At 38.2% G+C, this 245,455-nt stretch overlaps 1 protein-coding gene across 3 annotated transcripts; it reads right to left on the bottom strand.

The window, feature by feature from the left end:
- Window positions 1-29,062: 29,062 nt before the first annotated feature.
- LOC101471251 (metabotropic glutamate receptor 4) lies at window positions 29,063-231,580 on the bottom strand. Of its 3 annotated transcripts, XM_014412822.3 has the most exons (13): window positions 231,016-231,580; window positions 222,395-222,452; window positions 178,304-179,311; window positions 96,273-96,489; window positions 74,097-74,232; window positions 66,522-66,676; window positions 66,064-66,204; window positions 53,543-53,743; window positions 43,312-43,448; window positions 39,818-40,753; window positions 35,040-35,286; window positions 34,260-34,305; window positions 29,063-31,833 (listed from the first exon to the last, which is right to left on the bottom strand). In XM_014412822.3, exons 3-12 carry the CDS (start codon window positions 178,835-178,837, stop codon window positions 34,268-34,270), a joined length of 2,742 nt encoding a protein of 913 aa, XP_014268308.1. In that variant the 5' UTR covers window positions 178,838-179,311; window positions 222,395-222,452; window positions 231,016-231,580; the 3' UTR covers window positions 29,063-31,833; window positions 34,260-34,267. The 3 variants fall into 3 exon arrangements, with proteins under 3 accessions (XP_014268308.1, XP_014268306.1, XP_014268307.1); XM_014412820.3 differs by lacking the exon at window positions 34,260-34,305 and having other exon boundaries at window positions 231,016-231,579; XM_014412821.3 differs by lacking the exons at window positions 34,260-34,305; window positions 222,395-222,452 and having other exon boundaries at window positions 231,016-231,579.
- Window positions 231,581-245,455: the final 13,875 nt, after the last annotated feature.

The following is a 245,455-nucleotide window of genomic DNA, read 5'->3' as shown; positions in this document are numbered from 1 at the left end:
AAGCTATATTTGAAAACTTGTTAAGATCCAACAATGCAAAATGATTTTTGCCATCTTTCAAGTGGTCTTAAACTTTTGATTGGGACTGTAGTTTAGGTGATCAATAAATCACAGAGAACAGAAGCTATAAGCTTAAAACTATAGAATCCACCCATTTTAATAGCTTATTATTTAGAAAGGACTTTATTGGCAACAGGAAAATAATTTAATTGTGGATACTGATTGTGCTCGTACTATCTTTTCCTAAGCCTGTGCACAGACAGACATTGGCAGCCAAATTGCTTTTTCGCTTGAAAAATGTCCTTTGAATGGATTTGAAGATTTGCAAGGTTTTCCAAAACCAAAATAAAGAAACAACAGCAGAGTATATATGTTTGTTGTTTGTTTTTTATTATTTATTTATTTTTTACCATATTTACAACTTATGTAGCAATTTAAGCTATGATCAAATTGTTGAGACTGTTGCTGGTAATGCCTGGTGTCGTTGACTCCCTATCTCAGCAAATCCTAGTCCATCAACCAACAGAACATGCTTCAGCGAGACCATGATACTTAACCATCCACTTAACAAGATGGCACAGCAGCAGCAATTTAGGGAAAAAAAGGGCCATGAGTGCCTATCAGTCTTTGAACTGCTTCTTAACTGCACTGCAGCAGAGACCCACTAAATACAGAAGATGGTAGATAAGCCATCTGAAGATGTGAGGTCATAAGCTGACCATGTAAAAACTTTAAAAGTATAGCTGAGTTGTTGAAGTTGTGGGTATAGCAGTGGCCATTGTATTTATTTTTCAATTTTGAATTACTTACAGAGTTATTTTAACTGTCCCATCATATATATTCTTCCATTTTAATATGGACAATAAAGTGTGAGAAAACTATGAAATATAAAATCCAGAACTGTATGCTTAGCCTTTTAGTCATTACTAAATGTTTCTTTTTTTTAAAAAAATAATGGATTTTAATAAAAAAAGAAAATGAATGGGCAAGGGTGCACTACCCCCACCCTTTCCAACTATATGCTTGAAAGACTACGTTTGAAATGTCCAAGTAAAGGTCATCACTTAGTAATGAAGGTGATTGCAAATAGATTTTTTCTTTTTTTTTCCCCAAATCAATTTCTTCCCCTATCACCCAGGGAACCATCAACCCTCCCATTACGGTCCATCTTCTGTTTCATGTTGTAATTTATGTTTTTTTACCATCTTCCATAGCTTGACAATGACTGTATGGCAGATCCTCAGATCTTTTTATGTCGGTCATTTCAAATGTAGGTTATATTGAAGAAGATGGACCCGACATAGGCACCCTCTCAAGACGTGTCATTCTCATCCTTTTCCATCATCCTTTTCTCATCTGCCAAAATCCAAAACCGCTGAACCTGCCAAGAAAAAAACTGTTTCAACAGTGCTATCACATCTTCCCCTTGCTCATCTGTCCCTGTTGCAGGTCACAAGGACTGGACCATTCTAACACTTTCTAATCAAGTGGTCACCCTTTATCATCTCCACCTGACAGCTTTAAGTAGCCATAAATAAGCGTGGGCCAAGCTCCTCATTTGTCATGTGAAGCTCTGCTTGCTGTATATCTCTCCCTTTAGTGACCATAGCTCTTCTTTACAGCTCCTTCCTTAAGTAGGCAATGCTGAGGAATGATGGCAAGAAATAATTCCATGATCATAATAGGCCTTTGCTCCTCAATGATGATGAAAGAAACCCCCTCATAAAGGTGCATTTTTAAGCTTTCATTTTATTAAACAACAGAGCCTCCATTAATTTTGGAGAATTTATTTTGTGGTAGGCCACAGTGGGAAATTTACGTCCTGCAGGCATAATTATATTTAATATCACCTTCTACCTTACTGGAGAAATTTCTTCAGTAAAAATTCAATTTTTATATTCTCTGGTTTCAATTTCTCAGGTGAAGTAAAACCTGCTGTAGTATTAACATCACACAAAACACTTTTTACATCATTTTTGTTTCTCAACCATAATATATAACACACTACGTGATAATAGAGAAAATAAAGTTAATTAATTTGACGTTTCAACATCCATGCGTCAAAGTTTGTACTATAATGAATTATTACTGTCTGTAGAGCATAATTTGGGTATTCTATAAAAATATCACTTAGCACTTGAGGTTTTTTTAAGCTCCAGCACAACAATTTTTAACTTATAAATTCAGCAGACTAAATTTCACTAGAGTTTTACAGCCAATTTGATTGCTAGTCAAACACACTTGATGCCAGTGACGTCTTTGACTCTTATGGTAAATGGCCTGTAAATGGCCTGTATTTATATAGCGCTTTACTAGTCCCTAAGGACCCCAAAGCGCTTTACATATCCAGTCACCCACCCATTCACACACACATTCACACACGTTATGTCTTTTTTGGCATTATGGTTCAAATACTGAATATTAGGTTTGTGAAAATTCTCCAAAAGTAATGACCTCTAATGTGGGGCTGTTTTTCTTTTATGCCTCAGTTATTCTTTTGAGGGAAGGGGGGGGGAAAGGGGGAAACGTATCTTTACTGCAGATCATGATTGTACCATGGGCAAAAAAATTTCATTCATTCAAAAACTTCATTATTCAGATTTATTCAGATCCAGTTCACTTATTACTTGGGTAATGATTGTTATTAATTGTTGTTAAAATGTAACAATACAATTTTAATTAACTTTCTAAAGCTTTCAGATGTGTCCTCTTTTCTATTTAACTTTTCTTAAATACAGTTATAACCACATAAATAGCCTTAATTTGTAAAGGCAAACTTTCTGTGGTGTAATGATTAGACTGTTTGCTTCCATTGGAAGGTTGCTAGTTTCCAACACAAACTCGGTCTCAGGGAAGGTAGAAATACTAGAAATTAAAATTTTAGTCTTAAGTCAATAAGAATATTGTAATTGTGTGAACATAGGGTTAGGGTTTGGAAACAACTGTACAACAACTGTCAAAAGTTGACAACATTCAAAAAAAGGTATTAATTATATTTTGAACTTTCTTAACTTTTATTCTTCTTTAAATTTTAATGCTAGATCACCAGGAAGCCCAAGTTAATGGTGCCCTGAAGTAAATGCCATTTATCCATCCTGAGTCACAAAAAACATGAAACACAGTATAAGGGTCTTTTCCAAAAAGAGGGTTTTGTAAAAGAGCTCTTTAAATCAAAATCCTAGGTAATTATTTTGCTACCCAAGGTCCATCTTTAATATGACTGATTTTATAATCAGTCTTATACATCTGTCAGAATAGATAAACTGATCTTTCAACTAGGGCTGGGCGATATGACCCAAAATTCATATCTCAATATTTTTTAGCTGGATGGCGATATAAGATATATATCTCGATATTTATTTATTCATTTTTTTAAAAAGCCAGAAGGTAAGAACAAAAAGAGAGTTCTTAGTCAAAGCTGTGTCCCCGATGTCACACGGGCATTTTTATTAACATACAGCATAGATGTACATGAAAAAAAACTACTCAAAAATAAATTATGAGCATTTATTAAATAATAATGCTCCATAAATAAAAGAAAACTGTTGTTTTTGTGCATAACAAAGAGCTCACAATTGTGCAGTCAAAATGTAAACGAAAAGACGCTGAGCATAATAACAAGGGCAGATTTCACAGCTGCTCTGTTCCCAAGTTCGTGACTGACAGCCTGGAGTTTGAAATCCGCTTCATAACCGTGTCTCTTAACAGGTGCCATTTATGGTCCTTATACACACACAATACGGTAATATTACGTTGAAGCACAGTATGTATCATTCCGCGAGGCTCCTCGGTAGTCGTAATGCTCCGACAATCCATCAAGCTGGTGCAGCTCCGTAGCTTAGCAAAGTCGTACTAAAACATTTTTTGACAGATTGCTGAGCGCCGTGTTCCACATAAAATCTGTTCGCGGTCATCAAGCACAACCAGATTCATACATAAGGCGCGCTGTCGATTTTTGAGAAAATGAAAGGATTTCAGGCCGTGCATGGCGTTAGCGTGGTTAGCTCGTTAACACGTTGACGCCGTCCAGCCCCACGCACGGGGCGATGCGCAGTAACTCGTTAACGGAGATTTGCCGTGTCCATCTTGTTGCTGCCTGCAGGTGAAGCAATGGGGGAGGAGGGGGAGCTGTGTTCAGTGAAGGAGAGGCGCGGCCGAGTAACGTTGCGTAAAGACAAAAGCGGATGAAAGAGAGGCAAACTTGTGGCTCCACAACTATAATTATAACGTAACATAGACTATATCGATCTAAAAGATATTGTCACATCTTATATCTCGTATAAAAATATATCGATATTTCTTAAAAAACTCGATATATCGCCCAGCCCTACTTTCAACATTATAGATTTGTTCTCAAATTAAATGAAGTGGGGAAACCCCCCAAAACAAACACCCAAAACAAAATGGTTTGACTCTAAAAATTGTTGCAAATCACCAAAAGTAATTATTCCATAGTTTAGTCAATAATAATACAATATTACAAAATATTGACATATTAAATGTAAACAGACCATGTTGCTGATCAGTGTGTTTGTGTAATGCCAGTGCTGTGTATGATAGTATGTGACTGTATGAGGATTATTGTTTTCCAGAGGCCAAGTTGAAGTGGCTGAAATAAGGATTATGGAGGAAAATGGTAATCATCCAAGACTACAAGACTAGACTGCACCTTGTGTTCTTTTTATGAAGTGGATGGGCCTTAGCCCCATGAAACACCTCTTTAGCATGTACTGCTAATCCTTATTGTAAATTAAAAAGGCAAAAGATGAATCTAAACTTACTTTTACTCTGGCTGTTTCAAAAATCCACAGTACCTTTTACTGAAATAGTTATTTGAAGCTGAATGGCAATACAAAATAAATCTGTTGTTAAATTAAACACGTTATGCATAAACCTATACCTTGGTCGTAACTGGATTTTAATGGAGGTGTCATATTTATGCATCTACACACAATGTGTCTGGAAATGTTTTGTAGAAAATACTTGGCTTTTATATTTCTAGATGCTACAGATAACTCAAAACAACAATATATCTCCAAGCTGTGTTCCCTTGGGGATTAATTTTTTTATTTTTTCATCTAACCAGTGTGAGATATCTTTTTAACCCAATCAACAGCAGAGGAATATTGAAGTAAATGAGACTTGATAAGTTCAGTAGTGTACTGTGATCTTCAATATCTTGGTAAAAGGGGATTCTAATATGACTGAAAGTTTTCCAGGAATCCATGAGAAAGTATTTCACACCTAATATGAAAAATTTCAGGACAACAAACAAAATAAAAAAATAAATATGCACGGGCTTAACAAAACACACATAATACATTACTTATGGTTATAGTTTGTCATTTCAAAACATCATCAGATAAGTTTTAACCAGTCCATAGTCTAGTTATAATAACATTCATTATGGTTTCCTAACCTTAACTTAGTGTTGAAACCGCAATTTAATCAACAATATTTACCTAAATTGAAGTTGTTGTTGTGGTTTTTTTTTTGTTTTGTTTTGTTTTTTGCAGGTAAACTTTAGCTAAAAAGAACTTGTAAAGAAATTGTTTATCTAATGCCCTTTTCATGCATATTCCCTGGCAACCTTTGGTCACTAGGAAAGAACGTGTGTTCCCAATTTATTGAAGAGTGGTTGCTTGCAGTTGCTGGTTAAAATAGTCACAAAGTAGATGCCGCACCAAAAACCTCCTTGTGAATGCTTTGGTCACTATTAGATTACACACTTGCCATACAGTTAACCATTCACAAAGTGGAGGGGAACACAAACTTTTCCATAGTGACCACAGGTTACCAGGGGTTTTCTCTATTCCCACTTGACCAGAGCTTTAGCAAATGTCATAGCAACTGCTGCCTCCGAAAACCACTCACCAACAGAACAGGGAATGTACATTTGAATGAAATCCATCTGGAAACCAGTGATTGCCAATTGGTCTCTAGGCCAATGTGACTGGGCCTAATGCTGCACCTAATAAGCAAAAAGCCTATTATTGGGAAGTAGCTTCTCATAGAAATCTGCTTTGTTTTCAGATTGAAATTGAAATTTTGACTATAACAATGTAATTCATTTGTAATGTGTGATACCAAAGATTCCAAAAGTTCTCATTTCAAATCTGTGTTTTATGGAAGTCACCATGAGCACCACGTCTAGCTTTTAAACATCCACAAAATGCAAAGGTGTGGTGCACAGTCTAATGTTTAACTGTGAATGTGTTTGTTAGTGGTTTGTGACAGGGCCAAAAGGATGAGTGCGACTCAGTTGTTCATAGTAAAGTTCACAAGTAAGTTCCCTCACTGGAGTTTTTGAGTGGAGGTTAAATGAATTGTGATGGCACTCTACTGACCAGCAGACAAATGCCCCCATCTGTAGGTCAGGTGAAGACATCCTTCAGAATAAATCGACAGAAATTACATGCTGCTGTCAGTCAGTGAGAGCACTTCAGAAACACCAGGGGAATGTGTTTTGTGGCCTCCCTGTCACTTGGAGTGGATGCTTCCTCTACAGCCCATTTACCCCTCATCTTGGTGTGATGAGTTTGAATGCAGACCTAGTTTCAGCAACATCAGTTTCTTAGGTTACTTGTGTTGAAGCTTAATGCTGATTCATATTTGTGCTGTCAAACATAATGTAGTTTATACTCGAAGTGACAGTCATGAAAAACATGTACCACGGATGGAAATTATTGGTCTGTTTTGTGTATATTTAAAGGGGTTTCAGATTACGTACAAAATAATTATACCCATCTTAGGCTGTGACAGGTGGAACTTGTCTGATATAAACCTCATCATCACAACCCATCATCATGTTAGATCTAAAGAAGTCTTAAACTTCAGAGAAAAGGTCTCCAAATTATTTGAAAAAATAGAATAGATTTTAAATTATTTGACTGGATTCAACAGCATATTCAGCTCAAGAACTTCCAAAAGCAAGATCTGTAAGATAAGTGACTGCAAATAGAATGCAAATCACATTATTACACATTTAATTTGCATGGTATGCCAGGAGTAAACCTCTCCAGTAAGAACATTACAGCAGAACTATACATAAAATAGCCAATAAACACTTAACAAAAGATCAAGCCTTTCAGAAAATGTATGGTAAATGGTAACCATATTTGGTGCAAACCGAGGACAGCTTTTAGGACATGCACTCCGTACTAACGATGAAGTACTATGGTGAAAATATTATGGTTTACAAAGAAAAGCGTCTGGACTTCTTTAAGTTGCTTGAAGACGTTTCACCTCTCTTCCGAGAAGCTTCTTTAGTTCTAAGGTATGAGAGGTGAAACGTCTTCAAGCAACTTAAAGAAGTCCAGACGCTTTTCTTTTCAAGCTCCTTTGACTACAATGACCTGGATGACTGAGAACCTTCACAGGCATTATGGTTTACGTTTTCTTTGCTGCTTCAAGGTCTGGACAGCTTGCAGACATTTATTCAAGTATAAATTCTACATCATATCAAAGAGTGTTTAACGATAGTGTGGCCATCTGTTTGAAAGTGTAGGTTTAAGTGAAAGTGGACTTTTCAGGATCATATTGATCCTGTGCACACTAGCAAGTCAACCAAGAGTTTCACATGAAATATCTTTACTACCAGTGTATGTATGTATGCTGTCATGACAGTTATATTCCATCTTAATAACATACCATAAAATTGATTTAACATGATTAAAAGGGCAATTGTGATAATCGTCTTAGATAACTCATTAATACTCTGAGACAATAATGTCCGTAAACCAATTCATTGTTTATAGTTATTGTTGTTTGAGGGTTGTAGTTAATTAACTGTCCTCACCTAAAGCATCCCCTGTGGCTTCACTGACAATTAGTGAAACCCCTCTAAGTAAGCACAAAAAATATAGAGTGAAAGATCAATAATGATGATGGTATGTGATTCCTCCTGCCTTTTCTGTCCAAACAAATTCTAACAAAATCTGTTCTTCAGCCAGATGTAAATTCTGTTTTAGTCAGAAAAGTAAGGCATCTTTCTGTGTGATTTCCCTTCATCTTTGTCTTTTTGTCTGTGTGAAATGTTTAAATACAGATATCTGTATATATGTGTATAAATATTACATTTGTATAAGTAGAGATAAGTGGCATTATGTAAGTCTGTGTGTCCACTTTTGTTAAAGATTCAGAAGCTCAAAAACCCTGATGTGACCAAAAATCTATAATAAAGAAAGACCACAATGAAGTAAGCCTGAATTTAACGACAGATGCACTGGAAAGGACAAAAGATTAGAAAAGTGGTATCCCCTGCCTACCAGTTTTAAGACCAGGGCCCAACTTTGCTTTTCTAAAAAGAGTTTCTTAATCTGTTCTGACAATGCAATTTACACACTTGACAGCGTAATCCTGACTTCAGTTGTCAACATTGCAAATCTGGTTGTTCCAGAGCAATTTCATTAATAAGCTGACTTAGCCCTTTTGATGTTATCCAGCTTGTCTGATTCTTCTCATAACCATATAAACTATTGTTCATCTCAACCAGTTTCTGGCAGCATCTGTGTCTGTTTTAATTAAACACATGGGTCACTTCAGTTGTTGGTCTGCCAAGCGGGAGAACTTAAGGCCAAAAGGGATAAAAGTAAACTTCTTGTGATTAATGTGGCCTTTTGTAACCTGAGGCAGTGGCATATAGTGGTGTATATTCCCTTGTGTCGTGCTAAATCCATGAATGTGTGAGTTTATCAATGTAAATGAGTGTACTGAAAAATCTTTCTTGTTACAGTATGTTACTGTGTCCCTCATGGTGTCCAGTGCTGGATCTACCAAGGAGATGCTCTGCCCCCACTGCTGTTCTGCATAGGCCTCACTCGGAATATAGAGTATATAGTCACTTATTAAAGACTGTTTTTAGTATTTGTAGCAAAAGCATTGTTTGCATTGCTAGCAGTAAGTCATACTCCTTGGTGGGAGTTGGACTTCCTTCACTGATTCTGTTCATAACTTTTATGGACAGAATTTGCAGGCATAGGTAACTGCTGGGTTTTTGATTTGCTTGTCACAGCATTATGTCTCTGCTTTTTGCAGATGATAGGGTTCTTTTTCTTCAATAGGCTAAGACTTCCAGCTCGCACTGGGCTGATTTGAAGACTACTGTAAATTGATGGGAATGAGAATTAGCACTGCCAGTGGTTCACAGATAGAAAAGGGTCTCGTGCCTACTACAAATCAGTGAAGAGTGGCTGTCTCAAATGAGTTCAAGTATTTCAGTGTCTTGTGCATGAGTGATGGGAGAGTGCCACAACAGACCGATCAACGAATTGATGCGGATTCTCACTGTCTGTTGTTGTAAAGAGAGGGCTGAGCGTGAAAGGGAAGCTGTCAATTTGTTGGTTGATCCATGTCCTTACTGTGACCTGAGGCTATGGCTAGTAATTGAAAGAATAAACTTGTGGATACAAGTAGCGGATGGAGTTTTCTTAGTAGCTTGTTTGTGCTCAGCGTCATTGATAGAGTGAGGAACTCAGAGATTTTGGGGGGGGGGGGTTGTTGAGGTAGTTTAGGTGTTTTGGACACGTCCTACTGTAAGGAGACCCAGGACAGTTTGGAGATATTATATCTCTAGGATGGATGCCTGGTTCTGCCGGAGGTTTCTTTCTGTTAAAAGGAAAGTTTTTCCTTCCCACTGTCGCCAAAGTACTTGCTCATAGGGGGTCATATGATCGTTGGGTTTTTTTTCTCAGTTTGTACTATTGTAGGGTGTACCTTACAATATATAGTGCCTATATAGGCAGCAGTTGTTGTGATATGGCGCAGTATAAATAAAATTGAATTGAATTGAAAGTTCTGATTGTCACACCTGAAGTATTAGGTTAAAGACTATAGTCTTAAAACTTACATACTGGAGAGGCAACATTGCGTATCACACTGTTTTACTCTTTGAATTGAACACTTTAATTTTTTATTGATTTTGCACAGATTGATGCATTTTCTCACTTCTTAAGGTAGTTTGAAAAAGTCATCAGGTAAAGATTCAGGTATACATATAATGGTGTGTAAGCAACAGTAAAAACACTGCTTGTTATAATGAGCTTGGTTGGCTTATACTACATTAAAAAAATGTCTGAGTATTAAAAGTGTGTTCCATCACAACTGGAAAAAGTCTGTAAAAAGGGAGAATATGTATGTTTTAATACATGCCTGCTGTGAAACCTCACAGCTACTGTTACATGGTAAGAGTGAGGTGTAAATCTTGTAAAATCAAGTTTACTCATGTGGGAAGAACATTCAGGAGATTCCTCACAGGCTGACACATGTAAAGCCTCAGGCCATTTTGAAAGCCATTTTGACAACAGAGTCGATTTATATAGAAAGCCATTCATGTGTATAGGACATTCATGTCCATTCTTCACTCAGTGTTGGCAAGACATTACATATTTGGCAGGTGTGCAAAACTTTCTCCTAAATGTGTAAAACAAAAGTCCTGTCTTTGTTGTCTCAAGATGCACATTGACATAGTTACTTGTAAGGCCTTGTGTATCTTTGAAAAATAGCCTCTGCATAACTCTTCAAGGTGACTCCTTTTGAGCCAACCAAAAGAAAATATCTCAGTTGTCACTTCAGTTGTGTCTTGTTAAAATAAATAAGAAAAGCAATATGCTATTAACTTTTGCTAAAAGAACACAAAGAGATATTTGAGCTGGTGCATCAGGAAGCCTTTTCAAGCTAGATGCTGAATGAAAAGAAACTGCTCCAGAAATCCCTGGTAGCAGCTGACAAGCTGACACGCAGACTTGTGTGACTGCAGCTGCATATGAGTTTGCTTAAGTCAACATTGCTGTTATCTTCAAAGCAAAGAAGCACACCGATGGCCAAAAACCTGTTATTTACTTTCTGGTTTCCTTCTATGGACATGAGATAAATTAAAACATTCTTTATTGCTATGACCACGTCTGTTAGTTGGAAAACAGAATATTTGCACATTTGGCTTCTTCATTCATGAAAAACATTTAAAATATAGCTCAGACATTGCTCTCTGTTCATGGAATCCTCCTGTAAGGTGAGGATTTTGTCCGTCCACCTAGTGATTGGAAAAAGTTATGTTGTTACTCTCCTGTTTGTGGTTTATGTTCATTACTACCAAACCACTGACTTTCTGACTAGATATCACTGCTCGTTTTTGTAAGGTAAATGTAAAAGAAATGGTTATTTATAAATTGTACTGCAAGGAAAGTGACACATATAGACAGATACTGGGGGGACAAAGGGACCTGTCAAAGCATAGTAATGTAAAGAATGAGGAGCACAGAGTACTTTTCATGATGCAGTCTGTGATTTATTGCTGTGAAATCTTTTAGGGCCTTGTAATGCAAAAATACCTGAGAGAAAGTAACCATCTGTCTAACATCTGTAACCCTACAGGCAAGATAATACGGCCAGAAATGAAGGGAAGCCTTTTAAGCTCTTGTCATAGGGGACCTAGAGATGTCATTGCAAGAGGCAACAGTTATCTTTTTTATGCTTTAATCATATTAACCGCTGTGATCTTGCGTACCTGAGGCTGTTTTGGTTTGTTAGTACTGATTCATGAAAGCGTTATGTAATGGTTTCTCATGGGTTCATACTGTAGCTTATTTGTTTTTGTTTCCAATCACTTAAAAGCAACAGTATGCAACAATAACATTTGTATTAATGTGGGATCTACTGTGCATCATTGATGGCCTGAAATATTTATTACAGGGAAGTTTTGTGCTCAGCATTTATTTAGTGCTGTACAAAAATAGCAGCGTCTTCACCGCTTAGATGGGATCATTGGGAGGACTTGTGAGAACCAAATGTTTTGTGCTCCCTAACTATTGTTTTACTATTTCTAGTTTCACATCATATTAACATTTGTTATAGAATTATTTATTTCTCAATAGTGATTTTCTTTGCATAGGTTTTATTAATCATATGTTTATGATCCTTTCATAAAATTAGCTTTTGCTTCAGAGGATTTTGTTTTATATTCTTTAATAGGGGGGGATTTGCTCTTTTCAGTTTTGATGTATATTCCACCAATATCAATATCAAATCCAATCACTTCTTGCATATTTTATGTATTATGCATGACATTCTTTCATTCATTAGGAGAAATGTAATATAATAAGGTATATATTATTTTTTTCCTGTTTGTTTCCATTGAAATGTGATATTGAATTTCAAATCTATTGAAGGAGGTCCTCAAATGTGTTTTTCTAAATGGGTAAATTTATGGGGACCCAGAGCAGATGGTTTATAGCTAAACAGAAATGTCACAGCATGAATATACAGCCATTTTATTGGGGCTGCTGAAATTATATCAAGGGAGGGGAGAGCTGCATTGTTCACTCAGACCAGAGGAGTGAACGTCCAGTGAGCCAGTTTTTCATTCTGTCCTGTGGCACTGTGCACCAGCAGGTTCATAATAGCCCTGCTTAATGAGGGCTATGATATACCTCTGCCACTTTATTGGCAGAAGTTGGATTCTTTCCCTGTGCAGAAACCCGTTATTCACTATAAAAGAAGCCTGACTCCAAACAAGCCTAATGCACTGCATCTGTGAGGCCAAAGGACCTGACCACATGTATGAAAATAGAAACACAAAATTTAATTTACTCTGTCCTGTTTGTATAGTGCCTAATGGGAAAAAAAATAAATAAATAAAAAAAAATCAGTACTTTTGCTATGAGATGATGGGTTAGGTGCTGAGTGAGTCACTTGGCTCAGGGGAAGCACAAAGGGTGAATTTTGGAATAAAAACACACCACCTTGGACAAATACTAATGTGTTTAGAGTAATTCTCACTGCTAAAGCCCCATTTAATTTTCAGCTGAACATACATAGAATAAATTCTTGTGTATAAAAGACCCCCTATGTGCATTAGAGAGACACTTCATAGTCACAGCAAGTCATTCTGGAAACTGTTTGACTTGGAGCCTGTTCACCTAGACCAGGGGTGCTCAATACGTCGATCGCGATCGACCAGTCGATCGCAAAGGTAGTATTGGTAGATCGCATGGCATTTAAAAAATAGATGCCAGCCTATCATCCATCCCGTCACTTGATTGATACAGGGAAGCCAGTCAGATGACAGCAGATTTTTTCTGACGCTTAGGTCGCTGCGCATGCGCAAACAGCGGCGCGAAGTGTAGTAAAACTGACAAGCTAGTCAGCGAGTTAACTCCAATTTTTAGCTCTCGGTTTTTTCTCTTAAACCTGGCCGTCAGCAGCTACTGTCCGGACTATGCATCCCTGGCTGATTCAATTCAGTGCAAGTCATCAGAGTAAACTCAGGTAATGACAAAAAATTTACATAGTTAATTGTGTTGTGAAATATTGGATATTGCGGTTATGCATGTATATACATTGTAGATATAAAGAATCCTCAATATATTTATAAATAAGTATATGTTTTGGATTTTTGTAGTGGGTAGATCATTTTGACTTGGTCATTTTATAAGTAGCTCACATGCGGAAAAAGTGTGAGCACCCCTGACCTAGACCCTGGGGGCTGTTTTCTAGGAATTGCATAAAATGTAACTGGTGAATGAATTCCTATTATCTCAGTTGGTTGCTATTTATGCAAGAAGATAAATTTAAATAAATTAATTAAATGCTAAATAATTGTGAGGCATTAACTTTAGGACTGCATTTCAAAAAATGCAATAACCATTTTCCTCTCAATTTTTAACATGAGTGCAATGACATCATGTGACTGAAAAGTGATTTTTCATCCCAGCAAGACTAGAAGCAGAAACCAAAAAACTTCTGATACCCCAAATCTTGTCTAATGCCTATATATTTTGAATATATTTCATGCTGATGTGCGCTTAGAGATTATTACGAAGATTATTATATTAATTGATGCCACAAAATATGAGTAGTTGATGTGTAACATTTTGATCTCCCTTAGCTAGGTTTAGCCAGGTACATGTCTAATTTCTTCTGATGTTGCTGTAGATGTCTTTGCTCCTGTATGCTACTGAGTGCCTTAGGTGCCATATGTGTCTTCATTTGCTGCTGTGCTGTCTTAAGCCTCAGGTAGGTATCCTCTTGCGTGGCATTGTGGGTAGTGTTTGATTTGGCAACATGTGGTAAGACATTTCATCTTCTCATCTTTCCTGGGGTTCAGGGCCAAGACAGGCTTTGCAAACACACACTAATCCACCTCCAGATACACAATGCAGTCCAAGGCTTCCTGATCCCTCATATATCCTTTTGAACAACAATAAATACCAGTTTTTTTCCTCTGAGATTAGACAAAGATTTGTGGAAAAGACTGTAAACCATGTTGTTTCTTTTTCAAGTTCTTTATCTTTTAAAGTAGTTTAGTGCTTATATTTTTATTGTGTAGGTAAAAGTAAGACAGAATTACAAAAGGTTAGTTTCATATGTTGAACCAGTGAATTTAATAATGGCTCGTCCTTCCTTTAGTTGTTTGTTGTAACTAATCAAATAATCATTATTCTAATGAAGTCTGACTATAATGTTTAGATTCCATTATCCGTGTTTTTACTGAAACTGTTACACAAGCCCAAACTGAGTTGGAATAGAAATAGTATAAAATCTGTAACAGGAATCACATTATGTCTGTTATATATATGATATATGTATTATATAATTCCCATCTTGTTCTTCAAGCTCGTCTACACAGCAAATTCAAAAGTGTTAAATTTTTTGGTGTTAATAGTCTCCTTGCAAAAGTAGAGTTAATTTTACTCTAAGTAGAGTCACATTCTTTTAATGTAACTCTGAGGTGTAAAATGATAGTAGTTAAAATCGAGTGTTAAAAATGAGTGTTTCTCTGTCAAATCTGGAGGTGTTACAATAGAAACATTAACTCTTGACCTCTTAACTCTGAACTCCTACAGGGGCTATGACACCAACAGAGTAAATTCACAGACTCCGCCCCCAGCACGGCTCCAATCGAAGCTGAAGTGAAGCCGTTTCAGAACATTTTGCTCTACATATTTGAGTTGTTTGCCATGCTTGGTAAGTCATTTTTTCAAAGATTGTTTCAATTATTATTATGAGCTTTTACTTCTGTGGCTCTTTGGAGTTGAGACAAAGCTGTGTGGAAGGCATTAGCCATGTTGCTCGTTGATAGCATAATATTCTGTTTTAGCTAGCTGAAAGGTATTGTTTGCGGGCAAATACCACAGCCTTGAAAAAAAGCTTGCATGTGAATTTTCAGTCAAACTTTTGGTCAAATACACCTAAAACAATGTCTAGAATGTAAATGTTGGTATAATGGTGCTACTTGAAGCCTGAAAACGATCGCCCATAAAAAAAACGAGCAAACAGCAGTAGCTGACGTCCTGACTGGATTCTACGTTAGCATAGATCCCTCCAGAGTTTTGTGCACACGGTTTAGGTAAAAATGAAAAAGGTTGAGGTTTTACATTTAGTTCAGTATTACCTGTTGCCTGTGTCCTTGGCTTTTGGGAAAATACTTTACACAAGTAATGGCTCAAAGAGGATTCCTTTTTTTTTTTTTTTTTTTTTTTTACTGTGCTGCAATTGTTTACTGGATTATTTGTGCCATTAATTAATGTCAACAAATTTTTATTCAATCTCCGCACAGGATATGCTTGTGAAGATGGAATATGGGGGAGAGCAGAAGTGCGTTGAAGTTCCACAAAGGGATGAATGAAGGACATGCATATTGTATTGAAGAAATAAGTGATGAGAACGCTGTTATTTGCATTTACCATGTCAGACCTTTTGATAAACAAAATTCTAATGAAAGTGAGAACATGTACACTGTTACATCTTTCAGAAAATGTTTTGAAATTGTGGTGCACAGTTCAGAATAAATGTTTTTCAAGAACCATTGCGTCTTTTTAGTAAATGTTTATTTCCAAAAGAAATTTCTAGAAGTTCAGAACAGTAAAATTCCCGCTTTTTAGAATGAATTAGAAGATAACTCTTACGTAGTTAAACTAAAATACTCTTTGAGAGTTAATATATAAACTCTTAACACCAAGTGTTAAATTATCAACTCCAGACAGATTTGGTGTTTAACACTAAATCAGAGTTAACGTACCAACTCTCCAAAAATAGTTAAATTAACACTCTCTGGTGTGGACCCATATAGACACTTTAATAGTGTTGAAATCAAATCCGACAGTGTTAATTTGGACATGCTGGATTTGCTGTGTACCAGGCCTGGGACCTTGAGAGTCCTGCGCAGTATCTTTGCTGTTCCTAGGATTGCGTCTTCAGTTCTCTGGTGTTGTTCCTGGAATCTGCTGGACCCACTTGCCTAGCTTGGGGGTCATCGCACCAAGTGCTCTGATTACCACTGGGACCACTGTTACCTTCACCCTCCACATCTTCTCGAGCTCTTTTCTGAGCCCTTGGTACTTCTTGTGTTCCTTCTTCCTGATGTTGCTGTCATTCAGTATCACTACGTCTATCGCTATGGCCGTCTTCCTCTGTTTGTCCACCACTTAGCTTGGTCATTCTCGACCACCCTAGGGGGCGTCTCCCATGGACTTCCAGGCCATACTCAGCACAGATGTTCCTGTATTCTATGCGGCCACTTGTTTATGGCCTTCAATGTATGCACTGCCTGCTAGCATCTTCCACCCTGCTGTTATGTGCTGGATTGCCTCAGGGGCATCTTTACACAGCCTCCACCTGGGGTCTTGCCTCGTGTGGTAGACCCCAGGCTCTTTGGATCTTATGCTCAGAGCTTGTTCCTGTGCTGCCATGATTAGTGCCTCTGTGCTGTCTTTCAGTCCAACCACTGCTAAGACTTCTGTATGTATTACAACTTCCTAAAGTCACAACAGTTGGACTTTGTTTCTGACAGAAACATGGCTCCACCCTGGTGAGTCTATAGCTTTCTCGGGACAGGTTCCTCCTAATTTCTCATTCTTCAGCCTCCCTCGGTCCTCTGGTAGGGGGGGAGGCTTAGCCACCGTGTTCAACGCTCAATTTCATTGCCATCAAACATTACAGCACGACTCATTTTCTAGTTTTGAACTCCAGCTGTTTGAGTTACACCTAAACTCTGCTGCGCCTTTGCTGTGTGCCCTCATATATCGTCCTCCCAAGTTTAATAAGGATTTTATCAGAGTTTTCAGGTTTTGTGGCTGGAATTGTTCTTAAATTCGACAATTTTTTAATCCTTGGTGATTTTAACATCCATGTCTGCTGTGACTCTAAACTTTTGGTCAAGGACTTTTAAAATATTATTGACTCTTTTAACTTGACCCAGTGGGTTACTGGTCCCACGCATGAAAAAGGTCACACACTGGACTTGGTGCTCTCCCATGGGCTGGATGTGTGCATCACGGAAATATCCGAGTTGCGCATCTCCGATCATCTTCCTGCGCAGCGTTAGAGTTGTTCACTCTAACGCTGTGCTGCTCGGTAGATAAGCCGTACGTCCCAGCGTGCAAAAAGCGAGCGCTTAATGTTCTAACAGTGCCTGCTTTTTCTGCTGCCTTTATGGATTCTAGAATAATAAACTCCAAATGTAAAAGTGTTGAGGACCTTTTGGACATTCTTCATTCTACCTGCACTGATATTTTGGACTCTATTGCGCTGCTCAGGACTGTGCGCGCTAAGCATTTATCAGAGCCATGGCTGAATGAACATACGCGCTCCCTCAGACGTGAGGGAAAGGAGATGGAAAAGGGACAGATTGCATGTTTACCTACAGATTTTAAGGACTTGTCTTTCTGCTTACCAAGAAGCTGTAAAAACTGCAAAGACAAAATTTGTCTCAAACTTAGTGTCAGTAAACAGTCACAGGCCTCAGGTACTTTTTAATGTCCTTAATCGCTTTCTTAGTTGACGTGATAACGCTGGAGACATTTCTTCACCAAGTATGTGCGATGATTTTTTTTTAGCATTTTTAATGACAAGATTCTATCAATTAGGGCTCTTGTCTCGTCGTCTGCTGGGATACAGCACGCAGTTTCTCACACTCTTCATTTTGCAGTTTATGGCGCTGTTGTAAATGGTGAAAATACTAGTAGTGTTATGAGGGATATATATCCCTCATAGGAATAGGATATACACGCATATAGGATCATTATCAAACATATAAATTCTAAGTCAAGTTACTAATAAACCAAGAATATTTATATTATATTAATATTAATATATTTTTGAATTGAAGGTCCCATTTACATGATGCCACATTGCAAATATAATGATTTGGTTGCAATTTTCAGCATCCAATTGCAGCAGTCACATCTGTTTCTTATGGTTTGCTTTCTTTCCTGTGTAATTTCAGTATACAGTGTTACCACACAGTATTCTTTGGCAGATTGTGTCATGCTGAGAAGCATCAGACAGTTGTCACTTCCTCCCTCCTGCTGGTAAAGCATATGGAGAAGGTTTACTATTTTCAAATGCTTGTAACAGATGCACTAAAAATAGATGGATACACATACTGTAAGTTTCTTTATTAGTACACAGAATACTAGTTTGATTTCAAAGAAAATGAAATTTTAATTTATTTTCTAAAAAATACAACCCCCCTCCTTTTATAACTATCCTAAAAAACTGGAATTGTTTAATATCCTCCAGTTTCAGAGACAAAGGTTTGAACTAAGTTGCTCTTGGCAGAATGACTGTGTGATTTGTGTAGCACAGTTTCTCTTGTTTTCTTTGTTCCTTTGTAATTGTGTTTGGCATTTCTTTCCGGAAGGCACAATGATGCTTAACATGTGAAAATTATTTCCATTTATTGAAAGTGAAGATTCCCTTGTCATTTTTCTGCAAGCGTATTGCAAACCCATTGGCTTTCAGGCCTGTCCTGCTTATCCCAGCTGTCATATGGCAAGAGGCAGGGTACACCCTTAACAGGTTGCCCATCAGTTGCTGGGCTAACATAGAGAGACAGGCAGTTATTCATACTCATATTCACACCTACGTCCACTCTATACTACAAAATAGCACTAGGCAAATGCCTATAATACTATTATACCCAATCATTTATAAGCCAGATATTTTTTATTTTTTTTTTGCAAGTACTTGAGGTTAACTAGTAAAGCCTTTTGTCAGCAGAACAAAGGTTAGTCATTGCATTCTTTCTGTTGACGCAGCACCATGATTGCTACAGTTTCACACTGACTACAGGTGCCAAAATATATTGAGAAATAATCTTCAGGATAAACTCATTTTGCTTTAATATAGATATGTCAGCATAGCAGTGATGGGACAGGTGGCAAACTGTTTCACTGGATCGCAGCCACACAACTTACATGCAAGCTGTTGCATGCTGACATGAGTAACTGTGGCATACACCAGCACTCCAACAGGATTTTTCTTTTGTTTTTTGTGGTTGGCCATAATTTTCTTTTTGATTCTTTTTGGCTCATTTATTTCCCTTTTTTATTTCAATTATTATCAGATGAAAATAGCACTTCTGCTAATAACTAGTTTGGACCACAGAATCCCACTGTTAAGAGAATTACTAAACATAAAGATAGTGGCTAGCTATCAAGCTAGCAAGCCCATTATCATCAATGGAGCTCCAGTGGAGAGGGTGCAGTCCTTCAAGTATCTTGGTGTCCACATCTCCTCAGACCTGACATGGGCTGCCCACATTCAGGTCCAGACCAAAAAGGCTAGGCAGCGCCTGTATCACCTACGACAACTGAGGAAGTTCAGGGTCTCTCCAAAGATCCTCAGGATTTTCTATACAGGCGCTGTGGAGAGCATCCTCACACAGAACATGACATCGTGGTTCGGGAACAGCTGTGTGAAGGACCAAAAAGCTCTCCAGAGAGTGATCCGTACAGCAGAACGCTGCTGCAGGATTGCTCTCCCCCCGCTTCAGGACACCTACACCAGGAGATGCCGGACTAGAGCAGCGCAGATACTGAAGGACCCGTCCCATCCAGGCAACAAACTGTTCCAACTTCTGCAATCTGGTAGAAGGTTCCGCATCTTCCGGGCAAGGACAGAGAGACTCAAGAGGAGCTTCTATCCCCAAGCCATCCGTGCCCTAAACACACACACCCGCCCTCTCACATCATCTATAATTGACTGAGACAGGACTCTCTTCCAGACACTCTAAACCAAGGCACAATGTACATTTCAATTCCTTTAATTTTAAATATGTTTATATTGTCTATCCTGTAAAATAGTCAGATGTCTATTTATATTAATGTACAGAATTCACCTGCTTGCTGCTACTACTGCACATTCACCCAGTGTATATACTGTGTGTGTGTGTGTGTGTGTGTGTGTGCGCCTGCGTGTGTGCGTGCACGTGTGTATGTATATAATGTTCCTCCTCTACACCCCCCCCCCCCAATTTTTGCACATGTCGAGGAGCGTGTCAGGCTACATTTCACTGTGTGTTATACTTGTATAACTATGCATGTGACAAATAAAGAACCTTGAACCTATTAAACCTCACTCTGTCATGAAACACGGGCAGAAAAGATCCAAGTGAAGGCTCATGGGAAGACTGAAGTAAGCCCAAGGCAAGTAAGTATTATAGCTTGTGTAGATCCAGAATAAATAAATATAAAATTTCAGGGAAACACACCTGGCACAAATGAAGCTGGGACACAGTGTGACTCAATAAGGCACTAAGCCAAACTGGAGGCTTTATATAATAAGATTCAAAGGACTACCAAAATCAAACAGGAAGTGTTTAACAGAGAATGACTAATGGAAACAGACACTTGGCAAGATACAAACAGATTCTGCGAAGGATAGAATAAAGACAAAGGATCAAAACATAAATAAATAACTATACAGAAAACCAGATTACAAGGTAGCAAGAACAAAAAAATCAAGACAAGAGGTACCTGAAGGTTATATCCAAAAACTGGAACTGGTAACTAAAACTCAAAATACAAAAAAATATACAAGAAGAAGAAAGGGTAATCAATGAATAAACTAGGAACCAAACAGAAAATACTAGACCATCATAAATTTAACCGTTCAAAACTCAAAACTCTGGATCTAGGATCATGACATCATAATCCCGCAAGGTTTAATTTCCAGGCTGTCCAAAAAATTAGACGCAGCCGAAGTTTAATACAAGTCTAGATATTGTGTACCAGTTAATGGATTGGGCTGTCGGTGACATAAAGTGAGAGGAAAGGTTTGATAAAAAGAATATGATGAAGAAACTAGCTTTTCCACACTGATGGGTAACAATATTTAAACCACCTGCCTAATACTGAGATGGTGTCCCTCTTCCCGCCAAAGCTTTGCTCTATTGGGGGAAGGTGAGATGCACTGTTTTCCACTTGGAGTCCAATGAAATTAGAAAGTGTTGTTGCAACAAAGGTGTTGTCTTTGCTCTGCACTAATGTTTACTTGGGTGGTGCATGTCGCCTAAACATGAATCCTAGAACCTAAGGATTCCCACTAGGACACTGGCATTGTAACACAGTTATAAATATTATACACATCACCTGTCAGTGGTTTTAATTTGGTGGCTGATAAGTTTATCTTTCACATACACTGAGATTCTTTGGTGAAGGTAAGTCCTTTACGTGGTTGTGGCAGGACCACAGCCTTCATCCACTGATCCAAATGGTTGGAGGCTGCTCATTAATATAGATGGGGTTTTTATAGGAATGGCTGTTATGTTAAATTATTTAGCGGGTTCAGGGAGACATATGGGCTAGCCCCTTCAGTAGCACAGCCAACTGAACACGTAAATACCTACTGTGGGGCAGGTGAATAAGAGGAATGAGCAAAGAATCTGGTGTATATGAGAAGAGGAATGGCATAGAGCCTTGACAGTCCTAAATCAAAAGCTGTAATAGTGTCACCGGGATAGCAGCAACCACATAAACAAACACGCACACAAGTGTTGTTACAGTTGCAAATTGAAGAAGACTTATTTATGTAAATGCACATGTGATGCTTGCATATTATTGCATGATTCAGTGTGTGTCTGTTGCCAAATAAAATTGTATGTACACCATCATTTCTGCATTGTTTTTTTTTTTTAACTTTAGCATTGGTAATATTTTGTCCATTCAAAAATAAAGTAAAGTGGGAAACAAGATATCGTTAAAAGTTGTGCGCTATGATTTCAAAACAAGGTTTCAGGTTTGTTAATGTAGGAGATACAATAGTTGAGCAATAATGCAAACATGCTACAGTGCGTCAGAGTGCCAGCTGTTGACAATGTTAATTATAAATAAGAAAGTTAAAAAAAAAAAAAAAAAAAAAGAGACTCAGATAAAGTATTTAACAGTTAGCTTCATTAAGGAAATGCCCAAACTTAACAGTGTAAATGTCCTTCCTCTTTTATGTTGCTTTATTTTAACTAATGGCTTAAAGTGGTTAGGGGAAACTGAAACAGTATTACGATGAGACTTACAAAGAATGTGGGGCAGGTGTAAAGGAGGATGACAGTGAAGTTTATTTCACCTATTAGCAAGCCTGGAACTTTGGAGAAATGTATCATAGGGTTTATTTTTGTGATATTTCGGAAAGTAAATGATTATTAAAACCTCTTATACATTTTCCACTTATACATTTTCCATGTATTTTTAGTTCCACTCTTGATATATTTTCAACTGTGACAGACAGACAGGAGATTTTTAATGGCTGCATAAACTTGCACACGTTTTTCTCTGCAGTTTTAAAGGGGAAGCCAAGTGTGTTGCTGATTGCATATTTATCTTTTCTCAACTGGGTTCCATTATGCTGTCATGCAGTTTATGATTATTTGAGGTCCAAGAAAATGCTGCTATGATGCATAATGAGTTTCTTCCCAGGTGGTTTAAATGTTTGCAGTAGATATGAGCTTGTTTGAATTTCAATGATCAGATATCAGAGTAGAGACTTCCTCAACCTGATTGTTTGATGGAGCATGACCATAAACTCAACTTCTCAGGAATAAACACAGTAACGTTGCTCTACACAAATAATGTATTCTAAAATCCTACGTGTCATCTTAAGATGTACAAGCCCTTTAAACATTCATAAAGCCACACACCAATGCTCATGTTCAAACTTTTCAACCAGTTCTTCATGACAGGGGGCTTTTAGGGTATGCATGAACCGTACAACGAATTTCCTGAAGCTGAATCCCTAATCTATGTGAATGTTATTGAGGTGTTACTGCTGTTGAGCAAAAACATTCATGTTGGGCTACAGTAACTGTCTTATCAACACACATTGCATAATTGTTGAGCTTCTCCACTTTATGTTACACGGTGGTTAGAAGTATAGCATGGTATTTTTAAATTGGAGGTTGCTGATCTAGCTGTTTATTGTCACACACATATATGTCCCTCGGGATGAATAAAGTATTCTGATTCTGATATGTGCCTGCTGGTGCATGTGAGAATTTAACAGTGATTGCCTGTTATTCTTATCCTCAGCAGATAAATTTGTTATTGCATAAAGTAATTATTACTGATACTGATCTAACTTATTTGCACAAGAATTAGGCACTGGAAAAATATATTTGGTTGTTTGATGGAATTTTTCAGTAATGAATCATGAGTTAATAAGAAATGTGCCAGGAACAGATCACAATTTTAATTTGTGCCTTGAATAGAATTCTGCTGGAAATCTGTCTGGAACTGGAGCCTTTTCATTGGGTGTGCTTTTCAGGGCTTTCTGGAGTTCCCTTGACGTCAGCAGTAAATCCAGGGCCACTGGTTGACATTCTTATATTTTTGGAAGGGTTATGTTATCAAGAAACGGATCAATTTTGTCTTTTATATGGGTTTATCTGTGGTGAATATTAAGTTTTGTAAAAGTCCCTGAAAGTGGTGTTTTTTTTCTTTAAGGATCATATTTTGTATTTTGTATGTCTTTAACAGCACATATAGTAGTTTTTTCTTTATTAATTTTAACTGGTTAGCTACAAATCAATCTGATTTGTTATCATGTTCAAAATTTTGCACGCAAAGTCTTTGTACTAAGAATTACATTTAATTCTAGTTGTGCTTGATGTATTTTGCTCAGCATTTTCTGTTCCTCAGAGGACGCATAGGGTTCTCCTAAGGATGTAATGGATTTCCTCTAATTTCTGAATAGGTTTGTTGTTATGTGATGAAAATGAAATTATTTTACCTCCCATCACAGTTTTACCTTTCCTCCCAGATTCTGATGTTCCAGGCAGGTCATTACAGTCTAAATATAAAACCCATTATTTTTTTAACAAATATTTAATAAAAATCTTCATCTTTAAGCTATGATGTATTAAATTTCCAGTTTTTACTTAGGAAATGACCTTCTTATTTATTAGAATTAAAGACACAGGAGCATGATCGCTAACAGCTATAGGTTGTATCTCAGTGTATGAAATGTCACTCAGCAGGGAGCTGCTGACAAGGAAATAATCCAGACAGAGTAAGAGTGATGGACATGTGAGAAGTAAGTATGTTTCCTGCATTTGGGGTGAAGAGATCGCCATGTGTTGCAAAATCTGCCAATTGTGCTGAGTTCCAGCTGCACTGAGCCTGTCCATTTCTTCATTTAGTCCAAAGTTGAGGTCGCCCCCAAGAACAAGTGAGCAATCTAGGTGTTCCTACAGTGCGGTAAAAAAAAAAGCGTATAAGAATGAGGTGTCAACAACATTTGGGCCATATACACTCACAACTTTGTTACGTATATATAGTTTAATTATTAGAAATCTACCCTCTAACATTTTTATATATTAAAATTGCTACTCCCAGAGTTATAGCAGGCTGAGAACACATTAAGAAACTCAGGTGTTTTAAGTTCATCTGTAACTGTGGGGGCCCTTTGAGACTCTTGTAGTAAGACGTCTGCCTGTAGATTTTTAAGCTGGTTAAAAGTCTTTAACCTCTTCTCTCTGGAGCCAGCTCCACTCACATTCCTTGGGATAAACTTTAGTGTGTCCATAGTTGTGTCTGTCAAGCGTAGAAAGTGTGGTGAGATATGCCATAAAAGTGCAATACATAGACCCGAGTGGTGCTTGGTGTCTGATTATATGTGTGCACATTAACTTAAATGAGCAAATGGATGTGCTGACAGTGAGAGTATCACATCTGTGAATGATCATGCTGTGCAGGTGAAATAATCATTATGTAAAGATTGAAAGGAAAACTCATTGAGAACAAAAGAGTAACCCATAATCTTAGAGAAAAGTTGCCTGTGACGACCCACTGCGCAAAGTCATGGCAGAGTGACGCTCTTTAGGAGTCATTTTTAGACGTACAGTTTTGGTCTACTGATGGGTTGTTTTGTAACACCTACTGAACTTCTACAGTTGACGTCCATAGGACCTCCGTGTAAGGGCTATTTATAGTCCAAATGTAGTTGTTGTGGATGTCTTTTCAATGTCAAACTTTTTAGACATTGTTTTTATAACGCTTCTAGTCGCATCTTTCTAGAGGGTGGAGGAATGCTGAGTGATCAGCGGACCTTTCCAAATGGTGCAAGCTCTTGAGCTAAAACAAAAGTGAGCAGCCGCGTGATGGATTTCGGAGCAGCAGTGTCCTCAGCTTCTCACAGTCAGTTTGCAAAATGTGTGCATCGACAAAGACTGTTGAGCAGATAGTCCAGTTCATGCATACTGACTTACACAAACTTGTACTTTCCATCCAAACTTCTCTCAGAGCAGGCTAACGATCACAACCACATTCACTTCCTCCTACAAAGACACCAACCTCACTAAAATAAAATTGAACTATATATAATTGAAATGTTCTTTTAAACTTGTTATACACATTGTACTCTTTTCTAAATACTTTAACCATTTTACATTTTAACATTGATTTCAACTTTTTTAATATTTCAAACAATTTAATAAATGACAGTTTTAACCTGGTTACAAACAAATAAGTTAATTAAAATAAATAAACTAGGAAAATCTAAAATAAAATTAAAAAAACAACGTGCTGAATAAATCATTAGGTTAACACATAATAAAAAGTGTTTGTTTATAAATAATCTGTATTCATATGTATCATGTTGATAATAACAATGCTAATATTGTTAAATTAAAAAAGGCATTTATTAATCTAGTGAATTCCCTGCAGCTGTAATGGACGTCCACAAAATTACTATTGAAGGTTTGAAAGTGAGGTAATTTGCCAGGAAGATCAAACAATTCAAGAGCTTGATAGTTATCATTCATAGTCTTTTGGAAGCAGAACTCTATCACAGGTCCCTAAGGAAAAAATAGTATTCTCCAACTGGTGATGTGTGGTCGCTGTAGCTTGCTGGCAGTCGCTGTGAAATTGATTGCTAAAGCCGCAGTGACACATGCCTAGAGACTGATCAGTGATAGGCTGGTTGGCCGTGGCATCTGTTGTGACGCTTACACCTTTAATGAAGACTCACAAGTGGTAGCTTTATTTTGATACCAAGATGGTTAATACAGAATTTTTAATTGGAGTGAAATACTAAATTTATTTTTGGAATGCAATTTCCACGCAGGAATCTCAAAAAGAACCCTGGGGGTTTAGATGCCGAGGTAGCTATGTCACTAGTTTCTTCTAGATATTGTGTTAATTATGAATTGGTGCTAATGGTAGAATAATATTTCTTCAGGAGGCTGCCATTTGCAGTTTTAAATAAAAATGATCAGCTAAAGTCAATCATTGTCAACCTAAGGTCTTTTAAATTTTGTTAAAACTTACACTGCTTTCATATTGTTCAGGCAACAATCACTCAGAAGAAATTAGAATCAAACAAATTCATAATTTCATAGTAATTACTACTACTTTCTCTGAGTCAGGTCACGGGAGGTCCAAATTAAATTGCTGCCACAGGCTTTCAGTAATGGGGCACACATGTGTATAGGCTGTCATCATGATTTATTGTACTACACAAGAAATTTCCCCCCTTCCAGTCTTCTGTCTTATTTTTTTCCTTTTTAAAGAGCTTTGCTAAATAATTGTGTATGTGGCATAAACATTTCAGTGATTTGATAAAAGAAATATAATGAAAGAAATAAAAATAACACCATTTTTTTCTTAACATTCAATGCAGAGTTGCAACATTATTTTTATGGATCAAAATATGTTATATATTATTCATGTCATGAAAGAATGCAGGCTTGATCCCCTTTGTCATTTAAAACTTGCTGCCTTCCATCTTCATCATTTACACTAAACCCTTGTGCAGTGATGGGAAGTAAAAAAGTACAAATACTTGTACTTTTACTCCCTGCATTTTTACACTAATATCTATTCCTTTGTTTGTTTTGTTTGTTTTTAAGTGCAGGTGTTCCAATTTGTGGTCATGGTACTCCACCCTCAGTGAGCATATAGGGAGTAAAGACTTTTAGGTGGCATTTAATTTCAAATGCAAGGTTTCTTATAGCTCAACAACTATCATCAAACATTCAGAGTGTTTGTCTGCAGCTTTCCCACACATTGTCTGCTAGCTAAACATTCAGCTGCTGTATTTCCCAGGGAGAGAAATGAGTGAGAGTTAACTTTACTCAGAGATAGAGAAAGATTAAAAAAAAAAAAAAAAAAAGACAGTTCAGGAGAGGAAGAAGAGAGGTTTCATTTAAAGGTAAGGACTGCTTAGTAGTATTTGATGAACTGAGATTTAAAGTTTACATGTAAGTTCTCATTTTTTTTAAATTGAATATTGGATCTTTTTCTACGTTCATGTTCCACACAATTAATTCAAGTACATTTAATAGAATCAGAATTTAGACTGACTGAAATAAGGTTTTATCCCCATGTACTAATGTAGTTTTATTGCACTAATATAGGACAATGTTCACTTAGCTTCTTCCAAAAATAGCTGGTCAAGACATCCTCAAAAGAGGTCCTTACTTTGAGCACATTTCAGAGACTGTATCTTTTCATTTACCACAGTATTTCTTTAACATAAGTACATCTACTTAAGTACAGAATATTTGTACTTTTGCCACCTCTGTCCTTGTGTAATGCCTGCATTAGCTCACAGAAACTGCATCAGTCACACAGAGTCCAACACATAGGCAACACCACATATAGCTATTTGGACACCCTGAAAATATTTGAGCAAAAATAAGCTACTATCAACTTTCTGACCACAAATGTAAACAAATAACAATAAAAAAAAAAGTTGATGTCATTCCTCCAGCACTGCACCACAGGGTCTACACTTACTGCATCTTATACATTTGTGTCTCCAGCACATTTAGAAAGAAACAAGCACCTCAGCAATATTTAACGCTTTTCTCTTGGGTACAAAATGAAATACCCACTCACTGGTTAGAGCAGCCAAGTGGAAATATTAACGTGATATTTCAAATGAGAAACACCTTTTTATTTTCAGCATGTATTCCCCCAGTGGTCTCATGAGCAGTAGCCTATTCATTAATTTGAATACTGGAAATGTTAAAGCAGTTATAATATTGTTAATGGGGAAATATTCAAATGACTTGGCTTTTCTTAATTATTTGGATGAAATAAGCATTAGAAATGGGGGGGGAAAAAAAAACCCCAATTACAAATCTCTGCATCCTCTGTGAGTAGCATAAATGGTTGATAGCTAGGGATAACAGAGGTATAGAAATTATGCAGCAGTGCCGGATAATTTGAAAGCCATCATCTTACTTACAACAAACAAACGGGTAACACTTAAAATTAACTTAAAATTATATCTTTAAAATACTTTCTTCTTGCCTACGGTATACACTACTCTACAGAAGTCTCAAAACACTGCTTACTTCTTTATGTTTTGCTTCCAAGGACTCAGACTTTCTGTTAATGTTTAAAGTAGTCTTGAACAATAGTTCCCCAGCCTGTAGTTATTTGAACATTTTTCACAAGCTTTCAGTCTTGGCCTTTCTCAGTTCAGTTTAGTTCTCAGGGAGTTTTTCCTTCCCACTGTCGCCAAAGTGCTTGCACATAGGGGGTTATATGATTGTTGGGTTTTTTTCTGTATGTATTATTGTAGTCAGACTTTGATCGCTTGGAGAAAGGTTCCGTCAATTAACAGTTTGTGCAACTGCCTTGTGATTAGAAAGTGATTATCCACAGGTTGTTAGTGTTGGATTTACAACCTCTGTCCTATTTTTTACTATATTGTGACTGAACCATAAGTAGGCATTCATTTAATCTACAAGACAACAGAATACTCATAAAAATAATTTTAAATGTTGCTTTCTTTGCTAAGGAAATGCTCACTAAGAAGACACACCAACAACGTGTTAACAAAACAATCTTTTTATTAGAAATATCTTGTATAAAAATGAACATGCTCTACACAGCTTTTTTTTATTTTTATAGATAGTTCATAAATATCCAGGCACTGTAACTGTTTTTTTCTCTTTTTTTTTTAATAATTTGGTACATAAAGCAGACATGATCAATCAATTTTAATAACATACATTAACTTGCCATTTAATTTCAGTCAGCAATTACATATTCTATTTTGTAACACAGACAGTGTTTTAGAAAAATAAAAGTAGGTGGGGAGGGGGGTCGTGGCAAAAAAGCAGTAAAATGATCATATTCACAAACACAAACAATCCCACAAACAATACTTTATCAAATGAGAAAACAACATTTGCGCAACACCTTAGACTCGTTGAAGCTGAGAGCTGAGAGAATCATTGATCAAAAAGCAAAATATTTGTAAGTTATAATCCTCTGCAGTAGTCTGGACTTTATGCCTTTCTCTCCAATTTTACCACACGACTTTCTTATGGGTTTTGACATGCAACATACAATTTTTGCATTACTGAGGATAACATTTAATGAGACAAAAAATCCAGAAAATACTGTTATTAGTAATATTTTAGAGAATGGAAACAGTAATGGTGTTTACACATTTTAAATTGTACACTGAATTCATCCGTAATAATGTTTAAACTGAACAACTGAAAGGTAATACTGGCAACACAAACATGATGAAAGAACCATGGAACATTTAGCAGAAGTAGTTTAATGGATATGAGGCACAGAATGAAGGCAGTGGCCCTTATTTATCAAGCAAGTATTCATACCTTTGATTTTTTTTTTTTTTATGTTCAGTACTGTGAAAACCAATTAATTAGTAGGCATGGAGCAGTGATGTATCACTGTAGAGATTTAAAGCGGTACTTAGAAACTCTTGATCACTAGGGGGCAGAAATACTTCAAAGTAAACCTGAGAAACTACCGGCTGGTTAACATTTAAACAAACAATTCTTTTTGCACATCCTTTATACACAAACAAAGAAGTGTATCCTGCTGGTGTCATGTTTATGGCCTTTTGTCTATATTTGGGTTTCCAGCAATTTCTGTGGAAAGAAAAATAGGTGGGTCTTGTTAAACACAAAGTCAAATTGTTTGCTGGAAGCAAGAAATAATTAAGATAGCTGCCAAGTGGAAGGTGAACTTGCTACTACTTAGTACAGCATGGCTGTATCTTTTATTGATATATATAAAAATCAGACAATGGATTGAATGTTAATTTAAATTGTTACAGTATATGTTGAAACAATATATCATATTGCTAATTATGTTTGAACTTTTTGACCAGTTGTCTGAACTAAGTCAATACCTTTTCAAAATTGGTATTAACGCCGGCTAGCTACTTGAGCCTTGTTTTAAATCAAAAAAATTATTTAAAAAATATATTTTATCATTTCCACTTCAGGCATAAAATCCAAGACCCAGAAGAGGAATGCATTTTTTTTTCCATAAAAATCTTTTGCAAGCACACAGATTAGTCTTGTAGTGCATTTCTTCTGTCCCATTTATCATATGTTGTCAGGCTTTAATAACAATATGTCTGGCATGACAACAGCTTGTTGTTGTCTTTTTTTTCTTTAAAAATCTACTATATCACAATACCCTGCATTAAGGTACAGAGTATACAGTCTTTATTACAAGTCTTACAATCTTATTGAATTTTAATCAAAACTCTTTTAGGCTAAATTTGTCAATTACTTTCAACGCTACAAGTGAAATTTTGACAGTCTTTCAAAAGGCTTCAATAGGTGCATGATAAATAAGAGCCCCTCAATCTCAGATGTTTACAGTCAAGTGTCCAAGTCCTGACTGACATTTATGGAATGTGATGTCAACCATAGAGCTATTGCATGGCAATTTGTGTTTGGTTTGTTTGACTTATTTTCGTTCAGCAGAGGGATACCCCAAAAATGACATCTCCACTGTGAATGACAACGATGACAAATGTTGCATTCCATAGACGTTGACAACACAGCACAGTACACGTGATGCTCCCATAAGCATGCTCTGGGACTGTACACTAGGATTGCCAAAACGGTGGTGTCCTCATTATTATGAAACAGTAAAAAAAAAACTACTGGGGAGACCCACTGCCTTATTTTCATGTGTTTCAGATATATTTAGTTCATGTAGGAATACTGAGTGTACTGTCGTAAGGCATGTACAGTCTGAAGAGTACTGCAGCTTTCAACTCCAAATACACCTGTAACCAAAAATAACTACTACATTTTTTTTACACCACTTCATTTCGTCAGCTCCATTTGATAAAAACAGAATGCTTTCCCCTGTTTTTACTGAAATGAGACAAACAATTCAGTATCAGAGAGAACTGAACTTGTGCTCTATACACTTCAGAAAAAATAAATAAAAATCTGTAGGCTCCAGGTGGTTCATTCAGCCTGCATCTGGAAACGTCACTGATCAATGCTCAGGGTGGGAAGAGGAAAATTAACTGCCCAAGCTCCCTTACATCTCTTCTCTCCCTCCTACAAGCTACTAATTTATCATAAAATTTGCATCCAAGCCTTTACATGATTCCATAAAAAAAATATGACATCCTTTGGAGTGACAAATTCCCATCTTTCCACCCCAATCCTCTGATGTAGCAGCTTGAAAGTTCTCCAGTGTATCCCCAATATGCCCCCACAATCAGGTGATTTCTCCTCAGGCAGGCCTTTTCTCCTCTTCCACGGCTCATCTCGGTCTTAGATGGCATGGTTACTGTAGCTTATGTATGTCTGCTTTGAGGCCAACACTGTAGTAATAGGGAAGAAGAAAGAAGGGTTAAAAATGCAATGGGTGAGATTCAAATAGGCAATCATAGTGTTGGAATTCTGATTTTTGTAAAGTTCTCCTTATGAACGACTCAAGTAAACAAGCACAAGTGAAACTAATTTTAATAGCTTGATGCTAATGTTAAATTATCTTAATGTCTCGCATGCTCACGTCTAAGATACAAAATAAACTGTTAGTGATGTGTAAAATGCACAAATTCAACAACATCTGTAATCACAGCCCATCTAATAAAAGCTGCAACCAACATAAATATATATCATAAAAGTATGATAAAAGAGGAACAGCTTGTTTTTATCTAAAGAGCTGTCCGTTTCTTCTTTTTTGGATGGTAATAAATGTTCCCTTGTTTATGGAGGATGTGCTGGTTTCTAAAGAAGAGGTTCTGTTCATTTTCTTATGGCGTATATAACGTTTGGGCTCATTTATCCAAATGATTAGTTACTGTTAATCTTTTGATTTCTTTTTTTATTAAAATAATAATAGTTTGAAAATATTTAGTAAAATTACTTTTATATTAAAAAGTAATATCTGTTAAATGTAAAAGGAATCCTCATCTAAAATCCTTTAAACCTCCAAATGACATTATTAGATCTAGTCTAAAAATCCAAAAAATATATAATGTACATATGACGTGAAATGGAATTATCCTCACATTTTACAGGTATATTATTTATGTTTGGTAACAGTATTCATTTAATGTATTAATTTGTATTATCATTTCTTTTCACCACAAATACTGATCTTGGTTTAGGCAGGAAAACTGCTTTGTTAGAATTTGGGTTAAAATACTACAGCAGCTCTTTTTTTTCTTCTTCAATGCTTTGTTGTTAGTTTGGCATGGGTGCCTTGAGGAGTCACGAAAACATCTGTGGTGCCAGTATAAAACCATCTTCCAACGCTGACAGTAAATAAAAATGTAACAATTCCTGCCTGTGTATACATACAGATGCATCATATTTACATGTTTTCCTCTTGTTTTCCCTTGAGATAAGTCTGTCTGGTAATATTGCAGACATTTTAAAAACATAGTATCATAAGATTTGACAGCAATGCAAAATTATTCAGAGTCACTTGAGTTTTGCACTCATATGTACCTGGTTCTACAGCATAGTAAAATCAGGAAAACTCTCTATTTTTTTAGATTATACTATTAAATTGCAATTCCAAAATACAAACTACTAAACTACCAAGCAGTTCACAGCAGTAGCATAAAATACGGGAGTAACCATTCAAATGCAAGTATTTTAGTGCATGCAACGACCTGTGGTTTCTATGTGCATCAAGCAAAGCATGCAGCAGTCAATGTATTACCATTCTTAACTGTGGTGTTTTACATGTAAAATACAATTAAGGCGATATGTGATCTGTCCCGGCCGTATAGCTTTTGCTATCAACGTTTGGTAATGGTTCTAATTATTCTTTTCATTGTTTGTGGAAATTTGTGAGCTGTGAATGAAGTACATAAGTCAGATGACCAGAGGGCAGACCACAGCAATCATAACAAACCCAAACCACTGGTCAAATGTGACTGTCATACATACAGTACCTATGAGTATGTGTGCAGTCATGCTTGTCTGCACACATATGTCTGTGCAAATGTGAGTGTATGTGTAATTTTTAAAAGTAAAACTGTCCTCAGCGAGCATGCTCTGTGGTGGTAATCACACTACCAATCTGCCAATCTGCCTACAGCAGCCTTGGCTGATTGAATATGTCAGAAGGGATGAATCCAATCAGAAGACGGCTGAAAGCCAGAGTAGGGGCAAAAGTGCTGCAGAGGAGAGATGTGCAATGGTAAACGCTTCTGGTATATTTGTCAGGGCCATACTGGGTGGGTGAATGGGGGCGGTATTCTTGCCATTTCATCCAAAGCATATCTTCCAAGAAAAGCATTGATAAATGAACCTTATTTGAATATTTATATGCTGCGAGGCCAAGATAAAGAATAGATGGTCCAGAAAGAATTGGAGCTGGCAGACCCATCTGTCTTTTCCTGTTCACTCTTATTGTTGTTGTTGTCCCATTACCACAAATTCCTTCTTTTGTCAACAGGGAAACAAATTACAGGGGACACATGGCTATCGCTTGTCTCCTCTCCGGCAGAGGGTTGTCATCTTCTCACATTAACAGGCTTTACCATGCTGATTGGCCATTTTACAGCACCACACACCAATCTTGTTTATCCAAGTTAATATCCCTTGGTCCAGGGTGGATTTGTGACTGTGTGATTAATGCTTTATGTCATTCAGGGTGCTGAATTTTAGCAGGGATGCTTTTTTGCATTGTGTAGGCAGGCACAGGTGTTGTGGTGAACATTAGCAGAAATTAACAGGAAAAAGTGCTCACGGATGACAGAAGAGCAAAGTTATTTTCTAATCAGGTTACCTGAGAGTCTAAAGTCCCTCACAAGGCTCCCCTCCCTCAACACAATCTGACACATAAGCACAAAGAGCAGTTGTTAGATTCACAGTTTAAACCAGAGGTTAAGTCTCAGCACCTATAAATGGGTTCTGTAATTGGATAAAATACTGTAACAATTCCCTTTCAAGATAGGAAGAAAACATACACATAAGTGTAAGTTGTCTTTTTTTTTAGTCCGGATATATATCATGGTATATTGTTCAGCTTGTCAGAGTAAAAAATCAGTACCTTAAGTAATCACAACATGTGGGGGTGCTTGACTGGATTTATTCCTGCCCCCACACAGGCACTGCCTGTTCATACCATTTGTCTTGGTGATTGAAATATCCTCATCTCCAACACTGAGTTATCCTTGCTTTTATCCCTTTCAGAATAGTATGGGCCCCCTGCCACACCTTCTGACTGGCAAATCCAGTATCAATATAGTTTTTGAAAATTTAACTATTTTGCTATTGCATACAGTAAAATTAAAAAATAATCCTTCAAATAGAGAAAATTAACTTCCAGTCTCTTTTGAAGGGAACACTTAACTACTACGTCACTTATGTGCAAGTGAGAAGCTAATGTGACACAACCCCTATCACTTCTAATTATTCCCATCGTTCTTTTTGTCATCTGTTAAAGAAAAATGTAATCTTCACTTAAAAGGAGTTCATTATTTTCTGCATACAGAGTGCATTAACAGATGCTGGTTGACCTGTCTTTCCTTTGTTGCATGGATGGATGTCATTGTGTGATACCAACCTTGTGTTTCAAGACTTTCACAAAGTTCAGATTTGGCCTCTCCGTTGGGCCTCAGGCCACCTTTAGGGTTGAACTTGTTGGACATGGTGGCTGCAGTGACCACAGCCTTTAGACTGCGTTTGCGCTTGGGTACGTTCTGCTCTGGATGGAAAAGAACCACGTAGACTTTGGGCATGTAGAGCATACCCAGAGAGACCGATGCACTGAGGCTTATAGAGATGGTTAGGGTTGTAGTCTGGATGTACATCTGTATTATAAAAGAGATAATAGAGACAAAATAATAATATTTTTTGGAAGCACTGTGTCATGGAAAGAAATGCGATAGTCTCAAATTAAACTGCGTACATAACAAGACCGAGTGTTGCTCAGAGCCTTCCCAGTTCAAGCTACAGAATGAAGTCACTCTCCTTTAGCTAAAAGGAAGTTTAGTGGACGATATTTCTATGTTTCACATCTTATATAGCAAATTGTGATGGAACACAGGAACATTTATGTAAACTGGTGACTCCTGACTTCTACCGTCATTTCAGGGTTTGTTTATTTTATGATATGCATATAAAAAAAAAGCCCCCCTGATGCATAGATGTTTTTACCCTGAGGTTTTAGACAACATCATTGTGTGTTTTCTGAAGCCAGTGACAGCTGCTACTCACAGCTGGGTAGCAGATACATAGCTATAGGCAACAACTGGGGAGTGGAAAGAAACAGCCTACAGCATAATAAAAAGGCCTATATCATAAATTTTTCATTTATGATAATCACCCTAGAACTCATACACAGTACATCTCTAATTTGTTACTGTAGAGAATGCGACGAGTCAGGGCAGATGTTAGTAGGTAGACAACATTTGGCATCGATTAATTTTTATGACATGCTTTAAATTTCTGTTTAAGGTGCAAAACCAGTGCAAAATATGAAAATACAGTGTCCTGGATTTAAATGTTAGTTTCATGAATTTAACAAAGAAACTGTGATCCAACTTCATCTTTTTCCCAATATCATTGCGTGAAAACCTTAATTGAATAAAGGGGAAGTAGAGAACAGCTTACTTTGCCTCTCTAAAGTTGATGAACACAAGGCAGTAAGTGTACAGTGAAACACAGCTGAGAAACATCCTTCAAAGAGATTTGCCCAAGGTTTTGTTTGACATTACATTTGCAGACATCACAAATGACTGAGCTGTTTGACATGGGAATAGCCAAAAGGGCTCTTGTCAACAGTTATAGATGATGTTTCCCAACATACAGTTGTGACATTCTCCAATCAGCCATAACATTAAAACCTCTGGCCTTATATCCACTAGATCCCTCTCATGCTGCCAAAATAACTGAACAATTGAGGCATAGTCCACAAGACCCCTGAAAATGTCCCGTGGTATCTGGCACTAAGACATTAGTAGCAGTCTTTAAGCTCTGTAAGTTTGTGATGTGGGGCCTGAATGAATCACACTTTTTTTTTATTGTAGGGGTTTTGGTGTTATTCTTTTTTTTAGTTATTCTTATGTTATTTGTTCTGTACTTGTATTAGATTATATTAATATATTGTGTAAATGTTATTAATATCAATTTAATAATGTAGTAAACCAAGAAAAGAGGTGGCTCAGAGATTTTAGGGTGTTTTCCTATGGGCTACAGCCACCCCTGTGTAGTGGGCGCATTGCTTAATGTCGCTCTCTTTGTATGGTTTCTTTAGGAAAAGAAAATTACTCTGAAAATCTGGACTGCCCTTGCAATTTATTTCATCTCCATAAACCTCAAAACATATGGTTGCTAAAAAAAATGGTTTTCACACCTTGAAAACCCTTGAGAGACCCAGTTGTCCAGTCATCAGAGTTGTGTCAAAGGGCTTTACACTCATCCAGTTCTTCTGCTCACAACCTTTCTCTTACAGAATTTTAACTAGTCCAATGGCCATCAGTACAACTAGATGTCAGTGTTGTAGCACAAGACAAAAATAACATTGGAAGTTACAAGGTGGTTTGTGTGATTCTATAGGTATTATATTGTAGAGTGTTCAGTTAGTTCAAGTGGAAAGGCAATGCCATGTCATGTTGATGTAAAAAAAAAAAAAAAAATGTAGAGAAGCTCTGTTGAAATTAAGCTGCCTAAAGCCGTGTCAGAAAAAAAGATGTCAGTGGAAGATGGAGGTGACAGAGCTTTGTGCTCCATCATTACTGCAAACAGCACACGAGCATTCCCTGGTGATAGAGGGGGATTGTTGTAATCTCCTGAGAAGATTACACATGGCCTAGGGTGAGTTTGGAACCCTAGCCCTCTAGAGTACAGAGTGGAGTTACTCTGTGAGGGCAGCCAAGACCCTTGTCCACTTCTATCAGCCTTTATGACATAAATTTTCCCTGACGTGCCGAAATGGTTACCAATCTTCACCATTGGCACAGTGAAAGAACAGGACCAGACATAGAAAGTATTATGAACTTTCATCGAAGTCAGATTGCTCCTTTTTGTTTTTATGCATTCCTTGTCCAGAGGTAACCCTACCTATTTGTGACCCATGTGAACACAATCACTGGATCACACTCCCACAAAGTTGCCAAGGCTTGGTAAAGTGTTCAGGCTTTTTGGTTTAGTTATATATTTATTTTTCTAGACTTTCGTGAAATCAACTAAAATGATTTTTAACAAAAAACTCTCCAGACTCCAAATACACAGACAATACCCACTGCTACTACTTCAGATAGGCCATCCATCTGCTGTGGTGACTCCTTGTGAATAAGGGAGCAGCCTAAAGAAGCTTTTACCTTCTTGAAAAATGCTCTTAATCAGTAGACTTCCAGAGTTCTGGCTGAGAAACTGTGTCATTTGAAACATGCAGCTCTATGGCCTTTTCATCCCAAACCATATTCTAACTTAGGTTGTTTCCCACCAGCCTTTGTGTTTAAGACTTTAGGCTTTGACTGTGAATATATCAAATTTAATGTTTTAATATGTCTGGTCTAATACTTATTCTTTTATGACAGGCCCATCCAGCGACAGCTTTGAGGGCTCCATTGTCTGCCGGTAGTAGCAGCTATACCAGGACAAAGCTGGATGGCAAGCCTCTTCTCTCATGAATAGGGAAAATACATACTGACACATAATGAAAGGAACAGACTTGTTTCATGGCAGACATTTTGACGTTATTTTGAATCTCAGTAGGGAAAGCATAGGTGTGATAAAGATGGCTTAGTTCAGTGTAAAGAGCCAGCATAAGCACTTTCAGTGGAATTATACCACCTAAGTCCAATGCAGCGATCATTAACGGATCTAAACTGTGACAAGTTAAGATTTCAGCTGCAAAAAATTGTTAAATCTCTTCCTTAGAGATAACTGTGCTGTTACTAAGGCACTTTTTGTTGCTCTCTCCTTGTGTTCATTTAAAAATAATGAAATTAAGAGCAGCATTATTCAACAAATCTTCCTATTACATAATATAAAAAATTGTAGGGTGAAGCTACAGCTGATAATGTATTTATGCAAAGTGAGAATCAGTTATAAATTTATATATAATGGGTGTAATTAGAATAATATTTGCTGAATAAATAAAACATAGTTCATCTGTTGATCACTGTTAAAGTGAATGGCTGGCAAATACAACAATGTATGTGAAGGGCCTTTTTCATCAGTCGTCATAGTTTGTGATGCTTTTTTTGTTTTGTTTTTTTACTGTTAGACTGTCCAAAGATTTAGCTTGCAGTGTAAATCATATATGACCTTCAGTCGTTCAACATGCCTTTGATTTGTATATGTGCCAGTTCAATTTAATTAAAACCCCTAATACAGAGAATAATTTCTCCTATCGTTTCATCTACCTGCTTTTCACTGTTGGACATACAAATGAAGGCCAGAAGTGATTTTCACCTTCGCTGCCTCATCAGTGGCTGTGTTTACGTTCATGAATTACCATAGCAAATGGCAGCAAGCATGTTCACAAAAAAACTGCTATCCATTGTAAGACAACCTTATATTTCCTTTTTTCAAACTAAGGAGCTTTGTTTCCAAAAAACTCCAGATGTTACTATCAGAATATTGGTAGCCAATGTTCATGCAAATTTATCCCCACCTTTTTATGATATTAACAACCCAAAGGCTGCTATTATGGCTATAGTACTCCAATATTGAAGCTTCTGTTGCAGTTGGTGGTTTGACTTTTTCACTCTCTGCTTTTTAGATGTACATCTGCGCTGTGCAACCTCAAAATTAGCACTTGTAAGAGCTAATTTGCAATTCACTTTCAACTGACAAGCAACATCAACAGCCACAGTAATTTTATGCTACTTCTCAAACATGCGTTCTCTATTTCTGTGTGCATGAATGTGCAGTGATTGATTCAGCTTCACTGGGTGCAAATACTGAGTAGTCAAACACACATAGAAAGACAATTAAAGAAAACATATCCAAGCAAACTTGAGGTGAATGAATTATTCTCACAAGCCCACTTTAAAAGTCTTGTAATCCCACAGTGGAGCACAAAGCCCATCAGCTCATGATGAATAGCTCCACATATACAGACACAAGGAGCTGATGCTTTACAACAAACAGTTTGAGTGGCCATTTTCTTCATAATAAAAAGCACAGGAAATATAAAAGAACTACAAATGGAAAACTGACATGTGAACATGCACAAGTGAATTCACTAGACTATTGTAGCCTTAAATAGAGAACTGCTGTTGAAAGCATACAGACTACACTGGCATCATACCATTCTAAACCAGTTACACAACTGGGACTAATTCAATTTGTGACCTTACTCTTCTAGCAAATTTTAAATTTGATATTTACCTTTTCCGCTGATTGTGAGGTCCCGAAGAAGATGGGGATAAAGGCAAGCCACACAATGCAGGTGGTGTACATTGTGAAGCCGATAGGCTTGGCCTCGTTGAATGTCTCTGGAACCCCTCTAGTCTTGATGGCGTAAACTGTGCAGGTGACCATCAGAAGCATGCTATAACCCAGCAGACAGATGAGAGACAGGTCTGATATATCACATTTCAAGACGCCACGGGCCATGTCGGGATTTGCTGTGCGCTGGTCTACATAGTCTATGATGGCTTGTGATGGGTCAACACCAAACCAGATGCACACTCCAAGGAGCTGCACTGATATCAGACTAAATGTGATAACTAACTGCGAGGCTGGGGAGATAAATCGAGGGGCACTGACCGACATCTTGCCCTGCTCAAAAATCCTGTAGATCCTATTTGTCTTGGTAAGCAGTGCTGCATAGCTTATACTCATACCCAGACCAAGGAAAATCCTTCGCAGTGAGCATACGAACACATCAGGAGCAGAGATCATAAGGAATGTTGTAGCATAGCACAGAAAGATACCTGTCAGCAACACATAGCTAAGCTCTCGACCAGATGCCTTAACAATTGGTGTATCATTGTAACGCACAAAGGTTACAACCACTAACAGAGTGGCCATAATCCCAAAGACTGCAATGAGGACTGGTATCACGGCCCATGGTGAGCTCCACTCTAGCTTGATAATGGGAATGGGAACGCAGCCAGTGTGGTTGTCATTGGGACGCAAATCAAAGCGGCACATCTTGCAGGTGTAATTGTCTGCCTGATACTGATAACCATCACAATTCTCGCAGTGCCAACAACAAGGAATTCCCTTCACTGTCTTCTTGCGCTGCCCAGGACGACAGGGTTGACTGCATATAGAGGAAGGGACTTCTTGTGTTTCACCAGGCCACTGCATGTCATTAGTCTAGATGGAAAGGTAAAAGAAAAAAAAGAGCTTTAGTAACTCTGTCTACACAAAACATTTTTTCACATTTGTGTGTGTTTTTTAATCTATTTCCTATCGATATACTTGGCTTTTTCAAATGTAGTAGATGCAGAATATGCATAAGTATTGTGTATTTTATTGACATAATTTACTATATCTTCCTATATTTTAATCATATAATTGTAAATATTTTCAGTTATTCATTATAGTACAATTGAAAGTACATTAAAAAGGTTATTATTGAAAGAATATTGACAATATTTATTAATAAAATAATTAAGATATTAAGACACTTACTACAGGATATGAGTTACATTGAGACTATTATTTATAGTTATTAGCATGGTTTCATTGGATCGAAGTTAAGTTTTATTAACTTAAATGGGTGTGGAAATGGACAGGAAAGTTTAATTCAAACACCCAAATAGTTAAATGATTGTTCTGACATTTCAAAAATTATGGTATTTCTTATTCTTCTTAGAGCTCTCAGCTACTGATGTTGGTGAGCTGGTGTTGTGTGTACTGCCATAACTCAGCTTCTTGATGTCTATGATAATCCAAAATCCTATCTACAGTATGCATGTAAACAAAATAAGAACACACAGAGGGAGACTTAAGAATCATTAATAGCAAAACATGATGGAAACATGTTTTTCCTCAGAGGATTTGGCATTTAAAATATAGTAGTTTTGATGCTTAAATATTCAGACACTGCAGATTCTGTGCACTATGTATACATTAAAAAGGAAATTGGTATTAGTGTGTAAAGAATGACAGCAAATGTCAAAAAAAGGTTGATGCAAATAGTTGTGTAAAAATGTTGTTTCCTCCATTACACACCTACTGCTATCGCCATGATTTTGAGTGTAAATGTGGTCACGCTGCATAATACTGTCTTTTGACCCAAAGCATCTCTGTTTCTATAAATTCTTGAGATTTGAGTCACTATTGTGTTGAATGATTCCCTATAAAGCTGCATATAAGCAAGATGTATTTAGCATAGTTTTGGATATTAGGGATAAGTTATGAGGAAGTGCATAAATTAAGCTTTACTACATATGGGTTTTCTGTTGCTGTAAATGTCACATGTAATGACCACAAGTTTAGAGACTGGTTTAGCATTGTTGGGATGGGTTTAATCCAAATGACACTATAAATTTTACAGTTAGTTTAGTTTTTAGTTATTTATGTTAAGGCCCCAGTCACATAGGCCTAGAAACCAGTCACTACAGAAACTTTCCATGAGTAGGTATTCGCTGTTGATGGGAAGTGATTGCTGGCTATTGCCAGATGAAATTTTTCACATAGAGGACACCAAAAAAACCTTGTGATTGCTTCTGGAAGTCGCCTATAGTTTGCATGGAAGAGATTCACTAACTACTGAAGAGACCCAGATCACTGAATAGTAGTGAAAATTAAAAAGTATGATGCAATAAAAAAAAAAAAAAGGGAGACTTTGAAAAAAAAAAAACAAAAAAAAAAACAGTGCCTTTTTCCTTTCCTTCAAAATAAAATTCACAACTTTTACTCTGAAGGTGCCGAAAGCAACACATTTCAAAAGGTGCAACTTTTACTTTGAAAGCTAATGGGTTCTGGTTTGAATTAAAGCACCAGTATTCCATCCATTTTGTGGTCGGTTCATGTGAAACTGCTATATGGTGACACATTTAAGGTGCAGGTATCCACCGCAGTATTCTTCTGAAAGATAGATGTTGCCATTCAGGCAATACCGCCACATCAGCGCTGATACAGGGAAACCAGAAGCAAAGATTTGGAAAAACAGAGTGGAGATTTTTTTTTTTTTTTTTTTAAAGCTTTCCACAAAGACACGTGATTTCAAACTGTTGCAGCAAGATCTTCCAATGTATAACCTCTATAATCTTTAAGGTTATGTGCTAATATATTATTAAAATGACGGTAAAAAAAAGAAAGAAAAAGACGTGATTGCACACTTATGTTTTCAACCCAGCTGCTGTGGCACCGGTCCAACGCACCAGGTTACAAAAATAGAGAAATGAACGATTGTTCAAAGCTAAAAATTATGTCACATCTGTTTGTGTGCACTGCCATTGTGGTGTCGCTTGGACTGGCAGTGTGACTTGGTATACGGTTAGCATAAAAGTGTCTTATACACCACAGTTTCAGTACAGTTTAGCAAGTAGTGGGTGGGTGTTTGTGGACAAATTAACATCTTCCATGAACACTACAGGTGACCAAGGCAATTTTCTATCAACCAAACCAATCATATGGAGGTTTTTAGCATATCACATATAACTTTGAAGTCAACTGCCAGCAAGCACTTGCAAACAGTGTTCACAATGTGGAATTTTTTTTCAGTTTCTCAGTCTGTCCAGTAGTTGAAACAAGTGATTATAGTTTCAAAGCCAGGTGTTTTTTTTTTTTTAACTTCAACTTTAAAAATTGAACTTTAATGTTAACTCATACTTTGTGGAACTTTTTAAAAGTTCAATTATTAATGAACATTAGAAGAAAGCATACGATATTTCAGACATACCTAACAGTTTAAAAATACATACGTCTAGGTGGAGTTGATCTGTCCAGTGACCAATGATTTTGTATTCTGTGGTGTTTTTTGTTATCTGGTATTGGTAGATTTCATAACGACCAGGAGCATCTCCATTCTCATTGAAGACCACAGGGGTGCCAGCAATTCCTAAAGAACATAAAGGCAAAAAAAGCAGTGTAGTTATTTTGTTTTAAAGAGGATACTGTTAAAGCTGAAATCCAGTGTTGAACATTGCCATAAAAATTCAAGGTTTGATTTTCAAATTAAATGAGGTTGCAAGGGGAACTTCAACTTTGTGCTGCTATAGTGTTAATGACTGCAGCAAAATAGATGTTGACAGGCATGTTCTCCAGGTCCTCTGAGAAGGGCCAGGGCTGCTGTCTGTTCATGTTCCCATATCATTTCACACTCTTTCATTCTGCTTATTGCCCCATTGAGTGTTATCCACTAGGTCCCCACTCAGAGTGCTAACGAATGACAGCACTGATTTTGATTACCACTTTGAGGTCTCTCTCGTGTCCCTGCTTTTCTTTCCGAGCCAACCTACAATCCCCTCTTGCGCTTCAACTTGTTATAAAATTGTGTTTTAAGGAGTTGAAGATTTACAGAATTAGTGATGAGAGCCCGCCACCTCACTTATAAATGAACCAATAATGGTATCTCAGTTTGGCTGTTTGGTATACCATATTTGTTTTTTCTCATTTAATGAAATCTGACACTAGTCAGAAATTCTTTAACATATAACATAAAAATCATGCAGACGCTTGACAGTGTTTTCCAGCACTAGCGGGAGTTTATCATGTTCCACAAGTATTGACTGTACTGTCCTCTGTGATAACCAAAAAGGGAATTGTTTGTTTGAGTGTTTTGTTCTTTTTTAATAGGTCACACTATTGATTGTTGATTGTTGTTTGAACCTGTTAGCCAGATTTGGAAACCTGTGAGTCAAGCCATTAGACCAGATGTATTCCCTCCACCAGTGCAGATTTGTGTTTGTCAGAGGTCTCATCAAAATCCATAGAACGTAATTGCATTAGTGTCATCCTGGTGTATCAACCAGAGAGCATGTCTGAGACAACAGCAGGCAGTAATTGCAATTATGAAGATTTTCTTGCTCACCTCAGCAATAGAAGAAATTTGAGTAGGATGTGTATTTCCACTAATTTGATTGCCTTAATCAGTTAGTTTCACATCTTGGGAGAGCTACATTTTGAGGAAACTGAAGACTGAGTCTAAGTGTTTCTTACTAACATGGAAATCAAATGGATAATACATTAATGCATGGGCATGATTAACAAGTACTCACATTGCAGGTCATTTGAAACGTGGGCAGTATCCAATATTCTTTTGTTGCGTCACTATGACGTTTGCATTTTTGGCATTAAATGCTTGGCGTCGTTGATTTTAATCTCGTTGGTTGGATCTTAGACTTCTTAACTGATAGATCTCAGTGTGTGAGAGTAAACGGCTGTTTTTCCAAACAGCTGAACTCTTCCACTGGCTCACCACAAGGTTGTTGTCTCTCTCCTCTTTTGTATATTTTGTACACTAATGACTGTCGCAGCACACAGGCCAATAGGCATTTCATCAAATACGCAGATGACACAGTCATTGTAAGCCTCCTTCATGGTGAAGAGGATTCCCATGGGCCTGTTGTGGAGGAGTTTGTTTCATGGTGTGATCAGTCCTTCTTAATGATTAACACCTTGAAAACCAAGGACATGGTTATAGATTTCAGGAAGTCATCCCCTCATCCTGAGCTTACAGTGGTAAATGGTGCAGCCATTGAAATGGTGGATAGTTACAAGTACTTGGGGGTTGTTCTTGATAAGACCCTGTCCTTTGAGTCACATCTTGCTGCTACAGTGAAAAAGGCCCAACAAAGACTGTACTTTTTAAGGAGGTTGAGAGGTTTTAATGTTTCATCTGAAATGATGACTCTCTTTTATAAAAGTTTTATTGAATCTGTTTTAACTTTCTGTATCATTGCTTGGTATGGTAGTATGTCCATGGATAATAAGACCAGACTTAACAATCTGGTTAAAGTGGCGGGCAAGATTTTAGGGAGGTCTCAGGTCCTGCTTGTGGACTTTTATAACAGGCAGGTGCTGAGGAAGGCAACTTCTGTCCTGTTGTGTTCAGATCATCCTCTCTTTAACGATTTTCAACTGCTTCCATCAGGTCGTCGTTATAAAATGACTGCAGTGAAGACAAAGCGACACAAATTGTCATTTGTACCTAGTGCTATTATCTTAATTAACAACACTAAATTGTAAGTGTTGTTGCCATTGCACATTGCACTTTTTTCGATGGAATATCTAGGTTGTTTTATCAGGCTTATATTATATTATAGTATTTTTTTAATGAGTGTACGTGATGTGTTGGTTGTATGTTTGTTGTTTGTTTTGACATACTGCGAATCAATTTCCCATCAGGGACAATAAAGTTACCATTGACCATTGACCATTGATGCCATCTTAGTGAACTTTATTTCTTGCTTCATCTTTTTTTGAATCACATTACAAAAAATCTAAGGACAGTACTGCTTTCCAGTTGCATGGCTTTCTGTACTGCAAGAACTGACGCTACAGTTCCCAGACCACCTTTCGATGGTTATTATCGAATCAATTTGCCAGATTAAGGGCCCCAAGGTGTTGCTGATTATCTTTTCAGTATTTACTCTTCGGACTTTCGGACTGCCTCGAAGAGATTCTGGCAAACCGTCAGACGTCTCAGGAGGGGAAAGCGGTGCTCTACCTGCACTGTGTATAGTGCTGGCGGAGCGCTGCTGACGTCGACTGAGAAAATTGTCAGGCGGTGGAAGGAATACTTCGAGGACCTCCTTAATCCCACTGACACGTCTTCCGAGGAGGAAGCAGAGTCTGGGGATGAGGGGAATGACCCGCCAATTTCCGGGGGCGAGGTCACTGAGGCAGTTAAACAACTCCTTGGTGGCAGAGCCCCTGGTGTTGATGAGGTCCGCCCCGAGTTCCTGAAGGCTCTGGACGTTGTAGGGCTGTCCTGGTTGACACGCCTCTGCAATGTTGCGTGGAGATCAGGGGCAGTACCTGTGGACTGGCAGACCGGGGTGGTGGTCCCCATCTTTAAGAAAGGGGACCGGAGGGTGTGTTCCAACTACAGGGGGATCACACTCCTCAGCCTCCCTGGGAAAGTCTATGCCAGGGTGCTGGAAAGGAGAGTTCGTCCGTTAGTCGAACCTCGGATACAGGAGGAACAATGCGGTTTCCGTCCTGGTCGCGGAACACTGGACCAGCTCTTTATCCTCTCCAGGATACTTGAGGGTGCATGGGAGTTTGCCCAACCAGTCTACATGTGTTTTGTGGACTTGGAGAAGGCATTTGACCGTGTCCCTCGGGGTGTCCTGTGGGAGGTGTTGCGGGAATATGGGGTGTCTGGCCCATTGCTACGGGCCATTCGATCCCTATACAACCGTTGCAAGAGCTTGGTTCGCATTGCCGGCAATAAGTCGGACTCGTTCCCGGTGGGTGATGGGCTCCGCCAGGGCTGCCCTTTGTCACCGGTTCTGTTCATAATTTTTATGGACAGGATTTCTAGGCGCAGCCAAGTGGCGGAGGGCTTTTGCTTTGGTGGCCTCAGAATCTCATCTCTGATTTTTGCAGATGATGTGGTTCTGTTGGCTTCATCGGGTGAGGGCCTCCAGCTCGCACTGGAACGGTTCGCAGCCGAGTGTGAAGCAGCGGGAATGAGGATCAGCACCTCCAAATCTGAGGCCATGGTTCTCAGCCGGAAAAGGGTGGAGTGCCCACTCCGGGTCGGGGATGAGTTCCTGCCCCAAGTGGAGGAGTTCAAGTATCTCGGGGTCTTGTTCGCGAGTGATGGGAGAAGGGAGCCGGAGATCGACAGACGGATTGGGGCTGCAGCTGCAGTAATGCGGACGCTGCACCGGTCCGTCGTGGTGAAGAAGGAGCTGAGTGTAAAAGCGAAGCTCTCAATTTACCGGTCGGTCTACGTCCCTACCCTCATCTATGGCCACGAGCTGTGGGTAGTGACCGAAAGAACGAGATCGCGGATACAAGCGGCAGAAATGAGCTTCCTCCGAAGGGTGGCTGGCCTCTCCCTTAGAGATAGGGTGAGAAGTTCGGCCATCCGGGAGGGGCTCAGAGTAGAGCAGCTGCTGCTCCACATCGAAAGGAGCCAGCTGAGGTGGTTCGGGCATCTGACAAGGATGCCCCCTGGGCGCCTCCTGGGTGAGGTGTTCCAGGCATGTCCCACCGGGAGGAGGCCCCGGGGCAGACCCAGGACACGCTGGAGAGATTATATCTCTCGGCTGGCCTGGGAACGCCTTGGTATTCCCCCGGATAAGCTGGAGGAGGTGGCTGGGGAGAGGGAGGTCTGGGCCTCTTTGCTTAGGCTGCTGCCCCCGCGACCCGGCCCCGGACAAAGCGGATGAGGATGGATGGATGGATGGTATTTACTCTTCAGCTTTTATTGTCTTTTATGACACTGGGCTCAAGAATAATGTAGTCTTTCAAATAGTATCACACCATCACAGTTTGGTGTTTTGCTTAAGATCTGTTATTATGGTATATACACACACTGCAAGCTTAAATTTGTTATACTTGAACATTTTTAAGAATACGATCCAGATCAACACTACATATGATTTGCTCCACATCTACAGTATGTTTTGTGAAATTTGTCATGCTAGTGTTGGTGTATTCTGGCTAATAAACAAACAGAAAAATGAGCAGTCTAAGCATACATCAGTGAAGTTTAAAATTCCCTCCATACCACGCATGAACGTCAGTCCTGGATTGAGAGTAATATATTACTGTTTGTGATATTTTCTGGAATATATAAAGATATAAAATTTCCCAAGTTTTCGTATTTTAACTTGATATGTCGCTCTGAAGATATGAGACATGCTTTATCTGACAAGTGATAAAAAAATCCTCCCAAAAACTCATAAACTTCTGCATAACCCTATTTGCACTGACTAAACCTCCTAACAAATAGCATTTTGGTCAGGAATATCGACAGAGGGTCACTTCTCTTAATCTTTTGCTTTTAACATTCTGTTGTTCCTGGTTGCAATATTGTAACCAGAAGGTAGCTGTTCGGCCCTAGTGTATATGAAAATTTGACCTTTTCACCTTTGTGTTATTTGTTTATTTATTTGATTTTGTTACTCCACTGTTGACTTCCAGACCCTTGATACCATTGTCTCTGTTTAACACCGACATGTAAATAATACCCTCCACTGACTGTTGTGCCCTCCCATCCTCTTATGTGTCAGTGTAAATGCAATGCCTGTTGACTGCTTTTGGGTTATCTTTTCTTCCCAGACCCACTCTCTGGGCTGTTAATAGACACACCACCACAGAAGACCATAAGAAACAGAACTTGGAGTAATTCCTTTGACAATTTGAAACATACTGTATAAATAGCTATGTTGAAACCCCAGACTAAAAGACAAATATTTAATTATGACATGTTTAATATTACTTACCTACTATCAGATTTATGGTCTGCGAGGTTTACTTTATAACGCTAAACGGAAAAATAGTATTAAACAGAATTAAGTTTGGACTTTTTCTTAAATCTAACCAATATCAATTTATTTCACTTTATAATAGATAATAATCATGGATCAAAAAGTATCAATTTCATGTACAATATTTGTAAAGTTTTGGGTATCCTTTAGTCAGCGTGTATGTCTATAGAAAATTCCCATAATACACAGGGATCATATGGATGCTGACATTGTTCAGAGCTTTTAGGCTCCGATTCTGTGAACTGAAAGACTTAAAAGCAAAGCGAGCTAGGCAGGATTCCGGTAATGTGAAGCATTGATTTTCTAGCCATCGCTGTTGAAAATCCGATGGCTTCAGTGCTGACAAACCTTCCAGTAACATAAAACCATGAATAAAATAATGCATAAAGATTTGAAGAACACTAATTTTGTACTGCACATCTATACATATAGCATTGCTGATTAAAGTTTTATGGTGCTATGAGGATTGATCTTTTAGAACTAACCAAAGATGACTCCTGGATACAAATCTAAACAATGTCTTTACCTATTCCATTTGTTTAATTTTGCACAAATATGGATTGACCTCCTTGCACAGTAATAAGCACACTCACAAACACTTTTGACATAGACAAATTTCCTGAGTTCTGCAGTGTTTCCTTTCAGTATCCATCAGGGATGAAAACTGGAAGCTGCAAACACAAGAGTCAAGTTAAACTTTACTATCCTTGAGAAGAACGAATGAGTTCATGTTTGCTTAAGTCAAACAGACACAAAATTTAGGCCCTGACTAATCACTGGGCAGTTGGATGCCTGTCTGGTATATCATATAATTTTGTCATCTGTTTTACAGATGGAGCAGATTGTTGGTCTTTAATAACTGCTGTTTGCTACTGTATTTACAGTAGGAGGCTAAGGGGGTGTTTTGTGTTTAAAATCCTTACTTTGTACTTGGTTGAGTCAAGAAAAGGTTGTTAAAAGCAAATAATGGTTGTCTGTAGGAAATGAAAAAACAAACCAAGGACTTACATTTTTAATTCCTTTCTTTGGGGAATTTGGAGGCCAGGTTAACACCTTGAACTCTTTTTCATTTTTCTGAAACAATTCCTGAACAATTTTGCAGTATGGCAAATTCCATTACAAACAGACAACTACCATCAGAGAACACCTATGTAGTTATTAGGTAAAAATCACATAATGCATGGAAGGGAATCTGGCAAATCAGGAGACAGGTACAGCGAAAGGTCATGCACTTGAAATTAAGGCTGGAATGCTGTACCATTTAGAGCACAAAAACAATTGAGCAGCTACGACAAAAATACACTTGCCGGCCACTTTATTAAGTACACCCACCCAACTGCTTGTCAATGCGAATATCTAATAACCCAATTGCATAGCAGCAACTCATTGCATTTAGACATGCTCAAAATGAACTGCTGAAGTTAAAACTCATCATAAGAATGGGAAAGAAAGATTATTTTGACTGGAGCTTGGACTCACAGCCTGGGTATTTCAGGAAATGCTCATCTACTGTGATCTTTCTGCACAACAAATTCTACAATAAAGATTATGGTCTGAAAATCATCTAGTAAAGAGAATTGTTCTGCTGTCAACAGATGTGAACAGAATGAGAAGAAGAGAATGCCTTTAAACTTAGATTCTTCTTTACTTTGATTTGCATCATCAGTTTACAGTGGTACATTATTTTTAGTTTACTATACATGGCATCCTTTATCTATTTTCCATTATCTAGGAATTCTCTGTGCGAAATACCTCACTGATATCTGCTTTGATAGGATAGGAAGACAAAATGAACTTAAATAACTACTTGTTACAATCAATGTAGGTGGAAGAGCATCTCTGAGAACACAACACATCAAAGCTTGAAGGATTAAAGCCGCAGAAGACCACACTAGATGTTACTTGTGTCAGCTGTGAACAGGAAACAGAGCTCAGCAACAGGAGATTGGAAAAATGTTGCGTTGACTGATGAGTTTCAGTTTTTGCTGCAACATTTGAATGGTAGGGTGTAAACAATGTGAAAGCATGGATCCATCATACTTTGTATCAACTGTATGTTTTGGTTGTTCTGGTAGAATGTTGTGTGTTATATTTTCGTAATACATTTTAGTACTAAAATAGTAGTAGTAAAGATTAAAGAAAGCCCTGAGTAGTGTTTCTGACAATGTTTATGACCACAGTGTACCTATCTTCTGACTGGCTTTTCCAGCGAGATAATGTGCATGTCACAAAGCTCAAATAATCTTAAACGGGTTTCTTGAACATGACAGTGAAGTCTCTAGTTTCCAAATCGCCTTTGGGGTGAGGTGGAATGGTAAATTCATGTCATAAATGTGAAAAATATTGTGTCAAAATAGAACAAAATCTCACACTATTTTGACTCTATGCCATGAACAATTAAAGCAGTTCTGAAGGTAAAAGAAGTCAAATTCTCTAGTAAGTGATTTTGCTGATGTGACACAGGTGCTCTTGACAATTGGTGAGAAAATAAATAATGGGTTGAGGTAAAAATGATTTGGTATATGTGGTCGGCAACAATATTTATATAATCCACATGCCTCATGCCACATGCCAGGACCCAGAGTTTACCAGAAGGAGATTATCCAGAATATCACACTGCCACAGTCAGCTTACCTTTTTTGCAGTGCATCCTACAGCTATCTCTTGCCCAAGGTTTTCATTAAAAGTTTATGGTGTGCAATAGTCCCAGCCTTTCCAGCCTTTATCATTTATTGAATCTTGGGTGCTCATGACCCTGTAGCCAGTTGGACTTATTTTTAAAGGTAGTTGCCAAACTTGGTACTTCCAAGATAAGGAAAACCTAAGAATATCTTTATCTAGCTTTTAGAATCAGGTCCTTGTCAGTGCTGTTCAGATATTTATGCTTGCTCATTTTTTTCTTCTTCCAACACATTAACTTAAAAAATGCGTATTTATTCCCCACCCCTTGAGAGGAATTATTTATAAGACGCGGCAGTGTTGTTTACTTCATTTGTAAGTGATTGAAATGTGTAACTGAACTGTGTAATTCCTACAGCCACTAGAGGTCTATGTGAATTGAATGTAAGCATTTTATGTGTGAAAGCATCCCGCTTATAAACACTAAGAGTAGGATTCATCGAAGCTACTGGCCAAGCTCCAGACAGATACGTTAGCAACTGATGTCTGGATTCCAAAGAAGTGGAGCAGATGTCTTTTGCTTCATCGACAACTTTCTTAATTGTGTAATTTACTGTATATTATTCTTGTCACATACTTAGCTGTAGAATGATTATCCCTGACCAAAAGATCCCACTCTATAATTGTCATAGAAATAAATGTGTCCATTACTATATAATTATCTGTGAGGGTGGAGCAGGTGGAGACTGTGTCAGACCACTCATGTTGCATTCTGCTTGATTGCATGGCCCTCTTCTCTTGTCATATAATTAACTCAAGCTGTTATAACTACTTACACTGACCTAAGGTAGACCTCAAATTTTCATATATTGTTTATTCAATCTTTGCAAACTACAAGATTATCTTCATGCCCATGCTGTGTATATATGTACCTTTTTTTAATACGGTAAGGTCGGATCTACTTCATAGTGTCATTATACAGGCTTTTGTGAAATTATGCAAATAACAGTGGCAGTTTTAATCACATGCTGAAACCAGATGAAATCCATTTTTTTGTCTTGGGTCAGCTAGTGGTAAACAGTATTTCTCTACGTTTAAGTATTACAGTTTTATAAAGAGACAGAGAGAAGCTGAACTTCTGAGTTTGAGAAAAAGCTACTTTATTAGCTGCTCCCTTCCTGACGAAAGGATTTGTTTTCCTGGCTAGAACTGCTTCAGCAACCTTTCACTTGTTAAATGAATATGTTAACCACTACACTATGGAGGCAGCAGGTTGAGAAGTAAGAACAACTCGACGAAATATGTATTGACATTTGCTTACTAAAGTCTGAAAAATTCCAGTTTTTGTGACCTTTATAAAGTTTTATAAGCACAACAGGATTTCCCTCAAATCATACACCGTCACAGTTCAGGGATAGTCATGAAGCTACGTTAAATGTAATCAACTCATATCTCTTTCTGTCTCAGAGACAACTGCATCCTGTTTTTGCCAGTGACACTTTACATTGGACAACTACTGGAAAACTACCGATGCCTATTTCTGTTGTGCCTTATGTTAACGTGCTTCCCACTCTCATTTACATATAATTTTAAGCAGCAAGTGTACTTAAAGCAGCAGATCTCCTGTGTGGGCAATTCAATGCTTACATGATAAGGCAGGAAATCTCACAAAGCGCAGTTCCTGCACATCATCAACCATGATAAAACATGCTGTTCTGCTGGTGATTGTCAATCCTCCTACGGATCTCAGCCTCAGTACTTCCTGGAAATAATTTACTTTCAGACGCCTGATAATTTGAGACCACTGCATAGTATATAACTAAAGGCTCTGCACAAATATGCTAGTGAACCCAAAAATGCACCAAAAAGTTGTGTACTACTCACATCTATAAGGTATTCTGGTCCTGTTTTGATGGTTGACTGATATATTGACACATCCCTATGATAAATATTGTTTATAAGGAAAGACATTTCATTTTATTTGATACTTTAGCTGAAAATACTTCCCAGACTTTCATGTCCATCTTGTTTTCACACGGCAAAATGGGTTAGGGTTATGTGCTTTATCAGAATTAGGAATACATACCTGTAAAGTTGACACTGCGGATATATTTGAGAAGCAGTGTGCCATTGATAGTGTCCATCTTGGAGCAAAGGCCAACTTTTCCAGGACAGAGGTCTTTGTGCATATTATGTAGAGCGTGAGCCATTGCGTACACTGCATCTATAACAAACTGAACCTTCCCCTCCTGTTCATATGATGAATCTTTTCCGATCCGCTCATGGTCTGAAAGAAAACAATAACAAGATAAAAAAAATAAAAAATAAGAATTTGTTAAATCCAAACCTAAAACTAACTCCATAAATGAATTTTTTTTTTAAACAAAAAACAAAAAAACAAGTTGATTATGCTCACTGCTTACTTTAATTTATATGTTTTACTTAGGTTTCCATGCTGTGTTTTACTGGCTGAGTTGCTGCAATCTTGAAAGACAGTCATGACTAGAATCTTTGATATGAAAAACCATCATATTTAGAACAAAAGAGCTGCTTGGTAATCAGTGGAAAAAATAAAATAAGAATGATTGCTAATGTTTAAATCAAGCAAATGATAACCTTTCAAGAAGCCGGAATGCTCAATTGTGAAAGAGTCTTTTTTCCACTAGATGGATTTTGAAAGAGATTGGCACTGAATTGTGCGTGTTAACCCTTAATTGTATAACATCTCTTATAAACATCAATCACAGAATCTCTTTCCACAGAATCCAAAATGCTCTCTTGTGAAGCCTTTCTCTTTACGGCCTGTTGATCACTGATTAGACCAACTCAGGAATATTCGACAAGACTCGTATAACCTCATTTGCCTTTTGCACTGCTTTAGATAGACTTTGCATCATGCAAAGATGTTAATTGAAATGAGTTTTTATCTTTTAAACTAAGGAAAAGTTTATGTTGCTTGATAAGGCAAGGTATGTTGCAGTTGTTTATCCATATGTTTTCTTAGTGTTTATCCCCACAACATTATATGTTACCTATTGCAGATTAATCATGCGTTCAGAGTGGTTGAGTGACAGGGAAGGAAAGGTAGAGATGGTAAGAGAGTTCTAATCATTCTTTAGTTTTAATGCAATTAGTTATGACAGGTGTATATCAATCTTAACTAAGGTTGTCTTCTCTGTAAGTAAGATTTCAGTTAGCAGCTTAATCCTTTTTATCATCCAGTGTACTACAAAGTAGGTCAAGCATAAAAAAATAGCAGTTAGACACTGTTGCTGTTTTAAGTGAAGTGTGCAACAATCAGAATGTACAGGGGTTTAATTGCAAGGTTTAGAGTTTGAACCTTTAAAGGTATCGTGAGAGAAAAAAGTGAGTTTACAGCACATTAGCTTGTTTATCATTAAAGTTTTAGGCAAATATCATGGAAGAAGCCTGTTGATAACTGTTATATTGCCTTGAGGTATGTGTCTTTGTTATGGGGTAACAGGGGAGCCAAATGTCTTACATTCACCTGCAAATCTAAAACTAACCCTCTAAACTTCTGTCTGTTAGTCTCACATTTTGTTCCAATAGATTTTAGTGCTGCTCCGAAGAAGAGAGTTGATAGACATACCTCGTGTGCACTAATTTAACCAGCCGTTTATTTGAAACACATTTGAGCACATCTTTTCTCTTTGTGATGGTTGGTAATTTTCTGCTGCCTACAATTGAAGGAGGATTACTGTCTGAATTTTAACAACCTGAAATTAATTGTGTGCAGTGTAATTGTCCTCACCTGCACAGAATGTGACAAATATCTTTTAGGAGATGCTCAGCTTTTAAAAGAACATGAATTAGAGCGTATTGCAAAACAATCTCAGAAAATATGACAGGAAAGAAAAGTGACTGTTGAAAGTACGTATAACGTGACACTTTATTTTTCTTTGTGGTGACAGCTTGTTCAAATCACACTGAAACCTGACAACCTTTAGTTGAGGTTCATTTTCATTAGCTCAGTAGATGGTTTGTGTCACCCCGTCTCTTTATGTTTTGAAAGGTTAATGCATTTTTACAACAATTAGATCGTCTGGTTTTGAATTCTGCTCAGCATGAGAAGAAAATGTTTTTCAATCTCTTCTCGAAAAAGACTTCAAAGTATAATTCCCACTAATGGCTAATGACAACAACACAATGTGGAAAATTAGCAAAAAAGTAATAATCAATTAGAGTTGCAAATGTGTGTGCTGCGCATTTGCAAGCTGTTTCACAATAACAGAAGAGTTGTTTTTGCTCTGACATTTGATAATAATTACATCAAAAATCGAATTTAAATTATCCGCTCGCAATCATTAAGGGAGAGGACTTTGTATACTTTGTGACATTTCTTTCAATTGTGGTTAAAGCACATCCAAGGAGGAGTGTCAAAGAAGTCACAGTTCTCTTATTTTAAGCTATTAATAATTATTATGCCTTATATTTTAAGAACCAATTAAGTAATCTAAAGATTATGATTATGGATCCAAGTAGCCATATTGTAGGAACACTATAGTAATTGTTTCTAATACTAGGTGCTTGTGCAAAAAAAAAAAAGTTTTTAAATTCCCAGACTCTAAAAGTTGTACCCATAGGTAATGCTGTAATAAGTAAGTTCCAAAACCTTTCTAACTTGTAATCAACAGTCTTTATGATTTGCTCCACTGTCTCCTAACTGCAGTACTTGCTAAAATATTTTCTCTTTGAAGGAGGTAAATGTTAATAGTTCAGTCTTGGTCGACCCTGACCATTGCTACTTGCAGCTATGTTTTACATGTTGATTCTGTGCTTTCATACTTTGTTCATACATTTCTAGAGGAGATTTGCAAATAATGAAAAAGGGATTGGAAAATGTATCTCTTCAAATGTGTGGGCATGGTATGTGTGCCTTATGTGATTTATGCAGTTTGAGTGGTGTTTTTCTGTGTGCACTCAGTGCAAAATATACACATAGTAATGTGTGATATGACAGTGATAATTAACCTCCTGTAGAGGACTGACTATAATATTTCTATAATATGTTACAGTTTTTTGTGATTTTTTTTTTTTTTTTTGGGGGGGGGGAAATCACATTAAAAATAGAGATTAATGGAGAATGTAGAGTTTTAAACAAAACAAAGACTTCTAAGTATTTTTTTACTGAAGTGAGAGGTAAAGCCATATGCTTAGTTTGTGGAGAGCAGATGGTTGTGTTTAAGGATTTGATTCAACATTATGAGACTGAACACACAGAGGAAAAACAAGAACTTTATTGATGCAGAGCAGGAACGGACATCTAAACCTTTTCCTGCAAAGCTGCAGAAGCAACAAGGACAACACGTTTTACACATCCAGGGATGGAGTGCTCAAGACCAACTATGTGATTTCCAACAAAATTACACAAAATACTGAGCTATTGTTAATGGGGAGCTGATCAGACAATGTTTAGCAAACTGTGAAAAGTGTGCTGAGGAAAAAAAACAAGCATTTATGAATGTGCCCCTCCAGGTGAAAATAGCTAGATGTAAAGACACTGAAGGGAATCTGGAACTTCAGCTGAAAAACTAAGTGGACAGTTTAAACTTTTCCTTCCTGGCTCTGTGATAATGTGTGCAATAAAAGAAAATTCTACATGCAAGTTCAAGAAAGTAGTTGCATGCTTGGATAAGCTAAGGCTGAAAATGGTAGGTGTTACTACAAATGGTTTTTAAAGCAGAAATGACTAAAATGAGAAGTTTAATTGATATGTTTGTACTGTATTATACACCAGGTTTTCTGCTAGTGCTAAAATTTAACCATGTGATTGATGTAACTAAAATAGCTAACTTCGTCAGTGTAATAGCACTGTGTCACAGACAGTTTGTTCCATGTAATTATGAAACAGCTTGCATGGAGACATAGGCTACCATACAGCTGTCAGGTAATAAAATGCTAAAAAACCAAAAACACATATATGCAACCTGAGAGCAGGAATTTAAGAGCTTTGTGAGAAGAAAGCCATTGACATTTCTCAGCTCTCAGATTGAAGGTAAATCACTGATTTGTTACTGATGTGCACTCATGAAGCAGTTAAATACCAAACTGATAGGCAAGGGCTGCACATCAAACGTATAGCTTAGGCAAGGTTTTCATGAGAAAGTTGCTGTTTCTGTCAAGCCTGTTGGGCAGCAACATTCTTACTTGCATATCAACAGTGAAAGAAGCCATACCATTGACTGATCACCACGGCTGGTACTGTTTTACGTTAGGAGCCCTTCTTGATGAGATTTCATGGGGATTTGAAGACTTCAAAACAGTTCAGAGTGAAATGCACATGATTTCCTCTCCCTTCACTTGCAGTGTGGATAATGCATCCAGTAATGTTCTGCAAGATCTCATCGACCTGTAGTCAGAGTCACTGCTGGCAGAGCATTTTGAGCCAGGATCGCTGTTGGATTTTCATTCTTCTTTCATAGAGGAAAACTTTCCTTATGTAAGGACAAATGCACAGAATATGTTTTTTTGTTTTCTCTTTGGAAATAAACAAACATTCTGAGGAATGAAACAATTACAAATGCAGATACAGAGTCTCTAACAGTGACAATCATCTGTCCGCTGTCCTTCGCTGAACCTGAGTTTAAACAGACTCTCACTGAACAGGGAAAAAAAGAACTGAAGTAATTAACCTACAAACAAAACAGCAACAGCACTTTGTATAAAGTTAAGTCTTGCAATGATTTTTGTAAATGTTGATTTTTACTATGCCTATTTTACATTTTCATTGCCTTACCAATAGTTTATAAAGAGATAAAGTTAACATTGAGCAAATTTGAGGTCAGTTTATTGGTGCTGCCAAAACAGTCAGTTTCTCATGTGGCAACTTTGGAAAATCAATTGCCCATTCCTGATTTAAATGGTTAATATAATGTATATTATATCATGTCTGTTGGGGAAATTGCTTCCAAGTTCACTATCAGATCAATGAGTGGCTCACTGACATCTTTCTTTGTAATTTGGAAAGCGCAAATACTCACACATTAATTATTATCACAAAAAAACTAAGTAATGTTATTGTTATCCATATTGCTATTGGTTAAAACTGTTTGAACTGTCTGGGTAAAAATATATGGGGAACTCATGTCTCATTAGTTCCATCTATATAGAAATCCTTAACAAGGTAGCATATTTGATCTTACTTTAACAGATACCATTCCTTCACAAATATTATGATGTTTACTTTTAAGGTTTAGGCAGCTTTTCTGACTAAAAAATTGAGGGGAAAACAGTAACTGCATGTTGAGTTGTGCAGCAGTAAGGTCACCAGTGCAAAACAAGCATTAATGCGAGTGAAGATGAAACCTTGCAACTGTATCCTTTAATCAGTGCTTGAGGAGTTTCTATAAAGGCAAACCCTGAAATTCTGAAAGAATATTACTCAAGAAAGCTCCAGATCATCCTGTATGCTCTTGCTCACAATGTTCTTTTGATTAAAGGTAAATTTTCTTTGTTTGTCCTCTTTCATTCCAGGTGAAGGCTAAAGCAAAAATCTGATTTTATGATCTGCTTTCTTTCATTATCATGCTAGTCATTAGTTGGGATATCTGCCCAACTAATGTACTTATTGTGCTTTCTTGTAAGGATACAGTGCTGCCCGCTATATATTGTAAATATAAAGCTTTACAATTCAAGCAGCTTTAGTGCTACATTACTGTCTATATAGGATACATTTGTTTTTACTCTTTTAGCTACATTAGAGTACAAGTTATTAATTATGTCGCTTTTGTTTACATCTGGTTTAAAATGTATCTAAAATGTTCACACTGGCTGTTTGTATTCTCCATCATTTTGTTTCTTGCAGATTTCTGCCCACAACACACAAAACAGCTGAAAAATGAAAGAATGAGAATGTATACAAATTTTGATGGCTTAATATAAACCATATGCTCCCACTCTAAAGTTTGACACAACACAGAACTCTTGGATTTCTTGCTTTTTTTCTTATATAGTTACTAACTATATAGGTGTTGGGTGACTGAGGCATGTATTCCCTTGGAACTTATGGTCACTGTATAGGCTGCTGAGATCATTCGGTACTATTATGTTGTGTAAATGCAGTGTTTCACAGACTAAGAGTATTTGTAGTGGCAGTGAGGCATAGGCACACAAACATACTTGAACATGTGTGCAAAACAAGACACACACACTCTTTTAAATGATCTAGCTCCAACTCCAATGCCACCATATTGGACTGCAGCTGGCGACAGTAGTTATTGTTCTGCTCTGCAGCCTTGATGAGGTACAGCATAGCAGCACCATATTTCCATCAGGGGAGCACAAAAAAACTGAGATGTAACTCATACCTGGATGAACTAAAAACTAAAACATTGCTACCATGACAGTTTGAGGGTTTTCAGATTTGTTAATGTACCAAAGACAGACAGTAAACCTAAATATTAGTTGGTTTTCAGTCATTTTTGTTTTTTCATGTCGCAGATACCCAGTTTTTAGTATCTTGGATATAACAAAAAAGTATCATAACAGTAGCTATCACATTTCTTTTCTAATCTAGTGTATTGCCACCCTCCTTATCTTAAAATATAGACTATATCTCGAAAAATGGCAATGTCCATGAAGGATTACAAACCTCTGCCAATTTCCTGTTGTAATTAAAAAGCATTGTCGTAATCACCAAATCACTGCCACAGCTGCAATCAATGGATATTGTAGTTCTCCCTCCCTATCATTCTTTTAAACAATAATTCAATATAACAGATTTGTATAAAAATGTGGATAAATTAAATGATTTATAAAATGGGATATCCCCTTTGGTTGTTTCCGAGCTAGTCAATATTTTCTCGACAGAGAGAAAAAAATTAATTTTGTTCCTGTACTTGATCTTTAATCCAAAGCTTGACATTTGCCTATGATCCCAAGACAATCAAAGAGCTGTCACACACTGTTTAGTTGTATTGTGTGTTCTTGATGTTTTCATCGAGCAATGGAATTCAGACAATTGAGCAGGCAGGCAGGCAGACATGTATTTGTGGCTGCTAGCCTTGATGACTCATGTCTGCAGGGATACAAAGCAATAGAATGACTCAAGCCAGTTTGCCTCACTCCAACTGTGACCCTCAACATGTGCTGAAATTACGTCAAGAAGAAGCAGTGCACCTGCAGAAGCTGTTATCTTTGCCAAAAGCCCACTAAGAAAACATTAATTAGTGGAAATGCTGAATAAAATGTCTTAACTGTTTAAACACACACACACACACACACACACACACACACACACACACACACACACACACACACACACACATATAAAGTGTATATATTCACATACACTCTATTTCAGGTCTTGTGCAACTGCTACAGTTGTTCCTTTAGCTCCTAGGACTTGGAAGTGCATTAGGATTGCCACATCTATCACAACTGCGGTTTTCTGCTCCTTGACAACTGCTGCTAGATATCAGGTAGAGACATCCATGCACTGTGAGGAGTTTTCATGCCTTCACATCAGTGGCCTCCATCTCCTCTTGTAGCCAGTTTATTCTTCCACTGGGGTATCTGATTACTGGTAGAGTGTATGTATTGATGGCTTGGATCTTATTCGTACCAAAGACTTTCGGGAAGTATTTGGCTGTGACTGACCTTTGTACATCTTTATCATAGTTCCCACTGGCCTGTGGGATACTCAAATATGTTTAGATGTCCTGTCTATCTGCTCTTCTGCATTCTAGTAGCTTCGTCCCTTCAGTCCAAATCACCTCCACTTTCTTTGCAACCATTCAGCCACACATATCCTGTCCAAATGACATCCTGATGTCCTTGCTGTAGATCCTTGTGAGCTGAGTCAATATCTCACTTCTGGAATGCAGCTTGATGTCATCCATGTGCAGGATGTGGCTGATGGTGACTCCACTCCTAATTCTATATCAGTATCCACTCTTAGCGATGACCTGACTTACGGGGTTAACGTCTATGCAGAACAGCAATGGGGGCAGTGCATCACCTTGGTATATTCAACTCTTGATGGTAACTTGTACCTTGGAGTTGTACAAGACAACAACTGTGTTTTATTTCACAGTTCCTGTTGAATGGATTGAAGCACTCTAATATACATGTGTGGGACATTGAATCATAGGCTTTCTTGTAGCAAATCCAGGCAGTGCTCTGGTTAGTTTGTCTGGTTGGACCTGGAGGGAGGTTGCTGTGGTCTGCTTGAACATCTGCTTTATTCCAGATGTTCAACCAATATTGCTCAGTTTCAGCTCTGCCCTTGTATTAGTGTTCCCTTGTAGTTGAGAGTGCTTTTTGGAGGACAGGTCATTTATTCTGTTGACCTCAGCTTCTCTGGCATATCTCTTCAGCCTTGTGCCCAAAGCTGTGAGCCTTGCTTTGGCAGTTTCTTGAGTCTGAGTTTTGGACATCTTGTACCTCTTTTTCATCCTGGACCAATCTCTGGGCTTCCCTGACTTTAGCTTCCAGCGTTCTGATTTAGCACCTTTCTACTCAATTTGAGCTTTTCACTCTTCAAGTCTTCTTCACACTGATGGATGCATCAGGTTCAACTTAGGTTTCAGTATCTTGCCCAGGGACTTAGCAAATAGACAAGTAAAGAAACAGTGCTGTGTCATGGCTTTGTAACAGTATTTGTGGCAGATTTGAGGACTAGAGTGTCTGTTCACCCTAAAGAAATTATGATTCATATTTCCCTGCTCATTACTGGTAAGTATAATTGTATCATACTGTGCAGTGTCTCTCTGCTATGACTGACTTGTCTCCTTTCACAAGTCTATGCTTTTTCACAGCCATTTCTTGTTCATCCTGCTCTGCAAAACAGGATCATGTTTTACGGTTCACTAGCATGAAATACTGTTAAGTACAGTGAAGTGTGAATAGCTCAGAATGCAAAGTTGAATTCTGCAAATTCAGCATTTCACATGTGAACCTTTCAGATTTCCTATGGGGTCTAATTAGTTTCTGTAACTGGGAGTATTATGGTGCTTTTTATGGTTGTGTGCAAAACAACCCCCCCCCCCCCCCCCCCCCCCCCCTCAAAAAAACCCCCCCAAAAAACTGTCCAAAGTTTTAGTAAGATTTTTTTTTTTTTTAAACTGGTGATTATAAAAATACGGGACCCTATGAAAGAGGATAAATGTGACCTAAAACGTATTCAAGTTTTGTGGAGAGTGTAAAAAAAAAACAACAAAAAACTAAAATGCAGCAAAATGTGTGTGCTGCTTTTCCTCTTTCTGCGATATTGTTTTGAAGATTTTCAAGAATTGTGGCTGGTTAAATTTTCTATTGTCTGCCAACATCATTTTAAACTGCATTCTGTCAGCACAGATTGTTTTTCTATCTGCTGTAATTTATATTTGGTGGTATGGCTCTGTTCTGGGACCTCCAAGTATCAGTGACACCAAACATGGAACTGATAATGGCAGAAACAGTGGGGAAACTGGAGGACAGTATAGTCTCAGTTTATCGGCTGTTTACAGGTAGCTTTCTATAAGGCTTTGTTGTTGAATGTAACAGTAAAATGACCTGTGGCTCGGAGGTGACAATGTGGATCTGAAGCTGCAAAATAAACCTTGTCCTTTGTGGCAACAGATACAAGAACACTGGGAATGAGGACAGCAGTAGAATGTGAATCATACCTACACTCTCCGTTGTTTCCCCTGCACACTAACTCAAATATCCTTTAATGCTTTGGTTGTGGAAGATGACCTACTACTACCCTGCTGTTATGGTACATAAATCACTTGTCAGTAACTTGCATTGTGTGATTAAATGCTTTGATATCATACAAATGGGATAATTACATGCTCAACTAATCATATTGATGGTTGGTTGGTTATTTTTTCACAGATCTTTTTTGAGTGATATCACATAGCTCCAATTTATAAAAAGCAGTCACAGGAACAACAGGGTTTTAAGGGTTAAATTATTTCCTTTTGTTTGTTGTAAGATGTTTCTTGATAACTCACACATGTTGATATGTTACAGTTGAGTGTTCCAGTGACTAAGAAACTCTTGAAGTGGGAACAGGAAATGATTGTTCTTGCAAAAGTAACAATGGGTAGTAGTGACAGTACTTACAAAAGAATCTGAGTGAAATTACTGCAACTCTTGCCCGTAAAATTTGCTGTACCTTGGAGGCTACTCAGAGGAAGAAAGGGGCAGCAGCAATTTAGCTCAAGAGCAGCCACCATGACAACAGATAAATACAGAAATCTCATGAAAGTGTGGATTGTTTGAAGCATCTCTCTGTTTTACCAAGAACACAGTGTTGTTAAGAGACTATAAATAAGTCACCGTGGTACTGTTTAACTTGCATGTTCAAGCTCATGTTCTGTTTTACTAATTTAATGTGTTCCTTTGTTATTTGGTGGCATTTTGAGGTTGCTGCGTTCTACATCACCTGGAATTAAGACAAAAGCCATCATCGCCTGGTGGGAGGGAAAATCCTGAAATTATATTGTTGAACTTTACTGTTACCACACACTTTAGAAATAGGTAGTTATGCATTATACTGCTAATGAAATACAATGATGAAATAACGAAATACAAAAATGCAGCTGTAACAAAGTTACATACTTTACAAAAACGCATAAACTGTCTTTATCTTTCCAAATGAAAGAATTGTGTTTAGCTTGCAAAACGCAAGATGACAGTCACTTTTTTCTGCAGAAAGCAGTCACAGAATGCATAATTGTGACCACGCAGGCATCTCGTCCAGAACAATTTACTGTATATGACATGTTTAGCATACTTCTAAATGAGGTGACCAATGTTTTAGACATTAATCTGAATTGTTATTGTTAAACTGATGCAATGAAAGTAGGATAAGACGTGTCTACGTAATACATGAGTCTAATTCTGAATCTTGGTGCCATAACAGACACTTTTCAGTTCGTCATTTATAAAGAACCATCATTAATGTCCTGAAATTTGGTGGCTCTGAATTTGATTTTTCTCATGCACATTAGAGTATTGAGATTACCCAGCTTTCTGCTTTTTCCTGGTAATGGCACCTGACATGAATACAACCATTAAACTGACATTAGCATGAGACTGTTTCTATGTCAGATCTTGAGTCATTGATTCCACTGAGAATCTGATTGTGCTAGAATGAATTTTCCTCCTTCTTTTTTTAGCATCCAGTTTTATATCAAATTACCTTCTCATTTTCCCTCACTCATACAAGTTTTTGGTTGCACTGCACTGATTAGTTGCTAGAAGTTAAGGCAGTGTTTTTGCTGATTTTTTTTTTTTACCTTGTTGTAGTCAAAGTCCTATATATCCTATGTTCTATACCATTCTATAACCTATAACCAATTCTACTGAATAAATTCTGATTCTTCATAACTTGTTTCTAAGGAAACAAGTCACATTTAATTAGGTAGTGACCATGCCTAGGACATATTTGATCACAATATAGAATTAATTGATAATTAGAAAACTACTGTTTTAAGAATAGTGAAAATGAACAAAACACAAGCTTGATTTAAAAAAAACGAGTGGAGGTTTTTCTCTGTGGGTTTATCAGGTTTCACATTTTGTCATTGTTCTAATGTTGTCATATGAAAATATCACTGAAGCTGATTAATAGGTTGGATTTACATCCAAGCTCTAAGCAGTTTATATAAGTGGACTAGAAGTGTATTATGCTTACAAACAGTTATTTTGTATGATGTATTGATCTATCAAAAGGGGACAGTGTTGTTCCAAGCAGGTACATCTTAAGAAGATTTGTAGGTTAAATGACAATAACATTTTTTGGTTTTGCAATTTCTTGGAGGTCATTTAGAGTGTTGCTGTAAATAAGAAACACGACAATTTTTTTCTGTAATGAGAGAAAGAAAATGATCTTGTAAGAGACACTGAAACCATGATAATTTCACGCCGTCACACAGCTGGCCAATCACTGTGTAAAGGGGAGTTAATGTAATATTGCCTGTTTTAAAAGGAAATGACAAGACACAACCCTCATTTTCTATCCCCAGCTGCAATTATCACTCACAGAGTGTCTTTAGTCATCAAGGCTCAATAGATGGGCATTGAACATATCTCAGTTGTATAGAACAGTCAGCCTTTTTAGTAATGGCTTTTTGTGTTTGATTATGTAAGATCCTTTAATATATATATAGGCAGCTATTTCAGAAACTGATTGCCTACAAGTATTAAAGGTGCCAGATTTAAACTACTTCTTTTCTGTGGCAAACAGGCCTGGATAACCTACTGATTTTAATGACCTGAAAGCTTGTTTCTAATGGGACAACTGGATTTAGTATTGATTATATTTTCAGCACATCTGGTGGTATAGCTTTGTGATTGCCATTGTCACTCACTGCAGATTGAACTAGCCAGCCACATTAATTTCTGTTGGAAAATTAGAGATTCCCATTCACTTATCCACACCCATTACGTTTAGCCTAAATTAGAAGAGTCTGATTGCATTCTCCCTGATGACAAATAAATTTAGCAGTGCATGCTACTTACGCACACGCACGCGCGCGCGCGCACACACACACACACACACAATGTATTCACAGCAGAACCAGTCAATAAACTTGGCCATTGATCAAGAGCTGTACATTGACAGAGTGCCCTCTCTGTCAATAAATGTTGACTCACTTGTACATTTTTTGATACCAGATCCTTTCTTCATAGCATGACGACTGAGCTTGCATTGGAAGTTATTCTCCCAAAACTCTGCAAACCAGATATTTCTTCTGTTATTCTCTAGCGTTCGGCTGATGAAGTAGCGATCGAAACCTGAAATCAAATCCAACAGCAACAGCACAAATTCAGTTAATGGTAATCCAAAATTTTTCAAAAGTGAACATTAAGAGTTAACCTTTTACTGAGGTGACAAAGGCAATTATCAACACTGTAAAGCCCTGATTTTAAAAATTGTTTTTGTCAAATCTGGTATCTTCAAGGTAGAATGGAGATTACTAAAGGAGGCAAACATACACCAACAATATGCAGTAAAGTGCAAGTATTAATACAGAATTTACTTCAAACTAAGATTTTCTTCAAAGAAAATTAAATATTTTGAGCATTGAGGTAGAGTTTGGCAGTGCAGATACCTTTGATGGACTGTCGTTTGGGTAGAATGGTGACAGCACCCTCTGCCATCTCTTCTTGGTGCAGTATTGGTGAAATTTTGGATCCCCAGCTGTCTGAACCTACCCAGATGAAATGGCCTGTCTGATTGGCCTTCTTAGCTGCTTGAAGGAGACGCCTTTGAAACAAACAAAAAAATAAAGTAATGTTTACTTGTTCCATAGAAATAATGCTGTTCTCTGATATATTTCCTACACATATGTTCATACTGTGTTTAATCAGGCTGTTTCATGACTAGAGTATTCTAAGACAAAGTTTTATACTCAGGCAGTTTAGCAAAATTGAAAAGCCATCATAGAATCACTATTCCTTCCCAGTGCAGTGGAATTCTTCTTGGCTGTGGCAGAATGATACCCCTGCCACATTTGTCCAGGCTTGTTGCCAATGGATGTAAGTTTGGGGAGTCATAAAAAACTGCCAATAAGCTCTGCTGCAGCAGCAGAGTTGCATCGAGAAAGCATAGTGACATAAAATTTAAGCACAGCCACCTGGCATGTGAAAAGCTACCAACTCTTACACCAGCCCTTATATAGCACAAAAAGTGTCCACCAGCTTACTCAGATTTTCACAGTGCATGTTGTTTTCGCATGAATTCGAGTTGAAGTAAAACTAGGGTATAATGTTAGCATTTTTTTACCTTTGTAAAAAAAAATGACTTGGCAAGCAGTGACTCATCCAGCTAACTTTGTTTCTTTACTTTAGTTTTATGACTGCGAGGTTTTATATTTGACTGGTAATGATTTTTTCTGAGTCTGGTCTCCCAACATTTAGTGAAATGAGCATGTCTTAAAATGCAATTATGCCCACCATGTAGAAAAAAAGAGAAATCGATTTTTTTTTTTCACTGTCAGGAGATTACAGTAATGGTGATATGAATACACAGACTGAGAAGTATAATATAAAATAATGCAGTATGAAGTAAAGAGGCACTGATTCGCGATCATGAATGAGCACCTACACTTCCTATTTATTTTCACAGTCCAGGTTCAGTTCCAAACTCAATTTAAATGGTATTTACAAGGTCTAAAATCTGAATTATGTTGAAGTAAAAATCTTTATATAGCTAGTTTGCCAACAAATCTGATATTTTGGTTGTTTTTTCTTTGTTACTTGCATTTCTTGCTTTTTGATCACTTGGTCACATTTTACATTAAACACTGCCGTTTAATTTAGTGCTGATGTAAACATATTTATTATAGAAGCACTGCAATTTTATTTACCTGTGGTAAAGTCAAACATAAATTTCAGGTGTTGAAAATGACAAAATGATGCACAAACTAACCAATTAATAAAATTCAATGTTACATTTTTACATCCCATCCATCCATTCGCTTCCGCTTATCCTTTTCAGGGTCGCGGGGGGCGCTGGAGCCTATCCCAGCTGTCATAGGGCGAAAGGCGGGGTACACCCTGGACAGGTCGCCAGTCTGTCGCAGGGCTAACACAGTGACAATTAATTTTATTAGTTTTATATGTATGTATTTACTACATAGGTCATGTTATTTCCACACAGAGTAATCTCTATATTGTGCAAGCATACCTACCTATCTAGACTGTGAAAGGCTACCCAGCAAATATTATTTCTTATACTTCTATGACCTTGAAATAGCAGTGTAATATAATTATTGTATCATATTAAAGGGCTTCATCAAAACCGCACAGTCTCCTATACCTTCTTTGTAGGCAATTTTGGGTTCCTATTAGTCTTCTGAAGGCTCACACTGCCTGAGTTCAAGGATAGAGAAGGCATGCCGTACTGTGATCCCTCTGGCTTTCTGTAATTACTATATATCCAGACTATTACCCGTTATCAGGACCGGATTAAGTCAATGAGCACTGGGACGTCTGCCCCGGTCATTATCAAGACAGTCCCAACATTTCCCCTTACAAAGCCACAAGTTTTTTTTCTTTCTTAATTCAGCCTACAGCAATTTATTTAATTTAATTCATCTTGATAGTAGATAATACATTGTAATTGATACATTTGTTTCCCTGCAAATAAAAGCGGGGACACTTTTAACATTACTGTTGTATACTGTAATAGTTGGGGACAGCAGAACAGATGCCAAATTGGATTAAAGTGCTTTACCAGAATAGAAGGGATATGGGTGAATGGACGAAATATTCAAAATTATTTTGAAAATATTATCATAAAATGAAGCAAAGTAGTCAATCCCTCCCTGACACACTAAGTATATAAGTACTTGTGATACAGAATCACCATTCATTGCTGCATTAACAAACCTGACTGGTTTTGTTGGGTATGCTGTATGTTGTTATACCCTTTATATAGAAACTCTGGGCTTGCAAAGTAACCTGTACCTGAAAGGGATAAATAAACGTAGCTGGATAAAAAACATTTTGCTGTGAAAGGTTTATATCTTTTTTAGTAAACATATATAATATTTAGATGTACAGACTTATTCTTGATAAAAACTTTGGTGATTCAATACATTTTTACAGTTTACAATTTTACAATTTTCTCCTTCTATGTTTTTTTTTAGTCAAAACAATTCTCTGAAAAAAAGTGCTCCAAGTTACTTTACCGAGCCATTTGTTCAAATACGATTTAATTAAAAATGAATTTCACTTTATCTAACAAATTTTACATGTTACGGCTTGCTCTATAATTACATCTCCAACATGGTTTTTGATGTTGGTGTTAGTACCCACCATGTGCAGCTTTTTTGTGTATCTCAAACAGCGCTGTGTGAGCTCAGTACATCATGTATGAGTTGGAGCTAATAAATGTTGAACATCAATTACTTTAAATTAAACTATTACAACACAATAAAGAGTGAGGATTGACTGAGTTTATACATAGATTGGCAGAGAGTTGAAAATGAGGAAACAGCAGAGGCTACTCTAAGCAATTATCGGCTACTGCATTAGCATTTTACAGCCGCCAGATACAATTACAGCCCTTTGCATGTTACATTTGTAATATCTTGTTTATATTTAATCACGAGCTTACACAGCATTTTGCTGCTGAGTGGAACAGTTAAGTTGATGTGGTCTGAATGGAGGCAATGCAGTAGTAATGTTTCTGGCCAGGTGCATGCTAGCTACGGCAGATCAATAGTCAATTGACTATACACTCAGCTGAATGGGCTGTAACTGGTCATGGCTGATCAGCTAAAAAACATCTGATTCCGGTAACTAGCAAGTTATTTCATGTATTTCTATTTTAAAATCAGCCATCAGCCATTATATTTTACCAAAATTCTCGAATAAATGTAGATACTCATGATTAGATTTTGTTTTAACTATTTCATTTGTCTCTTGTAGCTATGACAGCATTGGTATAAGACCAAGGGTACTGAGGGACCTCTGATGTTGCACTCAACACCTCTCTGATCCTGTCCTCTATTTCACTTCCTGTGCATTTGAAAATCAGTAATGCATGTCATTAACTTTGCCTTCTTTTTGTGCTTTGCCCTGTTTGCTGATTCTCTATGCTGTTTATTTTTTTCTCTTAGCTATTCCCTCATTCTGACCAGACACAGAGGAAGTTTGTGCTCCCTCACCCACAGTCTGTGAGATTTTTCCTGCTAAAAGTGTGTGGGGGTGGGGGGTTTCCATTCCTCACTATCGCCAAATGTTTTCTAATAGGCTCTCAGTCTGGTGAGCTATACAAAAAAAAATAGAATTTTGTTGAACTGAGCATATTCAAGTATAACCAGATTTCAGATTTGTAACTCATAAATATCAGCATCTGAGTAGGACATTATATTTAGAAAGGTAATATAATCAATAAATCTATAACACACATTCTAATACAGTCTGCAGTATTTAACACAGTGGTTCCCAAACTTTTTATGCTGGGCCGCCTTTGTTTCACCAGAAAAATCCCCCCCAGCACAAACCCTCCAACCACACACACCCATATTTTGTTTTCAAACTCCATTGCGGTTTATTTCACAACCCAAACATTTAGTAAACAATTAAACAAAAGTAAACTGCAATAAATTACAGGTAGCAATATCTCAAACAGCGCTGTGTGAGCTCAGTACATCATGTATGAGTTGGAGCTAATAAATGTTGAACATCAATTACTTTAAATTAAACTATTACAACACAATAAAGAGTGAGGATTGACTGAGTTTATACATAGATTGGCAGAGAGTTGAAAATGAGGAAACAGCAGAGGCTACTCTAAGCAATTATCGGCTACTGCATTAGCATTTTACAGCCGCCAGATACAATTACAGCCCTTTGCATGTTACATTTGTAATATCTTGTTTATATTTAATCACGAGCTTACACAGCATTTTGCTGCTGAGTGGAACAGTTAAGTTGATGTGGTCTGAATGGAGGCAATGCAGTAGTAATGTTTCTGGCCAGGTGCATGCTAGCTACGGCAGATCAATAGTCAATTGACTATACACTCAGCTGAATGGGCTGTAACTGGTCATGGCTGATCAGCTAAAAAACATCTGATTCCGGTAACTAGCAAGTTATTTCATGTATTTCTATTTTAAAATCAGCCATCAGCCATTATATTTTACCAAAATTCTCGAATAAATGTAGATACTCATGATTAGATTTTGTTTTAACTATTTCATTTGTCTCTTGTAGCTATGACAGCATTGGTATAAGACCAAGGGTACTGAGGGACCTCTGATGTTGCACTCAACACCTCTCTGATCCTGTCCTCTATTTCACTTCCTGTGCATTTGAAAATCAGTAATGCATGTCATTAACTTTGCCTTCTTTTTGTGCTTTGCCCTGTTTGCTGATTCTCTATGCTGTTTATTTTTTTCTCTTAGCTATTCCCTCATTCTGACCAGACACAGAGGAAGTTTGTGCTCCCTCACCCACAGTCTGTGAGATTTTTCCTGCTAAAAGTGTGTGGGGGTGGGGGGTTTCCATTCCTCACTATCGCCAAATGTTTTCTAATAGGCTCTCAGTCTGGTGAGCTATACAAAAAAAAATAGAATTTTGTTGAACTGAGCATATTCAAGTATAACCAGATTTCAGATTTGTAACTCATAAATATCAGCATCTGAGTAGGACATTATATTTAGAAAGGTAATATAATCAATAAATCTATAACACACATTCTAATACAGTCTGCAGTATTTAACACAGTGGTTCCCAAACTTTTTATGCTGGGCCGCCTTTGTTTCACCAGAAAAATCCCCCCCAGCACAAACCCTCCAACCACACACACCCATATTTTGTTTTCAAACTCCATTGCGGTTTATTTCACAACCCAAACATTTAGTAAACAATTAAACAAAAGTAAACTGCAATAAATTACAGGTAGCAATATAATAAACTACTAACTCTTTTACACTACGTCCAGACCTACACAGGTATTTTTGAAAGTGCAGCTGTTTTTATGCGTTTGGGCCTTTTGTCCACACGTAAACGACATTTTGAATCAATTTCGAATCAAATTGAGATTTTTTAAAAGTCAGGTTTTGCGTTTACGTGTGGACGAGGAATACAGAGTTTGTCACGCAACGTCAAAGGTATGTGCCTTTTTTCATGTCACGCTGTGCGCCACGTTATTGTTTACATGAGATGAATTGCAGAATGGCAGAGACAAAATACTGTTACTGTTAACCTTACTATCTTCCGTTTTTACACGCTTACATATACACACACAGTTAATGTCCCTCTATTTTAAAAGGCAGTGTAATTATTTTACGTGTAGCTGGGTTTTTTTTTTGTTTTTTTTCCTGTGTAATAATATTCAACATTGCTATCAATACATTTTTCAAAAAATGCCTCTGTGCAAAATGGGTTCAAAAACATAAACAACTGTGGGATGCTGTTTGTCCGTGATATGAAGCGGGGAACAAATTACAGCAGGATCAGCCTGATATCATTTGTATCCCACTGTAACTTTACTGTATAAAGAGTAGGGGTGCAACAATACTCGTATCGATATTGAACCGTTCGATACAGTGCTTTCGGTTCGGTATGCATATGCATCGAACAATACAAAATGTTTTATTTATTTTATCAACTTGTCTTCTGAGGATGCTGTCTGTGTTGAGCGCTCAGTGGATCTGCGTTCGACTACTCCGCCTAGGCTGCACTGTTGAGCGCAGATCCACTGAGCGCAGTGCAAGCTAGCAAGACAGAAGCTAAGCTCGTTGCAACATGGCAACTGCCTCAACGCTACCCGAAATTGAACCTCCCCCACCCTCTTTCAGATCTGGCGATTGGAACTATCTTGGTTTTCATGTGACGTATGACCCTGATGGTAAGCGCGTCATGGACAAAAGTAAAACAGTATGTCAGATGTGCCACGCAATGCTCAATTGGTGGGAACTAGTGCGTTAGCGCAGTTAGCTTGTTAACGTGTTGACGCCGTCCAGCCCCAAGCACGGGGCGATCCGTGGTAACTCGTTAACGGAGATTTGCCGCATTATGGCGTTAATGTCATTTTAACGAGATTAATGCTGACAGCACTAGTGGGAACACAACGAATATGACTGCACATTTACGCCGACATCATCGTAGTGCAAAGACACGTGGAAGCAGACAAAAACAACAAGCACTCATGCTACAAACTTTACCCGAGTCATTTAGACAGCCGTTAGCACGTGATTCTCCTTATGGGGACATGATATGTTTAATATGCTGCTGAGAATATAGCCCAGAAGAAGCGTATAGTATAGCTTTTATTTTGGAAAGAGCCATTTCTCTGTTATAAACTCTTTTCCAAAGATGAGTGATTTCTCGATCAGATAGATTTATTTATTTATTTTTATTATTTTGTTGTTTCAGCAACATTGAATTTAAAAACTGTACTTTTGAATTAAAATATAAATATTTATAATTTTAAGAAATGACAAATTAAAAAGACATGAACATTTTTTGTGTCGAAAAAATATCGAACCGTAACACCAAAGTATCGAACCGAACCGTGAATTTTGTGTATCGTTGCACCCCTAATAAAGAGCTAACATCTCCAAAATGTCAGGAGTAGTTAGTAATTACAAGAAGTGTTTGTGAACTAAAAATCAAGAATGTGGGATTCTGTAGGTCCGTGATTTGGAGAGCCCAGTGCGTGCTCCCAACGGGCCCCATACTTTGGGAACCTCTGATTTAATAATAATAATAATAATGATAATAATAATAATAATAATAATAATAATAATAATGATATATACTTTATTGATCCCCGTGGGGAAATTACTTGTTTTTCTCTGCATTTCACCCATTCACTCAGTGAAGCAGTGGGCAGCCACTAAGCAGGCGCCCGGGGAGCAGTGTGTAGGGACGGTACCTTGCTCAGGGGTACCTCAGGGTAGCCATTCAGTGGATTCAAACCCCCGACCTTCCAATCATGGGGCGGCCACTGTACCTACTGAGCTACCTGCTAATTAGCCCGCTGATTTAACACATGCCTGCTCGTCGTGCAGCTTTGAATTTCTTGAAGAACTATATCTTTTTTAAATTTATTTCCCATGACATAAAAATAGGTATGTGGTGTTAAGCAAGTGTTAAAAACAGTAGTTGAGATAAGTCTGGATAAACATTATGTTACTTGACAGTACTCAGGATTCTGCTGTACTCACCTGATGTCATCCTCATTGGCAAAGATAATGACTACTCGAGCATTGGGGTTCTCACTCAGCCTCCGGATAATCTTGTCAAACTCTCCAGATCTTGGTTCACGTGGTATTTTCACTGACTGGGAAATGCACAAACCACCTGATTGGGGGGGGGAAAAAACAAACAAACAAAACAAAAACAATGTTTCCAAATGTTTCATTAGGAGAACATGTTTACGATGCAATTTAACTCAAATTATGCCTTTGTCTTCTTTTAACCCATATCTTTTTTTCAATCTTCTGGACTTTTTTTTATGATAAATGCACTATTAAATGTGCACTGGTGCAATATTTCACGGAATGAGGGATGCAAGGCATTAAAAAAAAGGTTTTCCTTGGACAAAAAGAAGGCATTTTGGAGACGGGACTAACCATCAATTCAGGTTATGATTCTGACAGTGAGACCAGGGGGCAGTAGCATTCGCTACTACATACATTTTCTAACTGGGAACTGTTTCCTTTTGTTCTTGCATTTTTTTCTATTACATGGATTGTTTCAATTAAAAAAAAAATCTGGTACTTGTCCCAGGATTGTACCACGTTTGAAAGGGAAGTAGAAAAAAAGAAACAGAAATGAAATACGTTACTTCAATTTCCAATTCAGTTAGTCAGATAATTGTTTCGGGGTAATATACAAGATTGTCCTGTGATATTGATTAGTTATCTATTTAGATAATGACCAGCAGCAAAAGCAACTAGCAAATTCCGGCTGTTATATTTTAGGCATAGTGAAGCGGAAAACTGAAACGCTGTTTCAAAATTGGATGCAGTATTGAAATTTGCATCGCTGACTCTTTGAAGCTAATAATTTGAAAAATCCCATTAGCTTATTGAAGTTTTGGCCAATTTGGCCTTTATTTCATCCTAGAAAACAACAGTTTTAATAAAAAAGTTTTAACCACTGAATACATTTCAAGGGTAGAAATTTTGCAGTAAATTTCAAACTCTTTTTACTCATTTATTTACTTTTATTTAAAAAATGTGGACTGTCTTGGTTCTACGTAAAACAAGATGACTGTAATGACACAGTACATGATGCTCTAACGGTTGAATGACAGTGCAGCTGCTTAGTGCTGTGCAGGTGGAAGGATTATTCTTTTACCACTTGGACACATACAAATAGTTTAATGAAATTTCCCCTTGTGGGACTAATAAAGGTATCTCATCTTATCTTATTTTAACATTCAACTGGTGACAATTTGTTCCTGTCTAATTTAGTGATTTTCATGTGTTCAATGCACAAAGATTTTTTTCTATCCTTGGCTCAACTCTCTCATGCTGGTGTACACCCTGTCATCAATTTTTTTTAATGTAATTTTTTGAGAGGTTACCAGAGTGACAGATAACCACTTATTGTCACACCAACATTTTTTTTAGAATCACTAATCAACCTAATAAAGAGGCCTTTCTCAGATTCAGACCTTCTTGCTATGAGACGTTCAGTCTCACAGCAGATTTAAACCATGTAACTAGACTATCACATTAGTTTGGTTTGTTAGTTAGTAACAGCTTTCCCTTTCCTAGTTTATCCCATGGTAAATGGACTATAATATAATGTTTTTTTACTCCGACAGCACTTGAAACGCTTTCTGCACTACAAGCTGCAATCACAGACACATGCACACATGCAAACCCAAATGGATGAATAAAGCGCTACTTGTGTTTCTTTAGCTTGCCCGAAGACACTTTAACATAAATTATAGATGTAGAAACTGTAGATCAAACCACTAACCTTCTTAACAGCAAACAACACACTCTAACTTCTGAGCCACCAAAAAAAAAGAAACGCAAAGAAAAGAGATTTATGAGATTAGAATTGTGTATTAACTGAGGACTGTAAAGGGTGAATCCATTTCATCAGCAGCCATGATGAAATTGCAACAATGTGGGAATGGCTGATGGGTTTTGCCAAGGAAATTATCATGAAAGAATATATGTACCAATTTATAGCTACAGCAATTCTCCATGGATCAATTTAAAGAGCATCCACACCTTCTTACATTCTATTGAACACAAATCTAAAGGCAAGAGGGGATGTCCCCTGGTTACCAACAAGCTAAGGCTGTTTAACTCCCAATGCAACATTTCAGGATAACTGTTTTGTCACCCTGCCAAAATGCCACGGAGAATATGCACATGCTAATGAATTTCCCTTTCGGGACCCAGTACAAAGCCCGCCCAGTGAGCAATCAATGCAGAAATAATACCCCCCTAGTCCAGTTCATGGCAGTCATACACACACCATAAAACAAAACCTGCCCCTGCTCAGTTACTAATAGGTTGTGAAAGTGGAAATATCAGTAAAAAATAGAGGATGCCACGAAATGAATGACGTTGGGCTACTTGACTCATGGTTACAAAAAGTCACATTTGGTTAAGTCAAACGGGAGATCAGTCATTGGCTTGCACTATTGTTTTATTTTATCCTGGAGAAAATATAACAATGCTGTTCTACTGAAACCTTTTCTTGTTTTTCATGTATAGATTTCTGCTGGTCATGCATGTCATGAGTGCAACACAGCAGTTCCGGCTTACATTTAAATTCCCTTTTCAGTAAATGGATTAGAAGTTCTTTTACTGGAGAAACAGATTCATCCTGTTGTGTGCACTGGTTGATGTCTTGTTGTTAAGTAATGTTTCCTTCTGCACTCAAGCAATAGTTCAATCAAATCTGAACATCTAATTTACTTGTTTTTACATGCCAAAAAAGCACAACTTGAATATCACAATTAACCGAGTCATCATTTAGTAATCTGGAATTTCAAAGCTTCCAAAGCAGATGGCATTATACTCCACATCATCATAACACTCCTAATTTATATTTTAGGCAGGTGAAGTTAAGTTTATTTATTTTACGCTTTGGCTTTTGAGCACGTTGTAAGGTAGGTTTCTCTGTGAAGAGTAATGATTACTCAGGCAAGGTGGCATAGGCATGTTTTCAAAGCCATCTGTTTGCTGTCTGGTGTTGCAAGATTACACAACAAACTACTTTATCAAGCCAATAAAACTTTGTGAGCAGTTAGAGCACACTGCTCACAAAGTGATCTGGAAGACTTTCTTTAAACACGTTTCACATAGTTGTTCAATATTGATTATAGTAGCGAGCAATACTGGCTGTTCTGTTGTTGCCAAAATCTGATGTGAAGTTATGATATTGTAATATTTCTGAAAATGTCTTCTCAGTAAGCCTTGTTAACCAAACTGTCATCAGTCTGTTTAGTCAGTATAACTGCAGTCCTAGAAGTAAATCTTGTAGATAACCACTGGGCAAGGTTAGTGTACTAGCCTGAATAAAAGGGCGAGTTCATTATGTAATAGTGGAGTGACAGATCTGTGTTTAGATGTGTTTAAGGAGAGGATTTGGAGTTTGTAGTAATGTTGACAGGTTGTCAGTCCATTTTGGTCCATTTATAGTTTGTCTTTAAGAGTAGGTTTTCACTAAAAGTAGTTAGTGTTCTGAATCTGCAGGAGATTCAGATGGCTCCTGCTATGTGTTTTACTGTCATGGAGGAAATGCATTCTTTATGAGCATGAAGAAACCTGACTGTTGCCGATGATGAGCTCTGTCCTCAGTTTTAACAAAAAGACAGAGAGTCAGAGTTACACTATGCAATTTTAAAAACTGAAATGGCATTGCTGGCTTCAATCAGTACTGAAAGTAGTGAACCATGAACCTCTAATGGTTATTCACAGTCTCTCTTTGTGCTTCCCATCCTGTAGTTTTAATCATGGATCTACAAAGGTTAATGCGTGTAAATCTAGGGTTGTTTTAGTGAACGGTAAGTGGAATCAAATATTTAGAAGTATGTAGGAAAGGTTGTACAGTATGTTATAAGTCATGATATTTACGTATCTTTTTACAAAATAAAAGCTCCTGACGGTTCAGTCTTTGATTAAAGTGAAACAGAGGTTTATCTGCGTAACTCGCTGTCGTTACACTCACATCACATGGGAAATTTTGCAGCAGCTCGGCTCTCAGAGACTCTATCAATCATTAGACTCTATGTCTTTGCCTCACTGGTACTTCAGTCCCCCATTCCCACAACATCTGCTATATCGAAGCAGAGCACTCATCCCTTCCTTTTCTTCTCTTCTCACATCACAGCGGCAGGCTGCAGCATTGTTTAACTTGCACAGAGAATACCAGAAGGACCGGACGTGCACAAAACTGGGTCCTCCACGGGGCCACTGGTGTAACTCTGTTAGCGCTAGGGTACACATGGCAGTTTATTTCACCACTGATTTATCTATGCATTTGATTTTTTTCCTCTTTATTTTTCTTTTTACTACTGTTATATAACATGACTAAAGATATGGTTATTTGACTAATATCTTTAGTCATGGCTCAAATCCTAAGACGGAAGCAGCCACTGAGCAAGATACTTTTTTTTATTTTCCAAAAAGACTATAGACTAATGCAGAGAAATATATTTATATATAAATATATGATTCAGCTATGCCAGGCAGTTCCTGAATGGTATTTTTACACAACCTAAGTGGCTTTTAATTGGCCTAATTATAGGTCTTGCTTATTGCAAATTTTATATTAATATTATTAAATTAGACCAGTCTCTACAAGAATCAGATTTTTCAATAAACTACTCGCCTGATTCCATCTTGCTATCAGACAGGATGTAGTTAGAGGGATGCCTTGAAGGACTGGCCCCTTCTTATCTGTACACCACTTTTCAACACTTTCCTTAAACTCAGCAAGCTGACCAACAACATGCAGAGACAGTTATGAAATAACTAAATGCAACTGTAGAGTAATCCTATGAAAACGATGAAATGTACTTCTCCAGGTACATATTGAATTATAGTTACATTTTATTGTTGGCTACATTAAAACTACCTGTACAATAACAATCAGTGAAAGAGCGAAAGAGACTGAACTGCTGGGTTTCAACACCAAACACTGACCTTCAGTGTTGTAACTGTCCTGATGAATCTTTCAAATGTTCAAATACACGCCAGATGCAATGCTCCTACTTCTGATGCAGCTACTGTGAAAACCTTCAAGAGCTGTATGTGTTTCCTAACACTTATCCTATACAATTCTCAACTTCTGAGCCAAATTGAAAAATCACCTCTAAAAATATCCGTTGCTCAGGAGACTGCTGATCTCCTCTTGTGTCTTCCACTGTCAGCTCTGGTCTCTGTTCCCTTAATAGTTCGGAACACTAATATTCCCTCTCATTTGACACCCGTGGGAAAAACGTTGCTCCCATGAACATTAAATATTCCCCACCATCATAGCTGATTGCAGCTCAGCTCATGTGGCTGGTGAAGAGTAGCACAGAAGCGCACAAAATAGCCCCAGGCTGGCAGCGTGACAAAGATGCAGGTACATAAACACTAAGTTTATTGGGATGCCCTAACCAAACAGACATCATTTTCATATGGAGGATAGAAATACACAAGGAAAATAGAGAGAAATATCACCAAACTAATTTTTCCTCTATAGTTTTAACGTTGAGCCGATTTCTATCAATGGATACTTGACAGTTTTTTCAGTGTTAAATGAATACATCAACACCCTGGGTGCTTTGTTGCATGGCAGCAAATTATTTATTAGGCTACATACACAATCAGTTAATAATTACAAAACCAGCTTGAGTTTCTCAGAGCTTTGAAATCCCATCTGCTTTGAACAGCAGTGTTGTTCCATTATTAGTTCTCTGTACAGCCATGGTGCTGACCAGTAGTCTCTAAAGATCAGCAATGCTCTGCCTCCGTAGTGTGATCACGGTGGTTTACGTCAACCAGATAATGGCACATGAGATCAAAGAATTAAGAAACTTAAAAAAAACAAAACCAGCCCATGGTGATACCTGTACACAGAGATAAAAAAAAATACCCCATTGATTTAGTAAATTGTAAACAACATGATTTATGCAAATCAGTTCACCAGAAGCCTGCTATAAACTGGCAAAGTGTCCTGCTTTTAAACCGGCGCAGTGAGAGAAAATGGATGGATGGAATTGGTTCTAAGCTAGAAAAAGAAGAGTACAGGTAGAATCGTGACCATTCAGTGGTGTAAAATGTTACTATAAATGAGCTGCAGCGCTTTGTTATTGGTACATCATCTCTTTTTACAGATAATGTTTCTCCTGTCTTATCAGAATGCAGTGAGTGAGTGTGAGGGAGAGAAGCACTGGGAAGAGAAAGAGGGAAACCTCGCACTGAAATCATTAAGGGGACTGACCCTGCTTGAAAAGGCTCACATTCAGTCCCATGTTAGAGCAACCACCATGCTAAAGTGTCCTGGAGCAAGACTCTAAATCTCCCACCCCAAAGTCCCTGAGGTGCTTTTCTGTCACTGATGCTGTGCACTCACCTCAGTGTGCAGGTCTGACGGGATGAAAGGAAATGAATTTCTCTTCAGGGGTTCAATTACAGTATAATATCCCATTATAATTATTATATACTGCAGAGCTGCAGAGATGGCCCAGACTAACAGATTTCTTCCATTTTTGCTATTTTCAGTAGATTGGGTGAATTAAAGACAACTCCTGCCTGTACCAGGTGTAAAACATTACAAAGGAACAACATGTTGACTAAGTGTATACGCGGTACATGACAGAGACTGCACATGAACATGAATGGCTTTTTTATTTGGGGGAAGAAGATGAATGGCCCCTATTCCCTATCTATCAATGCAATTTGTCTTGATTATGGCAAGCATCTGTGCCATTTTTCATATCTAAAGCTTTTATCTGCCCCATTTCATAAAAGCAGTCTTAGTTATTATACCTATATGTGGTTGTACTGTATGTGTGTGCATATACACATTGTTTCTTCTTTTAAAATTCATTTCAGACGCAATGATGTCTTTTTGCTCCGTCTGGATAACTCATCAGGTTATTATCGGGGAGCAGCTTTGGGCTAGATTTTGTGACGAGTCCTGGCTTCACTATTGTGTACTGCTGGGAAAATTAGGCTGAACTGTTTTTTGTGTGAAGCTCGTGCGAATCAAGTTCCCCCTCTCAGATTTCAGTGAACACATGCTCTCTGTCTGACTTTTCTGTCAGAGTAGATAAATATCTATACTGGAGAACAGTAGATATGTACTAAGAGACCATAAAAATAGACAGTCCTGTACTGTAGATATTTTATACAAATATGTCCCAGAGTGCCCTGGGCCAGGACTCTCCAGGAACAGTGCCAGGACACCTGGCCCAGGGCACTGTTCACATAGAGCAAAATGAATACATTAGTCAAACAAACTGAACTTTGGGGGTCAAATGTGCTTGGACGCTGCACACATACCCTAGTGTGAGTACACCCACAGTTTCTTTAAACCAGCTGTAACAACTGGCAAATATGATTAAAAGGTTTACACACAGTACAGAGTTTGCTATGTCTGTGCCATAGGACAGTTTTCCATTACCTAGCTTTTCAAAACACTTTAAAACACTATCTTTTAGTTCAGGTATAACTTGGATAGATGAAACAATGTCGTGTACTCCCTGGCCAAAGTCTTCCAGATAAAACATGTCATTTGAGACATGATGGATATGTCAGCTTGGACTTATGTTAAAATATCAGTCCAAACCCTGAAGCATCATGTTGATTCAATTAAGTAGCAGAAGCCACAGCAATGTGCCAGGTCTTTTTAACATTTTGAGTTCTTGATTTTTCAACAACCCAGTAGCAATAGAGTTGCTAATCTATGCCATGTTACTAAAATGGTACTGTTGGATATTTGGTTATCAAAGAAGCATAAGATGAAACAAAATGATAGAAAGCAATTTCCCAGATTGCTGTGTAGTCTTATAATGGGTTTCAAACATACTCAAGGGGATATGCTCTGATGTTAATTAGAAAGACATCTGCATGGTGGTGTGTGAAATTAGATTGGATTAAAGAAGACTGTGGTGTATCTTCCTGTGTTATGTACTTTCTATAATGATAGTATACCACAAGACACCCCAAATAAAATATGTTGTAATCTAAATGGGATTTATCAAAAAGCTATATTCACATGCCACATATAGATACTGAAACATGTTTTTAAAAAAGCCTATATGAATTTATTCATGTAATGTTGGCCAGTACATTCTACTTTCGCATGACAGATCTGGCAGCATTTGTACTGGACATCAGTTTTGTTTTTTTACAGAAACTATTTGATGTATTTGATGGCTGTAGTTATGTTTGATGTTGCATGCTTTTCCTTTTTGTAACAACGCAAAATCTAACCCTGCCACACATTTATTGTTAGAATTGTAGTCAGCAATGAAATGTGTCCTGCTTTTCTTTTAATGGTTACTTAGGCACGTTATAAAGTATTATATGCTGTTAAAAAAGAAAAAAGAAATAAGAAATTGTAACATAAACTAGTTTTTATGTTATAATATCCATTAGAATATTTTTTGGGGGGTGAATTCAATTTGGTGAAACAGCAGAGGGATGTTCGGAAACAACTTTGACCAACTGCATGACAAAAATTAGAATTAAAACGTTTTGCACACCATGTCGAATCAACACATTGCCCCTTTGATTCACTTAATTCATGATATTCCATTTAACTGGTGCTGTACATCATATTGATTATCAAAATTCATACACTAAATAGTCTAAACTAAGATGATTAACCTGGTACAGGTACAGATATATATTTTATTTCCTAAATATCAAAAAGAAGGTATAGAAAGAACCAATTTGCAGGGGCTGTACTCTCAACTAGTGGCTAAATTGACTGCAAGGCTCTAATCTTTGGCCTCTATTACAACGACAACAACAAAAAAGGTCCACTCAAACTTGTATTGATGAATCTGCTAACAATCTGTGAAAGTAGTATTATATAAGGCCACAGCATGGTGGAACTTTTGTTACACTCCGGCCTCTAAGCTGATGGATCAACTGAAAGTATTTGTTGACATGGCTATTTTCTTAAGCCAAATGGCAACCAGTACTGGTCCAACATCTGTCAGCAACTTTGCTCTGATATCAGCACACTGTAAGTCCCGGAGGGAAGTGGACACACTCTATATTTATCTCCACAGTGCAGGGGAAGCTCATGGAGGGCAAGAGGGCAGCAGTGACAGAACATGCTATTTTGTACATATTATTCATCCCACACTGTTTCTTCAAGTTAGTGCGTGCTGTAAACATGCAGTGCCTCCACTGCAGTGTACTTTTTAAAGAAAGCACAAGATGTTATAAAGGGTGGGAGGTATAAACATGGACGAAAAACACTTTGACCTTGTTCAATAAAAGCATCATTGAAATAACTTATTAATGCCTTTATTCATTATTTATAAGTAGGTTATTCAGTGTTTAGGGTCAATGTTAGTGGTGTACCCACTGAATCAGAAAGATGTGCAACAAAAGGAAGATGTACTGCTAAGAATATTTATTTTTATTTTCCTCTGCATTCGTTTTACATTATTTATGAAATCATGTAATCACGGCACTTGCAATGTCAAGTCAATTTAGTAACAATTATCAGATATCAAATATTTTGTGGTAGGGCTTTTGATCTATTTGAAATTTAAAATATATTCATAAGAACCCTAGTTTTACGTTTCAGCACATCCATTTTTTTTAGAAATATGTTTTGAAATGTTATTGCTACTGGAACAAGCGAGAGCACTGTTTATTGACTACCATGACATACATTAAAATGATTATTTCAACTCGGTGGTGTAAGCACAAATGATTTGTCTGCGTCAGCAGGAGGTTGAGAAATCCAACACTGTCCTATTTTTCAGCAAATGTGAAGTTCTAAATTGTATCAATCTGAGGTTTTTTTTTTTAAATTTATTTATTTATTTTTCCATATGCAGCTGACAATTTGACCGAAGGTTGCATAAATCCATACGTAGATATTTGGGTAATGTGTTTCTACTCTTTAGAAAAGAACTTTGTCTTATTTTTAATTAAGCAGTTTTGCTGAATAGCATGTCGTCTAGTGAGTTCCCAGATCTTGAATAAAAAGGCTCTGGGGTAACTATGAGTTAGATTTGAGAATGACTGAATGACATTTTCTTTCTGAGTGCAAATGATTTATAAATCAAAGGCAGGCCTCTAAGCACTGTGAAATGAGGTTTTCTGCACTGTGGTAAAATGAGTCACCTGACAAACACGGGACTTTCCTCTTACTAAGGAGAATCTGCATAGCATGTCTCCTAATGTGAATATATCTCTAAGCCAAAGATGAAGAGTTTAAAGTATGCACTGCCTCCTCTTGCAAGGCAAACATTAATGGTGCTCTCTAATCATGAGTGGGTTTGGGTGAAGAGCTACAGAAGGCCTTGAGGGGCATATTCTTATGTTTTCCAAGAATTTCTGAAAATGATCCTGCACCTACACACACTGTTAGACTATGTAATCGGTACACGCTTCAAAATGAAATAGTGGTTGACATTCTGTCTTTTGGCATATAATCGTAGGTTATTTTGATCCTTTGGATGTCATAAATGGTGTGTTTGGTTTGCTTTGCTTTTCAGGAGCAGGTGCAGCACATTTTCATTGGTTAATTTGTCTATAAATTGTGGATTTCTTTTCTACTAAATTACACTATTTCTGATAAGAATTAGATACAGAAGGACTAGAGGCACAGTAATTAGTAAAGTGCTTGATTATTAGACAATACATTGACACTGTTCTGTGTGTCAAATGTGACTGAGTATGTATAGGGTTTGGCTATGAGAAAGCACTGCTTGTTTTTAACAGTTTTCTCCAAGACACAATTACTAATAAACAAGATTTCTAATGAATAAAAAATAGTCCTCTCCTACTTCCTGAAGAGTTAGCCTTATATTCAGTATTACTAAGTATTCACATTAACAGAAAATTTTACATGATAAAGTACTGTGTTACATTTGCAGTTCTATTTTCCCCAAGAAAAGATAAGAGGAATCAACACACGTATCATGATAGTATTAAAAAGCACAGATGTACTGTAGGTTTAGACATGTCTTTGAATTTGTTACTTAAAAGCAAATCAGGTTTCTACCCTTGAGTAAATGCATTATATTTTGTAGCTCTTATAAATAGTGCAAAGTGCTCTTTTGTAAGAGATTTCAGTCTGAGAACATCAGTGAAAAGTGATATAAATAGAGATCTGCTTCTGGTTTGGTACATAAGCCCATTACAAATGGTCAAATATTTTCAGAATTATATTTCAAGTGACAGAAAATGTTACATATCCTTGCTTCTTTCAGAAATGTGCAGAACTATTAAAGTATGTTATGGTTCAAAAGTATACCCTAACACTGCAGCAGGACCCATCTACCTCATCTTTTTTGTAATTAAGCAGCTTTACTTTATATTGGCTGAGCCCAAGACTTGCACCTTCTCCGTGATGCAGTGATAAACTATTCTCAGATAAGTATACCCCATTTTCTAAATTTGCTTTAGCATCAGCATATTGGTCTAAATCTTTATACTTTCACAATGTGGAAAATGTTAAATTTCTCCATGAACAATTGGTATCTCTTTATTAACTCACTCACTCATTTTTAATAAAATCCACAAAATGTGTTCGTTTGCCAATTATGCAAACTTCTAAACTTTTAAATGCATGTCCAGAAAAAAATTTGTGAATTGCACAACTTCACTTTTCAGTGCCAGTAAAGTATTAGATATTGTAACTGAGAAACTTTAACCCGATAAAGAGAACCGACAGATTGTGTTTTGTGGCATCAGTGAAAGTTTGAGATATTCTGCAATGCAGGGTTGGCAATTCTCTGTGACATGATAGAGATAAAGCACATTATGCAAATACAAGATCAGTGGCAAAGTCTTGACAATCGTTCTCTCTCTGCGCACCTGCAGCTAAAACCCTTCATTGATTTTCAGTCTGAGGAATCAAGTTCCAGGTGGTTGAAAGTAACATAAAGCATCCTTTGAAAATGTAGTTGTGACAGCTGTAAAGGCATGAAATCATTTGCAAAGTGGTGCAAAGTGCTAATCAAACAAGGTAATGAACAGTGGAAAATAGGGAAGTGCTAAGTAGACAGAACAGCATAACAATGTAACTAAATTAAAATTGTCAAAAGCATTTGGAAATCCATCAAAATGTTACAGTATGAGTTTAATGAAATTAGATAACTTCATTTCTATATCTGTTCAACATGATTTATGTATGAATCCTGAAATCTAAATGTAGCCTTTGAATGGTTCTGTGGCCTCTAGTCTTGTTGCCTTTGGCCATTTAGTGCTGATAAGGTAGTTTAAATAATTTCAATAGGTGAACAGTGCTGGGGTTTCAAGTATAATACCAAGGACATGGGTGGATGTACAGTTTACGAGAAAAATCCCCTAAAGTTTTCTTTTACCCTCAGAAGCCCAATATGGCACTCATCAGAACTTAACAAGGCCTGAAGTGGAAGGAGCAGCTGTCTAAGTCCTCTTAAGGATTTCCTGTGTTTGACATGTTAAACCGGGGGTGCAGGAATATGTTCCTCCCTTGCGTCTTTTCTTCCTTCCGGTCTTCTGACTTCCTTTCTTCCACACATTGTATAATTGGAATAGTACACTTTATAATGCAAAGCTATAAATTTACATAATGCTGTCATCTGTTTTTCTGAATTGATTACCTGTTCTAGTAATTCTTACTATCACAGCAAAACAAAGCTGTATTAATAAGAATCAATTCATTAAAGAGACTATAGTATTCTGTCTTTGTCATAGTGATAGCTTAATTATAGCCATAGTATCATAAAATCATAAGGTGAATTTACATAAGTAAGTAATAGCCTGTGTTTATTGAAACATTTTCAATATTATTGAAAAACTCTTCTGACAATATTTTTCTCACGGCTTTTCAGGTTAATGAGTATTCAAATCACTCCTCTTGACATTTCCCTCATGACAAAGGGTGCAGTACGCAACTCTCATTTCTAACATTTGCATAATCCCCCTGTCATCCTGCGCTGTGCTATATTTGCTGCCCTTTTCCTCTGCTTCTACTGTCATTTGCAAGGAAATCTGATTAATTACAATTTTATACTATCCATTCAATTAATTGCAGATTGCAATGTCAGTGTCCAAATTTAGGAAAAGTAAAGCCCCCGCCATATGGGGGGCAGGGGGAAGAAACGTTGTCATACTGACATTTAATGTTTCGTCTTGTAGGCTTGCTTCAGATGAAAAACAAAATAATCACCTTTCATTTCAAATACTGGGACCGTCTGATTCCATAATACTCACTAAACTTGATTATATAAAGGATGCAATAAATAGGTATACAATATCCACTGAAAGAAAATGGCACTTCTTTTCACAAGGTGAGAATAAACTGACACAGACTGCACCTTCCATTACTATAGAAGACCTGCGCTCTCTAATAAGGACACTAGAGGAATAGCAGCTTTTCGGACAGAATCACAAACACAACAAAATCTTGTGAAGGACCAAAGACTTGTGCATCAAGGACGGTCTTGCATTTCAATGGTGTCTATAACAAGGCACCGTACTTTTATCCCTCTTTTCTTTTAATCATTTTCCATAATGACACTTCAGCCTTAATCCCAAGAGGCAGTTTGAGACAAAGGATATGCCCAAATGAAAACAGCTTTTGGAAAACAGCTCTGTGTCTGAAATGATGGAAGTTTTCAGTCACAGTCCAGCAACAGCAGATGAAATGGTTGCCTGACATGCTGTCATTTGACAAACTGTCCTGATGATGACACTGTTTATCATGCCCAAACAGGGGCTGACATAGTTATGAGGCTCATGCAAACAGGTCCTGCATGTAACATTTGAATAGTCTAGCGTTAATATTTTATGCCTGAATCTTTCTTCTGCTGTGTCTCCTTACAGTGAAAATAAAGTAGTGAAAAAAACAAAAGCTTTCTTCTTCTTTTATTATATTATTTGTCATTTCAGAATATAATGTATTTCAGCATGACTAAACAAATTCCTGAGTGGCCTTACTTTGCAGAAACTGTGAGTTACTCTTTGTTCAAAATTAAACTTTGAGATTTTAACCAAACGTGGTCTAAAATTTGCTCTTCATAACTTTTAAAGAAGTGGCATGGTTACATGAAGGGAAGTAGCCTGTTTGAAGCTGCTTAGGAACTATTTCCCCTAGTGCAGTTAATCTAGGAAGAGTAATATGTGTTGGTTGGTAAACAACAAATATTTCAACAGCTACTGGGTGGATTAGCACAAATCCACTGTCATCATTGGAGTGAAACCCACTCACGCTGGCAATCTCCATACTTAACATTTATTATTATATTGTGGTTGATACTTGTAGGAATATCTTGACAACTATTTTAGTGAGTGTGCAATGAAATTTTTATTAGATATTTATGTCGTCTGTGTATGAATCCCAATAATTTTGGTCATGATCTCACTTCTCATTTCTTTGGACTGGCATCAATTTAGTCAGGGGCATAATTTCCAGGGGGGTTAGGGGGTAATCAGACCCAACCAATATAACACCCCCCCACCCCCCACATAAAATTATGAATTATCTTGCATAAATAAGCAGTTGTTTTTCTTTACTCATTTCAGGTATTACCAGATTTATTTACGCCGATTTACAAATTATAAATTATATTATAATTATATTATATCGCCGATGTATTTAGTTGATTACCAGATTGCCTAGCATAAATAGTATTGACAACACTGTATAGTGGTTTATTTATGTAATGGGTTTTAATTTTTATTCTAAGAAGCATGAAATAATCACAGAATGGCTAGCATAGCTGAAGCTTGATAAAGTCAACATATTTCGTGTGCTCAATCAGAAATTGCATTACTGTAACTAACAAAGTTTCACATCAATGTAACACAAAACAAAATAAGGAGTAATTCACAAGTCCCAACATGTTTTTAGCATCTACAATTCTTACCTATGAAAAATAGAAGTCATGGCCTTTAATAATACTATTTCTCATTCAATGCAATTGTAATAGAGGTCTTTAACTTTCTATTGATTACTTTCACAATTATACATGAATCATCCCAAAGAATCTTACAGTGAAATTACCTGGACCCCAGAAAGGATATAGAAATACTCATGATGTTTGAATGATAGACGGCTACAAGGCACAATAGGACGGCTACAAGGCACAATCCCGCCCCCCGTTTGGCAAATCTGATCACGCCGCCATCTTCCTCATGCCAAAATACAAACAAAGGCTGAAACAGGAAGTTCCGGTTCAGAGGAAGGTCGCGCGCTGGACGGATCAATCGGTGGCCGCGTTACAGGACGCACTCGATGACGCAGACTGGGGCATGTTCAGAAACAGCTCCGACGATGACGTCAACGTGTTTACGGAAGCGGTTGTGGGATTCATCGGGAAACTAGCGGATGATACCGTGGAGACAAAGACTATCACAACGTTTCCCAACCAGAAGCCGTGGGTGGATAAAACCATCCGCGATGCTCTGAGATCCCGCACCGCTGCCTACAACACGGGACTCATGACGGGGGACATGGACCCGTACAAAGCCGCGTCATATAACGTGCGGAGGGCGGTGAAAGAGGCGAAGCAGCGCTACGGGAGGAAACTAGAGTCACAACTCCAACAGAGTGACTCTAGGAGCCTGTGGCGGGGACTAAGGACAATAACGGACTATAAAGCACCAACAACCGGTATGACGAACGCGGCCGTGACTCTGGCAGACGAGCTGAACACTTTCTATGCTCGCTTCGAGGCTGCAGCTAAGGTCTCCAACAATGCTAGTGTTAGCGGCGCTAACGGCTGCAGACAGGAAGATACTGCCAGCACCGGAAACGTGCTCGTCATCTCCGAGCATGAAGTAAGGAGAGCCTTCAAGAGAGTGAACACCAGGAAAGCAGCAGGACCAGACGGCATCCCAGGTCGTATCCTAAGAGACTGCGCATACCAGCTAGCTCCTGTGTTCACTGAGATATTCAACATCTCTTTATCTCAGTCGGTGATCCCCACATGCTTCAAAGAGTCCATCATTGTTCCTGTCCCGAAGAAACCCCACCCTGCTTCTCTCAATGACTATCGCCCTGTAGCCCTCACCTCAGTAGTGATGAAGTGCTTTGAACGCCTGGTCAGAGACTTCATCATTTCTTCACTACCAGACACACTGGACCCACTACAGTTCGCTTACCGTCCAAATCGTTCCACAGACGATGCCATCTCTCATCTCCTCCACACATCACTCACTCACTTGGACACTAGAAGGGGGAATTATGTTAAAATGCTCTTCATAGACTACAGCTCTGCATTTAACACCATAATTCCCTCCACACTCACCACCAAGCTGGAGCATCTGGGACTCAGCTCATCTATGTGTCAGTGGATCTCCAACTTCCTAACTGGCAGACCACAGGCAGTAAGGATGGGTGGACATGTCTCAGCCTCCACCACTCTCAGCACTGGAGCCCCCCAGGGGTGTGTTCTGAGCCCCCTGCTGTACTCTTTGTACACATATGACTGTGTGGCCACTACCAGCTCCACCACCATCATCAAGTTTGCTGACGACACCGTCGTGGTGGGCCTGATCTCTGATAACAACGAGACGGCCTACCTGAAGGAGATTAGGAATCTGGAGAACTGGTGCCAGAGGAACAACCTCCTTCTAAACGTCAGTAAGACAAAGGAGCTGATAGTGGACTTCAGCACTAAGCAGGAGAGGAACTACCAGACCCCCGTCATCAACGAGTGCCCAGTGGAGAGAGTGGACAGCTTCAAATACCTCGGCGTTCACATCACGCAGGACCTGTCATGGTCCTGTCACATCAACACCGTGGTGAAAAAGGCCCGACAGCGTCTCTACCACCTCAGACGCTTGAGAGACTTCCAACTGCCCTCCAAGGTGCTCAGGAACTTTTACTCGTGCACCATAGAGAGCATCCTGGCGGGAAACATCTTAACCTGGTTCGGGAACAGCACCATGCAGGACAGACGAGCTCTACAGAGGGTTGTGCGATCAGCTGAGCGCGCCATCCGCTCCGAGCTCCCTGACCTGCACTCAATCTACAGCAGGCGGTGCTGGACCAAGGCCAGGAAGATCGTGAAGGACCTCAGCCATCCCAACAACAGACTGTTCTCTCTGTTGAGGTCAGGAAAGCGATTCCGCTCCCTGAAGACCAACACAGAGAGACTGAGGAGGAGCTTCTTCCCGCAGGCGATACGGTCTCTCAATCACACCACCACACAGTACTGACCCACACATATGGTTCTTACACACACACACTGGACTTTCTGGACTTTGGTTTTGCACAACACTGGTCACTATATTCTTCATTTCCGGTTAATACTTGTACAGCTGCTGTTATTGTGTATATATTTATTTATATTTAGATTTCTTCATACATTCTTATATAGTTCTATATTGTGTATTGTGTATTTTGTTGTACAGTTATTTTATTTTCAACTTTAATTTATATATTTATCTTTATCTTATTCTTCCCAGTTAAATTTACCCTTCATTCTAATTTGTGTTGTACAGTTATTTCATTTTTAACCTTAATTTATATTTTATTCCTTCCTAGTTAAATTTACCCTTTTTAATTTTTCATATTTATTTCCTATCTTATTCATAGCCTTTTCCTTTTTTGTTTTCTTTAGGTCACGAGCAGTTGTCCAAGCATTTCACTACATATCATACTGTGTATGACTGTGTACGTGACAAATAAAATTTGAATTTGAATTTGAATTTGAACAGTAAATGTACCTCTCTTTTAGAGGTTGTATTACCAAAGTGAGAGAAGGATTTGCAAATGTGTTATGTGGTTATTAAAAATTGACTTCATGATGCCTTTTTGAAGAAGAAAAAATGTTGGAAGTAGTAGATGCTGAAAGGAGAGCTGATCTGTATGCACTAGATGCAATAAATGCAAACTACTGGAAAAGCTACTGGAAATGACTTTTTTAACACAGTAAAAACAAACAAACATAGGTCTGTGAAGGTTCTCAGTCATCCAGGTCATCGTAGTCAAAGGAGCTTTGACCATTAGCATTAGCAGCTGTGTATATTCTATAATCTTCACTTTGATTTCAGACTTCTGGGCCATCTGGAAAGGATTGGTCTTCTTGTATATTAGCGTCATTAGGCATGTAGTAAACAATCGCATGCATTTACCTGTATTGCCCTGCATTGGCAGAGTGTTATTCTTTGATTTGTTGCGACAGAAGCAGAACTCTAAAGAGGCTGTTAAAACTGAATATAGGAGACTCCTACTTGATGAAGAAAGTCTAGATATTTCATGTGAAACTGAACAGTCAGTTTGAAGTTCGTTGTGAAATTGAATTTTGTTCGATTCAGTTGTAAATTTTGCCTAGTAATACTAAAACGATGCTGTCATTTGAAGCTGTTTTTAAGGCACCTTTTAGAATTTGGCCTTTATTTTGTTAGTGGCATAGTGACAGGAAATGAGGGAGGTAGACCAGCAGGATAACACACAGCAAATGACCCCAGGGAGATATTTGATCAGTGGTTACATCAATAAAGGGATATGCACACATGTGGTATATACCCTAACCGCTCTGCTATTGGAACCACAAGAAGCATTTCAACCCATCTCAACTCAGTTCTCATCTTACTGTACAAAGAAGGCCAAGGTTAGGTGAAATGCATGCCCATTCTTGAGGATCTCTTAGTTGTGCTCACCCGCTTGTAGTTCATGCTTGCTTTCACAGAAACAGTAAAGGTTATTTCCTTTCTGATAAGTCCAGCCAGTCTGATCAAATGCTGTGTGAAATCAGTTTAATTCAGTTTCCTCTTGAAAGTTCAGTGAGCTTGGATCAATGATACCAGATTATTTCACAGTAGGACCTTGTGTTATCAAACATCTAACACAACACTTTAGCACCTGTGCCGCTGCTTCCAGCTCTACCAAATCATCCAACACACACGCGCGCACACACACACACACAAGTAATCCCAGGACTTACACTCCTTTGAATACCAAACAGCAATGCATTCGTTCACTTCTATTTTGCTTGGAAGCAAACAAAGACACAGTAAAGCTCTGCAGATATATAAATGGCCGGACTACTTTTTGTCGCATTATGGTGGCACTTTTTACAGTTGTCCTCCAGCTAGTCTTAAACAGAATCATAAAACAGCAGGGTACTGCTAGAAAAATTATAAATATCCATTTATGAGCCTGAAACTTGCTCGGGACTCAGTAGAGATATAACTGTCTGAACCACACCACAGAAACATCTGGAGCGTGTTGACAAGAGGACCTTAACATCATACAGCTTGAGGGTCAACACAACTGCCTGATTCTCATCAACATCATAATTAGCAATATTCTCAATGAAAAAGTAGTACTGGGCATAAGTTTCAATTCTACTCAGATTTTATGTATGAAACCTGATGGTTTTGTTGTTTTAACAGAATAAACAACTAATTCTAGTAATTGAAGTTTTATGAATCCAGTGATTGTGTAAGCCTAATAAAAAAATATTTTCATTTTTATTCAATAGGACTACACTTTATTTTTAACCTCCTTCAGCATGGAAAATGTTAGAGAAAAAAGCTGATTTTCTCCACACAAAACAGCACAGCAAAGGGCCACGGTGACATTAGGCAGGGGAGACTGTTGCTCAGTATGGCCTTTGGCTGTTTAATGAGACAGAACATTTGGCCAGTTGTGATCTGGCTGTTTTATTATGTGAGCAGACAACTGCAGAACCCATTTAGCAACCAAATACCTGTGGATTTGATTTTGACAGAGCTGTCTGCTTCTCCTCTGTCTGTCTCGCTCACATAATCACTCAAAGACCTGAACTGGACCAAAGGATTGGATTCAACAATTCTTTAAAAGCCGACATGTAAAAGTTTTGCTCCAGTCCAATTTAAAGCATATAGATGGGCTGACTTGACAGGACTTTTCATACATATACATATATATATATATATATATATATATATATATATATATATATGTACACGTGTGTGTGTGTGTGTGTGTGTGTGTGTGTGTGTGTGTGTGTGTGAGTATAATATATGCATATATATGTGTATATGTGACGTCAAAGTACACAAGACTAGGAATCAAAGAATTCACATTTATATAAGAATAAACGCTTCTTTTTTTAAACACAAGTGGTACTGTAGATCTACATCAGTGCATATACATGGATATATAGAACAATGATAGTTGAACGCAACTTGAATATAACCAACTTGGAACAGGTTAGTTAATCTTTAGGCCTAAAAAAAATGTTGATATAATAGCATTTTACCAGTTCAGGTAATGTCTGTTCACAAATTATCAGTTGTTATCAGTTATTACAGTTGTTTAAAACAATCATTGCTCTAGACTATTGTCTGTTCCACTGTGATAGCCTGTCTTCTATCATTGTAGTGTATTTGATAAATGAGCCAGTTGTCTCAGTGTTTGAACTGTTTTTACGACAAAGAGTGATTGAGAGCAATTCTACCGATGAAAGTTAAAAGATATAGATTGAAATCTGAAGCAGCAGAATGACAGTTCTGATAGGCTGTTAGCTGATAAACCTGTCTGTTCCCTCTGAGAAACAGAATGCTTGCCCATACCATGTGGTTCAGGTTCCAGCTGAAGTACCAATATTCCTAAAAGACTTGTTAATGTGCTTCGGGAATGATGCAAAACAAGATTACACTTGAGCACTGAAGATGTGGCAACAGTGGAAATGGATTCCTCAAGACAGTGCAAAGTAGCCTCAAGACTGTTTATATTGTTTTTCATATGACAGCTGTTAATAAAAAGTGTTTCAGTTAAACCAAGATGGTGTAAAAAAAAAAAAAAAAAACCCAAAAAATAAGATTTCAGAAGGCTATCATTTTGATTATGTAGATTAATATAGATCATGGATTACTTAAGATTCTTTCAGTATATTATCAAGTATATGTTAGTATATTCAAAATTTCATTTCACATGACATAAATTACAGGTTTTATTCATTATGTTTCATATCATAAACTCAGAATCCCAAAGATTTATAAAATAGGTTTTTCTAATATAGGAAAAACCTATTTTAAGTTAACACATTGAAGCTAATCATTTACACCAGCTTGTGCTCAACATATTATCATGTGCAAGAACATTTCTCTGAGATTCGTTTTCCATTCATTTAGAGCATGATTCCACTCTTGGCATGACTTCAGAACTCATTGCCTCTTTTTATGTGTAGTCTGGGATTTTAAAAGATGTAATATGTTTTTTTAAGCTGATACAGTGTATGTGCAAGGTCAGTATTAAGTAGTATTAAACACATAATTTAAAGTATGTGGGGAAAAAACATTATTTTCCAAAAAAGAAGAGGAAAAGTTTAAATCTCCCTGTGGGGCTTTGATTCCCCCTTTGTGTGGACTGTTCAAAGAGGTAGCTGAGCCGGACACACAGGGGGCTCTGCTGTCGGTGCCTTTCCAGGAAGACTGATGATAGGCAGCAGCTTGAATCTGGCAGAAACTGAATGGACGCAGTGGCACAGAGAGTACTGGACATGTCTGTAGTGATTACATTCTGCTACAGAAGAAGTTCAGGGGTCAGGCTGACTGTGTACCGGCAGCTTGCTGCACCAAACTGACTGTATTCCCAGCACTGTGCAGTGCTATCTCCTTATGATGCCTCAGGCTAGCTCTGCAGGTTCACTGCCACTCTGTTGAGCCTTCTCAGAATTTGATAATCAAAATTAATTCCCTCAGTGCTCTGACTGCACACCTGTGTAGCTCATATTATTCCATGGAGATAACAGTTGCAAACGCAGATTTCACTGAAATGGTTCAAATTTGCAGCATTAGCCATTAGCCATCTCTGCTTAAGATAATCAGCTAGTTAGTGGTAAAGCCAGAACAAGAAAATTGAAGCCAGACTCTTGATCCTGTCTGAGAACTATTTTCAGATCATTTTGACAGCAATTAATTCAGTTTAAGAAATCGAAATAACCAGTTCAAACCTCACCCTGTTTTATGAACATCTCTCAATAGCACGCAACACAAAGAATAATGCAACAGCAACAAAACCAGCTTCTGTGTGAAAATGATCATGTTTAAAGTCAATCTTTAAAGTCAGCAGTTTTTTAAAAAGTTTTAAATATCATACTGTTTACAATTTCAGACTTCAGAGGCTGAATTTCTTTCTCACTCAAACGGAAACACTTTTGGTGGTTGACAAAATGAGATTCAAAAACGAGAACCACTTTAACATAATTTTAAATACCTGGGGATGCTTGTGGAAATGTTTGAAGAAGGACTTACCGTCCTCTCGGGACTTCTGAATAAATGCATCAACCCCGCTTTCTCCATAGTTTCCCTCTGAAGCGACAGTAGAGACATAGTTCCAGTTCATAGCTTTGACAATGTCCACCATCGCCTGTGCCTGGTATGTGTCTGGAGGCACCACACGGGAAAAGAAGTCGTAGCGGGTGTTGTCACTCAGCTCTGGAGCTGTAGAAGCGTAGCTCACCTGAGGGATCTGCGAGAGAGGAAGAGAAGATCAAGAAATGTGATGGTTATGCATGATGAAATATATAAATAATATACTTTGTGCAAATTAATTATATATACAGCAAAAAGGTTCCACACAGTTTTGTGTACAAAAAAACAAACTGCTGAATAATATGACACCTAACAGCTGCTGATATCTCTCATGTACTCATTGTAGATTATTCTCCCTCGGCAGTTCGCACACTGTTGCTTTAAATAGTCCTGATGATCACAGGCTTAGCTACAATACTTTCTGAAAATTATTTTCCACACCAGTCAAGCAACACTAATCTCTTCATGACTTCACAGCAAGATTTATTTTGGTGTTGAAAAACATATAAGCACAAAAGCAAAGGTGTTGTCTCCAGAGCTGAAATAATACCCCATGTTCTTGTCAGTTTCCATAAAGATATTATTGTTTCTTAGTAATGATTACCATATTGTTTCCTAGTATAGTTTACAAGTAGAAAACGAGGTGTGGGTGTAGCTCAGTAGAGGGAAGATAATCAAAAGGAAGTCAAGTTCATTATTGTGATGGAAACAGCTTTGGTTTATCTTGAGATAGTTATTAAAAGAAATGATTATGTTCTTTAATAAATATCCTTTAAAACATCCAGGACACATAATAAGAGCTTATACTGGCAAGTGCAATTTTCAGAGTCTCTACATGCGTCTCTTCCGAAATGTATCTTTGTTCTTAGTTGCACTACACAAGTGTTTTTGCCGCCTCTAGCAGAAAACTCTTCGTCTCAACTTTTGCTTGCTCAAGTTATTTCAGATTTGTGGCTGTCATAGCTTGTGTGATCTTCTTATAGGATCTGTGCTGCACAGTTTGAAAGTTAACTGACCAGATTTTATGGCATTCAGTAATGTGGGTCCATTTCAAATATGGACACTCTTTTAATGTTGCTCCATTTTTCCCTCATTGTGATCGAATCGGCTTGTAGATGCAAAAAGCATCATTACATTTGCTGAAGGCCAAAACAGTGTTTAATTACATTTTCCTACATCCAGTGCCAAAGTAGAGCGCATGTCCTAAGGTCAGCTCTGCCTATTTAAGTAGTCGTAATACAGGAAGTATTTTACATAAAAACCCCACACAAAATGTCAAGATAATAAAATAATACACAACCAAAAGATCCTAATGTTGACAAATCAATGCGATATTGCATAATTTTATAATTATAATAAGTGAATACATTTCTATTGTAATAAAGATTAACTGCAAAAAACATTCATTTTCAGTGACAAGTTAGGAGGTAAAAATATCTGAATTTGACTGACACCTGAATAAAATGTCATTCTTTCCAAATACTGTTTGAATGCTATGCTGGGGTGCCATGGGACCTCAGCGTAGCTCTGGGGAGTCTAACAAATCATGACACTCTTGAGCATTCCTAATGACATGAAAGGATGCACAGATGGAGGGATAACCTGACACCAACCACTTAAAACCATGTAATATTTAAGAACATAAATTAGTTACTGCTTTAACTTAATGATAAGATAGCTTTTTAAAAAATTGTTTATGTTAAGAAGTAGGACTATAGGTGGATAGTTATGTTCTGATGCGCTTGTGTTCTGACAGTGCTACATGAAAGTAAACGTTACCAGCTGAAAGTCCTGTTTTACCAATATTTGCTCCACAAACTGGAGTAAGACTGCTGTGGGAGTCATACTGTCCCTTCCTCTCTCCCTTACTTCCCACAGCTGAGGCCTTTGATGTGGTCAGCTGCAGCGTTGCACTGATTCTGCTTCCACTGTGCGCCCTGCTTGTAGCTGCAGCCTGTGCTAGGAGTACAGCTGTTCAATCTGTGCCCGTGACCTACAGCTCCTTGCAACTCATTTTACTCCACAATGACTTTACTTTTGTTCGTTTGTTTTTTGTTGGTAAAACTGGAACGAGAGGTGCCTTAAATCTGTACTTAAGACTGTATTCTGTGCAGACCTGGCTTTAGGAAGTGAATTGTGATGCAGCAAGCGAGCCACTCAATACAGCCTTGTTAAGTTGATTTTCTTCAAAGAGGAGAACATGCAGAAAAGGGAAGTCTGTGTTGGTTTATAATGGACTGTCTGTGTGTGTTCCATGTTATCACACTGTGTCTTGTCTTCAGAGCATTTCTATGTCACTTGTCTTGTGTCAAGTTAGTATTGCTTGTAGAAACTGCCCTGCCTCACAAGCTCTGATCACTGAATAAATGTTAGAGACTAACATGCGACTTACATGTGTTTCTGCCCTGTTGTAGTATTTGGCTATTGAGTCTGCACCCTGCAGACTGGCAGCACTTTGTTGCTGTAACATAAGCAGGTCAGTGTACTTTTAACCACTAAGTCTGTTCTCTTCTCTTTTTTTCCACCTTTGTTTCTCTCTCCCTCTTGGAAAAATTAATCGTGTGAATCATATTTTTTTTGTCTCTCACTCTTTTGACGTCATGAGACGACAGGCGAGATTCAGCAGGATGAAAGTTAAGTGTTGTACAAAGGTGTTTGGAAGGTGTTAATGATGCCTTGTTTTAGATTATTTTAGTGCTCTAACATACAGCGAAAATGAGCTTTTTAGCCATTCACACCCCAAATTTGCTCCCCGAGTCATGTGTCAGAGTGATAGATGTTATATCTTAATAATTTTCCTAACACAGTATGTCCTTCCAGAATAAAATATGAGGTGATAACACATGTATCATACTGCCTCTGGCATCTGCCTTATAGTATCCTGTCTCTTTTAAGCTCGTTTTCCAGATGTTTCATTTAAAACTCAGATTGCATCTAATCAACCATCTCCTGCTGACATTTATGGCCGTACCTGCTATTTATGCTTATGCTGTTACTGTATTTTCCAACTGATGTTCAGTCTTCTTAGAAGAAGCTGACATAAAAAGCTAATTTTCTAAAGATAAAATGCCAATTTTGAAGCTAATTTGCTGAACTGAGGAAGTCTTATAGCAGAAAACAATAACATATATGGATCTTATGAATAGTATATGAAAATTGGATTTCAAAGAAGGTCTTTTAATTTTGCTGTTCCCATGTATTGCAGTGCTGTTGTGACATGTCCAGACTCATATCTGCCAAATAAGTGTGAGGTGCTGTGAAGCTACGCTGTTGTATTTTTCACCTGAGGGATTTTCACTCCTGTAACAATCACACAATTTCAGCATTCTGTCAAGATTCAGGAGAGGCAGAGCTTATCGTGTTTGTCTTGCCAAGATTTCTTGCTCACTGGACTACAGCGATGGTCCTGAACAGTGTGCTCCCTCTAATAGAACAGAGTCGCTTCTTAGCATCCGCTGAAGAAATTAAATTCTTCGGCACAGGTGCCGCCTGATGTACCTCCAGTGAATCAAAGATACCGGGAGAAAAAATACAAACGTGATGTGTGGCGCTTTGATGGGGGTTTTGACATAAGAAAGGGGTTTGCTCTGAGCAGATGAATTCAGCATGGATTACTACACTCGTAAACACATTCAGTGATAAAGATCTTAGTAGGTTGTTTAAAAATGACTTGGTTCTAGTAATGCTGTGTACACTTACCATCTGTTCAGGCTGAGATGAAAGCGGCTGAATTTGCTGTCCTCTCAGATGAGCTTTTTGTGATTCAGTCAGTATAGGGAATGCCAGTACATTATTCCCTCCTCTCCAAGTTTATAGAGCTCTTTTAATCAGCACCTACCCTACCCCACCACTATCCATTTAATTTCTAATGGGCTTAGGAAATATGTTTAATTGCTGTGATGTGAGTCTCAAGAAGATATTTGATGCAGATTTAATGTTCAAATCACTTGCTTTAAATAACTGTGCCTTTTTAAAAATTCAATGAGCTCATTTGGCACTGCATCAATGCAGGAGTAATGATGCTCATTAGAACTGTACAGAAATATTATACATCTACAGTGTTTGCTGGGGAAGAAAAATCAAAAGCTTTAGTCGGGCTTTGGAAATGTTTCTGCAAATACTTCCTATGAAAATGTAAAAGGAGTATATTTTTTATCTATGAAAGCAGAGAAAAGGTTTCAGTTCACAGGAAGAGTCCATATTTAGGATTGGTGTTACTGTGTACGAGGTGTTGATGTATTATTAAAATGTATTTTCACTAAGCGAAGAAAACAAGAAGAGAAAAATAAGATAAAAACAATGGTTCCAGATACATTTGCAGGTTTAACTACTAAGTTCAACTAAAAACATCCGTCGTCTAATTAACTTGTCACCAGAATCCTATGAACAGTTTATGTTTACTTAAAAGGTGCAATAGATATTAATTAAATGAACACTTATATTCATGATATAATATGCAAGATTTAATGATGACTTATTTTTCCAAAACTAAATACATTTTTTCACTATAAAACATGACAAAAAAGGTGATAAACCTTATGTAAGCATGCTTGGTTCATTAGCTAATGGACACAAATCCCTTAGAGCTTGTGTCAGAAAGAGCAATAAGTATGTAAAATGCATGTATGTACATGTTTATGTATGCGCTGTGTTGACCTCTTATGAACAAGGGAGTGGCTGAAACTAGCTTCGTAATCAAAACCAAGGCAATTCTTATAAACTAGCAAAACATGTACTGATTAAAATAAGAAAATAAAGGACACTAATTGAGAACAAATATATTTGATGTGTGGGAATTATGACTGGAATTTAGAGTATATATTGATGTAATTCATGTCTACCTAGAAAATTAGTCTAAAATATATTATTATGGCATAAAACTTTTTATGTAATTCTCAGACAAGTCTTCAGCTATCTAGCTAGATAGCTACAGCTGATATAATCTGATTTTCATTTTAGGCCTCGGTCACACAGGCCATGAGACCCTTTGGAAAAACTATGGCCAACCAATCAGTGTATTCCCTAACTAGAGAATGACTGGTTGCTCGGTGAAATTGGTCATAAATTTTTGTACCAAAAACCTCCTTCTGATTGCTTTGGTTGGAGGCAGATTGGTGTGATCACCTGTAATTTACATGGAAGGCGCAGTGACACTTGAAAAAGGGAAATGCAAACCAGAGAGGGAGAACATTTCCCTCTCGAAGTAATGGTCGTGACTTACCGCTGAAACCAACGTATTTCAAAAGGCACAGCTTTTATTTTAAAGTTTCCAGTTTCCATATTGCAGCTATGCCCTAAATTGTGCTGTTGTCTCTAATTTGCAAAACACTTTTGACTCTACCTGCATATAAAGAGTTTTGTAAATGTAGTTACTGTGTTGTTTCACAGATGCTCTTGAGAGCCATAGCACCTTTAGGCATACAGCTGTAGTCTTCAATTAAAAAATAGCTGAACATAAAACTGGATGTCATCCAAGGTGAAGCATCCAGTCAGTAAATCCTGTCATAGTAGATTTCCATTCTTAGCCAATGGTATGTTAAGCAGTAGTGTCATGCTTAGTGACAGATATTGCTGTGCTAATGACATTTATATGCTTTGTAATATTCAGTTACTTTTCTTATCATTAAGACACCTTTCCTGCCAGGGGAAAAAAACGTTATCTATAAAGCTTGGCTTGACCCTGTGAATAACTACTGGACGAATCTGCTGAGTCATAAAGCCCGCTGAGATCTTTCCACCCATTGTTACTGAGATCAATATAGTGAGTATAAAGAGAACAATGCAAGCTCCACATAGATGCTTGTGCCCAGGATCAAAATCAGATCCGATACTACAGGTGCTTAATCACTTCTACTCTTTATAGTTTGCCAAGTATTTTTCTCAACAACATATAAGCGGACTCTGTATTGCCTTTTACTAACTCAATTTTACATAGAATCTTAACAATGAGGGTAATTATCTGAAGAAATTTTGTAACCCTTCAACCTCGGCAACAGTATTTCCCCCAGATTAACTGCTTTGGTTTCAGTAGGAGTGGAGAGAAACTAGAGAAAAATCCCCACTGTCTGTTTTGCTTTATTTTGATATGGATCAGTTTAGTCAGTCTGCAGTTTCGTATCAAAGTGGTCAGAGCAAACATGAATGTTGTTTTTGTGTGTGTTTGTATTTGTCTTGCATGGGTCTGATGTAAATGAGGTAAATGCTGATGTGAAACTATCTGTCTACCCATCCATCATCTTTTTTTAACCAGTTACCCTGGTCTATGTTCTATGTAGTCTAAGCAGACTTGGCCTCCCTCTCCCCCGCCACCCGCTCTTCTGGGATATGCCAAGCCAGCAATCCCCCCAGCATGTCCTGGATCTGCCTCAAGGTCTCATCCCAGTTGAACATGCCTGATATGCCTCACCTAGGAGGCACCCAGGAGGCATCTTGGCCAAGTGCCTGAACATTATCAACTGGCTCCTTTCAATGCAGAGGAGCAACAGCACTGCTCTCGGTCCTTCCTGGATGAATGAGTTCCTCACATTGTTAGGCTGAGCTGGATACTAGGACCACATCCTGGACCCAACCCTGGGGCAGAGGCTTGTTGGTGAACACCTGGTAGGCAGGCGTTAGCTCATCAGACCACATAGATCCATCCTCTTGTGGACCCAACACCCACAAGACCCACAAGTCCAGTGCTTTGTGACTTATGCAACAGTCGACACTTTATAATTGCCACAGTCTCTGCTGCACTCTTGGCAAGGTCGCTCTTGTGAGTCTGATTTTGAATTTCAGTGATAGTTTTACTTGGATAAAAGATATAAAAACACTATCTTTTAAAAATACATTTTAAAAATTGGGTTTTTTGTGTGTTTCTGTCATAAAAAAATGAATACACAGGAAAAAAATGTGTTATGCAATAATAATAAAAAAAGTCCTGCTTAAAAGAAACTTTAATTGGATTTAGAGCAGCTAGAATGTTAAAGAAAAAATGGCACTGGCAAGTCCAATCAGCAGCAAGGTAATTAAAGCCATTGTCAACTAACACCTGCAAGATTAGCTTGCTAGCATCTCAGTATTTGTAATTTTAATATACTCTAAAATCCTTATAGATTCAGACCACTGAAAATCTCAAGATAGACAGAAACTGTCAGACATTTCTATCCAGTAGGGCACTCATTGCTCTCAGGAGATGGAAGCAAAAACAGACATTAAGAGCTGTGTAAGAATACTTTGGCACTGCTCCTAGCTTCAGTTCACAGGAAGAGTCCATTGATAACTCACATTGCTTTATATAAAACGTTCTGATTTTTTGTCTTAAAGTTTGAATGAAGCCGTCTCACCTGCTGCTAACCTTACATTGATTTATACAACACCACCCGTGTTGTTATATACTAGGCTCAAATAGTATAATGTATATTGTTTCCGTATGATAAGGTGCTTTATGTGAATTACATGGGTGAATACTGATAATACTGAGATTGAAGTTATGAGTATTTCATATTCAACATATATATTTTATGACGAAACGTGCTGCCCATGTAAAACCTGTAAGCAATGAGCCAATCTTAGTTTAAATAATGTGGAAACACAAAATAATGTGTCTTGATGCATGCTCAGTCATCCAGGTAAGGAAATCCCAAAAAGTTGATTCTGTTCATCTCGACATAACGTTTTCAGTGGGAGAAGTAACAGCACATTTGCATAATGACTGAAACTAGCACCACTGACAAATAATGGGCTGTGAGCTCAGTTTCATGATTGTTAATAAATACATTGTAATGACGATTGACAATTTTGTCGATGCTCAGTGAAAAAAATACTTACGAGCCGCTGAAACAAGATTGTCTGAGGCAGTTAGAACAAGACAATGCTATTGACTGGACCTCATACTACAGGTCATATCCAGGGGAAGCTACGCCAAGTCTGTATGGTTCACCAAAGATACATAAACAGCGTGTACCTTAAAGATCAATTGTTTGTATGATCAACTTGGTCATCTATAACATTTCAAAGTTTCTGGCTTTGATGGTAGGCAGCTCTGAACACCACATCCAGAACACTTTTTTTGAGAAGGTGAAAAATGTCATGATGCAGGCAGATGAAACAATGGTCTCATATGATGTTACATGTTACTTGCTGAATAAATGAGCTCCTTAGCCAGTCTTTGATGATGGCTCCAGAACCTTCAGAAGCAACTTGCTTCCCTTCCTTGGTTCAATGATCAGTTACTTTTTTCAGTTACTACCCATAATTTGTGGCTATAGGTGAGGATAGGAATATAGATTTGCCAGTAAATCGCTAACTTTACTTGCGTGCTCAGCCATGAGTTCACCACAACAGAACCGCACAGCACCTGCATCACTGTAGATGCTGCACTAATCCATCTGTCAATCTCCCATTCCACTCTCATGAACACTACTTAAACCCATCAACTTGAGGCAGCAACTCATCTGCGATCTGAAGTGGGCAACTGCCTTTTCTGACTGAAAACCATGCCCTTGGATTTGGAAGCATCAATTCTCATCCCAGCCACTCCACACTTGGCTGCAAAACTCTCGAGTGCAAGGTGGAGGTCATTACTCTTTGAAGCCACCTGGACCACATGAAAATCAAAGGTTTGATCATCAGACCATCAAACTGGACGCCCTCTATCATTTCTCCTAGAAATTATGACCACAAACTTATGAGCAGAATCTGTGACAGCTAATCAATATTTAATCATGCTGAATTTAAGGAAGTTGTTTTAAAGAAAATTACATTTAAATAAAACATCAGACAAGTACGGAAGTAATTCCTGCATATGTTAGTGTAGAATACTTCCACTGCCTTTATAACATCCTGGGCTATCACTAATTTTTCCATGCTGTCGCTGATAGCCAAGAAATGTAGGAACTGGTTCGTAGGTTAATTTTTGAGAATTAGAGTTGCCAGTATTTTATGTTAAGGAGCCAAACCTTACAGCATAAATCTTTCCAATTTTTGCCAGGTTAGTTGTTTCCTGCAGAACCCAAAGGTAATTAAAAATAACACTGGGCTGCTCCACAGTGCAAGGTTGCATAAAGTTGTTATGGGGAAACAGCTTTTGAAAATAGTAGAGTGGAGCAATATGGGGGGCTTCTATATACCTGAATACTTTATGGAGATCAACAAAATTTAGAATTTTTTAATTTTTAGTTTAATAGATTAATTGCAAGACACTTTCTAAGCTCGACTTTATTTTGCACCATAACTAGCAACAGTGTCACTAATTAGTTTGCATTTTAGAACCAAACATTTCTTTCTATTTTAGTGTTCCAGGACCTGATTTACAGGTTTTGCAGTGGTGAAAGCCCTGGATCTGACATGATATACAAACCAGTCTACACAACTCGTTTTGTCATTGTTCGTTTATTCAATTCGAAACTCACATGCACACATGCAAGCACCCACTCACTCGTGCATGTGCGTACACACACACACGTACAAACACACTTGGGTGTAAAACCCATAGATGCACAAACACACCAAACCCAGTGCAAAACAGTAGCCAGAGGCTATTTCTGCATTGTTACAGTTTGCATAAATCTTTGTATCTCTGAAAAAAAAAATAGAGCAGGCAGGCAATACTAGATAAGAGTGTATTTCCCATTCTTGCAGAGGTGGGCCGTTCCACTCCATTTGCAGCCTTTTGTCAAAATAGGTAGCTAATTTTTCATACTTTGCCTTAGCAAAAACAATACGAAAAATCTTGCAGCCAAATTAAATATTTGATGGGCCTCAGCACTTGTTGTTTACTCCCTGTTTCGAAAGGCACTCTGTGTTCCTACACATGGCTTTTGTTCTATTTGTTAAGCAGTGGCAATCATTAATTTGAGCAGTGGCAACTGTGATTAATTATCTCATTACAAATTGAATTATTACTTGCGTTAAACATGCAAATGAGCTCAACTAAAGGTTGATCATGTTGTGAGATTTGAACTAAATGACATTTGTGATTAATGACTCATTGCATAAACAACAATGCACTTGTTTACCACAAAAATTGAAGGAAGTTGTATAAAGTGCAAATAATGCTCAGGTTTTGACTAATCTTCCCCTGGGTTATAATGAATTAGCATGATAACCCCAGCATTTACAACCACATAAAAAAGATGAATGTGTGATCAAAATACCTAACTGATGCTTCATCAAGTATTGCCTAGCTATGAAAAGCCAGAGTATTTTATGAGAGCTCTGGAAGATGTAGAACAGATGTTAAAAATTGTAATATTATGAAACGTCTGGGTGTCTTCACAGTTAGCACAATGGATATCCCTTTTGTATTCAGCAATCCTGAACTGGTGCTCTCCTCTGTCTCCTCTTCTAAGGCAACTAATACATACTGCATTGGTGCAGAAGACATCAGTGAAGTGAAAAAGGGATATTCTTAGCAGTGCCTTGGGATAGAAATGGATTTAATATCTCTGGGAAGGTTCACAATAAGTCTTGCACGTCACATCGTATTCAGTTTATTCACTGATCTCGCTCAATCTCAAAAGTGTCTTAAAGACCATGAGGTCAGTGGTGTACAGGCCTGCAGTGTATTGTGATGCCTGTTGTTTCTGCATTAAAAAAAATATCATTATTGGACAGCTCTACTCAATATTTACTGCAATGCTTCACACCAGTGATGGAGCCACACCAGAAACAGCCAGGGAGAGAGCCAATAACTGTTTGTTTTGTTTGTTTTTGTTTTTTTTGGGGGGGGGGGTCCCTCTGGGCCAGTTCACAACTTCTTTGTATAATTATATGCCCAATTCATTCTTCTGCATCACTGAATCATGACCTAAACGGATTTCAGCCCAAGACACTTCATTAAAGCTTTTGTATTCAGAACTCTTGTTGGCAGCAGCCATAAAAATTATCAGGAGGCACAAATGTGACAGACACCAGTGTTAGCAGTAAAACTGGTGATAACGGACTAAGAAGATGGAGCTAACTAAAAATAATGAGTTCATAATAAATCTAGTTTTCCTGAGAGGAAACCATAACCTGAAGGGAAATATCATGTTTAAAATAAACGTGATTCATTTACAGTATTTCATTTCAATGCGGTTTATTTGACCAATTCTTTTTCCTGATAACCATGAAATGTATGTTTTATTACATTCCTTTATAAGAAAGGAAGACTAAATGAGAAAAAAAAAAATAAAGAACAGTAACTTGAAAAATTAGCTGCCATTTTTTAAGTATTATGATCAATCAGAAAAAGTCACCAAAAAAAAGCTAGTTTGATTGTTCATTGTAATGAATATGTAACTTCTGTATATACTTTTTTCAGTTTTCTAAAGAAAATAAAAAACCTGCACTGTATGTATGTTGTCAGTTCCATGGCTTTGGTTCTAGATGGAAAGAACTCATGATACATAATAGACAAGAAAACCAAGGCTATTATCATTTTTTCCTAGCATTGCTTTGTGCTCTGTGGCACTTTTGGTCTGTCACTTTGGTCTAGATTAAATCTCTGGATTTGCAATGTATTGCTATTCATTTTTGCAGACATTCATAGAGGAACTGCCATAAATTATAGTATTTAATATTTATATTTTTTGCAATGCCATATTAGCATTTCATTAGCATTTACCTTAAAGTATTTTTTGCCAACATGGCTGTAGAAATAAAATATATGCAAATTAGTACCACATTATGGATGTGTAATGCATTCACTTGACAAATAAACTCAGAGAAATCTTTTCATTTAACAAAAATCTGAATTAATGAGATAATTATCAGGGAAACTAAGAGAAAACGTCCCCCTGCTCAGTGTCAATACAACTTTCTTTTGGCTTACTTTTAAAACAGTGAGAGATACAGGCATCTCTGTCTCTTGATTTCTTTTTTTTTTTTCTTTTTTTTTTCTACATGCATCATCATATATCCTGAAACCCTCCTGGTTCCAATGATCAAGGAATATCCTGTAACACCGGGAGACAAACATTACCATCTGTATAAGTTAAAGATGCCGGTATCTCTCAGTGCATCTCCCTAATGTACATTAATTGTGGGGCCATTATTGCTCATGAAATTAGACTTTCAAGTCAACAGAGCATCTTTGGGGATTATAACTTATGTCATTAATTCAGAAAAACAGAGCAACATTTTTGCAATTAAAGAAACTCCTATGCAGTTATCTCATCTCACAATTATCTCAAAACAAATAATTTGAAGACCAAAATTTAACAGCTTTTTGTAGAAACTATGATTTCTGTTTATTATTTAAGATGTAAATTATGTTATGATGGCCTATGTGCATCTCAATCTAAAGCCATTGGGAATTCAATCAAGCATTCCCTGAGGGTGCACTACTGGAAGACACTCCCAAAATTATCTCATCAGCTCCATTTACAGAGGGTACTTCCCAAATCTTTCACCACTGCTCTCATTCCCTTCCCTCTAGTTATTCTGCTTCAAGAATCAAGCTGTGTGAGAAGTAGTGAAACAGAATGGAAAACTGAGCGAGACTAGATGTACTTATCAGCTTTAGCATGAAAGATAAAAAATCAATTAATTATGACTGCTTCTAAGGGTTTTTAATGTGATTATTTATTTATTATTGTTCAGTACTGATATATTAAGGTAATTTTGCTTTATTTTCAGGCTAGTCGGTCTGATTTAGATTATCCAATTTAAGTATAATCACTCACTTGTAAATGCATTCTAAAGTTCTTCATAACCATCTTCCTCATCATATTGATAAGGAGTGTCTCCCAGTAGTGCACCCTCAGGGAATGCTCTTAAACAACAAAGTACAACAAGGTATCTGAGCAGGTATTACTCATATGTACATGCAAGCAATATTAAAATTTCATACAAATAGTACAAATACAGTAGATTTGGGACTATTTGCAAATTTAAGCTCCATCTTGACACTTCCCAGCTGGCCAATTACTGAGTTTCACGTTCCTTGCTAATGGTCAGAAAATATGAATACTGAAATGGTCTTTCTCTGCAAGCATATTCTGTTTATTCAGCATGCTTTAGTCAGCCAAATTTATCACCCTTGAAACTGGGTAAACATGTAATAAAATGTGTCAGTGAAGCATTTCCATTGAGGAATAAGGAATCTAGTGGGGATAAAAGGGCTTATTTCAGAAGGAGGACTAGAGATGAATAGAGGTCAGAGAGACCGCTGGTGTCCAGTTGTTTTGCTCTCAAAGTCAAAATAAAAAGCCAAGCAAAATTGAAGCCAGTGTGTAACATAAAGAGTTGTCCCGAGTGAACAAGGTAAACAAGCGGTGTTGATGTGAAGAGCAGAAATTGGAGCTCGCTTCTATCAAACAGCAAGCCAACCTAGCAAAGTTCAAGCATCTCTAAGTAAAACAGTATCAGGCAGGGAAATTAAAAGCCCAGTGGAACACCTGCGAAAATTGAGGGGGAAAAAAGAAGAAGATAGGAGATAGGGCGCTGACTTAATTATTCCCATCAGCGGAAAACCAGCACGGAAGTGACATATTAGATATTTCTGTCATTTCTTGCTTACTAGTAGAGACCATGACAGAGAGTACTAAGGTTGAGTGTGACAGATGAGGTGAAGCAATGCACTCTCTTTCATGTGCTGATATCTGAAAAGGTTGATTACTACATGCCTTATGGTGCCATGTGTAGATCTGAAAGAGAGCAAAGAACACAGTTTTGATCTAATTTCATCCCATTAATATGTAAAAACTTACTAGTTGACAACTTCTTGCTCCTTTAACCTTTAAGTGTGCTTGTTTTGCACTCCGGTAACCCTTAACGTTGGTAATTAAGGAGTTTGTTCAAGAGAAGCTATTTATTCCTGCCTACTGCACTGAATAAGTGTACATTTCTGGACAGTATAGCCCCATTCATAATTTTGGTTTAGCCCCCAAATAATTTTACACTGCTGTTTATTGTAGGGTCTTTACCTGACAATATGAAGTGCTTTGAGGTAACTGAAAAGAGAGAATTTGTATTCATTGAATGTAATCCTATGACAAATTGTTTTTTTTTTAAATCTTTTCTTGAATACATGTATGTTTAAGAAACAGCCCAGAACCAGAGCACAAGGCTTTGTAACAGCGTAATGGCTAATATATATTTATAAAGTTATGAAAATTTTAAATAGCTTTTAATTAATATCAAAACACATGAAATGGGTGTGTAAAGTTGATCCGAGCAGAGGCCAGGAGGCAGAAGGGAAGGTGGGTAATGTTTTCTGCTCCTCTGATTGGTGAATGTTAGCCAAGTTCATTTTAAGGATGATTAAAAGCATCGTCACTTTTGAATAAAAGACTTTTTAGTCAAGTCAGACTTCCTTTTCTTGCTGTGCTACTGGGATGTGATATTTCTAATTAAAATTACTACTGCCAGTGCAATTACAACTACTAGTACAACTAGTTATATTAGTAAGGCTGGCAATTCTGTTATTTATACTGCAATTGCTGTCACTCTGGACATTGCTCCAGGGTAACATCTATTACACTGTAATTACACATCTTTTAAAACAAGCACAGGTTATAATCAAGGCAAGGCAAGGCAAGTTTATTTGTATAGCACAATTCAACAACAAGGTGATTCAAAGTGCTTGATCAAGTACAAGAAGTTTCTTCCTAGGCATTAAGAAAACAAGTCACCAGGTATACTTGGGTTGCCTAACTGAGTAGCCTGTATGTGGGAAACTCTAATAGCAACTGTACATGCATTACTGATAGTACATGCATTACTGATAAACTCTCAAAATCTCAAAGTCAAAGTGTTCAAGGACAGAACAGTTTGTTGTTTTTATTGTGTGTTCATTAGTTCACTTTGTACTTTTGACACTGATATTTATGCTTGCTAAGAGACATTATGTATGGCATGATTACCCAATATTACAGTCCTCTTTGTGTGAAAACAGACAAATGTGCATCTTCTACGTCCTCTATTTACAATGCAAAGAAAACCAAAACCTATCCATACAGTCAATTTCTGTCTCTAACTCACAGGATATTAGTATTAGTAATAGTCAGTGTGCTTCAGTCAGTATAATTTGGTATCATTATCTACTTCTATACCTTTTTACTCTTCTTGGTATAAGGCCACAGTCTTTAAGCACTATTTCGTATGAGATGATGCAAATTTTTTACAGCTCGTGTTTGCAAGCTACCTGGTCCCTTGTGTTTCAATCCCAACAACTAAACCCTAAACTATGACCCTATATTATTGCTTGGGATTTCTTATTAATATTACATTGAGCTGCTTGATACTCTTGGGCACTGCCCTTTATTGCATTTTACTCCATTTTTTAAACTCTAGTAACTTAGAGTTCGATTTTTATAGGAGTTTTGGTGTACTTTTACCTTTGGTAAATCAACCTTTTCGTTTACATATATTCCTATGTGTCTATTATATATGTTCTCTATAAGAAACAAAAATACATTGCAGTCCATGACTCATAGTGAGAGTAAGAACTGAGCTCTGTGGGGTTCTAACAATAATTAATCAACTATGGAAAAGAGTATTAGTAATGCATAATCATTTAACAATACGGAAATGAAACCTTTTCTCTGTGTTTTAGTGTTTCTATTCAAGAGCTGGCTGATCAATACTGAATAAATCAACACTGAATTCAATCTAACTCCCAGCAGTTTTCAACAAAGAAGCCTTGTGTTATAGACCAACAGATGCAGTTAATTCATGCAACCAAAATATTTTTAGTGTATTATGTTCAATTTTGCTTTCAACACTAACAAAACATTTCCTTTACCTCAGATGTGACTCATTGTGTTTGCTGTCAAATTTAGTGTATCAGCAGGCTGAGAGTATCAGGGATTACTGCTGTTTTATGGTGAAATATTTTTGTGCTCTTCAGACACTCCATAGCATGCAAATATCAGCAAATGATATATCTTTATACAGATGAACTGTTCACACCTCTGAGGCTTTTCAATTCAGGAGAAATGCCTTAGCTCAGCAAAAGCCAGCTGAGATATGGCTGTAAATAAGAAAGTGATGCAGAAACTGGGAGGATGGATAAGTGCTGATGGGCAAGCACAACTGTCTTCTTACAAGACAGTTCATTAAACACCTTTCACGGCCACCGTGGCGCTGTGCCTGAAATACAAAGTGCAATATGAGCGTATTCAGGTCAAGGGGTCAGTGCTGTAAAAGTTTCAATGCTGAGACAGGAGCAGGGAGTAAATAGTCACGGACAGCGTGTCCTAAAGTCATCAGAGAAACAGTACTGACCACTTTATCTCCACTCCAGAGATCTGGCACTCTTGAAACAAAGCGCAGTAATGAAGACAGATATTAATGGAGTATTAACAATGTGGAGTGGCAACACTAGTAGATTGTCTGTGGGAGGTAATGCACGACAGTGAGCTATTCCCCCAAGATAAGGTAGCTTTGCCCTATTTTTCAGAGCTGTCAGATTTAAAATGCTATGAGTGTGAACAATGTTGAGTGTAATTAAATTTTGTCTGAAACTGAAACATAAGAGAAAAATAAAAGGGTCATCTGTCTCATGTGCTTCTTAAATTTGTCAGGACACTGTAATTAAACGACCTCTTTCTAATGAGAATCCATGCGGCTATAATTTCTAATGTAGCAAATGTAGCCATAAAGATAAGCAGCCAGCAAGTTTTGATGGACTTTTTGTGGGGCATACCACTGACAGAGAGGCAAATTAATGACCTCCCTGGAGAGTAGGATTGGTGTATGGGGAGGCTTATAAATAGAGCAGTGGTATGATGGAAAGTCTCTGTGATATATCTGTGTGACTGACTGATTCTAGATGACCTAACATGAGTGGAAAAAGAGATTTTAGGCTGAAGCAGGTGTGTATTGTCTCAGACCTGTTTAAGCCAGGCACACATTTAACAACTGCGAGGAGGCTGTAAGTGCAAATGATAACTGATATCTCTAGTTGGGCTCAGTCAGTGTTTACAGTCATGTAGGTTGTAAAAGCTAGTAACTGTAAGGTGTTGTCATAAAAATTCAAAGAGAAAAGTTTAATATTTGCATTGCCAGCAATTGATGTTGTTACTGTTGCCCAGGAGACAGTAAACTGATGGAAGCTGGAAAAGTAAACAAACAAAGCGTATACACAGGAATAGTGAGGGGGGGAAGAAGTATTGCACTATTACACTGGATAACTGAAAATAAATAATGATGTTGAGATGCTCTATGGAGCTGTACAGAAGAATGATGCTTATCACAGCAATTCCATTTTCTGTCCTCCTGTGTACATTTTGGTCATGTTATGGACGAACAGGTGTAATCAAAAAGTTCTGGGAATGGGCCTATAAAAGTGATAAACCTGACCTGATTAAAATTTGGCTGATCTACTTTTCGAGATCTTCTTCTCTTTATCTTTATCTTCATCTTCTCATGGACTTCTGGACCACATTCAGTGTGGCTGCTATATTTAATTCACACTCTAATCCCACTGCCTGGCAGTCGCCCTATGTCTGAAACAAGACATTTTAGCACCTTCGTCTTCTCTTTAACATAGTTGTATTGTGATTGGCTGTCCCACCTGTCTTCCGTTTGTCTTCAAACAGAAGGCAGGTGGATGGGGCGTCTGTGCTCAAAGCCAGAGCTTTGTGCCTGAGATGATTATATCATAGACACAAGCAAAGTGAATCGGCCCACTCCTAAAGTGCAGTGGACTGATTCAGTTATTAGGCTTGGGCTCATCTCTTAGGGCCACTGGAGACTTGGTTTTTTTTAGTTTTTTTTAAGAATCCCGTGTCACATCTTTAAATGTTTTAACTCAGACATGAAGTATGTGCCTACTTTTAGTTTGCTAAAAAACAACAACAAAAACAACCTTAATTTAAATTGCTGTTAATCTCAAAGTTTTAGAGATGACAAAGAGAGAGTTGATAACATGGGTACATCTGTGTTTATTTTCAAATGTGAAAAGTCTACATAGTCTCTATAAGAGAGCTGTTGAGTGTGAAAAGCACTCATATTTCTTGCCTGGCTTGTCTATTTGCAGTGAGCTCACCAGCCTCATCACACAGATGAATCACACTGCTGGTAGGACGGCACAGATGTATTTGTTTCTGTCTGATCAGTTGTTATTTGAGTATAAACTACATGTTTGAATGTGAAGATTTATAAGCAGTTGAATTCAGATAGCCAGATCTACTCTATTGTGAAGTTCCAAAAATCTTTAATGAAGTGCTTTTCATTAAAAATAAGAACACTCGACACTCCTCTTTAGCACTTGACTTGAATCCCAAAAGTCTAAAACAATCTAGCCAAGCAACCTAAGCCTCGACGGAGGCACAATTCTTGTGATGAATCAATATATTTAAAGATGGAGGACAGCAACAAGGTGAGTGCCAGTTATTAGGAACAAGAAATAAAAGTCTCCTTAAGTACCTCTGTATGCAACACCACTAAAGTGGTCCCTGAAGAAAGTTTATTTCATCAACTATTCTCTGCCTTATTTGACAGCTCGAGAGAGTTTTACTAATTGTCTTAATCATTAATATGTATATGTAGCTCACTAATTCATGGTTTGCATTCATTAGATAGAAACAACATCACCGCGTATAATTTGATTTGTGCTTTATAAAAATGACAGGTGAACAAGTTTTGGCTTCTTGGTTCTGGATCTGTTTTGGTTGCACAAAATGTACTGTCTTTAGTACACTGATGGTAATATAAAAGTATTCAAGTCAAGGTTTTTACTGGTAGAAAGACAAATTTGAATAAGCACCTTTGAAAATGTTCTTTCTTTTTCTCTTGTTTCATTGAATAAATGTTTTTTAATAGATAATTGTTCACGAAAAAAACTCTCCTATTAGCGCTGCTAGTCTGTACTTGTTCAAAGTGCAACGGCGCAATGGAAATTAGTCATGTCAAAGCAAGTGTTGGTGATAGATATGAAATAGGTGTTGCTTATTTCATTTCTAGGTGTCATATGAGTGAAATGGTATTGGCTTTCTGGTTATTTCTGTCATTAGTTGCACCCGAAAAAGGTTTCAGATTGTTCTCTGGCAACAATATTCCTCTTTATCCAACATGCAAAAAACAAAGGAGCACAATAATGATAGTTTTTGTGCTGAGAGTATAATATATGGAATTTAAAAAAAAAAAAAAAACTTCTCTAATTAAATCTTTGTTCAATTTGATTAAACAAGGTTCTATTTAATATTTACTTGCCTAATATTGGAATGGATCAAGGTTGGCATAAACCACTTGCAAGTCATTAAACATGACCTTTTCTTCAAACTGAAATCAATCCTCTCAAAGTCACTGCCCTGCCTTATTGACACTTTAAACAAAGTATACCATCCACTACCAAGCAGTTTTCTATGGACCCCAGTTATTTAAGTAATGTTACTGTTGTTTATTGCTGTATTTAACATTAAAAAAAAAGTCAATGTGTGATCAGTGCGACTTCAGGAAATAATGCACACATAATTCACCACCACATATTACTGGGCTGTCTGTCAATAAATAGTAACCCAGGATTGTGTAAGGTAGGCGGGGGTACCCTGAAATACAACACACTAGATGGATTAGAAAACCACAAATCACAATGAAAGGCAGGACATACTTAAATGATGTTGATTAAGGTTGCAGATGATTACATGATGTGGGACCTAGACTTTGTAATCACAGCCAGGAAACATAAAGAACAGAAGGTAGACTCAATCTGGTATGTGTGATTTTGAAAGCAAAGTTATTAACCATGACTGTGTTCATCACAGCTCAGGCAATCATTGTATTTGGATTACATGTGCTTTTGACACCTTTCCATCAGTAAACAGAAAATTTGCAACGAAAATCAGAACCTATAATCCTGCCAGTCTTTTATAACTCACTGATCCTTAATGGAAGAGACCTTCGTGTGAACCTCGGAACGTTTTCCTTTCCTATTCATTTCACATGACTGCACTTCAGCCAGTAATATCCCTTGATATGGTAATTGACCGTTGGTAAACATTATTTATCATGCAGCTCCGCTGGGAAATTGCAATTTGAGAAAATCCTTCTCTTTAAAAATCTGTTTTCATTGTACAGATTTTAGCGGGCGAGAAATCACTGAGCTTCAAATGAAGTTAAAAACCCCTCTGCATTTAGACAGTATGATGACAGAGACGATGTCTTTCCCTACTATTTCTTTTGGAAGTGTCAACTACTTGCAGCAAAGTTTTTTCTTTCTTTCCTGCCCTGTCTGACTTTAGGGGATCATCGTTTTCATTTTTTCCTGAGGTGTTAAAGGGAAACTTAAACTAGAGTACTGATACAGGCTTTGTCATGGTTCCTGATTTTGGTCTGTGGATTTTGAGTTTGTTTATACTATTTGGGTTCATGTTAAGCATCCATCCACTTCCACTTATCCTTTTTCAGGGTCGCGGGGGACGCTGGAGCCTATCCCAGCTGTCTTAGGGCGAGAGGCGGGGGACACGCTGGACTGGACAGGTCGCCAGTTTATCGCAGGGCTAACACAAAGACAGAGACAACCAGCTGCACTCACACTCCCCCATTCACACCTATGGGGAATTTAGTGTTTCCAATTAACCTAACCCCACTAACTGCATGTCTTTGGACTGTGGGAGGAAGCCACGCAGACATGGGGGAGAACATGCAAACTCCACACAGAAAGACCCCTGCCTGATGGTGGAATTGAACTTAGGACCTTCTTCCTGTGAGGCAACAGTGCAGGAATTCAAATTTAAGCTTTTCTAATAGCACGTTTGAAGTATTTTATTCTTCTTTTTTTTCTTCTTTTTTCTTTTTTTTTTAAACCTGATGAGTTTTCCAATAATTTTCTGGTTTGGGTTTTGTTTTCATCTTTTGCTAGTATATTGGCTTGAACCTTAGACCCCGCCACCCTCCTGTTCTGGAGCAGGTTAGGTTACTTTGGCAGTATACCCCAATTAAGAAGTGAACCACCTTAATAGTTCAGAAAATCCATCATTAACACTGAATGTTCCTGGATAAGCACAAAGCCTGCTTCGCAGCATAGGCCTCTGTTCTCGTTCTCAGCTTCATTAGCAGGAGGTGTTATTTCACAAGAATTAATAAGAACAAATATAGACAGACAGATAATATGATTGCTAAAATCTCTTATGTATATAACTACGATATACAGCATATAACATTCAAATAAATATTGATAAAAAATCAATTGTACAAAAAAAACAGCTGAATTTATTAAATTAACTATGCAAAGTATGAGTCAGACAATGAGTCGGAAGCAATCAAAGTTACAAATGGGCATTTGTTTTTTTGGAAATCTAATCTTGGAGTTTATTCACATTTATTCGTGTATGCCAGATCCATTGCTGTTCAAGTACAGTAGTTAGGAGTTTGAAGAAAGTGACTGGTCACATATTAAATCCCCAAAGCAGACATTTAGCAAAGAAATGGGAGGCAGGCAGGAAATTTGCAGTGAACCAATACTTACAGAAATCACCATGGTAGATTTCACATACTCACAGGATGTTTACACTGTACATGAAGCATCCATTTTTTTCAGTCACTGATATTTCCTCCGTGTGATAGAACAAATTTCCTCCATTTCCACCAGGCAGCTGTCTATACCAGGTGTGTAATGACTTGCACTCAACTCAGTTTCTCAGTCTATTTGTCTTTCACTTACATTTGGCTCTCTATTTGAAATATCAGGAAAGTAAAGTATTGCAGTCAAAATATAGGCAGCTTACTTTTTCTTCCATGGACATCCTTGAAATGTTCTTTCAAAATTGACCGAGGGGATACACAATTTCTTGAAGAAAATAGTTCTTTTGTTGTGGGCTATAGAAACATGTTTCCTTCAGATCACTTCCACATAATGTTCCCTGACCAAGACTCATTGCCCTACAGTTATCCCAATGTCCAGCCAATGTGTGTGTATCTATCTGCCGTTGATTCCCGTCTCTCTTTCTCTCATCTGTTAAATCAAGTCAAATAAAAACATTAAAAGTTTTTAGTATTTGTAGTATCTTAGAAATGGAAGTGTTGTTAATCAATACACGTCCATGATTCCATGTTCCCTTGAGTCATAATGCATAGTAATGTATTCTTGGTATTGATGTGCTCAAAGCATTCCACATATAGCAGATACTGACAGCAGCAAGCTGTCTGTTTCTGTTGTGTCGAGCAGCTAAGTGATGCTGTCCTTGGTTACGCTATTATCTCAGGCACTGAAACCATATGTTCTGCACATGCTCTGTATCATTAACATGTTAAGAACAGACACATCATGACATGATGGATTCTTTTTTTAACAGTAGTTGTATCATGCACCAAGAGTAAAGCTTGAAAAATACAGTGTACCAAAATGACAATGTGACAGTGTGAAAGGGATTACTTGGAGTGTTGAGTCCACAGAGCTTTTTTTTTTTTTTTTTCCAGTTCAGTGCTTAGCTGTTTGGTCTACTACTTTGCTGTTCTGGTTATCTTTCTCTCACTATTGATGTTGGCTGCAGCAGATAGATGTTTTCAGTAAAAAAGTTCAGAACTTGAAATTTGCAGTGCAATTGATACATAACTAGTTGGTGACATACAGAGGTCAAGTAAAGATTTTTTTTTTTTTTTTAAGCTGTAAATAGGGCGGATAATTGAATGACGTTAGCCGTTAATAACAGCAACAAAATGAAAGAGATACAAGATTTGCTAGTAGGTTCACTGTATTAATTTAGAAGATATTGAAAATGCTTTGTTCATAAGTTGTTCACACCGCTTGGCCAAAATAAAATTAATTCAAGCGTTAAAAAAAATAAATGTGCTTTTTTCATATTTATAGAAAAGTATTTTCTACTTAATGTGAGCTTTACTCAAAAAGACAAAAATAAATATTTTATCCAAGGGAGCAATAAAGTGGCTCCCTCATTCACTTTTCTGGTCTAACCTCCCTGTGACCTTAATTACTCTGACTGTTGTGTCATTGTTTATGGAGCGATGAAGGGGAGAGGCAGAAGGAAAGACAGAGAGAGAGAGCGAGTAAGAGAATTGGGTACTGCAAGTCTGTGGTTAGAGAGATCCCTCTACAGCTACAAAGAGCAATGACATGTTTGATTACATTTATGTTTGATTGAGTTTAGTGCTCCCTTAAGCTAGCTTGGAGAAAATGAGATTTCCCCTCCCAAAATATTACTCTGCATCCTTCTTCCAAGTTATCCATCAAGGTCCTATACAGTTTACCACTTTGCCAGTTTTTACAGATCCCACAGGGCGCTCTCTGCTTTACCTCTTACCTCTCCCACACATTGCACTCATCTAACCAAAATAAGGCACTAAGACATTCTAATGATTGTGTTTCAGTCAATGAAATCATTGGAGCAAGCTCATGCTGCGATACCAGCTTTCCACAGGTTCTCGAGCACTGCAACAAACACAGCTCTTTAATTATTTATATAGCAACATAAATTTTAGTAGTAACAAGACACTGTGCGCACGTACAGATCAGCAGAAATGCATTCTGCCGGCCCGCAGCAATACATTACATTACATTACAGTGTAGTAGCAATGTGATACAGTTTGAATAAGGCACCCTACTCACAACAAATAGCAAGAACCACCTCATACCGGCTATCTATCATTCAAATAAGCAAGGAAAATGGTCTTTTTCAGCTCATGTGGTGTATTTTTTTTTTATTTGCACTTTGTTTGGCTCTTGAACTGTGATGAGCAAAAGAAGAGACAGATATATTGCCTTTGATTGCATCAGACTATGTAAGTGTTCCCAATCTGTCAACTTTATTGTAAACATCCATCAGTGTCTAATGGCATGGATGCCGATTGGATGTTTCTTTATTTTATGTAGTAGTGCACATGCTGGGTAAGTACACTATATTTTACCTTGCTTAGGTGTTAATTGATTCTTCAGTTTTACAAATGTGTTTTTGTTACATCATTGTGTTAAACTGTACTCATCTGATGCTGACTCCAACAAGTAGCCATGAGTGCAAATTAACACCTGTTTTTGCATTCAAACACCAGAAATTGTCACTGGCGTGATAATCAGCACCCATTTGCTTCTGGCTTTGTCTCGCCTTAGCATTGTTCCCCCCACATCAGAGGATAATTTATTCAACAGTACTGTTGCTTTTTATCAAACCACGTAATTGCATATATGCATATAGGACTGTGCAAAAGTCTTGAGCCACATCTCGTTTACTTATATATTTTTTTTATGATGACAGGAAATAGGTAGAGAGATTTATGGAGACACATACAAAAATACATGGAAATGCAGTATTTTGTATGACTGTCTTTAATCTTTAATGCAACCTGAACTCTCTTAGGCAAATTTTCTTGCAATTTCTTTAAACAGTCTTCAGGAATAGTTCTCCAGGCTTCCTGAAGTACACTCAAAGCTCCTCTTTAGAGGTTGGCTGCTTGTCTTCTGTTCTCTGTCAACATCATCCCACTCTGCTACAATAATTATACAGTCCTGACTGTGGGGAGGCCAATACAGGCATACATTGTGGGTTTTTCTTTCCAGATATGCTTTTGCTGCACTAGCAGTGAGTTTGGAATCCTTGTCATACTGAACAAAACACAATTGGATGGTATTGCAATGGTGGACAAACATCTTATGGTACTGCATTCATAATTCCATTAGTTTTGACAAGATCCTGAACACCATTGGCTGTAATTCATACAAAACCTCCAATATGTTGCCCTCCTGTGCACACACCGATTATAATTTGAACCAAAGATTTTAAACTGGGATGCATTGCTTTATAAGATCTGTTGCCACTGAGTTTCAGTCCGTAATGTGGCATACCTCAGTCTTTTCTCCCTGTTTCCCCCTCCTTTGTGACAGCCACCCTTCCACTGAGACCATTTCTTCTTTTACTACAGCATCTACTGTTTGACTTCAGCAAACAGTACATCGATCAACTGAAGGCCAGATGCATCTGTCAAGTCCAGTTTCAGGTCTTTGCTGGAATTTTCTTTATTTCTCAAGGATGTGCTTTTCAGACACATCTGGTGTCATCTCCTTGGAAGCAAAATATAAAGGAATGAGAGTTGCCGCAAGACTTTTGCACATTAGTTTTTGCCAATATGTGATTGATCTCTTTACCTAGCAATGATTTATTGTCCCATATGTGTATGGCTGTTATGACGCAATGCTGACATTTTTGGCGTTTCCCAATAATCTGTTATTAAACAAAAGGAAATAAAAAGACAGGCACTAAAGAAAATCTAACATAACCACATTTTCTTTTTGATACTCATTTTGATACAAGTTAAAAAACCTTCTGGCCAAGTAAAATCAGTGGTGAAAAAACAGGAAGAACTCTAATTGAAAAGGCTCAATGGCATGTTGGACTGATATCTAACATGAACTCTCAGTTGGATTGCCCGTCTCGGCTCTGTTCTTTCTAGCCCAGTGCGTCTCTCTCCACCCATAAAGCTGGATGCTGTTGGTTACCTTGACATGAAGGACGTACATAAAAAACACATTAGTCCGGGTTATTGGTGTCTGTTCTCTTTGCTACTGCAGGAAGTGTCATTCTGACATTAAGCCTCAAAAGATTTTCTTCACATGAATCAAATCTAAAAAAAGTCTTACCTTTCGGTAATATAAAAAAGGACAGTAATTGTGCTCGGCAGTTATGGTACAAATTACTGGATAATAAGCAGACCTGACAGTGCCAGTAGTAGTGTCACGATCCTTTGTAAAAAATAACAAAACAAACTGACATCAGTTTTAAGTTGAAAACAAGAGCAGTCATTATGCAGTAAATCACTTTCTTGTTTTTTAGATAAAAACTACAAATTGGGTCTCTCATGGACCCCTCTTTTCATCCCTGGTGATTGGTGAGTTTGTTGTGGTGCAGCTCCCCTACCTCTTTACAGCAACCCATTTTGAATTCTTTTATCATGTTCTCAGCTGAGGCTCCTTGGCTTTTTGCTAGAGATGCTCACAGATTGCCATCATACTGTATACCAACTCCATCTGGACTACTTTGGCAGAGAAATTGATTATCTTATAATCTGTGTGAAAACTGCCATGCAAGTTGGTGTGATTATGCCACAGTGCAGCAACAGCCCTGGGTGACATTAGAGAGGAATGATCAGATGCAGCCCACATGCTACAGTATAATCTTTCCACTGCCACTAACATCTGATGTTTACAGTCAAGTCAAGACTTTTAATTAGCCTGTTTTTCTACAGAAATAACACTGACATTTATTTCCGAAAACCTATATGAGTTTGAGAAAGCAAAGCCCACACAAATTTTATTTCCTCAGAATCAGCTTTAACATTGTAAGTCGTCCTATTAATCATGTCCAATTCCCGTTCTGTTATTTTACACTTCTACAGAGGCGAAGTAGCACACACAAGACAGACTGGGTAAACAAATGACTGTAAATTATGCAATCTATCAATACAAGAGGGACCTGCAAATACCAAGCTGTCAGATCCAAATGAAAGCCATTAGTTTGCAGCGATCAGAGGCTTTGACTACTTCCAACACAGACAACCTGCTGTAGTGCAGTCAGCAGCTATTCTATTAATAACAGCGATGATGGCACCTGCCACAAAGAGACAAAATCAAGGTCATGGAGCTTACAGGTGTTCGCTGTAATCTGTTATTCAGACTGTCTCTCAATTCCACACATATATTAATTCTCATTTATTGCTGAAACACTGGCAAAGTGGCAAAACTAAGTGTACTCAAATGTCCATATGCATACTGACATGGAGGCTGGAAAAAGACATATTTATGGATACCATCATTGAGAAACTCTTTAAACTTTGAAAAGAGCACACAGTTGATCTTTAAGCTATATCGCACAGCTTTTATGGTAAAATACAGAGCAATGAAAATAATTTAGAATGGCCGGTGGTCGATAGTCACTTAAGTTAAAGCCTGCAAAAACATGTAAAGTGCACTGAACATAAATTCAAAGCACATCCTAATTGAAATATCTACTCCTTTTAGCGAACCTCTTCATATGGCTAGCTTTGTTATCTGTAATATCTAAAGCTTACATTGTTAAAACATCAAATATGATGCACATTGCACTACTGGAAATTTTTACCTAAAAATGTAAACCTATAAGTTTGGCAGTGGAAGCCATTGGATTCCACTGTGGATTTTGGGGTGGGGCTTCTGTAGATTGGGTTTGTGCTGGCAAATCCTGCAGTGTGTGTGTGTGTGTGTGTGTGTGTGTGTGTGTGTGTGTGTGTGTGTGTGTGTGTGTGTGTGTGTGTGTACCACGTTTACATATCTTTGTGGGGAGCAAAATTTTGGAATGTTACTATAATTGCGGGACCAACAGTCCTTATGGGGACAAAATTCCTGTCCCCACAAGTTTGAAGGCATGTTTGAGACTCAAATGTGTTTTTAGTGTCAGGGTTATAATTAGGTTATGGTTGGGTCTAGGCATTCATTTTTGATGGTTAGGGTAAGCAGCTAGGGAAAGCATTATGTCAATTGCATGTCCCCACTAAGATATGAAAACATGACTCTGTGTGTGTGTGCGTGTGTGTGTAAGGAAATGTGTATCTGGTCAATTATTTCTTTGTTGTTCTTGGCAATAAATCTTATACCGTTGGACTGGGTACATTTTTAATCTGCAATCACATTAGATTTTATTGGTAAGGCAATAATGTAAAATGTTACGATTCAATGTTGTCAGTGTTTTGTTTTAGGCGTGACTGTTATGTGTTTCCTGTTTTACTTTGAAGGTCTGTCTTATCTCAGTGTGTTCAATTTACGCTTCCTTGTCTCGTCAGTTCTGATTTGCCCCAGCTGTGTTTCCCTCCTGTTGTCCATTCCCTGATTGCTCCCTCTATGTATTTAAGCCCTGTGTTTCAGTTTGTCATGGGTCGTGATCATTGTGGTGTTGGTATCGTAGTTTTGTAAATAGCTGTAAATAGATTTGTAAAGTAGCAATTGAGTATTTTTTCCACCTTGTATATATTGTTCACTGCAGCAGCCAGGTAGGCGTGAGAAGCCATTTTTGTTGATTAAGTTTTCTCCTGTTTTTCATGTAAAAAGTTAGGTAAGAGAATTGTCTTTTGTTTGGTTTTCATTTTTTTGTAGGGAAGCGTAGGGACCGTTAGGGAGTTTTGTTTGTTATTTTTGGCACTGCTCACTGCTGAAGCAAATAAATGGCTGCTTAGCATTTTAAAAGATACTATTGTTTGGGTTCTTGTTTTGGGTGGAGTGTAGTGGGCCAATGTTTTGTTCCGTTCAAGACACGCCTAGACTAGAACGTAACATAAACTTTATGATATTCAGTAATTACATTACATTTACAATAATTAAGTGACTTACCTTACAAAGGTTCTTTAGTTATCTGCATGACTGGCAGATAGAAACAAAATACATGTTTGATGTTTTTTGTTTCTGCACATTTGCCTACAGTCAGTTTAGTACAGTCCATGTGCACGGAAAAGTAAAATAAGAGAGCAAGATGCAATGTTTAAGTAGTGGAATTACAGACAATACTTTTATACTACTTTTTAAGACCATGATGGGTAGTCCCAACTGTCCCCCAATCAGAAACAATTATACTACTAACACAACATCAGCTATTCAAGCTAATCAAGCATCTTTACAGAGAGCATACTAACACAAAACTAGCAAGAGCCAGAGTGATGTTTAACCTGAGTGCCTGCTGACCCCATGGCAGCAGCAAGACCCTGATCTTTAACAAGTAACAAAGGTGATGATGAGCCTCCATTTCTAGAGGTGCTTTTCTTTGAAGTCTCTTTGGGCTTGTTTTTAGATTTACTTTGTGTTGTCAACTGTTCATATTCCTCACTAGGATGGAGATTTGTACAGGTATGGGACTGTAGCCTGAGGTTTATCGTGTTAAATGTTAATTGTGTGACAATCCATTTGAAAACATGAAATGGAATTACATGAGTAGTGTAGTAGTGAATGAGTAGTGCAATGTACTACTTTCTCCAGGGAGCATTTAAGAAAGGCGTGACAAAGTCTCCCTGGGACACTGCTCTTGGAAAATAATGATGGTTCGCAGATTGTGCTGTATTGTTGTGGCTGATTAGGTGTATAAACTATGTATTATACAGAGATGAATTCGATTAATGTTATATTTAGGAAAATCTTTTTTTTGTTTGTGTAGATGTTCTATCTTTGAATTAAGAGGTTATGTGCCAATTGACCAGTACAAACGTTGATATTAGTATAAAGTTATCAAGTATTGATTTACAAATCAGCTATATATTGTATACTGATAATGATGAATGAAGGAGTTCCTGTAAAAACTGTTTGTTTTTCAAAACAACAACGGCAACCTGTTTTACTTGTCAGTGTTTGTTCATTATTTTTTGTCCTAAAATGTGAAATAGAAAAATGTATGATTTTATTTGAACTCATCTAAATAAGAGCACAAGTATTTTAGGAGATTAAGTAGAAGAATCAAGTGCGAAATGTTTATTTTTGTTAATTGAGTGTTAATTTGATAAAAATCTGTATTTCAAAGCAACTTTTAACTCCCCGCATAGTCTATAAAAATCTACCATCACCCAGATATCCTCCTAAGTGTGGATCTTAAATGTCTCCTGGGCTTTGCTGTTCAGTATCCAGTTCACCATTCTGAGCTTCTCGTCTAACTGAGCTCCTATTTTCTTTCCACGTTGTTTGATTTAATTATGTTATCTATATTTGTCTTGTCTGGATTTTTGTGTGTGCGCTGCAGAAGATAGATTCTTTGTTAAACTAGGGCACCTCTCTCATTATATTCTCCCAGGGGAAAAAAAACTGCAAGAGAGTTTTGCACTTTATTATCATTCTTAACAACAAGAAAGTACTCTTCTTTTTTCCTAAATGATTAAAGGGGGTCCTCTCTGGCTCAGCGTATTTAACTGCACCACTTTCAGCTGGTTGTTGTGAAGCCATTACAAGAGGAGGAGAAAAAGTAAAGCTTTTTTTTTTTTTTTTTCTAAATGACATCAGAAACAGCAGTATGCGACATTACGTGATGGCAGAGCTTCAGTTCATCCTTTGTCATTTTTTTTTTTTTTTTTTTTTTTTTAATAAATAGGACAGGGGGAATGAATGAGAGAGAGAGGGGGAGAGAAAGAAAGAAAACCAAAGGGGAGAAGAGACGGTGAGAAGGGGGGGGAAGAGAGACAAAAAAAAAAAAAAAAAAACTCCTGGGTCACCTGTATGGAGAAAAAAAACAAACAAACAAACAAACAGAGGAGACAGCAAACAACAAAGAGCAACATAATAATAGAGAAAACAAAGCACCATCACAATAAACTAGCTAGTCATAGATATCAGTATTTACTAAGTAATAAACGATATTGTGCAGCACGCAAGATAGACAGCGCACAGTGTGCTTTGAGGCAGCAGCCAAGAAAGCTTTAGTCCGCGTCTGTGAATACCCATGTGTGCATACCTGTGTGGATCAGCATGCTTGCATTCCAAAGGTTTCTCCATGTAATGATCTGCTAGGGAGTGTGGGGGGGCCACAGCCCCGTCCTCCAGGGTGTGAAGCAGGTATGGAGGAGATCAAAACTCCAGACATCCAGAGGCCCCCAGAACACAAGAGACCATGGAAGACCAACAGAGGGGCAGCCGCGCCACTGTCCCAGTAAGAGCTGAGGAGAGTCCCAGATGAGGGCTCGCCCAGCAGCCGCGGAGCAGAAGTCAGGGGGAGTTGCAGTGACGCGCCCGTGAGCTCCGCCGGCCCCCAGCTGCGCCTGAGTGACCGAGCCCTAGGCCGAGAGGCCGGGGGCACCCCACCTCCAAAGGGGCCCGAGCGAGCCCCAGGCCCCAGGCCCCGACAAGCGGCCGCCAAGGAGTGAGCCGGTGTGTACCCGGACGCCCACCCCCAGACACAAAGAACCACCAACACACCGACACCTGAGGGAGTCCGCCACCGGCAGGGGAAGTGGTGGTGGGTGGAGATAGGCCTCCAAACCTTGGAGGGCCTGAGGTGTCCCCAGAGAGGTGGCGTCTGATACCCAACCTGACATATAGACACAGACATACAGGCACACACAGACACAAACATCCATTCCCACCCTCATGCTCTCATATGCACTCACTCCACACTCAACCAACGTGGAGACAGACATAAAGAGACGCTGTACACACAATCACACTCCCCAAGCGTACTCTACAAACCGGGTCTAGGTACCCTTGCCCCTGGAGGGGGGAATTGCACCCAGACCCAGGTGGTGTTACCCTTTTCCCTGCGGTGGGGAGAGGCAGACCACCCCGACTCCGCAGCAGCAGGGAGGCCCCACACCCCAGACCGCAGTCGGACGGCCAACTCCTCCTACTAGCCCTCCCGCTCCAGCAGGCCGCAGAGAATGGGGGTGGGAGAAGACTCCAAACCTCCCTCCACCCGCTCATTGTAGTGTTGATGCATATGTGTTCTAAGGTGCAATTAAAACCCAGGAGGGCATGGAGCTACCTGCCAAGGAGCAGCAGGTAAGCGCATAGTCCCTCCTGCTAACCCTCAATGACTAAGTGTATTAAGTGTGAAAAAGTAAAGCTTACATTTAAACGAAAATGGTGCACACTTATAGCACCATGTTGCGTGTTTCACCATTGGTTTTCACATTTTTTTTTATGACTCTCACACTGCAGTCCCCCAATGCATTCCATTTAATAGAACAAACACAACTGACACGAGCTGTAATTACAGCACTTATGATTCCAATTTATTTCTCATTTAATGAGCAAACTGTTGGCATGAAAAAACAAGAAAAATAAAATCCCCTGTGAATGATTCCTCAATGCAAAGGGTTATGTTAAAAACACTGGTAGAGGATGGAGGGAGAATTTTAATTTCAGTGTGAGACTATTGGCTCTTGTTTCATGAAATCATCAAATTCATCCTCAAAGTCAACCACAGTTTGCTCTTTCTATGTGTCAGACCAAGACAAAAATAAAATACTGAACCAAATTCAAAATCATACTTCTGTGGCTCGTTAAAGAAAGAACTACTGTGGTAGGCAATTTTCATTTTTAACTAGTGCTGTCAATAGTCAAAAAAATAACAAATTAATCTCACAATTTTCTGTAATTAATCACGATTAATCGCAATTACTTGATCAATAGCCAGGCTGCAATTACACTTTTTCAACTTTATATTTAAGCTTGTAACAGACATTATGCAATATAAAGTAAATGGAGAATAAACACAAAGAATGTATGCTTAAATTCAAAGACAATTTGAATTGTTTTCTTCAATCTTTTAGCACAGGTTATCTCCTGTGAAATGCAACTTTTTTAAAAACCTGTATACTAATAGGTAAGTATACACTAATATACAGGGTGGACCATTTATATGGATACACTGTAATAACATGGGAATGGTTGGTGATATTAAAGTCCTGTTTGTGGCACATTAGTATATGTGAGGGGGCAAACTCCTCAAGATGGGTGGTGACCATGGTGGTTATTTAGAAGTCAGCCATCTTGGATACAACTTTTGTTTTTTCAATAGGAAGAGTGCCATGTGACACATCAGACATAATGTCACAAGAAAAACAATGGTGTGCTTGGTTTCAACGTAACTTTATTCTTTCATGAGTTATTTACAAGTTTCTGACCACTCATAAAATGTGTTCAATGTGCTGCCAATTGTGTTGGATTGTCAGTGCAACCCTCTTCTCCCACTCTTCACACACTGATAGCAACACCGCAGCAGAAATGCCAGCACAGGCATCCAGTATCCGTAGTTTCAGGTGCTGCACATCTCGTATCTTCACACCATGGACAATTGCCTTCAGATGACCCCAAAGATAAAAGTCTAAGGGGGTCAGATCGGGAGACCTTGGGGGCCATTCTCATTATAATGTGTGATCTAGTGGATATTTATTGAGAGAATGACAAAGTTACAGAACTCAGCAGAACAGCAGTTTGAGCAGAACTTCAGCTTTCCCAATGGTATAACCCAAACAGGAAACAACCTAATTAACAGTAGAAGATGATAAATAAACTCTTGGTGAATAAAGCATGGTGTCTTCCGTAAGATTTGTGCTGTGTTTATTAATTATGACTGACATGAACACCAGTCTGAGAAACTAAAGCCAGTTTCTTATGAAGCGTCATCCTCGATGTCCTCTGAAGATTTCCTACTTTGCGTTGAGCAATGTTGAGCCAGAGGGCACACAGCGAAAAGTTACTGCAGCGAGGGCCTTATAGTAACTCTATGTGGAACTGATACTTCACACAGCAGCACCCAGGGCTACAGAGACTGGCTGCTGGATCAAAGCAACCCTGTCTCAAACTGCGCTCCAGGACATCCATCCCCTAAGCCACATATCCCAAGCATATCCAAGCTAATGGGACTTCCCAGACAGAATCATGTGAGTTTGAAAATCTCTAAATGATGGGAGAAGCAGGGCCACTGCACTGCCGTCTAAAAGGTTTAGATCTTGGCTCCAGCAGAGATTTAAATTCCAGCAATGGCAGCGTGCTGAGTCAAAGAAATGCCTGAGTAGCAGTTGCTGTTATCTGAACTTTGGTACGGTAATACCCTGTGACTGTGATTTAAAATGTATCTTCTGTATTTTTTTTCCACATTTCTTTCATCATACTGTGTGTATCATGAGGTCTTTTACTGCATATTTTTAGATAGGGATATCTCTGGGGCAGACAAAATGAAGAGCATACATTCATTTCCTTTTGATATGCTATCTCTGAGTCTATCTGAGTGACAGATCCTGTTGTGAGAGGGTAAGTACTGTGGCTAGGGGAAATGACACACAAAATATGCAATATATACTATACATTGCAGCGAATTTTCTATCTATGTATTACAACATGTTCTTACCCTTTTCTTTTTTAGTTATTGGGCACTCCTTCCTGAGTACTAAACCAGAATCACTGAATTAAAAAAGAACTGGTACATAAAAAAACAACCATCATCTGCAGATTTAGGAAAGATTTAAGACTACATGTTTAGTTTACGTGTTTACTCTATTAGGAATAGCAGGACGGGCAAAAAGTATTCAGTTAACAGCCATCCAGTGTGCAAAAGTGCCTCATTATGTACAGGTCAGAGGAGAATGGCAAGACCTCTATTAAGGATTCAAGTAAGAGCACAGAGAGGCATTTAATCCCAAACACTGCTTGCAACTTTGGTATTCAAATATGTTTTTGTTTTTTTTGTTTTTTGTTTTTTTTTGTTATTCTCTTTTTATTAAACAACCTATATAAACACAAATAATCCAAAATAAACATATAATCAAGAACAGACGTAAATAATAAAAAAATAAATAAATAAAAATAAGAAAAACAGACGGGTGTACCCTCTAGTGTGTATGTACTCGCACACACATATTCACTCACACACCCATATTCTTAAGCATACATACACATACCTACTTACATATGTGTTCACTTGTAGTCTCATACATACTAACATATACATATAAACACATAACGATTCAGAAATGTGGCATATATAGTTACAGAGATTCAAACAAGATCGGGTCTCCTTAACCGGATGTAGTGTTTCCATTTACCCCAAATTTCACTAAATATATCAAACTGGAGTCTTTTAATGAAGGTAATTCTTTCCATTTTAAACATCCCATGTACAGTCTCATGCCAATCACCCAGTGATGGAATTTTCACACTAAGCCATTTCTTGGTAATAATTTTACGGGCAGCCAAACTCAGGATACCATACAACTGCTTAGACATTTTATCTACATTTACTGAGTATAAATATCCAAACAAAAGTTCGTCCCAATTAAAGGGAAGCTGCATACCAAAAATAATCTGCAACTCAGAGTGGATCAATACCCAAAAAATGTTGATCCTTGGGCAAGACCAGAACAGATGAAAATGTTTTACTCCTTGGGCCCCACAGTTTCTCCAGCAATTAGAGTGATTAAAATAATGTTTACTTTGTGCAGGGGTAATAAAAAACCTACAGATACTCTTCCAACCGTAACATCTCCATGTATTAGAACTAGAAATTCTCCACTGAAAAGCGCACTGCTCATACCAAATGTTATCTGATATTGCTATATTTGTTTCATTTTCCCTTTTTTTTTTTTTGATGTAGGTAGTATTCCACTTCTTAACCTCTTGTATACCCTTGTACAATCTTGAAATCACCTTAAGGCCTATGTCAGCCTGATAAGCCTTGACAAATATACTCAGAACAGGTAAAGAAAAAAGATCTGTTCTCTTAGGTATAAAATTATATAGATGATGCCTAATTTGTAAGAACCTAAAAAAGTCCGTTTTACTTAACTGGTATTGATCTTTTATTGATTGGAAGTCCCTAAGAATTCCCTTATCGTAAAACATACAATATGCCGTTAAACCTTGTCCAGACCATTTTTTATATCTTACGTCTAATTCATTAGGTAAAAAATCACTGTCAAAAGCGCACCATCTTAAAATCCTAACCTCTTCAATCCAATCATTCTTATTAAGAAATTGTAACCAGAGTTTTAAAGGTAGGTTAATCCATTGGTTTCCTTGATGAATTTGTTTTTTAATAAGTGTCACATCCCCTAGAATTGCCTGAATTGGAGAATCTTTTAAGGTCACTGTTTCTAGTTCTTTCCATCTCGCTTGATAATCTACATTACACCAACACACTAATGTCCTCAATTGAGCAGAAATATAATAGTCTTTCAAACATGGGAACCCCAACCCTCCTTTGTCTTTAGCCAACTGAATAGTTTGGTACTTAATCCGTGGTTTTTTCCCCTGCCATATAAACCTAGAGATTATTTTGTCCCATTCCCGAAATTGTTTGTCAGTTATTTCTACAGGGAGTGTTTGGAATAGGTAGAGCATCCTGGGCAAGATATTCATTTTAACTGTATCTATACGTGATTCAAAATTTAAAAATGGTAATAAATTCCATCTTTTAATATCCTCATTTATTTTATAACTTAAAGGATTAAAGTTTGCATTGTATATCTTAGACAGATCTTTAGTAATATTTACTCCAAGATACTTCATCTGCTCCGTTTCCCATTTCAAATTGGCTTTAGCCTTAATTTCATAATTGGGCTCATAGTTAAAAGTTAATATCTGAGTCTTCGATATATTTAGTTTATAACCTGATATTGAACTAAAGATCTCCAGAAGTGACAATAGCTTGGGGAAAGTAGTGTTTGGATTTGTCAAATAAATCAAAATATCGTCAGCAAACAAGGAAATCTTATGCTCTCGACCCCTAATCTTGACTCCAGTAATAGTATTGCTTTGTATTACACTTTGACTCAGGGCCTCTATGAAGAGAGCAAAGAGTGAGGGGCTTAGAGGACAACCCTGACGTGTCCCTCTCTGTAGGTTAAAAACATTTGAAAGCGCCCCGTTAACTTTGATTCTTGCCTTTGGTGATTTATATAATGCTTGTATAATCCTGATAAACGATTGATGGAATCCGAATTTATCCATGACTTTGTATAAAAATTCCCAATTAACCCGATCGAAGGCCTTTTCTGCATCTAAGCTCATAAGGACCATCTGAATTTTATTTTTCCTAACATAATCAATAACGTGTAGTGTTCGGCGAACATTATCTTGCGTTTGTCTCTGCTTAATAAAACCAGTCTGATCCAAACTAATTATCTGAACAAGAATATTTTCAATTCTTTTGGCAAGAATGTATGTAAATATCTTAAAGTCCTGGTTAAGAACACTAATGGGGCGGTAATTTCCACAGTCAAGCCTGTCCTTTCCTTCTTTAGCTATTATAGAGATAGAAGCCTCATTCCAAGATGGGGGAATTACTCCCGTCTTTAAAATATAGTTGAATGATGTTCTCATCAAAGGAATCAGTACCTCTTTCATTTCTTTATACCAGTCTGATGGGAATCCATCTGGGCCTGGGCATTTATTCGGTTTCAATTTTGTAATAGCTTTTTTAATTTCAAATTCAGATATGTCCTTGATTAGGGTTATATTCTGTTTTTCATTCAACTTTGGTAAGTCGAATGAATCTAAAAAAGATATCATACCTTTAATATCCACTCTAGGTTGTGTATATAGTTCTTTGTAGAATTTTAGGAAGGCTGACTGTATATCTTCAAGTTTATACACAATGTTATTTGTTTGAGGGTCCTTTATTTTATATATTGTATTTTCTAATTGTTGTTTTTTTAATTTATAAGCCAGTAATTTAGCAGATTTGCCTCCTACCTCATAGTATCTTTGTTTTAAAAAAACCATATTTTTTTGTATTTCACTTGAAAAAATTTCATCGATTTCGTTTTTCTTCTTTTGTATTTCTAATTGTAAGTTTGTAACTGCGCTTATTTTATGGGCATCTTCAAGATATTGTAGTTGTGTCTGGAGTTTTCTTAAATGCTCATTTCTCTTCTTTTTTAAATTAGCGCTGTAACCTATGAGTTTTCCTCTTATCACTGCTTTTAGGGCGTCCCATAGAATACTTGGGGAAACTTCTTCATTATTATTTTCCGCTATATAATCTATTATATCTTGACTAATTTGTTCTTTCATCGTGCTTAGAATACTTGTATTTAATCTCCAGGATGTAACTCTTCTTTCGTATCCAAGCACTACTTCCAGGTACAATGGGGCATGGTCTGATAAATCCATCACTCCTATCCTGCAATTGATCACCCTGCTAAAATCTTTTTGGTACATAAAAAAATAATCCAATCTAGAATAAAATGAATGAGGGTGAGAAAAAAAGGTATAATCCTTCTTGTTGGGGTTTAGTTCTCTCCATACATCTATGAGCCCTACGTCCTTTAAGATTAATTTGATGTTTTTGGTTGTTTTATTCAATCCCGGAGCGTGTGGGTTTGATGAGTCCAAGGACGGGTTGAGGCGAACATTCCAATCTCCTCCCAAAATCAGAGTACCTTGTGCCTCTCCAACAATCAATTCAAAAACCTTTTTGAAAAATTTTATCTCTGATCCTGGGGGAGCATATACATTTATAAGAGTAATCAGTATACCCTCCAGGTACCCTTTGACTAACACAAACCTCCCCTCCTTATCACTGATTTCTTGGATGCATTCAAAATTTAACCTACTAGAGATTAGAATTACCACACCCCTTTTAGGACTCTGAGGGCAGGAAGAGGAATACTGATTAAATTTCCATTTCTTTAATTTATCATGTTCGAGCTTCGATAAGTGAGATTCCTGTATAAAGGCAACTTCTATTTGTTCTCTTTTTATTTTTGACATAATTTTACTTCTTTTAATATGGCTCCCCAGACCATTTACATTAAATGACACTATTTTAGTTACCTTACAGGGCATTGATGTACGACCTTATATAATTCCAATCTCTGTACATAGCCAAAGATCGAAAGGTACTCCCCCAAAACAGAAAAAAAAAGAGAAAAAAGAAACCCCCCCCCCCCCCCCCCCCAAAAAAAAAAAACCCCCCAAAAAAAACATTATACAACGAAAACATATAATCATGTTGACTTCCAAAAACATAATCGCTATATTAGCTATATTTGGTGAGGGAAAAACTCTTCTGTCCACTTGTGGAAGAGTGCCCTCTCCGGCACACAGGCCGAAAGCCCAGTGGTCTGTAGGGTCCAACTTATTGTGCAAATAAATGACCCGACTTTAATGTAATTTTATATGCCCTCTTTATAAGATTAACTAATTATATAACAAAACAAGTAAATCGAAATAAAATTCATATTCTCAGTTCATCTTAGGTCTCAATATTCTTGAGTTTACCTCTAGTATAGTGCTCCGTCACACACTTGCTGTTTATCCACTGTCATCTTGGTGCCTAAATATCTGAAGGCGTTCCTTGAAACCCAGCTTTGGAGTCGAGTTTCCACCTTTCTTCTTCGTACTTGTTTGCCAAGTGTGCTGTTTTATTTGATCCAAGAATGAGTCTCTGTCTTTCACAACTTCTACCGATAATCCCCTCTTCACCATATCGGTAGTCGCTTCGTGCGCCGTGTTGTATGTCACAATTCCCTCTCTGTAGAACACCCTTAGCTTGGCCGGGAAAGGCGTCTGGAAGCGAATCTTGTTCTCTTTAAGCACCTTCTTCGCTGTCGCATATTCCTTTCTTCTTCTTTGTATCTCCGGGGCATAGTCATTGTCCACATATATCCTAGAATCCATAAAGTTGAAGCCCTTAGCCTGCCAGGCCTTCTTAATAATGTCTTCTTTGTTACGATAACTTGCGAGTTTAACTACAATTGAGCGTGGAGGGGCTCCTTCCGGGGGTTTTTTGCCACCGGCTCGATGTGCTCTTTCAATTCCCAACACCGTGGGGCGGGAGAGACTCATTGTCTTTTCAAATAGAACCTCTACAAAATTGACAACGGATGGAAATTTGTCCTCTTCCCCTTCCCTCACGCCATATATTCTAAGATTCTTGCGACGTGACCGTCCCTCTAATTCCAGTAGCTTAGATTCGCATCGCAACTGAAAATTTGCCATTTCAATTAGCAGCTCCTCCGAGGCCTGGATTCGAGTCTCCATTACGTCTATGCGTCCCTCTGTTTCGTCGAGTCTTATACCAATGCCGACGACCTTCTCCCTTATAGCATTAAACTGATCATTTGTGTCTTTTCTAAAAGCACGTAATTCTTTTAATATCATGTCCATCGTAGCTGGGTGGTCCTTCGCTGTGGCGTTAGCATCGGGTTGCTGGTCTTCTTCCATATTGCTGCTAGCTTGCGACGAAGCATCTTCTTCCGCTTCAGTACGTTCTCCTACATCCTTTTTCTTGGATTTTCTGGGCATTTCTATTCCTTGGTATAGTACCCCACAAAGATAAATCCAAACTTTTTATGTTTCGAGTTAGGTAAATTGGGGTAGAAAAAATGTCGGGAGCAACTATCCTACACAGCCATCACACGACCCGCCAAACCACTTCCTGTTTTTTTTGTTTTTTACCATGTCCCACAGGGACCAAGACTCAGCAAGCCCCAGGCCCAGCCATATACACACAGACACCATTCACCATGCACACACATTGTCGTATGTGGATAGGCATTGGTTTAGAGTTGTGGAACTTCACCGACACACTATATTCATGTGCTTAATTGCAATCAAACAGCACCAACAAACTAACTGTAAAACTGGCATGCCACTGACAACCATCATATGATGCAATGCAGAACTCTGTGGTTAAATAACAGTGGAGATTCGTGTTGATGAGTTGGACCAAAGAGCAGCATATCACAAAAAGCAATGACAGGGTGGATGTTTGCCGTAAGGCAGTAGGTGTAGTGAGTATGAAAGTGGAACATGACCTTAAGTTTAGAAGTCCCATACAATAGCAAAATGTTGATAGCATATGAGAAAACTAACAGTGACATGCTATCAGCCACTTTTTGATTTCAAAGTATAGAAACACTGGAGCTAATCTCTTGACAGCAATAGTTCAAAAATTTTAAAGGGGTGCCTTCAGCAGGAAAACCTGCTCTGTCATGAGTAGCCCAGAGGTATTGCTTCTCGGTGCTTATTATAAGGTCAGCTCCTTTGTTGCACAGTGCTGTATACTGCAGTAAAAGGAACTAAGTGATTCTCAAGAGTGTATCTGTTGATAAATCAGTCTGAATTTAGAAAATAATCTGCTTTTATGTGAAAGTGTTGACTTAAAAGAAAATCACACTGAGCAAATGAAGATTTATAAGAATATTAATGCTGCTATTTTGTTTAGAAATTGAAATGCTGCAGATGGATGAAACGTTCAGTTACTTCTAGATGCTAGAGGATTTTATCATGGCTGACGCAGCCACCTCCCAGAAATCCTCAAAAGCCCTGCAATGTTTGTCACAAGGTTTGCTTGTTGTTGTGTGAAAAATGTATTTTAAATGTATTTTTAATACTGCATGATGCAATGGTTTTCAAGTGGTTTATAGTGATGTATGTGTCATTATGTATGTATTCTTTCCAAACTTTTCAGGCTAAACATAACCTCCTTGTCACAAGCAAAATCTCAATTGATCATATAATACTGTGTGTTTGTAGTTGTCAATGCTAGAAAAATGAAAGAAAAAATGAAGAACTGTTCTTCTTCAATGCATGTTTCAAACCAAAATGCACCGCATTTTAACCCCAGATTTATATTCAGCACACCCAAATAAGAAAAAAAATATTCTTGATTAAATTTTTATTCATCTCCATACACAGATTTTGTGTTTGAGGTTACAGAATTTAACCAAGGCTAAATCGTTTTTCAGTTGCATTTCTGTTTGAGTACCTCTGTATGACTATGAGGACTTTCTTCACTAAACTGTGTTTGTTATTTGATTAATTGATTTAGATAAAGAGATTTACTTCCTCCCAGCTGGTAAATAGTGCACCGGGGAGGGGAGGAAAACAAACAATAGCTCTGCTGATATTTCTGCTGAAGGGTAGAGAATATAAATCCCTTCTTTGGAATGCATGACTGCGCATTTATTTCAAATCATAACTCAGCGCTGTTTACATTTGTTGAACATTGCTATACGCTCATCAATAATGCTACAGGAAACATTCATTTATGAAAATGAGCTGATTATCTGTGAACGAGCAAGTCATTATTGTATTTTAGATTTGAACCTTCTGCAAACGCTGCAAATAGATTTTTCTCATTTATTTGCTGACAGGTATTGGGTTTTGTATTTGGTGCCTTTGGTATGTTACAGGTGCCTCAAAAGGTGATTTTCTTTTGCACTAAAGCTCCTACCCATCTGCCAATAATCAACATATTACTCAACGAGGAGTAAACAATATTGTCACAGTGTACTGAGTGTTTACCAGTCTCAGTTCAGCTGAAAACTGCCTCTCAAATAGTGGAAAAACAAATGTCTATCATTGTCACTGATTAAGCCCCACAGGGGTGGGAGGTCTGTTCATCAGTGCCATTGTAACTGCAACTTTTTTAGCATTTGTCCAAAACAAAAGCAAAATCACTGAATTAGCAACATAAACAAAACTGTGGAGTGGTGAGATTGCATTCATGTGGGCTACTTTCCTTTTTTTAATATCAAGACTTGGAATTCTCTAATATTCTGCATTTTTCCATTAGCCAGCTATAGATAGTATGTCTGCTGTGTTCTCCTTTCTAAATTTTAAATCTTTGCTGCGGGTATGTAAACAGTGATGAAATCATGTCTTATTCGGTGAAATAGATTTTGTACCATGTTCCGTAGTGTTACACCCTTTGAAATACTAAGATCCCTATCTCGAGAGCCTGTTATGTCTGAAAGACACTTATATTAACTTTCTGATGTGAGAATCTTCAGCTCACTACTTGTTGTATGTGCTGATTTATGAAACTGAGTTTACATGTAGTACCTGCAGAAATGTGGGACAAAAAATATCTTTTGCTTCCACAGCTTAAATGTTGACTTCAAAGTGAAAGGAATAATTATTATAATTTTATCTTACTCTGTTGAACTGTTGTCAAAACAGTACAAGAGGGTAAATTATAATTCTTCCAGTAGTTTTGGTTGTGAGTGCAGTGATTATTGCTGATGCTATCAGCATAAAAGGTGTATGTTAGAAAGGCTCCAGGCGTGCTCCGTGTGGAGCTGCATGTTCCTGCAGGTGCTCCGATTACCTCCCACGGACCAAAGACATGATTGTTTAATTTAAGTTTAATTGGTGATTAGAAATTGGCTATGGGCACTGTTTGAGTGTGTGAATGTTTATCTGTCTCTTTTTGTTTGCCCTGTGATGAACTGGTCACCTGTCTGGGGTGTACCCTGCCATTTGTCCAAAGTCATCTGAAATAGCCTCCAGCCCCTGCAATCCTAGTAGAATAAGCAGTTAAGGGAATGAATGGGTGGACTTTTTACTTTGTGGCCATGTACATACCTGTAAAATTAATGAAAAACGGAATCGGCTGCATTTTCTGTGCAAAGCTTAACTGTTTGGCACACAAACTTTGAGCACAGCTATGCCCAAATCGCTTTGTTACTGCACCAGAACATACAAAAGAGACATAGACAACAACAAAAAAGCGCAAACAAAAGCATAGCTGACAGCTTTCTTCATCAATGAAGCATGTTGAGCTGGTCTGCTGCTAACAATATTGCCTCTGCATCTGAGTGTAATGAGCCTTGAGTTAAGCAAACATCAGATCACAGCCCATGCAGTGCAACAGAGGTGTGTGTGCTGCCATGCCAACAGATGTCCGGAGCCAAAGCCAGGTACTTTTATAGTGATAATTATAAAGATGAGGATGATGATGAGCAGCTTCAAAACATGATAAATGGCATTGTATCTATTCATATTCATTGAAGAGTATCATTAGTTTTTCAAGTTGGATGAACGACTCCAGGGTTGATGCACAGCTGTTACTTTGTACCTTTGGTCCTTTTATTCAAACACAGCTCTGAACAAGTTTGAAGTTAACAACTTAAAATATTGCATTGGCAAAGGAGGCAGCTATAAAAAAGAGCTGTACATTATTAATCATGAAAAAAAAAACTGCTACAGGGCATTCAGCCCAGATGTTATTTGTAATGAAGACCATCTCCCACAAGCCTATCGCACTAACATGATGTCAGGCATACAGTTGACCTCCTCTACGTGCGTCCATGACCTTTTGAAAACTTCACACTAGCCATATCATTTGTTATGATAGAAGTTTTTAATATAAGGTATTATATAAAATATTACACTCGCTATCTCAGTGGAATCGCTATCTCAATTTGTCCTTTTAAATGTGTGTGCGTAGGAGTTGTGCACTGTAAAACAGAATAAAACATGAGACTTAGAAGAGATTGCAATTTCCTGAGCAAAATTGTGTTGGTGGGTTGCCATTTTCTGTATATGCATATGAACACCTGTGAAAACACTTGTATAACATACTCTCTTGTGGAAGCAGCATCAACCCAGAAATTATATTTTTTAAAGATGAAGATGAAGATATGTCTCAAGTGAGACATTTTACAGATGACAAATAAATTAGTCAGTGTTGCCAGGTGAACAAAACTTAGTAATGCAGAAAATGTTCCTAGCTTCCCTTAAACCAACTTTGGCCTTTCTAAATTAGTTTTTAATTACTTACCAGCTGACATTTTTAAGCCTGCTTTTCATTGTAATTATAATAGGGAAATTCTATGATCTAGTGATCTGAGACATTGACCTAGGGTATAGACTAAAAGTCAGAATGAAATAACAAACTAAAAGTTTGTTATTTTTTCCACTGGATCGCTAATCCAGCAATTTGCAGTCACGAAAAATAACTTGATTATTACATAAAATAATCGAGTCTTTATCAGGTTTTAAAATTAAGTAAATGAAACCTTAGATGAAGTACAAGACATGACATGTCATTCTTTAGTCAACAAAAATTAAGCCGACACGTAGAAGCAGTCTATAACTGTGACCACCTCTGTGAAAGTTTTAGCAGTTTGTTGATCTGGAGAGTTTAGGTATGTGTCAAAAACATCAGCATTAATCTTAAGAAAGCAATTGTTGCTGCCCATCTATCTGAGAAGGGTTTTAAGATCATTTCCAAACATTGTTTCCATCATTCTATAGTGAAAATGTTATTCACAAGTGGAAAACATTCAACAGAGTTGCCAAACAGACAAGCAAATTAATCGAAGGTAAGATCATGTAATTCTTAGAGAATTTTCTATGAATTAATAAATAAGGATAAATAAGAACTGTATCTCGGATTATAGGACCTCATCTAGCATGTTAAATGTTAAAGTTAAGGACAGTAAAAGAAGAAAAGAACTGAAAAAGTACGGTTTGTTTGAATGTTGCCAGGAGAAAGTATCTTCTCTCTAAAAAGAACATGGCAACGCAGTTTAGGTTTAAAATAGACATCTGAACAAACCTCAGGACTTCTGGAACAATGTCTTTTGGATAGGTGAGACCAAACACAAGAGGTTTGGCCATAATGCCCAATGCCATGTTGCATACCAGCAACACCTCACATGGTGGTAGAGCGCTGATGACTTCGGTTGTTTTGCAGACATAGGACATCAGCACCTTGTAGTCATTGAGTTGATCAAGAACTCCTCAGTATATCAAAATAACCATTTAAAACTCATGTTGCAATGGTCCAGTCAAAGCCCAGACAACAACCTGATTTGAATCCTGTTGCACACTACCCTCAGTGAGCTGAAGAACATTCTGAAGAAGAGGCCAAATTCCTCCACAGCATTGTGAGATGCTGATAAAGTCATACAGAAAATGATTTCTTGTGGTTACTTCAAGCATTAAGATAACTCTTTATAAGATAACTCTTTAATGTCATTGCACAGTCATACATAGTACACTAGTACAATGAAATTGGAAAACTGTCCTACGTCGGCACTACATATAACACAACACGACCCGATACGACACATCACAACGCAACACAAACAACTCAACACAGTATAATAACTAAGTAATAAAAAAGAAGAATAAGTGTATTTGTATTGCACACTGTTATTATTGTAATAATAATAATAATAATAATAATGGATTGCATTGATATAGCGCTTTTCGGGGCCCTCAAAGCGCTTTACAATTCCACTATTCATTCACTCTCACATTCATACACTGGTGGAGGCAGCTACAGTGGTAGCCACAGCTGCCCTGGGGCTCGAACGGGCAACCTTCCGGTTACAAGACGAACTACCAACTCTTTGAGCCACAATCGCCCCTATTATTGCACATTAATTGTTATTGCACCTTGTTATAAATATAAATATTATTATGGTTACTGTTTTTACCGTTGTTACCTCCAAAAAGTCCAGGTAGGTAGCCAGTCAGGTCAGCTATTTGCATTGATTAGGGCTTTTGCCCTGATGTAAAAGCTGTCCTTGAGTCTATTTGTTTGGGACCTCAGCAGCCTGAACCTCCTGCTAGACGGCAGCAGCTTAAACACCCAGTGTGTACCGTCCCGTAGGATGCTGCGTGCCCTCTTGAGACAGCGAGTGCTCTACAGGTCCTTCAGGGAGGAAAGAGGATGTCCAATGATTTTTTGGGCCATATTGATGACCCTTTGGAGTGCCTTTCTGTGTGCTGTGGTGCAGCTGGAGAACCACACACCGATGCAATATGTCAGCACACTTTCAATGGAGCAGCGGTAGACATCCGGACATGTTTGGCCAGCCAAACCTATTTTTAATATTAACTGGTTAATTTCAGTATGTCACTAAATTAAAAGATCATGGACAGGAACCATTCTGCTTACGAAGCATCAGCAGGTTATCTTTGTTGTCATGGACATTGTGTTATTCTCCTGCTCACATTTTTCTAAAGCACTGTGCCTCAGTACAGCCTCGCTGAGCTGCCAGCAGGGCAGGAGCCTCGTTGTATTGTTTTAATTTGTCACTTTTCAAAATTTATGAAAGGGAATAGTAAATCACTTCAGTACCCCTTTAATTAGGATTTGACCTCCTCTCTCGTTAGTTCATCCATCACATAACATAATGTCTGCCATAATTGTTATTTAATTCTGATGAAAGTTTTACAACCAGAAAATCAGCAAAGCCAAGTGTAAGCATTATATATCTTATTAATAGTAGCATTTAAGTATTAGATTCTTGGCTGTGCATTGCAGACAGTCTGTTTTATTAGTTTTTTCTGTATTTCATAAAGAAGCGCATCTACTGAATAAAGATTAGCATTTTGGAAACATGCACCCTGAAATGACTCTTTCCTGAATTTAAAACCATATATTCTGTTTACTAAGCATGAGAGAGATTGGAATTTATTATGCTTCCTCCGAGAATAAGCCCGTGCGATTCATCAGACAGGGTATCCCTTCCTTTTGATTATATAAACTATCAACAGTGAGCAATCCACAGTCAGCCTCACTACAGTCGAATTCCTACTCACCTCGTCCCTGATACAGTTTTATCTAAAATAAAACCAAAAATCTTAGCATTAGAACACTTTGTTCTGAAACTCAGAAAACAAATTTGTGAATGCATAACTTCCTTAAATGTGCATCCGCTGATGAACTGAGAAGCACAAGGTTTATTATGAGGTTTTATTCATGAGGCAATAGTAGCATTTGCGTTCTGTCCATAACAGATGCAACATTGAAGACTATGCATATCCTAACAATGATCAAACCCTGTACCAGAATAATGTCATCCATCTGCTTATAGTATGAGTTTAAAACTACTGTATGTCTCCCACTTCCAGTTCCACATCTACTCTACTATATGTTGGCAAATACAACCTCAGATGAACTAAACTACTATATGCTGTAGTATTGTTGACAAGAACATCAGCGCTAATTAGCGGCAGAGGGCTGCTTAGGCCCCAGTGTTTACCTGCAGGTTAGCAGGATCTTTCAGGTTCCTTCACAACAAAGTATCCATATTTCTCCAGCTGTGAAGTTGCAGTGACTGAAGTGACTAAAATCTTCACAAAGAATTAATGAGAAGTACCAACCTCATCTGCCTATAATCTGTAGTATAAATATACCAATGTTCTTAGCGTTGAAATGTCAGGACCAAAGCTTGTCTCTTTGGGAAGCTAAAACTCTTCAAGCCTGCTTTTTTATGTAACTGGTGTCATGGGGTGAGAGGCCATGTACACCCTGCCAATCCATCACAGGCTCAACATAAAGGGATGATCTCACACTTTAACATTCCTATGGCAACAGTTATGCTAGTTGTTAGGTGTGTGGTGGAAACTCAAGCACACGTACAGGGTGATCGTACAGAAAGGCTGACCGTAATGTTTGAACCCACAACCTTCTTGCTATGAATAAAAAAGACCAACAGTGCTAACCACTGCACATAACCAAAGATTTTTCCTTTGTTTTGCTCAAAAAGACTGAATAAGTATGGCTTATTTGAAAGGGTTGGCAGATTGTAATAATAACATGGCAGCACAGCTCAAGTTTGCAGGACCAACACAATAGTGGTGGGATGATGATTTGACCTTGTTTTGCAATCACACAACCTGGACACCTTGCAGTCATTGAGTCGACCATGAACTCATCTATATACCAACATAATCTGGAGTCAAATGTGAGGCACTCTCTCAGACGGCTAAAGCTTGACCGAAATTTGGCCATGCAACAGGACAATAATCCTAAACATACTAGCAAATCTACAACAGATAGAAAGAATAAAAGAATCACGGTGCTGCGATGGCCTAGTCAAAGTTTAGACCTCAATCCAGCAGAAATGCTGTAGCGGGACCTTGAGAGAGCTGTGTATAAATGAATGCCCACAAATTTCAATGAACTGAAGCAACATTATAAAGAAGAGTGGGCCAAAATTCCTTCACATCAATGTGAAAGACCAATCGAGCCATGCAGAAAATGATTACTTCAAGTAATTGCTACTAAAGGTGGTTCTACAAGCTACTGAATCATGGGGTGCACTTCGTTTTTCACAGTACTACACAGAGCGCTTTGAAAAACAGTACCTAAAATGAAACTGACTGTGAGATTATACACAGGGTTTTGTTAGTAGTGGTTTATTGGCTTGAAAGTCTAGCAAAGTGAGAAATTCTTCTGTCAGATTATGAGGACCACCTCAGTGACTTTTTTGAATATGATTGGTAAATGCAGGAGCTAATACTGATTGCCTGATGGAGAGCATGATTGCAATGTTCTGCCTGAACAAATCCAATGCTCCATTTCACTCAGAAGCAGTTGAATTCTCTGCTCTCTGAGAGACTTTCTCAATGAATCCAAGCTTGTTTTTTGTGGATTATGTAGTGAGCACAATAGAAAGCACCAAACAAAACATTGTTCTGTCTCCTGAGTTCGCAAAGGTGCACACTAGACACAATCTCAACAACAGAGCCAATACCACAGCCCAGTGCTTTAGACTGGAACAAGTGTAGTCATTCTTGGATGCTTATGAATCTTTTCTCACTTAAAGTTCGAGCTCAGCAAACATACTGGACGCCCTCAGTGGTCGGGATTGCAGCAGTATAATTATTCAAGGGAGACTTTCTGAACAACTTTTGAGCTTAGTTGCCAGTTTGCAATTCAAGTGTTACACAGAATGTTAAGTGGTCTCAAGCATGATACCTGAAAGCCACTCTGTGTGACCACATGTTTCTGTCTTGTTCACTCTTTGCATTCTTTCTCAGTCGCAAGTGGGCTAAGTAGAGCTGAGAATGTACACAAAGCACATTAAGGACACATTAACATCACATTATACACAAATCTCTTTGGTCACATTACATTCCTGCATTGAAAAGAGGTTAGAAAAAGTTGTGTAATAAGGCAAGAAAAGTATAATTTTCTAAAAAGAACTAATAGCTTGTTTCTCCATTAGAAATCACAAATATAGTAGTATAGTGTAGACATTTAAATAACCAGCCTGTTTGCATTTTCATTAAACCTAAATTAACCACTGCCGGGACTTCCAACAACATATGCTTTCAATGTAATCATATCTGTCCAAATAACAAGACCACAGTGACCAGACAAATGCTTCATGTTGTTACATTTCTTTTTATGCCATTATTATATGAACCCTTAAAGTCATATTTACTCATCTTAATATCAAAATTAGTCAAAAAATGTTTTGTTTTCTTATTTTTCAAAGAAACACCACCAGTTATATTGAGAATCTTTAATTGCCCTTTTTGCATAACACTCGTTTTGCTTTATAAGACCACATTGGTTTAATAAAAGCAAATGTAATAAATCTTGACATTGCTGGATACTGTATTTTTAACATTGGGCTATTATTAGGTCATTAACTGATGGTGAAATGTTTCAGCATTGTGGTCGTTTATTCCAACATCCATACACACAACTGCCACACACTCTCTATATTATACTCATACTGTTATGAAACTGAAAGTTAGCAATTGTGTCAATATATCCAAAGGCTAAGTCATGTCATGGCAATGTTTGATATGTTGTCACAATTGTGTGAAGGTACAAACAGACTTAACTATCATGAGTTTTAAATAGGTTTTCAATGATGAATCCAAGGTCTGTCCAATCTGATGTCACAGCACAGTACAGTACAGAAGGAGGCCAATTCTGTTTTATTATTTTTGGTTACACTATGAATAATGCACACATTGAGATGACACAAATTAAAAAAAAATAATAAAAAATTGAACTGAGTTGGTCTTCATCAGGATTGATGTAGCTCTAAGACTGACAGACTGATGATTCATGCTGTTTTTTTAAATGTGAGTGAGTCACACTAAGCACCGTGTAACAGGCACAGGTTAAATGGGGCGGTTGAGGCTGCTTTTCCCAGCAGTCTTTATTAAAGGTCCTGGTGTGTGCCCATATGGAAAAGAACTAGTAAAATCATAAACAACTCTCTGTTTTTTCTTTTTTTTTTTTTCCCAGATGGGTAATGGATTAAAGGGGAAGTGCTGTCTTCTATGAGCTTCAGTGTTTAAGGTCCAATTCATGTGTGGCTGTCACTGGAGCTGGATAATGAGCAGTGTCCAGTGCCTGAAGCAGACATTTATGACTGAACAAGGCCTTGATATAATGAAAGGTCACCGGCTTAAAGTAATCCAAGTGTGGACTCTTGGCTTCTTAGCCGGTGTCGCGACAGCCGCTGACAGCGACTTAATTAGTTACAGTGGCATGTAACAATGTAGTATTGAGAAGCAAAACTAGAAACAGCACGAGTGTCACAAGGCATCAGCGGGGTTAGTTTGTGCTCTCACATTTTAGAGATGTGAGATATTAAAAAATTGAGTTGGTGACTATCAGCGTCATCTGGCAGTGATCACATGCCTTCATTGTTTATCCCTCTGAGCTTCCAGGACCACAGAGGTGTTTTAAGTCAGCGTTAAAGCTGGCAGTGATTTCTGATGTCACTTCCTTCAATAAAGATCCCAGTGAGTTGCTGCCCTGCGTTGTTTACCAGAAGCTTTCTGTTTGATAAACTCCAATTCATACAAATGGACAAGCCTGTAATACAATATTCCACAAGGCTTCATCATGTCAACAAAGTCAGCATAAAACTGTCTGTTTTTATGTAATAGAGGAGTTTATTTTCAGGCATGTTTATATCTAGATGGTAATTATTAATAATTCTAATTGTAATTCTTATTTTTAAATCAGAATTCTTATTCAATATGTATGACATTGTTTGTTTCTTCTTTTAACTCCAGCAAAACAGCAACTTTTCTCCTGAAAGTTTGTCAAGGTGTCTTAGAAACAAATACTAGCTGGGGGATGATTTTACGGCATTGTCTTTGAGAAGCACTTTCACACTTTGAATCCTAGGTGTGCTGCTATTTCACATTTTAAAAAGACAAAACAAAGCTTGACACAGTATGACTGAAACCGTTTGTAAAAACCTGTCGTTTGTCAGTGGACTTAAAGCTCCATGAAAGTGTAATTTCACATTGTTAGTTTTATTATTTAACTGTGTCTTCAGTGGTGTGGTGGTCCCTTATAGTATCCATAGTAGTAACTGTCAGATAATTCTGGTATTTTAGCTTTGTTATGAAGAGCTCATTGAAGGAAGGAAACCAGTATGCCCACACATGTAGAACAAAATGATAATGGAAAATTTAGTAGGTTTTCTGTTTTATACAGCCAGGCACTTAAAAGTATGAAAATGCACAGTCTTTCCGAGCTACAGATAAATTTGTGACGGTTTTTCAGGTTGTCTTTTAGCTCTGTGTGGGCAGTGCTCAGCGTGGACTCGAGGACTTGAGATTTTTTTGTGACATAAATTTCCTTTTCAGCTCATTCACTGCATGCATGAATGTGAATTTTAAGTGATGTTCTGTGCTAACAATTGAAGCTGTGTTGTCAATATAATATTGATGGCATGCAATTTTTTTAGCAAAGCCACAGAACACAAGCTGACAACATCTCATATTAGATGATGCTCCGCTGGAGAAACAGTTATGTAGATTCAAAGAAGCATTAGTAAAGATAAAATGTCAATGAACAGCTTGATCTTTTTTATATTTTAATATCAGCTATCATTGAATACATTAGTAGCTGGCAGTGGAAAGCAATGGACACCCAGGAGTTTCTAGTGCACATTTTTATTTTTATTTTTTAAAAACAATCCATTGATGCATTTTTTAAAATGACGTATTACACTGTATGTATAATGATGCATTAAAAATATGTATACACAAGAGGTCCAATGTGGGCCAAGAAAATATAATCTACACCACTACACTACCAACATCAGCCTGAACCTGGACCCATGCTTTCATGTGTTTACACCAATTCTACCCCATTATCCAAATGTTGCTGCAGATATTGAGCTTCATCAGACAATTTTACAATCTGTTGTGTAATTTTAGTGAGTCGACATGGATTGTAGCCTTCGTCTCCTGTTCTCAGATGATAGGAGTGGCACCCAGTCTGGTCTTCTTTTGCTGCTGCCTATGTGCTTCAAAGGTGTTTAGAAATGCTCTTCTGCATACCGTGGCTGTAGCAAGTTAGTTACTGTTTACATCCTATCAGCTAGAAACACTGGCATTCTCCTCTAACTTTAGAGAGAATTGCCATTTATTGGATTTTTTGTCTTTTTCAGAACTTCAGCATGTTATCTTAACCATGCATACATGCACATTGTGAGTTGCTACCATGTGAATGAATGATTAGATATTCTCATTCTGAACTGGTCATATCTGATTCCATACCTTGTTCTGCCAGGGGTTTCTACCCGTTAAAAAGGAATGTTTCCCTCCATCTGTGATTAAATGCTAACTGATACGGGGATAACCTAAAGTGCCTTCAGGCCGCTGGTCTTGTGAGTTGGCACTATATAAAATTGAATTGAATATTTGGATTACAGGTGTACCTAATAAAGTGGCTGGTGAGTGTAGACGTAATTTGTTTCATTGGTATTCACAGATCAGCAGATATTGTTGTCCCACTTTCCTTCCATTACAACAAACATAAACTTTATTTCAAGCATCAAATGTTTTTCATACAGTTTTAACTGAAGTCATTACTGATATGCTGCCAGGAAGTATACAGTAACTGCCAATTTTTAATTAAAACTGGTACACCTGGCTGGATTTTGCATGCAAAAGTTCCCATACTCCTGTAGCCACAAACTAATGTTAAATCCTCTTTGGCCAGCTTGCTACCATTCTTTAACACCCTTGGGTTTGCCACTGTTGCTGCCCTAAATTATACTCACAGTGGACCACTATGCCAGGGGGCATATCAGTAACAGTCTAACTTGCAAGCGAAATATATAGGCCTCACATGAAGACAAAGAAACTCTAAAATATGCAGTTCCTTCTCAACCATGATATCACTGGCACCAGCACTCTAATCCATTACCCTAGACGCCTACACTGGAAGGGATCTGTGGATGCCTGATAAACAAAAACAGAAACAAAGCCTGAAGACTCTGCCCACATTTACTCTGTTTTTCTAGCCATTATCACTCAGTGGTTAGGAGGAGGTGAAATACATGACATTATATACACCCTCCTTTTCTTAGAAGAATTCGGGGTTATGTGACCCCGGGAAGCTATTTCACAGGCTGCTTAAGCTCGAGTTTTAAGGACTTGCAGGTGGCTCCATTGAGCATTTTGCCCTTTTCCCCCTGCACCACCGCAGCACATCCATCTCTTCAAAGTCATCCACTTTCTCTCCCCTTTTATTTGACTCGCCTGTTCTCTGACAAATAACTTCTCTAAGACGGCCTCAAGCAACAAACAATTGAGTCTCCCTTTCTCGCCTTTTCTGACACAACTAATTTTCCAACCACATTATAATTGGTCAAGAGCCATTACAGATAGCTAATAAAAGTGGAAGTTGATAATTACTGTTCTGCCTCGGAGTGTCTGAAAATTAGGGACAGTTGTGGTTTGGAGATGGTAAAATGGAACATAAGATTCCTACTAAGGTTCAGAATAATTAGATGTGGTCTCCCGGAGCTCTAGCTGGCAGCTCTGAATGACCCATTCTTTTGGAATAAATAGGAAAAGGTGTTAACTTGAGTAGAACTGAGTGCATATCATATAGCTACAGTGGCATTTCATATAGCAAATTTAGTTTATTTTTAAGGGGTTATTGTTACATGAATTAACTTATGTAACAATATGAAGTAGCTATAACCAGCTTTGAGGTAAACGCTAGAATCAAGAAAAAATGTGCAGCTGCAACCGACATCCTGTAAAAATAACAGAAGCTCTTGCCCAGTGCACTGCTCTTGATGACAAGCTGTAGATAATATGGTACTTTCCTGTACGCTGAGCAGATGACAAAGTATGAGCTGTCACCGTATCACAGAAACCATACTATCAAAGTCACACAATGTTGTAAAAAAAAAAAAAAAAAAAAAAAAAAGCCCATGCGTATGTTTGCCGGGCATTTCAGCCATCAGCTTCACTATTGATGTTGTGACTAGCAGTGTCAGTATAATGTCTCTCATCAGTTTAACTGTGCAGTGGAGAAAGTCCTTCTACATGCAAAACACTTTTGGGGTTCGCGTGCAGGCCAAGCAAGGGGAGGCGTGTTTGATGATATCCTTCATGATCAACTGGGGATAGATTCCCTAGCCTGCTGAGTGTCGCTCAAACCTTCCAGCTTTTAACAAGGTTCTTAGAAATGTTGCAGATGAGATCAAAGTGAGACTCAAAATAGGTGGGCATTTTAAATGCTCCATCTTTGCCTTTTCACACCTGGAAGACATTCGGGTGCAGATCAACCAGCCTATTAAAAGACTGCTGCAACAAGACATTTCAACACACTGGAACAGCACTTACTGCATGCTACAGACCCTTATTGAGGACAGCACCATAAGTACTCATATTGGAGGTTGTTCATAAAAAGTACTCAGATATAAGTACTTGCACTTGGCCTAACAAAACATGGTAGCAGTACCTACTTACTCAAGGGTACACGGAGAGGTTTTGCCTTTCTTCATTCTTGAACACTTGCCCATTTACACCCTGCATTTCATTCACTGTGAAAGAGAGTTGGAGTTGCAGAGTGCAGAAAAGCTCACTTTCTTTACGGTTTAACTTGTAACAGGCATTCTTAATTGTAGGAAGAAATATGTAGTCTAGTCATTTTTCTATAAGCACATTTCAAAACAACATGGGTTGACTAAAGTGCCGCACAGCTAAGCAATAAAGTGTCAAGACTCAGTCAGGTTTAAATGCCAGTCCATGTTGACTAACCACAAAGTTCTGTTCCAACTGTTTTAATGCACATTTTCATGTTATGTATGAAGAAACTCAATTGTAAATCTGAGTGCATCGGAAACCCGGAGAATAAAACATGGCAATAAGGGCGCCGGGTCAGCTCACTGCATTGAGCAGCTGACCCAATCTGCCATGAAGCAAATGCAGAGGCTCGGGTTTGGGGCCATTCGCTAGGTGTCTTTCTCCCAGCTTTCTTGTGTTCTCGTCACTGTGGCATCACAAGAAAACCTAAAAAGCCCCCCAGTGAATGTGAAAAAAACATGATCTGAAGCATGTGGCTTAGAGGCTGCCCTTGAGGCTTACCATCCAATGGCAAGACATAAAAATAACAGCAGACGATAACCTTGCTTAAATTATTACACGAGTCAAACATAATTCTGTTATGTTTCCTACATTGTTTACTTCTGCGACTGCTGCTTCTCTTGTCATGTCATCTCCATTGCAACAGAACCCTAATATGTATTGTAATTTTGGGGACAGAAAGCTATGGTTTACAGTAACTACTACAGCTATATATAGAGTTTATGACTATCCCCTCTACAATGAATAACATAATCTGAACTGTCTCTTGGTTTTTGCATCTTATCTTATTTCAGAAGCAGAACATTCAGTTTTGTTTTTATTCCATTTGGCTTCTTTCAGATTCTTCTCGAAGATTTAAGCCAAATTCCTGTCTCTTTTGTTGCATTCTTTAGCTAAAATCTGCGTTCCTGGTACAACCTGCTTGTTATTAAAAAGGGAAAACGAACTGCTCATGACTGCAAATACACTTGCGATTATATTACATTCAATGTCAGAAACAGGAAACTTGGAGTCCCATATTCCATTAGCTAACAGCAGATTGGCCCTCAAGAGCAGAGAATCATTTAAAAAATTCATAATCAAACTGTGTACCTTATGGTCGATGAACATCAGTAAATAACTGAGGTGGATAATCTTATGTCTATAACTATGCAGAAAATAAAGATCAGTTGATCTTAACTGCATCATGAAGCACTGCTTGCTCCAGTCAGTATACTTTCAAAAATAAAAGAGCACACTCGTATTTATTTCCAGCACTGGTTTTATACATAACGTCTGTCTGATTTCCTGTGTGGCATGATGACTGTCATTTATTATTTCTTTTTAAAACACTGACTCAACATGCAAAGCTTTGGTTATGGTATAGTACACTAAGGCTGGCATGTCATAACATTTCAGCTACCGTGCTTCATTTTTAGTTTGTGTGCTTTTCACACTTATAAATTCCTTGTTTTGAGCACATCTATAATCTATTATCTGCACAATTTACCTTCGCTTTTTCTCCAGATGCTGTATCCTTCTTATATGCCCCCTTTTGGCTATATCTTTTTCTTACACTTGTAATGTACAGTTTTCTCCACACTGCTCAGCGTCCATACACTAACTAATACAACCACTCACTTTTGGTTGTGGGGCAGAAAGCATGCCATCAAGTTAAAAGCAGGCGAGGCAGCTGACGGTCCACATTTTACACATTTCATTTTTCATTTCTAACACGGGCCTGACTTTCAGCAGCATTAGTGACATTCTCTGTGTGGCCTAGTAATAACACATTTGAGTCCTTATTTGTTAAAAACCCAAAGCACCTCAGGAAAATCAGTCTGCTCCCACATGCTTATCCTGCCATTTGCAGAAATCTGTCACGTCGACAGGAATCCTTGCTTTACGCTGCACTGTCATGACCTCGACAACATTCTCAACCTCATTCTAATGCAGACATGTGGAGCCTTGGACAGTGCAAAACCTATAATGTAGTGTGAGGACTGACAATAGGCTGCAACTTGGTAGACATTTTTTCTCCTCAATCGACCAGTTTATTTTATTTTTTTCTAAAAGTAGTGATTGTATGAGATTTTTGGGGGGTTACCTGTAATTGCCGCTTGATAATACATTGCACTGTAGCTGTACTGTATCTGCTCTATGATTCACTTTAAAGTAACACCTGGATTTATTCCTATTAATTTTTGTAATTCTAGGCAAAGAAATACAATCTCTCTGGAAAACATAACAGTTGCATTCATTGTGTGAAATGTGTCTTCATTTCAGTAGCCCAATGGCTGCAGAACCTTGTTAACTAACATCCACTTTAAACACTTAACAGCTGATGAGTCCTGGGCCCATCTTGGTGTTTATTTGTGTGTCTTACTTATTCTTGTCATTAGGTTGCCAAACGTGTGAACTGATTGCTGTAATTGACCTGAATGCAGTTTAGCTACAGGCATTTTTTACATGTGGCAAGGCTTCCCCTTTGTCTGCCCGGGCAGTTAACACAATCCTCCCACGTGTTTCTAACTAGAATGAAATTGGCCTGACATCTGTTTTTGTTTTCATTTGAATATGATGATGATTAGTTTGTCTGTTGCACTGGCAAACATTAAAAATTGTAGTATTGTCGACACCATAGTGTTTATTTAAAACTGATTTTCTTTGAAATTATTCTTTTTAATAGGGGGACTCTATATTTAGCATATTTGTATTTATATTTGTCTTTTTTTGAGTGATAATACTGACAGATGAAAAGTTATGAGTAAAACATATCTGTCCAAGTACTTAACATCTGCTCTTTTGAATGTAACAATGTAAACAGTCCTGTCAGCGCAAAGCAGGCTGACAAATTCACCACACCACTGAATAATTCAAAACACTCAAAGATTCCATTCATCCTGCCAGCTTTTAAACCTTCTGACTTCACTATTGATCTGTGTACTTTAGCTGTACCCCATTGAATGCATACTGAATGACCCCAGGCAAATGAACAAGACTGTTGAGGGCAAAGGAAAAGTTTAATCTTTAATGCAACCTTATTAAAGACTCACTGTAGTCCGATTACAAGTTTCTCAGCTAAAACCTACGTAGGCCATGTGTTGTCATTCGGTATCTCTTAGCAGAATCTAGGGTAAGTTCATCTGTTCTTTTAATGTTATGGGATTGAGTCGCCTCTAAATATCCCTTAATGGCAAAATAAGGAACTTTAGGCGAACACATGTCGACACTGTTTCCACGTAGGATAGAGGACCGCAATGTACAGTAGTGAATGTAGTGGACATCCAAATAATGTCTTCTAATAATAATAATAATAATAATAATGGATTGCATCTTATATAGCGCTTTTCGGGGCCCTCAAAGCGCTTTACAATTCCACTATTCATTCACTCTCACATTCATACACTGGTGGAGGCAGCTACAGTTGTAGCCACAGCTGCCCTGAGGCAGACTGACAGAAGCGAGGCTGCCATATCGCGCCATCGGCCCCTCTGGCCATCACCAGTAGGCGGTAGGTGAAGTGTCTTAGCAAAGGACACAACGACTGAGACTGTCCGAGCCGGGACTCCAATCGGCGACCTTCCGGTTACAAGACGAACTGCCAACTCTTTGAGCCACGATTCTCCATATAGACAGACGAGTATGTGTTCAAAAACACTTTTTGTACATTTACATGTATTTCAGTTGTTGGACTGTGAACTTAACACATCAGATTCTTACAATTATCTCTGTCTGTGTTGTCAGTATAATAAACTCTGTTATTTATATATGAAGTCAGTTACCTCAGTAGGTTAAATGATGCCCCCCAAATGTAAAGTTGTGCGTTTGAGGCACCAGGGAGGTTTGTGTTTCTTTTTTAACTCTCATTCGTTTTCTTTTAAAATTGTGAACCAACATGGCTTTTCGACCGTAAATAGACTAGACATTAAGAAAAGACTGTCAGCCAATGGCTATTCAACATCGATATAAAATGCCTAATTATGGGGTCGTACCTTTATCTCCCATGGTAGACTGTGAGAAACTGTTTTACTGTACATTAAAGAAGGGAGTCTTTAAGTTGGTTTATGGATCAGATCTTTAATGTCACATCAATGTGAGCACTTGCAGTATGAACCAAATGAAATGGGAACGAATTACATTTCTTTATGGCTTCAAATGCTTTGAGAATTATGACCATTGTGTGTTCATGGTGTCTTGTATGGGCTCGTCTGCCAGCAAATAAGTGTTGAATTGCTCAAAAGTAATGCAAATTATATTCCATTTGCATATATTGCTTAATGAAATTAGAGCCCATCCCACAGTCTTGTTCAATAGAATTTTCTGGCAGCTTTATCTCAACAGCTGAAACAATAATGTAAACAAGTGGGTGATGGCCCACTCTCAGTGGCTCAGCTCGTGTTACCTCAGCCAGAATATATCATAAAAATCCTAATTAAGTCACACCGTGATTTGTTAGCATGAATTAAAACCAAGGTCAACCTACACTTAAATGTTTGACTTGTAGATAAGGAACAAACAGGCACTCCCCTTCAAACTCCAATAGTTGGATTGTAAATATTTCATTACTGCTTTTTTCCAGCTTAACTTGCAGAAAAGAGAAGTGGGGCAGTGAAAAGCATTGATAGCACATGCAGTGTGCAGCAGTTATGAGACAACAGAGTGGTTTGAGTGAGTGTGCCTGCAGTCTCTCCTGCTCAAAATCAAGCTGTGCCTAGCTAATGTCTGTAAGCAGTGCAGCCTGATTGCCTGAGTGTTTCAATCTAGTCGTTCCTGTGTGTACTTTGACATTGATGCCAACAGACAGCTAACTTCTCCATGTGTAAGCAAACCGGGTTTTTTTCCCCGAGGCAGATCTTTGAAGTTTAGGACCTGCAAATGGAAATAAAAAGAAACATGGGGGTAATACTCGTGATGTGGCTTTTACAAAGACTGATGGCAACATGAAATATTTATAACAAAGCAAATTTGCTGAAAACCATAAAACCCCACAAACTCTCACAGGATTGTTTGAAAGTTTCAACTGATTAAGTATTTTAACAAAACTGTTCCAGTTCACAGTTTACTCCTGTTTGATAACTTTGCTTTTCATCGTAATAGTTGCAGTGATATAATACTCAGTAATAGTTATGCTAGTTATGCTTTCAGCACACTGCCGAATACACTAAGAGTACTTAATGGCAGACACAGCACTTAAAGAGACACTAGTGGGCTGCTGAAGGCCTCATTTAACATTGATATTCATTAAAGCTAAAGATAATGCGTCAGTGCGCACACTGTGTCTGAGGAGGATGTGCGGAAGTGCTTCAGGAAGGTGAACGCACGCAAAGCTACTGGTCCGGACGGGATTCCCGGCCGCGTCCTCAGGTCATGCGCGGCTCAGCTGGCTGGAGTGTTCACGCACATCTTCAACCTTTCCCTCTCTCTGTCTGTAGTCCCAGCCTGCTTCAAAATGGCCACCATCGTCCCTGTACCCAAATCCTCCACCATCTCCTCATTGAACGACTGGCGACCTGTAGCCCTGACCCCCATCGTAAGCAAATGCTTCGAGAAGCTGGTCAGGGACTTCATCTGCTCTGCACTACCCGACTCACTGGACCCTCTACAGTTTGCATACCGCCACAACAGGTCCACTGATGATGCCATAGCCCTGACACTACACACTGCCCTGTCACACCTGGAGAAGAGAGACACGTATGTGAGGATGCTGTTTGTAGATTACAGCTCAGCATTCAATACCATCGTTCCCTCGAAGCTGGACAGGAAACTGCAGGATCTAGGACTGAGCAGCTCCCTCTGCAGCTGGATCCTTAGCTTCCTGTCTGACAGACGCCAGGTGGTCAGACTGGGCAGCATCACCTCATCCCCCATCACACTGAACACTGGTGCTCCACAGGGGTGTGTACTGAGCCCTCTCCTGTACTCACTCTACACCTACGACTGCACAGCCACTAACAGCTCCAACATCATTGTGAAGTTTGCGGACGACACTACAGTGGTGGGTCTTATCACCAACAGTGATGAGACAGCTTACAGGGAGGAGGTCAGCGCCCTGACCCACTGGTGTCAAGACAACCATCTCACCCTCAACGTCGCAAAGACAAAGGAGTTGATAGTGGACTTCCGGAGGTGCAGAGAAGTACACACCCCCATCACCATCAACGGCGCTGCTGTGGAGAGAGTGAGCAGCTTCCGGTTCCTTGGCGTACACCTGGCTGAGGATCTTACGTGGTCAGTACACACAAACAAAACAGTGAAGAAGGCGCAGCAGCGCCTCTTCTTTCTCAGGAGACTGAAAAGATTCGGCATGAGCCCCCGCATCCTCAGGACCTTCTATCACTGTGCCATTGAGAGCATCCTCACTGGATGCATCACCACCTGGTATGGCAACAGCACCGCCTACAACCGCAAAGCTCTCCAGCGAGTAGTGCGGTGCTCTGAACGGATAATTGGAGGTGAGCTTCCCTCCCTCCAAGACATCTACAGGAAGCGGTGCCTGAGGAAAGCGGGGAGGATCATCAAGGACTCCAGTCACCCCAGCCATAAACTGTTCAGACTGCTTCCATCAGGAAGGAGGTTCTGCAGCATCCGGTCCCGTACCAGCAGACTGAGAGACAGCTTTTTCCATCAGGCCATCAGACTGCTGAACACGTCATAGACACCTCAGCTTCACTACTGGAACTTTAACATTATGCACTCCACACTGTATATAAATGCCACTTGTTTTGCACATATTCAACTCTGTATATTTTATATATTTTATTATTATTATTATTATTATTATTATTATTTATTTATTTTTTTTAATTTTTTTTAACTATTTAATTTGTAAAAATGTGCATACACACACACACCACACACACACACACACACGTAGGAAAATATTTAGTATACACATCCAGAAATGCATACACTATTATATATTGTACATATATTTATTAGTTTCAGGTTGGCCATTCTTGTATTTTGCTCGTTTGTGTTGTTGTGTTTGCACATCTCTGTTGCTTGTGGGGCTCGCACACAAGAATTTCACTCGCATGTGCTGTGCCAGTGTGCCTGCACATGTGATGTGACAATAAAAGTGATTTGATTTGATTTGATTTGATTTGATAATGGACATCGCCCTAACTCCACTTCCCTTTTTAAAGCTCACATTGAGGCATATAAAACATTTTACCTTTAGAAACAGTGACACACAGTACACAAAAAGTAGCCAATAAATTTTGTTTTCATTTGTGCTGCTCAATGCCAAAAAAAGTTTTGTTAAAAAATAAGGCATCTGAGCATGACAAATTAATTCCCCTTAGAGAAGGAAATAACTATAGATGGCTTCATTTCACATGCACATCATATAGTTTATTATGCAGCAATAACCAACCAGGTAACCAGAAGCATTTCCAAATAAAATGAGTCTGTTATATATAATACCAACTAAAAATGTTACTTTTAGACTATTCTAGGAACTATTTTTTCCAAGATTTTTCGCTGAAGACACGACATTAATATAATTTTGTCTGACCACAGTTGTCTTTTATGCTTTTAAAAAAAATTAACAGTGAGGTAAAACAAAAAAAGCACTCCATTCTAGCTTCAAAATCACTTAAGGTCCGTGTCAGGATCTGACGCCTCCATTAACTCTGACTAGTTGATTAACGGCAGAACAGGAGACGGGCAGTTTACCGAGTCGACAGTTGTGGTTTTCACACAGTGTCACTCTGTGTACAGGTTATTCTGTTTACACATGCTGTTTGAAGATGAGTGACTGGATACATTTGCTTTTCTAGAGCAAAGTCTGCCTTTGCTGTTTAAATATTTTTCTCTTACAGTAAGTGACTCATATTGTAAAAAAAACAACAAAAAACAGATATAAACCATGTGATCCTCCTCATTCAGTCTATGACCTTTTTCCTGATGATTCAACAGTAAGAAAACGCACAGTGATTAAACTTAACGTTTCCTCAGGGTTTATCTGGGGGGGAAAAATCCAAGCACCACTGAAACTAATTTCTGTTTGTGTAAAAGTAAGTTTCACACTCACATTGGGCATAATTACCTACTTTCTTTAATTTAATATAATTATCTGAAGCTTTCCCCCCTTGGCTGCCTAATTGCTTATCAAGAGGGATATTTTCAGTTATACCATAAGAGGTGTTACTCTCATTTATGAGAAACATGCTGAGGGAAAGGGTTTTTTTTGCTTTCTATATTCTGCTTTCAACAAAAGTCTGAATGTGAACTTAGAAATGAGTGTGTCTCTCTTTCTTCTAAGGTACTTAACAGATTGTTTGACACACTTTCTATGAACAACATTTGTATTCTACACATGTCAATGCCAGAATTGATAGAGAGTTTAATTTGTAATGCTCATTCACACATATTGATTTCTCTCACACAAATTGCACTATCATCCTATCATCTAATGGCACAACATCACTGAATGACTTTGGAACAAGTCCACCCACCCACTATATTCATCTCCATGTCAATACTCTTCAGGTTTTAAGTAACGGTTACACTCCAGCAGGGGTCAATGGGATATTGTGGATTTACCATCTGTACTCTTGACATTGCAATGTCATTGAGACAACGACTACAGTAAATCCAGGGTCAAACGAAAGACACCAAGTTGTATTATTAAATGTAGTAAATCCTCTTCCGCATTTAGAAAGGCATGTATGACAAAATAAGGAAAGTGACTTTGTTAATGGGATTAAACTGCTGCTCTGTTGACATTTCATTTACTACAAATCAGCACTGTTGTGAGCTTCCAGTGGCTCATAACAGAGGCCATGACTCGTGCCTCAGTTTATGTCTTGAGTTTTATTGAGGAGTTCAGTGGGTTAGAGATCTCTGCCCTGAGATGATATCAAGGTATATGAAGGCACTAAAACCAGCTTGAGTTGTGTAGCTGCAGCATCCTTCACAATGACCCCAGTTGCCTCTGCAGTCAAATCTGTATAACCTGCAAAAGTCACGTGCAAACAGGCAGAAACTCAAAGTGAAATCAATTAAATGTTATGCAGTGACAGAATTATAATATGCAATGATAATTTTAACTACCAAAACTGTTTTGTATTTATGTAATATATAGGTGAACATGTTTGATAATACAAAAAAGCTTGCTTTTTGCATAATTGCAGTAAGTAACAGAAAAAAACACTGTTAGTTGTTTATCTTCAAATGGCAAATCCCACCAGCTAGTCAGAGGGGGAAATGTGAAAAAGCCATTCTTTCTTTAAAAGAAGTAGTTGAATGTGTTTCAAAAACACTGGAATCGAGAATGCTGTTTACTGGCCTTTTTAAAATAAGAGAGTCAAGGTTGGTTTATCTAAGTGGCAAACATTTAGCGATTTTGAAAGGCACAGACCTATAATGGAATCAGGTCAGGAAAAAATGTAACTATTGAAAGATAAATAAAATGCAAAACAACACTGGAAGCAACTGTTTTATTAAATACTTTATTGCATTTTTCTGAACTGAATATTCAGAGATAAAATGGTAGCACACCCACACACACACAAACAGACACGCTTCGGGACAAAGTTAACTAATTTCAATGTCATCATTTAATTTAAATTATTATGTCATTGTGTTTAAATTTAAATGAATATAAGCGTCAGTCACATAGGTTGAGAGACTGGTTAAAAGCCCCCTGGCAAACTCTGGTTGCTAGGGGAAAATGCGTATTCCCTGATTGGTTGGCGAGTGATTGCTGGAGGTTTCTACTTGTTGCATAGCAATAATGTCTTTCTGTACTGCAGAGAAGGCATCAACTTATCTGCCAATATTCTCTAACTAACCAAAAAACAGTAGTGAAACTTAAAAAAGGAGATATAGCTTCCAAAAAAAAAAAATGTATCACTTGAGTGAGTAGCTGGCAGATGTTTGCAGACAAGTCAAAATCTTCTGGGCAAACATGGCAATCTCCAAGTGAACTGCAAGGTTTTCAATGCAGCTGCATATACCTTGTTGCAATCAATCATTCAACCCAAATGCCATTTTTGCTGTAGAATAATGACACTTGATTACCTGTCGAAAGGTTTCCATACTTAATTTATTTTGCTATTTGGCAGTACTTTTTTAAAAATGTTTTATCTCATTTTACAGAAAAGCGTATTCTAAGTATTGTAACCACAAACAATGTCTAGTTATAGGAACAATTACCTATCTTAGATTGCAACTCATATCACTTAGGCACAGATAAAGCACTTACATATTTCAGAGTGAGCCATGAGTGCAAAACTGTCATCTATATCTGTAATGTAGTAAAACTAAGATTAGATAAGGTGACCTACAAGATATCTTGCATCATGGGGCAAACTGCATATTTAACTGCAACAAATGGTATAATATAAGACAGAAAAGCAGTGACTAACACAAAGCACCTGAGGATACAAAACAATGCTTTAACATGAAATGGAAAACACTGGTGCCTCAGAACCACATTTCATAAAGAATCTGTGGATGAAAAGCCTCATGAGAGATGACTGTTTTTCCTTCATATTAATATTCTTATTAGTGTTTCTGTCAGAACTGAAGAAACGCAACTATATGGGAAGAGCCTGCTTCCGTCACAGACAGATCATATAAGAACAGATCCAGTCGTACACTGAGCTATAGAATAAATGTTTTCTGGTGAACCGCTTCATAATAAAGCACACGGGTTAGGAAGCTGGCCTCAAGGGACAAAGATGTTTGTCATTGTTATGTAATTTAATAAAGACAGGGTGAGACAATAAGGTGTTATCATATTGAAAATGTGTTTTGCACAGTTATTAACATTGGGCTTGAAAATGCGACATAAGTTGACATAAGTTTAATATTAAAAATATATATATACATTCTTATTCAAATTTAAAAAGAAATAACAGCAATCTGTTTCAATTTAGTACAAAGCGCACCCTCTGTCAGATAGTCCTGTGAGGTATCAGGACTATCTGGTCGTTACCACATCAGAAAATTTGGTAAATACAACCTGACAGCCACATATAACCAAAATACAGAAGCAGGGTATGAAAAAGTAAATATACCCTACTACTGTGGAACCTCCTTTTTCTCCATGGCAGCTTTTAACCAAAGACGTACAAGATAAATATGTGAGTAAATGAGGCATGTTGTCACACCAGCTTGACAACAGTGGGTCAATATCCAGGTGCCGGATTGTAATGGAAGGCCATCAAATTTTGATAGCTTAATGACTGAAGGTTAAAGAAACAAGGTGATGATGGTGACAAACAGACAGCTAGTCTGTAAGGATTTATTCTGTTTTTACTGAGTGAGGAAGCTCTTGAGACGATAATTAGCCTGTAAATGAGAATTGATCCTCATGTGCCAGCTGGTAATCCGAATGTGTGTAAATATTTGGAGAGCGTCTATCTTTGGCTATATTTACAGCTACTTTGTACACTAATTTTAGATATCAGCTGATTTCATAAAATGAGAACCACTGTAAAATCATGTAAATAATGCATTTTTTCCTAGACGATAGCAATCCACCTTTGCACTGACAATGTTTGAGGGTATCACAGTATAAGAGAAACATAATCAAATTCATGAGACTAGTGCGACCATCTGGTGTAAGAACATTAGACATGCATGCTAGAGCTTTAGAAACCAAGACCCAAGGAGTAAAACTGTTTTTAAACAGCTTTAAGAAGCTGAACAGATGAGTAGTGTACTGCCAGTATATTTTTCCCAATACTTTCGTTTATCCTTATTCCATTTTTGCCTGTTAGCATAAATAAATATCAGCTGTCACAGTCACTAAAAACATCTAAGTCGTGCTGTTCTGTGTCTGCTCGGTTTGCATCTATCACTATTTTGTCAGCAAAACAACCCCTTAATTGCTTCTCTTGGCATGGATCTGAAAAATGACCTCTCTTTCCCATAACAAATTTTCTGGAGCTAATCAATGCCAACTGATCACACTAGCCTGCTGTGTTGGGAAAAAAAGTCTCTGGATCAAGTAAAATTGTTGTAATAATTTACATTTTTTTTCTACATGTAATATAATGGAGATAATTGTACAAGTTCACAAGATGAGTATTTGTGTGTTAAGCCTAGCATGGAAAAATAAACTTGAGCTCTTGTTAAAGAAAAAGAAACAAACAAAGGCATTGGTAGAGCATGCTAATCACACTCAGAAAGGCCACCATGTTGGTTTTGCTTGTAAGGAAAACATGCATAGCTTTCTAATTAACTTTAATTACACACCATGTGAAGCTAAATATGTTCAGTGCACAGCTACTAAGGCAACCAGGCTCATACGCATACTTCCTATTTTCTCATAACAAATATGAGTGACAGCTTGTTTGATGGATTATAGTGAATATACAGGGAGTGCAGAATTATTAGGCAAGTTGTATTTTTGAGGAATAATTTTATTATTGAACAACAACCATGTTCTCAATGAACCCAAAAAACTCATTAATATCAAAGCTGAATGTTTGTGGAAGTAGTTTTTAGTTTGTTTTTAGTTTGAGCTATTTTAGGGGGATATCTGTGTGTGCAGGCGACTATTACTGTGCATAATTATTAGGCAACTTAACAAAAAACAAATATATACCCATTTCAATTATTTATTTTTACCAGTGAAACCAATATAACATCTCCACATTCACAAATATACATTTCTGACATTCAAAAACAAAACAAAAACAAATCAGCGACCAATATAGCCACCTTTCTTTGCAAGGACACCCAAAAGCCTGCCATCCATGGATTCTGTCAGTGTTTTGATCTGTTCACCATCAACATTGCGTGCAGCAGCAACCACAGCCTCCCAGACACTGTTCAGAGAGGTGTACTGTTTTCCCTCCTTGTAAATCTCACATTTGATGATGGACCACAGGTTCTCAATGGGGTTCAGATCAGGTGAACAAGGTGGCCATGTCATTAGTTTTTCTTCTTTTATACCCTTTCTTGTCAGCCACGCTGTGGAGTACTTGGACGCGTGTGATGGAGCATTGTCCTGCATGAAAATCATGTTTTTCTTGAAGGATGCAAACTTCTTCCTGTACCACTGCTTGAAGAAGGTGTCTTCCAGAAACTGGCAGTAGGACTGGGAGTTGAGCTTGACTCCATTCTCAACCCATTCCCAGGCCCCACAAGCTCATCTTTGATGATACCAGCCCAAACCAGTACTCCACCTCCACCTTGCTGGCGCCTGAGTCGGACTGGAGCTCTCTGCCCTTTACCAATCCAGCCACGGGCCCATCCATCTGGCCCATCAAGACTCACTCTCATTTCATCAGTCCATAAAACCTTAGAAAAACCAGTCTTGAGACATTTCTTGGCCCAGTCTTGACGTTTCAGCTTGTGTGTCTTGTTCAGTGGTGGTCGTCTTTCAGCCTTTCTTACCTTGGCCATGTCTCTGAGTATTGCACACCTTGTGCTTTTGGGCACTCCAGTGATGTTGCAGCTCTGAAATATGGCCAAACTGGTGGCAAGTGGCATCTTGGCAGCTGCACGCTTGACTTTTCTCAGTTCATGGGCAGTTATTTTGCGCCTTGGTTTTTCCACAAGCTTCTTGCGACCCTGTTGACTATTTTAAATGAAATGCTTGATTGTTCGATGATCACGCTTCAATTTTGAGACTGCTGCATCCCTGTGCAAGATATCTCACTATTTTTGACTTTTCTGAGCCTGTCAAGTCCTTCTTTTGACCCATTTTGCCAAAGGAAAGGAAGTTGCCTAATAATTATGCACACCTGATATAGGGTGTTGATGCCATTAGACCACACCCCTTCTCATTACAGAGATGCACATCACCTAATATGCTTAATTGGTAGTAGGCTTTCGAGCCTATACAGCTTGGAGTAAGACAACATGCAAGAAGAGGATGATGTGGACAAAATACTCATTTGCCTAATAATTCTGCACTCCCTGTATAAACCTTCATATCCATTATTACAACTATTACATGATTAATACGCTGAGAGTGTGGTGGTGTCTCCCAAGGCACCTGGTATTAAATACAGTCATAGAAGGGCACTGTTATAAAAGGGCTCGTGTGGTTCATGCTTAGCCAGCTACATCAATGGTCTCATCACACACGACAACAACATCTTAACATATGGGAAGAGGTTTCTCTAGAGAGAAATATATATTATGTTATATATGTTAATGATTTGTTTATATGACAGCATTTTCTAATTATAATGTTGTTGTAAATACCATAAATGGTCACATCATATTGTTCAAGGTGATACAACATAAAATGTGATTGTCACCAAAAGAAAGTTGGAAAAGAGTAGTGACATTCAGCACAGCACAAAGCTGATATAACCAAAAAGGCTTTCTTAGTTACTGCCTGGTGCCAACATACTACCAAAAGTGTAGTGGTACTGCATTCTGGAATTGGGTAGATTTTGTCAGTAAAGAGTTCTGCTGCTTTCAGATGGCTATGGGATTTAATGTAAGAGCTAAAACCTCTTCATGCAGCTGGGCACGGGTACCGTACTCAACTGGCTAGAGGGCAGTGAGTAATTTAAATGGCAAATTAAATTTTAGGTGTTATTGTGTTATTGCTTTTTATTTAGTTGGCTTTCGTTGACAAAGTGACTATATTGGGAGTAGAGTCGCCTTGTGCCAGAAAGACACGTGGTTTTGGGGTGCGTGTTCTCAGGGATTTCACCAAAATAATAGCAACTCATTTCGCACAGCTACATCTGCATGAACCACCAGCCTATTTGCTCATGTCAGTGACTCACCATGAAAAAACACAGGCCATGTTTTTTTTTTTCTTTAATGCAAAATAATGATCGAACACACTATTTTGCAGAAAAAGTACAAATAGAAAAAAAAACATGTCTCAAGATTTTGATTCCTCACCTTGTCATTTGAGTATGACAGTGCTTGACACAAGGCAGAATCACAACTTTCCCTAGTCCTGTTTATTTCTCAATTATAGCTTGAATATACTCTTTTCATGGTAAATCCCAACTGCCCCTGAACAGAAAGCGAGTCCTTTTGTGTGACACAGCAGTGACTCACGAGGAGCTCCATGTTGTCTCATGTGTTAGAAGGCTGGATGATGTCCAAGCTCCTTAGCCTGAAGACGGCCAAACTTTTTCTTTCTATCCCTGCTGGAGGGTAGTCTGAGGATATCGCCTGGCATTAGGCTGACAGAACAATTCCTTTAAGAGCTCAGGCAACTTTACAGTGGCTCTATGAAAATTTTATTATATTGACCTTTTCTTCCTCATATGTTTTATATTTATTAGTCCGTGGAAGCTGCTGTGCTGAAATTAATAAATAACTGAGCTCTCTGTTCAGTCATATCTCAGCAGCTGACAATGTCACTTTGCCTCCTCAAAATAAAATAATAAAAAAAAATTGCTCTCCCACAATCAATAAGGAAGCTGTCATGGTGCTATTGATTACTCTTCATTTAAAGCTGCTTGAGTTACTTAAGATTTTCTGTTTTCTCGTTTTTGTAGCTTTAAACCTTTGTTAAAGTCTGAGTAAATTTTAAGCAGCGCTGCCTCACACAGCAGGACAGTGATGGACTGGTGGGCTGATGGTGAGATTATGCAGGTGAGACAGCTCCGAGCCTTTTATCCCACGCTCTTTTCAAGAAAACTATTTGATGGCTGTGCTCTATTTGTGGTGCTCTGTGTGAAGATGTGAGGTTTTGTAAACTTTTATAGAAAAGCCAGAGCAGGGAACAGACACATTAAAAAGCTAGAAATCGGGATTTTGCAACCACTAAGGTATGGTGACAGTTCTAACACGGAGAACATAAGCAAACCCCGCTGGTATTTATATTGCGCTTTTCATTGTCAGTCTTGGCTTCTGGATTTTTTTTCAGCAGTGCTCAGCAGAATAAAATGATACATTTAAAAAAGAAACAGCATTTTTTTCCCTCCTCCTGCTGTTATTTCCTCAGTAGGTCTGCTGGTGCACACTAATTAAAGGAGAGTAATTAATTTGAGTGAAACCTAACATATCACCAAAAAAAAATGCACAAGAACAGACAGCCACACAGTAGCTTTTTTGTCACTGTGCTCTGTGATTACCAGCGGTGGTTCGTGTTTCCTGCAGAGGGATTTTCAAACAGCAGGAGGACGGGGATAAAATACTGCCAGGAATAAAACACAAGGTTCTGGGCAGCCTTCACTCATGAATGTCCTGGGAATTGACCGCTTGGGCTTGGGTGAACAAAGTGAGTTGAGTTGGAACTAATCCCGAACTAAAGGAGCTGCTCCTCTGTTGTTAGAGCATGGTGGATGGTGGACGTCTGCAATCTGGGGTCAAGAAAGACGGCTTCACAGATTTGATTTGCCCAGTTGTAAAAGCCAAGTTGAAGGGTGTGCAAAAAAAGAAAACATGGAAAGCTCACTGGTCTTTGAACACATTCAGAAACATTGCTTCCTGTTTGTTTTTAAGGCAATTCACCTTTCTTTTGGTTTGTGTTGGTTAGAGTTTACGGATGCATCGAATTAGTGCATGAGATTTGCTGGGTGCGGATGTGTGGATTTCAAGGAAAAGGGCCGCGTGAATAAGCGAATATACTGTGTTGTGCACCAAATTACCCTCGGAGGTGCATGAGAGCGAGTTTAGTCAGAATGAGTTCTCGTGTTCAAAGCCTTCTCTTCTTAATCATCACCTAGTTCCAGGATGTTGAGCCTCAGGGAATTTGTCAAGGCACACCTGAGGCTGCCCGCGAAATAAAGCACTGACAAGTCAAAGTGTCACATGTAGCCATACCACTATTATTTTGTGGGATGACTTATTACACCAAGGTTCCCATTAATTTCAGGCATTTAAACCATTCTCATTATAAAACCATCAAGCGCTGAGAGAGTCATCTTGTCCATCAAGTTAGAGACAGCCTATGTTTCCCTAATCATTGTGTTATTTGAGCAGTGGGTCAAATGGCTTTGGTAATGTGAAATGGGTAAGTTGTAGTGATAAACCCTCACAGAAAGGTCACCATGCTATAAAGGAAAACTTCATAACAGTCACATCTTGTCCTCCCAAGAAAAAAAATAGCAATTTTATGGAGCATTTACTAACTAAATAGCAAAATATGTCCAGTGGCAATGAAGCAGAATCAGGTGCTTCTCAACGCTATAGGTCAAACTGTCAAAGGAGGAAAGAAGGTGGAGTACACTGATTCAAACAGGCTGATGTTTCACAGTTACTCTCTCCTGGAGATTTATTATTATTAATACATTCAATTTCCTGTTTAACCAATTATACAATGATAACTGAACAGTACACCAGAAGGACGTCCTACAAAAAAGATGGATTAGTTATCAAGCTGTTGAACTTAAGTGAGAGTTTTCAGTGTGTCAAAAAGATGGCTCTCTTTTTACCTGGTGTGATCACCATAGTAACTAAGGCTGAACATGTAACCTGGTGGAGAACAGCTTATTATTAAATGTTTCACTATAAGAGCTGCTAGAGGCGCCATATTTTTACTGAAGCTTTTATTTAGAATAGAATTTATCATATTCTTTTAGTGCAATATAGATTCTTTGCTGTACTAATATGTTGTGATGATCACATGATTCACATGATTTTCTGCAGCATTACCAATTTGTCTTATTTGTTGCACACTGTTTTTTTTTTTTTTTGGTTTTTTTTTTTTACTGTTTTCATAGATGAATATCACCTGTTCCTAATAATGTCTATGATTGGAGTAGGCAGTGCTCAGCTTGATTTTGGGCAGACAAAGAGTCAAATGACATGTAAAACGCTCTTTTATGTGAGCGCACACAGAGGCAAAAGCAGAAAGCCTGGGTTTATAACCACCACTGTGATACCAATTATCTTTCGATGGGGTCAACGTTTTTTATCAACCCAGCTGACACAAAGAAAGCCTGGCTTTGTTGAACTTGCTTTATACCCTTCAGGTATGGATTGTCACAAATGGTTTGCTATGGTCTCCAGTGTGACTGATGATGATATAGTGGTGTCTCAGCCTTTTTGCACAAATAAAGGCTTTAAATTTGTGTGCGCTCCTTTTCGTCTAAAATATGTGTAAATAATATTTTCACTTACAGCTCGTCTTAACATAACAGATTAATCCATTATTAACATACAATACCGATTTTTTTAATGCCATTTTTATTCAGGTCCGACAGTGACATTAATAAATAATATATACATTAATGTCTGGATGAATGGACGGGCCATTAACAAGAGAAAGTAAAAAGCACGTGCAGATTTTTGAGATCCTTTAAAGCTTTCAGCCTATTGTCACTGTGGGCTGATTGGGTAATCCAATAAGAGCCCTGTCTCAACAGTGAAATGCTGAGGAGGAGTAAGGCACTGTGCCTGAGGGGCTCTGCCTCTAATGAGGGAGGAGAGAGGCGGATGCAAGGTCTCTGCTTCACAGACAGCACAACAGGCAGCTGCAGAAGGATGACAAATTACAGGAAAAACCAACATAAAATATTTTAGTAGCAGCTTGAGTTTGCCTGGTACTGATTTTTGTCAAGTATGTCGACTGAACTCTGCTTAAGGAATGGACCACCATCCTTCCAAAAGATATTCTATCGTTTGATGTTTTGCTAATGATGGTGAAGAGTGCTTTCTAAGAAACTGGTGAAAAGCATTTCCCATCAGTAAACCATTTAGTGACACCTGTGCATTCTATGGATTGGGTCATAGTTATACTGACAAAGGTCACTCCCTTAATGATACTTCCCAATAACTCAACAAATAGCAATGATCCGTCGGTTTAAACTGATTTATGGTGATTCAAACTATTCAAGGAAAATGCCCCACACAATATAAAAATCATCAGATCCCCTCACTAAAAGGGTCAAGGATTCCGGTTATTCCCTTGATTTGTCACCTGTCAGTAGATAACCTTCTTCTTTGAGCTGCTTTCGCAGTATACACAGCTAACGCCTCTGCTCTCTTCCTTCCATCTGTCTCCACTGTTCCAAACTCACATCTCCACCATTCATTCATTCATTTCATTCATTTATTTATTCATTTTCAGGCACAACAAATACCTATATTGAACATAAAATACACAAAACAAAAAACAAAAATTGCCTGAAAAAGGAGTGGGACGAAGAAAACTTATTAAATCCCACCCCTATACTCACTCATCAACAAAAAAAACAATAAACTTCCCGCAGCTACGCCCATCATTGCATACAGACCCATCAACAGCTCCGGGCACATACAACCATCTAAGCGGCAGCTCGCAACCAACAATTAGAGCCTTCATAACTGAATACAGAATATATAAATTATAAATTGCATTACCACAGGTAACAGGCAGTAATAACTACAAGTAACAAACACACATACATATACATACATATATATCTACACACACAAGTACATATATGTACATACATACGCACACTTTATTTATTTTTTTTTTTATTTTGGAATCCATACCAGCAATGGTAAGAGGACAGACATTACAGAGCACACTAAAACCCATCATTGAGTATACTGTGACCAGACCAACTGTTTGTAGAGAAATTTAAATCTATGAATATTTTTGCATTGTTTCAATTGTAAATTCAGACTGTTCCAGATTTTCACACCACATACAGACACACAAAAGCCTTTACGGGTTGTTCGAGTTCTGGGTAATTTGAATTCTCCAAAGCCTCTCACATTATAAACCTTTTCTCGAATTTCAAATCTAGTTTGTAAATTTTCCGGTAAAAGTTTAGTAAAAGCTTTATAAAAAATTATGGATGTATTGTAATTAACCAGATCCTGGAATTTAAGTAACTTTGCCTGAAGAAAGAATTTGTGAGTATGATCTAGATAACCAGCCTTGTGAATAATACGCAGTGCTCGTTTCTGTACTGTGACTAATGGATTAGTTGTATTTTTATATGTATTTCCCCACACTTCCACACAATATGTAAGATATGGAAGAACCAGGGTACAGTACAGAGTACGAAGTGCATCTTTATCAAGGAATTGTTTCACTTTGTTCAAAACTGCGAGGCTTCTAGAAATTTTGGTTTTTATGTGTCTGACGTGGGGTTTCCATGAAATTTTGTTATCAATTATAACTCCCAAAAATTTGTTTTCACTCACATTATCAATTGGTACACCTTCAATGATAATTGGTAATTCTATATTATATTTTAAATTACCAAAAAACATTGCTTTAGTTTTATTTATATTTAATGATAATTTATTTATGTCCATCCATTTTTTTATTAATTTTAGCTCCCTGTTTACGGTCATTACAAGATCAGTATAATCATCGCTACTGAAAAATATGTTGGTGTCATCTGCGAACAGTATGAGTTTAAGTACTTGAGAAACATCAAAAATATCATTTATGTATACATTGAAAAGTTTTGGTCCCAACACTGACCCTTGGGGAACACCACATGTAATACCAAGTTTCTCTGAATGGTAATGCCCTATGCTAACATATTGTTCCCGACCCGTTAGGTAACTTTTTAACCAGTTACCAGCTTTCCCTCGAATACCATATCTTTCCAATTTATCCAGTAAAATTGAGTGATTGATTGTGTCGAAGGCCTTTTTGAGATCAACAAAAATAGCAACTGCATATTTATTTTTATCCAGTGTATCAGTAATTTCTTCTACTGCCTCAATTATCGCCATTGAAGTGGTTCTTTGCGTTCTGAAACCATACTGACCAACATTTATTATTTGATGTTTTTCAAGGAATTTTTCTAATCTTGAATTAAAAAGTTTTTCTAGAACTTTTGAGAATTGAGGCAGTAGAGAAATAGGCCTATAATTGGTAAAACTGTGTTTGTCATTACTTTTATATAGTGGTATTACTTTTGCAATTTTCATTTTTTTTGGAAAACAACCGGACTGAAATGATAAATTACAGATATATGTTAAGGGACTAGCAATATTCAGAATAACCTGTTTAACTACAGACATATTTATGTCATGATAATCCATTGAAGACTTACTTTTACATTTTAATGTGATATTTATTACTTCTTGCTCATTTGTAGCTGAGAGGAACAGTGAAAAGGGATTTGATTTTATATTACTGATATTTTCATTTTTATGACACGGGATGTCCGCTGCTAGTTCTGGGCCAACATTTATGAAGAATTTATTGAACCCATCGACAATATTACTCATGTTGTGATTTTCACCATTTGCATCAGTAAAATATTCAGGATATGATGTTCCAGAAGATCCTTGTTTAATTAAGTTGTTTAACACATCCCAAGTTCCTTTTATATTGTTTTTATTTTCATATAATCTTCTTCTATAATAAAGTTGTTTGCTCGTTCTTATAATATCAGTCAATTTATTTCTATATACTTTATATCTTTGTTCCACTTCTTTTGTTTTTACTTTGATAAACTGTTTATACAGATTGTTTTTCTTTTTGCAAGCATTAATAATTCCTTTTGTGAGCCAAGGACTTTTTATCTTTTTTTTCTTTGTCATGTGTTCGTTTACAGGACAATGTTTATTGTACCACATAGTAAAAATATCTAGAAAAGTATCATAAGCCTTGTCCACATCTGACTCTTCATACACCGAACTCCAATCTTGTTGTGCTAAATCGAAATTGAAGGCATGAATTGCTTCTTCATTTATTGTTCACTTTGCTATCATGATCTTGGTATCTATTTTTTTTAAATCACAGTCACACAAAGTAAAAACTGGTAAGTGGTCAGTTATATCACAGACAAGCAGGCCACTATTAATTTGGAAATCCATGACATTAGTAAAAAATATTGTCAATAATAGTGGCGCTATGTGATGTTATTCTGCTTGGCTTTGTTATTGTTGGATATAGTGATAAGCTGTACATTGTGTCAGTAAAGTCATCAATGGCTTTTAACCTTGTTGGATTTAGCAAATCAATGTTAAAATCACCACAGATAAATAGTAATTTTTGGTTCACCGAAGCAAACGTTTTTTCTATCCATTCATTAAAAGTGTCAATACTTGAACTGGGTGTCCGATATATGCAACTTATTATAACATTTCTCTTTTTTTCATTCATAATCTCAATAGTCAAACATTCCAAAATTCCATCAATAGCCATAGACATAGTTGTTACAACATTATATTTTATAGAGTTATGAACATATATAGCAACCCCGCCGCCCGCCTTATTTAATCTATTCATGTATTTTAAATCATATCCATTCAAACAAAAATCTATTGGAAAGTACTCCAGACTGACTGTGCTTGCTTGTACCTAATTTAGAGAGCTGCTGTGCAGAAGTTGCCCAAGCTTCCCCCTCTTTGTCTAAAAGCTTATGATTGTCTCAGCAAGTCAGCTTCTATACGTGAAACAAGGTGCATGCTCCTGCACTCTCTGACTGCAGCAACTATATTCCTCAAGCCAGTCAGTGGGGCTGTTTTCCATGATGTATAAGAGATACAATTAAAAGCCTGGGGCTTTAATTACACACAGTCTATCTTGAGTATCATAAGCAACCAACCACTAATTATTTCAAGTGCTGGTGCACTTTGCTCCTGCTTATATGGTAATATAAAGACCCGAAAAATGAAAACACACCAAGAGCTAGACCCAGTGATGAGGGAATGAATAGAGAGAGCTTTCAACCCCAATCCCTGGGCGTAAATTACGTAACAATATAGTAAAATATTCATGGAGCACCATGGGGACGGAATCCTGGCTGCTCTGAAGTGCTGAGCAAACACTACACCCTCAGCCACTCCTCCACTAAGGAGGATAAGGAAAAACCCATAAGCAACGAGCTGAGAAACAATTGCAGTGATCAAGATTGCAAGCAGCACTGGTTCCAATATGTTGAGTTTGCATTCTTTCATTTGTGTGCCCTGTCAATCAAATTATTAGGAGAACGCAATGAAATAACTTGAGTTACACATAAAGCTGAAAGTAGCTTCTGAAATGATCACTCATACACCAATGTACAATGTACTGGAGGTCAAAGGGACTCATCAGCATCATCATTCAGCTTCAGCCCAACCTCTCAGGTGAACATAAAAGACATAAGCTGAAAGAAGCTACACCGAGTGTTTGTCAGCAGAAATGGTGATGTGGAACCTTCCTTACCACACAAAGGAGCCCCACTTGTGTTTTTATGTGACGTTAATGATGGAGAAAAACAGTCTGAATGTGACGAGCAGTGCTGTGCGAAAGTAATACGTTAGCTTTACTTACCAGTAGTCTATATCCTTAAAGGAAGAAAGAGAGTGGCTTCCGATGGACCTCAATAACTTTTACACCCTGATTTTCAACAGTTTAAAATGCAAATAGTATTTGTTCGAAAAAGCTATGATGAAAGTTTATAGTTGCAGGTTTTTAATAGAACAACCAGCCTATGGCATACATACATGTTGTTACATGTTACATACATACTGTTTCTGCACCTGTTTTTAACTACAATCCCACAAACTGATTTGTCCACATCTGCCTTAATTAATTATTGCCTGCATGTCCCACACAATGCCTTTGAACAACTTTCAGGCAATGAGATTATTTTTTAGGGGTTTTCTTTTCCACTGGCACTACGAGAACATGAAAACCAGTGTTTCTTAAATTGCTGTACTTTGCCTTAAAGCATGGTAGGGGCTCTAAACATTATAGGTTCTTTTTTCTTTTCTTTTTTTAGCCACAGTAGTAGTACCTTGGAGCAAGGTACACCTGTATTATTTACGCAGACAAATACACTAAAATTCAGATCAACTGTTTTATTATACTATAACTTGCTATATTTAGCTAACCATCAGTTAACAGAGGAATCAAGTAATATACTGCAGGGGAGTATTAAAGAGGATGGTGGATATGATGGAGCGAACCTAAGCAAAATAGGAACATCCTGCTAAAATCATTTAAGTATTAAACACAAACATTGAATCCTAAATAAATAAATTAATTAAAAAAAAATAATTTTATATATATATATATATATATATATATATATATATATATATATATATATATATATCGAGAAAGAGAGAGAGAGAGACACATGAGTATATATGCAAAACCATTTTGTGATCTGGTGTAGTGTTAATATTTTTTCAAAATATTAAACCCTGTGTTATTTTTTTTCACCTGGGGCCACTTCTGGGCCCCCTACAAATCACATTTCCATGGCTTCCTGTTTCTCTATCAGTATGATTCATAAAAATTTGTTCCGCCTGTCAAGTACAAAATAGAAGATAAGTTGATTAAAGGCTTTTAAGTCTTCCCAGTTTTCAACAATATATATTTGAAATACTATACACAGGAATATATTTAACAAAAAACCTTAAGAAGCTTTGCCACTATTATTGAAACTAACTTTTCTTTTTTTTCTTTTTTGCAGCTCCTATAAAGCATTTGGTGGGGGGATAAGCATCATCAAAGACAGAAACACAACCCAAGGGGAAAACCATATTTACCTGTTGTGTCTGTTATATATATCTATATAGCTATATATAGATATATATATTTCTAATTCAGTCACACTGATCAGTGCCTATTTTCCAGACTGTCTTTCAGTGTGCTTAACTATCTGCCATATTTAAGGTGAATACAAAAATAATAATAATAGTAATAATTGTCCCTATAATTGATCAGAGATGATCCAACATGTAAAAGGATTACAAACAAATCAAATCAATCAATTCGTTACTTATCTGCACTCTGTTTCCTTTTCTATGAAGTAGCAGCCCTATGATCAGCCTGTTTACTTCCCATGTTTTTTTTTTTTAAATAAAGCAGGAAATGCAATGATAGAAGACCTCCTTGTTTTTTTTGCCTGTTAGTCGATGACTATTGAAGGCTGACGCATTCACATGTGTTCCATTACCTAAAAGCTTTCTCTCTTCCCATTTAGTTCTACTGCCATAACAGAGAGCTGCACTAGAGTAGGTCATGGTAATTCAGCGTCAGCACTGTGATATACATAACATGCTCAGCTGATAGCTGCTCCCAATACCTCACATTACATGCACCATGTCAAGGACAGACTGGAGATTCTAGGAATGCACATAAAAGTGGATTTGGCCATTCAGTGCTTGTGTGAGCATTTAAAGATAACTTCCTTGTGTAGGAAAATACAGTAAAATACAATATACAAACTCTGTAATATGTCCACTGCTCTGTTTCCAGCTGCCTTTGTTATAGACGTGTTTGTCTTTTTCAAATATCAAAGTGTATGTCTTATTATCTTTGCAATGATTTTTCTGTAAAAAGGTTGTTTTTATCAGCCATCTCTTGAAATATTGTATAGTGTTTGCTACTTGAAGTGCACTAGCAGCATTCTGTAGTGTTCTCCTCTGCCCCTTAGAGGGATTTGCCAAGTCATTCTCAAGGCCCTGTCAAGGAGGCTGTTCGAGCCCACTGGGCAGATACCTTTAAGGCCATTGTCCGTCAAAAAGGATTGCTGCTTATTCTGGCTTGAGCCTCTAGGGTAAATAATTTGTCCACCCCAGCCCATCCAAGACCTATCAAAAATATGAGTTGCACTACACTCAGAGGAAACTCTTTGCCCAAGAACACTGTGTTTTGGATGGTGCAGCTCTATGCCCTTTAGAGGAGGAAAAAAGGAAAAGGCAAAATAATTTATTCCCACAACAGGATTTGGCATGCAATTTGGAACACACAACATCTCACTGGCAAACTCCTGTCCAAACACAAGCTTGCCAATTAGCTGTGTGAAGATGTCTCACAAGCCTGTGAGTGGACAGGCCCTCCTCTGGCCGTTCGTGCGCCCTCCACAAGGAGTCCTGGCAGCCTTGTTTGGTGGGAAATTTGCTATTGGAGAGCTGTAGAGCAGCATGAGGTGCAGCAGTCATTGGAGGCTTTTTGGCCTCCCTGGATACACATCTTAGCCACGTCTTGAAAACTGCGTCTGGTGTCTTTGTGCTTGCCATCTTGCCCTCTGCATGAAGTTTAAAGGTGCATGTGTTGGTGTATTTCAGCTCTTGCTTTTCAGTGTTTGTGCTCTCTGCTAAGAAATGTCTCATAGTTGTTATGTTTTGGCTTGAGCAGAAAAGATGATGACGAGCGCTGTGGTAACATCTCATATCGACTCGTAAAAAATGGAGTCCTGTACAGGCTGAACTGATGTTGACACATGTCGTAGGCTGTTGGGGCTTTGTACTCACCAAGCTGTGTTGACTGCTTTCCTCTGCCTTGCTGTGCAGTAACACAGTTCCTGTGTGAGCTGTGTCACCAACTTCATATTGCTCAGTGGGTACAATAATTACAAGGTTTTGTGACAGATTTTAGCATGGCACCAGAAAAAGAAGAAGTCACTCCAGTACTTTGGAGAATTTGGAGTCTCATTCTTTGACACCAATCAGGCTTCTTTAGGATGGAATATTGTACTATGTACCTTTCTACTCTTTCTGTTGAGACATTCGTTGACCTTAGCGGCTGGCTGGTAGAACTTAAAAGAAGTTAAATCAGTGTCACAGCAGGTGTTACTGACCTGATCTTCTTTTAACAGATAAAGTCTGTGTAAATATCACAAAGGCTATCTAAAGTATTACCTATAATTTGAACAACAGTGGAAGCTCTAACTATCTTCTCTGCTCCTCAATAGTCTCTTAAAGCTTAAAGGATAAAAGGAAGAGGAAAAGTAAGCCCCTCATATAGTATATGTTCAGTCCTCAGACAGTTACATTCATACAGATTGACTTGCAAATTGTTAGTTAGTGAATTCATGAATAACTAATTAGAGATCCTCACTTGTCTTCATAGACTGAGGGTTTCAATGCATAACCACTGTTTTCTCACTGCTACCAAGTCTAAAACAAAGACACAGTCCTTATGCTCATTAGTTTGGATGTCGCCTGTAGTTTGGTTTGACAGCATTAAGCAGGTATTATATAAACTTTGTCAAATATTGTTTATGTTTTGTTCTCATTCGCACATTTCACATCTGTTAACCCAAAAAAATGCAGAGTCTCATTTTATACTCTATGTCCAATAGTAGTGCAGGGAGCTCACGATGCCATGCATGGCTTCCCTGAATTAATTAGAAGAGGGCTGACTGACGACTATTGGCAAATTAATGTCATCAGTGAGCAGAATTATGGTATAATGATTAGCGCCTAATTTTCTGGACAGTAGGAAAATGTTTGAAACTGATGTCAGTTAGACTTGTGAAGAAAAGACATATAGGAAAGCAGGAGGAACATGGCCTCGGAGAGGTTGTGTTTACTTTTTTATACTATATTTACAGTGTGGTGATGCTGATGTGGTGTAATATTGGTTATACTGTTTTTCATTGAAAGTCTAGTGAATTTAAGTTTGCTGCACAGGATATGTTTTGAGGTGTTCCATGTAAAAAGCACTTTCCAAACATGATTAGAAAAAGGAAAATAGGAAGTATATACTGAAGAGCAAACTGACCTTGAAGAGACGCAAAATGTTGGCTACCATGATTGACACGGAGCTGGCAGATGCACCAATTACTCCCACCACTCTCTCGGGCTTAGTGATGATGGGCGGCCCTCCGCTGAGACATTTGACATCAGTTGAGTCTTTCTCAATCAGTGCCTGAACAAATGTCAGTGACTGTTCCAGAGCGTGGGTGTCCCGTGAGCAGGTGTCCAGTATGCGTGCCCCCAGAGTGATATTAGGCAGCAGCTCATTGTCATTATTGATACGATCCAGGGCAAATAACATGGCCTCCAGCCTATGGATTCCTTTCTCCTTCTTCAGCTCTCCACAAGCTTTGCCGTCATTTCCTCTCGCGTGCACCGGAAACAGCCCACCTAGGGATATGTCCCCATCAATACGTATTGAGTTTAGGTGTGTATGGCCCGGCATTTTCGGTTTGGCAGCCAAGGAGATCAAGACATAACAAGCCAGCAGCAACACCCAGCAGCAGACACCTTTGTGGCAGCCAATCCATGCTCTCTCAAAGCCTCTTTGCAGAGTCATAATGAAAGGCTAAACCCGCATCCAAATACAAATTCAAGTCCTTTGAAAATGAAAGAGGTGTGCACACATATACCCGCACACACATACAAATGTCCTGAAGGTTTAGCCGCAATATTTTTCAGAGCACGGTTGTCTTCAGAAGTCTCTTCTCATGGTTTCTAGCTCTGCAACAAATTCGCTAATACTAATTATGCAGCTGTGCTCTCTTTATCTCTTACCCTTTCTTCTTTCCTCTTTGTGTTTCACTCACTTTTCCTGCACCTTAGAGTTGTGGATACATGCAGTAACTAAACAGTACAGAGTGTTCTGAGGTGGAGTCCACAGAGAGCAGCTCTCATAAGGCAAGAACAAAGGTGGGAAGCTTGCCTCTCTTCTCTGGTTCTCCAGAATCACTCAGGTGCATTTAGCTTTCCTCTTGGTGTGTCAAACAGGCAGAAAGTTACAAGGCCAGCCAGTGGGCTCCACAGTGGGTGCCTGCAAAGAGAGAGAAGAGGTGTCAGAGGCCCTGAAGAAAAGAGCAGGAAAAGCCACTTTTGGAAATAAAAGGAAATGAAAGATGGAATGGAATCTCAGTCATTAAATTTCAATAAAGATGGCTTTATGCAGGGTTTGGCCTTTTATTAGTGTCAGTCAATGTTAAGGTTTTCTCTTTGTAGAATCTCCTAGAAAAGGCACACTTGATGGTTAGTGTGTGTTAGAGAAGCTGCAATGTCACGCATGCTTTTTTAATTGACATCATATTCAAAGGGGCACATAATGCTAGCTTTGGACAGCCAAAGCTCTAGTCTAGTTTGTCGATTCTTAGATTCAAGCAGAAATAATACCAGAACCCAGCACTATACACAGGAAATCTATTCTGTGTTGCACCCATGCCTCAACTGCTTTCAGAGTACTGCAATGAATTATTTCTATGTGCCTTGAGCATAACTGATTTGCTCCTGGTTGGCAGTGTTCCATAGGCTTTATAACGGCACACTGCTCTCTTCATGTAGATCGTCTCCAGAGCGTTATACCAAAGGTTATGAAACACGCTAGCAAATTAAGAGCACATGATTCTGAAAATCAAAAACCACTTTCTTTGACTTGTGAACTTATTCACTCTTTGCACATCTTATCCCTCATAGCCTTTCCAATCCTTTGTATCAGCTGTACTCTATTTATATATGTGTGTATGTTTGTGTCTGTGTGTGTCCTTGTATATTCTTTCAAAGACAACTGGCTTCCTCCACAGCGCCAGACTAATAGAGCAATGGATCTGGACACAGTGGGAGAAGCCTGCAGTTGTCCCTCTCTCTCAATTGACCATCACACACACACACATATCTGTCAGACTTTCCTTCATGCTGGTTTTGTATGCTAACATACAGCCCCCTGCTGTGTTTCAGCCTGTAACAGAGGACACAAAGGGCAAAAATTCTCTTAGGATCACAAAGTTGCGCTACAATGCACCAGCTGTCAGACCATCACTTCCGATTGGTTATATCTGAAGTTATTTTAATGCAAATGGAAGTGTAGTGTAGTAATAGCTGTTTTTTATTTTAACATTTTTCTCTAATTTTGCAAAAAAAAACTTGGCTAGCTGTCTCAGAAGTGGAGGAGTCAAGAGATTTGCTGTGTATCGTGAATTATAGACAGCCTTGTTTGTGCTCGTCGCATGTTTGTGTTGCTTTCTTTTACTTTAGACTTCATATCAAATTATAAAGATACAGCGCTAACGCTGAACAGTGGCCTGTCTTGTTCTGCCTCTCCCATCCTGCTGGGAACCAAAAGGAGATATTTATATCATTCTGCACAGATTATCCTAAAACATAGCATTCATAATAGATGAAAGCCTACCAGTCACTGCAAAACATCCCATTCTGGGGGAAAGCCTCGAAGAGAAGGCAGAGGGAAAGGTAGCTACATGGGTTTAAATATGAAAAGAGTTGAAAATAGACAAATGGGTGGAAAAGTAACCTGACGAATAGTTTAAAATGGGGGTAAGGATAATGATGATGGAGTAATGCCTGCTTTTTCACCACTATTAACATGCATTTTTTGCACATTTTTATCACCTTTTTATCAGCCATATCAATATATTAATATCAAGTTTTCTTCCACATTCTTTTATGTCTGTATTTGGGTCTACTATTCACAATTCATACAGTCTGCTTCGGCACACTGTGACAGAACGAGCTGACCATGTTGGACACAGACTTTCAAAATAAAACAGGAAACAGCATGGAACGACATAGACATGATAGCGCAAGCTTGACAACATGAACAAGAAGACAAGAAACATGACAGACTAACACAGAAGAGTGAAACATAGCTAGACTAAACTTAAGGCAACCAAATGATAATCCTATTACTCAACATATTTCAAGGAATAACTTAAGAACTCAAAATATAAACTGGAAACGCTGGGTCAGAGACCCATGATCGTGACAATTTTTAAAAGATTTTAAGCATTGGTGGCCCAAAATTCAACAACTGTATTTATCTTTGTTATATTGTAAAAGTGGGGACAAAAGCTCCAGGCTGGGAACGTCTTATTTTAAATCAGCCCATCCAATTATCATTTTGATTACACACTAAGCAGCCACAATCAAGATAATTACAGTGCACCTCTCCACAAAACAACCAGATAAATGCCTTGAGAGCTGGACAATACTCTGGTAATTGAGTCACATTCTAAGAATAAGCCTTGACATGTGAAGATGAAGTCCTGCCTACCTCTCAAGATCTTTTTAGAAGAGGTGGACAGCAGTACCTTCACTGTCATCACTCTGGAACACGGCATACACAGTGGCAGCTTTACCAGATGTTTAGTCACAAGGCCCAGATGGGCAGAGCAGAAAAACATCAGCTGTCTGCTCAGAGTATGAGTTGGGGGTAAAATGCAGAATCCACATAGCGACTGTCTCCCCTCACTGCTATGAGGAGGAGCTGTGGTTTCCTCTGCACTCAACCAGAGTCCCCTGCTGCTGTAAGCATTACCACACTGACAGCTGACAGGGCTAAGGTTTTACTCCAGTAAAAGTTTCACTTAAATGGAATTACACATTTCTATAGACTAATTTGTAGACAGTATTTACTGAAGTGTGTCTCCAATTCAAAAGACAATGAAGCTTTGTGAAATGTGCAATGTACTGTGCAGAAGTCACCCCTCATTTCTTTATATTTTGCTAGGAAAATGGGAAATGGGTGCAGTGTTTTATTGAAATGTGCAAACATACCTGGAAATACAGGGTTTGTTCAATTCTAACAAGTTTGAAAGTTAGTACTTGGTATGATCACCTTTATTCTTCAGCACAGCCTGAAACCTCTTTGGCAGGCTTGTAATTTCTTCAGGAATAGTTCCCTAAGCTTCTTGAAGGACATTCAAAGCTCTTCTTTGAATGTTGGCTGCCTTTTGTTTCAATCTCTGTCAAGATGATCCCACGCTGTTTCAACAATGTTAAGGTTTGGACTCTGGGGAGGCCAGTCCATGACTGACAGTGTTACACTATTTGCTTTTCTATCCAGGTATGCTCTTACTGCACTGACAATGTGTTCAGGAATATTTTCATCCTGACAAATGAAGCTGTTGCCAGTCCGACACTTTCCACTGGTACTGCTTGACTGAAATCTAACTTTTCTGCACTCATAATTCCATCACTTCTGACATGATGCACAACACCACCAAATGAAATGCAGCCCCAAACCATGACAGAGTCGCCACTGTGTTTTACTCACTGCTGTACTCCTCTATACACACTTACAATGATCTGAAGAAAAAATGTAATTATTTTTAGTAATTTTAGTGCAATTGATGTTTTATATGGCTTACTTCAATTTAATCTGCCTGTTTCACTTCCTTAAGACTGGACTCTTGTTAGCCAGCGTTCCTCTGAGACCATTTCTGATGATAGATGGGTCAACTGAAGAGCCAAATGCATCTCTCAGCTCATGTGGCAGGTCATTGCTGGATTTTCTTTTTCCTGATTCTTAAGAACATGACTGTCAGATACTGTTCATCTGTTGTAGATAGTTATTTTTTGGCCTACAACTTCTTTCTTTTCTCCTTCCCGTAGCTAGTTACCTCAAACCTTTTAAGAAGACAGTGCCCACCATGCGAAAATATGCCAAGCTTTTATCCAATAGCTCTTTAGGAATCATCTTGTTAGTGCAAAAATACTGTTTTTGCCATTTCAACAAAAGAAATGGAAATAGATTACAGGCTGCCAGTAAGATCAGGATCACTTTAATAATTAAAAGAAAGTCTGGTTCATAGAATCAAAGAATAATGAAATGAGGGGTAACTCAAGACTATTGCACATTATTATAAATAAAGCAATAATTTCAAAACAATTTAAACCCTAACTTCCAAAGTTTTATTGTTTTTAAATTGGCTTTAGGGTTAGTAAAGGTAATGGAAAGGGTTATCATTTTTTGTTTTCAAGTCGTTTCGTTTTCAAGTCATTACAAAATTATAGATTTTGGCTGGCATCAAATGACACTTAGGACTATTTGATGATGTCACATATTTATTTATTTATTTCGTTTTTAGTGGTTGAATTTTACTGACATTTGTTATGCAGCAAATGTCAGGGAACTGAGTTGCTCTTGATTTAAGTAATGAAGAGCTGCAAAAGGATTAAATACTAAAACGGAGGGACTCGTATACACTGTCTCAGAAATAGTTTGGAAAAGTACAAATGGCCAAACGATCAAAGATTGTCAACAGCAATTCAAAATTTTGAATCAGCCGTTGGCTACTTGCCAGCCACGACAAAGCCAGACTGACAAGCAAACTCCCACTGAGCCAGACTGTTTGAGGAAGTGCAGCCAAATCAGCAAATGCCTTGCTATAAAAAGATCTTTGTTTGTCTAATTTTTAAACCAAGTCTGGCATTAGCCGTAGTTTGAGTTTCACTTCGCACTTTATACAAGAAAAAGACATCACCAGGATTATAACAGCCACACACAGCCGCACCTTCCCACCCCGAAACCACATTCACAGTTAAAATGCAGCTTTCACATCGTGTGAATAACATTTCAGCTATTCATAATAGCTGAAAAACCACTGCCGCTGGTGAACTTGTCACATGTCTTGAGTTTGTGTTGCATGGCCTTTTAATTAAATAATGATCTCCAGTTTTACTATTGTTCAGCTTCTTTGAACATCCTATAAAGCTCAAAAGAAATGCAGCGAGACACAGGCTCAATTTTGCATTCAGTTGTAACTGCGAAGCCTCACAAAAACATGCAACCTGCTAATAGGTCTGTCAAAGCTGTACTGGGCACTGCCTGACAGTGATATCCTAATCCAACGTGGAACTTCTGTTTTGGCCGTTATGCTTCAGCAGAGGAGATACTTAGGCCCAAAGACCAATATGATCACAGCCGAGAGTAGCGATAAAGTCCTCAGAATGGAGAACGTCACACTCTCTGCATGTCTGTGGGCTGGTTTGCTCAAAGTGTTTTTTTCGAGCCCTTTGTTTATACCTATTTACATCATCTCAACTGTGTTTTTTACAGTAATGTTTTTCAACTGTGCATATAAATGTGGCTGCTTGAGAAGGATTGTTTTCACATTTTCGCTGGTGACAAATGTTATCACTTGCTCGCTTATTTTCAGAGGCAACATTTTTACACTAGAAGTGATTAAAGTCCTTCCTCTTTGAACCACAAATTATAAGGAGCTGGTTGGGATGGATGGAAGACATATAAAGCCCAAAGACTTTGAGAATCATGTCTATAAGTTGGCTCTAGAGTTACATCTGTGATTTTTTTAGGCACTATTGTTAAGGTTACATCTACTATATTGAACTACACCACAATCTTATTCTACTCCTACCAAAGGGCTGCTAGTACCAAAGCGCAATTATAATTTCAAATAATGGTGGATATTAGACTGGACTATTTGACTCATACCTTTGGTACGAAACAATTTTTGCAACTTCCTAGGTACATATTCGAAAGCTTTCCTCTTTTACAAAACATAATCTGTTCCACCTTATGTTTCCTTCAAAACATGTAGGAATTTAGCTTCTTGCGACGAAGCGTTTGAAAGCTGTTTTTAGGTTTTTAATCGTCTTTTCAACAGGAGTCCATTAGAGGAGAGAATTTCTTTAGCTCTCTCTCTTCCTCACTCTTTTATGACACTAACATTTTCTACATTAGTTTCTGCTGAAAAACTGTACAAAATAAACATGAGCCTAATGATTATTGACGTCAGCCTCTAATACCTATTGTTTTTTGACAATAAAGGCACTGGCAGAAAAACAGCCTCTGCTTTTGCAGAGCAGAGTAAAAACTGATCTTCTAAAAACAAAATCTCATTAGTTATGGTTTTCATGATGAAACTAGTTTATTTACACCTCAATCTATGATAAGAGGCGCGTGTTAGAAAGGACTTGTTAAATAGTCTCATAAAAAAAAAAGAAAATTGATTGTATTGTCTTGTGCTGAGTTTACTTCTTTGTGCCATTTTACTCTTGCACAAAAATACTCAGTATCCCCTTGTTAAAAGCTGCTGTACACAGTAAATAAAGTTTTTCTGTTCTTTTCTTTTCAGAACCTAAAAATACGTGTATCGTGTCCATGTGTTTCGATTTTATAAATTGTGACTCTGAGAAGGAGCCGACACTGACTCAAATTGTGGCCATTGGGCATTATGGGTTTTAATACCTTAATTGTCTTTCTTCTCACGCAGTATCCCCGCTTGACTCCCCACCCCCCTAACTCTGCTTCACAGTTTGAAAACCTCTGTGCAAGATGATGGGACAGATAGAGCATAACTAGTTTCCTAGTAAGAGTACAGAATAACCTTTGTGGAAAATGTTACACAAATCTCTACAGGTGCATCATAATTTGAATAAGTGTCACATTAATTCAGAGTGAAATTTTCCCTGGAAGATGAGTCATTGAAGGAAGAAGACAAAAACAAGGGTACAAGAGTGCAGGGCCATAGAAAGTGCTTGAAAGAACTAGAAAGCAGAGGGAAGCAAGCACGAAGCTTCATTACATGCATTGTAACTTTATATAGTAGGCTATCTGCATTCATTCCCTCTTTATAACAGACATCAGACACCCACCTCAAAGCTAATTCCCCTTTGCTCCACTACCTCCTTACCCCTCTCCAGGGTACTGTCCATTAGCTCACTCCAACAGAGCTGGAGATTCACCGATTCACGCTCGCTCATTAACACTTTCTCCATGCAATATGCAGATTCCATTAATAAACAGTCTATGTTGCTGTCCTGGGGTAAAAGGGAAGATGTGGAGATCTGTGGAGAACATCTAACAGGAAAAATGCAGAACGGGACACAACAATTCTTTAAAGAGGTCATAGTTGGATAATAATGAGGTTTAAGATTCACAGGTCTATTTCTTTCCTGTTTCTACTGCACTGATCTGGCAAAATAGCCTCTTTGTTATGAAAATGATCCCAAATGTGATTTATTTATTTATACATTTACACATCAGTGCAGACTGCATGTAGACACTCACACACAAAAAGCTCTGGTCTGGTCTGAAAAAAGTGAGTAATATCCTTCTCTCAGCTAGAACCTCTTTGCTGTCTCTGAAAATCAAGACGATCCCTAAAGAGGATCCCCGAATTAAACTGTTTGTCAGTTGTAGCACTGCAGTAGTTAAATACCCTTTATACTTAAATGGGTTACAAGATGCAATTTCTCGTACATGTCATTTTAAGCCATGTCATGTATGTAAAATCTGAATTATTCATGACCAAATTCTTCAAAGCTCAACACACACACACACACATGAGCAATTAATCCTGGCGGGATTGTAGTCGTATAGAAATGATAAGACTTTGTCCTTGTGTTTCAGTTATATCTAATTCAAAACAGATTTTTCTTCAAGAGAAGGAAAGATAAGAAATGTGTGTATAAGAGCCAGCTGAGGCTTTGTGTGTGTCCCATTTTGCTTGAACTAATTTTTCATGACACGCTGCAGTTTACAACATCAACAGACAAAAAGCAGCCTTTGAGCTTTCCTGTTGAGGAGCTAAGCGCGGCATTTTGTAAGTGCTTGAGTCAGAATGTCCTTAATGTGCTAAACGAGACAGACAGAAGGACTGGACAGTATGAAGATTTAACTGCAGCTTAACTCGATTTACTCAAAACAAGGGTGCAGACACTCTCAAATAGCAACTCGCAAAGCAATCTATAAAATCACTGTGCTATAATGCATCCCACTTCAAAAGTGATCTTTAACCAAGTGAGAATGAGCACAAGTGATTGAACTTATAGATAAGGAAAGCTGTGACACTAGTGCTGCAGATCAATGCACTATTCATTCAGGGCGAGATGAATAAGAGACAGAAAAAAAGCTAAATTTGAAATATATTGTTCTCAGTAAGGACTCAGTCTAAGCCTTTTTGGTAGTTAGTACATTAACATTCTTTCTCCTGCCCAAAGTGGAAATTAGATGACAGCGAAAAAGCTAAAAACTAAGCTAACCGGCCAATTTCTTTTTGTCTTGATGACAAAAAGAAATTGGTGTTGTGTTTTAAGTGTTATAGTTTCATCTGAAATGAAACATTTCTTGTGTCTGCTACATAGTAATCAAATGAAGGAAGACTCTGGCAGCTGCCATGTTAAGCGCTGTCTGAATCCAATAAATCTCTCCCCAAGAGCAGCACCCTAATAGTCAAGTAATAGCTGGCTAACAGAGCTGAGCACATTTCAGAGTGTGCAGACGAGAGAGTTTTGTCACCAAAAGCAAATGCTCCAAATGTACCTCCTTCTGTGGCAACAATAGGAGGGCAAAGACGTATTTGTGAGGAATCACATATTTCAAATCACACATTGAGCTTCTAAGTATAGCCTGGGTTTATCTGCGCTCCCGGAGACAGAAGCTATGAATACTGCATCCCTCTGCTTGCTGCCACCCTGTCAAAGAGGGTTTCAATGTTGAGGCATGCTCGAATGGTTAAAGTGGAATTTTTATCATGAGAACACCAGTCACTTCTCCTGTGCATTTCTTTACATACAGGCGTGGGATGCAGAGGGGAGCTGACTGTTCCAGGGGGACTCAAAGGCAACATCATAGTTGAAAAAGATAAAGGATAAACAAAAGCATTTTAAGCTCTCCGAAATTTTTACAGCCAAAAGTTATGTATGATCCATCAGGTGAAAGTCACAGTTAAAATGAGGTTTCAGTGTTCAACGGGGGAATCAGGACAGGAGGCTGGTGGCTTACTGCTTTTTTCCTTCAGCTGTTAGAACCTTGTCATTTGTGCCGTATTCTTTAAACCAAGGTTGTCCTTATAATTCCTGGTTTAAAAAGACACAAGCAATCAGCGCTTCACCCATTCAACAAGGAACAGCTCTGCATCCCTGCCATGATTTCACTGTGGAACACCTGGACCCCATTTTCACTGGTGCTGCTGTGGTGGAAATAATCTTGCATCACTTTCTGATATATGATTTATTTGAGGAAATGTAGGATGAGCTCCAAACCTAACTGGCACAATTATGCTTCGTGCCAGATGGGTGTGGTTTCCACACCATTTACGTTTGGCTCTAAAAATGGCACAGGCTGCATGTGACAGGATGGAACATTGGCTTATGTGCTGCAACATATTCCATGTGAAGCAAACAATGGCAGACACTAAAATGTAGTAAATACATTTATTCCACTCCCTGAATATATGCCAACATTTGGAGACTGCATTGTAAGACTTAAATACCTCATATTTATGATAGCAACCTAATACTTCATGCAACCTCTTTGCTTTAAGAAGTGCTCTCAGTGCTTTGGCCAAATAACCTGAGATTTTAATGATTTTTCTTGCTCAATGGCATTCAGTGTAATATCTGGCACTTGTAGTCTATGTAGCTCTCTAACTCTGTCACTGCACAGTGTGTGGGATGCTAGCAAGGCCAAATAGACTACACCCTGACTGATTTGAATAAGTGTCAGCAGGTCACAGTAGCACAACCGTAAAAACACATTTTCTCCAGTGTGCAGAACAACGTATTGATGCTCTGGTTTGATTTGTCCTCAGTGGAGGAACCTCGGCTGAACTGTCATGAATTTTAATTTCTGGCTTTGTACTGTGGTTTAAAGTTGTACTGTTTCCTTTTCACAAACAACTGGCTTTTATGGCTGTAATTGATTTTTTTAAGTGTTATAGTTTCATCTGAAATGCTTGCTGTGTTTTGTGACCTACAGTGGGGCAAAAAAGTATTTAGTCAGCCACCGATTGTGCAAGTTCCCCCACTTAAAATGATGACAGAGGTCAGTAATTTGCACCAGAGGTACACTTCAACTGTGAGAGACAGAATGTGAAAAAAAAATCCATGAATCCACATGGTAGGATTTGTAAAGAATTTATTCGTAAATTAGGGTGGAAAATAAGTATTTGGTCACCTCAAACAAGGAAAATCTCTGGCTCTCACAGACCTGTAACGTCTTCTGTAAGAAGCTTTTCTGTCCCCCACTCGTTACCTGTATGAATGGCACCTGTTTGAACTCATCATCTGTATAAAAGACACCTGTCCACAGCCTCAAACAGTCAGACTCCAAACTCCGCCATGGCCAAGACCAAAGAGCTTTCGAAGGACACCAGGAAAAGTATTGTAGACCTGCACCAGACTGGGAAGAGTGAATCTACAATAGGCAAGCAGCTTGGTGTGAAAAAATCAACTGTGGGAGCAATCATCAGAAAATGGAAGACATACAAGACCACTGATAATCTCCCTCGATCTGGGGCTCCACGCAAGGTCTCATCCCGTGGGGTCAAAATGATCATGAGAACGGTGAGCAAAGATCCCAGAACCACACGGGGGGACCTGGTGAATGACCTGCAGAGAGCTGGGACCAAAGTAACAAAGGTCACCATCAGTAACACACTACAACGGCAGGGAATCAAATCCCGCAGTGCCAGACATGTTCCGCTGCTGAAGCCAGTGCATGTCCAGGCCCGTCTGAAGTTTGCCAGAGAGCACATGGATGATACAGCAGAGGATTGGGAGAATGTCATGTGGTCAGATGAAACCAAAGTAGAACTTTTTGGTATAAACTCAACTCGTTGTGTTTGGAGGAAGAAGAATACTGAGTTGCATCCCAAGAACACCATACCTACTGTGAAGCATGGGGGTGGAAACATCATGCTATGGGGCTGTTTTTCTGCCAAGGGGACAGGACGACTGATCCGTGTTAAGGACAGAATGAATGGGGCCATGTATCGTGAGATTTTGAGCCAAAACCTCCTTCCATCAGTGAGAACTTTGAAGATGAAACGAGGCTGGGTCTTCCAACATGACAATGATCCAAAACACACCGCCCGGGCAACAAAGGAGTGGCTCCGTAAGAAGCATTTGAAAGTCCTGGAGTGGCCTAGCCAGTCTCCAGACCTCAACCCCATAGAAAATCTGTGGCGGGAGTTGAAAGTCCGTGTTGCTCGGCGACAGCCCCAAAACATCACTGCTCTCGAGAAGATCTGCATGGAGGAATGGGCCAAAATACCAGCTATTGTGTGTGCAAACCTGGTAAAGACCTATAGTAAACGTTTGACCTCTGTTATTGCCAACAAAGGTTATGTTACAAAGTATTGAGTTGTATTTTTGTTATTGACCAAATACTTATTTTCCACCCTGATTTACCAATAAATTCTTTACAAATCCTACCATGTGGATTCATGGATTTTTTTTTCACATTCTGTCTCTCACAGTTGAAGTGTACCTCTGGTGCAAATTACTGACCTCTGTCATCATTTTAGGTGGGGGAACTTGCACAATCGGTGGCTGACTAAATACTTTTTTGCCCCACTGTATGCAGTTTTGTCCTCGAATATTCTGTTTCCTGTTTGTTTTTGTTTACTTTTATTTTTTATAAAAAAACAAACAAAAAACAAGTAATGTGTTGAAGGTGTAAGTGGGCCATGCCATCATGAAATATGAACTCATTCATAGTAATATGTATTAACCTGCCTATTGGATTTAAATGCTTATAAACTGAGGATGCCAGAAAACCATTCAGGATAATTCCCGCCCACTTTAACACCTGAATACTTCCTTGTTAAACAGCAATTTTCAGTTTTGCATTTACATCATTATTACTATTATAATCATTCTATGAATTATAAAAACGTGGGCTTTAGAGGGACTTCTATGCTGTTTTTGTTATGTTTGGAAAGACCCGGGTTAGCTGTTTCCCTCTCATGCTTATCTTTATGATAAAGCTAATAATTTAAATACAAAGATATAGCAGCTATACCAGCTCTGTCTATCACATCTCAGCAGTAAATAACCTCAAAAAAAATTGTAAAAAGCTCCCTTAGCTACAGACAGCAACCCAAGCGCTCTTTCACTAACTTGGTTACCATTTGTGCTAAAGACAAAATTGATTTCAGAAAGATATTTGGTGTATCACAGTAGCACAAAGCATTCACAAAATATCAGCCCCACATACCAGTTACCATGAGCGCTTTCTCTACCTTAACTCTGCTACCTTAACTCCTTGACCGTTTCATTTTGGGCTGGAGAGAAAATTCCCTAGAAAAACTCTGGTATGCACGGCCCTGCCTTTTGTATGCCTACTATCCCACACATCCACCTTCAACTTCGAAGAGTCAGTAAGTGCTGGAACAAGAATACAATCCATGCAACACGGCTGTAATGAAAATAAAGAAGTTGTGTTTATATCACTGCGTATTTCTTCTAATATAATTTCCTTTAGTCAGGCTTCTGCAGACGTGATTCTTAGAGAATGCGCACGATTAGTTGCAGCACACTAACTCCACTGTGTGTTGGACAATCTTTGATGTTGGACTTTTGGCACATCAGGCTACATACTTGTTGGCACTCCTGAAGGGTCCCTATCATTAAAAACCATATACCCTCTTAGGTACACTCTCTTCCTCACGCTGTCATTTTTACTTTTTAGTGGCATTATTACTAAAAAAAAAAAGAAGAAAAGAAGAAGAAGAAGCAAAGCCCAGTTTGTTTAATGCTATTTGCCAACACTGAAATCTCTTCTATTTTGCCATTCATCTCTTCTTAGAGGGATCTATCCAGCTTCAAAGGGTATCCCGTCAGCCTTTGGTCTGATGACACGGATTTAATCCCCAGACTAAAGATTTTATAAAAGTGATTTTTTTTTTACCCATCTCCTTGTCAGATGTGCATGCTGGGCAGCTGGAGTGTGGCTGAAAGAGCGTGTTATGACACTGCCAAGAGGAGCGGGATTGAGGATAGAATACAGGAACACAAACAGCGAATCAAAGGGTATTAGGTTGTAAGCTTTGCATCATTGGTAATTGGGTTGGCAGAGCAATTTATTAAAATCTGACACTTTTTCCCCTGTTCCAAGCAGTTTTCTGTGATATTTAACAGATGGTGTCTTGCAAACCAGTAACTAGGTATAGCCAAGCTCAGATACAGGCAAATGAATATTTCAGTAGCTTGAAGAAAGTATTTGTGTATCACCCAACAGAGACACAAACAAACTAACAAAGGACTAAGAGAAATTTTAACATTCTGTAATTGCTTAATCTGTGCTGGTATACCTATGACAATTTTCTCTTCCCTTTTTTAAATCTTAAGTGATTTGTTTGAAAGCAGTATTCAATGCTTCTAAAGGGGTATATATATATCTCAGTTTAAGCATTAAACTCTTGTTCTTGTACTATTTAAATTAGATACATTATTTCGAAATCAGTGCATTACATTTTTTTTGCAGTTACTGTAGAGAGATTCCCAATTTTCATGAAACAGGACTGGAGATTTGCCTTGACTTGCCTTAGCTGTGAACTCAAAACCTAAAATTTGACCTTACAGCTGCTTTTAAATTCAAGGAGAACTGAAGTCAGTCATAATGCATACATATATCTCTTAGAGCTGGTCTAACACATGGCTTTGTGACAGTTGCCCCAAGCTTTGCTACAGGGCCTGTCCACTGTGATCCTGCTGCCTTTAGAAGCCTCTGACCTGTTCTCCTACTGGGGCTGTTTGAGGACTGAAAAGTAGTGGCTCTGACTATTTGGGGGTGGGGACCTTCTTACAGTAAGCTAAGAATTAGTAGTGAGGTACAAGGACTGGATGTGTTAAACTCCAAATGAGATGATGATGGCCTGTCCAGCTGTCCATCAATCACACAAGTTCCAAGTGCTGAATACCAGTATTAATTAGTAGGCAGTGTGTGTTTCTTTTTGTTTTGCCATTTTCTGCCTTTTTTATGCTAATAGAGTGGACAAAGATATGAAATATGGTAAAAGAGAAGGGCAATGAAACGCAGCAAATGGTTTATCCAGCAACAAATCGAACATTAAATCCACACTTAGAGTAAACTAAGCCTTGCAGTTTTGCAGTGAGACTGCTGAATATAACACTAAAATGACTTAAGATGTATGACAACAAATACCTTAAGATAACAATTTTGATAAATTTTTACTGAAACAGAGCTTTTACCTGACATGATGAGTACTTTACAAGTATATGTACATTTTTCTTTGTAAAAAAAACCCAAACTTTGCTGCACACTTTTTAGTGTAATGCTAAGAAGACAAAGAAACACACACACACATATCATAATCTAATCATGGCAGCACAGGAACACAGAAAGAGGAACAAGCTCTGAGCACAAGATCCATAGAAGCTGGGATCTACCAAACCAGGCAAGACCCGAGATGTAAGCTGTGTAAAGAAGCCCCAGCACATAACAGCAAAGTGCAAGATGCTACCAGGTAGGACATACGTGGAACGCCATAACCAAGTGGTCCGGCATAGTATGCAGGAACATCTGTGCTGAATATGGCCTGGAAGTCCCCAGGTCAAAATGGGAGATGCCCCCTAGGCTGGTCCAGAATGATCGTGCTAAGATCCTGTAGGACTTCCAGATACAGACGGACAAACTGGTCATGGCTAACCAACAGAACATGGTAGTGGTGGACAAGCAGATGAAGATGGCTGTAGTGATAGACAAGCGATACGGAATGACAGCAACATCAGGAAGAAGGAACACGAGAAGTTGTGGAGGGTGAAGTGGTCCCAGAGGTAATCGGAGCGCTAGGTGCAGTGTCTCCCAAGCGAGGTGAGTGGCTCCAGCAGATCCCAGCAACAACATCCGAGATCTCTGTCTAGAAGAGCGCAGTCTTTGGAACAGCAAAGATACTGCGCAGGACCCTCAGGTGGAAGAACAGACCGACCGCAGGGGTGAAGAGGAATTTTTTATATCACTGTATACTAAATAGTAAATATATAATAAATAGTGATATAATTCAAATATAATGTATAATTAATGTATTTAAATGTAAAAATAATAATATGATCAACATAAATCTATGTTTTAAAACATGGCTTGGCAAAAATTGCCCACAGGGCAGGTGTTTGCCATTAATTATTAAATGGTAAATTTGAAATGTAAACATTTGCCCATATTTTAAGATTATAATAGCAAATTAAATGTTCAAGCAACAGTGAATCAAGAAATTATTTAACAGGTGCATAAGCAATGCAAATCACTATTTGTTGTTACTACTGTGCATATTTTAACATCTTACAAATAATTGTGGTTTTAGGCCAGTAGCTAAGTGTGCAGATCTCAGGATTTCACTTTTCTTTAAATTAAAAGTACAAGAAAGTCACTAACAAACATTCCAAGATGTTCTTTATGTGCCTGCTCTAGTTTGTCAGAGTCATTTTCCATAACAAAGCCTGAAATGAGATGACTCACTGTACTCCCCCACTGACTGCAATAGAATAGTAAGTATGTCTTCCATGTCAATACACAGTACCACTACAGCACCCTAGGCACGGCCTTGTGCCTCCTCTGTAGCTTTCAGCAGGAAACATATTCTTCCTGTATAGTCTCGACACAGTTAAATCCACATGTCTGAACTTCAAGGTCTTTCTCTCACAAACATCATTTTCCCAAGGATAAAAGAAGCCACCTGAAAATTTGACAGACTTAAATTTTGAAATGCTGTGATTCTTCTTCCCCCCCCCAACCCCTCTCTCTCTCTATGCAGCATCTGTATTTACAGGCATCCTCTGTGCATCCTGGGGTTTTACAATTGAATACAAGTAATTAATAATTCACCCTTCCCTGTTCTGTCTTTACTCGTCTTTATCCCTCCCTTCAGTCTCTTTCGCTGAACTATCAGTAGATAGTTGGAGAATATGAACCGCTCTTTGTAGCAAAGCTTAGTACAAACCAAGCTCACTTTGTTTTAAGACCGTGCTTTAAGTGAAGCGTGGGACCTCATAATTGTTCTTTTCATGTGTCTTGTTATTTTTTTTAAACAAAGTAGTTGATCACTGATTGCGAACCAGAGTTGGGCAGGAGAGCAACCCCACATCACTGCCATCTCTGCTTGGAGATCAAAGCAAAATATTTTTTGCGGTAGATGTTAACAGTCCCCAAAAAATCACCCTGCTGTGCACAAAAGCGCCAAAACACAGTTTCAACAAAAACCTGTGCAGGTTTCCAGGCCTCGTGTGCACCTCTGCAGTGATCTTACATAGCTGATTTAATTTTTTTTGTTTCAGTAACTGTGGTTAAAAATTAATGCAAGTTTTGAGAGCCGGTCTAGTGCTGGCATTCATCATGTTCTGACAGCTTCCACTGAAGATTAAGCATTCACCCTCAACGCCAGAGGAAAACAGGGAGATGCCCAGATGAGAAACGGTCATTAACTTCAGGCTCCTCGACAGAAATAGGTGTCTGATTGTGCAATTGGGATTTTCTCTGAAGAAACCTTTGAGATAGACTTTGATCCATAAAGTAATCATGCAAAAGATTTGTCTGAGTATCTCTGTGGAATATGGGACAGCTGAATACTGGATGTGAAACAGGAGTGACGATTAGCACGGGAGCACTATTTGTCTCCTTGTGATGCACTGATCTTTTGGCTCTTGATGAGGAAACAAAAGCTGATCACTAAACCCATCAGGTGCTGCCTAAGGGCTAATCTCAGGTGGTTTTAAATAGATTCATTACACAGCTGCTTATTGGTCTAATGTTGCAGTCGACTTATTCAGGAGATAAGCTGTTCGAGAGTGGAATGATGACACTTGAAACAAGTACTTTCATTTTTTCACATTGGAAGAGACGAGTATTCAAATTAATGCAGGATTTAAGAAGCACTTTTTCTGACTTTGCTCTCAAACATTTACCAAATCTTGTCCACGTTTTTTATTAGGTCTTTTTAAAAGCTGTTTTTCTGAGTATCTCACCGAGGAACAATTAAAGTGTTCCTCTAATTAAATATGAAGAAGACAATAACAATTATGTTTTTATCCCTGTTGGATTATGAAGATGATTTGTATTCATAGTAATCACGTACCCTAAGTCGAGACTGAGGAAAGGGTGGCTTGGCTAAAATATCAAATTAAGTAGTGTACTGAGTTATGGATGTATTGCTTTATAAAGTTAAATAAACAAGTAGGTACTCCAGAAACCTAATCACAGTCTTAAAAGCTGAGCACAAATCTAACTTTACTTCACTTTCAGTCTGATGTGCTACACATTTGGACTTGAAGTCTATCAGCACCCACAGCATGTTTTTATAATGAAAAAAAGATTTCAGTATCACATTTTACTGCACATGTACCTCTATTTTCTCAGTTTGCAGGTTAGATGAGTATGTATGCTTTTTTTTTTTTTTTTTAGCTATGCTGCAGCACACTCTCACACTTGCACACAGTGACAGCTGGATTCTGCTCGGTACACTCAGAGTTTTATCTATTGGTCACCGGGCGGCCTCACTGGCACCGTAGCTCTTGCTCCTATTACATTTGAAAGTGAAATCTTGAAAGTAAAACAACTTAACACAGAAAATTCCATGTAGCTTTTTCACAGGGTTGCTGTTGTCATCGGGTATTTTGCAGAATGGCAAGATTTCTAACAAATGCAAACCTTATTGCATCTAAATGTAAAGCAGTCATTGCAATCACTTTTGGTTCTATACTAAGGTGCATTCTAGCATGCAGTAGGTATGGAGTTCAGTGGGCACTTGGACACAAACAGGGTGAGATTCAAACCTACAGGCAGCTTTGACTTTCCAGCTCACCTAATCTGCATGTCTTTGCGATGTCAGCATACAAAGGTAGCTTCAAAAACTAAAGCCGATGGCTTCATTTTTGATTAAGCTTATAGTTCCAGCTAAATGAGGTGACGCTGAACCAGACACTGAAGCTCCCAGGGGATATTAATGCATGTCATTAAGTGTTTACTTGTCTCCTGTAGTTGTTGGTTTTCTTTGTCTGTTATTCGTTTTCTCTCTCAATGCTTCTTTTCTATCTTCTCATTCTCCTCAACTTCAACAGGCCGGTCCTCCCTGAGCATGGTTCTGCCAGAGGTGTCTTCCTGTTAATAGGAATTCTACCTTCCCACCTTGACTCAACCTCTTAAGAACCTCGCTCTTAAAGATCATCAGATTCTCTCTTTAATACCGTTGTCGCTTTGCAGTTGTTCCCTTAAATATAAATGCCTTGACATAATTGCTGTTGTGAACTGGTGCAATAAAACAACACCACAACAAGTCCATAGCTCATGAAAGTAAATATAGGTTTACCCGACAGGATATTGATCACAGGGTGATGATGCACATCTTTGCCCAGGCAAGCTGTTAGAGCAATATACTTTATTTTTTTCTTGATTTCAGCGGTTAGTTCCTCAAATATGCAGTTGATGTACTGATGATAGTAGATAGATACACCAAAGGCAACAGCAAAACCTAGCCCTCCAGTTGCAGAAGGTAATTAAACACAAAACAGCCAAAGCTCATGGTAAATGTTTTAGAATTAGGAAATATATTCAGTGTATTTGTTGGACCTCTGGGGTATAATGTAAGCTTTTACTCTCAGGTTAGAAATATAACTAGAACTGCATTTTACAATTATAAATTTTGCCCACGTGTAACAATTGTTTTCTGAGGACAACACAGAAAGGCTTATTCATACTTTTAATGTTAGCAGACTTTATAACTGCACCGATGCATCATTAAAAAACTTCAGAGGATCCAAAATACAGCAACACATCTTCCCATGAAAGCTAAATTGAGAGAAGGAAAGATTTTGCTCGGGGTCCTGACTCTCTGTCTGATTGGCTGATATAGTACGCTCATTTTACATCACAAAAATCTGCTAAAATTAGTCTCTTAAAGCTTCCCTGTATAGAACTAAAACATATTGGCAAATGAGCATATGCTCTATTATTGGTCCTCATCTCTGTTATAGGCAAAAGGGATTAGTATCCAGTTCAACAGATCAATTTAAATAACACATCAAAACACATTTTTTAAGGCTTAAGTTATAAACTTTTTTTTTTATTCTTTGATATCACTTATTTTCTTAGTTATATGGCTTTTTATTAATATTATTTGGTAGTTTATATCATTTTTACTTTGTTCTCACACACTTTATTTACCAATGCTGTCTTGTCTTCATTATTATTATTAAGCACGTTGCAATAAAGCCAATACTATTATAATGTAATAATTTGCTTTTGATGAGGAGCAAATCACAACTCGTAGGAGTCTTTTAAATGTAGGCCACAATGTACAGAAAAGCATGTGTGTAATTCAGCAGAGAATTTTAACACACACGAGTTCACATTTTGAATAAATTAGCCCCATTTGTGAATGCTGAAAACCAGTCACAGAGTGTGGAAATGAGTTTGGCTGCACTCTGGCTTTGTCTCTTAATATACGGTACTGTATAAGTTTCATTGCTAATAAAAGTCCTGTCAAGCTCTATGTTTGCCAGGGGGCTGCTTTGCTGTGCCAGTGCATAATTGTACAGGTCTCCCTTGTCAACTCTCCAAAGCTCCCTGGGCTCAACATGAGGCATCACAGCAGGAGAACAAGGGTCACAACCAGTCGACATATCATTAATCACACAATCTTGGGGTTTTAGCCTGGGATTATCCATCCCTTGGGGGACTGAGTCAGTTATGGAGTCGCCCATAGGTGCAGTAGCTACAGGGAAATGTCAGTCTAGTGATGCCTGATAGACTCTGCCCTGGTTGAGGCAATCTGCAGAGAGGATGAAAGGGCTGGAACATTGATTTCAGCTGAAGAAGCAGGTGAGAGGAAAGGGGAAGGGAGTGATTCTGAAGGCCTTTAAAATAGCAGCCTAACCCCAGTTGAGGGAAATACACAAAGTATGGCAATTCATGTGTGGGTTCGGGAAAAAAGACCTGCAGTTAAAATGATTTTAGTTCACTTACTTCTACCTCTTTTTTTCTTTCATTAACCTTGCAGTTTGAAGTCAGGGGGAGCAGCTGTAAAGCTGTTTTTAGTGTTGAATAATTTTGGTAGATTTGTAGAAAATGTTTGCTGTTTACAGGATACAGAAAGGATTTGGCTTCTACTGGAATCCTTATTTTCATGTGGGAGTATCAAAATCGAAATCATGCTGTAATAAGGATTACAAAGCTATACATATTTAAAAAGAATTAACTTTCAGACCCAGAGCTACTTTCATAAACACCTTTCTCTGCTTGCATGCAAGAGACCCCCTGCTTCCTCCTCCCACTTGGTAGTTAAAAGGTAAAAATGGACAGGAATTGTTGAGAGTTTAGAGAAAAAATATAAAACAGAATCATAATCTTCATACTTGACAGCGTTTTAATGCTCCAGGTGGATTCGATAAGTGCCTGGGACAAGAAGAACAAGTGACCGGTTTTCTGACCCCATCCCCTAAAGAGAGGGGGGGTCAACTGCCCCCGAGGCTGTTGTCTTAACTTGTGTAATTAATGGTGCATTAACGAGATGGCAGGTCTTTGAGTACATCGTGGCTCTTGCATTGCCCCTGCATTATTAATGCCAGCACAAAGAGCCTGTTTAATGAGCCTGAACTCTCTCAGTGGATGTTGATTAGGCATGCGATTGGTGTAAAGGCTCAGGCTTCTGAATCTATGTACATTTTTAGGGGGAAACAAAAACTCAGCAGTTTAACTCTGCAGTTATAATAGATTATAGATATATAAATATACTCTATATATGCAGCATCTTTAGCTAGGTCACAGGATTTCCAATTAACTTTTGTCTCAGTGTAGCTAATGATTGTGTGGGCTTATAATATGCATTTTCATATGATAGTTAAGCTTGGTGTAATCAAGGCTGACTCAATTAGGTTTGTTTCACAACAGGAACATGTTTTATTTTGTCTGTACATATCATACAACTGGTTTTGGTCACAGTGTTTGAGTTAGTTTGGAGGTTTGGGATTCTTATCTTTTATTAAGTGTTCTCTGTGGTTTCACTGCCCTTCTGGTGAGTTTTTGAATATTGTTAGGCTTTAAATTCCCTTCTTTGATTTCATCATCATTTTTCTAGTATTCTGAGTAATACTCGAGTGTTTTGTATCAAGTCCTAGTTTTGGTCTCTTTTGTTCGTTTCAATCTTTGGGCTCTTTGGTCTTTATTTAGCTTCAGTTTCTATTCCGAGTTTGTTATTTTTATGTGTTTAGTTCCCTTAGTGTTTCACTATCTGCCTGCCCCATCCTCAGTCTCCTCTGTTTTTCCATCCTTTTGCTTTTTATCCTTTTGGTATTCCCCTGTCTCTGTCTTCATGTTCAGAGGACTTTTCTGATTTCTTAAATAATGGATCTTTTTTGAATGTGTCAAAAAATGGTTTTGATTATTTTCACCTGTGTCTCATTCACCTTCTGTTCAGTCAGCCTTCTCTGTATAATTGGTCCCATTATTTCTATTTATCCGGTCTGTTGTAACACCTGTTTTCTATACTGCAAGTTCCCTCTGAGGTGAGCTTTTGTACCCTTTGAATCCATTCCTTTATTAGACTTTTATTATCACTTTTAATGAAAGCTTGTCTTTTGTTTTGCTCACATCTTCTATATTTGGGTCCATCTAAGAACTGAACCTTAACAAATATAGCTGGAAAGGCAAATATCTCTTTTTAATGGACTCCTAGAAAGTTGAGAACATCTTCCACACATTTATTTGACACTCAGTAAATATTAGTGATTTGTCGGCGTTAATAGAAAAAAACTGTGCGGTCCTTGTGTAATTTCCAAATCTGTAGCAATCCATTTTCCAATGATTAAAATAAGATCGATTTTTTTTCCTCTGCTGTCACTTAGTCTTTATATGATGATGTATTTGTAGTGATACAGCACGGCTGCATAGCTGGTTTATAATATTTTTCTGATGGTGCCAGACGATTGATTTAACTTGGTTGGCTTTGCTTCTGTAAGGTTAGTAAAACATGATTCCAGCAAGGCCAGATAATGTGTGCCATCTCATTATCTCTGAGGCTCTGACAGGAACGGCGTGGGAGGGAGACCCACAGGCATGGTAATCACTGTCATTGACCAGCAATATCAATTTCACAAGGCAAGATGCAGGTCGCTACTAGCTTTTCACAAGAAAGGCTTAAAGGTATACTTGGTAGTGAACAAATTGCATTCTGCTGCTATTTCTTCTGAAACCCAAAATCCATAGACTTCATGCAAATTACTCCTTCGCTTGAAATGATCAGAATTTCTTTCTGGAGAAGATTAGCATATTTTTTGTCACGCAACATAATTTGGCAGCATCTGTGCAACAATGCAAAAGCTTTGAGTGCAGAACAATGAGCAGTTTCTAGGGGGAACGTTCCAGTACAACTCAACAAATGAATTCATAAAGCAACAATTACTTTGACCGGCTGTTATTATCCTTTCAAACAGCAGCAATGTTGCAACAAAGGTAGCAATTAAGAAACATTCTCCTTAAAGACTAGGGTACATTTCTGAATAGCTCTAATTACCACAGAGAATGAACCTGTTCTATCTGTGGCGCTCCCATCGAAGGTACACACTGTCGTAACTGCTGTGAGGGCTAGAAAGGTTTTCACATCACAGTAATAACTTTAATTTCTGTTAATAATCAGCATAATCAGAGCTCTCTCTAGTTTTCATGTAACAAGGTTAGGGAGGAACAAGACCTCTCCCTGTGTCAAGTAATTCTTTGTTACTGACAATGTAATAATTACAATAGTTTTCTTTGGTGAATACAGTCTGAGTTGTGTTAAAAATCTGAATTCAGCAACAAACTCACCCGGTATTGTTCTCTGGGGCTTTATTAATGGCCCACTGATGATGCTGAAAATCTGAACGAGGCAGCAACGGTGGCAAAAGTGAGAAAAGAGCTCCAAGCGTCATTGTCCATCTCTTTGAAGTGAGGTTGTTAGCGATTCTCAGCTCTTAATGGGTTCTCTTGTCCTTAAGCATATGGGCCACAGCAATGTTTTTCTCTTTTGTCACTTTTCACTGGACACTTGAATCATACTGTCAGACTCAGTGATTACAGCAGATGGATCAACCAATCTGTGCCAGACACAATGAAAAACCAAAATGCTTCCCCAGTCAACTAGCAGACCTCAAATCTGTCAGCGTGTATGTGCCTGTGTATGCATTTGCTTGTGATATGTATCTCTGCCTTTTGGAAAAATCCATACACGCAGTATATGTAGCAGTGGGTACATATGCCTAATATAATGCTGTGCAACAGCAATACACACACAAATAAGGATTGTTTTTTTACCTTTTAATAATAAACAATTCACTCAGACAATGTTAATTTTTGGTGTTTTGTTTCCTTTTTTTACTTCGAACCTAAATTAGAAAATGACTGATAAATAAAGCTCGATGACAGGACAAAGTGTAAACTATCAGTGATAAAAGACACAACCGCATATATACATGATACTAAATTGTAATATTACCACAGATTAAGCAATATGTTACATCATATTAACATGTTTCAATTTTGAAGCATAAATAGTTTGATTAGAATAAGCGATGGTCCTTGTGCAGCACAATGAGCACAACGAGTACTTTTTAGTTTATCAGCACAGATGTGGTATTTTCAGTAACACTCTAAATGTGCGTGCCAGTGGAAAAACTGCTGTTTTTCAGTGACAGTTTTGCCTTCAGCAGGGAAGTGCAACAATAAAGGCCTGTTGGAGGGATGCATTAACTGGTAATGTTAGTGTTACTTGTCTTGTGTTTATATCTTGCCTCTGGAAACAGAATCCATTAATAGTTAATTTTTATATCTTCCAAAATCTTCCACAGAATAACAACATAATAGACATTCTTATAGTGCCAGATTGCAACTACAGCAAAGAAATTGAAATGTACTAAATTGAGTGTTATCTGAGCACTGATATTCTTAATCATTTATCCAGCTTAGTAGGAGCTGAAGCCTACAACAGGTGACAGAGGGTGAAGTTTCCCAGCTGAGACGACATGATCTCACATCCACATCTACTACCAATATCATCTATTAACATAAAAAGCATGTACCTGGACTGTGGGGTTTAAACTTGCAAAGGGAACATGTAAAAACCGCTAAACAGGGTCAAACCTGAGAATCTTGAGCTGTGAGTGGACAGTGATAACCGCTGCACTGGCATGATATACAGTATATAGTATCAACTGGTAATATCTATAAACTTGAGGTGATGAAGTAAACTTTCCATTTATGTTATGTTTGAGGGTCAAAAATCACAGTGGATAAGTGGGAAAAGTTTCCTGTGTTGAAAATCAGCTGTCATGTTGCATCTCTGGTGAAAGGAGCCCCTGTTTTGAAGACCTCTAATGCAACGTACAATTTTCAGGCAGCCTTTTACACAGTTGTCCAGACAATTTATCTCAGGATGGGAGTGTTTCAGTGACTTGAAGCAGGTGTGTAATTAGAGAACAAAGTGAGCTAGGACAAGGGGAGCCGGGTACACACACTAACCAGCATGCACATGGTAAAAACACTGGAGATAAAGTTATTTGGAAAGATTCTTTTTTTTTTTGCAAATGGATTTTTATTTTTAATTTCATATCTTTCTAGGGTTCTGTATTGCTATTGAATGAATAAATGTCTTTAGTCATTTTTCTGACTAAAGTATTTTGGATATTTTCAGTGAAAATAATCTTTACTCAAAAATAAAAGATCATTAAATCATACATCAGATCTTAATGAACAAAATATTCAAGCTGAAACCCTTTACTGCCTACTGGTTTTATGCATTCAAAATAACTTATGGGTATTCTCCTGATGAGATGGTTGATGTTGTCCTGGGGGATCTCCCCTAGATTTTGATCAGGGCATCAGTGTGCCACTGGTGAGTCCGTGACACTGTTTGGCAGAATGAGATGCACTGAAACAAAATGTTCCAGAGGTTTTTAATCGGATTCAGGTCCGGGGAACATGAGTGCCAGTAAGTGGCACCAGTGCCTTCATCATCAAGAAGTTGCCTAGACACTTTGGCCATATCAGGCCAAGCATTTTCCTGCACCAGGAAGAATCCAGTGCCCACTGTATCATAAATTTATGCAATAGGTTTGAGGACTTCCAGCACGATACCTTGCAGCGTTCATGTTCCTGTTGGCTTATACGTGGCGCTCTGTGTGACTCTCCAAGGATATGCCTCCCCATTCTATCACTGACTTGCTGCCAAATTGGTTATGCCGAATGATGTTGCAGGCAGCATAAGGTGCACCGCAGCATCTCCAGACTCTCTCATGCCTGTCACATGTACTCAGTGTGAACCTGCTCTCATCTGTGAAGCGAGTGCGGTGCCAGTGACAAAACTCCCAGTTCGAGTGTTCTCTGGCAAATGTCTGGCGATCTGCACAGCACTGGTCTGTGAGCACAGGTCCCACAGAGCGACGTTGGCCTTTGTGCCACCGTCATGAAGTCTGATTCTGATAGTTTGGTCAGAAACACGCACACGAGCAGCCGCTCTGGCAGCGCTTCTCCTGTCGCTCTTCGCACAAAGGAGCAGATAGCAGTTCAGGTGCTGGATTTACACCCTTCTGCAGCTCTCTCCAGGTCTCCTCATGTAAAGGCCAATCTCCTGGCTCCTCTTCAACACTCTTGAGACTGTGCTGGGAGAGACAGCATACCTTCTTACACAAATAGTTGTGCAGTTCTAAAAGATCTGGACTACTTGTCTGGCCTGAAATGGTGCAGTTGCCCCCTTCTTTTGCTAGGAGCACCCCAAAAATTCCCTTCTGGGGTTGTCTTGTTGCTGTTTCTCCTTTGCGCCTGTAGTCACTTTCATTTGTGCCAAAGCAGATGAAACTGGTTCAGAATCACTTATGTTTCTTAACTGCACAGATTGATATGCCGTAAGTTTAAATGACTATTGTGATGATCAAGTGCTCTCCTCTGGGTTTATAAATCTGTCAAAGTCATAACATCCTATCATTCAGACATGAGTCACTCTCACTTTAATGTTCCTTATGACTTCATTCAGACATTGCCATAGCATGGACAGCGTGAGCCACAGAACTTTATTCCTTAATATGCCTGCATGCTTTCATATTTTTGCTGTGTTGAAAAAGGGCTTAACGTTGGTGGGTCTAAGCTTTACTGTTATTCAAAAATGTTACTTTACTAATTAGCGTTGGATTAATTGCTTTCACTGTAGTCAGATTATCAAAAAAAATTTTCTCAAGACTATAAAGATTTCACATCAATGTACAAGTGCCCCTGTTACATCAAGGAATAACTGGGTCTATGGGTAAATACAATAATGCGGGATACAAATATAGGTAAAGCAATAAAATGTGACATGTATTCTCCCTATCCACAGAGGAATTGTATCTTCTAGTTTCAAAAATTACACACTTAGCGCTCGCGGGGTTTAAAAATGAGGTTCAAATCATGGATCATACATTTAGCATTAGCCCGCTCTCCACAGAGACTTGAAGCACTCGCTGAAACTTCAGCGTTTCATCAGATTCTATCTATCTTAGCATGTTCTGGGAGAAGCCACGCGCTCATGGGGATACTGCGGAGGACAGACGCGCTCTTAAAATACATCAATAAGTACCAGAAGCCTAGCTTGGCATGCTATAACATGGAGAATGTTATTTACACGGATTCCTGGTTATTAGCATACTGACATTTGACAGTAGTAGTGAGAAGAGCAGAGAGCTAATGTGCTCACAGTAACATTTCCCGGTGGACCTGTCAGATGAATTCTCCTATCCCCTTTAGCTTTTCTCATCTCTGAGAGTGCTGCTAAAGTGAGGGTCAGGTCACTTCTCTCCTTATCTGTCTCAGAGACACGGGATGATTGAAATAGGCAAACACAAAAACGATTCTCTGGGTCTTTGTGTTAGGGAGCTACTGTTTTACTGGACAGCTTTCAAAGGATTTGTGACTTCTGTCGAAGGGACAAAAATGTAGTGTTTTGTGCACAAAAACTGTCTCTATAGCAACAAAAAAAACACGATTTGATTAGGTAATTCTCAACAACTCATCTGCTATTTTTTGAGTTTTGCCAAGGAATCAGCAAGACTAGAAGCTTTTGACCCAGAAAATGAAATATCCACATCCCTGTAAGAGCACTGTCACTACCTTTGTGTGACCTCACAGTTCTCAACAGAGGTGACAAATCGTGTGCTCTGGAAGGCCAAGAGGGTGCTGACTTTACTTCCACCGCCACTGCACCATGGCTAGTATTCACACAGCATTGTGTGAGTAGTGAAATCCAGAGAAAAATCATCTTAAATGGAGATCAGCTCCTACTGAATATGAAAGTCCTATTGAGATAACAGTGCAGGCCTTAAGACTTCTTACAATGCAAGCAACTTTCAGGAGTCGTTAAGAGGACTTTTTTTAATCTGTAGATCTTTGTAAAGATAGGAGAAACTGGCTGACCACAGAAAACTGCATCAAACCCTGAGAAGCAAGTTTGAACTTCATCTCATTAGAGATGAGTTTGGATTTCTCACTCAATAAATCAATATCGTTACACCATTAACACTGTTCTAAAGCTTCAATTAATTTCATTACTAGACAATTTATCCATCTTGCAAGTGAATGAAGCTCCATTAATGGGTATAACAGACTTCTCAAGTGTTGCAAAAATCATTGATCGGATATACGTCTGCATCATTAGATGATGAACATATTTATAGTAGCTTGCCATTTACAGGCAATAAAACATTTAATACGGGTAAACTTTTGACCTTCTTTCTTACCTTCTTACATAAGAACTATAATTATATATCTATCAGAACCACAGAGACCATATCATCCTGTGTGCGCTGCAGGTTTGAGATACTTGCAAAAGGGTCTTATGTGCAGTTTCTTTTTGTGAAGAAAATAATCTGGATTGATCATCTTGACAAACTAATAAAGTGACTACACAGCTTCACCTTTGTCTAACTGAATCAGCTTTTTGCAATGGAGCACACTCAATGGCAACTGAGCCTATGAAACATATATACTTCCTCGTTAAACACTTATCAGAATCCGTTAAGTTTGTTGTAAATAACAGGCTGTTGAGCTCTTCACCCAATGTCCAGAGCTCATAAAGGCTACCATTAGTACTGGAATGAACAGATTTGTACTAGCAACAAACTAGAGATACTATTCAACTAAAGAGTGTAGGTTTGTATTTTAAGCATTTATGATGATGTAACATACGGATGGGGTGATCCACGTTAATTCGCTAACAGAGATTTGAAGTGTTAATGTGGTTATGGCTGGTTAACGCTGACAGCACTAATATATATATATATATATATATATATATATATATAAACTAACTAAAATAAAAGTATAAAAGTTAATGTCCTAAATAATCTCTTAGCAGTGACTATTGGTAGAGTTTTTTATGCCAAGGTCTCTATGAAATTATTCCAATTGTTTGTGAATTCCCTTCCAAATGACTCATTCGTTGCTCCCTCCTCTCTCTTCATCCACTCATCCTTTCAGTACAATCACCAGGTATAATCTGAAAACTCCCTGCCCTTCATGGTACATTATGTGATATGTCTTGGACTCTGTAGTCTAGTTTTTTAGTCTGTTGTTGTTGTTTTTTTAGCTGCAGCAGTGTTCGCGTGGAAAGAAGAAGTGGAAAGAAGTTCTCCTGGGAAATGCTTTAGGAAGTCTGAGGCATTGTTACTTTGCATTTCCACATCACGCTATGCATTCTCATAGCATGCTATGATGTCTCAAAGTGTGTGCTGCGGAGGAGCTCTGTTAGTTTAATATTTGATATTTCCTATGGGGTCCACTGTGTGATGATCAAAGATGGAGACAACCTTGAAATGCCTCCCTCAATTTACACATGGAGCGTATCAGTGAGAGAAAGTAGGCTGAAACTGTGGAGGCAGAAAGAGATTATAGTAAAGACCGCCTGTATTAAAACTGAGAAAAAGGAGAGGCAGAAACTAGGGAAGAGAGTGAGTTGTGTCTAAAGAGTGGGGGGAGGATTCACAACCTCAGACCCCATACTGACAGCTAATTAAAGCTGTTAGGCCCATGATTATCACTTTTTGATTTTCACTATAAGGCTTTCAGCAAAATGTAGTCTTTTTCAATCCGGTTGGTCACGCTGATCATCCTTACTGAAACAAAAACACACTGCCTTTGACACATAAACTTAAGGACCCATGTAGAAGTTCTTCTGCCTTCTGCATGAGTGTTAGTTTGCGCATATTGATGGAATTTGAGCTATGACTTATTCATCCTGGTTCATCTCCTAAAAAACACACAGTAATAGAGTTCTATGACCCGCTAGTGTTTGCTGAAAAGTGCAAATTTCCAAATTAGCTGAAATTTGGCAGGGCTATTTATATAGGATGAGGGCTTTCAAAGCTATGAAAATAATTCAGTTAAATCGACAAAAGTATGTCTGAATGAAACTGGTTTTCCCATTGAAAAAGGTCTACTGATGATTGTTTGAATGAGGGGCACGGTGGCGCAGTGATTTGGACTGTCTCACAGCAATACATGAGTTAAAATCACTCGTCTTTTCTGTGAGGTGTCTGCATGTTCTCCCCCTTCTTCTGAAGTAGATAAAGTAATAAAGTAGGCCTTATTCAGACATGGAAAAATGCACATTACACATCTCTTAGTAAGGCTTGTTGATATGTAATCAAAGTTTTTTTATAAATATATAACATAATTTAAACATAACACCAGCCATTTCAAATAGTTCTCTGGGAGGATATTCATAATGTTGAACTGAGTTTTTGAGATGGAAATTGACAAAAACAGCTCAAACTCTGTTCCCTGTCTGCCCCCTTGCAGAGGCAGTACGTTGGTGTGAACTAGTGGGAGTGATTGTAACTAAAAGTAAAGGAATTATTGTGCCGCAGTCCTGAAGTTTTGAGAGAAGGTGATTCCGACGGTATTCAATCATCCAACAAGCAATTCTAAAGAAGTATACTAACTGCTTATAGGAGTTTCCGAGTATATATTAAAGGAACGACGTGCTCACACGGTGTTTGACATCTGGCAGGCAATTGTACAGAACAGCGGGGAGTAAAGAGTAGGATATTCTTACAAGTCCTCACACAGGTTGTATAACTGATGGATTTACAAGTTGAAAAATTACCATTGTGGGAATAAGGCACACACGCCCACCTCTTATAGCAGCTTTTATATGTTTTTGCATCAGTTACCTCACTTCCTATAGAACACTGCTGCCTGTGTTTACAGTGCCCTAAGGACTGACAAGTGATGAATTCCAATTTGTTTTTTTACATATTCACTTTTTAATGCAGTTCACACGAATAAAAATGTAAATATGCAGTACTATGCCAAAGTCTTGAACCTTTTTATTTTATTTTATATCTATATATTAAGCCAAAATTTCTATTTATTTTAAAGTAGTCTCGAGCACTTTTTCAGACTATCTGAAGTTTTTTCTTTGGCTCCTTTTTCACTCATTTGCAGTCCAGTTTACCATTTCCATATGAAGCTTTTGTGTTTGTATTCAAGCATTTTTTGTATCATTCAAGCAAGTTGTTCCAAAATCCAAAAATACCAAATATAACAGGTTGACGGTCATAAATATATATTTTTTGTTTTATTATAGTAGCCACTTATAGGATTTTAAGTTCAGTTTTGTGTGTTCAGTTTAGTATTTATAAATGATAATGATCATTAATGATTATTCGTGATCATAAGGTGTTACCGAGACATTTGTTAACCTAGTCATGCAAACAACGCATGACCTTAATTTATCTACATTTTGCTCCAGTCTCTTTTATGTTAATCAGATTTGTTTGCCAGTACATTTATGCAATTAGTGCATGTCTAATAAGCGGCTCTGCCTTATTATGCTGCTGTGTCTATGCTATGATTTTTCTTAATTAATTATTTATTTTGTAGAGTTTAAAATTTGCATCACCGCTCTCCAACTAAAGTATATAGATTACCTGGTAAGGAACTGAACTGACATTTTACTTCAGTCCTCTGAATGCCAAGTTCTGCAGAAGTGTGTGTGCCATGTGTAGTGAGATGTTTGACCTTCCTTAGAGAAAGAAAGCTTCCAGCTGTTTGCAGAATGAAGTAGGTGGGTCTCTGCTTTACACTCTGCACTCAAGAACATCTCATAAAGGTTTCATGCGGTTGTGGAGTTCACAAGAGCCGTTTCACTTCATCTTGGTGTTTGTGAAGGTACTGCAGAATTTGCTTTGTAGTGTGAATGGTGACATTTTCTTAGGCGACATGAACATTATGAGCAAAGAATGTGTCTAGGACTACTTCTGCTTGCTGTTGTAAAAATGCCTAATCATCTTTGGCTTGTACTATGTCACTAAGCTAAACAGCCAGTCTGACTAAACGGCTGCCCATCATAGATCCAGCGCTGTTTTTAACTTTCTGCATATTATGGTTTCAAATCATTTTTCTTCTTGTAACTCTAAACCCTGTGCAGTAGCTTTTTGTTCCTACTGTTAAATGATCCAGATGTTTCGTTTCATACACGCATTCACATTCAGTGATTGCAAAGCAGTTTTTAAATCGCTGCCATTTGGTTGGAACCAACTTTGAGTAACTCGTGTTTATAGTATGTTGCAATTTCTGTTCAGTTTTTGTTCATAGTGTAACAAACAGGTGCTGTTTAAATTCTGTGTTGTTTGGCGGACAGGTTATGGGCTGTCCTGCCGTTTCTGCAATTTTTTATGACTCCTTTTAAGTTATTAAGTTTATTCATGTTTAAGCCTTCATTTTCCTGATCAGCTGATGCAACCATGCCACAGTGTTAGTTTTATTTAGATCTGTAGATGTAGAGCTGCCCTTTAGACACACTTTATTAGAGTCAAAGTAGCTTGCAAAGAAAAGCGTCTGGACTTCTTTAAATTGCTTGAAGATGTTTCACCTCTCATCCGAGAAGCTTCTTCAGTTCTAAGGTCAAATGGTGGGGAGTCCCAGATTTAAACCTATTGGGAGTATCCCCCCACAGAGGGACAAAAGGACCCCCTGATGATCCTCTAATCGCCTGAGCCAAGGTGTGAAACTGGGTGTGGGTCCCAATCAGCCAGGGTTTCGGGTGAGCTCATTGTGAAACCTGGCCCCACTTTATCATGCAAATTCCTGAGATCAGATGGCCCAGGATGTGAGTGGGCGTTAAGGCGTCTGGGGAGGGATCTCAAAACTGGATTATAGATGGCAGACAGTTGGTGTCGTAAACCACCGCCTCTGTTCAGTGACTGAGAGCCTTCACAGACACAATTTATTAGAGTTAAATCAATTGTTTCAGTGTGGATGGAGTGATATTTTGGAAATTTATCTGTTGGAAACTGGCGTATAAGTTGCTGCCCATATAGTTCATCCTAACGCATGGTTCCAGTGAACAGGATGCCTCTTAAACCTGAATTAAAGTCAGATTATGTCAATACAGTAATTACTCCAAACTTGCAGGGTGTCATCTCCCAAGCCTTCATATTATTGCTGCACAATCACTGTCTTTATCAATATCTGTTAATTAAGAGATGAATCAAAAGTGTTGGTGGAAATGAGCAGTCAACTCAACAGGAAAACATACTTTGATCAAAATATATTCCACCTGCACAGTTGTGCGTTGGTTAGCACTGTGGTCTCACAGCAAGAAGGTGCTGAATTCAGATTTAAAGGCTGACTGGGACCCTACTGTGGGGAGTTTGCATGTTCTCCCCCCGTCTATGCGGATTCTCCCTGGGTACTTTAGCCTCCTTTACTCAAATATCCTCCACAGTCATCAGATCTGAATCCAATAGAGTGCCTTTGGGATGTGGTGAAGCAGGAGACTCACTACATGGATGTACAGGCAACAAATCTGCAGGCACCGTGTGATGGTGTTGTGTCAATATGGACTAAAATCTCTGAGGAATGTTTTCAGCACCAGAAACTGAAACAGCTGTTTCAACCACTCACCTTAAGATGGAAACACTTTCTTTTTTTACTTTCACTAATGATTTTCACTGGATCTGCACTTTCACTGTGCAGTTGTATCACCAGATATGAGATATCCCAGGAACATAAATACTTGTGATCTATGGCACAGCTGAAGTGCATTTGCTGCAGACACCAGAGCTCTTCAAACAAACAAGTAACGACTAAAAATGTTGAAAAGTTGCCTGCCGCCACTTTAATTGGACTCATCTGTAAGTCAGGGTAGAGGATTTATTTAGTTTAAAAGTCAAAACATTTCTCATCTGACGTTATTTCACCCTCCCTATTCTGCTGGCGACCAGATGCAGCATAATTAAATGTTAATCTCTCAAACACTTCTAATGCAATATGCTTTAATATAAGCCCTTTAGTTAGGAGAAACGATAGTGCTTTCACACAGTAAATATCCCTTGCTGAAACTTCTTATTGTATTAAAATGGAAATGCCTTTGAAAAGACAAAAATCCTTAAATCTAACATCAAATAAAAATAACATTTTGGAACAATAAGCGACTATATGCTGTGAATGGGGCTAACAAATGTAGGAGTGACAAATACAGTGTTTTCAAACTTTTTACTTGCTTGTTTCACAGTTCCACAGTGAATAAATGAATGTATCTGCCGACTATAAATGGAGCAAACAGATTATGGCAGAGTAGAGAGAGAGCAAGGCAGGCAATGTCTTTCGACTTTTAACCAGCGTAGCAAATAGCTCTGTCTCCGTGGCACCTCTGAAAAGCTAGACTCAATCCATTAAACTGGCAGTTTGGTGAACTCTGCACAGCCCTTCAGAGCTTCAAAGCAAAAGATATATCCTGATGCTCCCTCATGGCTCAGATCCCATGCCTGAAGTGAAGAGCTGGTGCTTATCCTTAAAGACTTCGAGTAAGTTGAAGACGCTGGATCCTCCAAATACAAATAATACGAGACTCACACTGTGCGCATTCAGGAAATCACTCCACTAATTTAATTAGAGTGTAAAACAATAAAGAGCACAAAGAATCAGTCCACAGAGAAGCTCTGTTATTACATGATAACGGCACAATCCGTCCCTTGGATAGGCATAATCGCTTCATTAGTGTCAGATCTCTCAGTGTTAATTTGCAACTCTGGCTGTTATGAAGACTGTGTGAGGGAGAGGAAGCAGCATTTTTTTTTTTAATTAAAAAAAAAAAAAAATCGACATCTGCCTACAAGTGAACATGACATTATACCCTCAAGAGTGGTTCTGGTTGAGGGTTTAGCTGTCTTGCCATTTTTACTCACTGTAGGTGGCTGGGTAGAGAGAGGTGACAGACTACCATGGACTCAGGGTGCACTCTCACTGCTCCCGGCCAGCCATTCAAGATGACAAGTGTCACTGCGCCATACTGATCTCTTTTCCCCAAAAACAACAGCCTTGACCGCCTACAGGGAATATTGTCCAATTTGGTTATTTTATCAAGTTCTTTATTGTAAAGATGAGTAAAGACACAGAAGAGACTATCACACCTTCTTATCCCTTAAGTACCTCTTTGACCTGTGTTGCAGTATACTCTGGCTTTTTGTACAAAAGAGCTGCATCTGCAGCATCTCTTGCTTTTGTCAGACCGTTGTTTGCGATCCTGGTCATTAAATCTTGTGTAAGTGATTTTCATTCTAAGCCTTTTCCTTGTAACCCCAGGTTTTCTTTCTTGGCACTTACTCAGAGGAAGAGAGGAGGGTCTCTTGTGTTGGCCAAACCTCTGGTGACAAGCCTCATTACATAACCACTGGCAAAAAGTAAAATATGCAGCAATAGGAGAGAGGCAAATATGCTGCAGTGAAAATGGCCTTTGATATGTCAGACATGTGATATAATGTTTCTGTGATTTTGTGTATCATTGGATTCATATTAGATTTTGTAGTTGTGACATTATTTTTTTGATTAATGCTTTGATGTTGTTGTTTTCCTTTTTGTCTTGATCCTTTTTAAAGTCAGTTGAAATGTGTCTTTTAACTACATTCTCATCTATATCACATTGTTGATGGCTATTGAAGGTACAGACAGTTAGTTATACTAATGGCCTAAATAATTAAATGCCCACTTTAGCCTAATATTCTTCCTTTTGTTCAGTTTTCTCTGCACCATAGGCAGCTCAGTGATAGTACTATTGCAGCTAATGTCCTCACTTCAACCCACTGCATCAAGTTCATCCTTTCAGTCCTCCTCTTTTTCTTTTTCTTCTTCCTGCCCTTCTTTCTTTGGAATATTTTGATCTTTGTAAATCTAATTTGGATTTTATTTTAGGTCAACTTAAACTGAAATTTTAACAGTAATAGTAATATTTTTGAAGCAGAGACTTACCAAAACATTGCACTGCTGCAAGATCAGTGCTTACTTTAGAGATGACTAATGACATTTTCACTACTAAAAGTTGTTGTGAAATTTAAAGACTACACTCTATATGAAGCCAGTCCCCAAGAGTGATATGAATACAGTGCTTGAGTTGGTCCCCTCTGTCATTGTTTCTACTAACTGCTAATTAATCTCTTCTTTCCCTGAAAAAATGTAAAGCATAACCAGTTTGACAAAATCACATTTGACTGCATACGGGCATAAAAACAGCTTTTGTGCATCCAGTGATAATCCCTTAAATGTCTGAGTAATGCGAGTCAGCATCAGTTGAACCAAGCAGCAACTTGCAGAGTTAGAAAACTAAACCAGTGTGGAAATATCAAAACCTACAGTTCCTTGAATTTCTTCAAAAAGCCAACCCCAAGTGGCTTACATACCTTTGTTAAAAGGTCCAGCTATGCTGCAGATATACCGTGTTTACAGCCAAGCAGAAAACATAGTTTTGGTTTAAAGATTGCGCAAACCACCGGGTGACATGATGGTGGCTTGGTCCATTTTTTTATACACAGTCCACTTTAGCTCTGGCAGAAGACTACAAGTTTGTGCCTGCAGAAATCTGGGAGTGTGAATAAACTAAATTAAGCAAAACTCTGGGAAATAGCTGCATGCATGCAATACAAAAGCTGCTTTTATGTTACTAAACTAGCTACCAGCCATGTAAGTAAGCATACACATTCTTTGCAGGCACACTTATGTATTGCGTGCCAGATTTTTGCTTGCTTAAATATTGCAGGTAGTGAATAACTGAATCATGTTTTCCCATCCCCTTTAAGCCAGAAATGCAGAACAGACTCTCTGACGCTCTGAGGCATAAGGGTTTATCAGTTTTGTTACTGTACCAAAGTTAGGTGATAGATTCAGTACTTGTTATCTTGTCAGCCTGTGGATATAACTGCTGATTCCTGATTCATGCAGCCAGCAGACTTTAGAGAAATCCTCTGCTGGAGTTACACACTTTTTTTGTGCTGTTATTTGTACCTTTTTGCAGTTTGCTTAAATATTGAGTTCAATAAAAGAGTAATCGGATATATTAAATCTCTCGAGTAGCATTGATGATATGATGATATAGATGAAAAAAAATGCACAAAATACAACAACGAAGTTTGACCGCTGGTGCAGTTACAGCATTCAGACAACAGTCTTAGCTTTAGGCTATGATATGCACAATTAGCACCCTTTTGATTTGGTGGCAAGATCAAAATATTGGCTCCTTGTTTGTTAATTAGGACAGTTGCCTCAGAGGAACAGAGCTATTAAATCAAGATAATTATCAGACAGTGCCCCATGACGAAGAGGAATGACAAAGGAACTTGTGGCCAGTAACCTTGGCAATGGATGAAGCAGCCAGTTGTGGTCAACAGGCAGGTTTTTTTCCTTTAATGATGTCATACCTGTGTATTCGTCTTTAAATTCAGCATCCTGTCTGCAGAAGTGTAGCTCAAAAATGTATCTTGTGTGTAATTTAATAAGGTCAGGCGAAAGTAATGAGCCCTTCTTTCTTTTTGAAAAGCCATTGCTTTCCCCCAGAGAACCATTTTTAGCTGCAGATGAGTTAAAAAAAAAAAAAAAAAAAAACACTTTATAGTGCAGGTGTGATAATGGCATATGACTAATTCAAATACTCTACACGGATGCCTGAAATGAACAGAAGAGTGTTTTTATGAGCGGTGCTGACTGGCTGATTCATAAGATTAATGTGACAAGGACAAAAAAGAGAAACGAGAAACAGATAAGAAAAACATAACAACGAGAATTTTCTTTCAGAGGGCTCATGACCTTTAAATTGAATATTCCACATGACAACATCGTGATATTTTGAACTTTTCAGTTCCATTATAACTCTAATTTACTGTCAGTGTTGGCAAGATACGCACATGGTCCTCCTGGGGTGCGTTCTAGTGCTGTTATCTTTAAAAGAATATTAAGTGTTGTTACTGTTGCAGATGAGGTAAAAAAAAATGTAATGACCCAAATCTGGGGAAGACCTTTGATTGTAAAGAACAAAGGAAGGAAAAGGAGCAGAGAAGAGAGAAGCAGTGCAATCCTTCTCTGTTTTCAGCCAGGAACTCACAGAGGAAGTGTCAATCTGTCAGAGGCTGGATATAATCTTCTACATTGTGACGCATGGGGAGATCATGGTGCCCTGTCACCGGTAGTCCTTGTCATTGATTAAGGCTTTTCATCCTCCATTGGGCTAAGCTCTGGGCCGCGCGCACTTTGTCTTGTGACATGCGTAATTTCCTCCTCACAGTCTCCCCATCTTGATAGTGAGCTAATAGAAACTCTGTCCAGATCCACTTCTAATGAAGACAGATCCTCAGATGGCCAAGCAGTCTCATTTATATTACTAGTCTTTCAACTTGTTTTAAGTAGATTAGACATGTTCTATGCGACAACCAAAGAGAGAAGGGTGGGGGGTGGGCGGTGGGGGGTGTAGGAAAAATAATTCATAAAGGGATTTCACAAGGCTTCATAATTTAAGCAACAACATAGCTTGGCTAAGAGTTTGCTTGATCGCTTTACAATTACGAGGGCTGTCATAAGAGATTGTAAATGTAATCAGAGAGTTGTAGATGTTCTTGGAGAAGTTCAGTTTAGTGTGGCTCAGTTGAGAGAATTGTAGAGGTGAAAAGTTACAATTATCATCATGACTGACGCCACATTAGCCTCACATTAAAATATCTAGCACATCTTTTTTGAGGGTAGAATGAGGAAGTGGGCAGCATATTCTTCTTCAACTTTGAATAAATTATTATTCTTATTTTTAAATAGGTGTCGATTAGTTTTCCTGGTGTCCTGCAAACACTTTCAGAACTGTTTTGGGTTTTGTTTTTTTTTTAAATAAGATGAGAAAATACTGAGATCAGTCATCTAATAACATTTCCTACGGACTGTATATTTTTGTGTAGGTGGTAGATAGAAAAACATATAACAGCACAAATATAGATAAAATCCTACACAAGTTATCTAAAGCTTGGCATGTTGTGCTTTAAGGTTGTATTTTTCCATTACTGCAGCAACTGACCTCAACCAGACTTACATTAGCCTCTAATGATCCTGTGCATCCCACTCGAGGCTCGGGGGAACGGGCAGCTCTCTGTCACAGACACTCTGGTTTAATGAGTTTGTTAACCAGTACTGCAAATAATAATTAAGTACAGCAGGTTTTTAGATAAATCTTTGTCTAACAAGTATCTTCACTGTAAAACAAACAAATTATACTAGATGACTAATCTGGTAGTCGTTAGTAATGTTGCAGTTTGTTTGTGATTTGTACTCAGCTTTGCAAATTTTTTGGTCATTCCATTGAATTGTATCCAGACATCTGGATGTTTAGACATTGTGCTGAGCCTATCACCTTGTCGCTGTTCCATTATGGGTGCTGTGATACCATAAGATCAAACGTTCTTGTTTAAAAATATCTAATAAAAATGTAAGTTTGTCTAAAATAATCTAAGTCTGTTTCCACAGACAACTGTATTTGTGTTGGCAGAATCTATTTTCGAAACAAATCTGATGGTGTGCTCAAAGTCCTCAAAAATTTGGACTCAAACAGTCCTGTAAAAATCATTATCAGATTGGTCTGACAATGTCAACGCTATCAGCCTCAGAGAAATCTGATGAAACAGATGTGATTTCTTCAGACTCTTAACCTGTGGATTAAAAGCTGTCACAAGATTACTCTGAAGTGTACTGCAAGAAAATTAAGAGTAAGACAGAAGTAAAACATACCCATTTACACCTTAAACATCAAAATGTGGAATCTGAGAAAATTAAGAGGAAATATATTTTTGGTTGAAGTGCCCTGAAAACCTGGACATCCAAAATATGACAAGGGACCCTTCTAAGGTGTTACAAGCCAGTAAGACCAGAATCCAAAATTTATAGATATATGCCCAGTTGTCGTATTTGTGTTTTTTCATATAAAACTTTTTGATCTGAAAAGAAATCTATAGAGGTGTTAAGTGCAGACTACCAGCATGGATTGGAATTAAAAAGAGATACTAAAGTAACCCAAAAGTTATACATACATGTAGTTTTGTATATGCTTTGGAGAAAAGTTGGTACTAATAAGGAGATTTACGGTTACTAAAATGTATTACTCATTAACTTGTATGTTGAGGTTTGCAAGCTAATATTTTTGGTTCTCCATGTTGTCACATTGGATGGCCCAAGTAGCTCTAAAGTTGCAATTTATTTTGTACCTTGTAGGCAAATACACTGGTCTAAATTCCAATAAACATCTAAGCTATTCCATTACATGCAGCACCACCAATCTGTCGGTGGAGATTATTCCAGAATTCAACCCTGTGGTCATTTATGAAGGGTGCAACTTTAGAGGAAATGTGTTGTGCATTGGACTGGTGGATGCTAAACCCTGCAAACACATTAACATCAAAGAAAACTAAACTCACCAATATATATGCATTAAACATTAGCCACTGATCTTTAGTTATCATTGCTGCTACAGAGAGAAGGCCACCAAACAAGGTGGTGAAATTACCCAGGAAAACATGCTGAACTCCATGGGGAAAAAAATCCATAAAATGGAAAATAATGAAATGACTTTCTGGTGAAGTTTCAGCAGTAACCCCCTTCCTCCTCATAATTAAAACAATGCAGCAGGATAGCAGAAATCAGTGGCATATAATGTATACCAGAGCAATGAATGTATAAGGTGTAATAGATTGTGAAAGGAGCAGTCTGATGACAGAGATGGAGCATTTCATTAGAAAGGTCTGAATCAAGTCTGCACAGGTGGGTTTAGTGCAACGCTTTGATGGAAGACTGGAAGTTAAGAGTGCCTACACAGTACACCTGGAAGATGGCCTTTGGTTCACACAATTAGAGTTCCTTAGAGTCAGCACTATTTTGCATATTATTTAAATTTGGGGGGGGAAAATAGCCAGACTTGTTCCTAGTGTTCAAAATTCTAATATAATCCATTGTTGTCTACTATTGTTCTTAGTATGCAGAGATATACAAAATACCAGTACAGCCATTCATTTAAATATCTAATTCAGTTCAGGTATGAGGAACTGACTGTGGACTCAAGTGGAGACACCAAGGAAAAGGCAGCTGAAGATCTGCAAGTGAAAACAGCACAAAACGGATTCATATAGGAACAGAAGTCATGTCACTTTGGCTAAAAGCATTTCTCTTCTGTACTGTGCAGGAACTTGGTTACTATTGATATGCAAGTAAAAGCCTAACTGACAATTATGAGAGCTGACCTTAGTGCATTATTGGTTCAGATTATATAAAATATGTTATAATGACTCCCCTACCTTCTTATACATGGGTTTTAGAAACTGAACATTTTAATTCAAAGAGAAGACTGGTTTCATGTGTGTTTGGGGGTTGTTGTTTTTTTGGTTACCAAAAAGCCATGAAACTGCAAAAACAATTTCTTGTTTCAATTTCTTTAATAAGTAATTTCTTTTCGAAATAGTTCTTGATGCTTTGTGAAGAAAAGGTTCTATATAAATTCTATCTAAGCGTGCTTTTACTCTACTGGCAGCATGTTATGCAGACGACTGTAGATACTCATACTCCTTCATACATATTGACATTATTTTGAACCAAACACTTAAAATTCAATAAGACCTGTAGCCACTTTGTTGTTGTGTAATTTGGCACACCTCAGCCACCCGTCCACTCAAACCATTTCCGATGAGGCTTCGGCGAACAATAGCTGGATCAACTGAAGGGCCAGATGCATCTCCCAGGTCCTGTGTGAGGTCTTTACTTTGTTAGGCCTGACACTTTTGCTTTTGTCACCTACTTCTTTGGTTTCTCTAAAAATTTTAATGGCATGCCATTCCAAGATATGCCAAGGTTTTGGCTAACAGCTCTTTAGGAATCATCTTGTTGGTGCAAAAATCCTATTTTATGCCTGTCAAACTGTGTTATGTTTGGCATTTTTCATAGATCCAATGAACGAAATGAGAGCAAATTATATGTTTTTCCCAAAGGCTACTAAGAATAAAGTGTCTAAAGATACTGTTTAAATGGGTACTTTGCCAAGTTGTCTGTTATGTGTAGACACAACACTGATAACATCCCTGAGATGGGTAAAATTTTTATGCTTTAATGAAAGATCAGCATCAGTGGTTCAACAGATAAAAAGAAACATTCTTCTGAAAATGGTCAGGTACAAAGACTGGACTGAAAATTATGGACAAAGCAGCCAATGCTGAAAGAAATACTTTGAAAGACCTTCAAAACTAATGCTCAAGACTGCTTTAAAAATTACAAGTCTGTGTCTTTAGATGCAAATTATAAAGGAATAAAAAAGAAGAATTATAAAGAAAAAAAGGTGGCTCAAGACTTTTGCACAGTACCGTATGTCCTCCAAAACAAAACTAGAGCAACTTGTACAGAATTTGCCTTTTATGTGCCTTTTTATGCTTGTTTGTTTTTTCAGAAAGACGATGTATATTTTTATTCTTACAATCGAGTATGTTGGTGGAACCAGTAGTACTTAATCTAGCGGAACACCCAAATATATCAAATGCACTGCATGCCACGCACCGATATTTCTCTACATGGGTAAGACATCCAGAAAAGAAAAGCCTAAGGCATTCTAACAGTACCACTGAATGTGTGCGTGTGTTTCGAGTATTGCTCATATTATGGGGACCTAAATCTGTTTGCACAGTCAGATAATAGGAACAAGAAAGCAAGTAGTGTAGATAATTAAACTTTAATGTGAAGCCATGCCCACTGGGGTAATATTAGGCTAAGGTTACGTTAAGTTATCAGTAGTTAGGGCTAAAGTTAGACTAAGTCTCCATCATACATCAGTGCAATGTCTTAAGAGGTAACAAACACACAGCTGTGTACGTGCATTGTTCGGCTTCATGCTGCTGAGTTGTGAAGCAGCTGGGGTCTGGAATAGTGTTTGTATTGACTGAGGAGAGTCTACAGTGCCCCCATTGTGCTGTAAAGAAAGACAGGACACGGTGTGTAAGTCAGATGAATTTCAGGTATCTTGAATCATGAAACTGCCCACTGAAAATGCAACACACACCTGTGTACAAATCTGTAGACCTTCTTGTAGTAAGCAAGGAGTTTCCTAAAATAAACAGTAGATGGGCATCTTTTTAAAACATGTAAGCACTGTTATTACAGTGTAAGTAAATATGTCATATTTCCGTTATATTTACATGGGATGTTAGGCAATTAGGCATCTTAATTAAATGCTCGAACCAAGTAAAGTGGCTGCTTTTGACATAGAGAGCAGCTCTACTCCAAGGCCCTCTTGAATCACTGAACTCCTCACCATATCTCTAAGGGAGAGGCCAGCCACCCTTTGGAGAAAGATCATTTCTGCCGCTTGTATCTCCAAGCCGTTTTCTGCAATCACTACCCAGAGCTCGTGACCATAGGTAAGGGTAGGGACGTAGATTGACTGCTAAATCGACAGTTTGCTTTTGTGCTCAGCTCACTCTTCACCACAACTGACCAGTACAGTGTCTGCATCACTGCAACCGCAACCTCAATCCGTCTGTTAATCTCTTGCTCCCCTAACTCATGAACAAGACCCAAGATACTTAAAGGACAAACAGACCAGAACCTCCGCCAGACGTTCCCAGCACACCTTCATTATAGGTTTGGGTGTGCCAGGTCTTTCCAGCATCCTTCCCCATCACCTGATCCAACTCACCACCAGGTGGTGATCAGTTAACAGCTCAGCTTCTCTCTCTCTTACTCAGTTGTCCAGAACGATTGGAAAATCAATCATTGACCCGCAATGTTGGGTGTCTTGGTCCCACGTGCACTTATGGAGATGCTTATGTTTGAACACAGTGTTTGGACGAACTGTGGTTTGTAGAGAAGTCCAATAACAATATACCATTCAGGTTCAGTGCCATTGATCACATGAGCATTGAAGTCTCCCAGTAGCATGATGGAGTCACTGAATGGAGCACACTCAAGCACACCATTGCTATGACCGCACAGACTTATTAGGGCAGCTAGTTAACAAAGGCACCAGCTGCACATGCTTCCTCCAAATGGACTAGGAAGTAGAGCAAAAGGAACAACTGGGCCTACCTGATGTTGAAGCTATCCGCAAGGGAATACACTCCTGGCCTGAATCTCCAACCATCGTCTGTAGAAGACATGAATGAAATTACTTACTTATTCCTTTCTTCTTTTTCTTATTTTCAGGAGATAAAATCAGGAGGTCCAGTTCTTTGTGTGTGTTTTAAAAATTTATTTACCCAACACATAGATATTATACATGAAAGCTGGGACTAGTTGACATTGTATCCCTTGTGTTGCTTCTGCTTTAGTAATCAGGACTTGGTGTAGATACAGACATCTCATTACCAGTGAACTGAAGTGTCATATTCAGGAAGGGCAGGGGCAATGACAAGGATTCTCTGACTAATGGCTTCTAAAAGATCAAAACACCATTAACTTGACCTGCAGCGCACATAGTAGCCCTACAGACCCATTATGAAGCAAAACACAACAAGTGAAACAACTAAAGCCTCTAATGGCAGCCTCCCTTTACAGTTTAATGTTGTTAAACACAGCTCCGTGGATGTTGTTGGAGAGTGCAATATGATTGCTGCGCTGAACTGTTGACAAAGAGTGCGGGAGACGTTGAATAAAACATCATCCAACATGTTTGTTTTTTTGATTGCTTGCATGTTTTACTTGAGCTCATTTGCACCAGCCAATCAACTGTGAGCTGAGGTAGCTTGCATGCACTTCTGCAAAGTCAATATGTTAATGCATTTTGCTCAGAAGCAATACTACTGTGCTGCCTCATACTTATCCTAAGCTTCCTGTCTTGCTTCGTTTATATTAGATTGTGGAGATTTGACTTAGGCAAAACAAGCAGAGTGGGGGATTGAAAATAAATCATTTCCACTGTCTGCTATCATTATACCTATGTTGGTCTTTGAAGGAGCGTAGGGTATAGGATGAGCGCTTCCTATGAGGCATTTTCAGGCTAATTAGAAAATTTGATCTAAATGGTGGATCTATAAGCATTCCCTGTAGAACAGAACAGGAGCAAAAGGAATTAGTGCTTGGTTTGAAATCTTTTTGCAAGATTCGCTATGACTTAACAACTTGTCACGTCATGAAAACTGGCCAAAATCAGAACTATTTTTAAAAATCTTTTTTGACATTAAATGAATTTAGAATTTTCTCAGTCGCTGCAAAAGGCTCATCCATCCCACCCCGCTAGGCACATAATTGAATATCTCCTTGTGGTTCTTTCTTTGGAGCCAGTCACTGTGGCACACAAATTGTAATCAAGGCCAGGAATAGTTCACATAGAGATGGGTGGCTGTTGACTGCAGGATTTAGGAACTCATCTGAGCCTTCCCACTGCTGCTGGCAAGAGATTTCTAGCTGGCGCTGGTGTGCAGAACAAGGACTAATCTGTAGTGGTCTGTTGCAGCTAAAAGGAACTGGCCCTGAAGTCATGTATTATGGAAAGAGTGGGGATCATTTTTCCCACTCATTTCTTCAATCATCTGCTGTAGACTTATTGTATCTAGAACATTTATACTGAATACATTTATGTTTGGATTTTATTAATTTTATTGTTTGGTTTAAGATCAGTTTGACTGTGCAAAAGAATTTAGTTTTTAAGGCTCATGGGGGAGTTTGTAGACTAAAAGTCTTTAGTCTAAAATATGCTCATACATATTCATGAGTAGTGGGCAGGCTTCGACAGACTAACAAAGAAAGCGGGAAAATTCCTCAACTCACGCATTGTGAATATCAATGAAAAATGCAGAAGCAGCCCTCCTTATTAAACACAAGCCTTGTGTGCCTTTTTAAGAGCATAAGAACAGGACACAGCAGAGGGTTAATGTCGTGAATGCAACAAAGATTATGAAACCATATAAGGAAAAAAGCCTTGTTATAATTGCCCTCGAAGCAGCATCACAACCTCTGGCCCCCATGTCAAAGTTTTACAGATTGTGAACTAGCCTCTTACCTCTATTATGCTTGCATGTTAGAATTAATACAATTAAATAGGGACTGTGGAAAAGGAAGCGGCATGTCCAGTGTTACAAAAACTCCTAACCAAAATACCATTAAAGCTGATATTTCTGCTCTAAGCAAATAAAGTCAAGAAGATTCAAATGACCTGAAGACATCATACCAAACAACAGGTTAAGTGCTGACTAAGGCTACTAAAAGAAAAGATGAAATAATTCCCATGGACTCTGTGATTGAAATTAAAATTGAAAAACAGCGCAGCTTCACCGCACGCAGCTGAACAGGTAACCAATTAAAAGTTTGTTTAGTTCATGCTGACTGCTGGGAGAGCATGAATAAAAACATGGTTTGTCAATGTTACTCACACCAAACAACAAGCTGATTACTGACACTGTCCTTCCAAGAAAAACAACATTAGCACTCACTCAGCAAAATAACATTTGTTTAGATTCTAGTGACATAGTTTCCTGTTGCTCGTGTCTAAGGCAAGGACGATAATACTGGGTTATTTCTCTAAAGCCACAAAGGCTGCAGAGGAGGAAGTCGGATAGACAGGACAACAAAACGCTGAATTTAAGCACCCTAGATTATGTTTGTTTTCCTTTTTGCACTGACATTTGACATAGGTTTTTATGTAATCTTACCAAAGCTAAAAACAAGCGTTTTATTACCCAGATGGCTAAGGTCCTAAATCTCCTCTCCTGGTACTGATTAAGTCCCTGAAAACTCATCTCTGTTCATCAGAAATACATATTTAGAAGGTTTTTTTATTTCAATCAAAATTATCCCTTGATGCTTTCAAATGGCTTAGATGTAATGCCACGCCTTTCCCTCTTTTAGTATGCACAGATCTATAAATATGCAAATTGGTCACTGCCTGCGAGCTCGAGTATACCTGTTTATCTTCCACTCCGCTCACACGTTAAGGGTACAAACACATAAATACGTTTTCCTTTTAAAACGTGTAGCTTTTACTACTTTTGTGACTGGTGCTCATTCCACGACCCCCAAAAACCCAGCTGACAACGTTTTGGTATTCAAACTACAGCAATAAGCTCCTGTGTAGTTGGACAGATTACAGAAGAGACTTTTGTAAATATCAATGCAAACATCCATGTTTTCTTACTGACGGGGTCTTATAAGTCACAAAACCTTTATAGCTAGGCTTACATAGCCAAACATGATTTTAACTGGGGGTACCACCCAGTTATATTAATGCCCCCTTAAGTATGAATATAAATCTTTTTTTTTTGTGATTGGTTTACTAGTAGACAATCCTCTCACTCTCACTATGAAGCTGACGCTTTCTTTCTCATATTTACCCTCCAACAAGCTCGATCGTTGTGGCACTCCAAAGAGTCTCTCACCCCTCGGTCAGAAGAATTCCAAATAAACCACCTTGGATGGCACTTGGTGACAGTAGGTCTGCTGCTTTAAAGATCTGATGTGAGCTGGAATACCATTTTAGCCGGAACCTGCACCTAGTGAAGAAGCAGCTCATCTGCTGCATCGAGTTTACTGGGGCTGCTGAACATAATTATTATCACCATGAACATAACTCTCTCCAACATGGGGGAGCAGGTGTCTAACCACGAGATAGGATACACTCAGAAGAGGTAGGTGATTAGTGCTTCATTGTTTATTTGTCACAAAGTAGAGCTACTTATATTTGCCAAGGAGTGGTTCATTATGTATGTGTGAAATCCTGCCTGTGTGAGGCATGTTACATTTCTACACTGTACCCTGCTTCGTGCACCATATCAGCAAGTCATGGGACTGACTCCAGCCCTTCCACGACTCTGACTGGAACAGCTAAGAAAATGTATGGATGAATAATAACAGCAGCTACACAAATAAAATGATGAAGACGAGACAAGATAGCCTTTAAGGTTAAACAAATGCAGGATCTGCACATCGTTTGTGCGCATCACACTGTCCCAATTATGTGTGTCAGTGCATGTAAACGCGAGACTGCAAATCTTTGTCAGAATGATTTCCATGTGCATGTGAGTTGGTGTCAGTTACTTAAACAGATTTATTTCTTTACAGTGAAGGGCCATTTCCTAAACAGTGAATTGTAAGGACAGGACAAATGATGTCCTGACGACACATCGGAACAGTTGCATGTTATAAGCGCTAACTGTAGATTGTGTGTGTGTGTGTGTGGCTAAAATGAGGAAATAGACATATTTATTTTTCGGTGTCAACAACCTGATTAATTATAGCATCCACCTAAATCTGTAGTCATAACAGCTAAATATGAGATGTTCTAGATGCTTGGTTAATTTAACGCTATCACTTACAGTTTGCCTAACAAGTGAAAGATGCCCAGTTCGATCCCAGGAGGAGACACCTCAGGAAGGGCATCCTGCAGAACACTCTGCCAAATCAAACATGCACAGCTACCTGCTGTAATGACCCCTCTTGAATAAGTGAGCAGCCAAAAGTAGCTTCTTTTTACTTTCAGTTTAGAGCGTGTCCTAATCTTTGTCTGTCCTTTATTTCTGTGATTTGGATTTAGGTGTTTGGAATATGCTGTGAAAAACTCAGCCAAATCTTCCCCCGTGAAATTACACTTTAATCCAACACTAATCAACAAATCTGTCAATTATACATCATAACCGATGCCCAAGGAAGAGCACCATGTCCTACTTGGAAAACATGAGTGTGACGAAACCATTTGCAGCCCTAGTTTCATAGAAGTTGCGTAAAATATAGGCTAAAAAGGAATACAAGGGAGGGAGAAAGAAAAATATGAGAGAGGAGTCCAAAAGTTTCGAGAAGTTAAAATCCCAATTTAAGCAAAAAAAAACATTTTTGGTTTCAGAACTACAATAATTGGTCTCCACAGAGTCTTGGAAAAGAAGGTGATACCACGCAGAGGAAACACACCTCCGTTCCAACATTCATTAAATTCAAAGTGAGCAGTTATTTTTCAACTAAAAAACAAAACCAGCCATCATTGTTGAGAATTACTTATCAATTTATTAAAAAGAGTGTTATTAAAACACATGTATTATACTATTAATTGTTATTCACAGTGTTCCACAAAGACATGAAAGGTACCACTGTTTGTGTGTTTTTACGCTTTGTTCAGCAATAATGGTGACATAAGGATCACAACACATTTTCAGAATAATTAGTGCTGAATTGATGATCAGTCCAAAGAGTTTGTGAATGTTTTCTTGCAACTTTAATCAACTTGAGTTTTTTTTTTCTTTTTAAAGGCCTTGATGACTCTACGTTTAAGTTGGATCATGAGCAATTCTTCATCTTATGACTCTGAAGGCTAAATCGAAACCCTGTTGTCTGAGTCGTAACAAGTGCATTGTGATATGGATCCATTATGCTCTTGACTTATTTGAATGAGTTCCTCCTGTCAAGGGGAACAAATTTAAGCATCAGTTTAAACTGCAGTTTGATGCCAGTTTTGCTGAGGCCAGCAAGTGGCATTACAACATTTGATAAGAACAAAGATTAATTCGACGCCTTGTCAAATACGTCTCCATTATGAACAACACGCTTGCTGGAATGGAAAGATTATTTCCTTTATTGTTTGTGTTGTAAATCTTGTAAATTAACCAGAGTGTCAGTGGCTGTCATCTCTGATTAGTGTCAACAGGCTTCTAATGAAGATGTTCCAACTGTAGGCGGGTTATAGCTCTTACGCACACATTCTTTGATAAGACAGTTTACTTATAGCATGGTAGTTTTACACAAGAGCACCTGGACTATAAAATATCATCAAGAAAAGTACGCAAAGCTTGCGACAAAACTATTTTTTACCAGACAAGACACACGTGGAAGAAATGAGACGAAAACCAGAAAGCTTGTTAAAGGATCGTAGAGAAGAAGAAGCAGCAGTTTAGAAAATAGGAATGTGTGAGGAATGGCTCTGCTGTTGTTTTAGAGATCATCAGACTGTGGTCAGCACAGCGAGGCCACACAGACGGCCCCCCGATGAACAGATGGACAGCCAGGAGGAAAAGCAGAGGAGGTGATCCAGAATGTAGACACTCCGTGATCAAGAAGCAGTGATAAGGAACAACAGTGAAATGGATATCTAAAAGTCTTCCAACAGGCAGAGAGAAGCGTTGTCTGCCTGCCTCATCTTGTCTGTCGGTCTCTATGCACTGCTGGATGTGAATTTCAGCGCTGACGTATGCTCTTGCTTTCAGCACAGTGTTAAAAAGGAAGAGAAGCCAGTGAGGAAAATGATTTTCTCTGCCCCGTTCCTCTAATGTCATGCTAACTCCTAGCAGCATGAAAAATTAATTACATAAGATGAGGGAAATGACAGTAAACATGTCCTGGATGATTTTCTGGGTATAAAGGCAACATTATCCGATCTGAAACACTTAAAGTACAAGAAAGCCCATTTGGATGTAAAGTTTAAAACTAACAGGTTTTATATAAGCAGTGAGCTTTTTAGTCGAGTTTCTCTGGGATTTCGATCTAAATTAGAGGGGTTTCTGTGTGTTAATGAGTGGAAATACTGGATGTTGTCTCGCACCATTAAACATGCATACTCTGAAAGTGAAGTGTAAAAAATATCGATGTTTTTAGATTTTTTTTTTTCTTTGGAAAGCAAGCTTTTTTTAAACTGCCAAATGTGTGAAGGAATTGTTCTTTCGCTGGGGTTGGCTTCTGGCACGGCACGTCTTCGGTTGCATTAAAATTTCACATCTGATTGGTAACCCCTAACTTGAACAGTGAATTCTGAACTAATGTAAACCTTTAATCAGTAGGTCTTATTAGGGGTGCTGCACAGCTTCACAGGGTTCAGTTCAGGGTCAGTAAATGTCATCTTTACACATTCTGGGCTCGGGTCTTTGGGAAAATTATGAGACGTGTTTGAAGAAGTGCACTTTATTTAAATCCTATTATCTTTGTTATGATAAAGACAATTTGATATTATTGTCTTTAAAAATAGCAAAGCCAAATGGTAACTGCAACACAGTTGATAATACCGGTCAAACATTCAGAAAGCCAGGATGACTCTTTAATACTTTATGTTCTGATTAAGGCCACAAACACATGAAAACAAAAAGGGGAGGTCAAAAATCTTTGTCCCCACTTGTGGATCTTAGTGGGACTTGTTGGGATTTAAGATTAGCACATTAAAAACTCCTGTTGGGCAAATACTCTGGTGCGTTTGTCGGTAAGACTTGATCTTTCCCAAAAATTCACCATTTCTGTTTTTGTTTATACTATAATAAATCTAAAATTAAATTTTAAAAAAGGGAAAGAGTTGTTGCTGTTAATGGTTCTGATGGGTATTTAAAAGTGGTTGTTTGGGGATTTCAAAAGACCCATATGCCTTTAAAAAAATATAAAAAATACATTAAATGCTTCAGTTTCAATTTTATTGGCTCGGTGGAACATGTCTGCATGTTTCCAGCCAATTCAAGAAGTGCTTAAGGAGCATCTAATTGGTCTTTAAAGACCCACCGTGTGCAAATACCAAGTCATTTTTATTGTTGTCATTTGCTACCACATGCCTTTCACATTTTGTGTGAGTTTTGAAGAGTATCAGCTCAAATTAAATCATTCTCACTAATTGAAATCCAGTGAGGCATTTGAAGTAGATGAGGAGGTTAGGCTCTGGAGAGATTTAGAGTGGAACCTAACAAACCTGCAAAAGCCAGACTGTCATAAAAATTAAAAAGAAAGTGGAAACAGAGCATATCCATTAAAACCTCTGTGTGGAACAAAAAAAAGGATAAAATAATACCCTTCATATCAGAACAGTGTTTAAGCAGATTTTCTTCTTATTTCTTTATAAATCTAGAGGGAAATTGCACTTCTTATCACTTAAATTTAAGAAAATCTTTAAGAAATCAGTGTATACTTTGTTTTGACATAATGAAACAACCATCATGTATAACCTGCGAGTAGCAGAAACGTGAGCTCTAATCAATGCATTCTCCAACAGAGGTGCATTAGCCTATCAGAGAGGCGTCACCATCACCCGCCAGAGCGACAAGTCTCACTTGAAAATAATTAAATGCAAAGATGGATTGGCACCTATTCTTCCAGACAACCATGTAAAAGCTGGCATATTCGTCATTAGCAGCATCTTCATATCTATCTTAAATGAATACATTACTTTAGGATTACCGTGTGTGTTCACTGATTACTCCTATAGACTTCCCCGATTTGCTTCTGCAAGGATCTAGCCAAGTGGAGCGGAAAAAAGAGAGGGGTTTGCAGCGGGAGCTCCTATAGATACAGCTGATGAAGGGCTTCATTGTACTGCCAAGCCCCCCCTCCAATCAGCTCCACGATTACCACCAGCTTCGTTCTTCCTCCAAAAGCCTTTCAGCAAATGTGATTCATCTGTTGAGTATGTGACCGGACAAAGACCACGGCCTCCCCAAAACAGGACTAAATCTTGCAATGCACGCATACACACCAGGAGATTTGTAAAGTCACTATTTGATATTGGGTTTAGTCAAAAGGCAATGAAACAAGATACGACTGCCTTAATTGTTGGTGTGTGTTCTTAATATAATGGACTACTGCTTCCAAAGCACACCAAGATGCCAATTAAGTAGCTTAATAGGTTAAACTGTTTGTGCAGCATACTCTCACAGGCAGAAACCACAACACAGCTGCGTAACTCTGGGATGCTTGGCTGTCATACCACTCCTAAAGCTCGCTGACGCCAGTATAAGAGTGTAAAAGAAAAGAATACCGGTTACCTTTAAATCTTCCTGATACAAGTGAGCCCAAAGTGGAGGAGAAGAACTTCTGCGAGCTGCGATGCCGTCCAGGTTTCTTTTTTCTTCCAGCGTCTTTGTTTGGCGGCACCAGCTCCAGTCAGTTCTGGACTCCCTCGCTGTTGAAACGCTGCTTGCCGCACAGATTCAATTCAAAAGAAGAGCATGACAGGTGTGGGAAGTGAACATACCAATGTGGATTGTAAGTCGTGAAGAAAATTAAGCGCCCCGTTTAAATTCAGTGTTACTCCCAGATTGGATGTTTGAACAAATCCCCTGTTTCTCGATCAACTCCGCCGCTCAGACGCTGTCCAGGAGCGAGCGGTGCTGAATGAGACTCCAGCGGTTGCAGAGATTTCCTACTTTTTTTCCCCTCCTCTTCGTCTACTGATTCTTCTGTTTGACTGCACAAATCTTCCCTCCCACCGCGCACGACTGAAATTATCTCTCCTCTATCTTTTTTTAAGCGCTTCAACAAAACGTTGTCAAGCACTGACACTATTGGCAACGCAAAAAGCGACAGGGGGGAAGAAGTGGTGGGGGAGGGACAGGGACTGAGTGAGTGAGTGAAACCGTTGCTTGATCAATTGAACTGAAATCAGCTGCATTTAAAGAAAAACGGATCAATAAGTCAAACCCCCGAGGTGGACACTTAATTTGAGCAGAGAAAAGAGGAGGAGGATTTCAGGTTGAAAAGAGTCCTTGTGCGCTCGATTTAAGCAGCTGACAACTTATGTCAAGAGTTGTGCCGTTTCTCAAATGCACCTGGATGATGCATGAGCAGGTGATTTAAAAAGATCTGTCTCCATCCCTGCTGTCAGTCTCCTGTTGCAAAGATTTAGGCGTAAAACTGTAACTGCGCTCTCGTGTATTTGCATCACACTTTCCTCACTGGAAGCCCCGCTGGCTCTCCCTGCTGCTGGCGTCTGCTAGGGTGAGATTATTTACTGTAAGGCAGTGACGCATCTCATCCTCACACACACACACACACGCATACACACCATACAACAAAAATATGCGCGATGCTTGCAGCTGTGGAAGCATATTTGTGTGCGTTATCGCCATTTCAGACTCTCTGTGGACATGATTGTTGCTCGTGGATACACCACGTTAAGCAAACCCGTGCAGGGTGGGCTCCCTTCCAGGTTTAAGTCTCTCCGTCTTCCTCTGAGTGCACTGTTGCCTGAATTCACATGCAACACGCAGGCATTAAATTTCATTCTTAAGGCGCCGACTAGCGCATATTAAGCTCCACTGCCGTCGCTCCTTGGCGCTGTTCGTTTGTCTTTTTGAGCACTTGAGGAAGTTCTTAATCACAGTCTCCATTTTTTTTATGCTGCCATCCCACCACACGCACAAGCACGCAATCTTGTGCACACACGCCATGTTCTGGACTTTTATGTTCAGCGATTACCTCGGACCCTCCCCTGGGAAGGATCATTTTGCTTGTTGGAATCGCTTTTCTTTATAAGTTTTGTCATTACCGTGCAGTTATTGATTCATCAGTCTAATCAGCTGCACCGTTCTCTCTCTCTCATAAGTGAAAGAACAGAGCCGATCGAGCTGCTTCAGTCACAAACTGGACTTTCATTTTGGTTCGGTTTGTTGTGCCTGTCAGAGTATCCTTTTTAGGGGTCGTGAGCTTAAAAACATGAATTGCCCGCTTTGCACGAGTAAATATCCACGTGTACGTTAAGCTTAATATTCAATAATGAATCAATGAGGAAAATCCTGTTTCAAAACTTGAAATGGTCAGCTGGTCTGAATTTTTTAGTCTATACTGAAATGCACAGAAAGGCTAATAATAAGTGCGAGCCTATGAGGAGGGTTATTCAAGAATTTATTAATAATTGATAGTTTATTTTGACTACTAAATGACCTACTAACATTCACAGCAGTGTACTGGGTGGCTGATTGTTTCCATTCATTTAATGGACTTTTCAGTCATTAGCCCTAAAATCCATTTGTGAACTACTTGTTAATATTCACAAATGCAGGCTTGATAGATTAGTCTAAGAACCCTTTAGCTTAATAATTTAATAACATAACTGAAGACAAGTGACAGAAGGGAAGCTGTGGGCCATTATTAAAGCCGTAAATTACAGTGAAACCTTTCTTATTTCTTGTTCTTTAATTGTATTTATAATTTTTTAACTTTATATGATGAAACAACAGTCAGCATTTCACCTTTTACAAAGTGTCATCTTCACATGAAGTGTCAAACAGCTGTTGTCAAAGGTAGACAATGAATTTGGGCTTTAAGTAAACCTTTTCACATCTGAAGACTTTAATCTGCTTTATTATTTTTTATATCATTGCGAGTTTTCAAGTGTTGCTCTATTAGTTTTGGGAAGTGAGTAATGGGAAGACATTGCCTGAGGGTCTGTAAAAATACAACCAGCATTGATCACAACCTTCTAATATTTTACCAAACAACTGAATAATTGATGGAGAATCTCCTCCTCCTCCTCCTCCTTAACTTTTTTTTCTTTCAAAAATAATGATTAGCAGCATTCGTACACCTATACAAACTCTTTGCATGAGAGGATCTGAGCAGAAACAATCAAAGCACCTGTCAGGATTTTTGCACTTAGTAAATCTTTTATTGACCAAAATAGATCATCAAGTAAATGTGTTTTGTTTTTGTTTTGTTTTTACAATTTTAATAATTTAAGAACAATGAAGCTTTTGACTTTCATTCGTCCTTGGCCTAAGCATCTCGATAAATGAGCAGGCTGTTAAGGACACTAAAACCAAGAAAGCAGTCGTAACCATTGAAGTTAGAAAATCTATAAATGGATTTTAGTTCAGATGTCATGCAGCCCTGTTCAAGAAGCATTTGAGAGTTCTTCATAATATTTTGAAGAGCAAGCTGAACAAAAAAAGCAGCAGACTAGTGGAAGATTCTGCACAGCCTGGAAATCCAACGTTTTATTTTTATTTTGTTGTTTTTTTTATTACTGACTGAATCAAATAATTAGTCTATGAAAGGGCCCATCAACTGCACGCTATAAGCTCCTTCTTAGGTGTGGTTTATTAGAGAATGGCATCAAACTTACCTAAAGTCATTATTGGTGGTTATATGGATGCTTCACCCTCCATCCATCCTTTTTTTTTTTTTTTACCACTTATCCAATTTAGGGTCACGAGGGGCCTTGAGCCAGTCTCTGCTGTCATAGGGCGAGAGGAAGCGTACACCCTGCATAGGTCACTGCTGTATCACAGACCTAACACAGAGAGACAGGCAACCATTCACGCTCACATTCACACCTACAGTCAGTTTAGAATCAACAGCTAACCTAACTTGCATGTCTTTAGACTCTGAGAGGAACACAGAGAACCCAGAGTTATAAGACAGTTATAAAATACTGGTTGGAAGAAATGCACAGGGATTCTTTTCTTTATGTAAGCTTTTACATTTGAGCTCCAGCTATAGATCTTTCTCACCTCTTGACTACAACAGTTATAGACTAAATACATTTTCTTTCCCAAATAAGCGCATTCTCACTTTGAAAAATAGTGTCTAACACAATGACACATTAAGTCTGGAAGGCATAACAGTGTTCGCAGAAGTTTTATAAATTTTGAAGTGTAAAATGTAAAACTAACTATAGTGCTGCATAGTCTTAATTATTGAATTGATGAAGGCCAAGGCGGCATTAATAAATAATCATGGTTGCAATAAAAGTCTACTGATTTTCACCTTGGCCAGTCACTTGAGCTTGGGGGGTCCATGAATTATTCTGTTCTCCCCTAACTGTGATCCATCTCAATTGGGTGGGCACCAGGATTTGATTAGCTCTGCTTTTGCACCCCAGTGACAGACTTTGGGATTCAGAGAGTGATTCAGTCTGAGCAAAAGTAGAATCACACCTGGGCTTAAAAGCCAAATACGAAGTAAATCATAATGAATTGCATACCTTTAGAATAAGACTGGTAATTACTGGGTCCGGTGTTGCTTGCAGTTGAATGAAACCCTTACTTAGCAGATGACGGGTGCTGGTATGTGATATTTGGTATTCCTGCTCACATTTGCAACTATCTGTGCCCTGCCAGAGTTGTGATTCAGTGCAGGCTAAAGGAGAGGCCAGCAAGTCTTCTAATGAAAGCACAGAGAGAGCTGCAACTCAGCATAGCACAACAAACAGAGCATTTTAAGCTTCTTGAAAAAATTCATAGCATTTCATGGTTCTAGGAGAGAGAGAGAGCCTGACAGATGAAAACCTGAAACAGGTCGCATAACCTCATGAGTCAAAACGTACCGTTTCACATAAATTGTCACTGCTCATCATTGTTAGTTGTCCCAGTTTATTTAATCAGTGATCGTCTTTATTATCTTTAGACATGTTTTTACACATATTGTCAAAGCAGAGAAGGGTGAAAATTACACATTTAAGACAGCAAAAACCTTAAATCCAATTACTCACACTGTAAACACACATGGTGGTTGGGCAACGTTGTGCTACCAGCAGATGAAAGTATCCATCTGTGACTGCACCTTACTGTAGTCACAGATGGATCAGGAATGTGCGGCTCGTTACATAACCAAAACATCAACAGTCAATTAATGAGATGCCACGGCTATGAAACGTTAGAACAGCGACTGATTGTGTTGCAGTTTTTCTGTACCTTCGCCTCTCACTCACCCTCACACACCTTCAGTCATGTGTACTGTGGGAAGAGGGGATGGAGAGGTTACATTAGCAGCTAGACTGGGAGTTGCAGTTTGAGCCTTGGGACTCTGAGTAGCAGAGTTCTGGGCATCAGGCCATAGATCTGTCTGGCCCATTGTAATGCCTGGCAACACCACAGTTTTCCACAGATGTAAATGTAACTGTAGGTGCACTTCACAGCGTCGAGCATTGCTTAATAGCATGGTAACCCCTGTTTTCTTTGATGCAGACTTTTATTACTACTGGCGCGTGTGTTTGTCAGTTTCTGTGCTTCCTGCTACCACAAAGGTTTTTATATTGTTTATTGCTTCAGCATGAACTACTGACATTTTCTGTTATTATTACACTTTTATGCAGTATAAACAAAATTCAGTAATAATTCATGTGCAGAAAGCAGTTCAGCCTTCCCAGTAATATAGTCTCACCGTGACTGATTTCAGGTGTACATGGCCATGATTGATATGTAAAGCTGGCAGTAAACAGCACTCGAAGGATCAGTTTTGCAGTTTGCCAGGTTTGCCTTGAAACAATAGTCAGATGCCCATATGAACACTGAAAGAGTTTGTGAAAAAAGTTTTAATGCATGAGAATATGACTAAAAGAAAAAGAAAGACTATCCAGTCTGCAGTGGCATTAGTGTTTTAGAATAACAAAAAAAACATCATGATATTTCTTCAGGCTTAAAAGCTGGGAGCACTTCATGAATAAGCAGATGCCCCTTAATTTCCTTGTCATTTTAACTGCTTGACAGTTTATTCTGCCACCTGCTGGTGAGAAAAAGCACTGTGTACTTCAGTAATTGAAATATAATAACTTGGATTTTACATTAAGGCAATCTGAAATATATTTGTAAAACTTTGTTTTTCTTTTTTTATCAGGTGTCACATTTATTCTGGTCTTCAAAAACAGAGTAGTACAATGCCTAATTTAGAATTTTGGTGACTAAAAACTGGACATGGCTAATTTATTTATTTATTTTCATTTAAAAATATATGACCAAAAACCTTTAATCTGACTGCGCTTACAAAATAAACAAATAAAACATGACAAAGGATGGACAATGGAAAACAAGCATAACACGCATGCTAAAATTAAATGAATGGATAAATGAATGAATTTATTTATAGTGCACTTTCAACATCTGCATCTCTAATAGGACCACTTTAGTTTAAAAAATAGGCTTATTATACTATCATGGCTCTGTTCTGTCCTTTCCATGTTCAAATATGAAAAGCCTATACACTGTAAAAAAAAAAAAAAGTAATATAAAAGTATTTTACTGTGTATTTTACAGTTTTGTACTGTTTTTCTAGAATATCATTAAATTTACATAAATAGACTGTGATTTTACATTTCAAATGTAAAATAACATAAAATCACTGTAAATGTAATAAAACATAATTTTCTTGTTTTTTAAATATATTTGTCTGTACATATGCATATTTAGATTGTTAAAATACATTCACAAATGTATCATAATTTCACAGATATTTGTCCGTTATTTGAAAGATTGAACTGTTAAATTCAAATGTAATACTATGGAAAAATATATAAAATGATTCTTATAAACTTTTTTTTACATCAATTAATATTATTTAGGGCGATCGTGGCTCAAGAGTTGACAGTTCGTCTTGTAATCAGAAGGTTGCCGGTCCGAGCCCTGCTCGAACACGCTCAGTCGTTGTGTCCTTGGGCAAGACACTTCCCCTACCACCTGCTGTCAGTCTGCCCCAGGGCAGCTGTGGCTACAACTGTAGCTTGCCTCCACCAGTGTGTGAATGTGAGAGTGAAAGAATAGTGGAATTGTAAAGCGCTTTGAGGGCCCCAAAAAGCGCTATATAAATGCAATCCATTATTATTTAAACCAACTGTTAACTGTATATTTCTGTACAAGTATTATTATTCATGCCGCATTCATTGAATTGTTTATAGGTAATTTCATCGTTTAATCACATTAAAATGTTCCTAATTTAAGCACTTGAAAGGGGTAAAATCCCATGTAAAATTAGGGCAACAAACTGTATTGTCATTTCTGAAAATAACCGTATTTTTATGAGAAAGTTATTTTCTGGTATTATTTTGGCGCCCCAGCTGCCGGAATATTACTATTTTTTTAGGATTTTCTTTTACAGTGTAAAGGGAGGCTGAGAAGCAGCAGACCCCCTCACAGTTCAGAGCAGGCATCAATGACAACTAACGTGATGCTAATTAAGTGAGCATGAATAGCATGAGATGGAGGAGCTGAGTTGGAGGTGGGTTGTAAGTGTATGCAGGGTAAAGTAGATTAAATAGCATGCCAAAAGGATGCACAAAAGGGAATCAGCTGAGACATCAGCTGATGTGGACTGCCTTGAAATCTGCAGGGATTGCTGGTTTAGCTTGTCTCTGTAGCCTGCCAGAACGAATGCTATGCTCAGTTTCTGTTTGCCCTGTTTTCCCTGGTTATTACTGGCTTCGGTTTCTTCTCCTCTTTAGGGGGTTTTTAAGACCTGCAAAAGGCCAACGCTGTAACGACAATATGTTTGTTGTAGTATGCTTTGTCACACTGCTATTAACACTGCTGCTGTAAAGACAATGATGGCACTCTCTGACATTTCCCGAAATTTCTTATACCCAGTCTGACAGATTGGACACTACAACCAAACTCTTTTATTTGACCCATTGCACTCAGTCCATTTAAATACTTTGCCTTTCAATGATATATCAGTGCAGGAGCTCAGACAGTCCCAAATTATAGAAGGCTTCAAAAGATTTTTTTTGGACGAAGTCTGCAATATTTTGGCTTCCTGTTTTCTTCTACAACCAAAGAGGTAATCACTGGTTGTACAACTGTGAAAGAAAGTTTACGTACACTCATCAATTTGGGGCTTTTATAATGTTTTTCGTAACTGTTCTTTTTCCAATTATTGTGCAACATACATTTAATAACTTTGGGTGAACAAGTGTTATTTTGGATTTTTCTCTAATCCATATAGGGTCACAAGTATACACACAGGTTCAAATATATCCATACATACTCATCAAGATTTGGTTAAGTTGCACCTCAGATGCTTTTGGTAGCCATCAACAAGCTTCTGGCATAATTCTGGCTGGATATTTGACCACTCATCTTATTTCACCAGTCGTCTTGGCAGAATTGGTTGAGATACGCCAAACATGACACTGGCAAGAATGCAATCATCTAAATCTCAAACTAAACACCATCTTGTGTCAGTCTATAGACAGACGCCTTGATGCATTCTCAATCATCCAGGTAAGTAAATCTCCAAAGGTTGATTCTGTTCATCTGGACGTAGCGTTTTCAGTGGGCGAAACGTTTCGTCTCTCATCGAAGTGACTTCTTCAGTCTCAGCTGACTGCAAGTTTCCCCAATCTTAACAGTATCAATGATCAGTTGTCATGAGAATTTGTATAATCATGATGAAGGAACTGACCTCCCAGCCCATCGTCCCATCAGTGGGTTGATTTCAGTCATTATGCAAATGTACTGTTTATAAGGCTGGGAAAACCACAGTCAGCTGAGACAGAAGAAGTCACTTGGATGAGTGACGAAACGTTTCTCCCACTGAAAACGCTACGTCCAGATGAACAGAATCAATCTTTGGAGATCTATAGACAGACACACACATGAACACCAGCCAAAGAAGTCAAATTCACAATTGTCACTTACCATGACTACATACACACACACCTACACACACACACACTTACAAGGTGAAAAAAAAATACCATCCACACTGCCATGGGTGGTAAATATCAAACTAGTTCTTTAGTTAATTCATTCTATACTCTGTTTTTAACATAAAATCATAAAGTGTGATTTCCTGAACTTTCCATTTTATGCTAAAATGAATTACTTCTGCCCTCGGAGATGTGCTTTTTCCATCCCCTCCTCTATCCATTGCCACAGTTTATCTAGGATGAGAATGTGGCCTACCATGTATTGTGAGAATGTAATCCAATTCAGAGAAATGTTTGCAGCTGCAGCCAAGAGTCATTGTTATACGTTGAGACACGCTATCTGGAAAAAGCCACCAAACAGCCTGTACAATCACAGTGTGCAGGATAAGTCATGTTTGTTTTTAATCCCCAGAAGCAGCTGCAGTCAGAGCACAAGTACAATGCATTTTATTGCAGATGAACCTATATTGTGTGGGAGTGGAATTGTTAAGATGAAGCCACAAAAATATGTACACGTGGAAATGATGTTTATTCAACAGGATTATCAATAGCCAGCTAGAGAAGAGAGAAAACAAGCCTTTGAGGTTATATTAGCAAAATACACGAAGATTTAGCTACTGTCGGAATGCAAATTTAAGTGCAGTAGCATTTGCGTGGACTATCCCGTAAAGACGGACCCTCGTGGTCACAAAGAAAAAAATTAAATGGAGTTATGGCTTGGTTTGAACACTCAAAAAGTACAGTGAGCGTTCCAGCTTATCTTAATTGCTTTTGCTACTGATTTGCCTCACCAGTCCATCAAAACTAAACCGCCTTTAGTGTTGCAGTGTTGAGGATAACTCAGTTTGTGTTGTTACCTCAGCAGCTTCTGTGAGGATTAAAACAGCTAGAAATGTGTTTGTGTACTGGAAATAAATCTTCAAACTGTGAGACCAAAGAGGTGCACCTGTAAGATATTTACACATGAAAATATTTATTCCTATCCATAACTAAAAGCCAGTATCAACAGAAAAGGAATCTGACTGCAGATCAACTATCGTCTGAGATCAGGTGTGTGTCTTTCCAAGATGTATGAAATAGTGGAAGCACAAAAACTACTCTTTGAACATGTGCAAGTGCTTTTTATGTTGTTGTTGTTTCCATTTCCAATGTACTGCCATCTCAAACAGTCTTAAATACAGAATATAAAAATGTATCTATTAATTTTATAATAGCAAGGCAATGGTGATTGTGGTGTTCTTTATTCATGAAAATTAATTAGTAAAAGACTTGAATGTTAACGTATCTATTTGTTTACAATTTGGTCGCATTTAAAAATTAATTAATTTGTTAGGCCCCTTTTGTTTTTCTATAAAATGCTTCATAAGACTCTCAGATCAACATAAGCCTTGATATTTTTGATAAATTTTATTGATGGACTGTGTGTGTGTGTGTGTGTGTGTGTGTGTGTGTGTTTGTTTTTCAGGCAAGTGTGTGATTTCAAACGCTAATTAGTGCATCTGTTCTTTTGTGTGGTGGAAATACAAGCTGGGATACATTACAGTGTTCTCCAGCTTGTCTTCGGCAATAAAAGCAAACGCTAAAAAATAAATCCAGCTTCAGCACCATCCAGTTAATATGTATTCACAGCAGATTTCAATCGTGCATTCATGATATGTTTCAGTGTAGCTGGCTTTTAGCTGCTCAATATACTCTTTTCTTGAAACACTGAACAGAGTTTCTTACCATTTACAGTTTTTAAAACAAATCATCTACAACAAGTTAAAAATTCAGATAGCCAACAGACCGTTCTTTTATCAAAGTGCTCCACTCAGTATACTTTGAAAATAAATACATTGTTTGGGTTTGTCTAGATCCTGAACAGAACTACTAGTCTCTAAAGAGATTTTGCTGCCACTATATTGTGCAGTTACATCCACACGTTTTTGGACAGTGACACAGTTTGGTAGTTTTTGCCTCTATTCGCCACCACAAAGTGCATATTTTCAGCTTTAATCCAGATGCTCTAATAAAAGTCTTACATTACTGGTTCAGGAATTACAGACATTTTTATACATAGCCCCCCATTTTTACAGGCTCAAAACTAATTGGACAATTGACTGATAAATGCTTTTAAAGCCAGGTGATGTTAGTTTTTTAATTATTTCATTATTCACTGCTGAACTTTAGCTGCTGAATACTGGGCTGCTGGGAGCAGCCACATGTTGATGTTGGAAATGGTTTTAGATGAGAGTGGTGAGAATGAACTGAAGAACTGCGTTTTAAATTGAAAAGAACGGGCTAAAAGAAGCTAAGGTGTGGCGCAGTTGCCAGTTTGTCATCACTAATGACAGCTTTAAGATATTTTGATCCACAGTTAATATAGAATACTAAGTTATTTATTCAATAACACGAACTTATTCAAACCCACATACAAATGCTGCATTTCTAATATACTCAGTAAGCAGAGATCTTGCATAAGTTTTCATTTGAAACTGAATGTAACCTTTAAACAGACGTTGGCTGTAAATGTCAAGTCCATGTTTAACTTCTTTCTTTTGCTCTGCTGAAACAAGCCACGCACGCTGGAAATAGAAAGAGCGGGATGGTGTGTGCTTGTGCTGCAACATCAGCTTTGTTAAAAGTAAACAATGGCTGAGCGGTCTTTCTCCCATTGACCAAAGTCTCCTGCAATTACGTCCTTGTCTCGTCTTTCCTCTGTTTTCATTTGTTACATCCTCTGTGACCTTTCTGTTTGATGTGGCAGCAGTCAAACGTCAGCGTGTGAGCGGATCATTGATAGAAGGATCGAGGCCATTACCAGCAGTTGTCTTGGAGAAGGCTTTAATCCTCCAGAAAGCTATAACCAGAGCCATGCTACTGGACTTCTCTTAATTACTGACCAGGCCTAATTGGCTCCTTGTATGGGCTGTGATGCAAGCAGGATGTGACACTTAAGGCTAGACTTCTTCTGCTGTCTGCCCTTTGTGTCAGTCCCATTAACCTTTCTCTTCCACCTTCTTCTTTGACTTTTTATGTTAAATTAAAGGCACCATTTAAATGAGCTGAAGTAGTAAGAACTGGAGCTGTGTCATAAGCCATGTAAAAGGAACTAATGGCACCTTAAATTAGTATGCCAGAAAGCCTTGCCTTCTAACAGGGGAAAATGTTTGCTTGCTTGTTTGCTTGGCTTTGAAGCTGGTTTAAGATTACTGGAGTGGCTTCAGTTTTATGATTGTGTACATGTGTTTGCCTGTTTGTTTCCACTTTCAAAGGTACCAGATAGAGGCATAATTAGTTACTGTAGGTATGATAAAAAAAAAACTTCCAATAATGTTAGTGTACATCCAAAGGGAGCAATGCTTCAAAGGCATGCTAAAATCTGCAAAGTAAAGCCATCTTCAGTGTTTGCCCTTTGGGATATTGTGAACTATGGTATGTATTGTCAGTACTGTGTAATTAATCATACCACCTAACTGCATTCACAGGGTCCCCTTTGGTTAATTGGACTGCAGCTGCAGAATGGCCTAAGCGATGATTTATTCAGCAGGCAGGTGGAACGACACCATGTCCCCTCCTCCCCCTTCTCGGTACCAAGGATAGATGGCTCACTCCTTTACCCAGCTACTCCCAGTGCTCCTCCATCCCTTAGGCCAATCGACTCTGAGGGCACATTCACAAGATGGACTTCAGGTTGACAAAATGAGAGGAGGAAAGGTACAGTGGAATCAATTTCTCCCTCTTTACTGCTATTCAAGACTTCTACCAGCTGGAGCAGGAAACAGATAAAGATATTGACCATCTGTAGAAAGTTTAACGAGTGAACTTCCTCCCAGTGCCTGTTTACAAGTAAAGACAAACACCAGAGGCAGCTAAAGGTGAAGTCATTTGGCCTCTCTGCTTCATGGGTCTTTCTTTCATTTACTGGCCGTGCTGTGTGGCAGACCAGTGGTAACTACATCATTTCAGGCTTGTTGTGATGCCAAGCAATTGTGCTAAGGTTGTTTTACACTATTTTGTCTGAGGTCCTTTAATGTCACAGGGCAAAGTGAGTGTGTGGCTAAGACAAAGCTGTCCTTACAAGTCGATTAATAAATAAAAACAGTGTGGATTAAATTTATTTTAACCCAATTTAGAATTTAAAGTTTGAACATTACCTTAGATGAACATTTAACCCTCTCAAGGCAGGCGTTGCAGATTTGCAACAGTTAAAAGCTAACAACCTGATTACCCCACATACATATTTTATGAGGTTTTTTTACTCAGAAGTACCTCTGTAGGTATTCTTTTGTGCATTAGCAACAAAAACTTAATTTGAGCCTGAGAGGGTTAATATACAATTACTTTTCTTATGGTATCAAGCGTATATTAACCAGACGTTCATTAAATGGCAGGCTATTGCTGTTTCATTCATATCGTCCCAATCTAGACTGCAGACTAGAGAATAGAGCACATAATACAGAAGCAAGGGCTCATATATCAACATTAGAATTATACTTTCTCTCGCTATAGTTTGTTTCAGTGCTGTTGGCGTACCATTACCCTGAGATAACCACACTTTAATAGTTAATGCAGCTGTGGGGCCCCCTCTGCATTACAAATGGACCCATCCGTCTCGCCTAGACCCCTGCGGGTGGCAGCACCACAGTCCATCTTCAGCAACTCAAATCATTCATCAATAGGCAGCAATCTGACACCTGCTTACACAGGATACTGAACACTGTGATGTGGTCAGGGCCATAGACGGACATCCTGGTGTCAGTGAGGGGATCTGTCAACTGATATTACTCCAGACACCACTATGGGACTTCCCAGCTACAACAGCTGGATTGCAGGCTCCAAGCACAATCGGCTTACCTAGCCCGTCTTTTTTCTGACCTGTCTAGACACAGAGCAAGAACAAAGAAACTGATGTGTTATTTACCAAATGAATGCATCGTATAGTTAAAGGGGTATTTAAGACGTCAAAGTCTATTCACAGGTTTGGGGTGACTATTACTGGGTATGTGAAAATGTTTGTCTTTTGTGGGCGCTCCAGAGGATCACAGTTCAGACTGAAAGCTAAAGTTAGAGCGTGCGGCGTTGGAAAGATGTGAGTTTACCAGACCTTTGTAGCCTTCTTCTTATTTATGCTTGAGGCTAGAAGCTTGAGGGTTGGTGAGCTGCCACCAACACAATGGAATTACTGACCGATGTTAGTAACTGGTCTGCGGGGCTTGTGGGCGTCAAGTTAATGTCAAAAAATGCTACACTGACATTTATTCTTTTTTAAAGAGTTCAACTTTGTTACAGGGGTGATATTTAAAGGAGGGCTTATTTTATACATGAAATTTGATTTATTTGTACAGTTTTATTCTGTGGTACTGGAAAAAAAATCAGCTCTAATGCTTTCATTAGTGAATGATGGAAAGTGTAGTGAGTTTTTGGAGTTTATCTCACTTCACTGCTGCCTTAATTTTGAGTTTTTGTTTCTTTTAAGTAATTGAAATGGAAAAAAAACGTAATATCTGGGCTACCAATCTTAATGTAATTATAGTGTGTAGACTGTGTTAAAAACAAGAAAAGTCTAAAAAATTCTTTTCCTCTAGATACGTTGATGATATTTTTAAAATGTCACTGTCTGGCCAGTGTTTGCACATACTAATTCTGTTTAATCTACTTGACAGAAAAAATACCCACGTTCTAATTTACCTGCTGTGGGAATGTCAGTCAAAAAGCAATCAATAAGACAAATGTTAAAGTGACTCAGCTCTGCAGCTGAGCCTACCACCTGTTTTACAGAGGAGTTTGTAAACCTTTTATCCTCGACTGTAAAGCTTGGCGCTTATTTGTTGTTGCGGTCATCACATCAGCACTCTGCCAAGAGAATCTGCTCTCTTTTCCCTGTGGAAATAAAAAAAAAAACGGCGATAAAACTCGGCACAGATCGCTTCTATAAGTAACCAGCAAAGATGTAGCCTGAGCCAGATGCTTTCTCTGGGGACTGCAGCTACCATGCAGGGATGTGACAGGCACGAAAATGGGCAGGCGGGCTCTTTTCCCTTTTGATCAATCAGGTAAGACAGAGAGGGGTAGCGTGAATTCTGAAA

Source organism: Maylandia zebra, linkage group LG20 (genome assembly GCF_041146795.1).
Source record: "Maylandia zebra isolate NMK-2024a linkage group LG20, Mzebra_GT3a, whole genome shotgun sequence".
In the NCBI taxonomy this organism is placed as follows: Eukaryota; Metazoa; Chordata; class Actinopteri; order Cichliformes; family Cichlidae; genus Maylandia; species Maylandia zebra.
The sequence above is the reverse complement of the archived record's forward strand: the minus strand, read 5'-3'. Positions and strand labels throughout refer to the sequence as shown.

What these genes read in the sequence shown, in the direction of transcription:
- LOC101471251 (XM_014412820.3), bottom strand. Translation starts at nt 178,837, where the DNA reads ATGACTCTGCAAAGAGGCTTTGAGAGAGCATGGATTGGCTGCCACAAA. An exon ending in CAGATCAACTCCACCTAGAC is followed by an intron (nt 40,754 to 43,311) that starts GTATGTATTTTT and finishes CTTTCCATCTAG; the next exon opens with ACTAATGACATGCAGTGGCC. An exon ending in TGAAAGTCTTGAAACACAAG is followed by an intron (nt 31,834 to 35,039) that starts GTTGGTATCACA and finishes CTATTACTACAG; the next exon opens with TGTTGGCCTCAAAGCAGACA.